The 239319-nt window shown below is 45.4% G+C and overlaps 4 protein-coding genes and 1 pseudogene across 9 annotated transcripts; 3 read left to right on the forward strand and 2 right to left on the reverse strand.

The window, feature by feature from the left end:
* Positions 1-12855: 12855 nt before the first annotated feature.
* Positions 12856-15917, reverse strand: DUSP1 (dual specificity phosphatase 1). The gene is made up of 4 exons (XM_017662914.3): positions 15299-15917; positions 14877-15022; positions 14310-14529; positions 12856-13873 (listed from the first exon to the last, which is right to left on the reverse strand). The coding sequence occupies exons 1-4, from the start codon at positions 15663-15665 to the stop codon at positions 13503-13505; spliced, it is 1104 nt and encodes a 367-aa protein (XP_017518403.1). The 5' UTR covers positions 15666-15917; the 3' UTR covers positions 12856-13502.
* A 12953-nt stretch (positions 15918-28870) lies between these two features.
* Positions 28871-29864, reverse strand: LOC108398725 (glutathione reductase pseudogene; annotated as a pseudogene).
* A 35996-nt stretch (positions 29865-65860) lies between these two features.
* ERGIC1 (endoplasmic reticulum-golgi intermediate compartment 1) lies at positions 65861-167824 on the forward strand. Of its 3 annotated transcripts, none has more exons than XM_017662910.3 (11): positions 65861-66027; positions 86908-87015; positions 113573-113634; positions 119879-119951; positions 129911-130005; positions 134084-134208; positions 142013-142117; positions 146534-146594; positions 152360-152460; positions 155052-155174; positions 165972-167824. In XM_017662910.3, exons 1-11 carry the CDS (start codon positions 66008-66010, stop codon positions 166077-166079), a joined length of 981 nt encoding a protein of 326 aa, XP_017518399.1. In that variant the 5' UTR covers positions 65861-66007; the 3' UTR covers positions 166080-167824. The 3 variants fall into 3 exon arrangements, with proteins under 3 accessions (XP_017518399.1, XP_017518400.1, XP_073088354.1); XM_073232253.1 differs by lacking the exon at positions 65861-66027 and adding an exon at positions 85773-85834; XM_017662911.3 differs by lacking the exon at positions 86908-87015 and having other exon boundaries at positions 65863-66027.
* A 5588-nt stretch (positions 167825-173412) lies between these two features.
* Positions 173413-180149, forward strand: RPL26L1 (ribosomal protein L26 like 1). 4 transcript variants are annotated; one of them, XM_036995068.2, is made up of 4 exons: positions 173413-173562; positions 173951-174124; positions 178986-179126; positions 179340-180149. In XM_036995068.2, exons 2-4 carry the CDS (start codon positions 173960-173962, stop codon positions 179481-179483), a joined length of 450 nt encoding a protein of 149 aa, XP_036850963.1. In that variant the 5' UTR covers positions 173413-173562; positions 173951-173959; the 3' UTR covers positions 179484-180149. The 4 variants fall into 4 exon arrangements, with proteins under 4 accessions (XP_036850963.1, XP_036850960.1, XP_036850962.1 ...); XM_036995065.2 differs by lacking the exon at positions 173413-173562 and adding an exon at positions 173589-173760; XM_036995067.2 differs by lacking the exon at positions 173413-173562 and adding an exon at positions 173592-173760 and having other exon boundaries at positions 179323-180149.
* Positions 180150-186792: 6643 nt separating this feature from the next.
* ATP6V0E1 (ATPase H+ transporting V0 subunit e1) lies at positions 186793-227935 on the forward strand. Its single transcript, XM_036995154.2, has 4 exons — positions 186793-186986; positions 191085-191132; positions 217129-217258; positions 227446-227935. The coding sequence occupies exons 1-3, from the start codon at positions 186883-186885 to the stop codon at positions 217220-217222; spliced, it is 246 nt and encodes an 81-aa protein (XP_036851049.1). The 5' UTR covers positions 186793-186882; the 3' UTR covers positions 217223-217258; positions 227446-227935.
* The last annotated feature ends 11384 nt before the right edge of the window (positions 227936-239319 follow it).

Raw genomic sequence — 239319 nt, forward strand, 5'->3', positions numbered from 1 at the left:
AGCCGTGCTTCCCACAAACAGGCACACACAGCTGCTCCCTCCCTGCCTGCCTACACCTGTGTGTACTTTAGCACACACCAAACAGCCACACACCTCACACAAGCATCTCATTTTCACTCAAATTCTTAAGGCAATGTTTCCAAATCTTTAATGCCTTTACCTCTATTTCTCCACCACCAACCCCACATACCTCAAGAAGATTTTTGTCAAACTTGCTTTTTGCTGTGGATACCTGGGGTTTAAAAAAAAAAAAAAAAGGAAGGTTGACTATGCATTGTCAAATTATTTTCAAACTACTACTATTCCCAAGATTTGATACGTGCCCCTGACCTGCTTCCCATCAAGCCAGTGAGAATCCAAAGCCAGCAGAGAGGGAGCACAGAGCACCCCTGGGGGCTCTGATTCCTGCCCAGCCTCCCGGCCTGAGCCTCACAGCCCTAGTGTAAGGGAAAAGCAAGGCAGAAAGGTGCTCTGCCCAGGGAGAGGGACCAGGGCTGGGAAGCCAGTACACCTGGGCCACTGCCACACGCTGGAGCAGAAATAGTGCCTCTGCTCTGGTGCTACTGCCCAGTGCCTACCCTGGCCTGCCTGCCTGCCTTCTGTGGAACAGAGCAAGAGTGTTTCCTGGAACCATCCCACCAAGGAGAGGAGGCCATATCCTTGTCCCTGTGGGAAAGCAGGAAAAGGAGACATGCCTACCAGGCTCCACTGAGACCCAAGCATTAAGTGGGAGAGGCAAGTCCCAGTCAGGCACCCCCGTTCATGCTCTGACCTGGGTCTTTGCCTATCACTCAACCTCAGTTCCTGCTGACAGGTGGTTTGCACAGAATGCCTACCTGTTCCAACAACCTGTGGTCTGTTCATTCATTCATTCCCCAAAATGTTTTTTGAGCACCTACTATGTTCTTGACCTGTGCTAGGACTGAGGATACAACAGTGAACAGGATTGACATGGTCCCTACCCCATCACAGGTGCCTGTGGTGCAGACAGGGAGCAACAATAATCCACTGTTACCCTAGAACAGAAGCTTGGTCTGTGTTGGTGCACCCCTCCGCTTAATGCATGGGAGCAGCCATCATGGAGAGTGAAGTCCATGAACAAGGTGCAAAGGTGGAGAAATGGCAGGAGGGGCTACATTAGAAAAAGTGGTCAGGCAGGACCTCTGGACAAGGGGAAGAAGCCAGCCTCCCAAAGGAGTGTGTGTGGCTGTGTGTGCGAATGTGTGTATGTGTGAACATGGATGCATGTGAGTGTGTGTAGATAGAAGTGTATGTGTGTGCATATGTATATGTGTTTGAGTATGTGTGCATGTTTGTGTGTGTTGCACATGTTCATGAGTGTTCATGAATGCATGTGGGAGGTTGTCCCTGTGTGGGGACAACAGGAGGTATATGGGAATTATGTGTGCTTTCCACATAATTTTTCATGAACTTGAAACTGCTCTATAAAATACAAATAAAACTTTTTAAAACTACTGATATACACAAAACATGGATTTTTTTAAATTATGCTGATTGAAGGAAGACAACCACAACAGAAAGAATACTCATGATTTCATGTATTTCAAACTGTAGAAATCACAAACTGAATCTATGGTGACAAAAAGCATCTCCCTAGTTGGCTCAAGTAGGTAGTAGGGACTGACTTGGAAGAGGCAGGAGGGAATTTTTGATGATGGATATGTTCGGTATCTTGGATGAGTTGGTAGATGTATAATATATCTGTATACATTTGTCAAAATTCAAAGATAAGTAAAATTGTATCAATTTTTCAAAATTCACTAAACTATAAGCTTAAAAAAGATGCACTTATTGAGGTGAATTTTATGTCAATAAAGTTAGAAAAAGGGGGTAAAAAGCCCACTAAGGCTAATGATAGTGCTCTGTTCCATGAAGTTTTTGTCAGAAGCACAAAGGGTCTTTGACTTTTTCCCTACTTGCAAACTAAAATGCTAACCTATTGCAGTTTCATAGATGCTTGCAGAAGACACAGGACTCCTGAGTCAGAATTCAGTTACAGCACAGCAGGAAGCATGAAGTTCATGTTTATACTGGCTCCCTTTGCCCCCAAGTTCTAGGGGGCCAGTGCAGAAAGACCAGGTGGATGCTGAGCACACAGTGGGTTTGTGTCAGAGCTGAGACACACTGAGGTTAGGAAGCTGGTGATCTTCAAAGAGGCTGCTGGTCAACATTTACCCTGGAGGATGACATTATTAACCTGGTGAGGAAAAAAATCTCATCTCTGTTCCAAAAGGAGCACTATTTCTGTCCTCCCAGGCTATTTGCCATACAAATATTCTTGAAAAACTGAATCTGAAGGTGTTACAAGAGGCATAAAAATGTCACTGAGAATTAGTCCCCCACAGTCCTCAGGGACCCAGCTCTATCTATCTTGCTGTTTTGCCATCATTCCCAATGTTGTTTCATAGTTCCAAATGGCTGCCTCAGCTCCAGCTATCACATTTGTATTCCAGACAGGATGAAAGGGGGAAGAAAAGCATTCTCCTTCTATTTAGGGACACTCCCTGGACATTGCACACACCTTAGGCCTGACTTATACAAATGGCCACACCAGGCTGCAAGGGAAACTGGGAAATGTAGGACACATACCTGGCTAAAAATCTATTGCTACAGAATAAAGGAAGAACCAGTATTGGGAGTAATCAGCCATCTATGCCTGAAAAGGTCAGTTTAAACATGGTCTGTGAAGTTTTTGAGGGTGCTGGAGGATACAAGGATATAGAAAACCCCTCTCAGTAGCCTGAGGGAAGCCTCATTTAGTAACCATCTTCAGCACTTTCCACCTTCCCCAATCTTAAAGAGGATTGAGAGACTCCAGAGTGAGGGCGGATTCACCCTTGTCTTGCCTGGTACAGTGGAGAGACCCTGCCAGACTTGGGCATTGGGCAAGTTCAGCCTAACTTGTGGCTTTAGCCTAATCCTCTGCTTTTCCAGGCCTCAGTTACTACTTATCATGACATGGCAATTATAAGCCCTGCCATAGAGGCCAGATGGGAGCATTAGATAAATCATGTATGTAAAGCAAGCAGTCATAGAAGGTGCTCAACAAAGTGACCTCCCTTATTCCTCTCCCACCCTGAGTTACCGGGGCTAGATCTGAAGCCCAGCAAGGTTAAGTAACTTGATAAAAGTCACTCCACAAGGAAATGCAACACTTGGGGCTAGAACACACAGATGCCCCCTGAAGCCTTTGGCTCCTGCTCAGAAAGGGTAGTTGTTGATGGTGACGATGATGATATGATGAAGGAGGTGGCCAGAAAATCCTACAGCAGACCCTTCCTCTGCCTGCAGTGACAGAACAGCCTAAATAATCTCTTCCAATGAGAATATGGAGAGGAAGCTGGGGCTGGAGTTTAAGCTGCGCTCCTCAGTCGTTCTTCCCTGGCGGTCGTCTCCTTGGCCTCAGTCAAGGCACTACAGTGCCTCTGCTTTGAAATGCCTGTCATAGGAGGCACAGGTCTCTGGTCCATTCTGCACAGGAGTAGGACAAGTGCAGCGACTCTCATGAGGGCTCTTGGGAATTAACTTCTAGGACAAATAGGTCAGTCCTGGGACAAGCCCTGGGCCTTTCTTCCCTCCATAAAATCTACTGAACAACGAACCTATTAATGTAAATTGGCTTCAGATCATACCTCATCATGCTGAGGACAGGGTCCTTTCTGTGCCATGTCACTAGACTTCTGGGCTCAAGGGTTACCCCTTACAGAAAGCTTTCCCTCCTTGTTCTCCCCTCCACCCACTTCTTCCTAATCTCCCACCTGTTCGCCCTGCCCATGCCTGCTTGTGACTCCTGGTCCCATGCTACAATCTTGGGCCCACCCATCAGTGTCTGCCACCTGTTGGGACAGCCCATGGTCAGGGATCATGCCTTCTCCACTCCTGGCATCCAGTGCCTGGTGCAGGGCCCAACGCCAGTTAGAGCTCAGTAGGGGCTGTGGAGCTAGTGCACCTGTGGCCACCACAACCATCTGCCTTGGCATCTCTGACACCATCCACCATGGATACCAAATCCCAACCTGGCCGACACTGACAACCCCCCACCCACCACTGCCTCGAGGCTCTATCAAGGTTGGCAATATCCTAGAATGAAGTCCATCAAGACCCCCCGAATATTTCTTCATTTATTCAACCACCCACTTCCCCAGCTGTATGTCAAGCCTTGCCCTGGATGCTGAGGACACAGAAACGAAAAGGGCAGGATCTGCCCTCCATGGCTTACAGTCTGTGGGGAAGGCAGATGCCCTCTCCTGAGTCTCCCTCCCTCCTCCCCCATTTTGCTCCTTGCCTCCCTTTCTTTTTTCCCTCCATCTGTACTTACTGAGCAACAGATACACAACCACACAGAGTGACAGATGTCAAGAAGGTGCTGTTGAGAGTCCTGTCAGGGAGAATCCCCAGTGATCACTAGAGACATTTCCAGAAGATTCATTGTGGATATCTAATCCTCCTAATGGATGAAAAGCTGTGAGTCATATGCCCCAAGCAGCCCTACAGACTTCCCCATGAATCACCCACTACCCCATTCTCCTCATTAGAAGCACACGCCATGGGGAATTCTGCTTCAGTTGGGAGGGAGGAAATATAGGGGGAAGTGGTGGGAGGATGGGGCACAGAGTGAAGTCCCTGAGTAGGTTTTCCCACCATCATCTTTCCAGAATCATATCCCTGAACCTAATACTGGAACCCCAGGATAGCAGGTCCTAGATGGCTAGGCCCCTCATGTTGCTTCCTGCTTACAAAGTGCTTTTATATACTGCATTTCATTTGCACACAACTGTGTGTTACTGGAATGTCTCCATGGGAAATTGCCTCATGTGGAGGGGAAAGAGGTTGGTTAAGCAGAAAAGAATCACTTCCCCTAGCTTGGGCCTAGGACCCACGCAGAAAGAAGGAGAATTGTCCAGAGCCTTCAGAATTCTTTCATATGTTCATCACACTTATTGAGCACCCACAATATGCCGGGCACTGTTCCGGTGAACAAGACAGACAAGGTCCCTGCCCTCAAGGCCTCGCATTCTAGTTGGGAGATAGATCATACACATATAAATAAATATTAGATGGTGATAAGTGCTATGCTGAGAGGAAAAAAGCAAAGAAGGGGATGCCAGGGTTGGGTCAGGGTAGTTGCTACTTTAAATGGGGGTGGTGGTCAGGGAATGGCCCACTGATGAGATGCTGCTGAACAGAGAGCTGAAGGAAATGGGTGAGCCAGCCCTGCTGAGATTTGAAGGAAGATCGGTCTCTGTGGAGGGAAGAGCACAGGTCCCTGAAGAAAGAGTGAACATGGATAAAGTTCACCCATGCCAGAAAGAGGGATGAGGCCAGCTTGGCCTCAGGAGATGAGTGCCGGGCAACAGTGCCCGAAGATGCGGTCAGAGACATATTGGCAAGACAACTCATGGCAGGTCGGCAGGTCTTAGAGCCTTTGTGAGGACTTGGCCTTTTATTATGAGTGAGATTGAATCCATGGGAGGGTTTGGAATAGAGGAGAAAAATGACCTGTGTTAGAAATTCCACTCTGGGTTTTAAAAAACCTAATTCCCTTCCAGTCATGGCAGAGCACATAATCCAGAACCACCCTACTGATGAAGACTAAGAAGGCTGGACTAAACATTTTTAAATATTTCAATGTGAAGACATCTAGTCACTAAAAGAGTAGTGAGGAATTGTGGGATCAAGACAGAAAAGATGAATGCTCAGAGCGATGAGCATAACACTTTGGGGCCTCTTTTCCCCAAAGGGTACCTGCCAATTTGAAAGAGGAAGCTAAAAAGCTAAGAACTTGAGCAGAGCTTTAAAAAGACTCATGAATCTAATAGGCAAATAGAGTTCAGGGAACACCAAGGGGGAATCTAGTATACTCAGGGATTTTTGCATAGTACCAGAAAAGTAATTCAGCCTGGTGGGGGGTAAGTGGTAGTAAATCACCCAAGCTTTTAGTTGAAACCCCAAATGGATACAAGTCCAGGTTCAAGTCTTCTCAAGCCATCTCAGTCTCTGGTTACATTAAGGTGGTCTGGGAATCCTAGGTCCCCTAGCCACCTGCAATAAAGTAAACCCCCTCAGGAAGATGGTAACACCACCTTAACTCTCAAATTATATCTAAAATTTTTCATACAGAGTGCCTGGCAACAAAAACAGCCAGGCAAGTGATGGAATAAAACATGATTTAAAAAAATAGAAACAATAGGCAATAGCTATAAACACAAGAGGATCCAGATAGTTATTGGTCACAGACATTAAAATAACTAAGTTAAATATTCAAGGTATTGAAGAAATAACAACAGAATTTTCCAAGACTAATGAAATCCATCAAGCCACAGATTCAAAACCATCACAAATCACAAGCAATTAACTAGGAAGAAAACTACAGAGACAGTATGATAAAACTGCTTTTAAAAAAAAAGACAAAATATTATAAAGCAACCAGAGAAAAAAGATAGATTACCCTCAGAGGGACAATAATAAGCCCATAAACTGACTTCTCAAAAGAAACAGTGAAAGTCAGCAGACATTGGAATGTACTCCCAAAGTAGTTAAAGAAATACCGTTGAAACTAGAATTCTTTGCCCAGCAAAAACATTTTTCAATAGTTGAAGTAAGCAAAAACATTTGTAGGGAAGCAACAACTGAGAGAATTTATCATCATAAGATGTGCACTACATGCAAAGCTGAAAGGAGAGCTTTGGCATCTAATCGAGAAGAGACTGAGAGGGGCAGTGCCAAGGCAGGGAGAACAGCTCAGAGGCTGCGCAGTCACTAGGCAACATGTGGTGGGGGTCTGGGCCAGAGAGTCATTTTGGAAGTGATGAGAAGTAGGTATATATATATATTTTTTTTTTTTTTTTTTATTTTATTTTTTTTTTGAGAGGGCATCTCTCATATTTATTGATCAAATGGTTGTTAACAACAATAAAATTCAGTATAGGGGGGTCGATGCTCAATGTACAATCATTAATCCATCTCAAGCCTAATTCTCGTCAGTCTCCAATCTTCTGAGGCATAACGAACAAGTTCTTACATGGTGAACGAATTCTTACAGAGTGAATAAATTCTTGAGAAGTAGGTATATTTTTAAATGGCTGTGTTTTGAAAATGGACCTGTCTCAAAATACTGATTAATTAGATACAGGTTATGAGAAAATGGGAGTAGTCAGGGGTGACTCCAAAGCTTTGACTTGCACCAATGGAAGAATGAAGTGGCCGTGGCCATTAACAAGGTGGGGAGACCGCAGGGGCTAGTTTGGGGGTAAATAAAAGGTTTGTTTTTGGTACCGCCAAATTTGAGAATCTGTTTGATCAATGGATCGATATGTCAAGGACGCTAGGGGCGATGCAGCATGCATTGCAGTTAGAAGTCTAGGCTAGAGGTTAAATTTTCAGAGCTGTCAAAATATATTTATTTCCTTTTTTTTGTCTTTTTCTGGTGATGAAAATGACAGTTAAAATAGTTAATGTAGATTGTTTGCTGTGTTTCAAGTACTGTACAAAACACTTTCTGCACATTATTTCATTTAATCTTGATAACCACCGTGTGAAGCAGATACTTTGATCACTCTCCTTTTAGAGATGTCTCTAAAAAGGCTTTGAAAGAAGTAATCCACCCAAAGTCATGAAGATATTCGTCATCTATTGGTTTTGTCCCAGGCATTTGGAATAAAATCTCAGAATTCTCTTTGTATTATTCTAACATCTACTGTCTAGACTGTAGGACAGTAGGGGATAAATGACTGCCACTAACTCCTTAATTCAAAAGATGTGTATAAGTACCTGCTACTCACTAAGCCCTGGGCTAAGTCCCAGGGGCCTAGAGATAAGATCAGGGAGGGCTCTTACCTTGAGAGATTCACAAACAGATGGCTAGCAGCAGTTGCACACTCATAGGCGATGGGCTAGGTCCAGTCTGCTGATGGTTTGGTCTGTACAAAGTTTCTGAAATCCAGGTATTTTACAAAAAATACGAATTTTTGGCTTCTTTTAAAATTAGGAGGTTATCGTAACTCTGGGCCTGCATATCTACATTGGCTCATAGCTTCCTTACCAGCATGAACTTCCCAGGTCACAACAGTCCCCAGTGGCCCAGTGCTTAATTAAGTGACCTGCCTGGCCCAGGGTTGTTTGGGTTATGACCCTTGGGCTCCAGCAGTGGGATGAAGCTATGTATTCTCAAGACACTGATGCACAGACAAGGAAGTCTCAAAAGTTAAAGAAGTCTTCACAGATTTGGTGCTCTTTTGAGTAGTGGGAGGTCATTCAAGCAGAGAAACATCATGTGCAGAGGTAAGGGTAGCAAGAGAGAGCAGACTGTATTCTGAGAACTACAGGTCTAAACAGTGAAGAACAGTAGTGGGGATAGGGAGAATGAAACTGGAAATGAAGGCAGTGGTTCCATCTTGGAAAACCTTCAATTACGTGCCAAAGTGAGTCTGGTCTGGAGCATGTAGACAAGTTCACACATCTCAGAAGAGAATGAGTAAGGGTTGGAGAGAGGTAACTATTGAGTGTTTTGTAAACCAAAGGTGTGTAATATTTTTATTGAGTGAACGAATACATGAATGAAGGTACAAAAAACACAGATGGAGGCAGCCAACCTCACATGTCCACTGGTGTCAGCCTTGATAAAGCTTTTAAAATCAAATTTTGAAGTGTTGGTCCATGGCAGAGGATTGCCTGGGGTTGGGGAAAAGGGCAGGTAATGGGGCCAGGAGTCTGTGATACCCCTGCAGGACATTGTGGGGAACCCATTTCCGTAGGGATCAGTCATATCTCCGTCATGTCAACTCATCTTCCAAAAGTCCAAGACCCCTTGCTGCCCGTTCCCGGAAAGTGTCTGTTTCCTTTCCTGTCTCTCTGAACCAGGCCGAACGAACCCCAGAGATTCCAGAGCCTTCGGAGGCCTCAATGAGGAGAGGGCTCAGAGCCAGCAGTCAGGTGGGAAAGGAGGATATTCAGGAGCTTTTCATAGATGAGAAAACTGAGGCCTAGAAAGGTCAGTGGGCTAGGGCTGGTGGTTTCCAAGCAAAGGCCATCCCCAAACAAAGCTGCCATGGCCCAGAGGACAGCTCCGCCTGAGTGCGGGCGCAGGGTGTTTGTCAGGATGGAGCGAGACACCCACTTCCCCGTTTGCCTTCACCAGGGCACTCAGGAGGGGTGCTGCTACTCAAGTGACAGAACGGGGACTGATGGCAACCAGCTCAGTCATGAGAGGACAATGAACCTTTCCAAAGCCTCTCCCAGGTTCCCAGTGGTGATTGCCTTTCATTGAATCCTTGAAGACTCTTTGAAGGTCTGGCATATGGAACCCTTATTATAGATGGGAAATTGAGGTTTAAAGAGTTTGGTAACTTACCCACAGTAAGTCACATAACTAATAAGTGGTCTAGCTGACTCAAGTCAGGTGCTCTATCTACCAGTCCATGAAGATCCCTCTCAAACCCTAGGTCTTTCCTGCCTGAAACCCTCTTCCCAGCTTGCCTCTTAAATGGGCAACTGGGTGTATCATTCAGGTTTTCACTTAGTCACCCCTCAGAGAGGCCTCCCTGACCACCAAAATCTAAAGGAGAGCCCCCCCCTTATATTATCCCACTTTCATAGCCTTCATCCTTATCTCATTTATACATTGTTATATACCTTGTTAGCTGCTTGAGAGATGGAACTTTGTCTTGCACCAAAGTATCCCTGAGCCTATGGAGAATCAACAAATACTGAATGGATGAATGAATGAATGAGTGGGCCCGCTGCTTAGCTTAAAAAACCACAGTCAAGAAAAAGGTGGTTTTAAGGTCTTTTTCTTAGCACAGTTTTGTCTGCTGTGGTTCTGGTAACGTGCATACCCTTTGGTTCTGGGAGGACAAAGCTACCTCCTGAGCTGCACAGGGCAGCAGAGGATCCACGAGACCCGGAGGCTGGTCTCCAACAGCCTTGCCCTACAGAGCCCCAGAAAGTCCGCAGAGGTGGGCAGCCCTTCCACCTGCTCCCCAGAAAGCCACCTGCGGAGAAAACCAGCCTGGAGTGACCTGGATCCACCCGCCGGCCGAGTGAGGTGTGGGAAGCCGGAGCTCGGGGCTGGCGCTGGGCGGGGCTACCCCGCGTGGCCTCGGCTTTGTTTGCCGCTGTGTATGGCAACCAGAAACCACCGCAGCCAGCAGTTCTCAAAAGCCGCCTCCCGCCCCTCGCCCCCCTTCATCGTAATCTCCTAAACTGATTTGTCAGCAGCAGGAAGTGACATAACAGCTTTCCTCACAAAAGGGAAACTCCTCCGAGTTACCATGGGGATGGAGGCCACTGTAAAACCACACATTTATATAATCTTAAAGGTGTACACACCATGATGTCATTCTCCACGGGCTGCGGAGGGAGGGAAGGGAAAGGACGCCGGAGGCTGCAAGTCCGAGGTAAATTAGCTGCTATTTGCAAAATGCCAAGGAAAGGAGAGGATGCAATGGAGGCATCTGGGGTTGGCAATATCCCAGTGCAATAATGGGTGCCTGGAAACCACAGGAAAGCATAAAGTACCATTGATGCATTTTCTAGTTCTAGAATTAGAGGACTGGAAGGAACTTTACCTATTAGATCCAATGGAAGCTGGTCGTTTTAAGGGTGGGAAACTGACACCAGAGAACTGCCAGAAGTCCTTAGGAATGAGGAAAGGGATATTAATGTTCTTCCAGAGCCCCACTACCTGACAGGAGCTCTACATTCATGAGCCTGTTTCCTATTTCTCATACATGAGGCAGGTTTTATTATCTTCAGTTACAGATTTAAAAAACTGAGCCCCAAAGGATGAGTAGTTTTTCCACTACAAAGTTATATGGTAAAACCATGGTGATGTATGGTTGACTAAATAATCATCTTTTCCCTATTCCCTCAAGCTGTCTTTGGGACTGAATTAGGACTTCGGTCCCAGTTTCCTTTCACACCCAGGTTCCAATCTCTGCAATGCTGTTTACTTTCTGTATGACCTTGCCCATGCTGCTTCACCTTTCTGAGCCTCAGTTTCTTCCTCTCTAAAATGGATGTTGCTATTGGGGTTTAGTGAGATGTGCAAAGACGTTAGTACAGTGGCTGACAAATTGTGCTAGCTCTAAAATTTAAGCTATTATTACCGCATTATCAGTATTAAACAATTGTCTCTATTCCAGTCTCCCACTGAGAAATATTTTAATAGTTTAAGCATCTTTCTTTTCATTATGAGGTACCTTTTTCTTGTCTAAGAAAATAGTCTTGAGCCAGAAGTGACCTTTTCAAGAGGCCCTAAAGACTGAGATACATGGGAAATGAGGGTTATCATCCCTGTTCCCCAGGGCTGGCTGGAGGTGGAGCAGCTTGCACTGGGAGAAGTGAGTGAATTGTTTATGCTGGCTGTTCCTTTAGGCAGCCGCTGTATTTTTCCACTGAGTGGATCATAGTGGAGATTAATTTTGGTTCAGCCAGTGTCTGCCAAGCAGAAAGTGATGGCCCAAACCCACGGGGAAGTCAGCCATGGCATCTGCCATGGTCTCGAAGTCACTAGTACATTTCCACGAAGGGAGATATTTGTAATAGTAAATTTCTAGGGTTTGATAAAAACAATGGATACGGTTTGTTTTGAAAGGCATGAATATACTTGCACTTGGAAGCCCAGGCAAGGGAACAAGCTTGCCAGCCCAGGGTAAGTTCTTAGAACTTAGAACACAGGGATCTTTCAGGCCCTGGATGTCAGTTGGCAGCTGGTGAACCAGTGGGGAAATGTCAAGGACATTGATTCTGTCAAGGCCTTGAACGTCTTGAATGACAGAACTGGACCAAGACCACTGCTCAGGGTACTACTGGAGGCCAAGTAAGATGTTTCCTTGTCTGCTTCCTATAGCATTTTGTCAGAAACAAGTAAAGGGGACAGGAACTAAGGTGCCAGTAACCCAAGAGATTCACTGTTATTTAATTCAATATTATAGATGGGTTATAGGTTGGTAGTCAGTTATATCCTATTTCAGCCTGTTTGGCTAGAGAGTAAAAATTCAGAATATTGCCCTAGAACGAGTCAGATTTACTTGCCTATCTTCAACAAAATTATGGAATCAGAGCAAGTGACCTGAAAGAACAGCCACCAAAAATGCTGTGTATATATGCAGAGATGCCAATGTGGATGAACTCCAGTTAATGGTTAGGCTAGGGTTGGGAATTTCAGGTGATTTCCCTACATTGTAGTTGCTTATACTGCTTGGATTCTTTTCATAAAAGTAAAGGGCTTTTCAAAGGAAAAAAGAAACCACGTGAGAGGCAAGTGATAAAGTACAAAGCACACAGAATTAGGAAACTAAATAGAAGCGAGGCCCAATTTCCCCACCCTGCCACTTAGCTATGCTGGGTCTCAGCATCTTTGTTTGCAAAATATAGTTTTAGGGGCAGGTTGCACACACTGCCTTACATGCAGGACACGTTTATGTCAAATGTTTTGGAAAACCATCATCCTTCTAACTTTAGCACAGCTGAGAGGGGAGGGAGTTTTTTTTTTTAACTGAGGAAGGTATTAAATGAAAAGGCAACTCAAGCAAATGGTCATTTTTCCCTAGCTTTGGATCTGGGGACACTTGAGGTCTGTGGGTGGCATGGTAGGGATACATGGGGGGACACCTGGATCCAATACAATGAGTTCAGCTCCAGCACCTGATTTTCCATGATAGATCACACTTCACTACCTCTGTTGCAACCCAGTCATCTTGTGGGATCTGAGGGGCACCAAGGAGTATGAGATCAAATCCCAACATACATCTGGAGGCCCCGGTCCAGATTCTCTTATTTCACTGATGGGAAAGGAATCAGGTGGGGCTGCTCAAGAAACAGAACATTGAGATCTCAATAGAAATGCTATAATTTATTCTGTTGTATAAAAAAGTCATCCTTATGTAACAAAATGTCTTCTTAGAAGAAGAAATATATTATTTTCGGTCATAAATAAACATACAACTCGTGGCAACCAAAAAAAAAACACTGGTGTTTTCCATCAGTGCTGATAACAACCTGCTTAGGATATATTTACAGGAAATTACAGTACTCAAAACACAAAAATTGAGGTATTTGGTTCATCTAGGGTAGACATTGATATTTGTGAAGGTAGACCCACCTACACAAAAATAAATAAGGTATACTCTCATATGTATGTGTCGTCAGGAATGGTAATACTGGTAGGTATGTCAAGCATGAAGAGTTTCTACAAAAACAGGGGCAAACAAAAAGAAACTGGCTCACACACTGAGTCCTTTCTCTTCTGCCCCTTTTTGTCAGAGGAACTTGATGTACCCCCACATACTGGTCCCAATGTGCGAAGTTCAGCAAACATCTTGACACTAAGTCATCATTATGACTGCTGAGGAACCCAGTGGAACTCAGGTGAAATTAAATAAATAAGGGCCAGCACTCACGCCCCCTCGCTGGAGTTAATGCATTTCTCCTCAAGGAGCCCGGAGTCCTGGTGAGTCATGAAGATCACCTCCCATGGCCTTTCAGCAGCTGGGAGAGGTCGTGATGGGACTCTGAAGGTAGCTCAACGCACTGTTCGTGGAGTGGACTGGAATGGAAACGGGGAAATTGAAGACAGTGGTGGTGGAGGTGCCCCGGTCCAGCACAGCCATGGCAGGGCTCCCAGCCTCCGCAGAGCAGTGTGGTGCCAGGACCTGTGACTCAAACTGCAGCAGCTGGCCCATGAAGCTAAAGTTGGGGGAGATGATGCTTCTCCTCTGCTTCACAAACTCAAAGGCCTCGTCCAGCTTGACTCGGTTAGTCCTCATGAGGTAAGCAAGGCAGATGGTGGCTGACCGGGAAATGCCAGCCTGGCAGTGGACAAACACCCTTCCTCCAGCGTTCTTGATGGAGTCTGGAAAACAAAGGGCAGCCACTTACTCAAGAGCTCAGGAGAATGACCCCAACCCCAGGATAGGGTGTCTAAGAAAGGTCATGTGTGTCCTTCCAGAGATGGTCAACATCACATCGTGCCACCACACAGACACTGTTCATGGAGGAGAGTGGGTAGTGTGCAAAGGACAGCAAAGGATTTAAACCCAGACCAGGTATCTCCACTAAGCAGACTTATCTTGGACAAGTGTATTCAACTTTCTGAGCCTCAGTTTTGCTAATTTGTTAGGTGGGACATCAAATCCATATTTTGCGGGGATGTTGGCCACACCAGACTGTTATTTAACATCTGGAGGAAGGCTCAGAAGAATGTCATGCAAGTCCTTGCCATAGAGTTGGGTCAGCGGCTAAAATGGGAGGAGCAAGGCAAAGAAGTCCCAGGCATCTGTTCTATTTACCTATGAAGTCGATTGCCTCATTGAACCAGGAGCTGATATCTGCCTTGTGGTTGTCTTCCACGGGGATGCTCTTGTACTGGTAGTGACCCTCAAAATGGTTCGGACAATTGGCTGAGACGTTGATCAAGGCCGTGATCCCCAAGGCATCCAGCATGTCCTTGCGGGAAGCATGGTAGGCACTGCCCAGGTACAGAAAGGGCAGGATCTCCACTGGGCCACCCTGAAATCAGAAACATCCAACATCTGTCAAGTGTTGCTCAAAGTCAATGCCAGTGCCCACACCCACAGAAAAATCCCTGCTGGAAAAGTCAGTTTCAGATACTGGGTGAAGTTCTCAGCACTGTTGGAGTATAAATAGAGAACTAAACCCATTTGCTTGGGCAGGGCAGCTAAGTTCATTTTTGCAGTGCCAGCAAGTAGAGACTCCATTAGGCCACTTAACAGGGGGTAAATACTTGTATCCTCTCTGTTATAAAGTTATAGGTCGCTTTCTATACTCTCACAGTGCTGCTCTTCCAGGCCTTTGCCAGCTGTTCCTTCTCCCCTCTGGCATGGGTCCCTACTAACCTGATCGTAGAGTGGGGTGCTGCAGGAACTGCACCCTGATTCGGTGCTGTCAGGGACACTAGTACTCAGGGGAAGGCTGAGCCCCGTGGGGGTGGACTGTTTGCTGCACAGCTCCGGGCAGGAAGCTGAAAAGGCTTCATATCCTCCTGAGAACACAAAGAGACATTTTTTTTTCCATTAGTATCTCCGGAACGGGGCACCTTCATACAGCTCTCCCCACCACCAGGGCTGGAAGTTTATCCGGCGAAGGTCAGGCAAGTCTTTGTTCTTAGAGTCAAACAAAGCCAATGACAAGTCCCGAAAACACGACTTGGGCACCCATACGTTCCAGGTGGGGCAGCCCCCCAGGAGCAAAGGGCCAGGGGACCCTGGCAAGGTTCTAGAGAGCTGCAGCCCGCCCTCGAGCTTCCCCGAGCGCGTACCTTTGAGGAAGAGGACTTGCGCGGCGCGCGCCTCGCGGCAGAGCGCTCCTGCAGCCAGGGCCAGGGTGCTGTCGCGTTTGGCGCAGTCCAGGGAGGCGCTGCGGTCGTCCAGCAGCACCACAGCTTGGTAGGCGCCGGCCAGCAGGCGGCCGCGCAGCTCGGCGTTGGGCACTATGTGCTCCAGGCCCATGGCGCCCTTGGCCCGGCGCCGCACGATGGTGCTGAAGCGCACGTTGACCGACCCGGCGATATGGCCGGCGTTGAAGGCGAAGAAGGAGCGGCAGTCCAGCAGCAGGCACTGCGCCGCACGCTCCCGCAGCAGCGTACGCAGGCCTCCGGCGTCCAGGGAACCCATTTCCATGACCATGGCCGGCCCCAACGCCCCCAGCGTGTAAGTCCTCTTGTGTTCTTTTGTCCTTGCAATAGAAGGAGGGCGACGGCTTTCGAGGAAAAGCACGACCCTGGCTCCCTTTGCACCTAACCCCAAACTGCTTTTGGACTGAGCGAGGGGTGTGTCGTGTGGGTCCCCAGCCGCCTCGGCTTCCTTGTTCCCCTGACTTTTCCTCCGGGCCGCGCAGCTACCGTTAACTCCAAAGTCCTGAGCAGCGAGCTTGGGCCGAGGGAGCGCGTTTATATGTGGCCTCTTTTGGGGCGGGGCGAGCGGTAGCGCTGGGGGAGGGGGGGTCTGTTTGTTTGAACAGTGGTCACGTGACGGGTCGATGACGTCACCGCCCTGCCCAGCTTGGCGCCGGCTGAGCCAGAGGCGAAGACGTCATCGTCCTCCGAGCGGGACCCGTTCGTTGAGGGCTGCGTGGAGTCCGAGTACTCGCCCAGCCTGAGCCTGGTGCTCCCCCCGGGACCCAGCCCGCGCCGCTCTCCGGGCCCAGAGGGGACGAGAGGTGGAGGGCCCGCTGCCAGCCAAAGGCTGAGCCCCGGGATACTAGAGGCTGGCAGCGGCCCTCCGCCGCCAGCCCCAGCCCGGGCTGAAAGGGGCTCAGCCTGCGCTTTCGCGTCCACGTGTGCTTCTCTCGCATTTCATCTTCATCAATAGGAGGAGGAACTGAGGTTCCAAGGAGAAGCGTTTTATTTACCCTGCATCGCAGTTCTTGGGTTGGGAGGCAGAGAGGAGCCTGAAATGAGGGCTGGAGAAAAAGTGAACAAGTTTGACCAGAGAAATGTTCCTACCAAGAACTGGGGTGGTTCAGGGAAATGTTTTCCTGTTTACCAAACTTTCTCTCCTGTTACTTAAAAAAAAAAAAAATGTACATTTAACAAGTAAAATACCTCCCAATCAACTCCAACGGGAAAAATGTTATTCCTAATTATGTGGCCCCTAGAGGACTTTGAGCACAGGAAGGCGGGTCAAGGAGCTTAAATCAAATGGGGGTCGTAAGGTGCCGTTGTTGACGGACGGGTGCGGGGTTTGGGAATGCGACCGCCCGCGGGGCTCCACAGCGCCTCCCAGAGGCCACCAGACACGTTTCTGGTCACGTTCGCTTAACACAGATGGAGTTGCTTCATCTCTGTTCCCAAAATACGTTTTGATTCGGCATCTACTTTGCGCTGGGTTCTGGGGCCCCAACCCCTATGCCCTGGTTCTCGGCTGATTCCAGGACAAACGTTTGGGAAGACCCCATGCGGTCATCCGCGCCCTGAGCCCCAGTGACTGTCCTTTGGGCAGTGGAGGGCGGCACCGAGGAGCTAGGTACACAAACATAAACATTGCGCCACCAGGCCAGGGTGCAGAGTCAGGAACATTCTGCGGTTTCTTCCCCTCTCCTGGGGAGCAGGGTGGGGAGGGGATTTCAACGACCCTGTGTCATTGATTTGTAGATTATATCACCAGAGGCAACTTCTGCATTTGCCTCGCTTTCCTTCTATGTTCACACATGCTCAAACTTTTCTGCGTAAGTTCTAGAAAAGTTAAGGGCTGAGTGTTTTTTCTTAAGGGCTGTTTCCGCTCTCAGATGAACATTGGCTGAGGACAGCAAAGAGGTCCTCAGATAATGGCAACACCCTCCCTGTATCTGAAAAAAAATCTTTGTTTATACTACTTACTCAGTTGAGGAACTCAACATATTTTTTGCATTAAATCATAAAATGTTACAGCTGGCTGACTTTTCACAGCATACCAACTTGATCTGCCCCATTTTTTTTTTAAACCAAGAGCATTCATTCCTTCCCCTACCCACATTTTTTAAAAAGAAAACTTTTTCATACAAATATTACAGTGGTGGTGGTACAGTCTGGCCCTGGAGTCAGGTGTCTGCTGAGCTATGTGGGTTTTCCTCTTTATCCCTTTCTGGAAGGAACATGGCTTGAATCCCGCTCTTTTCTTTATTGCTGCATGATCCTAGGTGAATCTCTTCCCCTACTGAACCTAAGTCAGTATCTGTACAGTGGGTTTACAACTGCCTACTTTGTGGATGGTTTGAGGCCTGAGTAAGAGATGGTAAGTATACCAGGAACCCAGGCCCTGCCTCACCCCTTCTCATTATGATTCACGAAATCTCTTGGTTTTCCCCTTCCCAGCAAAGCAGTTCTTGTATCATCGTGGCACTATGTGTTTCAGGGTCTGGCTCCAGAACCTAGAGAGAAGGCCACAAGATGACGGCAGGCCTAGTTGGGACTGAGGCCAAGTTCAGGGAAAGGTCCCTCCTTGAGACCAACTAACACAAAGGGTTTGGGTCAGGGGGTCTGGTGGTAAAGGTGTAGCCACCCAAACCCCAGTCCAGGCGGTGGAGATGATGCTTCTGACAGGAGTTGGAGGCAAAGAGAGGCCCAGCATAAACTGGTGTAAGGTGAATGCAGAGGGACTGGAACTGTGGGCCTGGTGGGCAGAGGGGCATGAAGGAGCGTGAAGCAATGCATGTTCAATGGGAAGAAAACAGCCTTTCTGACATGGGTGCATCCTGATTTTAGATGTCCCTAAAATAAACCTGGAGGCAGGATGGGTAGGGGGAAGGTCTGAATTTAGAAGGCCTGGCCTGGACTCCCCACCCTTAATGTGCAGCCTTGAGTAAGCCACTTTGCCTACTGAGCCTGTACTCCCTCCTTCCTGTGATGGATGTGATAACATGTATCCCTAGGGGTAGTGGGAAAACTGGGTAGTCAGTGCTGGCATTACCTACAATCCCTGTGCAAACCTTGCCCTCAAAATTGACTTTGGATCTGTCCTGGGTTCACAGGAGGAGAAACGATGGCACTCCCACAGATGACAGAGAGTGACCCTAGCTTACTGTCTGTTCTATGACCTTAGGCAAGAGGCTTAATGTTTCTAAGCCTCAGTTTCCTCACTTGTAAACTGGGAATATATCCATTTAGGACTACACCAGACTGTGTGTGAGAAAGGGCCTGGTGTGGGTCACACCCAGAGAGGGTTCTCTCAGCAGGGGGCCTGGCTCCCACCATTGTTCGTGTCCTCTTTCAGAATCCATAGCCCTTTTACTGTCTTCCCTGTGCTGTATGGCAGCTTCTCCCCTTGCTCGATACCCTCCATGAGGCTCTTTTCCCCACCATATCCCAAGCTGCCACCACTGGGCCTTCCTATCAAAAGGGAAGGAGGCAGAAATGGGCATTAATTAAGCCTCTCCTTTGTGCCAGCTGCATAACAGCTATCATGTCATTAACTAATCAGTGATCCTGTGAAGTGGTAATTATCCTCATTTTACTTCACAGGCCAGGAAACAGGCTCAGAGAAGGGACGTGCCCTAGGTCACACAACTGGTGTATGGCATACGTCCAAACCCTGGGCCTGTCTTAGAGATGGTGTGGAGCCTGGGGAATCCGACCTAGGAACCCCAATCTGTTAAGTCCTGTCTCAGGCAGCACTGGCTGAAGCCTCTGACTCCCACAATGCTTAGAGCTCGGCTTGCTGGGCAGAATGCTCCCTGGCAGCAGCCGTGGAAGGAACCTCAGCCTCCCAGGACCCCTGACTCAGGCCCTGGAGTCCCTGCTGCCTCTCCAAAATCACTCAGTTCTTGGGAGTTGGGGGAGCCACAGCCAGGGAGACTCAACAGCCACTTGGCCCATCCTGAGGGGCTGGCAAGGAGTGACTTCACTCTCCACACCCAAGCAGTTAGGACAGAACAGAGTTGCTATTACACAATCCTTACAAGCAGCTCCATGGTCAGGCCTGGGAGGGCTAAAGAACTGCATAATCTCAGCCAGCCCCCTCATTGGAGAGACAAGGGCCCAGAAAGGTTAGGCAACCTATACAAAGTCTCACAGTGTCCAGAACATTCTAAATCTAGTCAGCATTGTGGGTTCAAACCCTTAAGCCTTTATCTCTGGTGTGTGGGGTTACTTTGATTTTCTTCCTTATAACTGTGTATGGTTTGAGTCTTTCAACATAAATGTGGAACTGTTTTAATCAGGAGAAAAGTTAAAAATATTAGAGGGCAACCATGTTTAAGGTAAACCATATTTACTGTATTTAGGGTAACTTGTTAAAAGCAAGTTATAGAGGTAGACTGCCTGGGTCACAGTACCAGCCTGACCACTCATCTGTTTGCTTCTCTGAGAATCAGTTTCCTCACCTGTAAAATGAGGATAATAGCAGCATCTATCTTGTAGGGCTGATAGGAAGATCACAAGAAGATTACTGTGCTCAGGGATCAGTAAACTATAGTTCAGGGGTCAGTCAAGTACAGTCCATGAGCCAACTCTAGCCCACTCCCTTTTGTACAACCCACAAACTAAGAATGGTTTTTACATTTTTAATGTTTGGTGGAAAAAAATCAAAAGAATAATAATTGTGACATGTGAAGGTTGTATGGAATTTAAATTTCAGTGTCCATAAAGTTTTATTGGAACACAACCACACCCATTTTATTTATTCTCTGTGGCTGCTTTCACACCACAATTGGAAGTGAATAGTTGTGACACCGTATGGCTCATAAAGCCTAAAGTATTTACCTCTGTCCCTTTACAGGAGAAGTTTGCCAGCCCCTTATGGGAGATGATGGATGAAAAGCACTTTAGAATAGTGCTTGACATAGGGTAAATGTTTGGATATTTATTAAATCTTCTTCCTCAAAGATGTGTTTAAAAGCAGTAATTGTCTTTATATTTTGTTGAGTCTTGGCATGTTTTTCATATTTTAACATTCCTCAAAGCGGAATGTGACTTACAATCAGGGGCATATCATAGTCAATTGACATAGTTAATTGGCAGCATTTTTATTTTGTAATGGTGAATAAATTAATGAGGGGGCCTTAGAATTGCTGCTGACATCTTAGATCAAGTAGAATACAGTTAAGTGAAAGGTTTAAGATGAACAGGAATTAAAACGCTGCAGTCATTGAGTAACAACTTTCTGGCAGGGGGAGATTATTTGTTATTAAATATTTGTTATTAAATAACTACAACCCGGGTGCTAAGTGCCAGGGTAGAAACTGGGGAAGCCAGAAAAGGGACCCTCTCCCAGGAGGGGGTTATGAGGGCAAGGTACCCAGAGGGGGGGCTGTCTGGAGAAAGAAAGGTTGGTGTGGAATAGAAATGTCTGGATGAAATACCTCTGAGAGATGGTCCTCAATTATCTATCACTTTTCCCCAGGAGCCTCAGTTTTATCCCCTGTAAAATGGGGCAGTAATAACCCCAAGGGACCAAACTCTCAGGTTCACTGTGGGAACAGATGAAGTCCGAGCAGCTAAGGGAAACAGTTCCCTGTAGCTGACCATTTCTGTCTCTCCCACTAGCTTGGGAACAGGGATGTGGTTTCTTGCCTCTCCTCATGTCCAGCACAAGCCTCAAAGCAGGTTTGTTGAACAAACACAAAATGAGCCCAAAGAGAGGGACCAGGAAGTAGCAGGGCCTCTATGACTCAGACAGGCCTGTGTCCCTGAACCAAGGACACAGCCTGCCAACATGGCCCCAAGCCACACCCTGGCTGCCGGGGGAACTGACGCCACCATGAGAAGTGACACCTTTCTGTTGTTAGTTAATTTTTTTAGACAGAGTATGAGTTGAGGCATAATTTCCTTTTCATAATTAGAAAACACTAATTAACATTGGAGGGAACAAATGAGGTCATAGTTTGTCTGTTCTAAACTCTTGCCTAAGGAAGGAGGAGGGAAAGTTCTCAGTGGTATGTACAGAATCATAGCTGAAGACTCATAAATTGTGCATCCTAATTTTGCCTTCATGGGTAAGTTATTTGGGGGCAGTTCTTACTAATAATTGCCAGTCTCTATTGAGAACATGCTTTCACCCTGGCCCTTTTGCCAAGGGCTTTCTTTATATTTATTTCCTTGTGTGATCATGACACTAACCCTGTGAGACAGATATCATTACCACCCCATGTGAATAGATGAGGGAACTGAGGCCCAGAGAAGTTAACTAACTTATTCAAAGGCACACAGCAAGTAAGTGGCACAGCTGGGTGCCTCTTACTTCCATCTCTCCATTTTCTAAGCCCCTGTCCTATTTCTCCACAGCACACAGTAGGCATGTGATGAGGGTGGCAATGTGCACGATTTCACTGTTTATTTCTTGTAATGATGACTTTTAGGGTGCTGCTTCTAGGTTCCAAAGAAAATGAAAAGAAAACATGCCCCAAACTCAGGCTGCTTTTTTGCCTGGCCCTCCCTGACTCACTGAGCCACATTGCATAAATGATTCATTCATTGCCTTGACCTCAATGGGTTTGGCCACCCATTGAGAGTGAAGTCACACCTCCAGCTTTCTGATGTGTTCATTGGTTCACTGATCCAACTTCAGGCAGGCAAGAAACAGGCCCGGTTTGGCTCACTAGGAGTTGGGGACAGGAAAGCATACAATGCATTTCCCTGTCCTGAAGTCATGTTGGGGATGCTCACTTCTGGGCTAAGAGATTCTCTGAGAGGCCTGTAGTTTGCCTTGCTAGGGCTGCTGCAACAAAGGATCGCAAGCTAAGGGGCCTAAAACAAAATAACTTCATTGTCTTATAGTTCTGGAGGCCGGAAGTCTGAGACCAAAGCACTGGGAAGGCGGGAGTGTCTGAGCGCTGTGCGCGAGGGTCTGTTCATGGCTCTCTCCTTGATTCTGGTAGTTTGCTGGCAATCTTTGGTGTTCCTTGTTTTGCAGAGGCATCCCCTGATCTCTGCTTTCATCTTCACGTTGTCTTCTCCCTGTGCGCATGTCTATGCCCAAATTTCCCCTTTGTATAGGGACAACAGTCATATTGGATTAGGACCTAACCTAATGACCTTGTTTTAACTTGATTACCTCCAAAAAGATTATTTCCAAATAAGGTAACATTCTGGAGTACTGGAGCTTAGGACTTCAGCATATCTTTTTGGGGGGACACAGTTCAATCTATAGCAGAGCCTATGTTCCAAAGAGAGACCCTTGATAATGACTCAGTACCATAAAGACATTCATTTGGCCCAGGTGAATATATCCATTTAACATACTCCTCATAAAAATACTGAGGGTGTTTTTTTTCCTTTCTGGAGTTAAACAAGTTGATTCTAAAGTTGATATGGAAAAATACATAATCAAGAATAGTCAGGAAAATGAAGAAAGGAGGACAGTGGGGTGGGGCCAAACCCTACCAGATATTAAAACTTGCCGTAAAGTATCTACAATTAAAATGGAATAGTTAGGAACACAAATAGCCTGACAGACCAAAGGAACAGAACAGAAAGTCCAGAAATTTGCCCAAGTACATAGGGAAATTTGCTGTATGACCCACATGGTCTCTCAAATCACATAGTAGATTTATTAATAAGTGATCCTGGTACAACTGGGCAGCCATTTCAAATAAAAGGTAAAAATGGACCCATATGCCATGCCGAACACCTGAATAAATACCAAATGGACCAGAGATTCAGATTTTTTAAGTGAAACCTTAATGTAGAACTAAGCTAAAATGTTGAAGAAAACACAAAGGGATTCCTTTATAACCCAGGAATGAGGAAAGCCTTCTGCTTAGGACTCAAAATTCAGAAACAACCAAAGAGGAACTTTGGTTGTTTAATGTAACTTTCAATTACATAAAATTAAAGCTAAGTTTTTAAAAAGACTTTCATGGCCAAAAATACTCCATAAGCAAAGTTTAAAATAAAAAAATAAATGAGAGACAGTATTTGTAACTTAGAGACAAAGGCTAATCTCACTAATACATAAAGAGTGATTAAAAATAGAGGTGAAACCCCCAAATATGATTTGTAAATAGACAAAAGCCATGAAGAATTGCAGAAGAACTGTGAACATGTAAACAGATGCTCCTTGATAATCGTAACAAGAGACAAGAAAGTTATAACCGCACTGAGAGACTCAACCATCAGATAGGCAAAAAAAATCCAAAAATTTGACGGTGCCTTCTGCTCAACTGAGACCAGGGAAATCTGAATGTAGACAGGATGTGAGATGATATTATGGAATTGTAACTTTGACGGTTGCTTAGGAGAATATCTTGTTTTTATGAGATAAATGCTGAAGAATTTAGCAAAAGACAGTCACGATGTTAGCCATTTCCTCTAACTATTCCAAAGAAAATACACACAAATAAATAAATACAGCAAAACATTAACAATTGTTGAGTCTGTGTGGTGGGCATAGGGTGTTCGTGGATATCTTTCAAGCTTTCTGTATATCTGAAATTTTTCATAATAAAAATGTGAAATCCAATGACATGGCCTTACGGTGAACTCCGGGTGATATTAACGTGATCCAGCACTAACTATGGGTACTGCACAGTTTCAAGAGCCAGCGAATTAATCTTCATGCTGTCCCCATGAGCAGATCCCCATTTACAGGTTGGAAACCGAGGCCCCAGTAATCTGGTAACTGCCAAATACACAGAAATTTGTACTCTCCCAGCCCTGCTGTTGATTTTAATCTGGTATGTAAGCCAGACCCTGAGAATCATGTATAGGGTTTGGAGACAGCCTTAAATTGGACTAAGTTATTTTACTTATTGAACCACCCAAATGGTTAACAGGGGTCTTTCTGATGCATCTTACAAGCACTAGACATTCATAAGGGCTAATTTCTGTTGCCTAATTTAGACTCAGGAATTTCAGACACCAAAGGATAGAGAACAAGGAGATTATAAGAAAGCAGTTTGTGCACTTAGTCTAATGATTCACCTAGCAACCTGTCAATGGAAAGGTATGGTGTTCTTTAAATTAAAGTAAGCTAATAAAAGTGAATTTATAAGCGAAGCAAACTTGAATCATTCCCAAAGTGAATTTAACAGTGTAGAGTGCTGGCATCAATTGAAAATTAAAAGGGTCACGTTTTAAAGAAAAGTAGTGCAGCCCCACCCCAGTGCCTGGGTTAAAAACCCCAGCTCTGCCAGTAACTGCAAAGTGTGATGTTGGGGGCAAGCCGTGTATCTTCCCTTTGCCCCAGTTTTCTCGTTGCAAAAACAGAGAACACAGTCGCTCCCTGCTTCAGAGCTCTCAGGAAGGGTAAGCCATAGGATTGAATGAGCGAGCTGGAGGGACCCGCCGGTTTGGAGGGAGCCGCCGTGGGTGCCCCATCAGAGTCGCCCTGAGAGCTGCGCCAGTGGCTGAGACCGTGGAGGCTCACCCTCCACGTGGTTCTCTCACTCACTCTGTCCCAGGCCTGTGCAGGAAGACAGAGTTTGGGAGAGAGAGAAGGACACATAAATCATCACATCTCACAAGGAGACAAGAACAAGGGCAGAGGGGACACCCAGCACAGGTGTGGAACACAAGAGGGGAGGGTGGAGAAGGAACAGGACTTTTTAAGGGTTCATATCTTCTTGGGGTGCACAACAATGTGAATGAACTTAATGCCTCTAAACTGTATGCCTAAAAACAGTTAAGATGGTTGGTTTTATTTTATGTGCATTATGGTATGTGTAAATATTTTAAGGGTTAATATCTTCTTGGAGATCCAGCCTGTAAGGAGGTATTCTTACACTGAGTGTACAGATGAAGAAATGGAGCCCTCCCCCCAGGTGGCCTCTGTAGACCCATTTGATGGAAGTGGAACCTTCTTTCTGAAGGCTTGACCCTCCCTGCTCAAGGTCCCTCTGCTGCAAAGACTCAGAGCAAGCAGGACTGTGATCTAGGCTTGCCTGACACCCAACCAGAGCTCTTCCCACTGCAGCCCTCACCCACCTATGCCTGATATGGAATTGCCCCAGCCCAACCCAAATCCTAGTTCTGGGGCAAGCCCCAGATAAGGGAGGGGTGCAAAGAGACCCTGTTTCTCAACCCGATGCAAACAGGGAACGTATTTTCCTGGTTGCTGGAGCAGAGTGGAATCTTCAAAAGCAGTATCACCAATAGCACGGTTGGGAGCTGGAGGAGTCACTGGGAGCCCACCTCTATTCTCAAGCATTTCCTATCCAGGTGATACCAAATGCACACAAGCTTCAGGTGAACCCCTGAGGGCCTTGTCTTGGTGTGGCTGGGGTGTTCAAAGCAACCACGTATATATATGCACCTCAACTTAGTGTCAGCAGCAGCAGCTTGGCCTCTGGGTAGCCCCACCCACTGTCTTCTATAAGTCTTCCCATCTGCCTAGAGAGACTCACCCCCTCCCAGCCAAGAAAGGTGGGGCAGGGGTCTGAGTGGCCCAGAGAAAACTCCTCTGACTATGCTTCATCCAACATTAGCCAAGTACCAGCTCGGGCCCTTCTTCCAGCGACGTTGTTCATTCCTGGAACTCTTGGGACCATCTTGAGTGGGGAGAGGTATAAAGTCTGAAGTGGTCAGTGCTGTCGAAAAATATAAAGGAAGAAAAGGGTTACAGAGCAGTGGTGGTAGTGGTGGGTTTCTGAGGATTGTGGGCTGGGTGAGTGATTCAGTTTAAGTTAGGTATTTTAGGAAGGCCTCAGCAAGAAGTTGACATCTGAGTTAAGATCTGAGGAGGTGAAGGAGTAAGCCATGGAGTATCTGGGGGAAGAACAGTCCAGGCAGACACCCCAGAACAGGAATACGCTCTCAGGGGCAAGAAACTGTAAAGAAAGAAAAAGGTAAAACTGTCTTTATTGTCAGACACCATGATCTGTATGTACAAATTCCTAAGGAATCTAAAACAATATGCTATTGTTTTAGAGAACTAATAAACAAATACAACAAGGTTACAGAATACAAGATCAATATGCAGGAATCACTTGTATTTCTATATGCAAACAATGAACAAGCTGAAAAGGAACTTAAGAATTTAATTCCATTCCTAATAGTATCAAAAAGAATAAAATACTTAGGAATAAATTTTAAAAAGGAAATGCAAGACTCCTACACTAAATATTATAAAACTTTACTGAAGGCAATCAAAGAAGATCTAAATTAGAGACGGTCCATGTTCTTGGATTAGAAAACTAAATATTCAGATGGCAGTATGCCCCTACCTGATCTATAGATTCAACATGATCCATATCAAAATTCCAGAAGGCTTTTTTCCCAGCAATTGGCAAGCTGATCCTAAAATTCATATGAAATGAAAAATGCCTGAAATAGACAAAAACTTCTTGAAAAAGTACAAGGTTGTATGTAGGACCAGCACTTCTTGATTTCAAAATTTACTAAAGCTACAGTTGTCAAGACAGTGTGATACCAGAATAAGGACTGCAATAGAGATCAGTGGAACAGAATTGAGAGTCTAGAAATGAACTCTTATGTTTATGGCCAATGGATTTTTTTTTTTGAGAGGGCATCTCTCATATTTATTGATCAAATGGTTGTTAACAACAATAAAATTCTATATAGGGGGGTCAATGCTCAATGCACAATCATTAATCCATCTCAAGTATGGCCAATAGATTTTTAACAAAAGTGCCATAGCAGTTCATTGGAGGAAATGCTAGGCTGTTTAACAACTCTGTCAGTTGACTACCCATCTACATGCAAAAGGAAAAACTTAGACCCTATCTTATGCGCTACACAAAACTTAACTCAAAATGGATCATTGACTTCAATGTAAGCTGAAACAATAAAACTTTTAGAAGAACACGTAAGAAAATATCTTAAAAACCTTGGGTTATGCAAAAATTTCTTAGGATGATTTATAACAGAAAATATTAATATATTGATATTAATCAAGATAAGTATTTTGTACTTAAGAGCTGCCATTAAGAAAATGAAAAGGTAAACAATAGACTAGTATAAAAGATTTGCAAAATCAGATCTCACGAAGGGCTAATATCCAGTATTTACAAAGAACTTCTACAACTCAATAATAAGAACACAAACAATCTGATCAAAAAATGAACAAAAGATATGAATAGATATTTTTCCAAAAAAGATACATGAAGAGCTAATAAGCACATGAATAGATGCTCAACATCATTAGTCATTAAGGAAATGTGAAATGAGACCTATATCCACATACTAACTAGAATGACCATAATAAAATGTTTTAAAAAGCCAGATAACAACAAATGTTAGCTCAGAGGTGAAGAAACAGAACCCTCATACATTTCATGAGAAATAAAATGGGGCAGCATCTTTGGAAAATAGTTTGGTGGTTCCTCAAAAAGTTAAACATAAACTTACCATGTGACCCAGCAACTCCACTTCTTGGTATCTATCTAAGAGAAACGAAAACTTACGTCCACACGAATATTTGTGTCAGTGTTCACAGCAGCCTTATTCATAATAGTTCCAAAATTAGAAACAACCTAAATGCTCATCAGCTGATTAAGGGGTAGGCAAAATTTGGTAAAGCCATACATCAGAACACTACTCAGCAATAAAAAGGAACAAATGGATGACTGATGGTAGCATATATAGGATGACCCTCAGATGTTACAACTAAGTGAAAGAGCCCAGACACGAGAGAGCGCTGTGTCTGACTCCTCTTACATGGCATGTCCAAAAAAGGCAAGTTGATAGAGACAGTAAGTACATTAGTGGTTGCCTAGGACTGGAGTAGAGCAGGGATTACCTGTAAATGGACATGAAGGACAGATCTTACTGGGGGCTCCTGAGAACATTCTCAAATTGATTTACTCGGATGGTTCCACCACTTTGTAAAGTTACCAAAAAAGCACTGAATATACCAAAAAAGTAAACTTACATTGGGTAAATTTTATGGTGTTTAAGATATATCTCAATAAAGCTACTTTTTAAAAATATAATGATTTAGTTCAAGGTTCAGGTTCACACCTGACCCAGGAGTCCTTCCTGGGTTGTGATAGGCTGGATAGATGCCACCCTTTTGCCATAGATCACTGTGGGTCCTAGGAGCAAACTACAGCCTCTGTGTCACATCAGTATTGGTTTACGTATTGGGCTCTTCGCTTTGGTGTAAGATTCTAGAGGAAAAATACTTAGTGTTTACTCTCAGAATCCTAGAACAAAGTCCAGCTTAAATAGGACTCAACCAGATCTCGCTAATTAATGAATAAGTGTGAGTGGACAGGCAGAGGCAAGCAGAAAGAGAATCTGATTTCATTGGTGAGGACTTTGAGCCCTACGTGAGTGTGAGAATAATAAAAATGAAAGACATAGCCTAGCAAAAGTACATTGTACTTAATGTGATTTTTATCCTATAAATGAGAAAATGCTGAACAAAAGGAATAAAAGTCCACCTGCATGTGAATGACATGAGCAAGCAATTTATTCTTTCTTTTAAAATGTTGGCAAAGAATAGAAAGTAAGGAGAGAGAAAATATAGGTAAGTGAAAACCTTGGTTGGGGAATCTGACATATCTGGAGGATAAAAACAGGACTTTTTTTTTTTTTTAGGTTCTATTATTTACTGAAAATTTCCACTAGTGGGTGATCCTTACTGCAACAATGAAATATATAAAACAGAAACAGTTCAGTAAATGTGATTCTTTGGTTCATTTCAAGATGTCTAACGGTCTAGCTGCCAAACACACAAGTTCCTGGGTTCTCAGCGAAGGGTAACCAGTTCTTCTGATGATGTAGGGTGAATGGCAACCGTGTTATCGAAGTCGGCTTTTGTTGCTCCCGTTTTTACTGCAATGGCAAAACCCTGCAGCATTTTGTCACACGCTATTCCTTGCATATGGATCCCAACCACCTTTTCCTCTTTGTCAACACAGACCATTTTCATCACACATTTTGTTTTCCTTTTGGTAACTGCATGATACATTGGGGTAAAGGTGGTTGAATAGATCTTCACATTTTCCTTTCCATATTTATAAATGGCCTCATCTTCCGTGAGTCCCACAGTCCCTATAGGGGGGTGGCTGAAGACCACCGTGGGGATGTTGTCATAGTCTAACTTGGAATCTTCCTTGTATTTAAAAAGCCTATGGGCGAGTTTTCGACCAGCAGCTATTGCAACTGGAGTGAGAAGAGCTCTTCCACACACATCCCCGACCGCATAGATGCCTTTTACGTTAGTATTCTGGAATTCATCGACTAGGATATGACCTTTGTCATCAGTTTGAATTCCCAGTTTGTTTAAATTCAGGCTCCTGGAGAGAGAGAAAGAGTGAGAGAGGGAAGAAGGAGGAAGGGAGGAAGCCACAAAGCACCTGTGGGCAGAGCAGAAGGCAGCTGGAGCCCTGGGGCTCCATGGGCAGCAAGAGGACTTGGACTCCTCTCGGATTGGGGCAGGGGCATGGAGGCTGCTGGCAGAGCCATGACAGGGAGGACGTGTGTCAACAAGGTAATAATAGCACTCACTTCACTTGAGAGCATGAGGATGAGCTAAGCTCACAGTTCCATCTCAGCACAGACACCCAATAAGCACCAAAGCTGCTGGCTGGTTAGTGTCATGATCACTATATTATTCCCCTGACACTGCTGGCCCAGAGAGGTGAGACATGCCCTCGCTCAAGGTCACAGCTGTCCATCTCGTGGTCTGGGAGCTGGGCTAAGCAAGGGTCTGCCCCTTGGGGGAAGCCCAAGGGCAGTGGACAGCTCCCAGAGGTGCTGGGCAGTGAAGCACAGGCAAGAGAATAGGCTGACTGTGCTGCCTACCACCTTAATTTCTTGGCCTCTGAACCTCTGTCCCTCATTTGGGGATGGGAGAGTAGCATGGATACTTCCTACAGGGGTCACTGAGGGGATGGAATAAGGCAGAGCCAGTGAACTCTCAGCCCAGGGCTTGTCTCACAAATGGTGCTGTTTAGTCAGGGTCCTTTATTTACTAGATATTTATTGACATGAGGTGCAGGCCACACCAGCCAAAACACTGAGGATGCAAGGTGAACAAGAGGCACTTCAGACTGTGTGCACACACAGACAGACATACAGACACATACACCACATACCAGGTGTCCTGGGCACACACACCAGGAATAAGCCACCAAATTCCAGAATGGGGTATTTATGAGATTCTTTCTGTAGGAATGAACACAGTAGGTGACACTTGGCTTACTTGCTCAAGGATAATAAACTGGAGAGGCTCTTCACAGGACAGACCATCATTGCATTCCTGGAAGTGGCATCTTCCAGTCTGGTATTGACAGTTTTCTTTTAGTAACTAGAGTGAAAACCTCCAGCCCGTCTAGATCCGTGCCCTGGCAAAGTCACCTTCCTAAGGAGAAAGAGAATATGGCTATGGTAGATAGTATAAAGGGGTATTTCTCTGACAAAAAAAAAAATTTGTTTTCATTTTCCCAAACAAAAAGCAGCACTTCAAAGCAGAGACTCCTGGCAGCATTAGCTCCCACCCCACATACCACATGCAGGCCCAGCTCCTACTCCCCACTGCTGACTGGAGCCTGGGCGGAGCAGGAGGCGTTTCTCAGCCCTGGCTCCACACTGGAATCACCTGGGACCTTCAGAATCCTGATGCCTGAGTCCCATCCACAGAGCTTCCAATGTAACTTGCCTAGGGTGGGGCCCGGGTATAGAGTCTTTTTAAATTCTTTCCAAAAAATCTAGTGTTCACCCAGGGCTGGAAACTACTGACCTAAAGGATTATCTTTAATGTCCAGTGTATGTTAAGAGAGAAAAACAAGTTCAGGGATCTGTATAGAGCCTGGTACACAGTAGGTGCTCAGTACATGTTCGTTGAATGATTGCAGTGTATAGACTGGCTTCCATACTCATCTTTCAAAGACCATGTGTATGTGTGTGGGCCTGTAGTCAATCATACAGGACAGAGCGGGTGAGGCCCCCAGCCACACACACACACACACACACACACACACACACACACACACACACACACGTCCTTCTGGAGGGTGGATGCAGGGAAGGCATTTCCACTTTTCGATGTACAGTTGACCCTTGAACAATGTGAGGGTTAGGGACACTGACACGCTGCACAGTAGAAAATCCTCATATAACTTTTGACCCCTCCAAAATTTAACTACTAACAGCCTGCTGTTGACAGGAAGCCTTACCAATACCATAAACAGTGGATTAGCACACACTTTTGTATATGTACTATATTCTGTATTCTTTTAATAAAGTAAGCAAAAGAAAAGGATTTTTCAAATTATCACAAATCTCCAAAAAATTTTCCAATATATTCATTGAAACAGATCCACGTGTAAGTGGACCTGTGCAGTTCTAACCCGCATTGTTCAAGGGTCAAATGTCTATGCTTCTTTAGCATAGGCATTTTTCAATCCAAGCACGTATCATTTTTATATTATTATAGAAATAAAGAAAGTGATCTGCCAGCTGTTAGAGAAGCCATGCTGAGCTTCTTTCACTTCCCTTTTCTATACCTATTCAAGGGACAGGAAATGCCCAAAAAAAGCCAATGGGAAGGAAAGGTCAAGGTGGCGGCTGAGTCAGTGAGCGAAAGCTGACAGGCTGCCTGGCTCAGCTCTCTAAAATCCCTTCAAAAGTCCCTATGCCCCTTTCAGGCCTGCAGCTTGGACCCCACAGTGGGTTGGGGTAACTGAGAAGCTGAGAGCTACTGGACCAGTGACTGGAGCAGGCCCTGAGGGCAGGGCTGAGGGGCTAGTGTCCTGGGCAGTCAAGCCAGCTGCCCCTCAGGAGCCCTGCCTGGGTTCTCCACTGGGTCATGGTCCTGGGGCTGAGTCATCCTGAGGACCTTATTCTGACACCCGGCCTGCCTTTGGATGTTTGAAAAAACCCCAGGCAGGGGACTGCGGAGAGCCCACTACGGGCTGCACCATCTAACATAGCCACCATACAGTGCTCCGAGTGCCGTATCAGGCTCCTCCTGCTGCTGCTGAGGACAGGAAGGCCGGCTCAGAGTGTCCGGGCCCTGGTCTTAAGCCACACAGGCCCTGTGGCCTGGGAAACCAGGCTGTGGTCAGACCTCCACTCATTCTATCCCAGGGATTCTGCTGATGGTCCCCCTGCTAGACACAAAAGCAGGGGCCCTGGTAATGTCTGTGACCTTAATGAGACCCCCAGGAACCCTAAAGCACAGGAAAGTACTGAGAAATCCCCACCCCAGCCATAAGAATGCCAAGATCTCAGCACGTGTACCCACCTAGAAGAGCAGGAACTGGTGTTCCTGGGGAACCTGCTCCATGCCAGGTGCTCAGAAAGGTTAAGTCTTCACCTGCGCCCAGGGTGGCAGTTCTATTATTTCCCCCATGTACAGACAAGAAAACAGGGGCTGAGAGCCACTTAGGCACATGATGAGGAACCCCGCAAAAGGGGCAGAGCCCGGCCCGAACTCGAGACCCTGATCCCAAGGCCCAGGTCCTACAGTGCTCACAAAGGACCTGAATGGCGAAGGTGTCGGGAGTCTTTCTTTCCAGCCCGGACCACCTCACCCAGGCCTAGGCCTCAGGCATCTACCCAGGAGGGCCCAGAAAGGCAGGCCTGAAGAAGGTTCTGGATGGAGGCAGATCATAACTGGCCTCCAAGACTGCATGTGTGGGCTGAGCCAGGCTGGGCTGGAGGCTGGGCCCCCTTGAGAGCCAGCCTCTGGGCCAGGAGCCAGGCTGACCTCTGGCCCTCAGGCCAGGATGAGTGTGTCCATTCTCGCCTCCCTTTTTCTTAGAAGTCCTTTCAGCCCTGGACTTCCTGAAGTTCCTGCTGCAGTGCCAGCCACTTACTAACCCCTCACCTCAGGCCTCGTTTCCCACCCTGATTGAGCACCTGAAGGGGAAGGCTCATGGCAGTGCAGGTGCCATGGGGCTCAGGGGAGAAGAGAACACGCATTGGAGACCCTCAAGGGCTCCATTTCAGCTTCCCTATCACCCTGTGGCCTTACAGACTTGGCCCCTCAGAGCTTCAGTTTCTTTGGCTGTCAGATGGGGTTGACAATGACAACATTATGCAGATGGAATAATGTCTCTGACAGGATACCAAGCAACTTCTCTGGGCCAGGCACTGTCTTAACTGCTGGATGCCCATTTCCTAATTAATTCTTCACAACAATCCAATGAGGCAGAAATGAAGAACAGAGACATAGAAAGTGAAAGTGGGTGCCCAAGGTCACGCAGGTGGTACGTAGTGGAGCTGGGGAGAGCTGAGCAGAGGCAGAGAGAGCTTTCCTTTTGTCTTTGATGAATAGTAATATTATCTCCCGGCTTCTTATGGACGTTGACCTGTGCAGGGAGCCGTGCTGGCCTGTTCACTGTGCACCTCAGCACCTTGTGTGTGCCTGGCACAGAGTAGGCACTCTGGATGAAAGAAAATCCAATAGGGCAGATGCTGGAGAGGAAATAACCTGAGCTATGGAATGAGACATCCCATTTCTCAGCTCTGTGACCTCACCTGATTGCTGCTACCTCTCAGAAGCTGTCTCATTGCAAAATGGAATCACAATTATAATAATACCATGAAAGGGTCACTGTGAGGTTTAGAGGCATATTGAAGAACCCCTTCACCTGCAACTTGGTAAGTGGTACTTTTATTATTGTTTTGGATTATTAATCAAAATTTTGTATTAATTTGAAATGAGAAAATGTCTGCAAAGGGACTTTGAAAAGTGTCTTCAGATGTATTTTGATGCTTTGATCTGCCTGAGGACACAGACCTTTTTCCAGGTCAGGATGGAGGTATAACGCTGTCAGCTTGAGGGAGGGACTCATGGGAACATTTGGGTCACTCCGTGAGCCAGCAAGTGACGGGGCTGACCAAAGATCTGAGACACAGCCTGAGGCTTGAGTGGGGTCAGACTGGGAACAGGCCGCCCTAGGACCCTCAGACCAGAGCCCCACAGTTTCAGCCAGCTTTTTAGTCTCAGTAGGCTTTTCAAGACCACCCCACTCACCTTGGCCTCATCATTCCACTGGGGAAAATGGAGGCCCAGTGATGGACAGGGGCTACCAAGGTGACTGCAAGTCATCCAGAGCAGAGACCCGAATCCCTGACTCTTGACCCAAGCCACTTGTATCCGTCGCCTGGCTGAGCCTTCCTGCCAGAGCCACCCTGACAGTCCCCAGCTCCTCGGAGGGCACAGACTCTAAACAGGTTGATTTCTGCCCAGTCAAGGACACATGCCCTGTGGAAGGCAGCACCAAGCTTGATCTTACTCCCACGCTTGCCTGCCCCTGGCTCAGGCCTTAGCATGGGGTAGGGCTTGGAAATACCTGCTGAGTGAATGGGACCCTACTCAGTGCTGAGCCCAGGCTAGGACCCTTTGAGCCTCACAGGGAGGTGCACAAGTTGACCCTGAGATCACAGAGGTGAAACCTTATGAAGCAGTGAGAAAGGTGACATGGGGGTGAGGCATGGCCCGTTGGTTATGATGGTGTTGTGAGGGTCACAGGCTCTCAACCACATGGCCCACGTTCAAGTCCCAGCTCCACCGTGGACTAGCTGAGGGGGACTTGAACCAGTTCCTTAGCCTCTCTGTGCATCATTTGTGGGGGAGATAGAGTACTTATTCCACAGCGTTGCCATGAAGATTCGTGAGATGCCCGCAATCAGTGCTCACCAAACAGTGGGTGTTGTTATTATTATTTAGAAGACTGGCCTCGGAGGCGCACATTTGCACATGCATGGACATGGCTTCCCCAACAGCTGGATTGCTTCCAACAGCAGGGCTGTTGCCCTGACTCACTGGGCAGAGCTCTTTGAAAGGTACCTGCATTTCTCTCCTGCTACCGTTAACTCCCTCCTGTTCCTTCTGGGTGACTCCTTCCAGCCCAAAGCCCCTTCCTTCCTGTTGTGGGTGGTCACACAGAGATTCCAAGGAGAAACTGAAGCTTATGAGTGTCCTCGTTCTAAATGGCCCCAATCTGCTGGGGAAAACAGGGGGTGGCCAAGAGCCTTGGATGGGCAAAAATGAGCTCACAGTGACCTCAGGCTGGGCCCTTCCCCCCCAGTGGGTCTCTACATCTCCTGGGGTAAAATAAGGATGATCTAAAATATGACCACGATTTCCTTCTTCTGTCCCTTTGGTGGCTGACCCTCAGCGATTCTATTTTCATGTTCTTTCTTAGTAGCATCATCACCCCCACAATAGCTAGCATTGATTGCACACCTGCTATATGCCAGAAATAAAACCCAGCAATTGATCTAATAGTAATTATTCGTTACTGATGCTGCGATCCAGCAGCGAGGAACACTTCACCGAGTATCTCGTGTAATCCTCACAGGAGCCCTCTGCACAGGTATCACGACCATCCTCAGGATGAGCGAGCTTGGTTCCATGTCATGCGGCGGCCTCATTCTGTAGGGATGGGAGCCCAGGAGCCGGGCCCACGGTCACTAGGTCATGCCCAAGTTCCTACAGCCCTGTGGAATAGGAATTACTATCTCCATTTTATTGACAAAAAAGTTACTCTATAGCCCAGCAAAGGGAAGTGACTCAGCCTCTGTCACACTGTTTGAGGTGCTGGCCTCTGAGGATGTCCTGCCTCTACCTCCTTTCATCCCGACTGTCTCAGCCAACACGTCAGAGAAGTGTGCTTGGGTTTTGTGACTCTTAGTCCCACTCAGAATTCCTGTCCAGTCACTCTGAGCTTCACATAACTGAGGGTCCAGCCTTTGGCTGGAGGTCTGACTTCCAGATAAGTGGAGCCCAAATGTGGGACCGGACACAGATCATAGAAGCCCAACTCCATGCACTCCCAGGTCCTCAGGGCACTCCCTCCTGCTTGTTTCTAATGAGCTTGTTTCCTTTGCAGCCCATGACAGCTTGGCCAGCTGGACATGATGATCTTCATTTTGTAAGAAACTGAGGTCATATGGTTTATCTCAGCAGGGAATCAGTGACTAGTGCCCCAGGCAAGTTATATCACCAAGGATACTTATAAAAATTCCAGTAGATTGTGGAGAGAAGGTTGTTTATCCATCTTCAGGGAGGGAATTGGGAGGTGCAGGCTGCAGGCCTTTCCTCCAGCCAGGCAGAGCGAGAGGTCATGATGAGGGGCACACAGCGGCTTCAAGGGCTACTTCCCCGAGGAGTCTGTCCCCATTCAGTGGCTGCCGTGGAGTGAATGGTGACTTAGTTCCTCTCTTCAGTGCTCCCTTTATATACTTACCTTTTTCCCCCAGGAGCAAAGAAAAGAGGAAGCTGCTGTTTAATTTCTGAAGGCCCAGGCAAAGTGAGAACCGGAGCCCTCATATGGAGTGAGGTGACTCATTCCCCAACCTGCAGCAGAGGCCAGCCGGAGCAGGAGGGCCTCGGGGTGACCTGGCCTCTGTCCCCTTTAGGACCAAAATGAATCACCAGTCTCACCGAGTCACACTGGCTGGTCCCGAACTTTCCTGGGTAGAACCAGTACAGGCATTGCAATGAGTTGGGGGTGGGGTCTCCATCAATGGGCACAAACACAGGCAAAAAGGCTGAGCTTCTACTTCCTCTTCATCCTCATCTTGGCACTTGGGAGAAGCCAAGGCAGGACTTCATTCTTGTTGGAACAAAGTGGAAACTGGGACCAGAAAAGGAAAGTCAGGTATAATGCCTCTAACCACACGGATCAGCAAGGTGTAACCTCCTACTACATGCGGGCGTCATGTGGAATCACCATATAAGTGCCCTCATTAGTTCACTGACTCAGGCAGGTGGTCAGGATTGACTGGACATCTGCCAGGTGTCCCTCATTCTGCATGCTGTCCCTTCTCCAGACCTTGCAAAGGAAGAATATGATCCTCATGCACAGATGAAACTGAGGTGCTGGCGAGGACTGCCTAGCCAGGAATCCATCCCAGGGCCATCTGACTCTGAGGCCTTATTTCTTTCGACTCTGTGTCTACAGAGACCTGATCTGCATCAGTGGGCAAAGAATGCCCATCTCACAAATCACCACCTGGCTTCGTCCAGGAGAGCTGAGAAAGCCCAGGACTTTTCTCAATGAAGCTGCCAATGTTATTTCAGAGGAGGAGCCTGCCACAAGGAGAAGCAGAAACTCGGACCTGTTATTTGGGGCCTCAGCATTCCAGAGGCCAGCTGTGTGAGCCTGACGTCACTTGCCAAGTTCCAGGCTGTGCTCCACTGGTTTGTGACCCCTGTTCCTCCATGCTCATCTCCTCCCCTTGCTCAGCATGCAAGAGACTGAGTGGTGCTGGCAGCTGCTCCTCAGCATCTGGCAGAACATTCTGCCCCAAAGCTGAGCTCCTCTCACTCCCCATCCATCCCTGGGGACAGCCAGTGACTCATTCCATTTTTGATTCAGGGCCAGGCACTAGATCTTTCCATAACTACCAGAACTGGCCATATGGCATTGGAATTAAGGATATCAGTTGTGACATCAGACAGGTCTGAGTTCAAATCCCCCTTCTGCTGCTTGTTGGTTGTGTGATTTCAGGCAACCAGCTTACCCTCTCTGAGCTTCTGTTCCCCATTTATAGATGGAGACCATGGCTATCAACTCTGATATCTTCTTTACTGAAAGTCTTTTCTCTTTTGCCTGCAGCTCTGAAAAATGAACCATTTCATCCTACTAGTTTTCTTTTTTATATACTCATCATGCATAAGCCAAGGAAAGAGGAAGTTGATACTAGATTTCTTAAAATGGAACAGTAATATTTAGATATTGTTTACTTCATGCTAGGCATCTATTATAAGGTGCTATCACCATCCCCATTTTACAGATAAGGAAACTGAGGCCCAGAGAGGTAAGGTAACTTGTCTAAGGTCACACAGCCAGTAAGTGGCAGAGCTGAGATTCACACCCAGGTTGTCTGGCTTCAGAGTTCATGCTCTTAATCATGCTGAGAAAAGCAAATAAGATGAAATACATAAAGCACATGGTGTGGTGCTGAGCACACTGTGAATTCTGAATAAATATTTGCTGGTAGGAGTACTACTACTGTTATTGCTTTGCCATCAATATGTCTGTCTCATCCTTGACCATGAGAAGTGGGTCAGGGCTTCCTGCTTTTCCAGCCATGTCCGATAGCCAAGAAGCTCTTGAATTAAAGACAGCCACTTGGTCCTACACAAATATGTGGGTCCCTTGGCATGCCAATTAAACATTCCATGTGGCCATGAGCAACTGACCTTACATCTCTGGGCCTCAGTTTCCTCATCTGTCAAATGAGGATGCTCTTCTCTGCCTTACCTCTGGGCTGGGAACAGGAAAGGAAGTACTAGGTGTGCCTTGGGTGTGTTTGGCAGGCTGTCAGTAGACCCTCCGGCCCAGGCAGCCTGGAACCAGAGGCCTGTTTTAACCACTGGGCTCTACTGCTTCCAGGTGGAATGCTCCTGTTTAAAGGTTAAGCTTGCAGTTTGGGTCCCAGGTCTCCAAATCAAAAGCCAATGAGATGCTGGTAAGACCTGAGACAAAGTGTCCCTGTCAGGTTATAGTGAAAGGCTGGGTACAGGATTATCAAGCAAAGACAAAAAGAAAGCAGGGCTCACAATATTGATAAAAAGACAAAATAAAATTTGAGTTAAAAAGCATTCAATTGAATGATAAGGGGACCTTTAACTCCCTTTGCCTCCGTGTGCCACACCCCCCCCATTGGCTTCTTGGCCTTATTATCCTTCCCAGGCCTTTTCCACTCATCCAGTTCTCCACTGTTACCTCATGGTCACAGGCCTGTCTTCATATTCCTTGACGGACTAGCCACACGCCTCCAGGCCTCCCCTCCACTGCTTGCATTCACTTCCTGGAGCCTGCTGACTTGTTGAGATCTTTCCTGCCTGGTCGTCTTTGGCAGAAAAGGATCATTGGCTCTCCCTCCCCTGTTCCCAAGGCCCCACCCTTGCTTGCCCTCTGGGCAATAGGGAGCTACTCTCCCAGGAAGAATAGAAGGAGGATGGGCACCCAAAGGACCTCCACGTAGTGAGTTGCTCACACAGCCATCTCCAGCACTAGCTTATGAGTGCAGAGCCTGGCCCACAGTAGATACTCATAATGGTGTGTTAGTGAACTTAAATAGAATGCTTAGACTGTAAAATGTTGTTCAACCAAAAAAAAAAATTGATGAGGAGGTCTCATCTAGCAGCACTAGTCCTGAGCTAAAGAGTAAAATTTTAAGATTTTCCTACTGAAGATTTTCATCTAGAAAAGAGTGAATCAATCTTCCAAGACCATGCCCATCTGTTGCTTCCTTCATTCATTGTGTATTGACTATTTTTGCCACCAAACTCTTGATGTTGTAAGAATGCAACATTGTGTAAAGCTTCAAGCAGCTAACACTAAAGTAGGGACAGGAAGTCTTCCAGCCATTGGTCAACATCTATGGAACATCAGCTATTTATTGCAGATATTTATTGCGCATAGTGCAATGGGAAACAAACACTTCATGTCACTTACAGTCTTTGGTGGGGGGGGGGGTGGAGGTAATGACATACATCAAAACCATCCTCGCAGCAAGAGCCACACACACTCACATTCTAGCTATCTTTTAAGAAAGTCTGGAGTCTGGCTCAGCTGGCTTAGCATTTCAGCTTCTTTACTTACTTCATGTGACCTTGAGCAAGAGCCTTGAGCTCCTGAGGCTCAGTTTCACTATGTTTACAATGGAAATAATAATGACTTTCTTCCTAGGGTCATTATGAGAATTATAAAAAACAACTCAGGTGACTGATACATCATTTTTATCGTAATGATAGTGACGATGACAATATAATAAACACCAGATGACCATACGGAAAGTAGCGGGGGAAATACTTCCCAAAGCGGGGCATGGCATGGATGAGGAAAATTTTCAGGAGAAGGTGGTAGTGAGTGCTGAGTTTTAAAGGAGGGGTTGGATTTCTATACAGGGAAGTGGCCAAGAGTGAATCAGTTCAAAAGTAGAAAAATGAATGATTCAGAAGGTCATTCAAATAAAAAAAATAAAGAATCTGAACCAAATGACTGGGCTCCTTAAAAATAAGACATTGCACTGCCAAGCTAAGAAAGCATTAGTCAGGCAGAGGAGGTGGTTACTGGGAAATTTCACCCAGTTCAGCATTATTGAGAAGTTGTGGGTTCCTGGAGCCTTGAGTGGGTGTTGCACAAGCCTGTGGGGTCAAGGTTACCCACACCCTGGTCCAGGGTCTGAAAGGGAAGTTTTTAGAATAGGATCAATATTAGACAAAAGAAAGAAGCTACTTGAAAAGTAGAGCTGTCTCAAGAGAAAGTGGTTAAATGTGTTGGAGGAGTCTGGGGTGGGTCCAGCAAACATCTGTCCTGGGGAAACATGACATGGGACATCTGGAGGCAGGGACTTGCACCGAGGGGTCTGGGTCTGATCCACAGGGCAGACATACCCCATTCCTTCTCCCCCAGGGTCCTGCCACACCCCTCCTGACTCTTCCCCACACTTGCACTACGGGGACATTTTGGAGTTCTCCAGCTGGCTGATGGAATGAGGCAGAGGGGCTCAGATCCCAGCTCTGCCATTTGCTTATGTGTGATCGCAAGCAAGTCACTCCACCTCTCTGAACCTTCATATTTTGTCTATAAAAAGGGGATCATAATATTTACTTCACTGGATTTTGGTGGGGAGTTAATGAAACACATGCCTGGCACACATAGGTGCTCAGAAAATGTTAGTTCCAGCACCTTCTCCCATTCTTTTCCTTCAGACTTCAGGCTTCCTAACCTATTCTGGTGATTTCTTGCTTGAGGTAATCATGGGTTCTATAGGCAGTAACTGAATGCCTCCTGTCTGATAGCCTGCAAGTAAGATCATTGATTCATTTGTCATAACTTAAATTTATTAGTACCTATAATGTGATAAGTATTGTTCTTGGAATAAACATGAATATATATATAGAAAAAGGGATGAAGGGCATGTAAGAGATGGAGATAAAGTGCCCAGGAATGGAGAAACCAACATTTATAGTGCCAATATGTGCCGGGCATGGAGGTGGCCATGGAGGATGAAGAGGTAGAAGTGGCACAGCCTGGGGCTTTGGAGGGATCACATCTCAGGAGGAGACAGACACACAGACCCAAATGATGGCTGTGGGGCCCACAGGAGGCTGTGATTTTATCATCTTGGGCAAGATGAAAATGACTTCCAGGAAGAGGTGAAGGGTACCTGGGTGCTGATGAGTGGATAAAGCCAGGAAAAGCATTTTAAACTGAGGAACAGCCTGTGTGAGGGCTCAGCCATGACAAAGAACAGTGTGTTTGGGAAATAGCTGAATGCCTCTTTAGAGAAAATGAAATAAAATCTCTTCCTATAGCATAGGATGAGGCATGAGAGTAAGTGCTCAATAAAAGCTATTATTGTCAGTTGGTCCATGAACTTGACCCCTCTGTGGTTAGCCAATATTGCTAAGACTCACTACAGAAGACTGATCACCTCCCAGGATGAAAGGCAGGCTCAGGGTCAGAGGAACAAAATGAATGAATTTCAAAGGGTGGCTGTACTGTGGGTCAGGCCAGGTCTCATTTCCTGTTTTAGGGGTCCTACAAAGGTCCATCCTCCCTGGGACTGCACTTCTGTTCCCTTCCCCAAACAGAACCTCTAAGTCTGGCTGGCCTATTGACCAGCCCTTGGCTTAACGGGAAGGTGGGCTACTCTGGGCCCCAAGTCATCTGCTTACCCTGATGAGCCAGGCCTTGGGGATTCCACTGACCCTGCGGAAGCATTTAGAGAAGTACCCTGCCAGTCATCTGCCCTGTGTTGTCACTGCCTGTCAGGGCTACGCGGGGCGCATGGGGAAATGGGCAGATTGCGGCACTGAACAGTGGGAACCAAGCGCCGAGGCCCTGGAGCTGTCTTCTTGGGTCTGTTACCAGAAGACAGTTACGTAATGAGTTTGCTCATGCTCTCAGCAATTGTGTATCGAATGCCAGCTGGGTGCCAGGTGCTGTTTCAGGCTCTGGGGATGACTCAAGGACAGACACAGTGTCCCTGCTTCAGGGAGTTAACATTTTGGAGGAAAAATACACACTAACAGTGTCCTCCTGCATTTTTGTGGGTTTTCGTATACCAAGTCCTGTACCACATGCTGGCCAGCAGGATCTCATTTAATGTCTTCATTTGCTTCAAGAGGCAAACCTGAAGTCACATAATTGTTATCCCATTTTAAAGATCATGTTCTCCTGCTTTAAGAACCCACATCAGGGACCTCCTTCCCCACACCTGCCCAGTATTGCCTCTCAAAGGGTCTGAGCTAAGGTAAGGGACAAAAAATGATACCTAGCCTTGCTCTAGGCTCAGGATGACCTAATGCGGCAGGAATGAGGGGCCTAGCATCTTCTGATAACAGTCAGTCCCCACCCGCCCAAACCACTCTCCCAAACTCAGATAGCTTTCAGATGTTTTCAGAGCCTTGTAATAATGACCTTTCCCAACATTCCTTAATCATCATTACTCTGGACTCAGGCATTTAATTGCTCATCTGTTTCTTTATCCTTTCATGAATGCAGAATTTCTTTCATGATTGGATCAGGGCAAGAGCAGCCTGTGCCCAAATGGTGCCATGGTGAGTTCCCCCTCTCCCCCACCCCTGCTGATACTGCTCTGCCATTCATTCTCTCTGTGCCCTCACGTGGGCCTTGTTGTGTGCCGGGTGCTTGGGTCAGGAGCCCCCAGAAAGGCAGAGGAAGAAGCTGGCCTTTGTGGTGAGGAGTGACAGACAGGGGCTGGAGAGACGGTAGCCCAGGAGGCTGGGGGTTGCCCAGAGGTCATGTCTCCCATCAGGGGCCAGAGAATACCCCTGGGTCGGGAAGGCCAGTAAGAATCATCCAGGGTCTGGGCTGTCTGGGCAGAGGTGCATGAAAAGACATGTGGCATTTGGGTAAGCCTGTAAGTCACTTGGGGGGTCCCACAGGGCGAAGCAGCAGAAGGAACAAGCAAAGACAAAAACACGCCCACAGAACCACCTTCGATATTTGAGTCAATTCAGCAAATATTTAGTGAGCATCCCTATCTGCCAGACATTATTCTAGGAATAATAGAGATTAAAAAGCAGCACACAGAAATCCCTGCCCTCATGGAGCTGACCTTCTAGTGGGAGGAAGACAGGGGAGACACTTAATGGTGTTAGGTGTTGTGGGAAAAATAAAGCAGGGGAAGAGCACAGAGGATGCTTGAGGTGGACAGGGGTTACACCTCTAAATAGGACAGCCAGGGGGAACCCCAGTGGGAACTTGACATTGGGGTGAAGGCCCCAAGAAGACGGGGGACGCACTGCCGATGCTGGGGGAGGGTTCCTCCAAGCACAGTGAGTGCACAGGCCGTGAAGTGGGAGTGGGTCAGGCTCACCTGAAGAAAGCGAAGGGTCAGTGTGGCCGGAGAAGCATGGGAGAGAGGGGAGGCTGACTACAGGGTCTTTGCCTGTCGCCCCAGGAGAGGCGGCAGCTGGAGAACTGGGAGCAAGGCAGAGAGAAACACGGGAGCCACTACACTGAGAACGGTTTCCCACGGGAGGCTCGGGACACCAGGTCGGAGACTACCCCAAGAACCCAATAAACACACTTAAAAAAACTGAATGATCGGATGGCAGGCCTTCCAGTAGCAGAAGCCACGCATGAACGTGAGGTCAATTCAGCCTTACACCTAACACCGCAGCCTTTGGGTAAAATGGGACAGACGACCAATGGCTGACACAGCTGTCCAACAGGTAGTATTGGAATTAAAAATTAGATTGCAGAAGAGTATAATTTATTTTGTGCAGGAAAAGTGAGTAGATTTAGATGATGATAAATTAGATAAATAGATAGAGATAAAAAGAAAGAAAAGAGGGAGAGAGAAAACTGTGCAGACATGTTACCCAATGGGAACTACACCCCCGACCGCCCACCGCTGCCCTGCTCCTGAACTGAGGCTCCCCTTATAGGCTGACCATCTCCCTCCAAAGTATAAATGCAATCCTGAAGTATTACCAAGTGTGTGGACTTTGCTTTTAATTTATTATGAAAAATACATTAAAGAGAATACATGATTTGGTACACCGTCTTGCCAGAAATGGAAGTGTCCATAACAGATTTTTCTGCTGGTTTCCTGTGGAGATGGAGGAAGGTGATATATTGTGCAGGGCTCCTGGAAATTCCATTTAAATACCCCTGCTTCTTTCCCAAAGCCTTTCTCTCTACCTCATCCCCGGCTTTCACTCCCAGCTCTACCTGTAAACTTTCCAACCTGTTCTCCAGGCACCCTCGCTTCCTTCCCTTTCTTTCTCCTTGCTCTCCCTTGCATTTCCCACCTGGCAAGACCAAAGCAAAGGGAACAGAGAATTTGGCAGCGCAGACAGCAGGCTGATAGTCAAGCTGGGCCACTCCTGTCCTTCAGTGTCCCTGGGATCTTGCCTGGACTGCAAGAGGAACCCAGGGGCCGTGGCATACCATTTTCCACTCTTTTGAACAAATAATTTCTTCTTTGCATGTATTTTAATTTTGTATTAAAAAAATAATTATATCCCCGTCCAGGCCTATCCCTAACATCGCAGAGAAAGAGAGCACAAGGAGACCCCCCAACCGCTAACTGACCCCCTTCCCTTCCTGCCCTGGATCCGGCTACTGGGCTGCTCCGCGGCGACAGCCCAACCTTGTACTTACCATGCCCACTCCCCTACATCCAAAAGCAGACCCTTAGTCATACTTTAGCACTAAGCCTATCCTTGTCAGGTAGGACACAAAAGGAGGTCTAGGGAGGCTCCAGAAGTGGACTTGGGAACATCTAGGCAGGGAATGCACAGGTCCTGGCTGCCCAGAACTGGGAGGTGGTGTTAATACTGCATCCACGCAATGGCACAATTACCAGTGTCTTTCCCTTCTTCTGTATTGTTGGGACTTTGTACACATAGCAGAATATTTATGATCCTTATGTGGCCCCCAAATCACTTGGCCACATGTGGACAAGCCGAGATGACTGTAAAATGGCATGTGGGTGGGGGACATGGGGAGCAGGGAGGGCTGGGGCACCAGGCAGACTTGTAATGCATGTTGGACTGTGTCACTTCTTAGCTGAGGGTCCTTGAGCAAGTCCCCTTAGCTCTCTGAGCTTCAACTTCACTTTTTGTAAAATAGGATAGTAATAACCATTTTCAGGGTTATTGGAATGATTGAGTGGCCAGGCAAATTTTTAAAAAGTAGTTGTTATTATTTTTTAAATGTCAATTGATGCCAGGAATATTTTGATGATCCTCCTGGGGTGGTTTCAGCACTTATTTCCTGGTCATAATCACTTCCTCCATCACCTCTTGCATCATCCTCAGCCTGTACCTCACCCACCCTCCCTGCCCCGTCCCTCCCATTAGCCACACCACCACTCCCTGCCCTCAGGCTTAGCACCCCCCCACACTCCACCCCAGGGCTCAGCCTTAGATGAAAAGAGCCAGAGGGGCACCCTTTCTCTTCTACCTCACACTGCTATTTTGAGTTTTACCCTCTTGCTGACCCACTTCAGACCCTCTTATTCACCTCCACAGGAGCAGTGTGGATGAGCTCAGATTAGTGTGTTACCCTTAGGGTCATTTGCATGTTATGCCAGATTAACCTGAGGCTTGATCTCTTGGTCACAGAGCCAAGGTACAGGTAGAAATAAAATGGGATCCAGAGACTTGGATTTAAATCCTATGTCCATACTTCCTAATTGTAGGGTCTCTGAGTCAGTTCACCTCTCTGAGCATCAGTGTCCTCATCTATAAAATGGAGAATATTCCTACCCAGCAGTTTTTTTCTTAGATCATTGACAACATGTGTAAAACATGGCGTAAGAGTTTGGTCAGAGACAGCAATTAGGTGGAGGCCAGACAATACAGGGCCTTGAAAAGCAGACTAAAGAGCTTTGGCTTCATCCTGAGGCTAGTGGGGAGCCATAGAAGGCTCGAAGCAGCCCTCTGTTCAGCACTGACCACTTGGATTTAACCCAGAGGATCAAGGGGAAGAATAGCAGAAGGAAGAATAGTTGAGAGGAAGAGAAGGTGAAATAGAAAACAAAAATCCTGGTTTTTCTTGCCTAATTTTTCAAATACTCATTTCAGCTAGAACAACCAATACCTAGTAAAATAGAAAGAAAACAAGTTTTTGTTGAAAAACAATAATAGTTAAATTGAACTCCTATTACATACCAAGCATCTTGCTAGGCATTTTACTCTATTATCTCATTTAATTATCACAATTGACCCATCAAAGGGGTATCATCACCATCCATCTCCTTGTTAGAGATGAGGAACCAGGTGCAGTGAGGTTAAGGATGTGGTCTAAGGTGAGGGAGAGCAAGGACTGTAATTCAAGGTTGCCAGATCTCAAACCCCAAGTTCTTAGAGGAAAATTAAACATCTAATCAGACTAGAGAAAAAAGACTGGCAGAAATCTGAGGTATCTGATAATATTGAGATAATTACTTCTCCCTACAAATATTCAGTAACTTTAAGAAAAGGATTATGTGAAATGGTATAAGTGGAAAAAGCACATTTTTATACAGTGTGACTATAGGCATATTTTAGAAGTGCATGGATACAAGGTAGATTTATAAAAACAATCACAAATATAAGGTGCCTAAGATAAGTTGTCAAGGCCTTTTTAAGAAAGCTATACAATTTTATTAAATGACATTAAAGAAAACCTAAACACATGGAGACATACCATGTTCATGGATAGGAGGGTACTTCTCAAAGTGTCCTGACAGTATTCTAATCAAAAGCCCAACTCAGTGTTTTACATAACTTTGACCTAAATCTTCAATTTATGTGGAAGAACAAAGGGCCAAGGTTAAGACACTCCCAAAGCAGAATTCTGGGCAGAAAATTAACCTGCCAACTATCAAAATTTATGGTAAAGCAACCACAATTTAAACAGTATGAAATTGGTACAGGGATTAACAAACAGATTTAGGGAAGAGAATAAAGGGTCTCAATAAAGGGATCCACACATATTAGAAAACCTGATTTCTGATGGAGAATGCCCTGAAGACCAAAGGGGGAAGAACCAATTATTCCATAAATAAAGGTGGAAAATCTGGCTACCCAAGTGGGGAAAACAATACCCCTTAGCACAAAAAACTCAATTCCATGTTGATGAAGGCCTTAAGCATAAAAGAAAAACCTTAAAACTCTTACAAGAATTACTCAGCCATGAAAAAGAAAGAAATCCTGTTGCTTGTGAGAACATGGATGGGCCTTGAGGGCATCCTGCTAAGTGAAATAAGTCAGACAGAGAAAGAATACTGTATGATATCACTTAGATGTGGAACCTAAAAAAAAAAATTGAACTCATAGAAACAAAGAGTAGATTCAAGGTTACCAGAGGCTGAGAGTGGGGTGGGGGAAATGGGGAGATGTTGGTCAAAAGGTATAGACTTGCAGCTATAAGATAAATAAGTCCTGAATATCTAATAGTCCCCCCCCATACGCACACACAAAAGGAACTGTGAGGTGGTGGATGTACTGGCTGACCTTATTGTGGTAATCATTTCACAATTATGTATGTACATCAAGTCACCATGTTGTATGCCATAAACTTACCCAATATTACTTATCAGTTATATCTCAATAAAGCTCAGGGTAGGGGGAAGCTCTCAGAATAAAATAAAGAGTATCTTTATGATCTCAGGTAGAAACAGATTTCTTAAGCAAAATACAGAAAATTCAGTCACACAGAAAAAGACTAATACATTTCACTAGATTAAAATAATTTCTGTTCATCAAAAGATATCATAAGAAGTGAAATGACAAATGATAAACTTGAAGAAGATATATTTAATGTATAATCAATAAATGATTAGTATCCAAAATGAAGTCCTACAAATTCATAAAACAAAGACAAACCAGCTAATAAGAAAATGGGCAAAAGACAGATATTTTACGTAAGAGGAAACAAATATGACCAAGAAACTTATGACCAGATGCTTAATCTTGTTATTAATCATGAAAATGCAAAGTAAAAGCAAATTGAAATGTCATTTCATACCCACTAAACTGGTGAAAATTTTAAGTCTGGGAATAGTAGGCATCAGGGTATAGAGCAACTAGATGATCATCATTTCTTGATGACAAACTACCCTGGGAGGGCCACACTGAAAAATATTGCACACGTATCTTATAACCCAGCAATTCCATTCTTAATTATATAACTAGAAAAACTCTTGCACATGTATACTAGGGTATATGTTCTAGAAAGGTCATAATTGTTTTGTTTACTAAAAATCCTGAATCCACTTCACACATACGTTAGGATAACTGGTACTTAAAAACAAAAAATAACAAGTGTTGGCAAGCATGTGGAGAAATTGGACCCCTGTGCACGGCTGGTGAGAATGTAAAATGGTGCAGCCACTAGAAAACAATATGACAGTTCCTCAAAAATGAAAAATGGAACTACTACATGATCCAGCAATTCCACTTCTGGATATTTGTCCCCAAAAATTTAAAGCAGGGACTTAAACAGATAATTGTACACCCACGTTCATAGCAGCATTCTTCACAAGAACCAAAATATCAAAACAACCCAGTGTCCATCAACAGATGAAGGGATAAACAAAATGTGGCATATACACACAATGGCATATAATTCAGACTTAAAAAGGAAGGAAGTTCCAACACATGCTACAGCATCGATGACCTTGAGAGCATTGTGCTAAGTGACATAAACTAGTTAAAAAAAAGACAAAGACTTTATGATTCCATTTACATGAGGTACTTAGAGTGGTCAATTCAGAGACAGAAATTAGAATGGTGGTTGTCAGAGGCTGGGAGGAAGAAAGAATGGGGAGTTGCTGTTTAGTTGGTACAGTGTCATTTGGGGAAGATGAAACAAGCTCTGGGGCTGGATGGTGGTGATGGTCACACAACAACGTGAATGTACTGAATGCCACTGACCTGTACACTTGAATATGGTTAAAATGGTAAATTTTTGTTTATACATATCAAAATATATTCATAAAAATACATAATATTAGTTGTTTTGTTTAATAAAATATTGTGAAGATGAAAAAAATATCCTGGAAACCAGCACATGTTCATCTGCAGGAGAATGGATAAATAAGTTGGAGTAAAGTATACACATACAGCGTACTACCATAGAGCAGTGAAAGTGAAATGATTTACACTTGTGTATATCAACATGAATGAACGTCACAAGCAAAATAAATGAAAGGGGCAAGTTGCAAAAGAATATACTCCGATTATATACCAGCCAAAAACTTAACATTGTTTTGGGACACCCTATATACACACACACAGTATATACATATATACACAGCATATCAGCATATAGTATTTACTATATATATAGTAGAACTATAAAAAAAAAAAAGCAAAGGAATGTGACTCACTCAAAATTTAAGATTTTGGCTACTTCAGGGTGGGCTGGGAGGGAGGGGAGTGTGGGATATTGATGATGGTCTATTTCCTAGCTGGATATTGAGTATTCATGAATACATGAGTATTCACTCTATAATTTGTTAAATTATACATCTGTGCTATATACAGTTTTTGGTATATATATATTACATAATTTTAAATATAGATTTTAAAAATCTGTATGTAAAAAAAACACTGGAAGAACTTTAAGTGTTATTGTGTCTCAGTGGTGAGGCTCTTTTACTTTCTATTTTTCTGTATTTTAAAAATACTCTCTCATACTTTCATAGTGAAAGCCTTAAGTTATATTAAGAAGAAAAGAAATGAAGAGAGCTTTTCCCTCAAATTTGTTCAGATAAAAAGGAAGTGAGAGAAATGGGTGAAAGCTTTGGTCTTCCCCTATTCTAGTAGTAGCTGAAGATGACATTGGGATTTTTGAGGCAAAAGGCTAATTAAGAGATAATGAGTTTTAACTGTTACTGGAGGAAGAGAATAGTTCCTTCAAAAGCTGAACTCCCCAGTCCCTCTTCTTAGGAAGTCCCAGACAGTTTCAAGAGTGGGGAGTGAGTTTTGATGCCCTTTTAAAACAAGAAACACAACCAAGGAAATGAAGCTGCAGGAACTAGCTTGTGTTGGATTGATTTCACATGAAAACTTTGGCCTGTATCCCCTCCAGCCTTAAAGACCAGATGGAAGAGTAGAAAAAGAGAATCATCACAGAGCTAAGAGAAATAGTTGAGCTAGGAGATGGTTTGAAAAATACAATCCAACACAGTTGCCATACATCTGGATAGTATGGTTGCCATTTGGGCAAGTTTCATTCAAGAGATCTTAGGTTTCTCTTCGCAGCACTATCATCTTGTTGTACCTCCTCTCTCTCACATCACCACTGAAATCCCAACACTGGATAGCAAACTCAGTCGTTAACTCTCTGAAGGCATTCATGTACTCCATGAACATGTCCATGTGTACGGCTTGTTTGGGCCTGGAGATACAGGGAAATGAGACAGAGACCGTTACTTCAAGGAGCTCACCCTCAAGAGTGGGACACAGATAGGAGAGCAAGTAAAATGGGGTAGCAAATGCTTGATAACTGCAATGTGGGCCACAGAGGGAGGACATCTGACTCAGGCTGGGGGCAACAGGGAGGGCAACCAGGAGGAGGTAGCGCTCTATCAAGTTTCAAAGGATAAGTAAGGATGAGTAAACTAGGCAAAGATGGTTAGGATGAGGAGCTGGTCCTCCAGGCAGGGAGGACTTCATGGGCAAAGACATGGAGGAGAAAAATTGGCATGGAATGAAGGGAACCCTAAGTACTTTTGAGATAGGACAGGGAAACAGGCCAAGGGCCATGCCATTTATAAAATCTACTTAGCCTGGGAAAAAGGCCCAGTTTATTGTTTAACTTAATCTCCATGCTGTTCTTCCTCTTCTTCCAGTCCCTTAATCAATTAAGTAGCTTTGTGACCAGGATAGGAGATAGACCTCTGAACTGTAAACAAACCTATGTGGATAAAGAATGCCAAGATTTGGATCAACACAGTCACCTAAATAACCCTAGTCTTAAGATAAAACTTCAAAGGAATTATGAACCACCTGCATACATCATGTCTCACACTGACGCCTACCCAAAAGGCCCTATAAAAACCCCAAACCCTAAATCCTTAAGCATGCCTCCTCTCTGGGGTTGCCAGCATCCCATCTGATATGTACTGTCTTCTATCAAATAAACTTTGTTGCATAAGTCTATTGCATTTGTCTCTGACCTCATTTCCATGATGAAGACAAGAACTCACTGACATCCACCTCTGGTGATAAATGTCTTTGTCACTTTGCTATTTCATTCAGCTTTCTGGTCTTGACACAATCCTTTTCTTTCTTCCTGTTTTATTTCAGACCAGCAGGGTAGTGGAAGTTCTCAAAACATACTCACTCCATCCAGTGCTCCACAGCTCCCCCAAATCCTGGAGTGGTAGGGGCTTAGTTCCCATGCTGTGCAGATTCAAGCAGACACTGAACACCAGGTGACCCTGGCTTTAGGAGTTGGCACAGGATTTGTCCTACGCCGAGCAGGAGTTCAATGAGCTTCCCTTTCCTCCTGTTCTTCCTTGCTCTCTACTGCCTGCATAGCGGCTGCTGTCCACTACTACTCTCACTTTAAGGAATTCCTTCCTTACCTATACTCATCTGATCATCTGATGCGATGAGAATTCTTTCATGATCAGAGTCAAGAATCCTCGCCTGTCCTGTTGAGACTTCACCTAGTGCATGGAGAGAGACCTCTTCAGACCCAGCTGCCTGACAACAGTTTGTTTTTTCTGGAGTGTGATATTGTGATTTCTAGTAAGAAATATATATTTGCACTTCATCCTGTTTCTGGCACAGAGCTTCTGAAACCATCCGAGTAAGTGATAAGAGTGATCAAGTTGTCTTTTGTTATTCATAACAAGCTCCTTCCAAGCAAACCTGGATTTCTGTTAATGAGGTGACTTCTGGAAAGCCCTAATGTTGCGAGCTAGTTGCCAGCGGAACAAACCACAAGATTGGAGGATTGTAATTTAACCCCCTCCCCCACCTCCAGAAAGGGAGAGGGGCTGGAGATCAATTTCCAAATGGTTAAATCAATTGTGCCTGTGAAAGAAGCTCCATGAAAGCCTGAAGGGACAGAGTTTGGAGAGCCTCCAGGTTGGGTGAACATGTGGAGGCACTGGGAAAGCACAGAAGCTCCTTGACCCTTCCCACATACCTCTGTGTACTTCACCTGGCTGTTCACTGCATCCTTTATAATAAACTTGTAAATGTAAGTAAATGTCTCTGAGTTCTGTTAGCCACTCCAGCAAATTAATTGAACCCAAGGAGAGGGGTCTCAGGAACTCCTTTGTATAGCCAGCCGCTCAGGAGGCACAAACAACAACTTGGACTTGAAATGGCACCTGGAGTGGGGCAGTCTTGTAGGATGTAGCCCTTAGCCTGTGGGATCTGACACTATCTCCAGATAGACGTGTCAGAATTGAGCTAATTCCTTGGGGGTTTTGGAAAACACATAGTAGGTGGAGCATTGACCACAGGAAGGGCCTGACCAGGGGAGGCTGGAGACGTTATGAGAAGCCCTGTCGAGAAGATCTTTTCTTTTCACGTAAAAGGACTTAGACCCAGTCTCTTGGGAACTGAGGAGCCATGGAGGGATTTTAACAAGGAAAGAGGTGGCAAACTTGTCCCTTGCATTATGATCAATCTGCCATTTAAATGGCCCTTGTGATGATATCATAAAGCAAAGGAAACGGGGTGCAAATCCCAAGCAGACTAGGTAAGGGGCAGATACAATCCAAATTTGGAGAGACAAATGAACGTCTCTGAAACCTGCTCTACCACTCACCAGCTGTGGTGAGTCACATTCTCTGAGCCACTGTTAGCTCATCTGTAATGGGGCTGACGTGAGCAGCCGATGTAATCCTACATGGGGAAGCATCTGGTATACATCTGTATTTGCCTGAAAAAATCCTCCCAGGTATATTACTAATCCAAAAATTAAGTGGCAGAATAATATGTATGATATTATTGATCTTAAAAGGCAAATTAAAACAAAACATGTGTATGAAAAATACAGAGAAAAAAATTGGAAGGATTTGCCCCAAATGGAAAATAGAGGTTAATCCTGGAGAGGTAAAAGGAACCCAAGATTGGAGCTAGGAATCAAAGGGGTATTTAGCCCTACCTGTAACATTTTCAATTTGTACGTGGAAAATGTATTCCTACACTACTGTGTATTTAAACATTAATTTTAAAATAACCTAACAAAAGCCCTTGACAGAGAGTAGATGTTCATTTGCACCCTTCTGCCTGCTCACACAATGATTTGGGGTCTTTCCAGTTCCATTTCCTAATTCATCCTAATTCCAACCCCAGTTGAAGGCCAGAAGGCGTGTCATAGTCACTTAACAAATATTTGTAGAAGGCCTTCTCTGACAGGCTTAGTGGGTCTCTAGGAAGTAGGTTAAAGGTCTCTCTTGGCAGACCCTTGGTCCCAAGGTCTCCCGTGGAGGCCACCTGTGGGACTGAGCAGGGCCCCTGAGCTTGCTGCTGTCCCTCTGGCCTTTCATGGGCCCTCAACTCCTTGGGAAGCTGCCACTCTTGCTCCTGCCTCCTGACCCCAGAGCTCCTGGCTGGGAAAGTGGAGAGATGCCTGTCTCCACTGCCATCCCAGAGAAAGGCCAGAGAAAAGCCTAGACCAGGGAAAGAAACCTTCATCAGTGGTTGCGTTTACTGGGGTGGGGGAGCCGGAGACTTCAATCCCCACTGTGGGCCCTTTTTCCTGGGCAAGTATCTTTTTAAATACGTTACTTTTTAAATTAAACAATTACTATTCCTTTTATTAATTAGTTCATGAAAATAAAAACAATTTTCATAAAAGCTAATGCTCTATTCTTGAGGAATACATGGCTTGGAGGGGCAGGGCAGAAAGAGCAATGGGTCTTTGATGAAGTGGCCTTTCTGGAGAGGAGGGTCTGCCTGGACACTTCTTGCAGATCGGTGAGGATTTCTTGAATGTAACTCATGTAGGAATCCATGTGTAGGGTCTGCTATCTAAAACAAGTCAATTGTACTTGTTTTAGAAAGGAGGGAAAAAATGAAAAGGAGAATGGACTGAACTCACAGAGTACGGTGAGGCCTTGGTTATCTTACAGATCTCACTTCTCGAGTAGGACCATGAGGCCAGAGAGGAAATGAGACTTGAGATCCAGCTAGAACCAGCTCCAAGTGTCGGGGGGGCTCCGTTATGACCCCAGGATAAACGCTTGTACCTCAGCCAACCCCTCAAACGGGCACTGGTTCCACTTTGCAGAGGAGGCTGTGGCGATGGGGGGAAAGAGACATCCCCAAGGTGACTCAGAGAGGTTAGCCACTGACTGAGCTAGGCTTAGGATCCTGATCTCTGACCCCAAACCTCTCTCCTCCACCTTTGACCTCACCTCTTGTCGTTCAACTCTTGGGGTTACAATGAGCCAGGTTTTATTTGGCCTTTCTCCATTTGCAGGCACCTTGGAAAATGTGGATCTGGGATGAAGACACCTGGAACACATTATTATGGGCTTATCTCTGTTTATTACTATTCATGGAGCACTGACCACTTTTATGTGAAGGGAGCTTCTGTCCTGGTCTGTCATCAACTTGCCAATGAATGGGGAATGGCCTTGAATCCTCAGAGGTCCCCAGTTTACAGACAAAGTGGCTGAGGTTCAGAGAGCCGGAGGGACTTACTTCAATTATACGGGAATTACACCCAAAGTCACCAGGGCTCCCTTTTCTGTTTCCTCCTCAGAGTCAAGGTAGGCTCGACACCCAGTCACTGGCCCGCCCTGAGGAAGTACAGCACAGTCATCACCCAGAGAACAGACCTACCTGCCCCTGGACGTCAGCACTGCCAGCACACAACACCCACTCACGGTGACACATGTTCACACTTGGGTCACACAAGGGCCTCCCCAAGCTCCCCAGGTCCAGCCAAGGAGAGGGAATGGGGGGAGGAGCCTGAGGGGATGGGGTGGCAGCAGAGCCTCCCGTGGTGGCCCCACCCAGCCCCAGGCCGCAACACAGACAATGGAGGAAAGGGTCCAGATGAGCTCCAGGTCTGAAAGAGATGAAGGCGAGCAGGTGGCACTGAGTCATGCAGCTGACTGAGCCGACTGCTGGAGGCAAAAGTTAGCACTGTCAGGGTGAGACCTCAAACTGGTGGGCTTCACAGTTCTTGGAAAGTGTGGATGAAATGCCACATCCTAGGCAGGCCAGAGGTCCACTGTCTGAGACAAAGGATCCCCTCCCTGCATGGACTGAATGCTGCTACCTTTGTATGCACCCTCCTTAGAGTTCTCAGAGTAGGAGGGGTGGGGCAAACTGCCATATGCCATGTGCCCGATTCTGTGCCAAGTGCTGGCCCTACTTCAAGGCATTGAATGTTATGGTATGAGCATTATTAACTCTGTTTACCGATAAACAAACCAAGGCACAGAGTAGTTCAGTAACTTTCCCAGGGTCACACAGCCAGGAGAATGGGGGAGCCAGGATTGAAACGCAGGTAGCATAAGCAAACCCGTTATGTCATGAGCCTCACGGAGCAGGAGCCCAGTGAGGGTTAGTGTGCCAAAGGAAGGTTGGGCGAATGGATCTTAAGAAAGAGGCAAGACTGAACCACACCTTGCAAGGGAAATCAGACACTCCTGGATTTGTCTGGATTTAGAGACAGAGTGGGGCTCATGAAAAGAGAGAAAGTGGGGCTCTGAAAAAGAGAATCCAAAAAATTGAAATTTCCTCACATGCACTGAAAATGCTGGTAAGTTACCTCCCAGGGGCTGATGACCAGGTTATTCCCTGCATAGCTGTGGGGACCTGAGCACTTAATATAAAATGGGGGCCCTATGCAGGCACACATTTATATCTTCCCACTAACTGTGCACCTGGGTGGGACATAGAGGTTGGTGCTGGGGTAAGAGAGGGACACATATCCCCCCTCTATATATAATGTTCCTTGTTCAACTAACACAACCTGAGCAGCTATCATGTGCCTGGCATAGGTGTTACATGGGGAGACAGCATGGATCCTGACTCCAAGGCAAACAACATTTGCAGGCCTGAAAGTTAGCTATTTGGACTTCAAATTGCCCTTCAAAGGCTGTATATAGTCTCTCTCAGTGAGGAAGAGACCAGCATGGGTGAGTGTGGAAGAAAGTGTAACAGATGCTCTCAGCATCACCACCATTGATGATTCTTGCCTGAATCAATTACTGTGATGGTTGCCAAATGATGATTATCTAATTTCATCATGTTTATTATGATGTTTCCTTCTATGTTTATTAGTTGGCATCCTATTGCAAGGAAGAGCTCTCCTTTCTCCCCCATTGATTTATCTATTTATTTATGTCAGTAGAAACTCACAGACTCTTATTTTATTCCATATGTAACAGTCCACCATTATTATGATCAATTTTGATGTTAAATTGCTCCAGAGTTGGCCAGTGGAGCTCCTTCATCCTGGCTGTGTCCTTTTCACATGTCCCCATCATTCCTTGAGCAGGTCCTTTCTTTCTGACCTGAAAATATGCTCCAGACTCATCTTGTCCTTTGCCCTCTCCTAGCCTGAGAATCAGGAGCCCTGTATTTTTTCAGTAGAGAATGGTGTTTAGAGACCAAGATCTTGGCAGTAGGTGTGTCATTGCTTCTAGGCCTTCCTGGATGACAAAGGTAGGAAGGAGATGTATATATATCCACACACACATGTGCACACATGCATGCACACATACATATGCTTTTTTACCTATCTACATATTAAAATCCATGAATTCATACCAATACCTAGAATTCCAGTTCAAAACTACATGGTTTATTCCAGTCTTCCCCCTCTCCATATTTGTACCTCCTTTCTCCAACAATGAGAATCTGACTTCCATTATCTGCAATATACACATACTGAATTGCTTAATCGACCTGCATGCAACAATCTCCCATTTATGCAGGACTTCCCTCTGGCCCTGGCCTTTGCAGACCAGAGGCCACACAGCCAAGTTCATGCTGGCCCTGGGATCATTTTACACTGATTTACATTTATTCCTTCAATAAAGATTTACTCATCATTTACTATGTATATATCAGTCATTATCCTAGGTTCTAGGACATAGCAGGGAACCAAGCAACCCCTGTTGTCATGGAGCTGATGTCTAGTGGGGGAGACAACACACAAAATAAGTATATGATAAATAAATTAATATAATAGTATGGTAGAAGGTGATAAATGCTACGAAAAAAATGGAGTAGTGTAAAGGGGGGACCAGGGAGGCATCTAAGTTTAAATAGGAGAGCCAGGGAGACCTTATTGAGAAGACATTTGAGTAAAGACTTGAAGATGGGTGAAGATATCCAGGGGAGGGCGACAGGGCAAAGACCCTCAGGCAGGAGCATTCCTTCTGAGTTTGAAAAAGCCACTGCTGCCGGAGCAGAGTGAGCAAGGAGGAGGGTATCAGGAAAGGATATCAGACACCCAGCAGCGCAGACCCTGGGGTCTGCTAGCCATTGTGAGGACTCTGCCTTTCATAATATCCTGAGTGACATGGGGTGAGTGGGTGACATGGGGTGCCTTGGAATGTTCTGGGCAGAGGAGGGACATAGTCTGACTTAGGATGTAAAAGGTCGGCTCCTGCTATTGTTATGGCTGTAGTCGATGAGACTGGAAGCAGGAAACCAGCTGAAGAGCAATGTTTAATCCAAGTAAGAGATGATGGTGCTATGTCAGGGGGTAGCCACGTGAGATACTTAAGAGGGCTTAGAAACTGGGCTTATTTTTTCCTGATACCCTTCTTCTAGGTATATTTGGAAGGCCAGGGACACTCACATCAGAGGACTGGGTCTGCACAGTTGGTGACCTTGGGAAACACCCCCCCCCAACCAGCTCGGGCTGTGCCACTGAGAGTTTGCACTGCCAGAGTGGGGGTGAAATCAAAGTAGGCGAGCTCTCGAGCAGACTGAGCCCAGCTTCTGTCTTCTGGGTAACCTAGTAAATCTCACGCTCCGAATTTGAAATAAGGGGATCCCAGAATGCTGGTTTGTCCCAGGTGCTGGGTGAAAGCTGTACAAAATCGCCTCAGTACTGCAACTATTTTAATCAACATACTATACTCTCAAACACAACTTTTCAGTGCATAATCAAAAATCACAAGACTCGTGAAGACCCAAGACACCATGAGTGAGAACAATCAGAAGCACCAGAAAGGGTCTCAGGGATTTCAGACATGGGAATTATTTATCTGACACTGAATATAATATAACAATGTTTACTATGTTTAAGGAGATAAAAAGCAGGGCCTGAAAATTCTGCAAGGAAACTGGAAAGCATACAAGTAACTGTAGGAGTCAGTGTCCTGGCCTGAAAGTGATCACATACTCTAAGTTGTTAGAGGAGAGTTTAACAAAGGGATGCTTTTAGCAGTATGGGAGGAGTATAGGGAAACTGTCAGAGATACCCAAGAGCTATAAACAGTGGAGTGTCATTACTGTCCCTAGATCCGAAGGGCAAGGAGAGGAAATAGGACCGGAAGTCAGGAGAATGGAGCTAGGTGGACAGGACCATCGGACAGGAACTGTGACATTCACTGCGGGATACAGCCAACCTGGGTGACCCCTCAAGGTGGAAGCTGAGAGACGAGAGAGGATGGGGCAGAGGTAATCTTTGAAAATACGGTAGTTGGTAATTTTCCAGAACACTGAGACATCAGTCCAGAGTCAGAATGTTCAATGAACCTCAAATCTATACCCATGCTCATTATAGCACCCTGGACGGGCAGTGAGGAGTTAAGGATGATGGCAAAAATAATGGGCACCTGGAAGTTGGTGGGGCTGTCATCAGCAGAGAAGGGGGCACTGAGTGAGACAAATTCCAGACAGTTGAGGAATTGCCTGCCTGGCCCCTGGAGACACTTATGTTTGAACCCCATGGCCCCTGCAGCTCTTCTGGGAAGCTGGACAGCAGGTCTCGTAACTGCCTCCAGACTCTCCCCCTGCTCCCGCAGACTTGCATAGGGGTGCAGCAGCCTTGCCTTGGCCTTCCAGTCCAGCCCATTCTCCACAGTGGCCACCAGAGAGATGCTTCTAAAAACTGCAATGGGTGGTGGGGGGTGTGCTTCCCCACTCCTCTGGGTTCCACACAGGGGGATTTCTCCTCAGTACTTCAGGGTTCCCCTTACCCACCACGGAGGGAGCTGGGTGAATTCTGACTGGTGGGTCGGCATAGGGGTCCAAGACTACAGTGTCCAGGTCTTTTGGGAAGAGAAAGCCGCATTCTGCTCTGCCCTCCCCTAACCCTCCCAGCGGTGGGTTGTGCACAGGGGTGCGGGTGGGGGGCCTGTGCTTTCTTGGCCTATCCTGTACCTGCCCAGTTCTGAGAGTACTCACATTTGCTCAGAGCACAGGCAGGAAAGAGTGCTATATACTGGGCTCTCTCAAACCCTCAAATCAAAATACCGCAGTGCATCCCAACATGCCTCAGGGCTCCTAAGTGCCTACAGAAGAAGTTCACAGTTTTAATATGGCTCTCAAAGGCCCTCACAATCCGGCCCGCACCTACTTAACTCTCCAGCTTGATGTTACCACAAGCCACAGCCATGCTTTCTGCTCTTCCACCTCCGTGTCCTTACCCAGTATGTGGTCAGCCTCCAAGATGACCCCAGCAGTCCCTGCCTCCTTGTGTGATCCCTCCCTTTGAGAACAGGCTGGATGTGAAGCGAGGAGGGTGAAAGTGACCTTGTGCACCTTGGAGGCTACTTTGTGAAAGGCTGAGTCTCGTCGCTTGTGCTGGGTGAAGCCAGGCCATGACCAGCATTATGAGGAGCTCCATGTGGAGAGGACTGAAGTCTCCTGCAACAGTCATGTGAGGGAGCTTGGACCCTCCAGTTCTAGCCATCTTCAAAGACTGCAGCCTTGACCAACAGATTGATGGTAACCTCATGAAAGACGCTGAGCCAGAACCAGCCACTTAGCAGCTCCTAGATTCCTGGCCCTCAGAAACTGCTAGATAATGTATGTTTATTGTATTTGTTTTAAGTTTGGGTAATTGTCATGCAGCGGTACATAACTTTTTCCCCCTGACTAATGCCTACTTGTTCTTAAGGTCTTAGCTCAGACTCTTCCTCCTTCTGGAGGCACCCCCTGACTCCCTATAGAAGCTATCTGATGGTTTAGCCTCCCAACATTCACTCCATCTTTGCCAGTGCCGCCCTGACTGTTCTCTAGGAACCACCCTTCTTCATCTGAATCTGTGTGTGTAGGATGAGGCTGATTTCACTCCAGGTGCCAGGGGCTGGCATTTAGCCTAGGCCTGGCCAATCAGCACGCTCCATTCTCCTGGAGCCACTGGTTGGGCATGTGCCAGAGCCAGGCCTCTGTAGGTCCGCCCAGGAACCTTTGCAGGAGGTATCAGCAAACAGGTTCTCATTATCTGCTGGAGTTGCTGAGCAGGAAACTGTCAGCCTGGAGCTATGGGCATGCATATACTTTGCCACCACAAAGGGAAAGACTGCCTTGAGATGAAGCCCGAAGAACAAAGATGAGCCTAGGAATGGGGATAGAGATTCCTGATACAACTCAAGTAACTGAAACCTGTCTACCTCTGGAGGGCTTGTTGTCATTGTTGCTGTTTGCCTGAGACAGTGTGCTCTGGTTTGAAATGATTTCTGTCACCTTCAGCTGAAGGGGTTCGGACCAACCCATCATCCATGTAGGTGGAATCAGGGACCCCCTCCTGGCCACCCAGAACCTCTGCTGCCACCCTTACCACCTCCCTTACTACACAAACAGATCTGCACAAGGAATGGGTAGCCCCTGTCATGACGTTTTTTATTGGCACCACACTTTTGCTCACCTCCTCTCTGCTTCTTGAAAACAGGGTGCATCATGTTCATTTCTACATCCAGAAGGCCTGTCACACAGAGGTGTTCAGTGAATAACTTATAACGAATGAATGAATAAGAGTCTCCTTGTTGGTCAGGAGACTCTAGTAGAGCAATAAAGGAGAGTTATGTTCTCAGAGGTCCAAGTCACCCTCAAGACCTCTCTGAGCTGACAAAAGATTATTATTTCTTAATCTCACTGCAGCCAGACCACAGCTGAACCAGTCACACCTATGGGACACACACCAGTCTCTCATTACAGAAAAATAAATCTGAGCCTGCCATTCCCCTGAGTAAAACAACTTTCAGTGACATGTTTGGCAGGATGAGGTGGAGGTACATGAGCATAGGGTTCAGGGAACACTCTATATTCTAGAACATTCATTTGTTTATTCATTGATTCATTCAGCAAGCATTCACTAGGACCTACTGTGTGCTAGGCACTGTACACATTTCTTCACCTTCGCAGCAAGCTTTTAGGGCAGTGTATTTGTTACTCAAATTACCCCAAACTTAGTGGCTTCAAACAAAAAACATTTACCTCACAAGATTCAGGTGCAGCTCAGGTAGATGACTCTGGGTCACTGTCTCCCATGAAGTGGCAGTCAAGCTGTCCACTAGGGCTGCAGTCACCTCAAAGCTCAACTGAGGCTGAAGGATCCATTTCCATGTGAATGTGTGGCTGTTGTCAGGCCTCAGAAGAGTGACTTGCAAGCTCACTCCCATGGGCCTCTCCACAGGGATGCATCACAACACGGCCTGCCCAGGACAATTGGTCTGAGAGATGGCAAGAGGGTTCAAGACAGAAGCCACAACCTTTTTGTAACTTAGTCTTAGGAGCAACGTGCCATCACTTCTGCCATATTCTGTTCATTAGAAGCAAGAGCCAGTTAAGTCCAGCCTACACTCTAAGGGTATGAATACCAGGAGGTGGATTAATTAGGGTGGTGATTTTAAAAACCTGCCCCAGGTAAGTTATTGTTGTCCTTCATTTCATATTCAGACACCCAGTTAGTTAAGCAGCGTGTCCAAGTCACTAGAGTGTTGTCTAACTAAAGTGGTTTTCTGCTTCATTAGACTGGAGGGGGGTGAGGTAGAGGAAGGCTGGCAGAAGGTGTTAGAAGGGGATAGAGTCTATGTTAATTATTTGCTGCTGATTTTATTGGTAACTGATTACCCACAACTTAGTGGCTTAAAATAAGTGTTTATTGTCTCATATAGCTTCTAAGGATCAGGAATATCCTGTGTGGTATCATGATTGGTGCACATGGTTTTGTGGGGTCATGGGGGAGACAGTGTAGCTCAGAGAAGACAAATAGGGACTCTGTGGCATCTTACTAAGCTGATGGACAGTGACGGCAATGGGATATGGGGGTAGACTCAGTAATAAAGGTGAATGTAATAACCACATTCTTCTTCTTGTGAAACCTTCATAAGAGTTATATCAATGATACCTTAATAAAAAATATAATAAAAAGGAGCAGCTAGGCTGGGTGATTCTGGCTCAGGGACTCTCAGGAGGGTATTGTTAAGCTGCAGGCCAGAACTGCAGCTTAGAAGACTTTGCGGGGGCCAAGGACCCACTTCCAGGATGGCACCTCACATGATGTTGGCCGGAGGCCTCACTCCTCCCCACATGGACCCATCTATAAAGGTGCTTGAATATCTTTATGACACTGAAACTGGCTTCCTCTGGAAAAGTGATTCAAGAGAGCCTAAGCAGAAGACTCAATGTGCTCTATGATCTATCCTCAGGAGTCATACACTGTCATTTCTGCAATGTCCTACTGGTTACCCAGGTCAGTCCTTTTCATTGTGGGAGGTGATTACACAAGTGCAAGAGATGAGGGTCACTGGAGGCTGCCTACCACAGGGTCCCACAAGGTTAGTGATCCTAAAACTCAACTTGTATTAAGTCACTCCTCTGGTCAGAGCCCCAGAGCTTCCCCTCATATTATAGCACACGACCCTTAGCTCCAACTCCCACTGTCTTTTGGGTGGATGGCCATCTGGTACTGGCATCCTGGTCTGCTTACAGACCTCAACAGTTCACACAGAGATCCTTGTTGATGTGACCCCTCCCCATCCTCTCTGTTTTGTGGGAGGCCTGCCTCCCTGGGAAGCCTCCATCCAGCCTTCAGCACATATTTACTACACTCCTATCACATGCAGGCTCTGGTGCTGCTGGGATACAACAGTGAACAGACATCATCCTCCCTGGAGAGCTTCCAGTCAAGACAGGAAGCACACATTGGCCAGTTAATAATAATATAATCACAAATTATGACTTGTTCTCCTAAGGAAAACTACAGGGTACCATGTGAGCATATAATGGGGGACCTGGCTTATTCTGCATATGGGATTTCAGCCAAGTCAAGTAATTAACTAGTTTGGGCAGGTCTATTAGCATTAGGCTTAAGTACAAGTGTCTGAAAATCCAAACTAACAGTAGCTTAAAAAGATAGATGTTTATTTCTCTCTTACTTAGAGGTCTGCATAGGTGTCTGAGGACAGGTACTGTGCCACTCAGTGGCAGAGACCCAGTCTCCTTCTATCTTGTTGCTCTGCTCTGTGTAGTCCTCCCTATATGGTTCAGGATGCTGACATTCACATTCTGGGCAGCCAGATGGAGAAAGGGACACAGAAGGTAATATACATTAACTGTCCCTGAAGCTGCCTCTTACATCTCAATGGACAAAATTTAGTCACACAGCCACACCTAGCTGCAAAGGAAGCTGGGAAATGTAGCTTTCATTCTGAACATCCATAGGCCCAGTGACAAATTGGGAGCTCCATCACCATACAAAAATAGCAACGATAGCCCACTCTATCTTATATTTACTGTGCTCAGCACTGTCCTAAGTCCATGACATACAGCAACACTTTTCATCCTCATAACAGATCTTTGAGAAAGGTACCCTTATTGCCCCTATTTTACAACTGAGGAAACTGAGGTACAGAGGTGAAATAGGTTAGCAAGTGGATAAGCTGGAAGATGAACCCATGCAGTTTGGCTCCAGAGTCTGGGCTCTTTTCACATAGTCCACAGTTATGGAGAAAGGGAGAATGGCTACTGGGAGACATGTGCATTCTCTGCCACAGCAGGGCCAGAGATAGAGGGAAGTGCTCCAACCCAAAGGAAGAACAGATGCAAAATCTCCCTCCCCAACCTCCTTCCCCAGCCCCCTCTCTCTGGGAGCAAGATCCTTTACAGCAGTGCCTTTCAAATTTAAATGTGCCAACAAATCTCTTAGGATGCTTTGCTAAACGCGCTCACCGGATTAGATAGGTCTGGGATGGAGCCCGGAATCTGCTCCATGATGGCCAAGCAGCTGGCCTGTGGACCACCATCACAGACTTTGGACTGCATTTTGAGAAGGGAGAACATGGGGTCATGACTTCCAGTGCATGGCCCTCCCACACAGGGCCAGTAAAGAGTCGTTGGGTCCAGTGTCGGGCCACTCAAGGCCCCTTCGCCTTCCCTGCTGCCCTGGGTTCTAGTTCAAGCTCAAATTTCCTTCCCTTGCCTCAAAGGGCCAGGCCACTTGAATGAATGAATGAATGAATGAATGAACGAATGAACGATTGAATGAACAGGGAATGCTGTTGGTCAGAGGGAGGGAGAGGCAGATCAAGCCATGATGTATGCTTCAGGGGAAGCGTTTGGATTGCCACCCGCACACCAGACCCAGTGCTATCACTGTGCGTTCTGAATCCTCCCAGAGGAACAGGTATGGTGATTTCCCTCTATTTATAGAAGAGGAAATTGCTCTCTGGATCTGCTTTTAAAACACGAGCCCCCACTTTCCTCTCCTGGGGATGTTTCAAGCCCTGTGTCACCACAACTTTGGAGGTGGGGCCAGTGACAGATCCCTCAAGGGAAGTTCACAGTGCGTTTCCTGTGTATGGGTCTGTGTTACCTCAACTACTATCTCGTAATTCACCAATCCTGAGGGAAATTGCTTGTGAATTTCACAGCTGGTAATTGAGGCTCCTAGAGGTCTGCCCTGGACCAAGTCACAGAGCAGTTCTCAGTCACCTCTGAGACAGCCAGCATGGCCTGGGTGGACCTGGCTTGGGACCAGCTCTCAATAACTATCACTGGAATGAACCACAGGTGGAACATGGAAACACCAGACAGCTACCGGGCCAACCACAATAGCTTCAGGAGACTTAGCCCTTACTAGGGCCAGGCACTGCACTAAGCTAGTCTCCGAACTCTCGCATTTGATGCCCAGGAAAAAGTCCCGCAAGTAATTGTCATCATCTTCTTTGTGCAGAGTGGAAAGGGCGGGGGGTTGGGGGAAAGCCAGCTGCCTTTCTCAGAGGCCCACAGGCGGGGAGTGGTGGGTCTCCTTTACAAATCTGGGCTGCCGACCTCCTCCCTTCCCGGCCAGCGTGAGGCCGTTACTCAGAGCTACGTGCTGTGCACCGCCCAGCTCTGGGCCATTCCACCTCATCTTCACAACTCAAATGAGCTGTTTTACAAATGAAAAAACGGAGGCTCTGAGATTTGCCCGAGGCCACACGGAGAGAGAGTACTGGAAAACACAGTGGGGGGCTTGGAAGGAACGAATGCATCATGGGGGACTCGCTTCGCCTCCAAGAGCCTGGACCCCAAAAGGCCCGCCCCTCCCCCTCCTGGCCCGCGGGCCCCTTTAACCGGGCGGCGGAAGGGGCGGCCGGGGGCGGCGGCCGGCGCCCAATGGGCTGCGTGGAGCGTCACTTCCCGGCGGCGGGAGGCTAGCGGCGGGTGTCTGGGGACGGCCGGCGGGGGTTGTGGAGGCGTTGGCAGCGGGCTGGGACCCACGCGGCGCCGCGGCCCACCTGGCCTGCAGCGGTCCCACCCCCGGCGGCGGCGGCACGATGCCCTTTGACTTCAGGAGGTGAGTGTGGAGCCCCAGGCCACGGGGAACCCCCTCTGAGGGCACAGGGAGTAAACGGACGCATCGTGGACCCCTCCAACCAGGCACGCAGAAGCGATACCCCCCGCCCTGTGCATGCCTCGGCAGGTCACTGGGGACCCCGGTCTGTCCCCTGCTGCACACAGAACTGGCCAGAGCAATGCAGGGCCCCTTCGTGCAGCTGGTGGCTAAGTCACCCACCTCCCGGGCCGTCCCACCCCTTCCCTCCAGTGAGCCCCCTCCCCAGCCTGCCCTTAACATCTTGCAAACCCTCATCCCACAGTCTCCATACTGGGAAGCTAACTCCTTCTCCCAGAAGGGAGCAAACAAGCCATCCTTCTGCCCTCCACAGAGCCTCCTTTTGTGGACCCCGTCCCTGCTGACAGGTGCGTCCAGGCACCTCCCGTGAGTCCCCAGGGACCCACAGGGGTCTGCAGCCCCATCCTGCCTCCTAGCAGCTGGAGGATGGTTTTAGGTTTCCATAGGCTGAGGCTGCTCCAGCCCAGGAGGAACAGGAGGCCTGTTCGTCTGCCAGTCCAGGCCCTGTTCTTTGGGTTTGGGGGCACCATGGGTAGGGCAGGAGACCAGGAGCTTGGGCAGGGCTCCACAGAGAGCTCATCCTCATTTGGCCTTGGCTTTCTGCAGTCACCACAATGGGTCCTTTGTGGGGTCCAGCTGCCTCGTATTCCATGTTGTGCTCGAAGCCTGCCCAGAAAGGGGTCTTCACCAGAGTTTCCCTTGAGCCCCAGGGGATGTCCTGGCCTGAGGCAGCCACACTGTGGGTGCCTGGCCAGGGAGATAGTGGGGCTTTAGCATGGGGACGAGCTGGATTAGAATCCTGGTTCTGCCCCTTACTGAGCAGTATATGCTAGAAGTTAGGGGCAAAGGCTCTGTGTTCAGACCTCCCTTAAGGTGCTCAGCTGCATGACCTGAGCAAGTGTCTGAGTCTTCTCAGTGTCTCTGAGTTTCACCACCTGCAGATTGGGGCTAAAAATAAGGTCCTCACCCATGAGGCCTGAGTGCATGAGTAGTGATTAACCCAGAGCCTGGTAGGTTATAGAGCACAGAAGTAGGATGTTAGTACTGAGGAGCTTCTCCATGAGGCCATTTCCTCATCCAAAAAATAGGGATTCTGGTGCCTACCTCACAGGAGCAAGCCCTCAATCCCTGCCTGCTTTCCTCCCCACAGGTATGTCTAAGTCAGGCTAAAGTGACAGCCTTCCCAGGAAGAAAGCCTGGCAGTGACCTCCATGTGGGCATGGAGAGGGTAGGCCTGGAGAGGACATTGGCCCTGGTCCTCTTGCACTGGCTGACGTGGTACTCCAGCTTGTCTTGGGTACCAGTGCCATCTAGCAAACATCTGACACCTTCCCTGCCCCATCCGTGCAGCCCTGAGGCTGACACTAGGGTCTCGGACAAATGGTTGCAGACCCAGGGCAGTTTTGAACAAGGAAAGCGTCTTTGATGGGATTCAGGAGCAGTTCTTGCCTCGAACTGACAGTTAACATCCAGGCCATGCGAGTTGTGGCTGGCATGTTGATTCCTGTTTCCACAAAGCCTCCCCTCACTCAGGCTAATCATAAAGAAAGATTCCTGTACCTCCCCTCTCTCCCCACATGATTCAGTAGATTCTGGTGATTTGGGCCTTGTTAGGGAAACCACTGCATTTGGTCATGTAAACCCTTCACTCTGCACCTAAACCCCCATCTTAAGAAGAAGTTGAGGCTCCATGGCTGAAGGACATCCCTGGTTCTCATGGGAGCTATACTGAAGGGTGGGCTACAGTCTCGAGTCACACACAGCTCCTGACCTGGTGCCCTTTGAGTTGGAGGTTTAGAGTGTCCAGGTACTATGGGTTCCCAGCATAACAAGGTGCTTTAATGAAATTTTCCTAAAGACTGGAGCTCACCACAGAATGGTGAGAATAGATTCACCACTTTGCATTTGCCTTTTGGAAAATGAGCTATTTGTGCCTAGTAACCTGCACAAGCCTAGTAACTTTTTAAGATCTATTAACTCCAAGGCTCAGGGTCTAAAGAAGGTTCCACTGCCCCCCACACCTTCCTCTTCAGTGTTCATTCATTATTTGCTGTGCTGCCCTCTGCCACGTACCCCATGGTGCAGAGCTGGGTGACATGGGCCTGCCCTTGGCTCTGGAGAGAAGGAAGGAGGGCATTGTGGTGGAGTCCCAGGAGTGGGGGCATGCATGACCCAAATGCAGGGGGATCCACCATGGTACAGGTACTGTGGGGCACACACTTGACCACTGCTCCCTTGTCACCTGTGAGAGGGAGTTTCAGTCATTTTAAATCAAAAGGAAGGGAGATGCTGAGTGGAAACTCTGTATATTGGTGAGCTGGTAGAGCTGGGATTTGAACTTGGGCTGTTAGCTCCAAAGCTTTAGCTCTGGGATAAAACTGGAGGAGCTCAGAGGGTCCCACACCCTTTCAGATCTCTTAGGAACCATGGGGCAGTGGAGAGGGTATACTGTGATTGGACCCCCTCCTGCAGTCCGAGGCCTAGGAGAAGAAAACCTCTCTTTAAACAAATCAAAATGCTCTCTTTAGAACAAAACAAAATCAGGAGTGGGGGGAAATCGCCATCTTCTGCCCTTTCTTAACAACACTTCTTGTTTTCTTATTGCTTGTGGGACCTTGTGTGGCTTACCTCCTGTGTGTTTTCCTCTCTGTGAAATGGGGATGACAGTACCCATTGGTGAGAGGATTAAATGAGTCAGTGTGTGTAAAATATTTAGACAGAGTAAGCACCCCATAAATCTTGGCCGCTATTTTCATTATTTGTGTTATTTCACTAAAGCACTTGTATTTCCTTACACTATATAATTCACTTAATTATTATGTCTGCTCTCTTTCTCCCTCACACTAAAACTTGAGCTCCCTAGGGCAAAGATTTTATCTGTTTTATTCAGTAGTGTAACTCCAGTGCCTAAAACTTCCCCCTTAGAAATGCCTCCCAGAGTCTGTTGAGGTAGCCAGAGTTCATGGTGTGATTTGGTATGCCAGTTCTTCCTTCACTGGGCAGATTTTCGGCTCTTGATGGAGAATTCCCCACCCCCCCCACCCCCGCCCATCCTTCTTTGAATTTGCTCTCTCTAAATTGTTGGGGGCGTGGAGGAGGCAGCATGCAGAGAAGGGCCCCTGGGCCTTCAAAGAGCACTATGTTTGCTTTGCTCCTGTTGAATTGTTTCATTAATCGCTGGTGTGCAGTTGGGGAACTGGCCTTGTGACCCAGATCCGTGGGCGTTGGCCCTAACCGTACCCAGTTCCGGTTGGCAGGGGTCAGTAGCACCTGCTCCCTCTCGCTCAGCTTGCACTAGGTGAAGGGGGAGCAGTTCCTGCAGCCCAGTCCCATGGGAGCCTGAGCACTACTTGCAAGAAGGCCCCTGAGTTCAAACCCCAAGACCTGGCTGTGCTGCTGCCCTGCCATTGACCAGCTGCACCCTGGGACAGTTGACTTACCTTCATTGAGTCTCTGTTCCTTCATTTTGAAGAGGGATGGTAACCTTCACTGGCTCACCTGGTAGGGTGGATGTAGGGGTTAGTGAGATGGCTCTGCAAGGTAGGGCTGGCTACATAATTTTGTGGGGTTTAGTGCAACATGAAAATGCAGAACCCGTCATTGGAAAAGTATATGAATTTCAGGATGGCGGCAGCAGAGCATTAAGCTAAGCACGGACCCCCCTGAGCATGCGGCCCTGTGTGACCCCACAAGTCACACGCCCATGACGCTGGCTCTGCAGCTGTGCCTTGGTTTGGCTTCTGCCCCCGCCTCACTCTGGCCTTGCCACAGGGCTCTCGCCCTCCAGGAGACCCCAGGCCCCCTCAGGAGCACCAAGTGAGCTTCCCAAAGTTGACCTGATTTTTCCATGTCCTGGTTTCAGCCTACAAGCAGGGCCCTTGCCCTGAGGATCAAGTTGAACTCCTTAGCTCCCTGTGTGGCCTTCCCCAAAGAGGCCCTTGCAGGCCCTGGTAGCTCCCTCTCTCCCTACACCAAGCTAAGCCCCAGCCACCCTGGGGTACTCTGAACACAGAGTTAACATTCAGCAGATAGTAGCTAACATGAGTGCCTCTGCTTCGACCCTGCTTCATTCTATGAAGACCTTGGGGGAGCTGACAAAAACACATACTTTGCAAGTTTTAAAAATTATAGAGACTTAAAAATCAGAGCAGAAGGGAAATAAAGATTAGACCAGAGGATATGATACGAAAATGAAGCCAGAATTTTGCATTTATCCGGCACTTGTGCCTGACGCTATTGTAAGGATCTTACATATATCCATTCATTTAATCCCCCAGCAACCATGCAAGGCAGACACTGTTAACCCCCTGCACAGATGAGTCAGCTGAGGTGCAGCGGAGTGAAGGAACACAACAGGTCAGCGGAAAGCGCTGGGGTTGGAAATCTGCCAGCAAGCTCCAGAGCCATGCTCGCATCCTGTAGGCTCCTTGCTGAAGTTTCCCCCTTCCATTCAAGTTCAGGGAGAAGTGAAACCTCCCCTAATTGGATTCATTGACTTTCTCTAATCCTTTCCCAGCAGGGCTCATTAAGAAGCTTAAAGTCATCAACTTTTTTTTTTTTTTTTTTACTAGCCTCATGCAGTCTGACATCTGATTCTGAAATTGTCTTTAAAAGACAACCACCAGAGTCTCACACCAACTGAGAGCACCTCACTCTGCACAGCCCAGGTTTTCCCACTTTGGCCACTGGGGCTTTAGCATGTAGGACATATGTTTTCCTGCTCATCTGGACATGGAATGAGATGGAAAATCTCTCCTCCTAAGGCAGTTTGGGTTCCTGACCGTGACATCATATCTTGAGACAGGGCTTCAGCCAGGTGCGGCCTCATTAAGTTCCATTTCCCATCTGGTAATCCTTTCATATTTCATTTTGGAGTTGCTGTTGGGCGGTTTTCATCAGGCATTGGAGAGGCAGGCAGGGTGTGAGGAGCGCATTTGGGGTGAGGCTTACTCGCTACCTCTACATCAGTGAACCTCAGCTCTGGCTGTCCATGAGAATCGTTGGAGGAGTTTTAAAAATCCCCAGACTCAGGCTGCACCCTAGACCCAATAGATCGGATCTGGGAGGATGTGGGGGAGGCATCAGTATTTTTTAAAGGCCCTAGATGATTCCAGTGTACAACCAAAACTGAGAAGATTGCTCTAAATCCAGAGAACAAAGCAAGCAGGGCCAAGAGTTCCAGGGCATCCAGATGGTGTAATAGGTACTTGGAGTGGAGGCTGAGGAGCGAAGTCTGGTCCCACATATCACTCCTGCATGATCTTAGGCAAGCGCATGCCCTGCCTGGGGCCTGCTCCTCACCAGTAAAGTAATTGATAAGGGGCAGGAGGGTGGTCTTACCTTTCCATTGATATCCTCACCCTTTAAAGCTTGGTCCCCAGACCAGCAGCTTCAGCATTACCCAGAAGTCTGTTGGAAATGCAGAGTCTCAGTCCCACCCTGTATCTAAATCTGTAAGGGTAACAAGACCCCCAGGTGATTTGGATGTACAGTAAGGTGACAAAGCCCTGCTGTGTATGGTTGACTTGACTAGCATCTCCTAATCTGTGCTCTTCAGTACTGTGTCCCCTGCTTTGAGATTAAAACATGTGGGTAACACACTAAAGCCTCTGAGAAGTCCTGCACCAAGAGAACCTGAGTCACTTGGTTCACCCCAGCTTTTCCTAAATGTATTGTCTAAGCCACGCTGTTGCTTATAGGGCATCCAGTACCATTTCTCATAATACAGTTTGGGAAACAGAGCCCTAATTGATCCTCTAAGGAAGTTGGTAATTAACCTAATTGCCTATTGTCAGCTTTAACATTTTGGTCTGTTAACTTAATTACATAGGTTATACATGCAGGAACAGTACAGGACAGGAAAAAACCACTGCTACTGTGTATTCTCTTTTAAAAGTTTTGACTATTGGGAGAGGCAGGAGGAACTTAAGATTCTCTGTACTGCCAAGAGCTAGGGGATATGTAGGGTGCTTTACAGACCTTGTCCCCCTCTGAGGGGATGTTAATATTCCCATTCTATGTCCAGGGAAATCGACCCTCAGAAATCCTGGGTCACACAGCTGGTGCATCGGGGGCCCCTGGGGACTGGCACACACCTCTCAGGGTAATCCTTCCCAGCAAATGCCTTCCTCCTAGAATCTGCCGGCAGTACAGCTGGTCAGAGAGCAAGACGTGTTTGAAATGTTTTGTTTATCCAAAAGGTGGACACCCTATTTGAGATGAGAGGCCCACTCAGCATAGTCACAGCCCCTGAAACCTTGGCTGCTGGTGTTGCAGCAGCCCCGCAAAGTCGTAGCTTCTGTCTCTCGCCTTCCTGTCTGGGGCTTGACTCTGGAGGAGGGAAGGAGGCACAGCTCATCGTGTTAGCAATGCCAGAGGGCTCCTCAGCTTGTGCTTTGTTGAACACTGTGCTGGGACTGTCATTGTACTTAAAAGTCACACTTGCCCCATGAGATAGATATAATTATTAGTCATTTATTTTCTTTGTTTTCCAAATTAATATACAGTAACATTGACTTTTTTTGGTGTATTCTACTATGAAGTTCAAGACATTGTATGTGACCACCCCCATAAGACAGAGAACAGCTCCATCACCCCCAGAAATTCTCATGCTATCACTATGTAGTCCCACTCATAATTCAGTTTTTAAAAACTGGGTAAGAACATTTCAGATGAGGTCTACTACCTTCTTCATTGATCGTTAAGTACGTCGTGATACAGTGTTGTTGACTATGGGCACAATGTGGCACAGCAGACCTTTAGCACGTACCTTGTGTAACTGAAACTTTGTACCCATTGATTAGTACATCCCCACTTCCCCCCTGCTCCCCAGGGGCTCCAACAATTCTTCTCTCTGCTTCTAGGAGTTTGACCATTTTAGGCACCTCGTGGAAGTGGATTTCATGTATATTTGTCCTTGACTGGTTAATTTCACTTAGCATAATGTCCTCCAGGTTTATCCATGTTGGCGCACACAGCAAGAATTCCCTTTTTAAGGCTGAATAATAGTCCACTGTATGCTTACACCACATTTTCTTTATCCACTTCTCTGTGGACACTTAGGTGGTGTCTGTATCCTGGCTCTTGTGATATAATGCTGCCATAAACACAGGGGTGCAGATATCTCATCAAGATCCTGATTTCAATTTTTTGGATAAATACCCTTTCATGGGTCAATGTAGTAACCACATTGTTTTTTCATGTGAAACCTTCATAAGAGTGTATATCAATAATACCTTAAAAAAATTAAACAAAAAAACACAGGGGTGCAGATATCTCATCAAGATCCTGATTTCAATTTTTTGGATAAATACCCTTTCATGGGATTCCTGGATCATATGATATTTCTATTTTTAATTTCTTGAGGAACCTCTATACTGTTTCCATAGTGGCTGCACCATTTAACTCCCTACCAACAGTGCACAAGGGTTCCAATTTCTCCACACTCACCTTTTGTTTATTTTGATAACGGCCATCCTGACAGGTATGAGGTGACACCTCATTGAAGTTTTGACTTGCAGTTCCCTGATGGTTAACGATGCTGAGCATCTCTTCACACATCTGTTGGCCATTTGTACATCTTCTTTGGAGAAATGTCTATTCAAGTCCTTTGCCCAGTTTTTTTTGTTTAATTTTTTAAAGGTATTATTGATATACACTCTTATGAAGGTTTCACATGAAAAAACAATGTGGTTACTACACTGACCCATATTATCAAGTCCCCGCCCACACCCAGTGCAGTCGCTGTCCACCAGTGCTTTGCCCAGTTTTTAATTGGGTTATTTGTTTTTGGTTTGTGTTCTGCTATGGAGTTGAAGGAGTTTCATGTTTTAGATATGAATTCCTTTTCAGATATATGTGTTTGCAATTATTCTCTCCTGGTGAAAAGGTTGCCATTTCACTCTTTGTCTTTTATTAATTCCGTTTTAAAACAGGAAACCAAGGTTCAGAGCTGGAAAATGACTGGCCCAGGGCAACACAGCTGAAGAAGTATAGGACTGCAACTTGAACTTGGGTCTGTGATTCCAGAGCCAGAGTACTTCACCCTGGTCTTGCTATTGTCAGTTTTTATGATTCGCTACTAGGTCTTCTCTCCACTCTTCTCTCTCACTTTCACACCAGGAGCCACTTACATATAGAATATACCTTGAAACTTTGGGGCCCCCTAGTGATATTTGGCCTGTCTTGACATTTTGCTATGTGCAGGAGCACCTTCATAACAGGCGGAGGTCTCTCCACATCTTCAGGGAAAGTGCTGACCCTGGCCACCTTTCCAGAATGTTCTACCCTGTGCATCCCTCGGAGGGCAGCCTTCAGTGTTTTCCCCTGGAGACTCTCACATCGCACTCCTTTGGCAGATTATCTGGATCCTTCTCTGCATTTACTAGCTGTGGGACCCTGGCCAAGACACTTGGTTTTCCTCATTTGCAGATTGAGGTGCTCACACTTTCCTTGCAGGGACTGGCAAAGCTGAGATGAGCTCATGTGAAATGTGAGGCAATGTGCTTACAGAGCAGGATACGTTTCCTTCCTCCTGGCCTTACCTGGCACCATCTCCCGTGCTCCTTGCCAAGCCCAGTAGACCTCAGCAGAGGGTCATTTGGTGGACATGGTAAAACCAGCACCCCTGGGGATTGCAGGGCCAGTGACACACTCACATGAGACCACGTGGGGTAATTTGACCCAGAGCTGGACTCCCCTCTTTAAGTGGTACTACACAGTGACCCCAAGGCATTAATCTATGGTGTGAGAGAAGATGGTCAGTCAGTCAGTCACACACCCAGAAGCCCCTAGGGTGCAGGCAGGCACCTCAGTGGACCATTTGTTGCAGGCTTTGGCCCACTGGAGAGTGACTCCCCCTTGAGCTGGGGCAGCTTTGTGGCTTTTTGCCCCACAGATTCCCCGATATTTCAGGAAATGATGAAAATCTTGTAAACTGTGTGAAAATGGTTAGTAATCACTACCAGTTTTATGTTGAACGTCACGCTGGGACGAACAAAACCTTCTGAGGGCTGACTGTGGCCTGTCCCCGGTGGCGTGTGGCCTGTGTGTCACACATACCCATGTGACCAGCCCATGCTGGCTAGGCAGAAAGGACTTGGGGCAGAGCTCCTGGGCTCTTGGGAGGCAGCCTGCTGGGCACAGTCTCGGAGCCGAGGCAGTGGGTTTGGGCAGAGGCAGCCTGGGCATGATTGCTCCAGGCCTGACAGCCGGGGCTTCCCTCCTCGGGATGGTGCTGGGGTGCAGCTGGGAAGTCAGCTCTGTCGCTGGACCAGACTTTCCTCTTCAGCAGTCTGAGGGCTGGCCAGGATCGATTTGAGTGACACTCCCTGGCTCCAGATCCTTTTAATACCTTCAGTGTCCAGGTTGTCTCTTCCAAGTGACTCTCCATGGCACAGGGCTGTGCCACGACAAAACAGTGCCCACAGTAGCCACCATTCACCGAGTGCCAGGCCAAAGGCCTTCCTTGGACTCTCCCCCAGTTCATCCTCATGTCGGGTGGGAACCAGTTATTATTCCCATTTGATGCTGGGCACAGACAAGGGACAAGAGTTGGCCACTGTCATATGAACCACAGGTGACATGGCTGACCCAGGCACTCGTCTGTGATGCCAGAGCTGGCTTTCTTGAACTCACTGTGTGCTCCAGAGGCAAGTGTTATCTTGATTATCTTGGGGCCACTCCAGAGACACCCTCAGTGTCAGCTGCTGTCTACTTAGTTGTGTTTATAATTTGTTGCCATGGAAGCTGTGGGGAGCCTCCCAAGAGGAGGTGACCTGGGTGACCATTTCCTGTCACCCTGGGCATTTGTGAGGAAGAGATTATCTCCTGTGAGCTCCTGCTGGGGAGCCGACAGAGGGGTGCAGCCCTTTCTGTGGGGAGCCAGTTGGGTTGGTCATCCTGCGCTTTCTCTGGATGGTTTCTGGGGCGCCCCATCAACAGGCCAGGAGTGGGCTGTGGTGGTGGAGGCATTTGTTGACTGAACATTTTCATTGAGGGCCTACTGTGTGCCAGCACTGTTCTAGAGCTGGAGATAGAGCCCTGGGCCTAACAGACTACTCCTGTACCTACAATCTCATGGACTTATGTTTGAGTTCTGGCACTTTGTTTCTCTCACTCTCTTTCTCTTTAAATTAAATACACGTGTAATTTTGGAATAATTCAAATTTACAGAAAAGTGGTAAAGATAGTACAGATGTCCCTCCATTCAGTTTTCCCCATGATTTGCACCATACAATACCACAAATGTCACAGCTAAGAAACTGACATTTGGCATATTATTGTTAATTAACTGAACTCCAATTCTTACTGGGATTTCACCTGTTTTCCACTGATTTCCTTCTACTGCTGCAGAATCCAGTCGAGATCCCATGTTGTATTCAGTGGTCCTGTCACCCCAGTCTCAGCTGGTTGGGGACAGTTTCTCAGTCTCTCTGCTCTTCATGACCTTGGCATTCTGGAGAAGCACTGACCTGGTGTCCTGTAGACTGCCCCCCAGTCTGGGTTTGTCTGGTGTTTTCTCATGATTATTCTGGGTTGTGAGGGGAGGACCCTTCTCAGTGCATCGTATCAGGGTACTTGTCATCACTGATGGCGTTGACCTCCGGCAGCTGGCTCAGGCAACATTTACCAGGCCGCCCCCTGTATTGCTCCTCACTGATCGCGGGTCTTCGTCCAACCCTCTTCGCTATAAATTGTCTTTCCTGTTGGGAGGTGGACCACCAGCTTTTAAAATCCCCTGCGCAGTTTCATGTGACTCAGCAGTGCCTCTTTATGCTTCATCCATGCAGGATCTAGCACAGCAGGCCCCGAGTATCACTTCTGAGGGGATAGGAGGGGTCATTGCAGCTCCGAGTGGTCTGACTCCCCCTTCCACAATCTTTCCATTACTCTCTCTGTCCTTTGAAAGAAGAGCCAATGGCTAAAACCTTGAATGGACTAGGAGTATTTCATCCAGTGCTGTCAAGTGTCTTAAAGACTTTCCCAACAATCTTTTGGGCCCTTACGGGAGGCAGGGTGGTGGGCCTGTCCCAAGCTAATTCCTGTGGATCCAGGAGGTGGCTGTTGGCTTGGTTGAGACGGCATCTCCCCAGCTGTCTCCATCAACTAAAATCTCACCCATCTTTCTCGGCCAGCCTTAAGTACCACCTCCTCCATGAAGCCCTCCCTGTTCTTCCTGAGTGGTGATGCCCTTCCTGCTGCACTGTGCTTTCCTGCAGCCCTCCCTGACTACCTTGGCTCCTCCTGTCCCCATCTGGCTCTGTGCCACATGCCCCCCTTGTTCCCTTCCTGTGTGGCTCAAAGGGCTCCATGCTGTGGCAATGCCACTCTAGTATTGTCTCCTGCAGGACCCAGCCCAGGCACTGATAGGCAGTCAGGGCATGGCAAACCCTGGATTTTATGCTTAGCAGAGGCTTTATAGCTTTGTAGAAAAATCTAAGGGCTTTGTGTATCTGACAGTCCTGGGTTCAAGTCTCAGCTTCATTAGTTCCTTAATGTGACTCTGGCAAGAAGCACCACCCGTCTGGGCCTTGGTGGCCTCATTGAAAGAGAACCTAATAATCAATAGTTCCTGGCTCCCAGGACAGTCATGAGAATCAGTTGAGCTCATCCCTATAAAGCCCTTAGGACTGTGCCTGGCGTCTGTTAGGTGCTCAGTAATTATTCGGTACAGAAAAAAAGCACCAAGAAATCCAGACTGGCATTGACAGTTTCCTGGTGGCAGGAAATTAGACAGAGATGCCTCCTTTATATTAGCCTAAGTCAGCTAATTCCCATAAACAACCTGATAAATGCAGCAGAAGTTCATTGTAAAGTCCCAAGGTGGGTGAGGATGATCTGCCCCTCATGGGCACCCAGCAATCCAAGTTCCTTCCATCTTGTGGCTCTGCCCTCAAGGAAGTGTTGGATCCCCTGAGGGCTGGGTGGAAGGTCTGAATGTGGTGCCATCACTTCTGCCTTGAACTGGGGACCTGGCTTCACCCACCTGCAGGAGAGACAGGAATCTCATCTGTGTGCCCAGGAGAAAGAAAAAGAATGGCCTTTGATTCACATATCACTGGCAGAGTTGGTAACTCCAGTCAGTGTTTTTCAACCTTCTTCCATTTTGGTACCATTGCCACAATTTTGGGGGCATATTCCTAAACAATATCTATTATTTACTTAATAAATTTCCTTTAAGTTACTGTTTTTTAACTTAACATGTTTATTTATAAAAGGTCACTTTAAAACATCTTTGAAAAATGGAAAAGCAGTGTCACCTGCCATAAGCAGATAGAAATAATTGCATGGTGGTTTGGTTCTAGCGAGCTGATGTCTGCTGAAGTTGCGGGGTCTGTTAACAAGGGGATATTAGCAAGTGCTGGAGACATGAGGGATTGAGGACCTGCTAACAGCACCCACCCCCTGGAGACTTTCTCTTTGAAGTTCTCAAAATACTCAGAACTTAACCATAAGGTCCTGCGTTACCTGAAATCACTCCAGGTCACACTGGTGGCATGAGTGCCACACAAATGCTGGGGGGACAACCAGCACAAATTTGTGTACAGATAAATCCAAAACTTGATGCATGGAAAGGTGAATAAGAATCACCCTATTACCATGTGACATTCATCACTTTGTGGTTTGCACCTTCATCCATGAGGAAGGAATTAATGGTGTCCCTTAACCAATGGGGAAACTGAGGCTGGAAGTAGAGCATGACCCCTCTTACACCCTCCCCATGGCCACACAGCCAACTCAAGTGCTCCCTGCACAGCTCCTGGCTGCTGTCTCTGGTTGGGGAAGGCTTCCTGGCATTGGTATGACCACACTGGGCAGGGGTCATATGTATTCAGGCTGTTCTCCCACCTCTCTGTCCCTGTCAACCATGGCTTTCTACATGTGGCTATGTTTGCACAGGATGCCAGCTTCCCAGGTCTGCTTTGAGCCAGTTAATCAGAAGGCAGCCCTGAGCATGTTTGCGAATTTGCCATCCATTCACTGGCCCAGTGAGTGATACAGGATTTATCTAGTGACATCACCAGTTGATTAGGTGCATGCTGTTGAAGGGAGGGCCCCCCGTGTGTCTTGGCATGCCTTTCTGACATTGTCTTGACTCAGGCAAAGTTCACAGGTGATTTGTTCACAGAGGAGTCCAGCTTCCTCTCCTGCCCCTAATTCTCCCCCCCCCTGTTGTCCCACTCACCCCAGGTTATAATAACACCAAGCCCTACCCACTGCAAACAGGCAGTGTGTCCCAGATCTCCCAGCAACATGGCCAAGATGTATTGTTATTCCCACTGTGGGGATGAGGAGATTGAAATCCAGAGAAGCAGGGTTTATTCATTCATCCATCCATTCATTCACTTACTCACTCAAAGGTTTATTGGGAGGGACTCAAGGGAAAACAAGACTGACATTGTTCTTATCTTCATGGCATTTCCAGGCTAGTTGGGAAAATGGCAAACAATAGTGAACAGACAATAGTACAGAGGGTTACTTTCTGCTGGGGTGAGTACTGAGAAAAAGAAAATTAGATAGGGGAATAAACAGTTTGTAGAGGAGAAACTAAATGGATTAGCCTGGCCAACTAGTACTCTTCCTCAAAAAAGATCTTCCCAGATTGCCTCTTCTATCTAATTTGGGTTGCTTTCCCCCTTCCCTGACTGTACCTTTTTGTCACACCTGGACATGTCCCTCAGGTCACCTAGCACAATTGCAGTGATTTGTGTGTGCAGTCATTTAACATGTCTGTCTGTCTCCATAGAGTCTGAGCTCCTAAGAACAGGGACCAAATCTATTTACTCATCTTTGGATCCTGGTGCTGAGCTCAGGGTCTGCCCACAGCAGGTACTCAGAAAATATTTATTGAAGGAAGGAGAGAAACAGGGAGGGAGGAGCCCACTGAGCTGGAATCAGATCCCAGGTCCATGGATGTGGGGCCCATGTTCCCCCACCTCACACTTCCCATGAAGCAGCTCCGAACCGCATGTGAGATGAGACTCCCTTACCCCAAGACCTGGCAGAGGGTCCAGCACTGCTGGGATTGGGGGCTTTGTTGCTCTATCTCTTTATGTTTGGAAGATGTTCCTAGTTTTCTCCTTATGTGCATCAGAAAGGATTTATTTCTCTACTAGTGAGAATGGAAAATGTTCCCTGTCGACTATGTACCAAGGCACTGGGAAATCAGACATTACGCAGGCCCTGCCCGAAGTGGGAGTGAGTGGCCCTGCCAAAAACCCCCACCCCTGCTAGCTCCACCTGCTTGAAATGGCGCATTAGCCCCCCGAATTTGGGGACGGGAAGTTGGGAGAGAAAGGACAGCTGACATTCCACACTCCCCTCAGCCTGGGGGTTAGGCCTAATCGTTCTCATTTTGAGGAACCAGGCTCAGAGAGGTTGAGGGCAAATTAACACAGTCGGCCCCTAAGCTTAAAACTTTCTGACCTCCTGAAAGTGAAGCTTTCTGTTAGATCACCTGACCTGGAGCTCCAGGTTCCCCAGTTTTCAGTTTCCATCAAGCAATTATGTTCTTTCCAGGACTGGCAGGTTTCCCTAACCACCTGGGCCCTGTGTTGTGCCCACCCTTCAGTCTCGTCCAGTTGGCCTGGGAATCTGCATTTTTCAAAGTGTTCTTAGTGATTCCTATGATCAAGTAAGTTGGGAAACCCTGAGGAAGGGTTCCCCATTATGCTTCAAGTGTCTTTCTGGAGCAGAGTACCATAAATTTTAATTAACTTAATAATGATTATCATGAAAGCAACATATGGGACTTTAGAGCTTAGAGAGCCCTTAGAAGATATGTGCGGTCTGGGGATGATTATTTTATCTGTACATGAGGAAACTGAGCTTCAGAGGGTCATGCAGGTGGAAAGGGGTCACAGCAACACAACTTTTCTGAGCTTAAATTCCACACTTTTTCTAGTTTACTGTAGGGGGCATTTGCATCTTGGTGAGTGTTAGGTCCTTGGATCCTTCCCAGTGAACATGGCCATGAGTTTTGACCCCTTTTGTCCCTAATACAGAGAACTAGACCTGACCCATCAGATGTTTTTGGAAGGAGGGAAGTGAGAAGTTAGATATTTCTGGAAGGAGAGAAGTGAGAAAGCCTCAGGTGCCAAGTGAGAAAGCCTCAGGTGCCAGACAGGTGGTGGTGGTGAAAGTAAACATCTTCTGGGTCTCAGGGGCAGTGCTATGCACTGTAGGTACATCATCTTTAATTCCCACAACAAACCTGTGAAATGGGGGCTTTTCCTTCCTACATTTTACAGCTGAGAAAACGGAGGTGGAGTGATTTGCCCCAGTGTTGGTATGTGTTAAGGTTCTGGGCTAATTAGAATCCATACATATGGGAGCTAAGAGGGCCTCGAGGTGGGTAGAGCCAGCCCCTTCCTTTTGGAGTTGGGGACCCAAGGCTGCCCAGATTCATCCAGCAAGCCAGGTGGCAGGGGGCTGGTTCCATTCTCCAACCTGTCCAACTTTCCCCAGCTGGGCTTCAATTGGCCGAGCTGCAAAACTAGGTCATGCTCAAAGCCAAGTGGTTTGTCAGAGCTGAGTTAATCCTGAGTCAAAGGAGGTATGAGAAGGTTCATCGACCTGCCTCCTCCCTGCCCCACCCTACCCCACCCTGGGTCAGGCCCCTCACAGTGGGGCCACATAGGCACGTCACCCTGTGTGGACTCTGCCTGCCCCACACTCACTGGAGCATGACGAGTCAGCCACCAGGGATTCAGTTTGTCCCTGAGCTGCCATTACGTGTGGCAACCTGGGGTAGCTGGGCTTTGGGGCCTACTGCACCTGGGTCCCAATCCTGGCACTTCTGTCCACTCGCTGTGCGCCCTGAGCAGCTCTCTTCACCTCTCTGAGCCTGCTTTCTAGTCTACAAATGACATGAAGCCCTGACCCCACGGTGTTGCTACACGGAGTTAAGGGGAGACCCTCCTTCAGGTCCTGGTTCAGTAGATCCTGACTAGGTGTCACAACCCCTCTGCTTCCCCCATTTATGAGACTTCCTCTTCTAAAGCAGACTTGGTCTTCTAAAGCAGAGAATGTAGCTGGTAGCATTGGGGTTGAATTCTACCCAATTATAAATGTGATTATTTGGTCTTCACAATTAAATATGTTTTAAATTAAATGACTGAATTTTCAAATTAGGAGATTTCACATGAAAATTTGGATTTCCAGTGCCTCTAGAAAAAGGCTCACTGGCCGTGTGCCAGCATGCAGCTGTGCTGAGGAGGCATACCATTCTCCAGGTCCCCCCAACTCCCTTTTGCCTCATACCTGGCCAGCAACCCAGTTCTTAATGAGCCACCTTATAGGGACAGGGCAGTCTGAGGGAAATGGGCCACAGACAGAAGTTGGTCTGGGCAGGTCCCTGGGACTCTACAATGGGTGAGGAGGTGTGTAGGCTGGGATCAGAAGCCCCGGTCCTAGACAGGGGGATGAGTCAGTCTGGGGGCTTCAGGAACTCTGAGAACCTCTGTGAAACATGAAAACACTCTTGCAAAGAAACCGATTGATTTGACCTAATATAGAGGAGCTATAGGTTAAGAGTCCAGATTTCCTGAGACAGAGTCCCTGGGCTCAAGTACTCCACTACCAGCTGTGACTTTGGACAAGTTACTAGACCTCTCTGGGCCTCACTTTCCTCATTTGCAAAGTGAGACTACTGGGTTGTTCATATGTGTGTGCTGGCACACGGTAAGCACTCTGAATGTCAGTGGCTAATATGATTCCATCCCCAAATAGGAGATTTGCCTAGATCTTTAAGAAGTGGTCTGGGAAGGTCCCTGGAGAGATCGGCCTGTGTCTGGAAATCCCAGAGACTACTACTAGTGTAACTGAGTCTGCGCCTGCCCAAAGGAAACCGCTGAAGAATCAGATGTATTGTCATCATTTGCATTTCTCGTGCCTCCACTTGGAGCCCAGTGCTTAGAGATTCCATGAAGGTCATCCCATGGGGAAGGAGGAGAGATGAGGAGAATGAGGTCTAGAGATGGCTTTTAATTTTCCAAAATACTGGTGTGGTCTGGTGGATAAGCCTGTGGGATCTGGTTCCTTCTGGCCAGTGCCATCTAACCCAGACTGTATCATGGGGTCTTCCTGTGGCAGGAACCTCATGGCAGTAGTGGGCACCCAGGGACCCAGATAGGGAGGTCTCCCTTTGGATACCAGTGGCCTTTGGGAGATAGCAGAGACCTAGGTTAAGAGCTTAGTCTCTGAGTCTCCCATTAGGCTGTCTGTGCCTTGCTCTGCTTGGTCACTGCTGGGTCCCCAGGGCCTAGGACAGTGCCAGGCACACTAAAAAAATGTATCAAATAGTGAACGAGCCAAGTCTTTCTGGGTTTGAACCTGACTCTGCTACTTAGAGGCTTTCTGGCTCACTCATGCTGTACCAGCATCATCAGTGGGGATGGTAATGGCACCTTCTTCCTGGGGGACAGGTGAGCTTCAGTGAGATATGCTGGTAAATTGCTCAGCACAGCCCCCCGCCATGATAAGTGCTCAGGGCATGTGGCTGTGATTATTACTGAGTTTGCACAGATATTTCTGAGTTTGAACCTTGATACAGATTACTACATGGGACTCTAGCCCTTTGAGTGACAGTGTTACAACTGTCATTTTGGAGTCTTTACCTGAGTATGCTGGTGGAAACAGCCCAGAGGAGAGAGGACACGTGGGTTTGGCCAGGGGAGAGGAGCCCTGGGGGCAGCCACCTCTGTTGACGAGGCGTGCATGTGTACTTATGTGTATATAGGTGTGCATGTGAGTGTGTGTGAGCCTGTGTGTGTATGTCTTCCCTGAAGGCCCCACGAGGTGGCCATGAGTAGCCCCGTCAGTGTCACGGTATGAGGCTCCCTGGTGTGGGAACACTGGGTGTGGACTGGGTGTCCACCCTCTCACCAGTCTTACCCAGTTTGCTGTGTGCTGCTGTTGTCTGGAAAGATACTGCACAGAAGCTACAATGTGTAGGACTGTGTCCTGGGTCCAGCAAGCCCAGTGACTTGTGAGTGGCTTCTGCGTCTGCTGCTTCCTCAGTGGAACCTCTTGGCCATTTTTAGGACACATACCCAGCATTTCCCTCACCCAACCCCATTTCACAGGGAAAAGAGTTGCCCATTTCACAGAGGGGAAAGTTGGGGCCCAGGGAGTCAAGACTGCTACCCAGCTGTCTGGGGCAGTTTGCTGGTTCACATGCGGATTCCATAGTGGCTCCACCTGGTGATTGTGATGTGGGGAATCAGGGCCTCATCCTCTGTATAATAAGCAGACTCTCCTGGGCATTGTAATTATCAGGAGAGTAGGAAACCAGAGCAGGAACTCCGGGTTTGTACTCTGGCCCTGCTCTTTGCCCAGTCGGGCCATCATGTCACCTCTCTGGACATCGTCAGTTTCCTCGGCTGTGAAATGGGGAGAGTAGTGAGTGGTACCCACCTTAGAGGAGGGCAGTTGTGAAAATGTAGGCTGTCCTGTAGCAGTCTTAGGGCTCAGTGCACTCAGTGCATATTGATTCATGGCTCTTACTCCATGTGGGATTTATTAGGAAAGCAGCTGAGGAAACAAGATTTCTGTGGGTGTAATATCTGGGGTGTTACAGGCCACCCCCTGCCCCACCACACACACCCCTCCACTGAGTGCCGTTTCTTAGAACACCAGGAAACACCACTGGGCAGGGATGGTGACGCTGGTTCCAGGAAGGCAGTGGGGGCAGGGGAGGAAGCACACCCCCTGCATCCCCTACGTGCTCTGGATCCAGGGAGCATAGCCCCTGTGGTCTCCACACCTCTCTGTTGGTGGCGTGGCTGAGCCAGAAGTTCCACCCAAAGCACTTCTGCCAAGATGGTCTCAGTCAGCAGCTCCTTTGCTCATTTGTTCATGTAGTGGTTCCCGTTGGGCACCTGCTCTGTGCCACACCCTGTGCTGGGGCTGAACACCATGGACATGGTACCAACTGTCATGGTGCTTCCCTTCCAGCAGGGAGGAAGGACAGTTAAATGATCGAGCACTTTCTGAGCAGGAACCTCCAGGGGACTCGGGAATGTGATGGAACTTGGTGCAGTGTTTGAGAAGGGCCTCCCCACGATGCCTCTCTGAGACCTTAGTGGTGAGCAGAGCTGGTGAGAGATGCAGGCCCATCCAGCGGAAGAGGCAGGAGGGAACTGTCAGCACATGGTGAATCTTAGGATACATCTTGGGTGTCCTGAGTGTGCCCTTGACCCTCAGCATAGTGAGGATGGACTTGAGCAGGCGAGCCAGGTTCGATCTGTGGTGTGTCCGCCTGCAAACCTGTGCTGTAGAGACCGCCTGGTGCAGCCTGGCAGGGGCCAGGCCAGCAGCTGCTGGCTTTTGTGGTAGCTAGTCTTTCTTCGAAAAGGCCTCTTTGATTCATATTTTCCACATGAACTTGATGTTTTGAAAATGTTGACCTTTAACTAATCAAATGTCACTTATTAAATTGTAAGTCACATCCTATTCAATTGAAAAAGGACAATGGACCAGTGACTTAGTTTGTGGCCTGTTGGCAAGAGGAAACTTGACAGCACTTGGGGCCAGAGAAAAGATAGGTACTTCTTCAGTGACCCTCCCCACACTCCTGTCGGGGTGGGGGTTGGGGTGGGGTGAAATGTGTCATTTCTGTGAGAAGCTGTACTGAGAATGAGACTGGATTCACAGCTGAGCCAGAAGGGCTGTGACAAGGCTGGAATGCCGAGCCCAGGCAGATGGACTTCAGCCTTACTTGCAGGAAGCAAGGAGCCCTATTGGAAAGGTGAGGTCTTTTCACACAGTCCAGAGAGGAGTCAAGGCCACGTAGGCAATACTGCTTGAAGCAGAGAGCAGAGTGCATAAATAGGGAGTGAATTGGAGTGGTGGGGGACTTCCTGGAGGAGGGATGCTTGAGAAATGAGTTGGGTGAAATCAGTGGAGGGGAAGGGTTGGCATTCTAGCTGAGGCGCTCTGCTGCCCAATGAGAGATTGGGAGGCAGGGTTAGCAGGATGGAAAAGAGTGGGGTAACAGGTGAGGTGGTCCTGGTTTTGGGACCTGGATTGGGGTCTGCATATTTTGCATCAGGTGATGGGGAGTCATGGCAGGTCCTTCAGCAAAAGTGGTGCTTAGGAAGAAGAATACAATCAGGCGAATGTAAAAACTCCCTAGGGCATGGAGGAAAGGGAACTGAAAGCCCATTGGCATGAGTTAGTGTGTTTTCCAGAGAAGGTGGGTGAGTGTGCTTTCTCGTGGGGTGACTGCTCCTTATTCAGACCCTGTGGAGACAGAAGACAGATCATGGAGGCCAATCTGAGACTGAATTCAAGCATTAATATGCCTAAGGCACATTACAGACATGGTCAGCATTGGGGGAATGGGAATTACAGCCAAGGATTGGAACCCCTGAAAATCCCACAGCGGGAAATTCATAGTTGGGGGATTTGAAAGCTTTTAGTAAAGTAGTGTTGGGGCCCTAAGGCTATTAGTAGATGTTAGGAACATGTTGGTGTATGTTGAAGTTGATAAAGTTTATGTATTAAAATAATACAGTAAAGAGAATACCCATGATGTTTCAAGCATTTTAAATCAGAAGTAACAGGAACTTGTTTGAGCTTCAGTGTTCTCATCTGTGAAATGAACCTGCTAATCATGGTGCTGCTTCACAGGGCTATTCTGAAGATTAAATGGGCTGAGGCAGGTGAGACAGTATTGGACTTGGCTGGGGTAGGTTCTCAGTTAGTACCTGGAACAATTCAATTCATTGCTATTTACTACACTTACATGCTGAAAGCATAAGCATTTCTGCTCTAGCCATTTTAAGAAGATGCTTATAAATGTGTTTTATTTTCTTGCAGGGGTGCCTGGCATGACACGCTTCTCTTGAATCTAGCTCTCACTGCTTTGTGTGTAGTAATGACAAGTCACAGCCCTGGCTCCACCCCTTCCCATCTGTGGGACCTCAGGTGGGTCTTGCATCCCCCTGGGACTCACTTTCCGCATCTGTAACAATGAGCTAAAATTATTGCCCGCCCCCCCTCCCTGTGCTGGGTGAGGCGGAATGAGAGTGTTCATGAATTGTCAGCAAGTGCTCTGCCTTGGCCACCAGGCCACTGACCCCCTCCTCCCGGAGTCCTTTTATAGGACCCTGGGCAGCCCCTCTGACATGTGACTTGGCTCCCTCTCCAGGGTCTTGTCTTCTACCTTCCCTTGTAGCTCCTAGAGCAGAAGTAGTCAAATCAGGGTCTCCCCATCTGCTTTCTGCTCTACTTCCCTTTTCACTTCATGCCCCAGGCTGTTTGTTCGCCCCTCCCTCCCTTACTCATGTACGTAGAAATAACTGTGCTGGCCACTACACTAGGCACTGGGACCAGTGGTGAACAGAGGGATATAGCCTCTGCATCAAGGAGTATTTGACTTCAGCAATTAAATCAAATATTCAGTTAAATTTGTAAATCTCAATTGATTTGAGAGCTGTGAAAGAAAACCATGGGGGGGCTCTGGGACCTGTGGCTTCTGAGAGCCAAGGGAGATTGCACGCAGCGATGGTTAAGTGGCTGCCTGATCAGGGTTCAGCGGGTCATGGAAAGAGAGGGAGGCCCAGGTGAAAGCGGGGAGGTAATGTGTCACAGGTGGAAGCGGTGCGGGATGGTGAGCTGGGGAGTGCCTCGGCCTGGGGAGTCCACTGGGCCAGGCCAGGAGGTCCTTGATTAGGGCACCATTAGGAATATGTCCTTTATCCTAAGACGGCGTCAGCCCTTGAAGGTCTTCCTGAGAGGCGCACTCTGGACTGAAGGGGAAGAGCAGAGCACCAAGAGCCAACCGCAGTATCTGAGTGAGGGTGGTGGTGGTGGCCTGACTGCGCACACCAGGTCCTTTAAACACTAGAGGAACAACTCAGGACTTGCACTTAGCCAGACCAAAATCCTTGTGTTATACAGAAGAAAGTCATAGACACCCGGAAGCGTGGCGGGGGAAGGAGGAGCCTTTGCTGGGTCACCAGCCATCATGTGGCCATGATTGTAACAATCTAGACACTTCTGAGGAACCCAGGGAAAGGCTGTTTATTTAGAGCCTACTGTGTGCCCAGCAGATTAAAATTCTTAACCTTAGCTAACCTTCCCAGCCACCTGAAGTTGAAGGTCCTAGTCTCCTGAAGGTCCTATTGTCCAAAGAAAGAAAATTGCATGGGTGCTTGTGGGGTGCTAGCCCAAGATCCTGGGGCTTCTGTCTGCCAGCTCCTTCGGGCCAAAGTCTGCACTTCCCTGCCCTGTAGGGAACACCAGAGTGGGCACGTCTGTGTTTCTAAAGCACTTTGGACAGGTAACACCAGGTCAGAAAATTCTGTGTGTAGCCATGAGGGTGTGGTTCTGAGGCTCATGTTGTCTTATTTTTCATGCACCATCTAGTCCAGGATTGCTTTCAACTTCCCGGGATCCCCCACGCCTCAGTGGGCAGGGGGTGTGCTTACTGGGGAGAGCTCGGCTGCCCTACATGACCCCCTGTGTCTCCACCCCAATCTATCCTTTTAGGCCTTGGGTCCAGGCAGGGCCGTTCCCTGTAAATACCAGTCCCCTTACATGTGCATTTTTTCTCAGTGATTTTTCCTGTTTTGATGAAACACTGCTCTTGGCTGTGCAGGTTCCCAAGAGGGGACTAAGGGCCAGGCCTGGCCAGCCGGTCATTCAGGAACTTTGCTCCCAGGCCCAGCCCTACACCCAGCCTGCATTCCGTTGGAGTCATAACCTTCATGCACCATGTGAATGGGGCCATCCTTCCCCCACCCCCAATTCCCGTGGTTCCCATGGTGACCCCCTTATCGCTTTTCCCAGCTGACTGAAAAAGGTTGCACCATGGCCCCCAAATTAGCCACACACACCCTTTCTGTTTTCTTCCCGACTGATGGGTGTGAGAGTTTACTAGAGTTCATGGTCCCACCTGCGTCTGAGCCCACTGCACTGGGACCTGGCTTACAGGGCCACCTGCCAAGAAGGGACAAGGGTGGTGCCTGTTAAGTACATTAGCCTGTTCATTCTATGTGCCAGGCATTGTTCTAGGCACTGGGCGTAAAGAGTGGGAGCTGACTTATATTGTGGAGGTGTTCGTGTTGTCCGCTGGCCCTGTGAGGCATAGCTGCTCTCCTTGGCTCCACCTTGTGGGTTAGGATTGAGGATCAGAGGACACACATTGACCAGGGCTGCCAGTCGCCTCCCTCCTATAACTCTAAAGCCCCCCTTGTTAGGGGGTCCCCAGAGCCCTCTGCAGCCCTCACACCAGCTTGAACTGGGCTCGGGCTAGATTCCAGCCCTGGCTTTCCACCACAGTCAGGTGTCCTTGGGCAGGGGACAGCCTGCCCAGCTGTACACGGTGCCCTCACAGCGCAGCCAGTAGGTGGTAGCTCCAGGATGTGGAAGCCAGGTTCTCTAACTCCAAATTCCAAAGTCAGTTCTTTGGGCTTCTTGATTATCTGTTGGCCGATTTATCTTTTTGTCCACCAGTGTTTCTTGCCTTAAAGCTGTGCTGTGCCAGAGACCTTTTCTTAATCACCCAGCTCTGCCTGAGGCACTTTTGTTGAAAGTATTTGTCCTGAGTAATTACAAGTCTTAATCTTACCTTTGACGTACATTTATCCATCCCATACTCCTACATGTTTGTTCATTACTTATTCATTCCTTCAACAGACCGCATTTATTCAGCGCCAGGCCCTGTGCCAGGGAAGAGAGGGACAGGTGCTCCAGATGTGTTCCTCTTATCAGGGGGCTCTTAGCTATATGAGGGGGTGGGCTTGGGGGCACAGGGAAGGGCTGGGGGAGAGGCGTGGTGCCCTGACCTGGGCCCCGATGGTAATGGTAATAGCGGCAGTGAAGTAGCATTCTCAGGGCACCTACTCCACTCTGCCTTCTCATTTCTATTAACTCATTTAATCCTCATGACCACCCCCCCACAAGTGGGTGGGATCTGTTATTCTGAACATAGCACATACCAGGAACTAACTTGCCCAGGGCCCCAAGCTAGTGGCAAAGCCGGGACTTGAGCACAGGCATCCTAGCTCTCGGGTCTGGGCCTTCGACCACCATGCCGTGCTGCATGATGCAAGCTTGCTCAATGAAGAAATGGGAACAGTGTGTACAGATCTCACGACTGCAGATGAAACAGACTGCTCCAAGCCTCATGTGGCAGAATGAAGGCCAGCGGGCGGCTGAGTGGGAGCCATCCTGGGCTGGTGCCCCACACAGGTCCCAGGTCAGGGGAGGACTGGGCTCAGGTCTTCCAGAGCAGGAGGTCCAGAATGACCTGTGTGAGGGAGAAGTGCAGGGCATTAGCCATGCCTGTGTTTCTTCGTGAACACAGAAACACATTCTAAAGCCAGCCCCTGCGTTCTGCAGAGTTTGGAGCTCTTCCCAGGGGCCTGGGCTGATGCTGTGTGGAGGAGGAAGGGCCTGGCTAGGCGGATGTAGGCTAGGTCAGCCTGGGCTGAAGCCTGGCTCGGTTGCTGGCCACCAGGTCACTCTGGGTGAAACTTGGTACGCCCTTCTGGGCACTTGGTGTTCTCTTTTGGGTCTACCTCGCAGAACAATCCTGAGTGCTTTCCCTGGTCTGCAGGGCCCTGTGTGACCCATCCTTTCCCCTCCTTGCTGACCTCATCCTGTGCCACTGCACCCTTCCTAGGCTTCAGCCACAGCTGCTCCTTAACCATGTTGACTTCTCCCACCTCAGAGACTTTGCTGAGTGCTTGCCATTCCTCCTTCTTAGAACGCCCTTCCCAGGCTCTTAGCAAGGCTGGCTCCTTCTCTCCCTTCAGGTCTCTGCTCAGAAGGACCTGCCCTGACCACTCAGCTTGAAGTGTCCCCTATCATGCTCTATCAAATCACCCTGTGTGCTCCTGTGTAGCTGTTAGCATACTTCAAAACAACCATATCTCTTTTTTGCTGGTCAAAAAAAGTTTATTATCTGTGCTGTCCATTGAGAACATAAATTCCTCAATTCATGGGTCTTTCCTCTCTTGTTCACTCCCATTTTCCTAAGACTGTCAATGGTGCCTCGCACAGTGGACAACTAAATATCTATGGGCTAAATGAATAAGCCTCATTTTCCTCATCTGTAAAATGGGAATCATCTTACTGATCTAGTAAGGTTGCTGTAAAGATTAGACTGTAGTTAGGTTAAGGTGCTCAGTATACTGCCTGGCACAGAGCAGGTACTTAGGATTGGTAAATAAAGCAAGGCCCAGGTGTGAATTACCAACCTAGTTTAAACTAGCGTACACTGCATAGCCATGTTTTTGGACATTGCCAGGCCAGCCTGGTGCTCACCCCTAAAAACCAAGGTGATGGGTGAGGCAAGATGAGCTGAAGGCAGGAAAAAAGGACAAGGAAAAGTCCTGAAATGCAGTGGTTGTTTTTCAATGGAAACATAGGAAGAGATGGTTTATCTCAGGACCAGCTTTGCCCACTGGAAAGTTTGTAAATTCCTGCCAAGGACTTCTGCTTTTAAGATAAAAAAAGAAATGGCCAGGTATTCCAATTAATATATGGGAAAGAATGATGGAATTTGAAAACCCGCAGTAGATCCACACAGTATGAATTGCTTCAGTTAAAATCCACTGATGGGTGCCAAAGCTAGTGGGTGAAAGTTGAAGCAGAAACAAGATATCTGTACAGTCTCAGAGTATCTCCCCCCAAATATCTAGCACCTACAAAGGGGAAAAGAGTAACTACAGCAGAAAATCCTGGCAGATCCCACCTTAACCAAGTGATCAGGGCCAACACCACCAGTAATAGGACATACAGGCACCATGTGCCCTGATGTGGCCCACTGAGAAGGGCGAATCAGTGGGGTTCTTCCCAGAGCACAGCCCGACATAAACCACCAGCAAACATCGGTCAGAGCCAGTTTGAGAAAGAGTCTATAAAATAAATGGCAGTCTTTTGAAAGTGCCATAGTCATGACACACAAGGAGAGAGACTTGGAACTGTCTGTCCCAGCTGGAGGAGGTGGGGGACACTAGCGCTACATGTAGCGTGAGCCCCGGATTGGCTCCTAGGCCAGAAAAGGGATAATAGAAACCAGTTGAGTTGGTTTGCTTGACAGTATCGTTCCAAGATTAATTTCTTAGTTTTGATAATTTTTCTGTGGTTTTCTAGGGTTCTGGTGGATATTCATATCAGGGGAAGCTGGGTGAAGGCTATATGGGAACGTGGTCTACTATTTGATTGCAGCTCTTCTGTGAGACTCAAATGATCTTGAAATGAAAAGTTCAGAAGGCTGGCCTGAAATAAAGGGGAGAGATGCAGTGCAGTAGAGAAAAGTGTAAGGGGAGACTGCATCCTGGCATGGAGATTGCACAAACGAGTATGTGTTTGCAGAAAGATCCCGGGACCGTGAGGCAGTTCTAAAGCACCGAGCTAGACACCTTTTTATTGTAAAATTCTGTTTCCGTGAAGAATTCTCTATGGCTGGCTGGCTGGCCGGCCTTGACTTGTTCTTCCTAAAGGGGTCTGTTTTCCTGTCCTGTACTCTGCCACCCATTATTCAGCAGGGAGTGTGTTCTTTAGTGACACCTATTGATGGCAGACTGTGCAAAACTGCTTGGACACCCCGAACTCAGATTTGGGAAGTCTTTAACAGCATTTGCCACATTTCAATCACTCTTGGGCCACTTTCACGCTTTTTACTGTATCTACCCCTCTGCCCATACTATTATAAACTTTATATTTTATTTAAATGAAACCACTTTAAATAGTTGAGGTGAGTTTCGGAAAAAAAAGCATGTTACCTCATCCCTATGAAGTGGAGAAACTAATGTTACCTGCCGTGAATCCAAGGTATCCCACAATTCAAAGCAATGTGAAGAAAGTTCTAGCTCAGGGCTGTTGCTGGTAAGGTTCTGAGCCTGAAGACTGTTCCTGTCTATTAGAAAGTGATATTGTTAGGTGTTAAAAGACCTATTGGTGCTAAATGAGACTTGCAGGCTTTTTCAAGAAAATTCAGAGAGAAGTCAAATGGGCATAACTCTCACCCGGTGCTTTGTGCTGTTTGTAGCCCTGTCTGGGCTCCACCTAAAACCATCTCATGCAGGACCCACTACAAAGCTGCCCCAGCACCACTTGGCTCCTTCCTGAGGGACAGGAGTGATGCTGAAGGGCCCTAGGGCATGGCTGTTAAATCTGATCGTGCAGCTCCAGATCTGAAGCCACTTCCTCTAGGCAGCTGTCCCTGATCCTCCCTCAACTTCAGGGCATTTGGATCTTTAAAAAAGTATGCCTTCGTGGAGGTATGAGATTCTTCTCATAGTGCAGTATGGTTCCTAATTCCAAGAACCAGGCTTTGTTGTGTTCAGCTGGTACCTGGTATGTCACAGACCTGGGTAGGATTCAGCACATTTGACAAGTACCCTCTGTAAGAAATAAATTTTACATTATAACCCAGTGTACAACATATAAAACTCAATACAATGGTGCTTCTGTTATTATAGGCAATGCAACAGATTCTCTATTGTGTTGTAGTGTGATTTTGTTTTTAATGCTGGTTGCAACCTACTACATTGATTTCTCAACCTACTCATCAGTCATAATCTGCAGTTGGTTAAAACTACTCTAGAGGGTTAAAGCATGAATCATATTAACAGGTCCATTTGGGGGGGCACCTATTATGTGCCAGGCACAGAGGTGAGCACTGTCTTGTTTAATCCTCACCACATTTTGCACATCAGGTCATCCGGTCTCAGCGAGGATCACATAGCCCAGGTCACCCAGCAAGTAAGGGCAGAACCAGGATTCCCGGTGGGCCAGAGTGATTGTATATGCATGACCTTTGGGCCTTGGAACACTTCCCCTGCGTATCTTCTATCGAGCCTTGCTCAAGATTGTTCCCAGAGGAGGCATTAGATACATGAATGATGGAATAAACATCCTGTTGGTATAGAAAGAAATTCAGGAACAGTCTCAATATGACCCTAAGCCAGTGCAAAAGGATTCCCAAACCTGGCCAGTGATTTGATTTATAAAAATTTTTAAATTAATTTTTAAATTGATGTATAGCTCACTCTAAAGTGCTGCCATTTAAGTGTATGGCTCAGTGGTTTTTTACATACATACACCAGGTGGCCACTCCCAGATCATGACACAGAACACTTCCAGCACCCCAGAAGGCTCCCTCGCACCCCTTCCCCATGAGTGCACCTCCCAAGAGGGAACCTTCATCCTAACTTCTCTCACCACTGGTTGGTTTTGCCTGTCCATTGTCATATAAATTATATATGATATGGGTGTGGGTCTTCTTTCATTTAATGTAACATCTGTGGGATTTGCCCATGAAGTTACGTGTGTCAGCAATTCATTCTTTACTGTTTTGTAGCATCTGACTTCTTGTTGGTACTTCTAAGCTTTAAAAAATTTTTCAGAGTATTTCAGACATATCAGATAACACAGAGAATAATCTATGCCCACCTCCACCCCCCACCGTTTAGGAAGCAAACCTTAAGCTCCCATATTCCTCTCCTGCTCTCATATTTCCACCTTTGATGTGCCCCCGCCTTCCGGTGTAACTACTCTCCTAAATGTGGTGTAGGTCATTCCCGAGCACATTAGTAAATTTTTGCTACCTGTCAGTGAATTCTTAGTGGATCCTTAATTTGAGAGAGTGAGTGAGTGAGTGAGTGTGTGTGTGTGTGTGTGTGTGTGTGTGAGAGAGAGAGAGAGAGAGAATGTGCCTGCTTGTTTTTTTCATTTCTAAGCCCAGACTTAAAAAAAATTTTTTTTTTAATGTTCCAAGCCTTTCTGGAATTCAGGACCTCAGCTCTATGCTACTGAGGCCAGGAGAGTTGGAGCAGTCCAGAAGGGAGGTCCAGTCGGGAGAAGCAGGACGAGAGCAGAGTGGGGTGGGGTGCGGGGGCGATGCTGCCGGCCCATGTGCAGCAGCTGCAACCCAGGGGGTCCCCGAGGCCCCTACCTTCTGTTTCATTTGGACTTGTGGAGAGCTCAGTATGCCCTTCTTTCTGACCTGATTCCTGGGTTCACTGGTGCCACCCCTAAAGCAGTCCTCAGAGGTACTTGTAGGGGCAACTGAGGTTCTCCCTTGGGAAGAAGAAAAATGTTTGTGGTCTCTGTACCTCATATCCTGTAGTCTCATAATGGGTAAAGTGGTGAGCGCTAACTCCAGGGGCCAGGCACTGTGCTAAATAAGCAATTTCTATGGACTAACATGTAGACCTCCTCAGAGCAACCCAATGAGGTGGGCACTATTTGACAGACTGGGAAACTGAGGCACAGGGCAGTGCAGTAAATTCCCCAAGGCCACAGCTGGCAAGTGGCAAAGCTAGAACTGATACCCAGGAAGGCCAGCTCCAGACCCATTGTGACTCCTACACTCTCCAGCTCCTGCCTCAAGTCTGATAAAGGGCAGAAGGCCCCTGAGCCATTCCTGGTGCTCACCTCCTAACTACATATTTATCACACTGGTTTTCTTGACTCTAGCTCCAGGCAGACAGGGACTGCCTTTGTTTGGCTCACACTGTATCTGGAGGGCCTAGCCCAGCATTGAGGACAGAGTAGGGGCTAGTGGTGCTTGTTAATCAATGCTGAATGAGTGAACAGGCAACGACTGAGGTGCAGAGTGGTGGGTAACCATCCAGGAAGAGGCCTCCAAGTGGCGTCTCTGAAAACTTAGGCTTAACTCCAGGCTTTAGAAACCCGAAACCTGAGGGTTCAAGTCCCAGTCCCAGTGCTCCCTAGCAGTGTCACGTTGGGAGGCCTTTATCTTCCTTATCTGGAAAGCAGGGATCACGACAGCCCCCCCTCTCCCTCCCAGAGGTCACTGTGTGGTCAGGGTGTGACACATCACAAACCATCCTGGATACAGGTGGGGGTGATGGGCCTCAAAGGTGCGCAGGTCCTATTTGGACTAAAGGCCAAGGTCCTTTTGTAGGAGAGCACAGAGTCCTTGCTCAAGCCTAGTGGTTCCACAGAACTCCCTGGTGGGAACAGGTGAGCTGTTTGATGCTGCCCCATAACTTTTCCCTGTGTCTCTAGTTCTGTTCCTTAGGGCCAGAGGAACAACTGCTGATTGGCTCTATGTTTGAGCCCCCTGCTGTTGTTTGACACCAAGAAGACAGCTAGCCAGGCCTTGACTGGCTATGAAGGTGTTACTGCCCACCCCCGGGCCTGGCTGACATCCACTGGGCCCTGACTGGGCAGCACTGCTCACCTCGCCCCACACTCACTCTGCTTTGAAGATACCCCCTGGCCCTGGTACTAACCAGCAGGCTTTCATCTCCATCCTCCAATACACCTACTGTTTACCTTGCCTGCATTGTGCATTCAGTAGGGCTATTCCCAGGAAATACCAAGGACCTCTCCCTCATGGCTGGAAATTAACCTTTTGTGAGTGCCTACTGAATGCCAAGGGCTCTTTGTGCATTCCAATTAGTGATTTCATTTGTTCCTCAAAATTGCCCTAGAAGAAAGAGGTAATCCTCCCATTTTACAGATGAGTAAAACTGAGGCTCAGTTTACTAGCCAGTTGTCCAGGCATAGTCAGAACGTGAACATCAGCCTGTGTTGAATGCAAAGCCAAGCTTATCTCCGCTTCCTCCTGTACTGCTCTGCAGAGAAGGCAGGAGAAAGCCCAAGAATGGTAGCAACAGTCACAGCACCAGTGATGATAATTGCAGCTAATGTCTGTCATGAGCTTGTTCCATACCCTGAAGTGTAACCAGTGTCTAACCTGCACATCCAAATATAATCCTCACTCTTGAGGCAGTATGTTTATCCCCATTTTACAAATGAAAACACTGGAGGTTCAGAGAAAAATTTGTCCAAAGGCATACAGCTAATGCATGAGGCAGTAGAGCCCCTGGCTCTGCAGGTCCACACCGTAGGGATTGAAAAACCAGGTACACTGTGATACATCCAGACACTGGGATATTATTATTCAGCACCAGAAAGAAATGAGCTACCAAGCCATGAAACACGTGGAGGAATCTTGCATATTGCTAAGTGAAAGAGGCCAATCTGAAATATGTATAATGTGAAACTCCAATTATATAACATTCCAGAGAAGGTGAAACTATTGAGACAGGAAGATCAGCCTGAGGTGTGAAAGAATGAATAGACAGAACACAGAGGCTTTTAAGGGCAATGAAACTACTCTGATACTATACCGGTAGATACATGTCATCCTACATTCATCCAAACCTATAGAATGTGCCATACCAAGAGTGATCCCTAGTGTAAACTGTGGACTCTGGGTAATAATGATGTGTCAGTTCATCCATTGTAACACATGTCCCACTCTGGCGGGGATGGGGGAGGCTGTGCATCAGGTGAGAGCAGGGGATATGGGAAGTCACTGTACTTTCTGCTTAACTTTGCTGCTGCATCTAAAACTGCTCTAAGCAACAGTCTATTTTTAAAAAAGCAAACAGGTGTGCAATATACCTGTTAGTGATTGAGCTGTCACCAGTCTGACCTTTTTTGGTGTGTGCTTTTCCTACAACCCCCAGCAATGATGTAAAGGGGTGGGGGCTTAGCTCTGCAGACTGTAAGGTTTCCCTGGCTGGATAATCTGTGGGCCAGTCTTCTTCAGGTGTTCTTCCAGGCCTGCTGTCAGGTGTGGCTTGAAATCCAAACCAGGAGTGTGTACTGTGTGTGGAGCCAGAGGGAGGTAATGGTGTAGTTGGGTAAGGAGGACAGGCCCAGGGGCTGGCAGGCACACCAGGGGACTCTGCCAGGGCATGGACTGATCTGATCCTCCCACTTGGGAGGAGGAAGGAGTTGAAAGGTGATAACCACATTCTTTGGTCTCTATTCCCCAGGACAGCGTGTGCTCAGGGGAAGCTAGTCTCACCACTGCCAGGGCATTGCAAAATTCAGGCTCAGTTGAATCAGTGTTCTTTGGAAAAGTACATTTTGCTCAGGAGCCAAGTAAAACTGAAGACTATGGCCAGCACCCTGAAGTCGAGAGCCATGACTCACACTGAGTGGGAGGAAGAAGGACTGAGCTCAATGTAGGCTGCAGCTCTCCAGTGGGCCCAGGCTCCCTCTGGTGCCAGACTCCTCGGCCAGCTCCAGGCCTGCAACTGAGACAGTGTGTGTGCCCTGGGCAGCATTCTCAGATGGCTTTGTCAGGGCTTAGACCCCTTCACTGTTTAGAAAATGTGCTGTCCCTAAGAAGTTGTGGATAAAAGAATCATTGTAAAAATCAGATTTTCTTATTGACTTGCATTATTGCAAGTGATTACATAGAGATAACTTCTTTCTTAAGATGAGTCTTTGGTAGATAACAGCTCCAAAAGCCTAAAGATTTCAGAGCATCTGGTTGTCAAAGGAAGATCTTCAGATGGGACTCACATAGTTCTCACTTGTGACATTAGGCAATCGGTATAGCTTCCTGACCCTCAATTTTTTTGCCTTTAAAATGGTCTGGACTCAGTCAGCCTCGCTGAAAACTCAGGAAGCATGTCACTACTGTTCTCATCCCCATGTCCGTGACAGACATTGTTAATCCATCCCAGCATTCACACGCTGAGTCCAATCTCAGCCTTAGCAGCTGGGTAGCCAATAGAACTGGTTCCTGAGATGAACCTTTTGGCCACACAGGGACCCCATGGTCTCAAAATTTCCTTCTATCATTTCTACAACTTAGTCTCTTTGCACTGTCCTATCTTTAAAGCTCTACTATTTATTCTAACACAAAAATATTTCAAGATTTAAGGCTAAGTTCACAAATTCGTAGTCCGCAGGTCAAATCTGAGAGAGGTGTTGTCTTTGATTTGCATATTGTTTTATTTAAAAACAGAAAAAAAAATAGCTGTCATTTTTAAGTTGGTGATTTCAAATAAGACCCCAGATTTCTGGTTTTCCCTGATCTGGCCACTCTGGGGCTCCTTGTTCCAGACAAGGGCCAAGCTGGATGGCTTTCTACCTGTTATAGCTGGGCTGTGAACTCTCCAATTTGCCACAGGCCCCACCCAGCCCCCTTCCCTCATTTCCAGTCTAGCCTGGCCTCACTAGGCATTGTTCTACTTGGGAGAGCGTGCTTCTTCAGACACTCAATGCCTGGCTATCTCTCATTTGGCAATGTGAGCAGTTAGGTGATCAATGCCCAGGCCCATTAATACATTTGGGATGCTTGATGTTTCCTGGAATCATTTTCAGATGGAAAGGTATTTTCTAGCTATGAATAATCATTCCCTAGTAAACTAGTTTTATATTTTTATATTCCCATGTGGGCTTTCCTTTAAGCACAGATAAACCATAATATTGTGGGAAGCACATGTTGGAAGTATGGGGTGGGGAGTTCCCGTCCCCTCCCTCAATCACTCCCTGCCTCCCATAGGTCTTATCTATGAAGTTATATTCCTGGTGGGTGGTTAGGAAGCCAAGTAGTCTCTAGGGGACTCACCTGCACATCTCAGGTGAACTCTTGGCCTGGGAAAGACCCAGTTTTCTCTGGCTCTGAGCCTCTTGTTGTTCCCTACTTAAGATTTCAGTGCCAGGCTCCAGGGATTCCAAGATGCATAGGACCAGTTCCTGTCCTTGAAGAGTTCACAGCTTCCAGGGGGGAGACACCAAGAGTATTAATGAGACAGTGGGCTGTACTGTTCATTCATGATTGCATATCCCACTCATTCATGATCTGCATATGTTTAATGACAATATACCATGTGCCAGATGATGACACACAGGGGCTCAGGGGCTGTGGCAGCCCAGAAGGGGGTGCTTCAGCCAGCCTGGGGCTGATTAGAGATGGCTTATCAGAGAAAGGTTTTAAAGATTTACCTTGTACCTCTGACCTCACTTCCCACCCTAAGTATATTAGCTTCCTTGCTGTTCCAGGAACCTGCCAAATATGCTCCCTGCCTCAGAGCCTTTGCACTTGCTAAGCCGGAGTGCTGTTCCCTGGATATCCATGTGGCTCTCTCATTTAATTCAGGTGTCCACTTGTATGTTATCTTGTCACATGAACCTTCTCTGATACGCCTCACACCCCATCTAAAACAGCATCCACGTTATACTGTATTTCCTTAGCTTGGTTTATATTTCTTCATAGCACTTACTAGCACAGGCATCTATTAGTTCATTTACTATTTGTCTCCCCCAACAGAATGTAAGCTAGGTGAAGGCAGAGAGTTTTGCATCTGACCACTATTGTATTTCCACCACCTACAACAGGCCTTAGTCCACAGTCAGCACTCAGTAAGGACAGAAAGAATAAATGAGCAGGTGGAGAAGAGAGGGGTAATGGCACAGACAGACAGACAGGCAGAGGGCACCGTGCATGCAGAGGCACAGAGCTGGGACAGAATGGGCCACTCTCAAACTTTTATTGGTGAGGGGCTGGCCAGCCTACGACTGGTCTCCTAAACACCCTGTCTTTATTTTTTTATTTATAGCCTGCTTATTATAGAACAACTGGAAAGTACTGAGATGTAACCAAATGAAAATGGTCACCAAAGGAACAAAACAGCAGCAGACTCACAGAACCCAAGAATGGACTAACAGTTACCAAAGGGAAAGGGACTGGGGAGGATGGGTGGGAAGGGAGGGGTAAGGGGGGAAAAGGGGCATTATGATTAGCACACATAATGTAGGGGGGACATGGGGAGGGCTCTACAACACAGTGAAGACAAGTAGTGATTCTATAGCATCTTACTACGCGGATGGACAGTGGCTGTAATGGGGTCTGTGGTGGGGACTTGATGATGGGGGAGTCTAGTAACCATAATGTTGCTCATGTAATTGTAGATTAATGATACAAAAAAAAAAAGTGTTGGAGACAGAATGAATGAGTTTTCCACAGTTAGCAGCACTGGTGAAAAAGGTATGATAGGAATAAAGGCTGAAACAAATGGGTGAAATGAAGTTGAGATCCTCTATGCATTTTAAGCTCTCATTTCTTCTCTGCCCAATAATTCCAATAATGGACAGATATTTGTTTCATATTCTTGAGTTCATGTGTCTGAATGTCATTTGAGAGTTCAAAGCATTGAACAAAGTCTAAATACCACTCCTACAAAAAATGAAAATTTCTACAAGAATTTCATATTTCTTGATGCAATTTAAAAATACAAAAATTCAAATGAAATAAATATAGTCACTGTCTAACCACAAAAAAAAAAAAAAAAAAAGGGAAAATGGTCACCAACTAACCTCTCATCCAGGTCAGCAAGGAGAATAGTGTGATCTCTTCTCTTACGCCTTTTCTCATGGGATTATCTGGTAAAAATCTCACCTTTAAATTTGTGAGCCAGACCTTGCTTTCTAAAGCACACAAGTACTCCCCAGCCCAGCACAGTATTTTGTGTTCAGACCAATGAAGGTGCAAATCCCAGCTCTTCCTCAAGCTAACTGAGAGACCTTGGACTTCTGCAGCCATGAACTTTTAGCAGGAGCTCTTGCTCTGCCCGGAACACCCTTCTGTCCCTTTTTCCCAGCCTCATTTCTGCTTGTCTTTCTAGACTCAGGGTCTCTACAGTCTTTTCTGAGCCTCAGTTTCTTTTTCTGTAAAAATGGGATGAATATAGTTTTGTATCTTGAACAGTTTTGAAGATTCAATGAGATGACATGAGTTAAGAGGCTGGCTCAGTAAATAATCTCCTTATCCTCTCCATGACACCGGATCCATCTCCAGCCTTTTCTCTATTATTTTTTCTTTATCCTGCAAACCTTTTTATTATTTATTTATTTATTTTAAAATTTTTTGTTAAGGTATTATTAATATACACTCTTATGAAGGTTTCACACGAAAAACTATGTGGTTACTACATTTAGCCATATTATCAAGTCCCCACCCATACCCCAATGCAGTCACTGTCCATCAGTGTAGTAAGATGGCACAGATTCACTACTTGCCTTCTCTGTGCTACACTGTTCTCCCCATGATACCCCACACTATGTGTACTAAACCCCTCAATCCCCTTCCCTCCTTCCCCACCCGTCCTCCCACACCCCTCCCCTTTGGTAACCCACTAGTTCCTTCTTGGAGTCTCTGAGTCTGCTGCTATTTTGTTCCTTCAGTTTCCTGCAGACCTTTTTAAATCTTAATAAGACAGCCTAGTTTTTTTCCCCCAGGCCTAATCAGAATTCAGCTTTGACTTCTCAAAGTAACTGAGAATGGTGTCCGAAAGGTGGTGTCAGCACAGAGTGAAATTAAATCACATGGGTAAATCTGGGAGGTCAGAGGACATTTGGGCTCCCCTGGAGGGGAACACTTCCATAGGTACTTTCTCCCAAATATGCTTCTAAACTTAAAAACACCAGCATGAATAGTTTCTTCCTTTTAAATGTCTGTCAAAGGCTGTGCTCTGGCGGGGAGCCGTGGACATGAGACTCTAAACCCCCGGAATAGCTCCTGCAGCTCAGCATTTAAATGCCTGTATTTTTATCCAATGATAGGTCACTTCTGAAAAACCCCCACTCATGTTCGGCCCCTCCAGGAATACATTTCCATTTATAGCATCTGCACTCGGGATGTTGTTATGTCCTGTCTCCAGTGACTTGGAAACACGCTGGGGGCCTTTGCTCTCCCCTGGCCTGTGCTCCCTGTGGCCTTGACAGCGGGAAGCCTGATTCCTGGCCAAGCCCAGCTGCCTGCCTTGGACCAGGCCTTTTCCTCTTTCTGTGAGAGCGTGAGCTCATCAGGCTATTACAGGGCTGGGGAGGCAAGTGGGGTGAGAGGACACCTGTCTGGCTGCGCTCCACTGGGGCCTCAGGATGGCATCTCACTGCAGTTCTGTAGCTCCACGGGATCCTTCCTCCACTGGCTCACCAAGTACCCATAACCTGCTGTCAGCACCAGGCTCTGCACAGACACAGGAGGGTAGCAGTGAGCACAGGCAGCCCAGGCCTTCAGGGACCTTTGTGGAGCTTTTGGGAGGCTGTGTGAGGGTCAGCTTCCGCACGCTGCTAACCAGGGTTCTAATCCTGATTCTGCCTTTTGCTGGCTCTATGAGTTTAGGCAAGCGACTCAGCCTCTAAGTCTCAGTTTCTGCATTTGTTGAAGGCACCTCATGGGTGGTGTGGAGAGCCCAGTGGGAAAGAGTATGACAAGTGTCTTTAGTAGTGCTTAGCCCAAAGGGTTGAGTCCAGGAAGTGCCAGTCACTTTTCCTGTCCTTCTGTCCTATGGTAACTCAGGTGGGTACAAGGCAGAGGTCTTAGGAAATAAATTAGAACCTGGAAATAAACATGCAGCTTATACTTCAGCAGCTCTAGCATGCACTGGCATCTCCTAAAGGGCACTTTTTCACAGTGCAGATTCTTGCCCTCCCTGCTCCATCCTGGTTTAGTTCGTTCTACAGTTGGGCCCTGGAATCTGCAAATTTAACCAACTTCCTGGCAGATTCTAAGGCAGTAGTCCAAGGACTACGCTTTGAGACATGCTGCCTCCTTCATCCATTTCACGGGTATTTCTGTGGATCTACTATGTAACTGGTGCTTTTTCTAGGCTCTGAGGTTATAGTGAAATTCCAATGCAGGCTCTCCTGTGATTTATATTCTAATGATGGAGTCAGGCAGTGAACAAATACACATGTAACAGAACATAAAGTCAACTATTCAGTTACCTAGAAGTACATTTTATATACCAAAAAAAAAAAAAGTCAAATAAGTGCTTTCCCTTTATTTGCCAGTTTTCAGAATAATGAATTTGTGACCTAACATCTCCAAAGGTGTCCAAAGAGGACTTTATGTTTTTTGAAATATTATGAATTCATAAGTTGCTCAAAGTATTCGATATGTTTCAATTATGGCTATCATTAAAAACTTTTTTTCCAGCAGTGTTTTTGAGATACATTTGACATCCAATAAACTTCATATACGGTTTGAGAAATTTGCATACATATATATATATACACCTGTGGAACCTTTGTCACAGCTGAGACAGTGAACGTACCCACCACCTCCCAAAGTTCCCTTGTGGCCCTCACTTTCTCCTTCCCCAGGCAACTGATGATCTGCTGTTACCCTCGATTAGTTTGTGCTTGTCTAGAATTTATATAGATGAAATCATACTGTATGTACCTTAGTTTGTCTTTCACTCAGCATGATCATTTTGAGAATAATCCATGCTATTGCTCATGTCGATATTTCACTGCTTTTTATGGCTAAATAATATTCCGTTATATGGCTATGCCTTAATTTGTCTATCCATATGCCTGTTGATGGACATTTGGATTGTTTCCTGTTTATGGCTATTACAAATTAATCTCCCATGAATATTCACATACATGTCTCTATATGGAAATATGCTTTCATTTCTCTTGGGTAAGTGCCTAGGAGTGGAATGGCTGGAACATACAGTAGGTGTATATTTAACTTTTTAAGAATCTGCCAAACTCTTCTCCATAGTGGTTATACTACCTGCCCAGCAGCAATGTTTGAGAGTTCCAGCTGCTCCACATCAACACTTGGTATAATTAGAATTCATAATTTTAGCCATTCTAATTGGTGTACAGTAGTATCTTATTGTAGTTTTATCTTGCATTTCCCAACTTCTTTCCCCAATGACTAGCTTCATTTTATGTTTTTATTTGCCATCAGTAAATCTTTGGTGAAATGTCTGTTCAAATTTTTTGCCCATTTTTTTAGTGGGTTGTCTTCTTATTGCTCAATTTTGAGAGTTCTCTATGTTGGATATAAATCCTTTATCAGATGTGTGACTCATGTATTTTCCTTAGTCTGCAGCTTGTCTTTTCATTCATTTAACATTGCCTTTTGAAGAGCAAAATTTTTCACCTTGATGAAGCTTTATTTACCAGTTTTTTCTTTTATGAATTATGCTTTTGGTATCTTAACCTAAAAAGTCTTTGCCTAACCTAAGACCACAAAGATTTTCTCCTATGGTTTCTTCTAAAGGGTTTATAGAAAGTCTTGAAGTCAGAACCAATTTTGTTCTTTTTCAAAGTTGTTTTGGCTGTTCCAGCTCCTTTGCATTCCCATTTGAATTTTAGAATCAGCTTGTCAATTTCTACAAAAGTACATTCTGGGATTTTTTTTATTGAAATTGAGTGGAAGCTACAGATCAATTTGGGGGAAAATGCCATTTTAACGATACTGAGTTTTCTGATCCATTAATGTGGTATGTTTTTCCATTTATTTAGGTCTTTAATCTCCTTCAGCAATGTTCTATACTTTTCTTTTGTCAAATTTATCCCTAAATATTTAACATTTTTTATTCATTGCCTAAAAATGACAGAAGTAACTATTTGTGTTTAGATTTTGGTTATCCCTCTATTTGCTCTTTTGGAAGATGTTACCAGGGTGTTAATTTATTTTTATCACTACCCCCTCCACACATGTACAAACAGACACATACAACGTAACAGAATGTAATGTCCCACAGTTTGCTTTGTTCTCTTACTCTATAGAGCCCTTCCTGATTGTCCGTTCCAGCTGTATTATCCTCCACTTTATAGTTGTTCGGTAGTTTATTAACTGGTCCCCTTGAATGGATATTTCGATGGTCTCTAGTTATTTGCTATTACAACTGGGGCTGCAGTAAATAGCCCTTGCATACGTCATTTTATATTTTCACCTGGAATTTACTGAATGCTAATAATGGGCCAAGCCCTGCACAACCCACAAGAGAATCAGGAACAAATTTGACCCATCCCAGCCTAGCAGGAGTGGAAGACCTTGCAGGCATCTTGGGGCCGTGCCAGGAATGTGTATGTCCACAGAGCTTAGGGGAGGCTGCCTCAGAGGGGAGCCTTCTAGAAGCTCAGCAGTCAGATTTACTCTTCCTCTTTGGTAAGACTTGGTGGTTTCTGTGGGAAGGAGGGGAAGGGAAAGGACAGGACTTCATGGCCTGAGAGGGTATTCTGGGATGGGAGAGGTCACAGGTGGAAGCGACTGGAGCCGGAGGTCACCTTATAGATAGAGATCTCCACATGAACACTGAGATTTGGGGAGAGGACCACAGGGAATGAGCTGGAGGCAAAAAACCCTGCGACTGTTAGTGCTTTGTGCACAGAGGGTCATCCCCTAGATTTCCTGTAAATACAGGCACTGTGGTTAGAGCAAACACCCTGAAGCCAGATTTTGGGAGTTTGAGTTGTGGTTCTCTGTCTCGGGCAAGTGAAATGGGAGGAATGATGGTATCTGCTGCACAGGGCTCTAAGAAGGATGTGAGCTAATAAAGTCCAAGTCCAAGTCCAAGGCTGGGTTCCCTGTGGCCCGTCACAGTGGGGGCAGCAGCTTAGCTGTACTGCTATCATTGTAATTATTCCTCCCTCTAAGTTCCTCCATCTGGGTTGAAGAGAGAGACAGACTTTTTTTCCTTCCTTTTGACAGGGAGGAGTGGTGTGCGCTCATATGAGCAGTTTGAATGTCAAGGACAGGATTCAGGGGGTGGTGAGAGTGATTCTAGGGCTCATTAGAACTGGTGCTGCAGGGTTCTCTCCCTGCCTGTGCTTGACTCCGGTACATTCACTTACCTCTGTGCCCTGCTTGTGTGCACACACACATACACAGCAGTTCTCAGTAATGTGGAGAAAACACGTAGGTGCACAAACAAGCATGTTTTCCTCTTAACTCTTTGGCACTAGGCACTGAGGGCTCTTACAGGCTGGTGGACAGAGATAACCAGGCCAAAATGCCAACTAGAAGCCTTGCTGGCTATTTTTGGGATGAATGACCCACCACTTCCAATGACTTGCTCCTAAATGGCGCCTAATTTCATTAAGCCTTGGAAACAGTGACATCACAAGCGCCTGCCTGGTAGCCACCCACATATGGCGAACCGCAGAATGATCTGAGATTCATCTTCAAGAGCAGGGGAAAAGTGAGGTCCTAAGCAGCAAAAGTTAAAATAGCAAAGCTGAGGCATTCTGCTATGAAAAGAAATTACAGAAGAAATCCATTAGTCAGAGATTTCCAACAGCACTTTCCTTGCTTGGGAGCAGAAGACTTATGGGTGTTTATTTTGGGTGCGGTTTGTTAGGCAGCCATTCCCTGCTCTGTAGGCTAGATGTGGCCCGTAAAGTGAATTTCTGTTAAGCACATCCTATATTGTCATTGACTTCTACTACTGATGTTGACATCTGTTTTATCCTAAGGTGTAATGAAGTCAGAGGCATGGATTCAGCACTGTTTTGATTAAAACAGTGACACTTGTGCTTACTGCACCATTCCAGTAAAGTCACAAATCCACATGGACTTGATCTTTTTCCCTGTGGGTTCCTTTGTCCAGTTCTCTCCAGTGAACTCTGCCTTCTCAAGCACAGAGCAAAAAGGGAGAGGGAAAGCCTGTTTCATCCAGATTCCTGGTTTCTGAGGGACAATCAAGGCCACAACTTCACCCAGCGGGAGCACAGGCAGCTGAAGATGTGAGGAGAGAAGAGGCTCACAGGGAAATGAGCTTTGTGTCGGTGAAGGTTTGCTCTGCTATCAGCAGGGTTTCTCAGCTTCAGCACTGTGGGCACTGGGGACCAGTAATCCTTTGCTGTGGGGGCTGTCCTGTGTATTGTAGGATTGTACAGTCATTCGCGTCCCCAGCCTCTACCTGCAAGGCACCACTAGCACCCCAGCTCCCTAGAGTAACAACCCAAAAGGCCTTCAGACTTTGCCAGAAGTTCCCTGGGGAGCAAAAATACCCCCTAGTTGAGAACCACTAGCATATGACTTCAAGACTATGAGACATAATAAGGATTTCACAAGCTTTTTATTGGCTTTTGTTTTAAATACTCTGAGTTTAATTATACCTTGGACTGAGCAAGTCATTCCTCTTTCTGGGGTTTCTGTTTCTCATCTGTAAAATGAATGGTTGGACACAGTGGTGTCAGAGTTTTAGACATGAGTTCAAGACAGTTGTAGAAGGTTCTAGACCTGACCATGCAGAGTATTGAAGGCAGAAGGCCCCCAGAGGGCCTCGGTGTTTGGATCATTCCCAGCAGGTGATAAGCCTCTTGTTTCTCCAGTCACTGCTCCCATCCTCCTGGCATCCAGGTCAATCTCTCTTAAATCCAGTTGACTGTTCTCTTGCTTTAATTTAAACCCACTTTGCCTTTTTTTTAAGTGAAAATTTCTAAATATCTGCAAAAGTAGAACAGTACAAGGAATCCCCCAAGGACCCATCCCCCAGCTTCCTCACCATCCATTTCATCTTAATCTTGTTTCTAAGGCCAGTGGTGAGCGTTATCTTGTGCAGATTCATTCATTGACTCATTTGTTAAAGTCAGTTACCCAAAAGCCTGGATTGGGCAGGGCTGGGCAGCAAGAGAAGCTCCCAGTCTAGTGGGAGGGCAGGGAAAGAGCTTTTTTCTTTTAACTGCCAAACATAAAGAATCCATCGTTTAGCTTTTCTCTGTCTGAGGCCAAGCAATTCCAGAAATAGAGGTATTTTCTACCCAGATGGCCCTGGTTTGTCCCCACATTGTTGGCATAAATTAGGCCTGGATTCAGATCTGTGCTGTGGTATTTCATAGGTGTATGAGCTTGGCCAAGTAACCAGCCTTTCTGGGTATCATCTATAAAATGGGGTAACAAATTTTAACTCCCAGGTTGGCTGAGAGAATTGAGTGAGAACATGCCAGTCAAGAGCCTAGCACAAGCCCAGCACACACTAGGTGTACACCTAGCATATTCCCTCCTACCCAATTCTCCTTACCCTTTCTTCTATATTCTCTTTTACAGGGGGTGGCCACAGCTAATCACATCACCGCAATGAGGGACTGACTAATGTGAGCCAGAGAGGACAGCTCACTTCCTGGTCTATCACATGCCCAAGTTCTCACCAGCCTCCCTGTGCCCCATTTTCTTAGTGACATTCACTGCTGACTCACTTGGTCTGTGGTCAGCCCTGAACCCAGGGCCTTTTACAGCTCTCCCTTTACCCTACCACCAATCCCCAACTTGGATCTGTGGCATGGGAATGGGAACATTATTAAAGAACACTCTGTTTTGGTGGCCCTTTTCAAGGAGCTAAAAGCATTGCTAGACTGGCAGCTTCATGAGGGCAGGGGGCCATGTCTATTTTGACCACTTCCATTTTCCCATTGTCTAGAACGCTGCCAGTAGGTAATTAGTAAATATCTGTTGAATGAATTAATGTATTTTGAACTGGTCCCAGTCTTCCTGGTGATTCCCACCTGCTCTGGGGCAGCATCCTTGCAAAAGCAAATAAGTAAAACCTTAAACTTTACCAATAAATTGAGCTCTAAACTGATTCTCACAAGTATAGGGCAATGGAAGGACCTGTAACTCAGGCTTGGGTTTGAATCCCAGCTTTGCTAATCATTAGCTTGGTAACTTGGAGCTAGTTGCTTATGGCTGAGCCATAATCTTCTCCTTGGAAAAATGGGATATCAGCATCTGTCAGGGTTATTGCAAGAAATAAATGCAAATATATATGTGAAAGCACCCACTGTGAGCCAGCAGTGATCTTGGTTTCACATCCTTCACTCTTTCTGGAGTACCTGCCTCCTTTGACTGCCCTTGCCTCCTGCAGTTTGGTCCAAATCTACTCTCCTCTCTCAGATCTTTGTTTGCTCAGCCTTCCTCCCTGCTTCCACCTCCAACAAATCCATGCTCTGCCTGACGCCAGCACCCTCAGCAAACATTTGTTAAGCCAGCATCTCAAATTCAGGTGCTTACGGGGACCAGACATGTGTGAAGAGAGCAGGCTGGGTGGGATTTTTACATGAAATCTCCCCCTTAAAATTTTTTTAAAACTTTCCTTTAAATTGAGTTATTTTTACCTTTTCATTTTGAGATAGAGTTTGTGAAAATAATACCAAAACTCTTCATATGTTCTTCACCCAAGCTTCTCCAAATGGTAACATGTTACATAACTACACGCCATTGATGAAACCAGGAAAATAACTCTGTACAGTATTGCCAGCTAACCTACACATCTTACTCAGATCTGCTTTTTTTGCTCCCAGACATCTCACATGATTTAGGTGTCATGCCTTTTTGTCTCCTCCAACCTCTGACAGTTCCTTAGGCTTTCCTGGCCTTCATGACCTTCAACTTCCTGATAAATGCTGGCCATTTTATAGCATGACCCTCAGTTTGGGTTTGTTTGATGTCTTATTATGATTCATTTGAGGTTTTGCATTTTGAGCAAGATTCCCACAGGAGGGACGGTTTGCCCTCTGCAGTTCGTCAGTTCGGGAGGCACATGACATGACATGTCTCCTTACTGGTGACACTTGGGTCGCTTGGTTAGGGTGATGTCTGCCAAGTTTCTCCAGTGTAAAGTTCCTTTTCCCTTTGTAATTAATGAAGATTCTGTGGGGAGGTACTTTGAAGGTATGTAAATATCCTGTTCATCAAACTTTTGATTTATTCATTTCTTCATTTATATATAGATTTGTGGCCTTTTTAAAAAATCCAGTGGATAGTTCATAATGCGTGATCAAAACCGAAAGTTTCTGTGATGACTGCCCTTGTACTGTTCACCATGTAAGAACTTATTCACTATGTAAGAACTTGTTCACCATGTAAGAACTTGTTCGTTATGCTTCAGAAGATTGGAGACTGATGAGAATTAGGCTTGGGGTGGATTAATGATTGTGCATTGAGCATTGAGTCCCCTATACAGAATTTTATTGTTGTTAACAACCATTTGATCAACAAATATGAGAGATGCCCTCTCAAAAAAATAAATAAATAAATAAAATAAAAGAACTTCATATTTAAAAAAAAAAATCCAGTGGATTATAGTCTGTTACTATACTGATTGATTTAATGCTTACATGGTCCCTTCTTTGACCAGTGGGAGCCCCTTTAAGCTGGCTTCTTGTCCTTTTGATATGTCCCCGTCTTTCTTTGAACACTTACTTGCTTTCTGGCATAAGAAGATGCTGCAAGCTCATCTTGATTTTTACCCTTGATTTTGCCCAGCCCTGGAATCAGCCATTTCTCCAAGGAGCTGATTTTTCTGAGTAAAGAATGATATTTTAGAAGCCATGATTTGAGTTCCAGACACACTCATTGCTATTGAGCTGTCACTGTCCCTGGATCCTCACTATGGAATGAGCTAGGAAATATATGTCTAGATGATGTATCTACACACACAAATATTTCTATATTTGCACATGTTGGAAATCATGAATTCACAGTGATACCTCCATTTCCACTCTTGACACCACTGGGTTTATTCTACTTTTCTATGTGTACCTCCCTTCCCCAACAGTGAGGCAACTGGCCCCCATTATCCTCACTATACTTACATATTTGGCCAGTCCCCCTGTATGTCACAATCTCCCATCTCTCCCCTCCTCGCCCTTAATCAGGTTCTGACACTTGGTCCTGGGCCACCCCCTCCTCCTCACCCTGAGCTACCTCTGGCTTCCCATAAAACTCCCAGTTTTAAAATGATGGTTCACATATTTTTTAAACTGTGAGGTCTAGTTTCCACCTGTGGGCCCTGGGTGGTGACTGGACCAGAAAGGCCTGTTCCTCTCCAGCACCCACTCCCTCCATGCCTGTCCCAGCACCACGTGCAGGGAATCTCGGCTCTAGCACTCCAGGTTCGGGCCTCTTGGCCTCTGCCTTTGCTGTCCTCCCTACCTGGACTACTCTTGGTCTCTGCCTACCCCATCTCCCTTCCTCCTGCTCTGTTCAGACATCACCCCCTCTAGGAAGCCTCATGGATTACCCCAGATGCCCCTTCTGGGCTCCTAACCGCATGATGTAGCACCACTGCGCTCCCCTTCTATTTCCTTCTTGGTCTCTGCTGCTAAACTACAGGCACACAGGGCCAAGGGCCAGTTTTTATCTCCAGGTCCCTAGTCCCTAAAAGAGGGCACAGCCCACACTTCCTAGCTGCCAGACATGGCTCAAAGTGGTTTCTATGCACTGAGTCTTGGACCTAGCCCCTGTGCTGTGAGATAGTTACCACTGTTGCCCCCATCTTACCACTCAGGGAACTGAGGCTCAGAGAGGTTAAGTAAGTCTCGGGCCTGAAGTCGCACAGTGGTGGCGTCCTGCTTGAGCTCAGGCAGGCTAGCTGCAGTACATCGTCTCACCTCCAGCAGGCCTCTCGCAGCTGGAGCATTTGCAGAATAAGGAAAGTGTGTAGTTATAGAGTGTTGAGTTGTGTGCCACCTTCCTCCCCACCACACTCCCGGCCCCAGCTTCTAGTGCCCTTAGGGGCCCAAGCACAGGTGATTGGTAGCTGAGCAGGTAGGAGAGAAAGTAATGCCTTTTAACTTGGCAGCCCACAGGAATTTTTTTCTCCCCTGAGGTCTTAGGAAACCGAGCATGTTTCATATGTAATTAGAGTGAGCTCACGGAGTCAGGTATCAGATATTACACAATATTTCCAAGGCATTGCATTGGGTTAGCAGGGCCAACCCATTATCCCCAAGAGCCAGAGCAGCTGGCCTCCTCACCAAGCCAAGTTCTACCAAGGAACCTGGGAACATTGTGTGGACTTAGAGCTCTAGCAGTAGATCTTGGCTGCGTGAGAACTGTCTGCTCGGGTTCAAGTGAAGTGCAGGAAGCCAAGCGTGTGAGGAGCCTCCCTTGAGCATTCTGTGTTGAATCCTCCACAGACCTTAACTTCCTTGCTCCTCTCAATGGCCTGGCAGGGTCAAATAGTATTAGCCCCATTTTTACAGACGAGGAAACTGAGACTCTAAGAGGTGAAGTCATTTGCCTAAAGTCACACACTGAGGAAGAAGACCAGCGAGGATTTGAACCCAGGGCAGTCTGATTTCAGTGCCCTAAGTCTTATTAAACAGCTGGCTAGTATTACACCCATGTCTGTATGACCTCAAAACCCCCAGTTCTCCCACCATACCCCATGAGCCCTGTCTGCTCAGATGGGATCCATATGTAAGAAAGGTGTCTGCTCTGTGTCTGGGGCAGAGACCTGTGTTAGATAGGAGCCAGCACCATCATGAGCTGATGCTAAGACTGTGGGCCCAGGCAGGATTTTACTTTACCCTCATGCCCTCCAAGGCAAGGAGTTAAGAATCTCCAAGAAGCAGGCTGCAGGAACCTGCAGGAACTGGAAAGTGGGGAGTAGAAATAGAGGAGGCAGAGGGAGAAAAGGGAGGCGGGGGTGGAGAGGTGATGCTGGCCAAGAACAGGGTGCCATCACAGAATTCAGGAAAGACTGTTTGCCTGTTGGCTTCAGCATCAGAGAAACCCAAGGCTTGAGTTCAGTTCATTCCACAAATGCTTACCGAGTGCCTACTGTGGACCAGGCCCATACTAGGGCCTGGGGACATGGCAGGGGGCAAAACCAAGCAAGGTCCCTGCCCTTGTGGAGGTTACATTCTGATGGCGAAACACCCAACAAGAAACAACCAAATGTGAGGGGTCACAGTTATCTGGGATGGGTGGTAATAAGTGTGAAGAAGTGTGACAAGGGCTCTGTGGTTGCAGGGTCCCATCAAAAGGGGGTGTCCTTCAGGCCTCATGGAGGCCGTGACCTGAAACAGTGGAAGAGCTGGTTCTGGGAAGAACCGTGGCTTGCTGACCCCTGTGGCATGCCAGCCAACACCATTTTCCCTGTGCCTGAGACCCACCCTTTGTGCCCACCTCACCCCTGTCCCCTTTTTCTCTCCTCAGGTTTGACATCTACAGGAAGGTGCCCAAGGACCTTACGCAGCCAACGTACACTGGGGCCATTAGTGAGTAGCCACGCTCCTTGCCATAGCCCCTACCCCAACCTGTGCCTGCAGCCCCTGTGCAGCACTGTGAAGCATGGAGGACAGGAGAGACAGGAGGAGGAATGATGGGCAGCTTGTCAGGCCCTTCACACAGTTCCTCGTCTCATCTCTGTCCTCACTGTAGCCCTGTAAGGTGTAGGTATCAGGTAGATACACCAAAACCATCATCAGTAGCTGCCCCTGGGAGAGGAAACGGGGGCTCAGGGATAGGGTTGGGGGGAATCTTACTTTTCTCTTCCTGCCTTTTAGACTATTTGAGTTTTTGGCATAAGCACATTTTTAACCATTAAAAAAATAGTAAGAATCTCACCCAGAGTTTCGTGTTCTAAATGCCGGTCTTCAATAAAAGGACGCAGGGATCCTTGGAGAAACGACTGATCCCATCGCTGGGGCAAGAAGGGTACAAAATAAGCCTGGAGTGCCTTGTGCCGGAGAGCAGAGGGCCCAGAGGGAACAAAAAGGATGGGCACGCGTCAGCAGGAGCCAACCTGAGGGAGACCCAAGACCGACATGGGGGCAGTTTGAGTAACACCATAAATAATGGCATGATTGCCTTATAACCCAAAGAATTAAGAAAACATGTGAGTCCACATTGATACAAGTAAATGGGAGAGAGGGGATGCATCTTCCTCGTGGAAGAATTCCAAATAGTATATATGAATATATTCCCCTCCAAGAGGTGGAGCTTAGTTTTCTCCTGAGCATAGGCTGGGCTTAGTGACTTGCTCCCCAAGAGCAGAGAATGGAAAGGAAATGGTGACTTCACTGCGGGGACACCCAGGGACAGGATCTTAATGGTGGGATGAAGGTCAGCACCAACCAGGGAGAAGTCATGTAGATGCCACACACCCCAAGGGGCTATGATGGGACAGGCACCTCACCTCCGTGGGATGTTCCCCCAAATCACTGCCCAGGGTAGTTAGGAGAAAACATTGGGCAGCCCCAGATTGGGGGACATTCTATGGGACACCTGGCCAGTTCTCTTCAAAAGTGGCAAGGTCTTGACAACCACGGAAAACACTGAGGAACTGTCACAGATTTGAGACCAAGGACACGTGAGATACTCGATGCAGAGTGAGATCCTGGGTTTGGTCTGGGAGTAGGAAAAGGGCATTAGTGGGGAAACTGTCAATATCTGAATAAAGTCTGTAGCTTAATTCAGAGTATTGTACAATGTTAATTTCTTCATTTGGACAAATATACCAAGTGTGGTTATGGAAGATGTTAACGTAAGGGGAAGCTGGGTAAAGGGTGCATGGGAGCTCTTTGTACTATCTTTGCATCTGTTATTACTCTACAATAAAATGTTTATTAAAAGCAAAACAAAAGTGGCATGCAAGCAGGAATCCTTCAGCCTCATTTTCCAGAGGAGAAAATGGGCTCAGAGAGGGGAAGTGGTATTTAAAGTTTCACAACTCACAAAAGGTGGGCCTCCCTCACCTCCCTGGCCTCTGCAGCGCTTGATATGGGGGAGGGACCTGAGGACTGTCTCCTGAGCAGAACCCTGGAGCCGAAAAGTAAGATTGGAGTCCATTACCACCTCCCAGGGTGGAGCGTGGTCAGGTAGAAGGATGACCTTGAGGACCCTCCTCCCTTGCTGGCACTGCCCATCCAACCCTCATTAGTGCTGCACATGCCTTCTTTAGCCCTGGGTCTCCACATCTCTGGGGAAGGGAGCAGAGCAGTCAGGCAGCAGAACAAATGCCCTGCAGGGTTTGGGGCTGGCAGAGCTGGGTTCATTCTCCCATTTAGCAGCTGGGCAACCCTGAGCAAGCCAGTTCACCTCTCGGAGCCTCAGCTTCCTGATCTGGGGATTAAGTGAGACCACAGCTGCCAAGTGGAGGGTATGTGCTAAGTCCTCAGTGCTTGGACCAGGCTCCTCTTATCACTATCCTCCTGGAGCCACAGCCTGCGAGGGTCTGTGACGGCAGAAGCTGTGACACTTTGTGCCATAATACCCATGGAAAGGATGTTCAAGGGGCATGAGAGGAAAAGGGCTTGTTCATCTATCTGTTCAATTAGTTGATGAACTTGGTCAAAGAAATTCAAATGAGGCTTCCTGTCCCCTTCCTACTGCCAACTAACAGTTCAGACCTCTTCACAGTTTCTATAGTCTGACTCTTGTCAATCTATCAGGTGTGTATCCTTCTAGAATTTTAAAAATATATATTCAGACTTTGACATACCTCTGTCATTGTTTTGAGCATGGGTGAAGCTCACCACGCACACCATTCTTCCCCTCCCCTTTTCCGGCTGATGTGTCTTGGACACCTTTCATGCCCACACATAATGGCTGCCGCATTCCTCTTTCCAGCCACATCATAGTCCATTATCTGGACAACTACCATTTATGCAACCAGTTCCTAGAGGGTGGCTGTTCCCAATTCCAGTTTATGGTTACTACAGGCATCCTTGTCCATATATTTTTGTATTATCCTTATATGATTCTGTAAGGTAATTTTCCTAAAGAAGGAATTACTGGGTCAAAGGGCATGTGCGTTGTAAAATTTAAACAGTTTGCCAAATGACCCTCCAGGGATGATGTCTGATCTGTGGTCCCAGCCACAGTGTACGAGACAGTGAATTCCCTTACACAAGAGGAAAGGCGTGAGGCATGGGAAGCCAGCCCTAGCTACCATTTAGCGAACAAATATTTATTAACTAAGTCTCAGGGCCAGGCCCCATGCCAAGTACCAGGACCACAATGATGAATGGACTTCCGCCTTTGTCCTTGAGTAGTGTACAGCTGAGTGGAGAGACAGACACAGAACCACATCATCTCATTACATTGTGATGTGTGCTATTAATAACTGGAGGAACTGGCCAGGGCCATGGAGACTCACAGGTAGTGGTTGGAATTTTGTCATCTCTACTTAATCAGTCATGTACAGATCTCTTGATTTCCCAGAGTCTTGGGTCTTGGGTCCAACACCCTGTGTGCTGGCTGTCCCAGGTTCCCCACACACAGGCGTTCACCCAGGATCACATTCCTACTGTCCAGTGCCTGAGTCAGTCTCAGAGATGTCTAGAGTCAGAGAGCCTTAGCATCTTACCCAAACATGGCTTGAGAAATTCATCAAGGCTTCAGTATCAGAAGACCTTTCTGGTTGAAACACGTCCTACCTGCCATCATGTTTTTCATTCATTCATTCAAAAAATATTTATTTTGCATCTTCTCTGAGCCAGGCACTATGCCAGACCCTGGGGCCATAGTGGTGTGCTGAGGCATTGTCTCTGGCCAGTCTGGGGACAGGTTCTGGGGGAGCAGACATAGAGCCTGTAGGATCAGGACTGGTAGACACGGGTTTGAGCTGAGCATACTTGGCACTTACGTCCACATGCTAGGTTAGCCAGGCTTCATCCAAGCTTTGAACAAAGCACACAGGCTTCAGAAGAGGCCTTTCTAGCCCTGTCTCCCCACCTCCAATCTGGATAAAGTTAGAATTTTGGGGCCCATTTGTAGACTTGGAGCAAAAAATGCAGCTGAAAGACCTGGGTTGATCTGAGTCAGCACTGACCTTCAGAGACACTTCCCTGTTTTGTGCCTGTTATCATTTCAGCCTCCAGTGGGTTATGGAGCTTGAGGGTGGGTGGGAGGAGTGAAAATGATTCTGAAAATGTGGGTCCTATGTGATTCTGTTTAGAAAAGGTACAAGATGCCAGGGAAGGTTGCTGTGCCCACCCGGTGGGATCCTTTATTGGTAGTCATCATAACTGCAGTTTGCAGGTGGGAAGGGGGAGGGCTTGAGCCAGGATATTTGGATTGATAGCTGATCTTCTGCAGTGGATTTGTTCAGCAGCTAGAGAAGACATTTGACATTAATTTCTATGCCACAAAAACAAACATGGCCATTTTATATAACTGACATGGCACCTGTTCAGACATAGGTTGCAGAGTGAACAACCCATGACTGAAAAGGATATGTACATTATGCTGCTGTTTGCTTAGAGGGAAAAAGGATTTATGCATCTATGTTTGTATGTCTGTGTATATATGCTCTCTACGTACATGACTGTAACAGCAGTACCTCTGGGTGGAGGCTGTGTTCCAGAAGCAAGAAAGAGCCCCTCCTAGAGTGCCTTTTTATTCAACTGACTATTTTCCTTACCATGTGCATTTATTATCTCTACTGAAAAAAAAAATGGAGAACTCTTTAACACTCCCCATACAGTTTTTTGAATATTTGGAAGACCCCAGGAGTAGTCTTAGCATCCCCCATATCTTGGTGGCGACTCTGGGGATATCCTGTCTTGCCCTTCACTCAGAGTCTGAGATCGTGGGGCTTGTTGGGAATGTTGACTCTAGAATGCACAGTTTCCAGTCCTGTCCCTCCACCCGCCATCCAGTGCTTCCCTGGGCCAGCCTCTTCTTCTCTCTGAGCCTCCATTTCCACACCCTTACCATGGGCTCACGTGCTCCATCAGGCAGGAGTGTGAGGTGACAGGGTGACCGTGAATGCCCCCACAGAGGGGCACTTGGTGGTGCCCAGCAAACACTCCATCTCCACTCAGAATGCATTGTTGTTCACGTGAAGGCTGAGGTGACATGATGGTAGTGATGATGGCGATCATGACGGTGATGATAAATAACTGGTTTTGGTGCCCATCACAATTGCTTAGTCAATCCAGGTGCAGGCTGTCGGGGAGGGAGCAGAACCAGCAAGTGTGATAGGGAACTTTTTAAATTTTTGCAGGAAACTAAGGGCCAAACCATTTGTCAAATCACCAAACCCTGCAAGGTCTCCCTGATGAAAATCCGAATAATGAATTAATGCTCAAGCTGTTTTACCTGCCTGTGCTATTTCAAGCCCAGTCCCCGTGTTATGGAAAGTCTCAGAGCAGCCTTATAAGGCAGGTACTACTACTCTTGACATTTTACAGATGAGGAAACTGAGGCAGGAAAAGGTTAAGTAACTTTAACCTTGACCAGGGACGTACAGCAGGTGAGTAGTGAGGCCACAGTGTGCCAGCCCTTGCCCACTACCTGCCTCTGTTATAAGTCCAGATGAGGTGTGCTCAGCCCTCATTCAGTACCCCAGGGGCCATTCCCTGCCTATTACTCCCTCCTGTGGAATTTTTACCTTCTGGGATATCAGTCTAGTGGGAGAAATAGCCACAGTTAACCAATAAAATGTGCAAAATGTTAAAATAGAGTCTGGGAACATAGAGGAAAGAATGATCAGCTCCACTTCTGGGAGCAGTGGGAGCTTACCACCAGAAGGAACATGTGAGTTGGGCCTCTGCCTGGGAGGATGAGTAGAAAAGTTCACCACACAAAGAGAAGGAAGATGGGGAAGGACATCCCAGACAGAGGAACCACAGAAGCAAAGGAACAGAAAGGAGATGCATATTTAGGGAACAGCACATAGCTCCATGTGTCTGGGTGGTTAGTGTTGGGGAGATGGGGCTAGAGATGAATTGAGGGTCAGAGCCTGGGGCCCCAAGGAGTGACTCCAGGGGCCACAAACTCCACCCCTGCTGGGGAGCAGGCAGCCGAGATAAGTATGAGTGAAGTGGGCCGAGTCTGGAGCTCTGTTCACCTTCTCTGCATTTCAGACTTGAAGGACCACTCTTCACTTCTGTAAAGAACTGTCCCTTCTCTTGAGGCACAGCACACAGTATTCTCATTTTCCAACTCTGATGGGGATACAGGCACAATGTTGATGGCACCACATGAGCTGGTGACAAATGGCAGCAAGCATTCAACCTCAGCCTCAGAATCAAGGATGTAGGAGGGAATGGTGGGGCCAGGTGAGCTCAGACCTCATGTGGGAATAAGGGCTTGAGTGTCCTGAGACAGCCAGAAATCTGGAATTTTATGTGACATCTGTGGATTGTTCAATGTCAACTCCAAACCTTAAAATATATCTCACTCAAGCCAGACAGAACACATTTGTGGCCACCAATTGCAATCCCTATTTTTGACTGATCCCTGCATTACTGTGCTCTTGTGGAAGAAAGCTGGGCTGGCGCCTGGAAGATGTGCCTGTGTACGGGGGTCGGTGCAGGGGGACAGGTCCACCTTTCTAGGATCAAGCCTGCTACCTATTGAAGCCAAGAGTAAGAAGGGGCTTTGGAGGTTATGGGGGGCCTCTTTCCCCTTCCCTCTAAGCAGCTTTTCTCTGAGAGCAGCAGGAGAGGTGGGGGGTGGCCTCCCTCCGGCATCCCTCACACCCTTAACTGTCCTCTCTGTTGTCTCTTCCAGTCTCTGTCTGCTGCTGCCTCTTCATCCTCTTCCTCTTCCTTTCGGAGCTCACCGGATTCATAACGACCGAAGTGTAAGTTGCATCCCCTGATGGGGTATTCCAGAGCTTTCTCGGACCCCAGATGAGAAGAGAAAAGGGTTTTAAAAAAGAGAGAAACCTCCAAACATTCCAGCTCCTGGGGCATCTCTCGCTGTTTCTTAAAAGGGTTTTCAAGTTAGACCGAAAGCAAACGTGTTTTGTTTAAGCTGAAGAGAAAATTTGGGTTTTGTCCTACAGGGGGGCCTCCTGAAGCCACAGATGAGCAGAAATCATTTGCTAATGTTGCCATCCCTTTGTTTGGCCAGTGGGCTTTTTTTCCCCTCTGAATCATCACAGGGTCATTTGATATTAAGGCTGGAAGAGAAATGGGTGCAGCTTCCTACACGAGGGGGGCGAGGTTGCTGACATCAGAGCCCAGCCCCCTCAGCAAAGCCCCTTCCCTGTTCTCAGGCCCACACTTGGTGAGGAATCAGTGTGGGTTTCCTGACAGTAATTGACGCATTGTGAATCCATCCCCGATTCCTAGAATCATTTGTTGTCCGGATAACCTAGTAAATGCTCTGGGGTGTGTGTAACACAGAATACCATTGGAATTATTCAGTCACGGCCTCATCAAATGCCCCTCTGAGATGAAATTAGTCCCAGGAGCTTCCTGCCTTGGCCACTGGCTTGAGACTTCCAAGCCTCTTCGTTTCTGTGTTTACAGCCCAGAAAGGCATCATAGGCTGCACCCTAGCCACCCACTCCCCTGTTAAAACGCTGGAATTTTCTTTCTCACTCATGGAATTTCTTGGTTTCCTTTGCCTCCCTCTCAGCCACAAGACAATAGGAAACTAAAAACATAGCTACTTAGCTCAGGATGGTTCTTGCAGCTGTATAAACATTACCACCTAAACTGTCCAACAGCCCTGGGAGGTAGTTGTCCCCTCTTCACAGGTGAGGAAACTGAGGCTCAGAGAGGGGAGGGGATTTGCCCACAGTTATGCACAGAGGAGGTGGCTCCAAGCCCACAGGAGTGCCACTCTTGCCCTACCTTTACTCGTTTCTGGATGTAGCTTCCTACCCTCTGCTGGTCTGGGAGAGTTTGCTTTCCCTGTCCCTCTGATCCTGTTTTTAACCCTTATGGCACCAAAGCCCAGAGGATCTTAGGGAATGGTGGGAAGAGCACTGGACACAACACTGGGGGGACCCAGAGCCAGATCTGCCTGATCACCACTTTGCTCTCTGACCCTGGGAAGATTGCCAAACCTCTCCAGCCAAACGGGGAGGGTACACCAGAGTCAAAACTCCCTTTCAGGTCTGGGGAGGCTTGTCTGCTTCCCAAAACATGAACCCCTGGGCATGAGCAAGTCAGAGAAGGGACTTTGTTATGCCCAGCCCCTAAGGGGGGACAGCCCAGTTAGTGTCTTCCTCTCTGTGCACATTTGGGCCACTGGATATCTCAGGGGTCACCTCATCGTGAGTCGGAGGTGGAAGTGGATAGCTTGATGAGTCCTGCCGGCTTGGTGAAGGACCTACTGTGTGCTGTGCACCTGCCAGTCTGTCCAGGCTACGCCCCATTCCCTGGGAGAGGGGCTGTTATTGCAGGCCCCTCATGTTTTGAGCAAGGTGAGCAAGGTCCACATGTGACATCTTCAAGGAAGGAGTCCCAACCTTGTCCCCAGCATCAGGTGGGAGGCTTTCCAAATCCAGGCAGGGGTACTAGCAAGTACAAACGCCCTGAGGCAGGAATTACCTGGTGTAGGTGAAGAGCAGGCAGCATGCTGGTGTGGCTGGAAAAAAGTGAGAAACCAGGGTGGGTGGAATATGGAGTCGGTGGAACCAAGTCGGGCCAGGACCTGCACATTGCTGTGTCTTAATGGGCACCATCCTTGGTCCTGAACTCCCAGAAGTCAGAGGCCAGGTTTGCCTCATTCACTGCTGTGTGGCTCCATGTTCAGAGAAGCTGGAAGTGCCAGCAGTACACACAGGCAGTCAACAAGCAAACAAATCTAGATATATCAAGTAGTGATGAGGGTTCTGAAGAAAAAAACAGAACAGGGTAGGAGACAGAGAAGGTATGTGATATTTTGTGAGTCTTAAACACGATTATTTACCTGGAAGGTACTGAATGTAGTGCATGATATACTTCAATTTCAGTAGACCCATATCTCTTCATACATTTATCATTTCATATGTATTCCCCATTTAACACTAAAGAACTTGTAAGGCTGTTCAGTGCCTGACTCTATAAATGTTTATTTCCTTATCCCCCACCTTGAATTAAGAGTGGGCCTCCCTCGCCCTCTGACACTGTGAGGGGTGGCTGCTGGTCAGCTCATTCCATAATGTGGTGCAGGGCTGAGGCAGTGGGCCCCAGGCAGGTAGGTTTTGATGTCAGAGCTTGTACCTGGAGCAGGTGGGGCCCTGCCTGCTGTGTGAAGGGCACGCAGGCAAGGCAGAGCAGCTTACTCCGTTTCCCAGGAGCACAGGGTATTCTGGCTGCGCTGCTCTGTGCCCTTCCCTTTTCCAGGATTTCCTCTTCCTGGCCTGGGGACAGGGTACACGGGGACATCCTGGACAGTCTGGTACCACCACATCCCTGGCGAGGGAGAAGGACAAGAGTGAGGGGAGGAATCAAAATGTGCCGGCCGCTCAGTCAGTGTTTGCCTTGTGTCCGGCCCCATGCTGAGCTCTTCTCCATTTGTGGTGTGAGCGGCTGGAGAGAGGATGGGAGGCGAGATCTGTCGGGGCCCTGGGGCCCGAGGCTGCAGCTATGACAGTAGTGTTCAGCAGTGCCCCTAATGTTCCCTCCCTCTCTGCTGCCATGTGACCAAGGTGGCCCAAAGGGAGTCCGTGGGGGTGAGGACTGGGGACCCCAGAGAAAAGCCAGGGGCAAAGGATTGCTTCTTTGGGGTCCTCCTATTATCAGATGCTTCTCTGACCCCAGGAAGCCTGTTGGTCTGGGAAGAACTCAAGGTCACAGTTCTTCTACTTTTCTGAGTGGCTGGCCTTCCCTGGCAGTTCTGTGATAGCAGTGGGTCAGCCTGCCCCTGCCCACCCCCCACCATGAGATTGTAACCCGAGGAGCAGAGGTCACCACTAGCTGGAGCACTGTCACTCCTGCCCCAACCTGGGGTTATCAGTGACATAAGATGCTATTCTGGCCTGGCCAGGGAGGGCGGGAGGCCTGTTTGCTTGGAGGGTTGGATTCCAACCTGGGCTTTGTTCAGGTCATTAATTATCCTTGGGAAAGTGGACCCACAGGATGCTCTGAGTTTCTAGGGGAGCAGCCCCCCTTTCCTTGGAGAGCATGGCTGCAGAACCTTCCAGCCTTTAACTGCCCAGGCTCTGGCCACTCTTAATTATTAACTTCATGAAGATTTATAATAGGAAAATGTTGTAAGTGAAACTCTCCATTGATAATTTATAGCATATTACACTGTATTATACTTTCCAGTTATGATCTATAACAGGCAACCAGGTGCGACCCAGCCACCTAGGTTAACACTTTACAGTGATAATCTCACTTAATCACCACAAAACCCTTTGAGGTAGGTAGCCACAATAAGGTTAGGAAGTTGTAGAGCCAGGGTCAAACCCAGGTCTGTCTGCCTCCTGAGCCCAGACTCAGCATCCCCACCCTATCATATCACCCTTTTCTGCCCAGAGCATTTTAGAGCCCCAGGCACATGGAAGCTGCTACTTTTTGGTCAGAATATTTGACGGGAGGACTTACATGCTCTCTTCTGGGTGAGGTGGCCAAATAGGCGGTAGGAACTCCAGGAAAGCATTCCCCACCTGGTAGGAACTTGGAAGTCACCTTTAACTGTGGTCTCACATGTTTCCAGTAGCAAGCCCAGAGGGGGAGACCAATAGCTTAACCAGGAGGAGGAGCTAGACGTCTCCCTTGGAGCCCAGGTCACCCACTCTGAGGGCTAGACTATGATCCAAGGCTGGGCAGAGAACCACAGTTGTCACATGAAAGGGCAATGGGAGACCTGAAGGCTTCTGAGCATGGAGATGGGGTTGTGTTCATGCCTCAGAGACATCACCTCTTATGAAGGTGGTTTGGGGCAGGGCAACCCCAGAGGTCAAGGCCCTCATTAGGAGGCTGAGCAATGGCTCAGCAGAGGGGCTGAGAGTCCTAGGGTGATGGCTGTGAAGGAGGTGGAGGCAGGACTGGGTGGCTGCAAAGGGTTGATTTTGGAGACCTACCTGGTAGATAAGAGATACATCTACTTATACCTGTAATAAGTCAGGTATAATACTGGGAACGGTCAGGATTTAAAGCCTTCTGGAGGCTTGCTTGCATAACCTACATCCCTCGCTCCTGCTGCAAGTCCTTGCCATGGGCCTCACTGCTAAGTTTCCATTAAATCAAATTATTAAGCAGGGAGGTCTGTGACTTTGGGCAGGAATCTGAACTATTCAAGTGCTCTTCTAAAAGCAAATAAAATTGTTTTCTGTAGATGTCATCGGACTCACGCCTCAGCCTAGAATTTCAAGGCCCTCTGTTACATTCCACCTCCACTTCCCCTGCCCACACCTCTCAGGGCCTTTATTCTCCTTCCCTACATGGCCACCACTTACCCACCCCCACGCAGTCCAGGCCCAGATCCCTGACTTCTGACATCCCCCCACCTGGAATGCACCCCCATTCCTCGACCAGCACACATGGGTACCTCCCCTGTTCATTCCGCAGAGGCTGTGAGCACACATTTTGTGCTGCCAGGCCGGGGACCCCTAACCCTGCTGGGGGAGCCAGACACTCCAGGGGGCTGCGGCAGGTGGAGCAACAGAGGGAGGCTTGTGGGGCACAAGGGGAGTGGACCCCTTCACACCTTCCATGCCCTACTGTAGGTACTTGGGCTGTGGGTGGGGTGCAGGAGTGCATCTGAAGATTATCAGAAAGACAGTGACACCAGCGCCACTGGGGGCCCCTTACCCCTGAGTTTTTTATTGGTTCCTGCCCCATCCAGTGTAATGCAGTTGGAGGAGCATGGCTCTGGGCTCCAGTGGCTCTAAGTTCAGATCCTGCCACTGCCTCTTCCTGGCTGTATGATCTTGACCAGTCTTTTCTCTGTCTTCCTCTGAGGCCAGTTTCATCCATGTGAAAAGAGAACAGTTACTCCTAGTAAACTGGCTGGCTGTGAGCATTAAATGAGATACTCAGTGCATGAAAGCCTTCAGCATAGTGCCCAGTACCAGCCGGGTGCTCCCAACTGGAGCATCGCCTCTGATGAGTTAAAAGCAAGGCCACCTTTTATTCAGGCCTTAGAATGTACCAGGGACTGTGCTTAATGCCTTACACACATGAACATGATTAACCCTTGTGATGAGAAAAACAGCTTGTGTGGAAAACAATTTTGTTTTTCTGAGTCACTGCCTAGGCACTTTAGAGTATGATAACGCTACTCACACCCAAAGTCTGGTCAATTAGATAAGGACTTTAGTGTATGAGTCCCACTGTCACTTTCTGCTTTTACTTTTCTTGGGGCAACTTTAAAAATAAACCCTTAGAGTTAAGCCTGTGAAAACCCATGACTTCTGGCTCCATCACCTTTGAAGGAGTAGGTGCTTGCTCTCTATCCCCTGCTGGCTCGTACACTGGGACAGAGGATTATCCTTCCCTGCCTCATTGTATTCCCTGACCACCATCTGTAAATATAAATCCTGCGACTCTTCTTCCTTTGTGTGGGTATATTGAAACCAGACCCTCTATCAAAAACAACCCTGACGTGGAAGCTCAGATGCTAAGGGAGTTACCTGCCAACTTGTGTGAGTGGCTGTGCCCCCTCATTCAGAAGGTCATAATCTGCATATTCTCAGTTCAGTGCACCAGTTATGTACACCAGTGAGGGCCCAACACAGTCCTCACCATAATGCTGTGAGCTGGATAGCTGTTATTATCAACTCAGAAAACTCTGGACATTTATTGAGCACTTACTATTTACTAAGATTGTGCCACGTCTTTTATTATCCCTCTTTCACATTGGGGGAAGCTGAGGCTGGTGGCTTGCACAAGATCAGCCAATAGATGTCAGAGCCAGGATATGAACCCTGAGAGCCTAGACTTCCACCAGATGCCTTATTCTCTTTATCAAGAAGGGCCTGTGCTATTTCCTCAGAGATAAGTAACATACACACCTCTGCCCTGGGGCAGCCTGCAGCTTTCCCACCAGTCCTCACGCTGTCCTGTGAAGTAGCCAAAATCATCCCTTTTTTTTCTTTCTTTTCCTTGTCTCCTCTTTTTCTCCCTCCTCTCCTCCCTTCTTTTCTTTCCTTTTTATAGTGAAATACATGTAACTTACAAATAGCAAAGTGCACACATCTTCAAGGTGAGATTCGTGAATGTTCGCCTGCATTTACACCCATGTCACCATCACCCCATCAAGACAGTATATCTCCACCCCGTGAAAGGTTCCCGTGTGCCCTCTTCCATCAGTAACCCCACCACCACCACCACTATTCAAAATTCTATTTTCATAGATTAATTTTGCCTATCTTGAAACTTCAGAGAAAAGCTTTCCCAGTTTTACAGTTGAGGAGACCAAGTCTCAAAGAGGTGAGCAGCTTGTGCCAGGTCCCCGTGTTTCTCAGTGGCAGAGCCAGCAGGTGAGCCTACATTTGTCTGCCACAGCCCTACAGGTCTTCTCATTGCTCTTGCTAGTGACAGAAGGAATCAGGCCCATGAGAGATCCCAGACAGCAGTGAATCCACAAAAAGTATTTATTTTCCCCTCCAGGTGGTCTGATTTCTGGCATGCATTCACCTTTTAAAGTTGGTTCCTCCCCAGCCAATAACGGTAGCTAGCCTTGGCAGGCTGCTGTGAGTGACGGCCATAGGCAGGCTTGCAGTGCTAGCTGACGGGGGCTGGAAGCCAGCAGCCCTGGGACGTTTGTCTTGACTTCATTGGGCAGGTGGCACAGGCGATCGAACCATGTTTATCCTGCAGCCCGGGGTTCTTCACGAAGCCATCTGAGAGTAGCCAGTTCTGGCCTTACATAACCAGGCTGGTCCCAAGCTCTGCAGGCCGTGCGTTTTCCATCCCTCCCCAGCACTTCAGTCTCTTTGTTTTGGGTGGCACTGAGGAGCCTGGGCTCCGTGGGCTGGGAGAGGCCTCGTGGAGCCTCAAGGGTGAGCTCAGCCTGATGCCACACCTGGCATTCACCTCACTCTGTACTGAGGTCACCTCCAGAGGATTGCCAGGGAATGACATCATCCCACGTCTCCTCAGTGATGGGCACTCTCCCTACCTCCCAGGTAGGAAAGGTGAGTAGTTTCAAGGGAGAGTCTTGCTCTGCTGGGAAGGGAAGCTGGAGGCTCTCCCTAGGTGACCATTCTGTTAATCACCCCACAGTCTCATTACTCCACAACCTGCCAGAATTGCAAATCAAGGCTGGGGTAGAAATTGGGTGCTGAGGGCTGGGGAGGAGCCCTTGGCAGTGGAGAATCGGATCTTCCTGCAGCATAGCCTCCTGTGGTCCTGCTGCTGCTCTCCCACTGGCCCACTGGTTCTTCCTGTTCTCTGGCATGGGCCAGCCCTGCCTGTGAGCCTGCCCAGCATGGGCCCTGCCTGTCCTCTCCGGGCCCCTCATTTCCTCCCTTATCCTCATGCTGAGGATGAGAGGGAGGGGAAGGCAGTGCGAGCCCTGGAAAGCCTGGGGCTCAGGTGGAATGCAGACCTGGGTTGGGATTCTAGCTCTACCATTTCCTGCTATGTGTGACCTTGGGGGTGGGATTCACCTTCTCAGAGCCTCAGTTTCCTGGTTCTAAAATGGGGATCAGGACATTTCACAGGAGCACATGGGATGATGTGAACTCACACAGGTCAAGTCTGATTGGGCTTTTCCTGACCTAATGGGCTGGAAGCCCAGCAATCTGAAGCCTAAGCCTAATCTGTTGCTCTTTTGTCCTCAGGAACATCTTTGTGACCCCCATAGAGAACAAGTCCCGAGTTACTTTTTGAGCCCACCGTTTCTTGTTACTTGAGCACCAGCTGCATCATATGACATGCCTGGGGCACAAAGACAGGGACTTAGTGAAAACAAAATGCTTCTGTCCAACACATTCTTTCCCAAAGAAGTGCGCATTTACAAGACTCTCTTAAGGTCTAATTGTTTAAAGCTAGCAAACCTTCTTTAATTCAGCCTGTGAACAGGACCCAAGGGGCCTTATTAATGTTTAAAATAACCACAGCCTGGCCACTTCACTGCCCACTAGGGCGGGCCTTTAGCTTCAGTCCTTCTCCCCACGGGGAGTTATCTGGCAATCAGAAGTGGGCTTCCAACACAGCCATCTGATGTCCACTCAGTGGCTCCTCACAGATGCTTCCAAGACACTCGGAGCTCAGCACAGCCACATGGAACTCAGTACCTTTCCCTCCTCAGCAGTCCTACTCTTTTTCCAGGGGCTCCCAGCCCAGTGAATGCTACCAGAAAGAAACATGGCAGTCTGCCTGCATATCTTGCTCAACTACCCAACACCTTGTCCATCAGCAAGACCTGCCTGCTCTAGCACACCTTAGCCCACATCCCTGCCTCTCTCCTTTCCCACCGTGCCAGCTGAGGCCGCCATCTCTCACCTGCAGCACTGCAGCAGACCCCACCCTGTGAGGTGACCTCCTTTCAGTTCCCCAGACCGGCCATGCCCTTCCCTTTTCCCCTTCCAGGCCTTTGCACATTCTGCCCCAGGATTCTCCCTCCCTCTTTGCCAGGACAGCCTCCTCATCCTTCAGACCTGAACTCCCATCTCCTCAGAGAGTCTCCCCTGCACCCTCTCTGCAGGGGTCAGTCATCCTGTTGGTCCCTCTCATGACACTGCAGCTCCCTGTCCAGTGATCATAGTTGGTATAAGGAATCACTAGGGATGAGTGGGGTCTCTGTAAGCTCTATGAAGGCAGAGACTGCATCTGATTCCTCACTGTCTTTAACACTTGACAGGTAGTAGGGGTTCAAAAAATACTTGTTGAGTAAACACATGTTGCTAACAGATCCCAATGGGGTGTCGTTGTCCTTGACAGCCAGGTATCATGGGAGCCACCTGCCCCCAAACTATGCCTGCCCCAGCAAAGATGTCCATTTTCCTATCCTTGAAACCTGTGAATATGTTACCTTGTTTGGCAAAAGTAACATTACAACTATGATGATATCAAGGGTCTTGATATGGGGAGGTGATCCTGGGTTATCCAGGTAGACAGGATGAAATAACTAGAGTTTTTATGAGAAGGAGTTAGGTGGTCAGAGAGAAGACAAGGTGCTCTGTGGCTGGCTTTGAAGATAGAGGAAGGGGCTGTGAGCTGGGGTGGCTTCTAGGAGCCAAAAAAAACAAAAAAGGCAAGAAAGCAGATTCTCCTCTGGAGCCTCCAGGAGTACAGCCCCATTTAGACTAAATGCAGACCCATTTAGACTTCCGGATTCCAGAAATATAAGATAATGAGTGTGTGTTGTTTTAAGCCATTAACTTTGTGATAATTTGTTACAGCAGCTGCAGGAAACTAATAGTCTAGTCTCATCTCAGACCCAGTGACTGCTCCAGGGCTGTGTGAGAGCTGGAACCCTGAGGACTTCCTAGTCAGGTGGGAGGGAGCCTTCAGAGATGAGGGAGTAAGACACCATGTGCCCATCCTTGGAGGGCCCACACTTCTCATTTTAGGTGTTCAGACCACCCATTAACAGTGGGGGTGGTAGCCTTATTTAACAGATGAGTTCAGAGGTAAAGTTATCTGCCTAAATTCACACAGGAAATGGCAGAGCCAGGATTGGAACTTGGATCTGTCTGACTGCACACTGTGTCCTTCCCCCATGTGCCATCCTGTCCCTAAGTGGTAAAGTCAGCATTGGAGAGCTCCAGGGAGCCTGCCTCCCTGTTCCTAAGCAGGCACAGGCTTCTCCCAGATGGGGTCAAGGTTATCTGAGCAGTGGTCCCAAGTGAATTGGCCCCTGCCTGTCCCCCACATCTGGGATGGGTGCCATCTTGCCAACAAAGGCTTCATTACTTGTCTCCCTCAGTGTGAACGAGCTCTACGTCGATGACCCGGACAAGGACAGCGGGGGAAAAATTGACGTCAGCCTAAATATCAGTTTACCTAATTTGCACTGTGAATGTGAGTATTCCCAGCAGCCCTCTACTCCACTAAGACCCTTCCTTTAGGCAGAGCTGTGTGTGCAGAAACGGCAAGGTAACTGGGCAAGTGCACAGGACAAGAAGCTACAAACAAGTAGCATAAGATTCTCCCCACTTTCTTTGTGGGGAGAATGTAATCAAATGTTCATGCATTTGGAGGTTATCTGGAATAAAAAACACAAGAAACTGCTAACAGGGGTTACCCCTGGAGAGTAGCCATGTTGACATGGGTGGTGACATTAGGCCAGGTTGCCAAGAAGCAGAGCCTGAGATTATCTGCAAGTGAGTATTGAGAGAGGGCTCTCAGAAGGAACTGTAAGGGTGCGAAGGGGGTGAGAGGACAAGCAGAGACGTGTGTTAGGTTGAAGTCTAATTACAGCCCATGGCAAGCTGTGGTATGGGAATAACACCACAGTTTGTACCAGCTGGTAGCAAGAAGGCCTGTCTGTTACTATCTATGTCCTTGGCTAATGGCTGCAGGATGGTGTTGCAGGGAGAAGTGAAGGTCACATAACCTCTGGTTCATCTCAAGGCAGAGAAACCTCCAGCCAGCCAAGAGCAGCCACCTGGAGAAGGGTGCAGCTCTGAGCTGATAGTAGCCTTCAGGAAACTTCCTTTTTTAAAAATTTCACACTCTGTTTTTTTCATTTGCTTCAACCAAGAGAATGAATTACTTGTATAAAACAAAACTCACTGGAAGTTTGGTTTGGAGTTACATTCAGGCTTCTTTGCTCACTAAAACTATGTGATCCTGGCTAAGGTGACATCTCCAAGCCTGTTTCCTCACCTGTAAAATGCACCTAGTGCCATCTATTGCCTGAGGGTCTTAGGAGGATATGATGAGCTGGCTCCTAGACTGGTATTCACTCCCGGACTTGGTTCTAGCTGTCCCTCTCCCCCAACTGGCATGCAACCCGATGCAGGGCCATCTCCTCTTCCCACCCCCTCACTTCTTCCTGAAGGGCAGAACATTGAGTGGGCCTGAGGGCAAAGGTAGGGAGAGATTCAGCCCTGTTACTGCTTTGGTGAGAATTATGTCACAATTTTGAATACACAGTGGGCCCTGAGCCAGGAAACCTGTTGAAATAGGTTGGTTTTATTTTTATTTTTTCTCTTAGAAAAATAATTAATCTGGCAGCTTCTCATTCAAGAGTTGGCCATTTCTCTGGAACAAGGAAATTCTTAGTCAGGCCAGAGGACTGGGACCAGTGGGACAGGGGAGGGAAGGGATGTGGTTCCAGGCTCCATCCCAGCTCCAGGCAGCAGCCCAGGAGGGGCCGGGCAACCTCAAGCTGTGGGCTGTGCCAGCCCCCCAACCCCGCTGCTCCACAGGCCCATCACCTGAGCCTGGGAAGCTCCTGCTGGAGACCCACATCCTGGCTTTTGTTCAAAAGAACTTCACATTTTTATTATAGAAAAAAATGCATGCTCATCATTGTTCCTTTGGAAAATCCAAAGCAGCAGAGATAAAAGAAATGGCCCATAATTCCACCCCTGACAACAGTGTCAGCTGACAGTTGACGCCATTCCATCCTGTTGGCCTTCCTTTCTGTGCACTTCTAAACATGACTGAGATCAGGCTGCACGTACGATCTCACATCCTGCTTTTAAAAATAATATTTTTTGTTATACAACTAATAAAGGAATACATTTCTTATTTTTTATTTTTTAAAAAGATATATGTTCAAAATACAGGAATATATAAAGAAAAAAGTAAAGTAAAGATGTATGTGTTCCACAGCTTGCCCCAGAGGAAGTCTCTGAGAGCAGTTGGGACCCCTTCCCTCATTCCTTTGTGTCTGTCTGTCTGTCTACAAATACATACCATGTTTGAGTTTTGGTTTTTGGTTTTTTACATAATTGGGGCCCAAGTGCATGGGACCTTTCTGGGCTTACTTATTTTTTCCACTAATATCTTGGAGCTGTTCTTATATTACTCATAATATTAGTAAAATAATAACCACAGCTGCCATTTATTCAGCTTCTACTCTGGGCTAGGCCCTGTCCTGAATCCTTTGGCTGTGTTAGTGCATTAAGATGAGAGGTATTCTGGCAGAGTGGCCAAAGGGTGTGGGCTCTGGGTGGAGAGTCCATGAGTCCAATCCAGGCTCCATTGTTTCCTAGCTATGAGGCCTCAGGCATGTTACTTAACTGCTCTGTCCTTAGTGTTCCCCAGTACAGGACTGGTCTGATGGTATAATTCTCCCCCATGGGATGTTCCGATAATGCATTCTTATATAACGCACTTAGAAGAGTGCCTAGATCATACTGAGGGGTATTATGTTTAGTACACATGGTGTGGGGGTTCACGGGGAAAACAATGTAGCACAGAGAAGGCAAACAGTGAATCTGTGGCATTTTACTACACTGATGGACAGCGACTGCACTGGGGTATAGGTGGGGACTTAATAATATGGGTAAATGTAGAAACCACATTGTTTTTTCATGTGAAACCTTAATAAGAGTGTATACCAATAATACCTAAATAAAATTTTTAAAAAAAGGAGTGCCTAGATCATAGTAAGAGCTGTTTTCATTTTTTTAATGAAATTATCCATACAAGCCTAGAATAGAGGAGGAAACAGAGGCACAGAAAGGTTAGGTAACTTGACTGATGTCCCACAGCTAGTAAGGGGCAGAGCGTGGAGCTGCAGAGAGTGGCAGCCTGGAGCCCAAGCTCTTAGCCACTGCCCTGCTTGGAGCTGCCTCTCCCCACTGTGGATTTAGCTCATTCCTTGTGTCCCTGCTGCACAGGATTCCAGAGGGGGCTGTTCCACTGAGCAGCCCCCTGTTGGGAGGCAGGTGGGTTGCTTCCAGTTGTGATGATTTCTGGAAGATTGCTCCGAGCAGCCTTGCACACTCGTCTGGACATGTGTGCTTCTGGATGACAGGCTCCTGGGGCAGAACCGCTGAGTCCAACAGGGATCTGCTTCCATTTCTTTTAATCTGAGCATTACGGCGTCAGCATCTCCCACACACTGCAGACCTGGGAGCATCATTTTTAATGGCTGCATCACATTCCCTTCTATGGATAGGCACTCACTCACTTCCCCACCCCTACTGGGGAATACAGGTTGCTCCCATTTCCCCCTTTTATGGTTGGCTCACTTAAAATTGCTTCCAGCTGCTCTTTCTCTGTATTGCAATTTTTCTAGTGCTTCTTTCAGGGAAATTCCTGCATTTCCATAGTTTACAAGCCCCATGGACTGTGTTGGGGAGTGCAGTTGGCATGGGCCTGCCCATTTTATAGATTGGGAAGCTAAGTCACATAGTGAGGTGATGGAGAGTCACATTGGAACCAAGGACCAGGACTCGAGATCCCAGGTTTCCCATTCAGGCCCTGAGGAACCCAGAGAAGTGCCCCAGTTCCTGGAGGGCAGGGCCTCGAGAAATAGACATTGGGTAGAGATAAGTGTGAATGAATGAATGATGAATGCCTATCCTGTTCACCCAATGAACCCAGAGACTACCTGAGACACATTACCTGCTGACATTTATTAAACACTTGCCACTTACTGTACCTCAGGCCTGCTTCTAAACGTTTTCTACACATTTTAACTATTTGATCCTCATAATTCTCCAGGGAAGATTTAATTATCATCACCCCCATTTTCCAAAGAAAGAAACTGAGGCATTGAGGGGTTAAGTGCCTCAGTTGCACAGCTGGTAAAAGGCAGGCTTAGGATTCAGATGACCTTTTAACCCCAAGCCTGTGCTGCCTCCCTGCAGCCTTGCATTCAGTGGGGCCATCACCCCTGCACCTCAAGGTCCTCCAACCCTGGCCCCCAGAACTGCTCTCTCCCTGGACTCTTTCCCCCTTCCTTTCCACCCACAGGCAGTGGCAGGGGCCAGGAACGTTGTGGGCTTGCTTCCTCTTAGGCCAGTGATCACTTTTGCCCCTTCACTGGCTGACTTCCTTTCTGTGGCTCTGGGCCCCAGACTGAGCTCCTGGAGGGCCTGGGCCCACCTGGCCATGGAGTGGATGCAAGAGGGGTCCTGAGAGGAGGATGCTGTTGTTCTGCGTGTCTGTGACTCTCTTCTCTCCTTGGCTCCCACAGTGGTTGGGCTCGACATACAGGATGAGATGGGCAGGCATGAAGTGGGGCACATCGACAACTCGATGAAGATTCCACTGAACAATGGGGCAGGCTGCCGCTTCGAGGGGCAGTTCAGCATCAACAAGGTATGGAGACACTTCATGGGCCCCTGTTACCTGCTCCCGTTACCTGCTCCCCATCCATTTGACCCCTTTCCTACCCAGAAACCAGATGGCAAAACAGGAATGGCAGAGCAGTTGTCTACTGGCCCCTGCCTAGACAGAGCCCATGGCAGGCTGAGCATCCTGCTGAGAATCTGGGTGGAGATTCCAGGCCCCCGAGGTTTGGAGCCTCTGCTGGATGCTTCAGAAAGGGGCTACTCTTCTCCCCAGCGGGGAAGGCAGCAGCTGATGAGAAGGCTGTGAGGTCTGTGGCCTCGAGCACCCCAACTTTGCTTTTCCTTGGCCAGGCACTGCCCTCCAAGTCACTTGACCCTTCAGTTTTTACATCTTCAGTTTGAAGATGTGATGATATAATGATAACCATCCACTTCACAAAGTTTGAGGAGTAAATGAGCTATTACACATACATTAAAAAAACTGTGGAACACCGTCTGCATTCCAGAGTGGGCTTTGGGCTCTGAGGCAATGCATGGAATAGGTGGGCAGACTTCCTGCGCTGGTGGAGCTTCCTTTCCTAGTGGAGGCAGACAGACAATATGCAAACTGAAAAGCATTTCAGTGGGTGGTAATGGTGTGATAAGGAGTAAAGCAGAGGAGGAGTGATTGTGGTATGGGTTCAAAAAGACCTGGTCTGCTCCAGAGGCTATTCGTCGTTTTGTTGCTAGAACCAGAAACTTCAAATTCTAATTCAAGGGTGCAAGTGCGGTACCTTTGGGAATGCCAAGGAACCCAGCAGGAGCCCACAGAGGTTGCTCTGCACATGCCCCACTCTCCCAGCTCTTTTTATGTACTACCACAGTGCAGCTTCTCGACAATGCAATGAGGTGGCACCATTCTACCAATGAGGAAAGTGAGACCCAGAGAGGTTTAGTATCTTGCCCAAGGTCACATAGGTGTCCCATATCCCACAATTTCCCTTTCCAGTCCCGGCCAGACTGAGCCACTGGCCAGTCCTGGCTTCTGCTTGCCCTATGGTAGCCTCTGCTCAGAACACCCTTTCTTTAATTCCTGACATGTGAATAAGCAGTTGTAAACTCACTGGCCACAACCAGCCCAAAGACAAGTTACATCTGTCCTGTATAGCATCCAAACATATCAGAGCCTATATCGAAAGACTGGGAATCCAGATTTCTGGCTTTTCAAGAGGCCTTTTTCAGAGGCTAGCCACAACTGGCAACAATGATCTAGAGCCAAGGGGCCTTTTAGACAGGGTGTGCGCCTTCCCTTCCCACAGGTACTGCTGGGTGGCTGCAAGGCTGCGGTGGGACACTGGGATGACAAGACCTCTCTCTCCGTCTCTCTCTGCCTGGTAGCAGGGCCTCTCCTCTCCATGTGGCCTCTCCTCTCCATGTGGTGTCTCCGTATGGTCTTTCTAGTAGAGTGGACTTCTGCGACAGCTCAGGGCTCCCTTACGTGTTAAAGCAGAGAATGTCACTTCTGCCACATTTTATTGGTTAAAGTAAGTCATGTGCCAGCCCAAGTTCAGGGTGGGAGAGGCTACCCAAGGGCACGGGTGCTGGCAAGCATTGTTCATGGGGGCTCTTAAGCAGATTGGCTACCACACAAGGTCTTTGCTGTGCCCCATGATTTAGATTTTATGGTGATTGTGATGAGAATGCATTTGAGGATTTTAAGCAGGGAAGCAATGCCATTGGATTTATGCTTAAGAACTATGCTATCTAACACAATAGCCATTAGCCACATAAGGCTATTTAAATTTAAGTTCATTAAAATTAAATAAAATGAAAAATTCAGTTTCTCAGTCCCACTGACCACATTTCAAATGCATAATAGCCACATGTGGTTGGTGGCTACCATACTAGACAGCATGGATAGAGAACATTTCCATCATTAGGGAAGGTTCTACTGGACAGCAAAACTTTAGAATGACTCTGACAGCCGCGTGGGGATATTCTGAAGGGGCCGAGAGCAGAGGTCATGGGCAGTGGCTGCGCAGTGGAGCTGGAGAGAAGTGGCCAGATAGGGATGTGGAGTCAAGGTTGGATTAGATATGGGTGGTGAGGCAAGAGCAGAATCAAAGAAATCACTTAGATTTTTGTCTTTACAACCAGGTGGTCCCATACTCTAGATAGGGAAGCTTGGGAAAGCATGGCTTCTTGGGGAGTGCGGCTGGGAATCAGTAGTTCACTTCTGGACACGTTTTCTTTGGGATTCCCATTAGAGATGTTAAGTTGGGAACTGGATGTGTGTTGTTGGCATTCAGGAGGGAGTTCTGGCTGGAGATGTAAATGTGGGGGTCATTCGTGAATAGGTGACACTGGCAAGTCGTTCAGTCTAGGTCAGTGCTACTCAAAGTGGGGCCCCCAGACCAGTAGCGTCAGCATCAGCTGGGAACTTACTAGGAATGCAGATTCTTAGGCCCTACCTCAGATCTCCTGAATATGTGATAACAAGCCCTCCAGGGGATTCTGCTGTCTGACATTAGAGGATCATTGGTTTAAGCAAGACCACCTCAGGAGAGGATGTAGAACGTTGTTCTAAACTGGAGTCTGCAGGCATCCCAAGGGGTGCAGACTGAATTCAAGGGGTCTGAGAACTTGGGTGGGGATAAAATGACAAGCTTATTTTCATTAAGCTCTAACTGAAATTCAGCATTTTCTTCTATGATGAATGTGGGCAACAAGCCATAGTAGTGTTAGCAGCGCCCATGACTTTGTCACCAATAGAAACTGCTGGCATTTTTATCACGTTAAAATCGTCGCAGATAATTTTGAGATGCTGTTTACATTCATCACTACTTTGAAATTATAGTAATTGGTTGACCCATAACCAGGTCTTATTATTTGCTGCATTAATAAAGAAGCATATTCAAATATGTTTTTTATATTTTAATTATTTAAATACCATTTATTTCCTAATATAATAATCCTATGTATTTTATGCAGTGAAAGCATTTTAAGCATTTAAAATATAGGGGTCATAGACTACCAAAGGGTCCATGGCTCCCAAAATGTAAGAACCTAAAATCTGGGGCGCTCCAGTGTGTAGGAGTAGGACAATGAGTTGGTGACAGAAGGAGGATCAGCAGCCGGGCAGGAAGGAGGAAACCAGGGATGGGCGGGCCCTGGAGTCTAGAGGGAGGGGTCGGGTGCTGCTGTGAGGACAGGTGGACCACTGACCCGTGAGCTTCAGGGAAAGCCAGTGACATGGGAGAGAATGGGGCTGCTGTACTGCCTAGTCCTTGCAAAGCAAAGCAGGTGTGGGGCCCAGGCACAGTGGCAGGTTGTCCTTGGAGAGGAGGGAGAGCAGAGTTGTGGGCTCCGTGCATGCCGGTGGGTGAATGGGTGGCAGCCCAGGCTCCAGCTTGGCCTCCAGTGCCCTCTCTTGGCTGCTCCCTGACAGGTCTCATTGCTGTGGGCCCCTCCCCTTCCCGTAACCCCCTCTTCTGTCACAACCCTTAGTTGCTCTTGTCTCTCCCACTTCCTAACTTCATTTGACCCTCACCCTGCCCCCCTGCTAATTCACTCATGCATGATGCTACTGAGTGCCTACTGTATGCCTGGATGCAGTGCTGAGAGAAGCAGCTGTGAACCCTGGCCTTGTGGTACTTACAGTCTATTATGGGGTGACAGCCAACCCACAGTTAAACAAACAAGCAAATGTTTAAGTTTGATGAAGCGGTTGTGAAGAGAACGAAGGGGGTGTTATGGTGGAGAATAAAGAAGGACACCCACTGAGACACAGTCCTAAGGGAAGACCTGTCTGAGGGATGGCAGTTGAAGAGGAACAGACACACAGGCACAGCTCTAATAGTGGGGGCCTCCTCTAGGAGAGTATGATCCCTGGGTTAAAAAAACATGCATGCCCTGTGAATGAGGAGGACCACGTTTACTCAGCACCTAGCCTGGGTTGGGCACAGGAGAAAGAGGGTGACCACCCAGGAGACAGCCCAGTGCCACACCCTCCTGCCATTGTCCAACATGTCCACGACTGTGTTCGGCTCCCCTCAGACAGGCTGTTGAGGGGCTCCCAGCTGGTTCTGGGTGAATTGGAACCTGCTCTTTGGGGTCAGACAGTCCTGGGTTGAGAATCCTTGCTACAACGGTCACTGGTTAAATGCCTCTGAGAATTCAGCCTCTCTGAGCCTCGGTTCCATCATCTGTAAAATGGGGATAATAATACTGCCCTCATAAGTTGTGAGACATGAACAAATTTAAATGTGGAAAGCACTTAGAGCAGTGGGATGGGGACAGACCTTGGTGCCCCTTCCCTGGCCTGCCGCATCGCCCATCAGTGGCATTGTCCATGATCTCATCAGCTGGCACTCACCATCAGCTGGGAGCAAATGTGCTGGGAAATGGGTATGAATCGCCCAAGCAATGGGTCTTCCGTGGTTGCAGTGGGCCAGGGATTTGAGGAAAGGGTCATGCCAGCTTTCACCTCACGGCTGCTGCCTATTGGACTCTGCCCCAGGCCTTTACCCACAGTAACTCACTTAGTCTCTGCAACAGCCCTGAGGACACGGAGGCACACGAGATGAAGTAGCCTGCTCTAGGGGCTGCAGCCATGAGTTGAACCCAAGCAGCCTGGCATCAGGGCCCCTGCTCCTTCCCTATGTCCTCCTGGTGCTTCTTTTGCCAGGGTTGTGGTCATATGAGCTGTGACCAGTTGAATCCATTCACTCCAGGTCATGGCTCAGGCCACCCTGTGCCCCCAACTCTTCCTAATTAAGGGTTCATGCCTTCTAGGGCTCTGATTCAAGGGGTGCTCAGATAAGAAAGCCAGCAGCAACAGCATGGTGACAGGTATGGTCTGCAGCTGGCCCTCGCCCCTTAATCTAGCATCAGGGTCACCTGTGCCCCTTGGCCTTTGTCCATCCATCAGGAAGTTGGCCTTCAGTCAGATGTCAGAGTTCCTGTGTTTTGAGCTGCACTGGCAGCCCCAGCAGCCTGACTCCTCGCTTAATCACCCAGCCCCCCAGAAGGAGGACAGAATGGGCTGGGGTTTGGAGCCTGGCTGCCTCTATATGTTTTTAAAATCCATCAGAGACACTGACGTAGGTTCCCAAGTCACAGGCTCTAAAAGTGTCATCTTTTCTTTCTTCAGCCCCACGTGTGCTGGCATGAGTCAGCCACCTAGGATGGAGTCCTTGGGGAGAGGGAGTGGATCACTGAGTCACAGTCTCTCAGGGTGGCAGCGGGTGGCAGCACGCGGGAGCGTGCCTTTTTAACTCTCTGTACTCTGGGAGCTCCAGGCCCAGGCCCCAAACCGGATTCTGAGCTCTGCCCGTGGCCTGGTCCACAGGAGGCCCTGTGTCACTGCATAGAAAAGATCTGAAGGACACATTCCAGACACTCGTGGTTTCTTCCTTTGGGGGTGGTAGGCAGTGGGGACTATAGTTCTGACTTTACCATGTGCATTTTTATAATACAAGTGTATCCAGATATTATTTATATATAAGTAAAAAAAGGTTTTTAAATACAGTGAGCTTTTCCCCATGCCTTGCCTGCATATACACTGTTCCTTCTCCCAGGAGAGCCCTTCTCTCTGAGCTCCCATGACAGACATGTTCAGCCTACAAACCAACCCAGTAACAGCTGCCCATCAGCTTCGCACTCATCACCTCATTTAATTCTCCCAATTGCCCTTTGTGGTTATCATCCCCATTTTGTCGATGGCGAAACTGAGGCACAGGGTGATAGCTGACCTTGCCCAAGGCCCCCCTCCTAGGAAATTGGGGCCAGACCAGAGTGTAAAACTCAGCTGCTGCTCTACCACTGGGCCCCTGCAGCCCAGCTCCCAGACGCCATTCCACACACGGTAGGCTCTGAGCTTGCTGAGGCTGGGCCATGCCCCCTCAGCCTGGTACCTCCCACATCATTCCAAAGCTCAGGCCCTAGAGAAGGCAGAATAGTCCTGCAGGAAACTCACACCTTATGTTAAAAACCAGCATGCTTACAAAATAAGCAGACTCTGACGGACTGCTGCTAGCCATCAGCCATATTCCTTCCTCTAATGCGGTAAACTTTCATTGGACTGGAATACAATAAACTCTGAGTTTTTCAGAGTACATCTGGGGCCTTTGCCAAACAGCCCCACCTCCCTCATGCCTCTTTGTTTCCTGCCACTGCCACCTCCCAGGCTGCTCTTTAATTCAGCATTCAATGATACCAAACTTCAAGTTCCTTACTGCTGCCCACCAAGTGGGCAGTTTTGGACCACCACCTTTGCTCATGCCCTTCCCTCTGCCCAGATGCCCTTCCCCCTATAGGGCGGCCTCATCTTCAGAGCCTTAGCACAAGGGGATCCTTTCTACTAAGAAGCCCTGTCTGAACACCCCCAGCTGAGTTAGGGGTCCTCCTCATGACCCCCACAGTCTCTTCATCCTCTGGTCCAGTTTGGATCACACAGTCTCATTTTCTGTTCCAAGTCTATGTCAGGCAGGCCAGGGGCTCCTCCAGGGCCAGGCTCTTATCTGGGTCATCTTCCCAAACCTGGCACATCCTGAAGGATGGGCTTCCTGTGGCCATCACCAGCCCAGGGCTGCGGGGGTAAATGGGCCAGGCGTCAAGGAAGGGAGCATCCTGTCCTGCTTCAGTATGCCGAGTCTGGAGTCCAACAGAGATGAGTTTGAACTGCAGCTCTTGGCATGTGACATTAGTAACTTTCTTTACTGCTCTGAGCTTCAGCCTCCTTTTCTGCAAAATGGGAATTACCAGCTGTCAAAGTCAAAAATGCTGTTTTAAGGATTAATGCCATTCATTTGTTTGTTCATTCATCCAATACTTGTCTTTTGAGCACTTGTCATCTGGGGTATACAGCATCAAATAAGACAAAATCCCTACCATCGTGGAGCTGATGTTCTCATGGGAGGAGAAAGATGAGAACTAGATGAGGGTAAAGTGGCAGGTGATGTTGAGTGCTTCAGCAGGGTGGGGGCGGGGTGGGGTTTGGGGCAGGGGGGCCAGGAGGGTCCTTGAGCAGAGGCCTGAGGGAAGCAAGGGAGGGCCATGTGGAAGAGGCTTCCAGGAAGGGGGCATGGGCACAAAGGCCTGAGGGGGACCATGGTGGCACCGTTCCCAGGGCAGCAGGGAGGCCAGCACCACCAGAGGGAGGGAGCAGAGGAGGACATGAGGATGTGGCTTCAACTCAAGAAAAGGGAAGCCTTGGAGGATTCCAAGCAGAGGAGTGACACAGTCAAATGTAGGGTTGGAAAGGACCCCTCTGGCTGCTGTTGGGGAAAGGCCTAGGGGTGCCAGTGGCCGGAGCCGGGAGCCCACTGGAGAAGCTGCCAACACTGTCCAGTCAGGGAAGCAGTGAAGTCTTGAGAAGGTCATCCTGGGCGTCTTGAAGGTGGGGCTGACAGCATTTCCCAATGGGGAGGAGATAAGGTGTGAGAAAAACAGGAGGCTAGCAGGGCAAATTTAGGAGAGTGATGCTGTTGACTTGGAGATCGAGGAAGTTCCGTTGGTCTGCAGGCCTCAAGGTCATCACTTGGCCCACCACGGGCCAGCAGCCAGGGAGCTGATGGTGGGCAGTTGCCATTTCGAGCCCTGGCCTTGTGCCATGTGCCCAGCTGAGGGCTTCACTTGCATTCTCTTACCCCAAAGCTCCAGCAGCCCCCTCTGTAGCCCCATTCTACAGATGAGGAACCTGAGGTTCGAAGACAGGCGGTGGCTCCTCCAGAGTCCTACCGCTTAACCAAGCTGGGATCCGAACCCAGATCTGTGTGACTCTAAGGCAACGACCTGCACCCCACCCTCTGGGGCAGCCAGCCCGACTCCTGAGGCTTGCATCTCTCCCCCAGGTCCCAGGCAACTTCCACGTGTCCACGCACAGTGCCACAGCCCAGCCACAGAACCCGGACATGACCCATGTCATCCACAAGCTCTCCTTTGGGGACACACTGCAGGTGAGTGGGGCATACTCAAAGTGGGGGTCTGGAGGGGTGCTTACAGGGGTTGTGTCAACCCAAAGCCTCTGTCCTCCATGGACACAGAGAGATGTCCTCCAGAGGTGTCACTCGCTTTGACTCTCTGCTCCATCCACCAGCTCTTGTTTGTCATTCCTCCTGAGGGTGGGCCTGCAGTCTCATGGACAGTGCGCTGCACTTAGAACCTCGGTTGAGACCAGGGGGCTCGCTTGTCCTGAGCAAGGATTAAGTGCTAGTGCTTTCTCCGTGAAGTAGGAAGAGGCCAGGGAAGCCATTTGTCCAGGTCCCCCAGCAGACCTATTCAACTTGAGTCTATCTAGTCCATACCCCTCCATGGCCCTCCCCACCTTATAGCTCAGGGCTGGTGCCCTGAGATAAACAGGGCTAATGTGGCAAGTGATGTGCTCTGGGAACCATTGTTAGATTGAGGGGCTGCCTCTAACAGGCCCAGGCCCACAGTTTTTCACCCTTTTCCACAATGCAAAGGAACCCCACCCTGACCAACTGACCTCTGCTGGCCAAAGGCCAGGGAGCTGTGAGGCTTTCTCTCCTCCACCCACCGTCAGAGGCCTGAAGGTAGAGTCCGTTACACCCTATTTGACAAAGAGAATTGGGCCTTAGAACAGGGAAGTGACTGCTCCAGCCGCAGTGCTGGGATTGGGAACCTGGGTCCTGACCCCAAGCCTTGCTTGAGAATCCTGTTTCCTGGTTGAGGGTGCTGGAGGGTGGGGGGTCCTCCAGGCATGGTGACATACACAGGGCTCATACAGGCCCACAGCACACACACTTATATGTTATACCACTTATGTGCACACACACCTGCTCAGACTCAAACACATACTCATGAGACATGCAAAGATGTGCGCTGACATATGTGTGCTCATACATATATCCTAAGAGCCATCCTTAAACATACCCCACAGGTGCATACAGACCCTTGCACAGACGCTGCACACACACACACACCTGGGTGTACTCACAAGCATTTCCCCACCACATGTACACACCCCACCCAGAGACACACACAGACTGTCCCAGGCTGGCACATCTCACATACAGACGTACCCACATATACCATTCCCTGTTCACACATGCATGCTGCACACATCTGCTTGTGACAAGAACACCTGATGTTGGTTGAATGCTTCCTGTGGGCCAAGCACTGTCTTTTACAAGCACAACCTTCTTTTACTCTCCCAGTGGCCTAAGAGGTGGGTATTTTGTTGTCTCCACTTTCCAAATGAGGAAACGGGCACAGAGAGGGTGCAGTCTGCTCTAGGGCTCAGTCATCACCTTTTCAGCCCCTTTGGAGGCCCCAGAGGTTTTCCTTAGGAGCAGAGAAGGCCCAGCCTTCCATGGGCCAGACTCCCTGTCTACACGTGGAGAAGGCCCCACCCTGAGACTGTGGACTCCTTTTCTGCAGGCGAATTCACACAGGATTTGCCACCCACCCTCTTCCCTCTCTCCATCCAAGGGGCTGTTGTGTGGAGGATCCCCTGCCTGCCTTTCTGGGTTCAGATCCTGGCTCCACCACTGACTAGTTGTGTGACCTTGGACAAATTACTTTTTCTTGCCGACCCTCAGTTATCTTGTCTGTAACATGGGGACAGCAATAGTAGCTGTCTCATAGGACTATGGTGAAGATAAATGGGCTAAAGCACCTAAAGCTCCTAGATCAATGGCCGGCATAGAGGAGGGTGGTCCAGGAGCTGGGCTGTCACCATTGTTACTACCTGTGCGCACACTCTGTGCCAGGCCCTGCAGGATAGAGCATGCTGCCAGCCCTCAAGGGGCTCACACAGCCACAGAGGGACGGGGGCTTACAAACCCCAGGCAGGCAGTGGGCAGAGCACAGCCCACGTGCTGAGCTTTGGACAGCACCCTGGTGGCCAGTACCCCCACCAGCTCAGCAAACCCTCACAGCGGCCCTGAAAGTGAGGCACTGTCAACCCCACGTACACGTGGGGAGACTGATACCTGCAGTCGCGAGTCCGGGATCATGCAGATCTGCAGAGCCAGAATTCCAACCCAGTCTTTGCAGCTCATATACTCCTTCCTCATTGGAACCTTTGACCCCTTCTGTTCCTTCCCTAGAGGACAGCGATGTAGACAATGCCTTGCGTCCTCTTCACAGCTCGCTCAAGAATGCTGGATGGGATTTCTTTTTCCTGATGAGGAACCTGGGTCAGAGAAATTCAGCCCCAGGTCTTCCTTTGCAATGGATCCATGAGACCCTTCCCAGATTTCTGCTCTGTGCCAGGCCCTGGGGATAGAGGGATGGACAGACAACATAGTGTCCTCCCCCTCAAGTGAAGAAGAGATCAAATGTAAATAAGCATGATAACCTAGGGCAAGGGCTAAGAACAAGAGAAGCATAGGGTTCTGTGCAGTGATATGGGGACAGGGACAGGCTGCCCCCCAGCCTGGGAGGTCAGGGAAGGTGACCTCTAAGGTGACATCTAAGCCAAGCCCTGAAGGGTGAGAAGGATTTGGCCAAGCACAGGACAGAGAAGTCTCATGGGCAGGGGCTTCTTACACATCTCCCATTCCATGACACCCCCAACCGGTCATTTTCATATAAAAGAACCTCAAGTTTACTTACAGAAAAAATGGATCAGCAAGTGTTCACAACACAGAACGCTGTTCTGTACGTGAGATGGCAGAGGCTGGGAGATGAGAGAGAGTTCATCAGAGTCAGCTGAGAGGGCTCAGTGTCCACCGGGAGGGGTAGCGCAGAGCTAGGTGTTATGTGTGGTGAGAGACCTGTGTTAGATTTGGGAAAGGGGGCTGACCAGGGCAGGCTGGTGGCTCAAAGCACCCATCTGCTGTGTTTTACATGGGCCCATGGGGCAAGACTGGGGAAACAGGTGAGAGAGGCTGTGGCCAGGCCCAGGGGAGACGAGGCAGGGGAGCTGGGGCAGGGAAGAGAGACGGGGGAGGGAGAGGGAGCAGTTGCTCTGGGCCACTGGCAATACAGAAGGACAGTAGCAGCCTTCTGCTTAGTCATTGTTATGGTGGAAACTTCATTTTCCTTAAATGTAAAAAACTTAGCTGAGGGTCCATCTACCCATCTATTACCCACCAGTATTTATTGAGCACCTACTGTGTGCTGGGCCTTATGCACATTGGTGAGGCTCCTGCCCATGTGGAGCTTATGGTCAAGAGGGGAAGACAAGGTAGTCAGATAATCACACAAATGAATGTGAGGGGACCATGATATGCAACAGTGGAAGGGAACATTCTAGCAATCTTGTCTTTGTAAACCAGTCAGAGGTTAGAAACCAGACTTCAGACTGTCAATCCCAGGACAGCAGTGGACACATTTTCCTTTCCTTTGGGTTTGTTGAGAGCTTGCGGTTCTGTTAAGTACTCAGTGAACATCAGCCACCTGAAACTAGGAGTAGGAGTCAGGTCACCAGCTGCTGACCACTTGTCCTGGAATGGCCCTCTCTGCATAAGCCTGTCCCCACCTACCTTTCTAACCTCACTCTGTCCCACTCTTCCCCACTTCCTCTCTCGTCTTAGGGCCACATGGGACCCTGCCTGTTCCTCAGGCTCCAGTCTCATGCCTTTGCATGTGCTCCTTGCCTGATTAACTTCCCACTTTCCTACAGATCTTGATGTTAATGTCACTTCCTCCAGGAAGCCCTCCAAGGCTGTCTATCTCAGCACCCCTCTTATGCACGTCCATGGTGGCATGCCCCATGTACCATGTGGGCCTTGTCCTGCTGTAGATTCTCCTTAAGGCTGACCTTCTTTCCCTTCTTCCTCAGAGAAGAGACAGGCTGTTCCTTCAGCCCCACTGTGCAGCTGCCACGAGGAGACATCTCCTCAGCACTGTTGTATATTCTCCACAGCAGACATTGCAGGAGGCAAGCAGCCCTGGGTTCTTTACAGAGGGCTGTGGGGATCTCACAGGTTGCGTGCTGGGACCCAGAACCTTTCCTTGTGTTTTCTAAGTGGCTTAATGGAAAGAGCTCAGGATGGAGATCAGACAGACCTGAATTCAGAATTTGGCTCAGCCACTTATCATCTGTGGGATGCTGGACAAGTTCAGGTGCTTCTCCAAGCCTTGCTCTGCTCTTCTGTAAAGTGGGCTCAATGGTACATTGTTAGGGACATTAAATGAGATGACACAAAGTACCCAGGACAAAGTGGCACCATAGGAGGTGCCCAAGATGGGAAGCAAGCTAGTACCTACCACATGCCAGACCTATGCCATGTCTGTATCTTGTTCCCCCACAACTTGTTTACAAGACTGACCATGCTGGGTCCCCATTTTATATATGGATAAGGCCCCTAAACCAGGTTGTACCTGGCCAGCACTCACGGCCAGGGCCAGGCCTGGAGGGGGCAGCATCTTGGGGTCAGTCCCCTCACTGTGCTTCTCCACAGGTCCAGAACGTCCATGGGGCTTTCAACGCTCTTGGGGGAGCAGACAGACTCACCTCCAACCGTATGTATCCAGTGTCCCTATCCTGACTGGGAACAGCCTTCTGCCCTGGGATTCCCAGTGCAGTAGAGAGGGAAAGGGGGAGAGGAGAGGGAACCTTTACGAAGCACTCCATTAATGTATTAATGCTTCATTCCCACAGCTAGCCTGTAAGGAAGGTGGAATTATCCCTATTTTACAGAGAAGGGAAAAAAAGCGACTTACCCTCAGGAGAGTATGCGACAGCCCTGGGTCCCTCGTACATGCTCAGTGGATACCAGCTATTAATCATCAGTGGTCATCATTAGTGCCCATAATTGTGCTTAGTTGAGCTAATCGCCTCAGATCCTGCAGGGAGTGATGGCCCAGCCAGAATCCATCAGCTCCAGTGGCAGCACTAGAACAGGGCTCTGGGTGGCTTGCTCAAGTCTGACCACTTGTGCCACATTTCCCACCCCACCCTGTCCTCCTCCCTGAGCTCTCTCCCCCTCAGCTGGCTGGCCCCCTGGCCCAGATTAAAGGGGGCTCCACATCTTTACACGCTGGCAGAAGAGCGTACACACCTACACACATGCATGCATGCATACCTGGGGCCTTGGGCGTGTGCACAGAATGGGCCAGGGAGGCCTGTCTGCTCAAGTGGATCCACCCACTAGATACTACAGGACAGGTTACCTTGGCTTTTCTTATTTCTTAAAATCTGCCCCCTAATAGTAAGAAATTAAAGCAAAAGAAATCAAGTTTTTCATTTCTCTTTGCTCCTGTGAATCCTTGTCCATGAGTAGAAGTCAGTTTTTCAGAGCATAGCCAGCAGTTGACCTTCTGATAGTTGTACTTGGCATTGTTATGTAACAACAGTCTACAGTTTTTCCAATACAGTAGTAGAGGCACGGCTGCCCACTAGCAGCTCTGCCATGCTTTATTAAGCCATTGTCTTTTCAAGAGAAATATCTATTGCTTTGTTTATTGTTACAGTAATGGCTCTGATATTTATGGCATTTGTTTTACATTAATTATGCCCCTGCCTTCCAGCTAGGTGCACGCCCATTCATACCGCCTCCCACAGTGTATGAGTATACACCAGTACCTCCAGGTACTGTAAATTAGTTCAACCATTGTGGAAAGCAGTATGGAGGTTCCTCAAAAAACTAAAAATAGAAATACCATTTGACCCAGGAATTCCACTCCTAGGAATTTACCCTAAGAATGCAGGAGCCCAGATTCAAAAAGACATATGTACCCCTGTGTTTATTGCAGCACTATTTACAATAGCCAAGAAATGGAAGCAACCTAAGTGTCCATCAGTAGATGGATGGAGGAGAGGATTCTTTATATGGTGGCATAGTCATCATAGTTCTGTGTAAGGGCACCAGGTTGTCCCTGGGTAGCCGTCCACTCGTGCTTGCAGTTAGCATGGACCCCTCAGCTCTGATACTGAAACAGGATCAAGCTAGGAAGGACCCAGTGTGTGCCAGCTGATGGAGGCTGTGGCTAGAAAACCTTGCCTGCTCTGGGGCTAGAGATGAAAGCCATCTCAGGCTGACTTCAGTGGAAAGAAAAATGTGTTCAGTCAAGTAACAGACAGCCAGAGGCAGGGCTGGCTGCCTTCCTCATTTCCTCAGCTCTCAAGCCCAGCTTCCACACGCGGCCTATGCCTTTATGGGTCTCTCTGCTCCCAGATCTTCTCGTAAGAACTGCTTCTTGTCATTTAGATCTCAGCTCAAATGCCACCACCTCAGAGAGGCCCTCCTTGACCACCTTATCTAAAGTAACCCGACTTCTAATAACAAACCTGTTGTTCTTCCTCACACAGACCACTCTCTTTGAAGATCCTGAGGAGTGACTGTTGATGTGTTAGCTTTGATGATGGCATTGTGGTTATTGTGGGTCGTTTTGTTATTTTTTAAGTGTCTTTGTCTTTTATGGACCCATAACTAAAACATTTGTGGATGAATTGATGTGAAGTTTGGGATGTGCTTCAAAAGAAAATGGGAGAAGAACAGTGGGGTAGAGATGAAGCAAAATTAGCTGTGTTTTGTTAATTGCTGAAGCTGGGGGATGGGTACATGGGGGTTCATTATACAATCCCCCACTTTTTATATGTTTGAGTTTTTCCATGCTAAGATGTTTGGAGAGGGGAACAAGCAGCGCCTAGGAGGGATCAGCTGACAAGGAATCTATGTAGGCATTTGACAGATTACATCAAAGGCCTTAAAAATGGTCATTGCTTTTGAGTCATCAATTATACTCAAAGGAGAGTAAGCTAGGGAAATAAGAGTGTGCAAAGATTTAGGAAAATAACATTCATTAGGTTATTGTTTATGAGTGAAAATGAGGAACAGCGTCAGTGTCTAGCCACAGAGACTTGATTGAGTTCATTGTACGTGGCCATGCTGGGAGATGCATGCAGGCACCGTCCATGATGTGTCAGAACCTCATTGGATTTCAGGCAGCAACATGTATTGAGCAATTACTATGTGGTAGGCACTGTGCTAGGGATATGGCAGTGAATAAAACAAACATTGTGGAGTTTACGTTGTGTGTCTTGGACCTGAAATGGTATCTGTGATGCTCAATTCTTAGAAAAAGGTACAGTATGATCCAATTTTAGGAAAACATATATATAAATATAAGTCTGGCAGGTTATACATAAGAATGTGAACCCATGGTTTTCTGTGATGGTCGATTTGTGTACAATTTTTTTTCTTTATGATCATCTGTGTTTTATACAAATTTCTTTTTCTTTTTTTTATTATGATATCATTAATATACAGTCACATGAGCAACATTGTGGTTACTAGATTCCCCCCATTATCAAATCCCCACCACATACCCCGTTAGAGTCACTGTCCATCAGTGTAATAAGATTCTATAGAGTCTTCCCTGTGTTATACTGCCTTCCCCATGCCTGCCCCCCCTACATTATGTGTGCTAATCGTAATGCACCTTATTCCCCTTATCACTCCCTTCCCATCCCCCACCCACAGTCCCTTTCCCTTTGATAACTTTTAGTCCATTCTTGGGTTCTATGAGTCTGCTGCTGTTTTGTTCCTTCAGTTTTTGCTTTGTTTTTATACTCCACAGATGAGTGAAATCATTTAATACCTGTCTTTCTCCACCTGGCTTATTTCACTGAGCATAATACCCTCTAGCTCCATCCATGTTGTTGCAAATGGTAGGGTTTGTTTTCTTCTTGCGGCTGAATAATATTCCATTGTGTATATGTACCACATCTTCTTTATCCATTCATCTACTGATGGACACTTAGGTTGCTTCCATTTCTTGGCTATAGTAAATAGTACTGCAGTAAACATAGGGGTACATATATCTTTTTTAATCTAGGATCCTGCATTCTTAGGGTAACCTAGGAGTAGAATTCCTGGGTATTTTTAGTTTTTTGAGGAACCTCCATACTGCTTTCCACAATGGTTGAACTAATTTACATTCCCACCAGCAGTGTAAGAGGGTTCCCTTTTCTCCACATCCTTGCCAGCCTTTGGCCATCCCAGCTGGTGTGAGGTGATATCTCATTGTGGTTTTAATTTGCATTTCTCTGATGATTAGCGATGAGGAGCATCTTTTCATGTGCCTGTTGGCCATCTGAATTTCTTCTTTGGAGAAGTGTCTGTTCAGATCCTCTGCCCATTTTTTAATCGGATTATTTGCTTTTTGTTTGTTGAGGCATGTGAACTCTATGTATTTTGGATGTCAACCCCTTATCGGATATGTCATTTACAAATATATTCTCCCATACTGTAGGCTGCCTTTTTGTTCTGTTGATGGTGTCCTTTACTGTACAGAAGCTTTTTAGTTTGATGTAGTCCCACTTGTTCATTTTTGCTTCTGTTTCCCTTGCCCAGGGAGATATTCTCATGAAAAAGTTGCTGATGTTTATATTCAAGAGAGTTTTGCCTATGTTTTCTTTTAAGAATTTAATGTGTCATGTCTTATGTTCAGGTCTTTGATCCATTTTGAGTTTACTTTTGTGTATGGAATTAGACAGTAATCCAGTTTCATTCTCTTATGTGTAGTTGTCCAGTTTTGCCAACACCAGCTGTTGAAGAGGCTGTTATTTCCCCATTATATATCCATGGCTCCTTTATCGTATATTAATTGACCATATATGCTTGGGTTAATATCTGGACTCTCTAGTCTGTTCCATTGGTCTGTGGGTCTGTTGTTGTGCCAGTACCAAATTGTCTTGATTACTGTGGCTTTGTAGTAGAGCTTGAAGTTGGGAAGCTGTTTTATACAAATGTTAAGAGAACCATTACAGGTGTGATTTGCGTAAGGCATTCACTTGGATTCCTTCAGGTTGTTACCTGGGGCAGTGGGCATTTGGAGCACTATATTTCAACTGTGGTCTTGGGCATCTGGTTTAAAATGCAGATTCTGGGCCACACCCGAGACTCAAAGGAGCAGGAGTCTCCTGGGGTGAGGCCCAGATGTTTGCCTGTTAAATCCTGGGGGACTCTAGTACTCCTGATATAGAGGACCACTGTGGGGTTGGGCTGCTGGATGTTGGGGTCTCAGGGGCTTAACCCTGAGGCTACAGGATTTTTCTCAGGTTTTTGGGGGTTCAGGTTTCAAGGCAGGTCAGGAAGTACTGTCCTCTCCATATCAAGATGCTGTAGTGGCAGGAAGAGGCTGTGAACACCATCTACATCCTCTGCCCTCCTACAGAAGATGAGACCAAGGATTCAGGACTGACTGAGCCATGAGAACAGGAATAGAGCCTACAGACCTAAATTTCTATGTTGCTTTAGCTCCATGGTCCCTGGCTGAGATTCTAAAAAGTAAAAATAGAGGGGTCCTTGAGCTTCTCTTAGCATCCCAGAAGACCCAAAGGAATTCATACCTTTCCTGGATGATACTTGGCAGCTTTGACTAGAGCTGTATTAACGTAGTGTTTGATTCCAGTTACCTCATGCTTATCAGAAGCTGATTCATCTGTTCTTTCATTCATGCCTCTGACCAGCCATCCCTCCCTCCATTCATTCATTCATTAAGTAAGCATTTGCCACTGTCCACTCCGTGCCAGGCTGTGTGCAGGGTTCTGGAGAAGCAAAGATGAGTAAGACTGGGTCCCTGTTCTCCACAGCTCCCCCATGCACCGGGGGTGGGGTAAGAGTTGCAGTGGTCTTATGATGGGGCCTGGTAAGGGAGAACTGATCTCTTATTAACTGAAAGTTAATGGATTCTTCACAGATGCAGTTCTTCTGGTTGGTAGGCTCTTTCCTTACAAAACTTAAATTCAGTTTGTTTCAAAGGTAACAATATTCAAACAGGGCCAGAGGATGCACAATAAAGTATGATCTTTATCAAATCCCACCTTTCTCCCCAGAGGCTAACACTGCTAATATTTCTTGGTAGCTTTCCAGAAAATTATTCTGTATGTTCATGCATAAAGAGAGAATGTCTTCCCTGCCCCCAGTACACAGAAACATTGTTATTAACCCTGTTCTGTAACTTGGTTCTTTTTAGTTAAACAATATGGTCTGAGGAGTGGCCTTTCCCAGTACCCACCCTTCAACACTTGCCCTATTGGTGGACATTTGGGTTGTTCCCAGAATTTTAAAATTATATATAGTGCAGGAGTAAAGATCCTGACACATAGAGTCTCTCAGTTCCTGGTGTCCAAAGGGAGAAAATGAAGAGGGGTTGTTTGTTGGTGAAAATGTGAAAACTGAGCCCCTCTCCCTTCAAGTTTTAGGGCTGAAATGATACAGAAAGAGCTGCCAGCCAGGAAGTTCTCATCCCTGCTCCATCCTTCTGTGTCCTTCCCACAGCTCTCGCCTCCCATGACTACATCTTGAAGATCGTGCCCACTGTTTACGAAGACAAGAGTGGCAAGCAGCGGTACTCTTACCAGTACACGGTGGCCAACAAGGTATGCGGGTGGCGGCTGCGTCCAGCTGCGTGCAATCTCGCCCCCTGCTGGCCAAGAGCGGGGACACAAGTGTGTGGGCATGAATTCTGCTTTTTCCCCTTCAAGGGTCCTTTCCTGGGAGCCTGCTCTGGCCAGGCTCTGGCCGTGGAAAATGATAGGAGGCTGAAAGGAATCTCCTGGGAAAACCAGAAGATAGTTTGTGATAGGTCACGATCTGTTTGACAAGGAGCAGGCAGGTGGCCTCGCTGAGAGGTCTCAGGGGTTGCAGGTGTCTCCACAGCCTGGCATCTGGCCCAGTCCTTTAGACACCAAGCACTGATATGTCAGCACACACAGATGCTCTGCCTCAGGCCAGTAGCACTTTATCCAATACCATGAGACTCTTGAATCACACTGAGTGGCTGTTGGTTAGCAGGATTGTCCTAGGACTCCGATACTCAGAGTCATGGAAAAGCAGGCAGGTGTCAGTGAGAAGCAGAGCATGGTCAGAGTCAGCCACGGGCTTCAGGAGATGACCCTGCCAATGGGGTGTGAATGCTTGACGCGGATTGGTGGAGGCACCGTCTTTACCACCAGGATGCTCCTTTTTCTTCTGTTCCAGGGCTGCCCAAATCCCTTAAAGGTGATATATTGTTTAGTTCAATTGGTAATAATAATAATAATAATAATAGTAAAGCTATTATTTATTAAGCACTTACTATGGGCTGGACATTGTGCTAAGCTCTCTGCCTCCATCATTTTTTTTTCAATCATCATGACAGCTCTGATACTGGGACTTTTTGTCCCCATTTGACAGATTTGGCCACCAAGGCACTGAGAGGTAGTCATAGAGCTACAAAGTGGCCAGGTGGGGATTGAAACTGGCTTCTCCTTGGGCTCCAGAGCCTGGCCTCTTCATCACATCACCTATTCAGTCTGAAAAAGGGGCTATTGAGTCTGCTGGGCTGGGTGTTACTCTTTCTTAGGTAACTTGAGATCTGTCTGCTTTGTCCCACCTCTGCTGATCTGGTGTAACCCTCCAAAGGGAGTCTGTTTCTTTTATTCACTGTTTCTTGGAAGCTGTCTTATTGTAACTGTCAAGTGCTGACAGCATCTAATAGATGAGAGAGCATGGATGGAGTCTGAGCAGAAAGAGTGTGGGCTGTGGAGCACACTGCTGGTTCAAACCCAGTGCAGGCACTTGCTGTGTGACTGGGACAAGTCACATAACTGCTCTGTGCCTCAGTTTACTCATTTGTATAAAGGGATAGTGCCCACCTCATAAGATTGCTATCAACTGAGGCAAATGTTTTTAAAATCACGTACAAGGAAGGCTTTGGGCAAATTGTCTCTACTGCTGCTATTTCTCATTATTTTCCTCTGTCCCTCAGTTCTGGGTTGTGAACCAGACAGTCACCCTGCCCTATCAGCTATCCCTGGAGAAAACTGATCGTGTTTTGCCTAAGATTCCTTCCTCTGAGGCTTCGGCAAGGGTCCAGCAACCAGAAGAGCTTGCTCAGCTCTCCCTGTGGCCTTGGCCCCAGCCTGCCCTGTGAGCATGCAGAGCTGCACCCCTCAGGGCTGGTGGCCATCCATCAAGGAGGGCGGGTCTTGGGGGTATCCCTTGAGAAGCCTCCGAGCTTAGGCCCCAGGATTTGGGCTTGGGGTGCCCCTGGGGTTCAGTTTGGTCTCCAGTTATTGTACATGGATCAGAGTAGCCCAGAGGTTTTCAGCATCCTGAAGTGGCCAGACTGGAGAGGATACCCATTAATTCAGCCCCTTAGCATCCTTTTAGTTCCAGCCAATGCCTCCTCAGGAAGCCTTGTGGTAGGGCTGAGCCCTCTCACTTTCCAGTTCTGTGGGGTGTGGGTATTCCTTCTTTGAAGACACCCGCTCCCACATGGCCTTTATACTTCTCTCTCTCTCTCTCTGTCACACACACAGACACACACACATGCACACCCCACAGAATGTCATGGGTAGCATAGAATGTTCCTTCCTCATGAGGCCTTCAGATGCCTCTGGGAGAACTGGTTGTCCATTCATGACCCTCTCAGCGCCCATGTCCCTCCGTCACGCATGTACAATGTTGCAGTATTGCAGATATTTTCCATCTGCCTCTTCCAGACTGTGACTCCCTCGGGAAAGGGGTGGGGTTCACTCCCCTCAGGGTCCCCAGCAGCCAGCACAGGGCCAGCACACAGGGGAGTTGCTCAGTAAACTAACATTGAGTAAATGAATGGATTTTCCATCATCCAGAAGTTGAAAGAAAGGTTTTTAACTCAGACTGAGCCCCAGTCACACTTGTCCTTTCATATCTCGTGCTCAGATTCATATTTTAGGCTAGGGTGCTTCCAGGTCATATAGTCAACTTTCAAGTAGCCACAAGGGTCAGAAATGCCCCCAGTAATGTTATCTAGATACATGCTGATGGCAGAGGCTCCAGGGGAAAGGGTGGGCAGGAGGGACCCGTGGAGCCTGGCTCTGGCAGGGAGAGAAAGGGAGGAAAGCCCATTCTTGTGGTTTGTCAGGGACCCTCTGAAATGCACCCCCACCCACCATGAGACACAGTTTGTGTGTATGATTCTCACACGCCCCCCTCCTCTTCCCAGGAGTACGTTGCCTACAGCCACACGGGCCGCATCATCCCCGCCATCTGGTTCCGCTATGACCTCAGCCCCATCACGGTCAAGTACACAGAGAGACGGCAGCCTCTGTACAGGTTCATCACCACGGTGAGTGGGTGAGGCACCTGCCATGGGCTCCTTCTCTTGGCACCCCTATGGGTTCTCAAAGAAATAGGATCCAGCCTGCAGGGCTGGGGGCTCAGGCTGTGCACAGAGGGCTTTGATCCCTAGGATTTTTAGAAATGTCATCAGAATCACATCAATATTGATGGTGTTTCATCAAGAAAATATTTTCCAGAGGGGGAATGCCACTGAATCAGTTTAATTCCTTAAGCATATCTTTATATGACTCAATCAGATGTTCATGATTTTCTACAATTTTTTTATGGAAATTATTCTTAGCAGGCTTTATCTTTTTCTGTGTGAATTTTACAGTGAAGAAATTTAACTCATTTTTTTTCCATGTCTCTTTTCCAATTATAGCTGTTGAGATTGTCAGGTTTTTTCTTTATTTTTGCCATTGTCTCCATCAAGTCCAGTTTTCTGTGGAGCAACTTCAAGATGATGTCAGTTTTCTTTGATGCTGATCATTTCTGTCATGTGTACTGTTTCCTGGCCTCTGATTCAAAATGTCCTGAGGGTCAGAACAGCAGGGGCATAGTGTTCTGCTTCAGCCAAGAGGCCTGGAGATGTTTGGTAAGCCAGAGTCGGTGGAGGTAGAAGAGATGGGGTGATTAGCCCTACCCCACAGATTTGGAAACTGAGGCCTAAATGCTCTTATACTTCTATACTTCCTCATACTTCTTTCTTTTGTAACTTCTTCCTGCTTTTAATAATGATTCAAGATCAGAGGTGTAGTTCTGGGTCTTTCATTTCCAGCTCTGACTAGATTTGTATTAGTCAGGACTCTGCTGAGCAAGAGACAGACCCCACATCAAGTTGGCTTGAGGGCTGGTAGGCCTCAGGCATGGCACAGACATTGTCTGAAGTAGGTCTTTCTTCATCTTGCTTTCCCCTGTGCTGGCTCATTTTCTTTTTTTTAATTTTATTTTTGGTATCATTAATATACACTTACATGAACAACACTGTGGTTACTAGATTCCCCCCATTATCAATTCCCCACCACACACCCCATTACAGTCACTGTCCATCAGCATAGTAAGATGCTATAGAATCACTACTTGTCTTCTCTGTGTTATACTGCCTTCCCCGTGCCCCCCCCAACTACATTATGTGTGCTAATCGTAATGCCCCTTTGTCCCCCTTCTCCCTCCCTTCCCACCCATCCTCTCCAATCCCTTTCCCTTTCGTAACTGTTAGTCCATTCTTGGGTTCTGTGAGTCTGCTGCTGTTTTGTTCCTTCAGTTTTTGCTTTGTTCTTATACTCCACAGATGAATGAGATCATTTGGTACTTGTCTTTCTGTGCTGGATCATTTTCAAATAGAATTTACTAGTATAAAGTGCCTCTTTCTTCATAATTTTGTCCCAATTCCTGCATGGAACACGCAGCACTGGCATAGGCCTGACTCAGATTCCATGCCATGGTTGCGGCCTGGAGAACGAGTGGAGTGGTCCAGTTGGCCAGCCCCACCCAGACCACAAGGACAAAGATTGTGAGGGGGCAGCCTTCCCCAAGGGAAAAAACCCCCAGGGCCAGTTTCTAGAAGAGGGAGGAGTGGTGCTAGGAGGCAGAGAGGTCAGGTGTCCGCAAGGTCTCCCTCTTGTAATCTATGAAATAAGAATAATAATCCTTGCTCTTCCTCCCTCCCAGCACCTTGTGGGACTCAAAGCAGATCATGAAAGAGAAGCTCTTTGTAGTTACAGAAAGCCAAGTAGATACAAAGGTATCAACAGTCCAGTGCTTATATGAACTTCAGAAGAGCCTTTTGCTGTTCTCTGACTCCATAAAAACTTGAGACTTCTGATCTACAAAGGGTCCTTAACATAAAGCTAAGACACCCGACACAAACTGGAATAAGCTACTTGCCACACATATAAGAAAGGAGTAATCTTCAGAATTCATATCTAAATAATTCGTGTAAGTCAGTAAGAAAAGCTAAGTGACCAAAAAGAAAAATAGGTAAGGACTTGACCATCCACAGAAGAGACCATACTGGCATCCGAAGATGCCCAAATCCACTAGAAGTTGGAGGAATAAGATTCAAAACAAGAGTCAGTTCAATCCTATCAGAGTGGCAGAAATTAAAGACCAGCCACCATTAAAACTGGGAGGATGTGAGGCAGGGGGAACCTACATGTACTATCTGGTGCACAGGAAAATTGGGTCAGCCCCTTTGGAGAGAGATGTATAAACCCTTTGACCCAAAAGTCAGAGAATTTGTGAGCAAGTGATTTTCTCCAAGGCCTCACAGAGTAGCACCCCAAGTGGGTCTTGGTGCCAATTCTTATCCCAGTACTTCTGCAGCATACCTAGAATAAGACAAAAACTATGACACAAGTAGGTGCCTCTGCAGGTGAAGTCTTCTCCTCCAGAGGTCCTGGGGGCTGCAGCATTGACAGTGGCAGAGAAACCCCTATGCCCACACGTCCCTGTAGGGTTGAGAAGTTTCTTCAAGTCCCCCTTCCTGTTTACTCCCACTTGAAAAATAGTTGAGGCTCTCAGAGGTGAAGGCAAGTGGCTGAGAAATGAAGTGATGTGACTTATTCACTAAACGTTTGCTAGAATGTCACATGCCAGGCCTTCTGACGGGCAGCCGGGATAGTCGAATTAGATATGATCCTTGTCTGCAAGCTGCTCCCAGCTGCTGGGGGAGATGGGTAGGTGTCCAGAGAACTGCAGCCCTCTCCGGTGGGGCCCCAGGGAGCAGCGGGCCAGGCACAGCAGCGATGGCAAAGTTTCCTTCTGCTTGGGGGAGGGAACCCTGAGATGTGTCTTGAAGGGTGCAGAGACGTTTTGCACATGGGTACGTGGAGGAGAGATCTTAGCAAAGGGAGTAGTACATCGGTACTATTGTACAGATGGTACATGCAGAGCTGTCTCACGCAGCATGTCTGATAAGGCCGTGCAGCCTCTTTGATGGGAATGGACTTCTAGGAGCTGGAGGTCCCAGGAAGTCACAGGGAAAGAGCCTGTCCTTCATCAGCCAGAAGCCAAATGTCTCCGTGACTCCATTTCCTTCTTCCTCCTCCCTTTGCCACCAGCCTTTCCTCTATCTCTGCCCCATCTACCTCCACCCGAGCATGGGCCATGCTGCAGGGAACTCCCTGACATCATTAGCCAGGTGGTTTTTCTGAAGGCCCCAGGCCACTGTCTTGGTTGCTATAGCAGCCATGGGATCAGCCCCAAGTGGGCCAGTGGCTGTCCCTGGCAGATGGCGTCATTGTGGAGCTTCAAAGGCCCTTGTCACAGGGTGGCAGATGTGGGGATGACGCTCGCACGCAGACACAGCACAAAGACCTCCGGGAGCCCTCGCAGGGTCGGGTGGGGCGAGGACGGAAGTAGCAACACCTGCTGTGACTACTCTTTTTCTCTTTTTAAAAAATCAAACACTTGTGTGCAAAGCCCTCAAACCCCAAATGGGAGCCTCTGCAAATAGCTCCTCAGAGTGGTTGCTGAAGAGGGGGCTTAGGGCAGATGTCGTCATGTGATTGCTGAGGGGCTGCAGAGGCAGCTGTGGGTAGGCTGGAATGAGGAGGGTGCCACTGGCAGTGGGGTGGAGGGGAGAGGCAGGTGGGGCCTCTCTCATTCATTTTTAAGTACCGACTACCTGACTTATTCAGGGTTGCCCATCCATGGTCTCCTGGTGTGCAAAGGACCTGTTCGTCCTGAACCTGAACAGAGGAGGGTTCCTCCTCCCAAAATCACCAGCCTGCCTGGGGCTCCTCTCACTGGGCACCCAGAGCACCTAGCTCAGTCCTGTGCTTATGCTATTCCAGAAAATTCCACCACTAAGGGAATAAACAGGTGGTCTTTAACAACAGGCAAGTGCTCCCCTTGAAAGTGTCCTCTCCCACACACACACACACACACACATTTGTCCCCTGCCATTTGCTGGAGCCCCTTTTTCGAGATTGCCTTCAAGTAGGCTGTTGTGACAGATTGAGTAGCTTCAGAGGTGTCACATCACTTTCCTTGTGTGTTTTATTCTATTTGGGGGAACAGTCAAAAGTCTCAAAGCACCAAACTGGGCCATGGCAGTTTTTGCCCACCACTAAGTACCCGTTGGTATTTACATGCCTCCCATTGCATGGGAAGAAAAAAGCTCAGCAGAGGTGGCTGAATCAGACATAATACCTGCCCTCAGGGTGCTCCTTGCCAGTGAAATAATTGCCCAGACTTCATATCACACTTCATAGTTGCCAGGCGTGATTACAATAAGCTTCAAGTCTAATTCACCTCTGTGTACCCAGCATCCTGCACTGGGCCTGGCCTGGACATAGGTGCTCAGAAATATACAAAGGCGGCTGCTTGAAGAAGTGATTGTTTAGCTGTGCTTGTTAAGCATCTACTATGTACCAAGTAATTTTATACTTATCTCCTTTATCCCTTCTGGGAACCCTCCAAGGTAGAGATAACATCATTTCTGTTTTATGTATGGATTAACTGAGGCCCAGAAGGGTAAAGAAATCCATCCATGATTTCACACAGCCAGTAAATGGCAAGGCTGGGACTTGACCCCATTGCCTGCCTCTGCCACATCCCCCCACCCCCCAGCTTAGAAGCCTCCATCTCCCAAAACAAAGGCTCTCAGCAGCAAAGCCCACAGAAGCCCTGTAACCAACCCTTGGGAGGACACTGGGATCTTTTGTTACAGTGCTTTCCACCCTGGGAATCAGGAAGGAGTTTTTATACAGCATTAAACAAGGTGATCTGTAAGCATGTGTGATAGTCACAGTCACTCTGTACAAACCATTAAAACAAAGGAACCTATCCATCCAAGACTGCTGGCTGGTGAATTGCAAATTTTCCTTCCCATATCTGACTACTTTTCTTTTTTTTTAAATTAAGGTATCATTGATATACACTCTTATGAAAGTTTTACAAAACAATGTGGTTATTACATTCACCCATATTATCAAGTCCCCCCCATACTCCATTGCAGCCACTGTCCATCAGTGGAGTAAGATGCCACAGAGTCACTACTTGTCTTCTCTGTTACACTGTCTTCCCCATGACCCCACCATATTATGTGTGCTAATCATAATGCCCCTCAATCCCCTTTTACTCCCTACCCCACCCCTCCCCCTTGGTAACCTCTAGGACCTTCTTGGAGCCTGTGAGTCTGCTGCTGTTTTGTTCCTTCAGTTTTGCTTCAATCTGACTACTTTTCACTCATGTGTTAGGGCACCTGCAAGGACAGAGACAAAAGGCAGCAGGCGGGAATGGGAGAGGTGGTAAAAAGAACAGAGGAGACAGACTGAAAACTGGGGAAGGCTTTACCCTTTAAGACTGTGTCGTTGGGAAGCGACTGTCTTGGTTGCTGGACCCAGTTCTTGCCTGCTCTGACTTGCCTGCTGTATCCTCTGACCCAGATGCTGAGTTCTAGGAAGACAGGGCTAGGTCTTAGTCATTTCTGGTCTCCAGACTGGGACAGCACAGGTGGGTGATAAATAGTCAAATAATGAGCAAACAGATGGAGCGAGGTACACCTTGGTCCACCCTGACCCCCCACCAAGACAACTTCTATTATCTTAGGGGCAGGAAAAAACCCATATTAGAAACTCAATTATTCATGTCTGCGAATGTGTAAAAAGCTTTGGTACGGATCCTTCCAAACACTTGAACAGAGCTAGATCTTCTAGAAGGTTGTGTACCAGGGACAGATTGCTCCACAAGGATCTGAACACAAGATATCTCAATTGCCACGGAAGCTCCTGCACTTATTTTTATAGCCAAATAGCTTCTTATTTCATAAACTTTACTGATGGGGACCCCTTCCTTCAGGACATTTGATATGTAAAAATTAAAAGAATTGAAAAAACAAAATATAAAGAAGCTACCCTACGTGAAGACAAAGATTGAGAGGAGCTCTCAGGTGGAGATGAAGCAGGGTGGCCTAATAGAAAAAAGCAGATTCTTTGCAGCCTCCCATACCTGGATTCCCAGCACCTTTACCTGCTTGGTAGCTGTGTGACCTTGCACGAGTCAGTCCTTCTCTGAGCCTTTGTTTTCCCACCTGTGAAATGGGAGTCACCATATTTCCCCTAGTACTTGCAAGGATCGAGTGAGAAGGCAGAAGAAAGTGCTATCACAGGCTTGACACATAGTAGGTACTTAACCAAGGTGGATTTTTTTAAAGGGGAAAGTGGGTACTTTGTAGCTGCAGCCATTGTAAAAATGGTGGGAGAGGACTCTGCTCTCCCAATAGGCCCATGCACTAGAGTGTGGGAGTTGGGGGTCTGGCAGGTAAGCCCCGCTGGATGGGGAACCACCACACCCTCTCCTCCCCACTGCCCCCCCAGTCTCTCCAGGGGCTCAGTCATCAGCTTCCTTTCTATAACAGCCCCCACTCTGCCTAGCCACGGCGGCTTCGGCTTCGTTGTTCTCATCCATGGCTCCAGCCTGTCTGCTGCCTCTGAGACACCAATTCATTATTTATTTCCTCATACTGTGCCTTTTCCACAAGCTTTCCAAGCAGTGCTGACTACATGAGGAAAGTGAATGAACAGTTCCCAGGCACTTACAAAGGGCACTTAGACAGAGGTCATGTTGGTCCTCCTAGTGGGCCCCATTTTACAGACAGGAGAAAGTGAGGCTCAGAGAGGTAAACTGGCTTTCCCAGCCAGGGTCGCAGAGCTGGGATCTGACCCTAGAGCTGGGAATTTTGTTTACTCCACAGCCCAGAGTCTGCCGCTGACTTCCACTGCCTGCCCGGTAGTATGTGTGTGTCATGCATCTTCACTGCATGCTACAGAGAAGTAAATGGGGGTGCGGGGCAGGGGGTGGGGGCAGTGGATTGGGGAGCATTAGTGCCGGTGAAACAACAGAGAGATTCAGCCCTCTAGCCAGTGTGGTTGAAACACGTCTTTTCCATATTATAAGGAATTAAGATCGTAATTAAAATGTAAGGGAAACACATACACAGACCCCTTCCTTTCAAGGCACAAGCTGACTTCATTCTAGCCACAGTAGGAGGTTGGGAAGTTGGTAGAACCACAGGGAGGAAGTTTCTGCTAAAGAACAAAGGGGCATTATTGATGACTTCTGATGAAAGCTAAGTAATGTGCTCCTCTCAGACTCACTGGGGTCTGGATATCAAATTGTCCTTGTTTTTGTTTCTGGAGCTGGGGCCACTGGCTGGAGGAGGGTTGCGTGTGCTGGCTGTGGTGGCCCTTCCTGGGTCAGTGGCTCTGCTTCTTTACCCGTCCCACCCGCCCCACCACAGGTTGTCCCCCACCTCAGGGCCTGGCCAAGGGGTACACGAGCATAGCAGCAGTGAGGGTTCAAGGGCATATTGTGACATAGATACTCATTCAATCCCACGGCAGTCCTGAGGGGTGAGGATTAGCCTTCCAGTTTTTAAAAATTAGGAAACTGAGGCATAAGGAGCAAGAGTGATGCAAGGGAGTGGGGGGAGCAACCAGCCTGAGTCCCCACCTCTGCAGCTGACACCCCTCTGAGTGAATCCCCTTTGCCCCTGCCCAGGGCATCCATCCGTCCACTCACTGACTCATTCATTCCTTCGTTTGCTCCTGTACTTGGGCTCCCTACCTACTCCTCATTCGATCTTTCTCTCTCTCACTCTCTCCCTTACTTAATAACATGTATCAGGTGCCTGTTGTGTACCCGGTGCTTCTGTCTTCTCTCCTCAGGCATCCAGGAAACGAGAGTTTCCGCAGGTGGGCTGAGGTCGAGCTCTGGGGAGGTGGGAGGAGCTTCCAGACTTCCAAACAATGAGCCAACCTCTGGCCTCGGTGCTTCGCCCTCAAGGGGTATTTTTTGTCACAAACACTCTTGACACTTACCTGAGGAACACCCTGTTGGGGCCTTAGCTGCTGCATCTGTACAATGGACTCTCGGAGTGCTTGGGACCTGGGTAATACAAACCTGTGTTGCCTGAGGCACCCTTGGTGTCCTGTCTTTCCATGAATTCACTTGTCCCCTGCTTTGAAAGCCAGGTGGAAAGTGGAAATTGAGACCCAAAGGCCTTCTCTGGGAAAGAAGTGGTATTTTACCCATTGTTCTTAGAGTGGATCTCAAAGAGGTTTAGAAAATCTCAGATCTTAGTAACAAGGTCGGAGCCTTCCAGTCAACTGCAAGATGAGATTAGGTGTTCTTTACTGAGCACCTCCTCCGAGTTAGGTGCTCCAGACATTTCCCCGCAACTGGCAAGGTAGGGGTGGTTGTCCCATTGTGTGGGTGAAGAAACCGAGGCCCAGAAAGGCCCTCCCATGGCTAGAATTAGTAAATGGCAGCCACAGTTCAGCTCCCAAAGGCCAAGTTCTTCCTGTGGCCACAGCAAGGAAGGCCCCAGTGGACTCCTGAATCCTTACCTCAACCCCCACTCCGCTCTAGGCCTCTTTGCCATGTACAGCAAGGACCTGCACACCTCCTGGCCTCAGTACCCCACAGGGGCCCGGTTCTCCTGGCCCTTCTGTGTACAGAGCAACAGCCTGTGGGAGCTAAGTGCTATGGGTATGATTTGCTTTATCTCTGTTTTTACTCATTTGTGCTCACGTTGGCCCATCCCCACAGGTCAGGGAGATGCCAAGTCACTACCTCCCTTTCACCAGCCCTTCCTTTAGTCTGTTCCAGAGATACATTTCAGCCTTCTAACATCTGTAGTTGGTCATTTTCTCCCCCACATCAGCCAAGGAATCACAAATGTGGTGAAGTGCATTGTCTTGCCACCTCCAATGTCAGGCCTGAGTTCAAAGACAGACAGACTGCCACCTGCTGCAGCCCCATGCCTTCATTTACTTTCCAGTGTTTCAGACAGAGGAACCATAGCCCTTTCAGGCCAAGGCACAGCCATGACTGCCCACATCCTTGGTGCCAGGGGTTTCTGTTTCTGTGGCTACCCACGTGTCAGAATCCAGGGGGCACCACAGCCCAAGGGCACAGCAGTACCTCCTCCTCATGACCCCCGCTTCTCTTCACCTATAGATACGAGTGTGTCAGGGAGGCCTGAGCAGGCTAAAAGCATAATAATCAGAGCAGGAGGCCATGGGAGCATCAGGCGGTTGCTAGATTTCTCTCAGTTTTTGAGGAAAGCCCCTGCAACCCAGAATGTGCCAGAATTCTCCGTCTTCTGTTAACTGGTGACCAGCACCTTCAACAGATAGGGGACAATAGTGACATGCTGCTGAGCTGCAGAACAGCAGTAGATACACTGGGGAGCTCCCTGCAGGGTCCTCTTGACAGTAAGTCTGCGATGAGGTTAGTTGCTTAGCAGCTTCCAGGCTCCCAGGGCCTCAGTTTCCCCACGCTGTGTTTTTTCTTGTGTACCTCACTGCATGTGTTGTCTCCTGCTGCTCCAGGCCAGCCCAGTGAAAGGAGGCTTCAGACTGGGTGCCAGGTGTACGTGAATCACAGGCACACTCAGGTCCAAAGTGTATATATGAATATAGATGTGTGTGTGTGTAGTTATTTTTTATTTTTTCATTATTTGCTCCATTGCACTTAGGTCATATTTTCCTATCCTCTGATCCAAGCTCTAAAAGCATTTTGCGGTGTAAAATCTCTCATCATCTGATCCACTCTACCGAAATAAACCAGCTCCCCTGCCGTCATCTTCTGAAAAGTGCCCCTGCGTCATTCTCTAAGGCTGGCAGGGAAAGGCCTTGCCCACTGAAAACACTTCATGATAATCCCCCAGCGCCCCCCATCCTCTTCCCTCCCTGGGGGGCTGCTCCGGTTTCTTGGGCTGTTATTACTGGAATGCCAGCTGCTCCACTTACAACCTATCCGTACAGACCTGCTCTGTCTGTCTTGGGCTTCACAGGCCTCTGCTTAGCTCATCTCGTGGAAATATCATTTTAAAAATAAGTGCCAGTTCGATTTCCATTTCCCTCACCTCTGGTGTGTCTCCTAGCCTCCTCCACATGGCACCAGAGGATGCATTAAGGCACTTCCATCTCAGAGTTTTGCAGTGGTCGAGTGTCATCGGCTGGCTGGCTGGCCACCCAGTGGTGCCTCTGGGACTTCCCTACTAAGCTTCTTGTGGACCCTGAGGTCACAAGACCAAGAATCATCTGGTCCCAAAAGTAAATAGTGCTGTAAGAAGCTTTGCCCTAGTATAAGCTTTCTGGTAGCACCTTTCTCTAGCACTCGCCTTGGTTGTAATTTTGCATTTATCAGGATGATTATTTGATGACTACCTATCCCATTGATACAGTACAAGCTTCTGAGAGTGAGACAAGATTTGTTTTTTGCTCTGGTCCATCCAGGACAGTACTAGTCAACCCACTCCATATCTCATTCTCAGGCAGCAACTGCACCTGGGCCTGTCAGACCTAGTTCTGGTCCCCGGATTGCCACTTTCTGGCTGTGTGGCTTTGGGCCAGTGGCACCGCCTTTCTGAACCTCTATTCTTTCATCTGCAAATAGGGTTGTAAATATCTGATAAATTTAGAATAGACATTAAGAGTGCAGGCTACAAGGTCAAGGTATACCTGAGTTCAAGTCATAGCTCTGTCACTTGCTGTGTGAACTAAGTATGCCTCGGTTTCCTCACTTGCCAAGTGGGTCTAATAATCCCCTTCCTCATTCAGAGGGTTAATATGGGACTTAACAGGAGCTGATGATTACTTTTATTATTATTAAACTTATCATCCAACAGGTGGGGTTTCTGGAACCCTGAGAACGTCCCAGATCTGGTTGGTTACCATGTGGTGGGCATGATGGGGCACAGCTATCTGCTGAGCCCCCTGGCATGTGATTTGGGAGGCCTCTGGCCTGGCACTCCCTCCAGCGCTGCCCTCTGCCCTCTGCCCTCTTTCAGATCTGTGCCATCATCGGTGGGACCTTCACTGTTGCTGGCATTCTGGACTCGTGTATCTTCACAGCCTCTGAGGCCTGGAAGAAGATCCAGCTGGGCAAGATGCATTGATGACCCCCCCGGCCCAGTGGCCTAGGACCCAGGGAGACCAGCAGCCCTGCCTCCAGCACCCTGTCTCCTCCTGCCCTCTGTCTGGCCCAGGACCTGGCTGCTTCCCAACGTGGGGGCGGGGGGAGGTAGGAGGTGGCTCACGGTTTCGCAGCTACCTCTTCTCCCCATGGTTAATTATAGATGAATCACACTGCCGAAAGTTGTGGTGCCCCTGTCCCTGGGAAGTCCCAAGACCAGAGTCAGGCAAAGGGGGCTCAGGGATATTGGGGACACCTCCAGGGAGGGCTGCAGTCCCTTCCCTCTTAGGAAAGTAGCCCAGAATCCACATTGGCCAGCTCTCAGCCCGGCTTTGACAATCTTGCAGCCCCCACCACTTGGATGCACTAATCACTTGGTTTCTCCCCTGGGCAGTCAAATTGCAGACCTGGGCTCTCAGCTTTGGACCGTGATGCCTAAACGCATCTCCCACCTGGCACCTTCAACAGAGGATGGTGCTTCCCAGGCAAGCTCCTGAGACGTGGTACTGTAGATGGATCCCTTGATTCTGCTCCATCCTTGCCTGCCCAACCCAGGGCCCAGGCCTCAAGTCCCTCACCACCCCACTTTCTTTTTCTCCCAAGAAGCCGATGCCCAGTGGTCTGCTCACTGGTCCCTGGGCAGGTGGCAGGTCCCCCTTCCTCTCTTAACCTGTCCCTCTCAACTCCTGCCATTGTGCCTCAGTCCCCGTGCTGTGTGGCAACAGCATCTCTTGTTGGAGGGACTGGCTGTGACTGGGAGTCATCCTTTGAGAACTAGACATGGTTTGTGCACTTATGTCCAGACAGAAAGCATCCTTGTCTGCACCCCTAAAACTATCATGTCTCAGCCTCCTCTGGACAGTGCCAAGGCCTCAGGTGAGGCAAGCAAAGCAGACCAGCCCCTCTCCTGTCTTTGGATGTCCACCTTCCAGGCTGCAGAGGGTACACAGCACCTGGACCTCTTTGCAGCCCAGTTGCAGCCCCTTACCCCTGAGCTTCCCCATCAGCTGGCCACATCAACATGTTCTTGATCCCGGGAGCACTCCGCTGTCTCCCCACTTGCTCCCGAGGTGGGTCCCTACCCTGCTGCTCCCCCTCACCCTTCCCCTATAGCCCTGAAAGGGAGGGGCAGTGTTCCAGGCACAAATTCCACTCAGAGAATTTTAGGTATGCCCTTGTGTCCCAGTGAGAGAGCTGCCTGCCTGTTTTCCATTTATGTCAAGATTGTTTGCATACTTTTGTAATTAAGGGGAGTGTCCAGTGGAAGGAGTGTTTGGATGATCTATATGGATAGCTCAAGTCTCTGTAATTTTTGGCTCTGAATTCCAATTAGAAAAGCTTCTCCTTTTGCATATGAGTTGACTGATGTTGTGCGTGTAAACTGCATTTGGTTATTTCTGGTATCTATGGCCACTTGGATTGATTTTTTTGTTTGTTTTACATTCCGTTCCCCAGTTACAGAAAGGAGTCCCTTGGTGTGTGAATATGTGTGCCTGTAGAAGGTGGGCCTGGTCGGGCGGGGAAATGTGTGGCATGCACATAAGTTGAAATTCCACTTTTATGCATTTTTTTAAAAAAACCTCTTGAGGACATAGGGGATGTCAGTTTCCTATGGAAGAGACACCCTGACCCATTATTCTTATAAATAATCTCAAGGGGAAAAAAAAGTTTTTGTTCCTTCCCCACTCATTGGGTTCAAATAGATTAAAAATCTGATTTTCAGAGATACTGCTTTGTGTTTGTTTCTACTTGATTGTGGCTGGGTAGCCTGGAGTCTGAATCACAAAATGCAGAGACACTGGGAAATTTATAAAAGATCTTTGAGGGTGATCAGAAGAAAGTCAAGACCCCTTGGGTTCAGCCCTTCCTTTATTGAATCCCTACAGAGTGTTCCTGTATCTACCACTGTCTTGCTGTGTGGACTCAGGCCAGGTCCTTAATCTTTTAGTACTTCAGTTTCCTTCGGTGACAATGGGGATAGTAATAAAACAACCTCAGGCATGTTGCAGAAATTAAGTCTGTAATATGTGCTAATAAAATATACTGGTTCAAAATAATGTCATGCATGCAGAAGGTGGCACACAGTAAATTTTCAAAAATGGTCATTGTTCCACAGGGGTATTCCCAGATGGAATATAATATCCACAAGAACAGTGCTAACAGGTTCCCAAGCTTTGAGCCAAGGACTGCATAAATGAAAGGTGTTTCATAAATTCTTGGTTTCCAAGGACCTGGCTTTTCAACCTTCAGCTCAGCAAAGGGACATCATCTGCTGTGAGAAAGGGACTTAACGTGAATGTTTGCCATCCTGCCATCCAGTCCTTCAAGGCCCCCATCAGAACATCACAGACATGGAACAGCAAATCAGGGATAAATGTGTAAGCGAACCAGTCTGCAAGAAACTCTTCACTGACCCTCTCCCATTCTCTCTTTAACTTCCTGTCTGATACTTGAGCTGTGACACTCAAGCTAGTGATCAATTGTATGCCTGCTGGTAGTCTAGTATATGTGTTCTCAAACCTGTTTACACCAGCTGTGCTGTATGCTATGATGATGTGACTTAGCTAACCAATGAAATGTGATTGAGAAATGAAAGAATCTAATCAAACTAAGTTGAATACTTCAGAGAGACCTGATAAAGGTGATTTGCCACCCCTTCCTCAAAATGCTGCTAAATTAGATGTATACAAGACTATTGAAAAGATTTGGGGGTACAAGGGAAGTCTTTGAGGATTCTACATTCACATCACAAGTGTCTAAGTTCTCCATTTAAAGAAACCAAGACTGGGAACTTTTGGCTTGGTTCATATAAGGGCATGATTTATTGTAAGGAAAATGAAGAAGGGCTCCAATAGAGGTTTCTCAATGAAAAAGCCTGCTTTGGGGTCAAAAGATTGGTGAATGTGGTCTAAGCTGATATAAAATTTAAGGTCTATAGCTGTCATTTATGATTTCTCCCTCAAACCAATTCTTTGAACCATCCCGCCAAGTGCAGAGGCTGGTAATTGTGTGTAAGAGGGCTCCCTTGTTGGGGATGACCATGCAAACTCATGCAGTGGCAGGCGACACGTTGGGGGCTGTGGTGGGTCGGGCAGAAACGGCTTCTGAAGAAGTGTTGCAGTTGCAGAAGGAGCGACATGATGGAGTTGCATCAATGGAATGAGACTCGAGCGCTGCAGCCCACGCTGGCTGCCGGGGGTGGGCAGGTATCTCCAAGGGGTGAAGCTTGGGAAGAAGTGAGGCATAGCAAGGAGCTCATAGGTAGCAGCTGTAGTTAGTTTTTATTACTATATGTCACAAATTTGGTTTCGATTCTTGCCAGAAATGAAAATAGACATTTTTTCAACGTGGCAGGCCATTGATAGCCCTGATTTCTTCTTTAAAATCTGGTTCATTCAAGCTGTATGCTGAGATTGGCATATTTTATTGTATGTACCTCAATAGTAACATTGATATTAACATTCAATATTAAAAAACTTTTTAAAGGAAAAAACTGGTCCCTTGGCTGCTGTAGCAGATGGGTGCAGCAGTCCAGGAATGTGAGAGCAGACAGTGTGAGGGGAACATTCACCCTGGGCCATTTCCCTCACCTGCAGTTGTTCTCTGTCAGTCATGCAGCGATGAGCTCATGTACTTTATTCTGACCAAGATAAGTGATTTTTATTTTAACTCTTGTAGTAATTTCTACCAGTGGTTGGGCATTCTCCATGTGCCAGGCAAGGCATGACTGTTCAGGCCGTGCCTTTTTTAATCCTCACAGCAATCCTGTGAAGTGGGCGTTACCTCCGCCTTAGGAAGGAGTGAATGGGGACTCGGTGACTTGTCTCAGTCACACAGCTAGCAGGTGGGAAAAGTGAAATTCAAACCCACATTCCTCCTGGCTCCACAATTATGAAGAATTGCATAGTTTTGCCTCGGTCCCCAAGATCATCTTTGTGTCAAAAGGAAAAATTGACACACACACACACACACACTCCAAAAAGAGAAGGGAAAATTGAAAGTAATGAAGGTACTTTTGTTTTTTGTTTTCTTCTTTTAAACAGCCTGCAGAGGAGAGCTAAATTGAACACATTGAGGGTCTTCTTACAAATTTAAAACCCTTAGAACATGATTTTAATTACACAAATCAATACACGCTCATAGTCCCATTGGAAGAAAATCAGAAAAGATCAAAAAGTAAAAAAGGGAAAACTAAAGTCACCCATAATCCCATTAACCAGAGATAATCATTGTTAACATTTTAGTGATATCTTTCCATGAATAAAATGGGATCATGCTGGTAATATTTTGTTGTTTACACCTTTCTATGTTAATAAGTATGGATCTCATCATCTTTATTGTCTGCAAGACAACATAACCATATTGAGTAAGGTGGATCATGTTCACCCTCTGCTCCCATCTCATTCAGATCCTGTTTCCTCATCTAACAAAGGGACAATTTAAGGGGTTGCTCACCAGATTAAATTCTCAGCCTAATAAGACTAGCCATTACTATTCATTTAGTGAACAATTTCTACCATTTATTAAGTGCCATCTACCACTTGTTTGTGCCAGGCATTGTGCTAAGGGTTCGTTTAATCCAGACACCAAACCAAGAGTGAAGTACTATCATTTTCCCCTTTTCTCATTTGGGGAAAGTGAGTGATCAAGAGGCTAAATACCTTATCCAAAGCTAAGGAAGTGGTGGAGATCCAATCACAAGCAGTCAAAATCCAGGGCTCACATACTTGCCTACCATATCACCCTTTGCCTTAGAGACAAAAATATTCCCTGAGCATTTCCTCTGTGCCAGGCACTGTGCTAAACCCTGAGTTTTCTATACCAGTCTCAGTACATGTTTCCAAGGGTGGGCATGAGGCAAGATGGTAGCCAATCCCACTAATTCCTCATTAGAATGATAGCCTTAGGCTTTCATCATCTCATCTGGTGATGTCATTGCACCCGCCTTAATTGTACTGAGCCATGGGTATGGAGGAGGGGGCGTATAAAGAAATGCCTCCCCACCCTGGTTGCTCATGAATACACTTTGATTATTTTGGGTTGTAATGGCCTGTCCTCATATGGTCCCTTCACCAGTGCAGCTCTAAATTCTTTAGGAGCAGGATAAGACTCACTCCCCCCCAGATGTCTTTGATCTAGCCCTCTACCTGTGGCTCCATGTACATGCCAAATAAACGGCGAGCAAATGGATGAATGTGTGAGTAAAATGAGTAGGTGAATGAATTTAATGAATGAGTGTGATAGAGAACTGATGAATGAACAGAGAAGAAGCCAGTAAGTAATGAATGGAATGAATGCACTTATCAGGGGGGCTTGGGTCTGATGAACACTGTTAAAGGCTGCTCTGAGAAGAACTCTCTGGCCGTCTATGTACATTCAGCTATAACATCTGCTCCTGCCTTGCCTATGGGAAATGACTTGTTTTTTCTGTCCCAGCTTTATTGAGATATACTTGACCTATATAACATTGTGTGAGCTTAAGGTGTACGAGAGTTGATATGCTTACATATTGTGAAATACCATAGTAGCATTAATTAACACCTCCATCACCTCACATAATTACCATTTCTTTTTTATAGTGAGGGCATTTAAGATCTTCCTTTCTTATGACTCTACCTACTGCACCTCCTTAGTCTTGGAGCCTGGGGCACAGAGACAATGGGTGGCCTTTCATTTGCTTTGCCCCAACAAATTTCACTACTCTGCTGCCCTGGCTAGTGGGAATAGCCCAGGTGTGGCCATCCTCCCTGAGTCTGAAGTCCAGAGGTCTCTAACACTTATTGCAGGGGGTCTGGAATGAATGAAATAAGACCCAGCAGGTCCAGCAATCAGGCCAGATGCCTTGGCTGATCATGAGTATGAGTAAGTACTGGTGTTTAGCAATTTCGCCACCATGCTAGGGAACACTAATAAACGGGAATGGAGCAGGGGACCTACCCGAATCTGAGAAGACATCCTCTTCTCTGAATTTCAGGGTGCCCATCTATTAACCCAGCACCACTAACTCTTGTCTGGCGTCTGGCACAAAGTAGGTGCCAATACATGAATGAATGAATCAATTCGTTCAATGAGTAAACAATCAATCACTGGGAATCTCCAGCACAGCGGAGCCGGGATTAGAGACCCGGTCGCGCAGGGTGTCTCAATTTGACAAGCCGTCGGGTGGCGCCCGCGCCTCGGTCTCTCTTTATGGGCCTAGAGGTGGATCTCGGGCAAGACCCGGCGCAGCAAGGCGGCTTGGAAGAGGCCGGGGTGGGGGTGGGGCGCGGGACTAGGAGGGCCCTATGTGGGCGGGACCTGGATGAGCGGGCGGGATAAAGGCCACAAACCTACCTGGGCGCTCGGACTGCAGAGTGCCAGCCGCGCTAGATGGATTTTTCCAAAGACTCTAAGAGTTAATAAAAAAGAGAAAGAGCACAGCTAGAGCTGCTATCGGCGTGGCATCTTGAGCGTGTTTACATCAAACAAAAAGCTTAGTTTCCTTCATCAGGACTTAATGGAAAAAGTCAGAATGTGAGGACTCTGGTAAATGTTTGAGTCCCAGCTTTAGGAATGTCCTGGAACAGGCCTCACACATAGGCCTCTGCTTTCATTAGGAAAAGCAGTTGACTGTAATTGAGAACTATGCACCAGACACTATTCTTAACACTGTAAATGGATTTTAGTCCATTTTAGTCCTCATAACAACTCTATGAGGTACCTACTAAGATCATCCCCATTTCACAGATGAGGAAACTGAGGCTCAGAAACACGGACACGTTTCCCCAGTGTCCAGCAACATGCAGAAGCACTTGGGTTCAGGTCTGAGTCTACAACCTCAGCTCTGCCAAACAGGGATAAAAAGCTGAAAGGAAGGTTTGCAAAGTCAGGTAGGTGGTTGGTTTTCAAGAAGCCTCGAAATCTTTGGGGTGAGAGGCAGGAGGAGGGAGTGCTTGCTTTACATTCAGATTCTCTGACCCCAGCCTACCCACTGTCTGGTTTTGTAGGACTGTGGTGGAGCACAAAAATCTGCATTTTCAACACGCTTCTCAGTGATTGAAGAAGCAAGTCAGCAGAATGCTTTTGGATCATCACGTTTAAAGCACCCCTGCAATTTGCCTAGATGACCGCTGAGGAGAGTAACGAGTTTGAGATGGGAAAGAGATTATAGGTGTACTTATTTTAAAAACATCAATAAACCTCTACTGCAGGCTCTCCAGAAGTATGTCCCTTTTCCCCAGGGGCACCAACACCTCGTGGTTTCCGGCGTGATCCCAGGAGCCGCCTCCCGCTCGACCCCGCTGCACCCTACGCAGCGGCCGCGAGCTGCTTAGCTCTCGGGTGGCTGTGATCCCACCCCAAGTCGCAAGGGGCGCCATTTAGTTTCGTTCTGAAGGGAATGCAGTATCCCTTCCTTTCTACGCTTGCGTGGAAATGAAGCCTTACTTCCGGTTCTGCGCGCGCACAACCTGACAGGAGCCAAGTTGGTGAGTGATTTCTCACATAGTGAAGTTCTTCGACCCCGTTAGACCCTAACTCCCACGTGCCTCGGGGCTACCCGCCTCATCAGAGAATTTAATGCGTGGCCCGCAACCATGCATTCTTCCCCAGCCTTCCTCCCTCAGTCAGCCTCACGGCCCCAGTGCCGCCCTCTCCCCACGACCCTCTGGTCAGGCATGCGCCCCGTAAGCACGCCTTACTCTCTTAACACCCAGACCCACTATGTCCCCGGTCTCCTCCCTCAAGTCTCCTTTTCCGAAGCCACGTCCTCCCGTAGAGCACTTACGCAGGGATTGGTAGGAGTGTCCTAGATGGAGAACAGGCTCTGGTACCCCACTGAGCACCCCTTCGCTCCTTCCCTCGCTCTCATTGCAGACGGTCACCATGAAGTTAAACCCCTTCGTGACTTCGGACCGCAGCAAAAACCACAAACGCCACTTTAATGCCCCCTCGCACGTGCGCAGGAAGATCATGTCCCCGCTCTCCAAGGAGCTGCGGCAGAAGTATAACGTCCGCTCCATGCCCATCCTCAAGGATGATGAGGTCCAGGTACGTCTCCCTTGGGCCTGGTTACCCAGCTGTGAGGCGCTCCCGCGCTGCCTGTTCCTGAGAACATGGTGTGTGCTTGGACTTGGGAAGTGATAAACTCACATGCCCGTGGACCCTGGTAGGTAAGGAGACATGGTAGACCAGAGATGGGACCCAGAGCCACCAGAGAGTGCCTGCATAGCTTAATTAAGAGCACTCAGATTCAATTCTTAAATAATATATTTTTAAAAAAACCAGTATGCCTACTAAGCAAAACTCTACTTTTTGATTGAGCCCCGAGCTGCCAATTTTTCAGACATTGCTCAGGGTTGCTCTTTGAGCCAGATTCCACAGGGAAAAGTGCAGCCGTAGAGTAGTGTTTGGGTATCATTGCTTTGCCGGAGGCTAGCCATTTGATGGTTCTGGATTTGTCAGAGAGAATGGAGAAGCAGCAGCAAGTCAAAAGGGTAAAACTATGAAAGAGCCCAGCCCAGGTGAGGTGGTGTAAGCCCTTTTCTCTTTATTACTGGAGTCTAGGGGGTTTGGCAGTGGGGGAGGGGGAATGAAATAGGCAGGGGCTAGATTCAGTCCTTAAAGGAATAGTTGTTGAACACCTACCAGGCACAGTTGTAGACACTAGCAGTGAACAAGACTGAGAAGACCCCTCTTACCATGGAGCTCACATTTTAGAGCAGGTGTCCCAACCTCAGCACTGTTCGTAATTCTGGATATTTCTTGGTTGTGGGGAGCTCTCCTGTGCATTGTAAGGTGTTTAGCAGCATCCCTGTCCTCTACTCACTGGATACCAGTAGTACACTCTCCTCTCTGTTGTGACAACCAAGATGTCTCTGAACATTGTCAAAATGTCCCCTAGAGGTCAAAATTCCCACCAACTAGGCACCACTCTAATAGGGGATAATAATGTCACCTATATGTCTGTACATCGTAATTTCCTGCCACATAATAATATAACCACAACAAAACAGATAGTGCTTATATACAGACCTTCTCCATGCTAGGCAGGCTTGAAGTACTTCATGCCGTTTCTCTCAGTTTAATTCTGATTTCTCAGATTCCTTTGTTGGCTATTTCTCCCCTCTCTGATCCCTAAATGCTGAGTTTGTCTGGGCCTGCACCTAGTCTAACATCTCTTGCCTTCATTGTGTACCTGGGTGCTACTATCTATTCTCAGAGCTTTAAATGTCTGCTCTGTGTTTATAACTCCCACTTTTATATCTCAGTCCAAACCACTTTTCTGGGCATAAACCTGAGGTCCAACTGTCTGCTGAACATTTTTATTTAGCTATCTGAAGCTTCTTACCCAAGAGCACTCTTGATCCCAACACTCCTACTGCCTCTGTAATCTGATTCTCCTTTCACACTTCCCTTAGCATATGCACTCCTCCACTTGCATATGCCCGAAACCTTTAAATTAGCCTTAACATCTCTCTCCCTAACCCACTTCTAATCTGTCTCTTTAAGTGTGAACTGATACTACCTCTACAATAAGTCTTAAATCTGACCACTTCTTCACATTTACTGTTTGGTTCAAGGCATCTCCAGCTTCCCCTCTTAACCTTGTCAGGCATTCACCCAAGAGGGCTATTATCAAATACCCTTCTTAAAACCTATCAGTGGTGCTTGATGTACTTAGTATAACATCTAAGCTCATTGACAGCAAGGCCCTGTGTGATCCAGTCCTGGACTTTCCAGCCTCCTGTCATCCTGTTGTCCTCCATGCGCTCCATACTTGAAACAGTGGCCTTTTCAGGTTCTTAAATACGCTTTCAGCTCTTCTGCCTCTGGGTCTTTGTCCAAAATGCTCCCTCTGCCTGGAGTGCTCTTCCTTCTCCCTTACATCTGACTAACTCCTTGTTTTTCAGGTCTTGTCTTAAAAGTCAGTTCCTCAGAAAAGCCTTCCTAGATACTTCAATAAATATTAAAGCATAGCATTCTTTATTTTTCCTTCATGTCAATGAGCAAAATTTGAGCTCTTTAAGAAAAAACAAGCACAATTTATATACAGTAAAATGTGCAGATGAGTTTTGGCAGATATAAAACCATGTAGCCCTCACCCTAATCATGCCATAGCCCATTATTGTCATCCCAGTAAGTTCCTTTATGCTCTCTTCCAGTTAGTGTTCATGTATTTGCTTGGGTACTCATGAACTGCTTACTACCCATCAGACTAAGCTCCTGACACCATAGAACTTCTCTCTTTTGTTGCGGGAACTTAGTGCAGAGCCTGGCATACAACAGGGGCACAGTCAGTATTTGCAGTATTTGTTGGATGAGTGGAGAAATTGGATGGAATTGGAAGGTGAGATAAAGAAAAGGACGGCGGGAGAAAGAGCTGTCATTTGTAAAATGCCTGTGAGGTATGAACTGTTTCCTGTTTAGATAGGAAGAAACTGAAACTCAGGTTAAATAATAAAGAAATAATACAGGAAATGAATGTCCAAGTCAGGAATTCAGGTCTGACTCCAAAGGGTGTACTGAATTCTGCTTCAGGAGAATAAAACAGTCCCCAAATTGGCAGGCAGGTCTGTTAAAATTGCCTTTTCTCTCTTGGGATCCTGTGAATCTCACTTAACCTCTTTGCGTAGTTAACTATTTCTCCTAATTCATGGAGGAAATTAAAGCTGTCATCCAGGAACTTCAGAACTCTTGTCTCTACACTTTCTAACTTAGCTGCAGTTCCATCCTATTGTCTTCGCTCTCTCCTGTTACAATGAAAATGATGGCCTGTTTCTGTCTAAAGCTAATCCGTCTGCTGCTGTATACTGCAGTCCTCCATTCTCTTCTGTCTTTTGAGATCTTTCTATCCATTGTTTCCTTTACCTTTTCCCCATACTTGTTCTTTTTATCATAAGCATTCAAACACATTTTTCCCCTCTTTAAAGATAAAGAAAATTAGCCTTTAACTTCGCATTTCCCTCGAGTATATATCATCTCCCTCATCCTCTTGAGAGCCAGGTCCCTTTGCGTACTGTCCTTTCTCACCTTCACCTTCTCATCCCTGGTGAACTCAGCCTCCTTACCATGAACGGCTTCCATCCCAGTGCTCCCCTTGCTGTGATCACTATGACCAGCTTGTTGTTTACCCTTCCTGTAGTTGACCCTTCCATGGCATTTGACGTTCTTTGGCTACTGTAACACCATATTTTCCTGATTTCCCATTCTGTCTGGACACTTCAGTCTCTCTTGCAGGGTCCTCCAAAATGTCGGCTTTTCTCAGATTTCAACATTCTGCCTTCTTACACCACTAGCTCCCTGAGCAGAATCAGGCTTCGGATTGCCATCTCTGGATGACTCCAGGTTTTTGTAACCAACCCATTTGGCCTTCCAGCTATGTATTAAATCTCCACTAGAATCTCACCAGATGCCTCGAATTCAACATTTTTTAAACTAAACTATTATCTCCTAAAATCTGTTTCTTGCCCCAGGTTCCATGCCTTTGGGAAAGGTTCCATGCCTTCCTCCATTCATCTAGTTACCTGACCAAAATCTGGGGTCATCCTTGCCTCTTCTCCATACCTGCTCAGTCCAGTCGATTGAGTCTTTTCCTCTCCCCCTCCTCAGTGGATCTAGCTTTTGTCCACTTCTTTTTAACCAGGCTGTTCCTTTGGTTTCATTTTATTAATATCTCTCTTCAGTCTTGACAGTTAATAGGGATTTTTTTCACAGAAGTTTCCACATGAGGGTCTCTTTTTTTTTGTATTAAGGAAGGTATCATTGATATACAGTCTTATGCTGAGGTTTCACATGAGCAACATTGTGGTTACTACATTCCCCCCTATTATCAATTCCCCACCACATACCCAATTACAGGCACTGTCCGTCAGCATAGTAAGATGCTGTAGAGTCACTACTTGTCTTCTCTATGCTATACTGCCTTCCCTGTGGGGTGTTCTCTTTTCAACCTGAAAATTGCTTTGGTAAATAAGCTAAAGATCTTGGTAGACATTTTAGGAGTATTGCAGTTCTCCAATTCTTTATATGTGATATTTCCTCTGTGCTTATCAAATAACATCACCTATATTGTGGCTACTGTTTAATAGGCTCTTGTGTTCAGGGAAACTTTAATCCAGTTGGTTTTTTTAATAGAGTTGGAGCATGAAAAGATTTTCGGTATGTGAAAGCAGCCCATGAGATCTAACATTTTTTTATGACTGTAAAATATTTGTACTAATTTGTAGAAATCTTGAAATTTGAAATAATGTACACTTAAAAAGCAGTCACCTGTAATTCCACTTCCTGTCTAATGGCAACCATTATCAACCTCTGGGTGTATGTCTGTTCCATCTTATTATATGCCATATATATGAAACAAATACACAGAAGATTCAGTCCATATATATAGCTTTGTATTCTCCTTTTTTCTCTAATGGTCATATCTTGAACATTTTCCTAAGTCATAAATTATTTTTTGAAAACATGGATTTTAAATGGTTGCGTGAGAGTCTCAGTATATCTTTATTCTTCTCTGTTTAGATCTTCAGAGTGATTGTATCTTTTCTTTTTAAAATGTGATTTTTTTTAACAGATATAATTAACATATAACATTGTATTAGTTTTAGGTGTACAGTGATTGTATTTTTTACTCTCAGGTCTAATTCTGTAATGGTTACTATCCTAGTTGAAGGAGTTTTTTGTTTTTCAGAAAAGAGAAGAAAAAAATTCATGTGAGGAATCTTCACCTAACTTGGCATAATACAAAGCAGAGTTACATAAAAAAAAAAACAGCTGACTTTTGACTTTCAGGATTAATTCTGCTTTTGTTTAAAAAGTTGTATGTTAATCTGTGTGTTCCTGATAGTTTCCCCAGTATTATGTTCGTGCATTAGAAGGGGAGAGAATTCTCCTTGGTGTTTTCTCTTAGGTGGTTCGAGGACACTACAAAGGTCAGCAAATTGGCAAGGTAGTCCAGGTGTACAGAAAGAAGTATGTCATCTACATCGAGCGGGTGCAGCGTGAAACAGCTAACAGCACAACTGTCCACGTGGGCATTCACCCGAGCAAGGTATGGCCTGGGACTGAGCAGTGGTAGCAGCCATGTAGTGTACTGCTGCCATTATTGACGTGTTGGTACTGTCTGCACAGATGGTCCAACAAGGACTTCAGGGGGAGGTCCAGCAGGCTTGATTGATCTCATTGGCTTAGTGATATAATCAAGGATCCAGGTTTTTTTCTTGTCTGTTTTTTGACCTTTGGTGAAGGCTCTGTCTTCAAGCAGGAGGATTCCAGGCAGTCCAGGCTTCACTTCCCTACTACGTGGTATCCAGAGGGAGAAAGAACATCTCTTCCTGTGACCTTCACACTCTCCTCATGGAATATGCTGTTCTTCCTTTGCACTCCAGTTTTATACCCTGTGTTGTAAGGTCTCTCCTCAGTTTCAGATCCTTTAGGGCAAAATAGTTGAGATCTTAATTATCCATATGATCTCTGTATTACCCAATAGCAGGTGGGAATGCAGATGTTTTTTAAACAGTGCATTTTGCCAGCCAAGTGAATGATAGACAAACCAGAAACATGTTGGTAGTATCATTTTTCCCAGCCCAAATGGCATTTCATATCACTATAAACCATCTAAATTGTCCTAGATCCTCAGGAGGTAAGGGAGTTGGGTGCCAGAAGAAGTGATCCAAGCTCTGGTTGTCAGGGGAAGCTCTGCTGTACAAAATAATTGTGGTTGTAAATCCTTTCTACTTAAAAAAAATGAGGTGTTTGTTTTCTCACTCCTAACAGGTGGTTATCACCAGGCTAAAGCTGGATAAAGATTGGAAAAAAATTCTTGAACACAAAGCCAAATCTCGACAAGTTGGTAAAGAGAAAGGCAAATATAAGGAAGAACTTATTGAGAAAATGCAGGAATGAATAAAAACTATTGTGGAACTGTGGTTTAACTGTAGATTTTTAGCGTGGTGTGTATCTCCTTGAAACTTCGAAATGTGTCTGGAACATTTTGTTCTTGCTATGTGGTTCTGTAAATCTGCTCTTGCTGTTTTAGTAATTTTATGAATAAAAATTATAAATGTTTTCCTTATGCCAAATGCAATTTTCATTGTTTTATAGGTAAAATCTATTTTTTTATCAGTTCCCCATGGACATTTATTTATAACATTTAATTCTTTGGAGGAGCAAAATAGCAGTGATGGAATGGCCCTGCTCCTGCCTGGATCTTCTTGCTGTTGGGATGGACAGGACAGGGCTCTGGTCCCTGATTCTGAGATTTGTTCCACACGCAGCAGGGATGTTACCATTAGCATGCTGAGCTATATGTCTAGTGAATCTATTATTTGAATCTTCTAATGAGTTTTATTTTTATTCTTGACCAACACATGTTTTAGGACCCCCAAATTTGCACTGAGGTCAGGTTTCATACTGGATTAAATTTTTAGTTGGGATGACATAGTGTCATGCCTGGTATGGGCCCTGGGATCCAACCATTACTCTCATCAGTAAACTAAAATTATGCTTTTCCTAGGAGCCCGAATTGGCTTCTTTTCAGCAACTTGTTCACTACAAATGATAGCTAAGAGCTTTGAGGGCTGTAATACACTCACCCGCCATCCTGGCATCCAAATCATCCCGAACCGCTTATCTTGAGCTTGTGAGTAATAGTGTGATCAAGAGCAGGAACTCAGCATCAGATGTGAATTCTAATCCCAGCTCTGTTCCTAGTTGTGTGACCATGGGCAAATTGCTTAACCTTTCTGGGCCTCAGTTTTGTCATTTATAAGATGAAAATAAAGAGTATGTACTTCAAAGTTGTCAGATATAACCACTTGAGATACTGCAAGTAAAGCAGAGCTCAAGAAATTCTAGCTGTTTTAGAGGGGATTGGCAATGAGTTTGTTTGCAGGAGCCGGGGGGAAAAGTTTTTCTCAAGGGAGTTTAAACAAATGCTGGTTCTTGAGCCAAGGAAAGGATTTAAGGGCAGCAGTATTGTGTTTTGGTTGCCTCAGGAAATGGGGACGAGAATGCCAGGTGGGTGGGCCTGCCTATCACAGTTCAGGGGTTTTAGCACGTTTTCTGGAGTGACTTTGAATTAAGCAGTTTCTAACTGACCTTTTCACCAAATTTGCATTTGTCCATTCATTTGAGTGAGTCCCTGTGCTATTTTGGGAAGACTCCAAACTTTCAAACTTCAGATAACTGTTTCTGAATATCTGCTTTCATATCACACTCAGGCATGAGCTGTTCAGCTACAGAGCTTTCAGTGTGAGTTGGGTTGGCAAGTATTTAAATCTTCCAGGAACCAGGCTGTACTCTACTAACCAAGAGTCCACTATACTCTACTGATGCTCCAGATGTTGAGTGAGCCTTTCCCATCTGGTGGCTTGGGTTCTTTTCAGTTCGTTTTTTTTTTTAAGAAGTAATATTTATATATGGTACAACATAAAAAGGCATGAAAGGTATACAGTGAAAAATCAGCTTCCTTGTCACCTTGATATTCAGTCACTCAGTTCTTTCCAGAAGCAGTCACTCTTTCCAGTTTCTTTTGTCTTTCAGAAATATTCTTTGCATATATGATTGGGTGCTTATTAAAAGTTTGATCTATGAAGAAATCTTTATGAGAAAAGCAGATCATCTAAATGTAAACAGCTATATAAAATTGATTTATGGCCTGAATACCATGATTACAATGTAAATATATACAAATAATAGAGAAGACATTTTTTGTGCATCAGAATTAAACTAAATCAGCCACATCCTAGCCTAGCCTCATAGAAGGGCAGGTAGTTGTAGAGCAGTTTTTCAAAGGTCTCATGCATTAGGTGGGTTCAGTTGTGTGTAATTTAGGGTTTTTTTTTTGTTGTTGACTTACTGTTTGAAATAGGAGAAGCAGCATGGCTTAGTGGGAAGAGCAGTAGCTACTGAAGGCTGACATTCAGATACCAGTTCTGCCACTTAAAACAGGTAGACATCAGGCAAGTTACAAATCTGAGCTGTTTTCTGATATATAAAATGGATTTAATAATATCTATCTAATGTGTATGGGTATTGAATGAGATGGGTAATTCAAAGCACCTAGTTCGATGGCATGTGGCTGTCACTCAATAAATGGTAGCTGCTATAATCAGTGAGGGCTGCCCACAGTTGCATATCCATATATACATGCTGAGCAAATGAATTGGGAGCATGCTGGAGCTTTCAGCTCCATGTAAGATAAATTCTAGCCGAAATAAGCAGGCGACGAGAGGCAACAAAGGGCCAGGCAGTTTATTTGAGCGCAATTCCCAGGTGATGTTCCCCGGTCTGGCTATCACAGGCCGGTGAAGTCATGCTCAGCAGGGCAGGCAGCAAGTTTTTAAAGAAGGCAGGGAGAGGGAGAGCAAAGGTATATAGTGGTGGGAGGATTGGCTCTCCTAGGGTATGTGGGGGTCTCTCATTGGTCTTTAGCCAGGTACTGGAAAGTTACCACTACTCTTCTAGCTTGGGGGAAGGGCTCTAGTTAGGAATGTTATCCGATCAGGCTCTGGAATATTGTCAGACAGGAACCTACCTGTTGGTCTCTTCGCCTTGTTTGGTGAGGCCTGAGCTTGTCCAGCAGGCTCACCCCTTCCCCTGGTGCCTCCAGCCTTACACTCCAGTAATTTCCAAGCTTCCAGATCAGCTTGGAGAGGAGCTTTATGATTCTATGGCTTTGTGATTTTGCATGCCTGTTTTTATTTAAAGGGTTAGGCTTAGGAAAGAAGGGCTCTTTGGGGGTTGCACTATGTTATTTCAGTCAGCTCTTGTTGACTTTATCCTATTGGGGTTGCCTCTGAGGCTTTTCCTTGTTAGGGTCCAGGCTTCCGAGGCTTCCCCAGAGAACAAACTACACAGGCATAGAGATGTAAATTCAAGCAAAGTCTTTATTCAGCTAGCTAACTGAGGTCCAAGTCAGCCCGATGCAGCGGGTCTCAACAAGGACCCCGAGCACTCAGAGCCAAGGGTTTATATAGCAATTTCAAAGCACTTAACTCATAGCAATTTTCTATAACTATACATTATTCTTGCAAGACATATATCCTGGGGTTAAGCAAGGGCAGGGTAAGACTACTCTTCAATGGTTAGGGAGGTTCTGCACGATAAGCTTGGTATGTAAGATTTACTGACCAAGGTTAGCTGACCAAGGGTCACAGCTGCCCACCACCCGGTGCTCATGATTAACTTGTTTTTCAAGGCCTTACCCAGGCCCAGGGTTTGTTTTTTTGTTTTTTTTTCCTCTGAGTCACACTCTCAGAAAATGGTTTCTAGGTTTCTAAGATGGCTATGCTTATGCTAATTTACTAATCTTACTAATGCTTAGATTCTACATTTCCCCACTTTCCTTTGACCATTCCAATCATGGAATGTTTGTTTCTTCCTGCTGTGTGAGTGAATGATACTGCGGTCTCAGCATTAGCACCTGAACAGCACTCACTCTTTCCCTAACAAAGGCTATTAGCCGGTTTAAGATACAGGGACCTAAAGTGAGAAGCAGTATAAAAATAAGCAAGGGCCCTGCCAGGGTGGATATCAGGGTTGTAAACCATGGGGATTTAGTAAACTAGGATTCAAATAGCCCTTGGCTGGCCTCTCGCTCTCTCTTCCTTTGATCTGGTCTCTCTCTAAGTTTAGACATTGAATCTCTTACTATTCCGGAATGGTCTGCTGTTAAGGTTTAGCTAAGTTTTATTAGTTCTTTTTCCTGACTCTTAATGCTCTCTGCACTCATTTACATTCCTCTAGGAGTGTTTCTCAAACTTTTTGGTCTCAGCACCTATATACACATGTAAAGCTTTAGGACTCAAAAAGCTTACATTTATGTAGGTTATATCTATCATATAATTTACCAAGTTACAAATTAAAAAATTTTAACATTTGAAATTCATTTTACATCAACAACAATAAACTGGTAACACATTAACAGAAATAACATTTTCATGGATAATTATCTTTTTAAAACAAAACAAAATAAATGTAACAATGACATTGTGTTAAATTTTTGCAAAACCCCTTAATGGACTAGCTTAATACAAAAGTATTCTTAAAATGCTTCTGCATTCAATTTGTTGCAAAAATTAGGATAAAGCATAGGAAGAAACTTCAGCCTCACACAGATTGGTACTATAGTCAGAAAAGAGAAGCCCTTGCAGACCTGCTGATAAGAGTCTCAGGGACTCCCCAGGTGTCCTTGGACCACATTGCCCAGAGTCTGAGTCGTTTCCTGAAGTAGGCTTGAAGTGCCTTAAAGGCAGAGGATCATTCAATGGATCACTGAATCCTAGTTCCTGACCTTTCCCAAAATTTTTATTTGGAACGTAGAATAAAATGTTTTTGACAGGTTGACTGATAGAGGGAGCTATTGGCCAATACTAGCCCATAACTATAATACCAAGATTCAGAAATTTTCTCATCTCAGAAGATGAAACAGATTGAGACAGAACTGGTGTCTGAGAAGGCACATTGCTGTGCTCCCAAACACATGCTCTGCTTCTTAAAAAAGGTGAGGCAAAGGGTAGACTTAACAGAATAAACTTAAAATATTTGCCATTATTTAAGAAATGGGTAAAAATTCACAATAGCCAAAAAGTGGAAGCAACCCAACTGACAAATGAATGGAGAAACAAAATGTATATACATATAGTTTATTCAGCCTTAAAAAGGAAGGAAATTCTGACACATGTTATAATGTGGATGAAACTTGAGGACATATGCTAAGTAAACCAAGCCAGTCACAAAAAGAGAAATACCGTATGATTCCACTTATGTCAGGTATCTAGAGTAGTCAAATAGAAACAAAGTAGATTGTGGAAAGGAGAATGGGAAGTTGTTAAATGGGTATGAAAAATTTTCTGGAAACTGGGTGCACAACAATGGAATACTTTTAATGTTACTGGACTCTTAATCATGGTTAAGGTGGTGAATTTTATGTTATGTTTATTCTACCACAAATTAAACTTGAATTAAGAAAAAAAGAAATGGGAAGAAATAGTAAACTTTTTTCTCTATTTAGTTCTGGCTAATCTCACCATTTCTTAATTAATTCAGTTTTACTTCTGTTTATTGAGCACAGTCTATGTGCTCACACTCCTGAGGAGCAAAAATCAGTTAAAACAGTACTTGTCCTAAAGGAATTTACCCTCCAGTACAGGGTTGGTTAAGATACCCACATAAATAATTCAAAGGCCTCAAAAGAAACCCAAACTGGATGAAACAGGTCTTGGAGAAGGTAGTGCTTGGATTAGGATTTAAGAACAACAGAATTTCTGCTATGACTAAGTTCTGGGGGCAGCAGTATGAACACAGTGACCATCTAGTTTCCTACATTACCGGTCAGGTAATGGTTTTTGAATCGTTTTGAAGTGTTAGTCTAAATGTTAAAGATTACTCGTCTAACTTTACATTTAATCCAATAATCCATTCTACTTAAGAAAGAAATCGGGGTGATTGCAGGTAAGGAAATGTGGCTATTAGCAGGGAAACTGGTCCATGATAGAGCATACTGATTTTAGTATGTAGATCTGCCTTCCATCTTGCTTCTGCCTATGAGATTTATTAAGTTTCTTAACCTCTCCGAAAGCTGGTTTCCTCCTGTTCCAAAGTTGTCGCACACTCTAAATAACATATGTAAAAATTCTTGGCAAGCATTGGAAACTCCAAGCATTGGAAAGAGTTCCTGCTCTTTCAAGGCTCAGCTCAGGACTGGCTGGTGTGAAAAGTACACTCTAGGTTCATTATACCTGCACATTGCATTGAGCGGTTGGCTTGTGTCAGTCTGGGGAAAGGAAATCCCGGGGCAAAACACCTCCAAAAACCAAAATCAGTCAAAGGGAGGAATAAAGTTTAAAACCCGTTTATTTCTCACAAACTGCAATCCCAGTCCATCTTCCTTCTCTGCTCCAGCAGCAACCACAACGGCCTCACCTCTCAGGTACAGATAAGCCCTCGGTTGCCCAGGTATCACCCGTTGATATGGAGATGAACTTCTCCACCCCTAAGGAAAGATGCAAATGCCCTAAAGCCATACTTCTTTCCACCTCTTAACGCCTATTGATATGCAGATATACTAAAGCCAGGCAAGATATTCTGGAAATGCTACAATTTTACCCACAGCTTGCAAGTCCATCTTCTCACCAGCCAGTGAACTCCCTGCAGGGGATCTGATTGACTTCTGCAACCCCAGAACCCGGCACAGTGCGCAAGTTATACAGCAGTGCAGTAATTAAGAGCACTGGGTGGAACTCGCACCAACAGAGTTGAATCCTGCCTCTACCACTTGCTAGCTATGCAGGTCCTTAACCTCCTCCCAGGGCCTCAGTTTCTTCAACTGCAAAGCGGCGATAATAATTATAACTACCTCACAGACTGCAGTGAGGTGTTCAAAACGAGCTCAGGCACTTACAGCTCACAGCTCAGTGCCCGGCATACAGGAATTCAGAACAGTAACTTAACTATTGCTAAGTTCTCTGTAGGTTTGTTGCCAAAGAAGATAAAGCTGTAGATGACTACACTCATTTCCTAAAAGGGCTACATTCTAACCAGAAAATTCTGTTGAGTCCCTGGTGACTTGACCCTTAGCTCTGGGGTGAGTGACATCCCTCAAAGGAGCTGTAACCCCGAGACCGACCAAGTGAGGGCAGGGCGCCGTCTCCCGGGCTGGGGAGGGACGGAGTCTGGCGCGCGAGTCACGTGGGGCGCGGGAGGCGGGTCTTCGTGCGCGCTGGTCACGCGGCCCAGTGTTGACACTTCCGGGTGGGACCAAAGTGAGGCGGCCGGGCCGGGGCTGGCAGCTCCAGCGGGGAACCATGGCGTATAACGGCCTCACGGTGCCCCTCATCGTGATGAGTGTATTCTGGGGCTTCGTTGGCTTCTTGGTGCCCTGGTTTATCCCTAAGGGCCCCAATCGGGGGTAAGTGGGCCAGGCCCGCCTTGGGAGGGACGCGCGGTGAGGACCGGCCGGGCCGGGCGGCAAAGGGGGAGGTCCCATGGCGCTCAGACACCCTGCTGGGTGGCCCCGGACCCCAGAGGCAGGCCCGGATCTCCGTGCAGACCCCGACTGCCTTACTGCAGCTGCTTTAGTGTCCCCCGGCTCGAGCGTGACCTCCGGTGGACCTTCCGTGACTTGTGGGGTATTTTTTCTTATCAGGCTCCTGTGTGGAGAGGGTGTAGCTGGAAATGGATTTATACCGGCTCAAGGAGAAGTTGGGGTTCTTCTCTAAAGGACTTTCGCCCCTTTTGCCTTGCCCTCCACGCAAATGAGGCCTCGTTTGCCTCAACTTTAAAGGAAAGAATCGAATTACCGTGTCTGCCTCACATGTCGCAGTTGCACAGGTGCAACAACGTTGAGCCTAGGCCTGGCATCTAGTGGGTGCCAGGAGGGAGTCGGGGCTCGATCTAAAGCGAAATTAATTACCGAAGAGCAGGAGATATTGTTTAGAAACCCCTGCGTCATACCTTTCGGAGGGCGCTCCCGCCCTTGTGTGTGTGAGTGTAACTAGTTCTCAGAATGATGAAGAAACACTTTTCCCCCCAGACTTATTTGTTAAATAGAGCTTTAACAATTTTGTTGGTAAACTTTTATTGTACTATGATATAGTCTTTATCTTTAAAGGAACTTTGGAACAGCAAAGTTCCTCTTTTGCCTTTTAGTCATTTTTTCTCAGTTCAAGGTCATGTGGGGTGAAACTTAGACTGAAGTCATAGTTTGTCAAAAACACCATCTCTTGCTTTATTCTTTGAAACTTATTGGTGGCTTCACAGTGCTTTGCATGCATAGTAGCCATTCGGTAAGTATCTGTTGAGTGGATAATTCTATTGCCTTTATTAAAGGAAAGAAAATGCCATTACTTCCCTACTATTTTGTGACCTGGACCCCTTTTGCATTCTTGAACAAACTTCTGTTAGACGTATTACTTCTGTCTAGCTTAAAAGTAAATCATATTGGTTTAAAAAGGGAAAATAGCAGACGAACATATATCATTTGGTAGCATTAGGTCCCTCCTTCCCCTCTTCCCTGCATAGCATCAATTATATAGGGTCATCTCTTCTACCTGTAATAGATGATGTAGAGTGTTCAAATTCTGGGGTTATTAAAACAGCTGTATTAACTGAATTTATTAGACTTGTTTCTCCTACTGGAGTTAGAGAATAACAAAGCACTTCTTTGTTGTGTTTCTATCTTCAACTAATTCATTACCCTATTGTCTTCTTTTCCAGCCTGCATATTCAGAAAAGGATTTATATATGTACTGGTAGCCCTTCTTTCTTACGTGCCCAGCCTTGGGACTTGATGCCACTGCTATTATCCAGGGTAATAAAATGCCTCCTGTAGTACAGTGGCTATTCAGTTTCTAGCCCTACTGTCATGATTCAGGTTTGACCTGCTAGTGATCTGTTATCCAAGTCTAATTTGCAGCCTCCACCCCAATCCTTGTATCTCCTGCTATTGGCAGGATTGAACAGGTCTTAAAACACAAAGTGTCTCCCAGAAGTTATTACTGTGACACTTTGAGATACACTGTTCCTAGCTGAACCCTGTGACCTTGGACAATTTAACGTTTCCATGTTCCCAGTTCCTCATTGTAAAATGGAAATACTAGTACTGAGTTAGTACGAGTTCCCCTTTGCCTCCTGAAAAGACTTCAGTTCAATGTTTTTTTTTTAAAATACATGAAGGAGCTGAATTGCTTCAAGGTCTATGGTGAATTTTTAATACAGGAGAGCTTTTCTGATTTAAAATTATTAAAAAATCTTCATTAGGGAAATAAAGTTCTTTGTGCAAAGGGAGGAATGAAGACTTTGATTTTAATTAATTCCTTTTGCCTGCAAGACCCTATAAATCAGAATGCAAAAAATTGGTTCATTAGGAAGTTTTCAAGGACCTGGTGAGGCAGAAAGAAGAAAGGGCCAAAAAGCAAAAACTCTTTGACTCTGTGTATAACCTGAAGCAAGGCCCTTAGTCTCATTCTTTTCTACAACTGAAAAAGAGCTCCAGATAAAATAGGCTATGCCTGGAGTCAGCTTTCCAACTGTTCCCATTTTTCATGATTTCTCTCTTTTCTCTTTAGGAATCCACAGATATCTAAAAGCTTCAGATTTTGACATAGTGGCTCCCAGAGCATAGATGTGGGGGAGAGGATAGGAGTAGAGGGCAGGAATTCACGTTCCAGGAGTTAAGTCGGCTCGAGTGTTTTAAAATATACAGAACATTTTCAGACATACAGAAATATAGGGAGTAGTACGAGTGTTGTATACCACCACACAGATCCCTGTACATGTTCATTTATGTATTATAAGTGTAATGTACAAGTTACATATTTTGAAGAATGTATCTCAGAGTATATTCAGAGTCTGACCACTTCTCACTACCTGTGCTGCTACTAGCCTGATCCATGGGATTATTGCAATTCCCCCTAACTGTTTTCTCTGCTTTTCCTTTTGCTCCTCTTTCCCCATTCTACTTCCACCCTCTGGAGAGAATTTACTAGAATTTGAATCAGTTTGTCAGTTGTCTCCTCAAATCCCTCCAAAGAGCTTCCCTTTTCCTTTAGGAGGCTACAAGATACCTTTGACTTGACCTTCTGCTAGGTTCCCCTTGCTGTACTCAACCACACAGGCCTCCATCCTCCTCTGAATGCCTGGTACCCTCTTACCTCCAGCATTTGCATTTGCTGTTCCTCCTATCTGGAACCTTCCCTCACCTCAGGTCTGCACACTACCTCTTCTGCAAATCCTTGCCCAACTACCCCCTTTTAAATTGCAACCCCAGCCTCCAGCCCCCTGTGTATCCTTATCCTTTTCTGTTTTATTTTTTCCCATCCACACTTACAATCTGATATACTAATGATAACTAGATAGATACTTACTGTTTGCTTACCATTCATCTTGTATCTTGTCTGTCTTCCCCCACTACTGTGTCACCTTCAAGGGGATGGGAATTTTCATCTATTTTGTTCCCTCTTCTTTTCCTAGAGCCTGATACATACTGGATGCTGAGGGGAAACCTGTTGAATGAATGAATGGATGTGCCATTATATTAACCACAGAAAGTATACACACACACAGAACTTCTAAAGGATAAGTTAAAATAAACACAAAAGGAGTTCTGATATTTGCATCCTGCATTCTAGGAGATAGTGTTGCTTACTCTGAAGGGTATGGAGACCCTCTCTTTGGAAATTACTCCTATGGATGAAGGAGGGCATTGAAAGGTGTTAAGCTGCAGCGTGATGTGATGAAAGGAATATTTAGAAAGATTAATCCAAGGTGATTTTGAATAAAATGAAAAGGAAGGAAGAAAGTTTTCAATCTGCTGGTGGTTGGTTAGCCAGGCAAATCTGACAAATTTTGGAGCTAATCGTGGAAATAGAAAGGAAGAAATCCACATAGGGAGAGATGATTTAAAGGACTGATCAACAGCATTTGGTGACCGAAAGTGCAGAAGAGGCATGAACATAAAGATGACAGATTGGAGGGGTGGGTCAGATGGGAATGGCAGCACTGTTTCTGGAGAGTAGATTTAGAAAGGGAGTCTTTGGAAGAGAAAATGGGAAGGGAATATCATGAACACAATTTTTAAATGTTGAAATTTGGTAGGTCAGCGATCCTTAGCATTTTCAGACAGGAATGAAGATGGGGAGACATGAATGCTAGAAAGTCCTGTTTTCAGTAGTGTCATTTCATTGCAGAAATACTACCAAACAGGTGATTACTTGAATGTCAGAACTGTCGCTGTAGCCTTTTGAGTTTAGTTTTAGATGGGTTTGGATTAGACACCTAAGCTGTGGCATCAGTACATTTCCCTTTAAACATAGATGTTAATTACTTAGTTAAACTTCTGCGTGCGCCTGGGTTCACTGCACTCTACTGGTGTTTGAACAGATTCAGACCCATTTTCTTGGTGTGCAATCCTTGCCAGTTTGATAACTTGGAAAGGGGACTTAAACCACCCTGCACTGGCTTCGTAGTTTGCTAGTTATCTAATGACGTTTGCCTTTTTTTTTTTTAGAGTTATCATCACTATGTTGGTGACCTGTTCAGTTTGCTGCTATCTCTTGTAAGTACTTTTAATAAGAATTATTCTTGATGTTTATAATATGTGTGATTGAAAATTAAATTAGTGGAGCATGATTGTTGTGAAACATCACACTTTGCTTCACCAGAGCTTGTCCCTCATGTAACACCTAGAAACAGTCTCCTGAGATTGAAAAGAGCACTCTTTTCCTATGTTCAGTATATTTGCATAAGAACTCTACAGGTACTCTCCAAATTATTTGGCACAGTTTTAAATCTTATAATTAGCCAGAAATTGTCATGTGCTACTTTATGTTTTATTGGGGAGAATTTAATCCTACTCATTTCATTTAAATATCTCACTATGGAAGTAATAAAGCCATTCTTAATTATGACTTCTGTTATCTGATGAACACAAGTTGAGCTAGAATAGTAATCAGGTAACAATTTTTTAAAACAGTTCATTGTACATTATAATAAAATATTGTAGTAACTGGCACCTATTTGAATAGATTATAGAGTTTGTATAAACTGTTGAATGAAAACTGTTTTAGGTTATATAAGGCAATTCCTCAACATGTAATTTTGGAATACTGTTCTTTATTCCCATGAGTATCAAAAATGGCAAAACTATTCAACCATTTTAAAGATATTTCCAACCCTGTCTACACTCTCCCCTTCCCTGAAGGATGGAATGAGTCAAGCCCCAGAAAGAAACTGAGTAATAGTCAGGTCATGGAAAGAATAAACACTTCAGAGTATTCAAAGGTCTTATAGTTTCTTTCTTTCGTTTTAATTGAGATATATTTCACATACCACAAAATTCCTCCTTTTAGGGATTTCTTTTTAGAGTTTAGAACCAGTGATTCTCTTTTCTTCAAGAGGGCTTTGTAGCTTCCTGAGACTTCCTTATATGGGAAGTGTTGGTGTGGGCCAGACTGTTGTTTACTGCGCCCAAGAGGTAGGAAGCAGTAGTTCTAGTCCTCTGATGAAAGGCCATGGCCCTCTGTGACTCTGAGGCTACGAATTTCTTATATTCTGGGGCCTTTGCACTAAGGATTTTCTGAGAGGTTCATGGGGACAAGGCAATTCTAGTTCTTGGCATAGATCAAATTCTGGCCCTTGACAAAGCATGAGTACCATGAAATTTGCCTGTCTGGCCAATCACTCAGTCATTTGTTCAAGTGCAACTGTATTCAAAGCTGAATTATGATGCATTTTAGGAGTTTTGCAAAGTGAGGATGGCATTGTTTGCCTCGGCACTAGGGCTTAGATGATGAGACTTTCTACACCTGGCTTGTTTAGTTTCTTTTTTTCCTAGTTAGAAAGGTAAAAGCCTTTTTCAGTTGATAGCTTAGCTTCCAGAATAGAAGTCTGACAGGTAGCACACGGAGGGAATTCTTATACTAGCTGTGTTTAGCTCTAAAGAGTGAATGAGGAGAAATACATACATCATCAAGAATTCCTCATTTTAGTAAATCCTACTGAGTCTCCTGTGAAAATCCCAACAAAGGAGCTCTTTATCAATCTAGGAGCCAAGGAATGGTCCTATGATTGAAAAGGCCTTTATTTTTATTTCTTTGAAGAGCTCTGCTACATGAACAGTAAGGTTAGTGGTGAGGTTTTAAAAAAAAAGAGAAAGTTACTTCCCAGAGGAATAACTTGAGACTGAGCCAAGATGGGGCAAAAATGTTTTGTGACTTAATGTTCTTCGGTTGTCTTTGGAATTTGGTTAATTTTTGTGCTGTTCTCTTTAAACAAACAGGAAACCTTGCCAATCAGTCTTATCAGTCTAATTTCCAAGGGTAAAATGAGTAACTGGATTTGGTTGGAAATTATATCACCTTGAGTCTTAGTGACACAGTTGAGAGCTATCTGTGAGAACAACCTTACTTACCTCTTGCTGTCTAGATTTTTTACTTTGTCCCGAATGTGCTAGTGACTGTTCTACTGACAGGGGATCAGTACTGTCATTGGTGTATTAATAAAGGGTAGTAAACAGTGTTCCAATATTAAATGCTTTGGAGGCCATTTTATGGGGAAAATAGTATAGACTTTATGAAATTGTTTTTTTCTTTTGTTTGAAACCTGGTCATATATCCTATTTAACAAAATCTTGCCTGAAGTGTATGGGTGGAATTCAAATCCCAAACATTTTGCATTCCTTACTCCACAAAATGGTGGGATTCTATAATAAATTTTGAAATTCAAAGTTTGGTACCAGTAAGTATATTTTCCTGAAAATACCTCTTTAGAAGGAAGACACACCCAAAGAAACTGGATTTCTTCAACAAAGTCATGTTTTGAAATACATTCATGGCCTTCTGTTTGTGGCAGTTTTTTTTGCTCTTTCTGTTTGTTGTAGTTTAGGTTCCATTCTGTGGAGCATAACTTGTTTGAGCTCTGAGTAAATCAGGATCTCTGCCAGTTCAACCGGTTTGAGTTAATAGTTCAGCCAAAAAAAGTCTGAATGTTATACATCTAGTTCCCTCTTTGAGGCATGAGATGACGTTTGTTTCTTAAGCATACAATCCTGTTAGTTACTGTTCATACCTTCTTTTGATCTTAGTTTAGTTGTTAATGTTGAAGTATGTTGTAGTTTACCCAGAGTCACAAAATTCACATCCTTCAGGTAAGTTAGAAAGTTAGTATTTTACTGTGAAGATACAATTGCTTTGTGGAAAACATGCTGTATTTTTTCTTACACTTGACTAATTTTAAGTCTTACCAGCAGAGTGATATAGAGAAAGAAATATCGACTAGGAAGCAGGAGACCTTGGTTCTTCTAGGCTGAAGGCTATTTGGCCTGATTATGTTATTGTATGATTTGAGGAATTTTTAAACATAAGAATGTGTATGAGAAAAATACAAAGTTATATTACCAGTAATTTCTAAAAATGAATTATTTTAATTCAAAGTACTCTCTTGCTTATAAGAACAGTTTTCTTACAGGGGTATTGTAGTGTGTATTTTATTGGGCCTTATTAGAGTTCATTCATTCAGCCTATTTATTTAGAGCCTACTATGTACCAGGCACTGGATTTGTAGCGGTGACAAATAAAACAGACATATCCCCCTGCCCTCTTTAGTGAGAGGAGACAGACAGTAAACAAAGAACTCAAGAAGCTCCAATCACTTCCCAAAGAGGTTCCCTCATCTACTCACTCCCACAAACCCCTCTTCTAATACCTCAAATGAGTCTACCTCACCCACCCCCTCCAGCCCCCTTATACTGCTCATCACACAAGGACCTGTGTGGAACAGCCTATAGGAACTATAGGAACTCACCCCAGTGGTCCAGGAATTTGCAGATCCAAAAATGCTGAGCCCAGCCTTGCTTGGTCCTGGGGTTAAAGCCAATTTGGGCACAGGACATGATCACCTCCCAAGACCAGCGTGCTCCACTTTGGTCCCCAACCAAGTAGCCACAAGCTGGCCAGTTTCTGGGCTGCTCCTTATTATAACATATTTTGTTTTGACCTTTTGTTTTTCTGCTTCTAAAAGCTAGTCTATACTCTCTACAAAAGTATAAAGAATAACTAGCATAATGAACCTTCATTTGCCTGTGTCCACCTTTAAAAATTATCAGCTCATGGCCATTCTTGTTTCATCCACACCCTTTCTCTCTTTCTACCATAGACGATTTTGAAGCAAATCCCAGACAGCAGTTTATGGGTAAATGTTTTAATACATATCTCTAAAAGATAATCATTCTTTTTTCATGTGTAACCACAGTACCGTTATCATATAGAAAAATGTTAATTCCTTTATGTCATGAAATATCTTATGTTTAAATTTCCCGAGTTGTCTCATTACTTATTTTATAGTTTGTGTAAGTGAAGATGCATGTCAAGACTGTGCATTGTAGGCTGATGGATGTGTCTCTGAAATCTCTCGGTTCTTCTCTCATTTCTCTTGTATATTTTAATAGGAGAAAACTGGATTGTTGGCCTAGCAGTTTTCCAGAGCCTGGTGCTTGTTAACTGCAAACCTATGGTGCTGTCTAACATATTCTTCTGTTTTTCATGCGAGTTGGTAGTCATACTTAGGGGCTAGATCATCTTCAGGTTCAATTTTTTGGTGAGTCTGTTTCATAAATGGCACTGATGTGTTCATATGCTGCTGGCATCATTGATGTACTCTGTTTCTATAATTTCTTGTTTGTTTATTAGCTAGAATATGGCCATAAGTAAAGATTTACTTCATCAACTATTTCATGATCCAAATAACTGAAGAACAGTTCATAAAGGAAAGTTACAATCTATGTGTGGCTTTTTCTTTACTTACTGGTTTTCAAAATAATGAATTGGCTGGCTCCTAGCATCTTCCACTGGTAAGCAATGATTTTTGTTATCATTTTTATCATTTTGTCATTTTATTAATGAGGTTATCATTTGTTATTATGATCTGATACATTTAAATATATTTGATGTGTTTCAATCCAGTAAAATTAATATCCTTATTGATGTTCAGATTGTCCCATTTTTGGCCAATGGAAGCACATTGTATTGGCTTTTTATTAGTAGGCTGTTAGTCTCTGTCTTCACCTCTAGCTCTGAACTCCTTCAGGACAGAAGTGTGTTCTGTATAGGTGGAATGTCTGTCTTTCGCTCTCCATAGGTTGTTAATTTTTTTGTGCATTTCCTATCTCATTTGGTGCTGTCTGCTAATAAAAAGATATAGAGGCATCGATAATGCACAACAGTGGGGAAGTCGAGTTTGCTCCTGAAATATGAGGCCCTCCCACCCTTGACCCTTTCAGCTTGGAACTCCCACATGGATAGCCAAAGGAAGCCATATGTTTTAGCTAATGTGCTTGTTCCCTTCTTTGGGTTTTTCTCAGTTTATATCTCTTATTTATGGTTCCACAGCTTATTATCCATCTTTGTCTGGAATTCATCCAGTAAGCCCTTCGCAGAACACCTACTCTGTGACAGTCCTGGATATGCAGTAGTGAATGAGATTTCTGCCTTCCTAGAGCTGACAGTCTAGTGAGGGGAGGGAGTCCAACAAGTGGATTAACAACAGCAGCCACAAGTTGTTGGTGGTTTATAAAAGACAAAATGAGAAAGTGCTTTAAGGGGCCAAACAGGGTACATGATAGGAAACAATGTGGGTGGTGAGAGAGAGAAAGATTTATTCAAGGTGGTCACTGAAAGCTTGTCTGAGGAAGAATCAGCTATGGGGAGAACTGTGGGCAAGGCCTTGCACAAATGCAAAGGCACTGAGGGTTAAAATGCTTAGAACATTCTGGGAGAGTAGTGTGACTGGGGTTTAATAGTGAGGTGGGGGAGAGAAGGGAGATTCAAGGTGGTGGCATGAGAGGTGAGACAGAAGACTCCCGAAACCACATATAGTATGAAAATATAGTTAATACAACTAACCCTATAACATTAACAGGTAACAAGGCTGCACCAGACTGCATACAGACCTCATGAACAGAGCAGACCTCACGAGACAGGGCACCAGCACCGCTCCCCTATGACCCCCAACCTCACTCTAGGGGCTGAGCAGTTCCAGAGACTGGAGCTTCTGGGCACTAGAGGGCACCACATAGAAATATGAAACGTCAAAAGAACCTAGTCCAGACCAAAATCTCACAAACCCCAGAAAAAGGGTCAAATGCAACTGAACTCACCAATCTTCCTGAAAGAGAGTTCAAAATAAAAATAATAAACATGCTCATGGAGGTATAGAAAAATATTCAAGAACTCAGGAACGAATTTAGACAGAGATTCAGTTATTAAGAAATTCCATATCTGAAATGAAACATATAATGGAGGTATTTAAAAGCAGATTAGATCTAGTAGAAGAGACAGTAAATGGAATAGAAATTAGAGAAGAGGAATACAAAGAAGCTGAGGCACAGAGAGAGAAAAGGATTTCTAAGAATGAAAGAATATTGAGAGAACTGTGTGACCAATCCAAATGGAATATTTGTATTATAGGGGTACCAGAAGAAGAAGAAGAGAGAAAAAGGGATAGGAAGTGTCGTTGAGGAGGTAATTGCTGAAAACTTCCCCAGTCTGGGGAAGGAGATAGTCTCTGAAGCCATTGAGATGCACAGATCTCCCAATACAAGGGACCCAAGGAAGACAACAACAAGACATATAATAATTAAAATGGCAAAAGATCAAGGATAAAGACAGACTTTTAAAAGCAGCTAGAGAGAGAAATAAGATCACATACAAAAGAAAACCCATCAGGCTATCATCAGATTTCTCAACAGGAACCTTACAGGCCAGAAGGGAGTGGCATGATATATTTAATGCAATGAGGCAGAAGGTCCTCGAATCAAGAATACCCAGCAAAGTTACATTTAAATTTGAAGGAGGGATTAAACATTTTTCTCATAAGCAAAAGCTGAGAGAATTTTCCTCTCACAAACCACTTCTACAGTGCATTTTGGAGGGACTGCTATAGATGAAAGTGTTCCTAAGGCTAAATAGATGTCACTAGGGGAAATAAAACCACAGCAAAGTAGAACAACTAATTACTAAGCAAATGTAAAATCAAATCAGCTAACCCTGAAGTCAATCAAGGGATAGACAAAGAGTATAGAATATGATACCTAACATGTAAAGAATGGAGGAGGAAGAAAAAGGAGGAAAAAAAAGAACCTTTAGATTGTGTTTGTAATAGCATACGAAGTGAGTTAAATTAGACTGTTAGATAGTAAGGGAATTACCCTTGAACCTTTGGTAGCCACGAATCTTAAGCCTGCAATGGCAATAAGTACATACCTATCAATAATCACCCTAAATGTAAATGGTCTGAATGCACCAATCAATCAAAAGACATAGAATCACTGAATGGATAAAAACAAGACTGTCTATATGCTGCCTAAGAGACTCACTTCAAACCCAAAGACATACACAGACTGAAAGTAAAGGGATGGAAAAAGATATTTCATGCAACTATAGGGAGAAAAAAACAGGAGATGCAGTACTTGTATCAGACAAAATAGACTTCAAAATAAAGAAAATAACAAGAGACAAAGAAGGACATTACATAATGATAAAGGGGTCAGTTCAACCAGAGGATATAACTATTATAAATATCTATACACCCAACAGAGGATCACCTACATATGTGAAACAAATACTAACAATTAAATGGGGAAATAGAATGCAGTGCATTCATTTTAGGAGACTTCAACACACCACTCACTCCAAAGGACAGATCAACCAGACAGAAAATAAGCAAAGAGACAGAGGCACTGAACAACGTATTAGAACAAATGGACCTAATGGACATCTACAGAATACTCCATCCAAAAGCAACAGGATACACATTCCTCTCAAGTGCACATGGAACAGTTTCAAGAATAGATCATATACTAGGCCACAACAAGAGCCTCAGTAAATTAGAAAAGATTGAGATTGTACCAACCAGCTTCTCAGATCACAAAGGTATGGAACTAGAAATAAATTACACAAAGAAAATGAAAAAGTCCACAAGCATATCGAGTCTTAATAACATGCTCCTAAATAATCAATGGAACAACGACCAAATAAAAACAGAGATCAAGCAATATATGGAGACAAATAACAACAATAATTGAACACCACAAAATCTGTGGGATGCTGCGAAAGCCGTGCTAAGAGGGAAGTATATTGCAATACAGGCCTACCTCGGGAAATAAAAACAATCCCAAATGAACAGTCTAAACTCACAATTAATGAAACTAGAAAAGAAAGAACAAATGAGGCCCAAAGTCAGTAGAAGAAGGGACATAATAAAGTTCAGAGAAGAAATGAATGAAATCGAGAAGAATAAAACAATAGAAAGAATCAGTGAAAGCAGGAACTGGTTCTTCGAGAAAATAAACAAAACAGATAAACCCCTAGCCAGACTTATCAAGAAAAAAAGAGAGTCTGCACACAGAAACAGAAATGAAAAAGGAAAAATCATTACGGACCCCACAGAAATACAAAGAATTATGAGAGAATACTATGAAAAATTATATGGCAACAAACTGGATAACCTAGAAGAAATGGACAACTTTCTAGAAACATACAACGTCCAAGACTAACCCAGGAAGAAACAGAAAATTTGAATAGACCAATTACCAGCAAGGACATTGAATTGGTAATAAAAAAACTACTTAAGAACAAAACTTCTGGACCAGATGGTTTCACTGCTGAATTTTATCAAACATTTAGTGAAGACCTAATACCCATCCTCCTTAAAGTTTTCCAAAAAAACAGAAGAGGAGGGAATACTCCCATACTCATTCTACAAGGCCAATATTACTCTAATACCAAAACCAGTCAAAGACACCACAAAAAAAGAAAATTACAGACCAGTATCCCTGATGAACATAAATGCAAAAATATTCAACAAAATATTAGCAAACCAAATTCAAAAATACATCAAAAAGATCATCCATCATGATGAAGTGGGATTTATCCCAGTTATACAAGGATGGTACAACATTCGAAAGTCCATCAACATCATCCACCACATCAACAAAAAGGACAAAAACCACATGATCATCTCCATAGATGCTGAGAAAGCATTCGACAAAATTCAACATCCATTCATGATAAAAACTCAACAAAATGGGTATAAAGGGCAAGTACCTCAACATAATACAGGCCATATATTACAAACCCACAGCCAACATTATACATAACAGTGAGAAGCTGAAAACTTTTCCTTTAAGATAGGGAACAAGACAAGGATGCCCACTCTCCCCACTTTTATTCAACATAGTACTGGAGGTCCTAGCCACGGCAGTCAGACAACATAAAGAAATAAAAGACATCCAGATTGGCAAGGAAGAAGTTAAAACTGCCACTGTTTGCAGATGACATGATATTGTACATAAAACACCCTAAAGAATCCACTCCAAAACTACTAGATCTAATATCTGAATTCAGCAAAGTTGTGGGTTACAAAATTAATACACAGAAATCTGTTGCATTCCTATACACTAACGATGAACTAGCAGAAAGAGAAATCAGGAAAACAATTCCATTAACAATTGCATCAAAAAGAATAAAATACCTAGGAATAAACCTAACCAAGGAAGTGAAAAACCTATACTCTGAAAACTACAAAGACACTCATGAGAGAAATTGAAGAGAATACCAACAAGTGGGAACACATTCAGTGCTCATAGATAGGAAGAATTAATATTGTTAAAATGGCCATCCTGCCTAAAGCAATTTAGAGATTCAATGCAATCCCTATCAAAATACCAACAGCATTCTTCAACGAACTAGAGCAAATCGTTCTAAAATTCATATGGAACCACAAAAGACTCCAAACAGCCAAAGCAATCCTGAGAAGGAAGAATAAAGTGGGGGGAATTATGCTCCCTGACTTCAAGCTCTACTACAAAGCCATAGTAATCAAGACAATTTGGTAGTGGCACAAGAACAGACTCATAGACCGGTGGAATAGAATAGAGAGCCCAGATATAAACCCAAGTATATATGGTCAATTAAGATACGATAAAGGAGCCATGGACATACAATGGGGAAATGATAACCTCTTCAACAGCTGGTGTTGGCAAAACTGGACAGACAGCTACACGTAAGAAAATGAAACTGGATTATTGTCTAACCCCATACACAAAAGTAAACTCAAATGGATCAAAGACCTGAATGTCAGTCATGAAACCATTAAACTCTTAGGAGAAAACATAGGCAAAATCTCTTGGACATAAACATTAGCAACTTCTTCATGAACATATCTCCCTGGAGAAGAGAAACAAAAGAAAAATGAACAAGTGGAACTATATCAAGCTGAAAAGCTTCTGTACAGCAAAGGGTACAGTAGAACAAAAAGACATCCTACAGTATGGGAGAACATTTTCATAAATGACATCTGATAAGGGGTTGACATCCAAATTATATAAAAAGCTCACGCACCTCAACAAACAAAAAGCAAATAATCCAATTAAAAAATGGGCAGAGGATCTGAACAGACACTTCTCCAAAGAAGAAATTCAGATGACCAACAGACACATGAAAAGATGCTCCACATCACTAATCATCAGAGAAATACAAATTAAAACCACAATGAGATATCACCTCACACCAGTTAGGATGGCCAGCATCCAAAAGACAAACAACAGCAAATATTGGCAAGGATGTGGAGAAAGGGGAACCCTCCTACACTGCTGGTGAGAATGTAAATTAGTTCAACCATTGTGGAAAGCAGTATGAAGGTTCCTCAAAAAACTCAAAATAGAAATACCATTCGACCCAGGAATTCTACTCCTAGGAATTTACCCTAAGAATGCATCAGCCCTGTTTTTGAAAAAGACACATGCACCCCTATGTTTTTCACAGCACTGTTCACTATAGCCAAGAAATGGAAGCAATCTAAGTGTCCATTGGTAGATGAATGGATAAAGAAGATGTGGTACATATACACAATGGAATATTACACAGCCATAAGAAGAAAACAAATCCTACCATTTGCAACAACATGGATGGAGCTAGAGGGTATTATGGTCAGTGAAATAAGCCAGGTGGAGAAAGGCAAGTACCAAATGATTTCACTCATATGTGGAGTATAAGAGCAAAGAAAAACTGAAGGAACAAAACAGCAGCAGAATCACAGAACCCACGAATGGACTAACAGTTACCAAAGGGAAAGGGACTGGGGAGGATGGGTGGGAAGGGTGGGATAAGGGTGGGAAAAAGAAAGGGGGCATTACAATTAGCATATATAATGTGGAGGGGGTTCGGGGCGGGCTCTACAACACAGAGAAGACAAGTAGTGATTTTACAGCATCTTACTATGCTGATGGACAGTGACTGTGAAGGGGTATGTGGGGGGAACTTGGTGAAGGGGGGAGCCTAGTAAACATAATGTTCTTTCTGGAATTGTAGATTAATGATACCAAAATAAAAAATAAAAATAAAAAAAGAAGATGTGGTACATATACACAATGGAATATTATTCCACCATAAGAAGAAAACACATCCTACCATTTGCAGCAGCATGGACGGAGCTAGACGATATTATGCTCAGTGAAATACGCCAGGCAGAGAAAGACAAGTATCAAGTGATTTCACTCATCTGTGGAGTATAAGAACAAAGCAAAAACTGAAGGAATAAAACAGCAGCAGACTCACAGAACCCAAGAATGGACTATCAGTTACCAAAGGGAAAGGAACTGGGGAGGATGGGTTGGAAAGAAGGGATAAGGGGGGAAAAGGGACATTATGATTAACACACATAATGTAGGTTGGGGACACGGGGAAGGCAGTATAGTACAGAGAAGACAAGTAGTGATTCTATAGCATCTTACTATGCTATGGACAGTGACTGTAATGGGGTACGTGGTGGTGACTTGATAATAGGGGGAGTCTATTAACCATAATGTTGCTCATGTAATTGTACATTAATAATACCAAAATAAGAAATAAAAATTAAAAAAAATAGTGAGGTGGGAAGTGGTAGGTTTGGGATTTAGGTAGTGACCAGGTCATGTAGGATTTCATAGGCTAGGGTAAGGAGTTTAGGTTTCCTGTTAAGTGAATAGGTAATCTTTTCCTATTTTTAATAAAGGAGTGATTTGGTGAGATTATCACTCTGGCTGCTCCCTGGAGAGTTGACTGTTTGAAGGCCAGCCTGGAAGCAGGGGCACCAGTTCAAAGGTTGTTGCATTCATTTGCTGAAAGTTCCTTGTGGTTTGCTTTGAGGTGATGGTAAGTGAAGATGAAGAGCACTTCACAGATTCGAGAGCTAATTTGGGAGTAGACTTTATTGGTTCTACTGATGGATTAGATGTGGGAGGAATCAGAGATGTGTCCCAGTTTTCTGGGTTAGGCCATTTACTAAGATGGTGAAGACTTGGGACAGGATGATTTCATAGCAGAAATTCCGTTGAGGACATGCTAAGATTGAGATGCCTGTGAAACTTGTAAGAGCTGTCTAATGGAAACTGAATGTAAGGAGAGACACTTGAGGCTGTGGGGATGTATGTAATTACCTAGGGCAGTGGTTCTCTCCTGGAGCTACCACTACACATCCTGCCTTGCACAGAGCAGCCCTTCCCTGCAGTGAAGAGATGAACTGGCTCCAAAGGGCACTTGTGCTGAGGTTGAGAAACCCTGCCCCAAAGCAAGGGATAGAGAGAGCAGAGAAAAGAGGATAGGGCCAAGTGGAGGAACACCACTATTTAGATGTTGTGTAGAGGAAGGGCCAAAACGGGGCAGCCCTGGGCCTCCTTGTTGATAAAGGGGTATGACTGGCACGTGTGAAGTGATAAGAGGACAGTAAAATCAGCAAGCATGCACCCTAAGGGAGAAGTCAGTTTTTCACAAGAGTGGGAGAGAATTGTTTGGAGGTAGCCTAGGGAGAACAATGAGGTTAACAACCCTGTTGCCAAAGCCTGAGTTATCTGGTGTAAGAATAAGCCCTTTCTGCTTGAGAGAGCCTATGGGGGGGCCAGATTTCAGTGAAGCTAGAGGCAGTAGGAAGTGTGAGAACAGGAGATGTGTGAGTGAGTGGCAGATCATTAAGCAAGTAAGTTACAGAGAACACAGTGGAAGGGTTTGGAAGAAAGGGAAAGGTGGGAAGTTGGGTCAAGCCATAAGATGTGTAGAGCAGACTCTTGGAATTTGGGTCATAATAGATAGTTCTGGGTGGTTTAGAAAAAAATTTTCTGGCAAAAATTGAGGAAAACAAAGCTATGAGACCTGTTGAACATAGTTCTTAGAGTTCCTGTTATTAAGAGGAGCGCTTGGACCTGAATGCTGTCCACAATAGCATGGCAGTGGAGAGGCTTTGGCAGCTAGGCACTACTGTTTCTGAAGGCCACAGGCACTACAGTTGTGGGTGGGATCAAGATTTGTTTTGTTGTTCTCATTTTCCCGCTATAGCAATCCAATTGTTGCTGCACCATTGGCTGAGAAGATTTTCCTTTCTCCATTAAATTGCTTTGGCATCTTTTTTTTTTAAAATTTTGGTATCATTAATCTACAATTCCAGAAAGAACATTATGTTTACTACGTTCCCCCCTTCACCAAGTCCCCCCCACATCCCCCTTCACAGTCACTGTCCATCTGTGTAGTAAGATGCTGTAAAATCACTACTTGTCTTCTCTGTGTTGCGCAGCCCTCCCCGTGTCCCCCACGCACTATACATGCTAATCGTAATGCCCTCTTTCTTTTTCCCCACCCTTATCCCTCCCTTCCCACCCATCGTCCCCAGTCCCTTTCCCTTTGGTAACTATTAGTCCATTCTTGGGTTCTGTGATTGTGCTGCTGTTTTGTTCCTTCAGTTTTCCTTTGTTCTTATACTCCACATATGAGTGAAATCATTTGGTACTTGTCCTTCTCCACTTGGCTTACTTCACTAAGCATAATACCCTCTAGCTCCATCTATGTTGTTGTGAATGGTAGGATCTATTTTTTTCTTATGGCTGCGTAATATTCCATAGTGTATATGTACCACATCTTCTTTATACATTCATCTACTGATGGACATTTAGGTTGCTTCTATAGCTTGGCTATTGCTTTGGCATCTTTTTAGTAATTATTTGGCCATTTTTGTCTAAATCTATATCCAGCCTATCTTTTCTATTCATTCATCTGTCTAGCCTTATAACAGTACCACACTCCCTTGAATATTGTAGCTTCATATTGAAATCAGGAAGTCTAAGTCCTCCATGTTTGTTCTTCAAGATTATTTGCCTATTCTAAAATAGCCATATAAATTTTAGAATCAGTTTATCAGTTTCTACAGAAAAGACTGTTGAGATTTTAATTGAAATTATGTTGACTCTCTAGGTCAGGTTGGAGAGAATTGACATTTTAACAATACCGAGTCTTCTGTCCATGAACATGGCATATCTTTCCACTTATTTGGATTTTCTTTTCTTATTTCATTCCTTCTTCTGACTTTGGATTGAATTTACTCTCTAGCCTCTTAAAGTGGAAATTTAGGTCACTGATTCTAAACCTTTGTTATTTTTAAATGTAAACAATGCAGAAACTCTCTCTAAGCATTGTGTTAGCTACAACCCACAAATTTTGATGGTGCTGTATTTTAATTTTTAGAAGAGTGGTGTTTAATTTCCAAATATTTGGTGCTTTTCTAAATGTGTTATCAGAAGACATATTCTGTTAGATTCCAGTCTTTTGAAATTGGGACTTATTTAGTGGTCCAGCATATGGTTTATTGTGATGGCCATTTCATATGCACTCAGAAAGAATGTATATTTTGCAATTGTTAATGTTGTGTTCTATAAAAGTGAGGTCCAGATAGTTCAGATCTTCCATATCTTTATTGACTTTTTTGGTCTACTTTTATTGATTACTGAGAGAAGGTGTTAAAAGCATCAGCTCTTATTGTGGGTTTTTCTATTTGTCTTTTTAATCCTTTCCATTTTTGTTTATGTTTTTAAGCTGTGTTACTAGGAATGTACACATTTATGATTGCTATGTCTTGATGAAATATTTTTATTATTGTAAAATATCCCTCTCTACCCTGGGTAAAACCCCTTGACTTAATTTTACTTTGTCTAATATTAATAATCATGTCATCTTTCTTGTGCTCATTGTATCTGTGTCTTTATATTTTGAATGTGCCTTTTTGCAGGCAACGTATAGCTCAGTCTTACTTTTTATCCATTTGATTATCTCTGCCTTTTAATTGGCAAATGGATAGTCTATAACAACTGATGTAATTATCAACATAGCTATTTTGTTAATTACTTTGTCTCATCTTTTTTTTGTTGTTCTGTTCTTCCTTTTATGGCCCTACTTTAGGTTAATTGAATATATTTAGTATTCTGTTTTAATTCCTCTGAGGGCTTTTTAGGTATACTTTTTAATATTTTTAGTGCTACTCTAGACGTTACAGTATGCATTTTTAACTTTTCAGTCAGTCTACTTAGAGTTAATACTGAACCAGTTCAGGTAAAATGTTAACAATACTGCAACAATGTAATTTCATTTCTTGCCCATTCTTTGTGCTATTGTTATCATGTATTTTGCATCTACGTATATTGTAAAACCCTTACTACAGTGTTAATCACTGGTTTTACTTTAAAGAATCATGCCTTAGAAATCAAGAGAAAAAAAGCTTTCATATTTTTCCACATATTTATCCTTTCTAGAGTTCCTTATTTTTTTTTATAGATGTGAGTTTCTATCTGATATCCCTAAGCTGAAGAACTTTTGTATTTGAAGGATATTTTTTCTGGAAATAGAATTCTGAGTTAAACAGGATTTTTTTTTCCAGACAATTTTAAAGATGCTCTTCCTTTGTCTTCTTGCTTCCATTATTTCTGCTGAGAACTCAGCTGTAATTTGAATAATTGTTCCTTTTTATGCATTCTTTTTCCTCTGGATGTTACCAAGGTTTTCTCTGTATCTTTGGTTTTTAACAGTTTTGCTATGATATGGACAGGTGTGGTGTTCTTAGAATTCATTCTCATTGAAGTTCACTGAGCTATTTGATTCTGTAAGTTAATGTTTTCCATCAAATTTGAGAAAATTTCAGGCTATATTTCTTCAATTTTTTTCTGCTATATTTTCTTCCTGAGACTCTAGTTGAACCTTTATTAGACTGATTTTTTAAATTATTATTGAGTTGTTTTATCTATACATTCCAGATATAAGTCTCTTATCAGATACATAATTTGCAAATCTTTCTCCCCATTCTGTATGTTGTCTTTTTCTTTTCTTTTCTTTTCTTTTTTTACATGGTGAACAAATTCTTACATAGTGAATAAGTTCTTACATGGTGAACAGTACAAGGGCTGTCATCACAAAAACTTTCAGTTTTGATCACTCATTATGAACTACCAAGAATCAGGTCAAATATGAATATTCATTTGATTTTTATACTTGATTTATATGTGAATCCCACATTTCTCCCTTTATTATTATTATTATTTTTTTTTAAATAAAATGCTGAAGTGGTAGGTAGATGCAAGATAAAGGTAGAAAACATAGTTTAGTGTTGTAAGAGAGAAAATGTAGATGATCAGGCGTGTGCCTGTAGACTATGTGTTAATCCAAGCTAGACAAGGGCAATAATACATCCACGGATGCAGATTTCTCTCAGAATAGTGGGGGTGAGGTTCTAAGCCTCACCTCTGTTGATCCCCAATTTCTCACCTGATTGCCCCCCCTGCGACTGTGCCTGTCTTAGGTTGTTCCTCCCTTGAGGAATCTTACCCGTCTCTGGCTAACCAGTCATCTTCCGGGGCCATACAGGGAAATGTAAAGTTGGTAAGTGAGAGAGAAGCCATATTGTTTGAAAAGGTTAGTTTTTTACTTCTTTGCAGATTTATGCCCTGTGGCTTCTATGCTCAGCATTTGTCTTGAGGTATCTTTACCACTTGGAGGAGTTATGATACTTGGTGAATTCGATATGAGGCACGAATTCTATTTAAGGATTGTAATTAGGAAGGAAGAAGAAAAACTATAGAGGTAGCAGATGGAAGAAAACATGGGAAGATTGATTATTTCTTTGACATATCTTCTTGTAGAGTACCTTAAGCATGTGTAGGTTTTAAACTACTAATTAAATTGCGCACACACATTAACATAATAGGAATACATTTACATAACCAAAGCAGATCTATAATTACCAGCCATCTCCAGTGAAGCCAAGAAAACCAGTTAGGCACCCTAGGCATTTGTGAAAATTTGTCTATGATATAATGGATATTGTCCAACTGTACTTGAACAGTCTGAGAGAAATCAGACAAATTAAAGCAACCCATTCCTGGGAACTGTTCACATCCCATATGTTCTTTTAACAGTAGATAGTCTGTAGTTGTAAGATTTTGGAGCGCTACAACTTGCACTTCTCCTAATTCTTGGTTGAGTTCCAACAGTATAGATCCAGTCAAATTTGTTGTTTTACTGTATGCACAGGCCAGCTTAGATATCTCCTTCTTCATTCCAATGGCAAGTCCAGGAACCGGTGGGATGAATGCAGATACAACTGCAGCATCGCCTGGATCTTTGTTGAGGTTTTTTGATGATCATCTTCTGGTATGTCTCTTTTAGAGAGTGCTGATGTTGGAAGTTCTTCTTCATATCGTATCTTAGTTCATTTTCTGGGTAGCCAAATTAGGCTTTGATCCTCTGTATAAACACAAACAGACCCTTTGCCCACACTTTGATATGCCCTTTATACCATTGTGTAGAACTCATTGGAGGTCACCACATGGGAACTGCTTTTTTTCTTTTTTTTTTTTAAGAGAAAGGAATATTATCAGAAAAGTGTACATCCATAGCCGATCATCTGACACCCTTTAAGAGATCAAAATTAAGGATATTTAAAGCATGTATTAATCGTTGATTAGACTGATTTTTCTTCCAATATTTTTTTCTTATTTCTTCAGACTGGATAGTTCCTGTTGACTTAAGTTCACTATTTCTTTCATTATCACTAGTCTGCTGGTAAGCCAGTCCAAAGACTTTTCAGTTTTGTATATTATACCTTTTAGTTCTAGAATTTCTATCTGGTTCTATTTTATAGTTTCACATTTTTTTTGACATTCCCAGTCTTTTCATTCTTTTTAGCCAATTTTTCTTTCAAGTTTTTAAATATATTTAAAATGTTTTAAAGTCATTACCTTTTAACTAACATTTGTGTCATTTTGGAGTCAGCTTTTGTTGATTCCTTTGTTTTTGACTATTCATTACATTTTTGTTTTTTTTGCATGTGAATTTTTTAACTGAATACAAGGTATTAGAGATGATTATAGATATTATAGATGATAATAGGGATTCTGGATTCTATTTTCTCTGGAAAAGGTAAAATTTTGCCCTAACAAGAAGGCAGTATAGCCCAGAGAAGACAATTAATGACTCTATGACATCTTACTATGCTGATAGACAGTGACCGCAATAGAAGGGGTTGAGGCCTTGATAATATGGGTGAATGTTGAAACCACCATGTTGTTTATATGAAACCATCATAAGATTGTATATTAATGACACTTTAAAAAATTTTTGCCCTAACAGTTAAATTATTAATTGAGCACTTTAAACTTGTAGGATTGATTTTCTACTTTATTGGAGCAGATCTATTTCATTTTTGCCCTTGGGGTAGGGTGAGTTCTTCAGTAAGGTGTGGCCCTTCTGGGATTTAACTGGAAAATCTGAGGTATTTATCAAGCCCCTCTAACTTCAGATTCTGAATTCTCTTCCCTTTATGGTAGACAGCAGCTGAACTCTCTGCTTTGCCCTTTCAGCCTTCTGGGTGTTTTCCAGTCCTTGGCATTTCCATGGAGCATGCGTGGCTCAGGGATCATCCAAGAGTTAAGGAGAAATTATACACAGACTTTGGAGTTCCCCTTTGTGGCAGCCTTTTTGAGATTTTCCTTCTTAATTTCCAGCTGCTCTGGCCAGTTTGAACTTCACCTTTTGATATCTCAAGCATCATAAGACTGCAGCTTTTTGCTTGAGTTTGAATTTTCCTCACCGCATACGTGGACTAGACAGTGTTCTCAAGGGAAATACTGAAGAAAGGTACCAGTGTAACTTATTTCTTTGAAGTACTGAATCCCCTTTTTTTAAAAATTTTTTATTATGGTATTATTGATATACACTCTTATGAAGGTTTCACATGAAGAAACAATGTGGTTACTATATTTACCCATATTATCAAGTCCCCACCCATACCCCAATGCAGTCACTGTCCATCAGTGTAGTAAGATGGCACAGTGAATCCTCTAATTATTAACCTGCTTTTGATACTATCTAGTACCATCACATAGCTGTTTTTCATATTTTGTTCAGAGTTTATAATTACTGTCTATAGGATGAGGCTGTTCCAAGCTACTCTGCTATTACCAGAACCAGAACCTCACCTATTGACTTTTTAATTTTCGGATATTATATTTTTCATTTCTAAAAAACTTCTTTTTGCTGTTTTGCAGTTTTGTTTTCCTTCCATCCCACTCTTGCTTTCTTCTTTCTCCCTTTGCATATTCTAAGCAAATCTTATTTCCTAAACATAGTAGACAGTTTATCATCCATTTCTGATAATTCCAGTGTCTGAGGTCCTTACAGGTCTGTGTCTGTTCTTTGCTGTCACTTTGCTTGCTGTCATTCATTGTGTCTTGTTTCCATATGTGTTTTGTTATATTTGAAGGCCATCTATTCATTTTCCCTATAATTTCATATGTATGACTTTGAGGTATGGTATGATGGTGGCTCTTTCAGAAGGATTTACATTGCTTTTGCCAGGTGCCAAAGGCCATCACCAGTGTGGGGCTAAATTAAGTATAATTTTTGTTACTTGTTTTTTTAAACCATGTAATACCAATTTCAGTTGCAAACTTTCATTAAGGCTAATTTTCAATGGGAGAGTTTTCCTCCTTCCTTCTTGGTACTTAGTGATTTCCCTAGCAGTCCTCTTAAGGGGGTTCTGTCTGGTTTATCCTTTCTTTCAGATAGAAACTTTTGGGTCTTAGCTTTTTTGTGGGGGAGGGGGATGGGAAACTTGTATTAGACTCTCTACCTTGAATGGTCTGCTGTTTCCCTTGCCCTGTGAGGTCTATAAATAAAACTCAAGTTCATCTGGGTTAGTCTGTGCTCTTAAGGTATGGAAAGCAACCTGTAGTCACTTCATTTTCTTCTCTGGGTACTAGCCTTCACTTAATTTCTGGGTCTGAGAATTTCTTACATTTCTGTCATCAATACATTTTAAGTATTTGGATATCTTGGCTGTCATTGTAGAAGGGAAATCTAGGCACCTCGCCCAGCATATTATTATCTGCTATATGAAAAAGTATATTTTTCTTACTCTGATTTTATAATCTTTTCCTTTATAGTTTGAGAGATCAGAGGATAGTTACAGACTTTGAACTGGAAGTCCTGGTATAGAAAGGATAGAGGAAAGAAAGGAAAGCTATTTCAAGTTTAGAGCTGGCAAAAAAAGGGCATAATCCTGTGTTAGTGAAAGGGACGTAGCAGATACAGGGTCAATTTAAGGTTAATGGAAAGTAAGTTTGTGCCTTTTCATCTGGAGCTTCCATGCTCCCATGGCTGTAGCAGAATTCAGTTCCCTGTGGTTGTAGCACTGAGGTCCTGTTTCCCACTGGCCCTTAGTTGATTACCACTCTCAGCTTCCAGAGGTCACCCACATTCCTTACCGTTTGGCCCCTCCATATTCAAAGCCAGCAATAGAGAATCTCTTTATGTCAAATCCGCATCCTGTAGCAATCCAGGTCCAGTAAGGAGATGGAAACCTCCTAGTAGGTTAAACAGGGGTAGCTTAACATTGCTATTATTAACTGTATAAGAGAGTAACTGTAAGATATAAGTAAACTATATATGGCACCGTAGGGCTGAGGAAGAGTACCAAAGAACAGTCTTTGGAAGGAATTCGAACCTCACTGGAGGAGGTATGGTTCAACCCACTAGATAGCAGAGAAGTTCATTGGTTTGGCCAGGCTGGAGTTGGTTTGGGGATGCTGGGCAATATAATAGGCCACCCTTTGGAGTTACAAGTAGGGGAGCGGGCAATCAGTGGCATGAGTGCACAGTCGAAGTCCCTGTGCCAGTGTGGGCAGGAGGCCTTCAGAGCATTAGGTCATGCAGGGGAGCTGGTTTCCATGTCATCCGGAGGGCTGAAGAAAGGTTATTTCCAGGCCAAGGCTACAAAGTCAAAGAACGACCATGCTGTAGGCCTGAGTCTGTGCAGGCTTTACCAAATACTCTCACAAGCACTTCACCAGCATCCAGCCCACACCTGCAGTGGCCCTCCAGCTCCCTCTACTGAGAAAGCTTGACTGTGTTCACTTTAAAGTAAAAAATGGAATTCAGTTGTATATTACAGAGCACCTATTAAAGAGTATGTTCCAAGCTGATTGGCAGTAAATTCAAAAGTGATACACACACTCCAACTGTCTTTCATCTGGGAGAATCCCGTCCCTTTTAATAGCTCATTTCGTTAGGTCAGCTCCACTCAGGATAACTTCCCTTTCTCAAAGCCACCGGTACCATATAACATAATCTAATCATGGGAGTAACTATACTGTCACATTTACTATCCTGGGTTAAGGCAGGGTGTGTTCACCAGGGGATGGGAATCTGGGGGAACATCTTAGAATTCTGCCTACCACAGAGGGAGTGAGGGCAGGAGAGGAGGTGGGTATGAGAATGACTCAGTGCTGCATGAGAAACTCCTTGTAAATAGGTTATATTTCATTCCATGGCTTGAATACATATTCATCTGTCTCACAGAGAAAGAGAAGGGATAACTAGTATTAATTGAACATTGATTTGTCAGCTACTATAACAAAGCCCTTTCATATATTATCTTTAATTATTTCATCTTGAGGCAGGAATTATCTTCATTTTGTAAAAGTGGAAACAGGCTTGGGGTTGTAAGGTCACTTTTCTGGAGTCACTCCACTATTATTTGGTGTAGCTGCAATTAAAATCCAGACTTGCCTTATACTGAATCCCACATTTTCTTTCTCTTTTTTCTGTCCATCTACAACAGTAATAAAAGATGCCATTTATTTTTTTAAATTCAATTTATTTAAAAACAAAAAAAATTCATCCATCAATCCCACTTCCCACTCCACCACCTCTGACAACCATCAATCTGTTTTCTATATCTATAAGCTTGGTTTTTGTATTTATAGGTGTTTTTTTAGATTTAGATTTAGATATATGAATTTTTAGATTCCACATATAAGAGAGATCATACAGTATTTACCTTTCTTTGTCTGACTTATTTCACTTGCATAATGCCTCCAAAGCCCATCCATATTGTCACAAATGGATTTGTTGTAAATGATTTCATTCTTTTTTATGGCTGAATAATATTCCATATGTATATATGCCAGTTTCTTTATCCATTCATCCATTCATTTATCCATTGATGAAAACTGTATTTTCTAATAATGTCTAATAGCATTGCTGCCCTTGAAAGAATTTGTGTCATTGAATTGGGATGAGCGGGTATGACAGATGTCATCTTGGTGGAGACAGGGCAAGTTGCTGTCCAGCATCTCTGTTATCTCTGAAGGAGCCCACTGATAGAGGTCACTGCTGTCATGGCCCCCTCTGGAGGGACAGTGGATCAGAAGATAAGTCCTAGCCAGACTTCCACATTTACCAGGGAAGCCGAGCCATTACTGGTTTGATCTGTATGTCCATGTGAAGTAACCATGTCTTTGTTCCTTTTCCTCATATTTGAAGGGGTAACAAAAGAACAAAGCAAGATTTGAGAGAGCTGGTTATAGCCTTTTCTGTGGGGCAGAAGTTTTTTGTGCTTATAGAATTCTAATAACCAAGAACTGAGCTCTTGACAAAGTGACCTAGGAGTATTTGTAGAATGAAAACTCCTGTGTGTATCTCTTCCAAAGCACACTTACTGCTCTCTCTGACAAGCTTGTGAGCTGCTCAGGAATTGGCCCCTTAACAGATTCCTCTTTGCATACTCAGAGCCTGACATGGAGCAAGGCATTGACAGATCAGCTCCAGCTCCTCAGTTCTCTGAAAGATGTTACGTCACTATAGCTGCCTCAGTAGTTCGAATAGCCTCACATGGTTAGATATTAGCCTGAACTGCAGGTCATGGAGACATGGGACATAGTCTGGGCAAATATGAATGGTGCATTTCATTCTCTTTTCTTGGACACAGGAAGTAATAGATTCATTGGAATATGAGCTCTTCTCCACCCACTTCCATCAATTCAGAGTGGATTTTTTTTCTCCTTCCAGTTCTCCCCTGTGTTTATCAGCCTTAAAGGGAAATTTTAAGTCAGGTGGTAGTCAAGGCAGGCAGAGAGCTCAGCTGGCTAGAGGGGGAAAATTCCTCCTTGAATTTTTTAATGAACTGGCCTGGCTCTTTCTCAAGGAATTCCCTTGAACTTTGGTGTGTTTGGGGTTTAAGTGAGATGTTTTGCTTGATTTGAAACTTTTAAAATAGTCTGTAACATTTAATTCAAGTATCTGAACACTGACCTGAACAAGCAAAGTGGACTTTGTTTCTGCTTTGGAATATTTATTCTATATCTCAGGTAACAAAGACTTCTGATGGACTTAATAATCAGCAAATGGATTATTTGTTTCAGTAACTCCTAGACAGTTTGTTTTTTGCCAATTGATACCTTTTGCAATGTTGTCAGTTAAAATATTTCAGAAGGTAACTTTTATAATGGGAACTTTAGTCTAACCTGATTTCTAGTTCAGAAATTACTACCACCCAATTAGTATTGTGACTGGAGACAAACCATTTAGCCTCTTTCTGCCTCAATTTCCTTAATTGTATCATGTTAGAATTAAGAGAAAGATTGTCTGTGAAGGATAGCATCAGTGTTCTTTAAAGCTGCCTGGATGATTATAAATGTGCAGCCAGTATACAGAAGAGGCACTGCTATACAACATCATTCAAAGTGCTGGGAGGTCGTGCTATTACTTGGTACTATACATTTTGGGAGAAGACAGGAGACAGACTAGGTTCTAACATACTTTTTTTTTTTTTGGTATCATTGATCTACAATTACATAAGGAACATTATGTTTACTAGACTCCCCCCATCACCAAGTTCCCCCCAAATACCCACATACTCATCATAGTCACTGTGCATCAGCATAGTAAGATGCTGTAGAATCACTATTTGTCTTCTCTGTGTTGCACAGCCCTCCCCGTGTTTTCCCCCACATTATACATGCTAATCATAATGCCCCCTTTCTTCCCCCCACCCCCTTATCCCTCCCTTCCCACTCATCCTCCCCAGTCCCTTTCCCTTTGGTAACTGTTAGTCCATTCTTGGGTTCTGTGAGTCTGCTGCTGTTTGTTCCTTCAGGGTTCTAACATACTTTCTACTTAGTACTTTTAATCACTGGCCAGTTATTTCAGTCTCTTCCAAAAGGATGAATGACTGTTTTTTTTATTAAGGTATGATTAATATACACTCTTATGAAGGTTTCACATGAAAAAACATTGTGGTGACTACATTTACCTGTATTATCAAGTCCCCACCCATACCGTAATGCAGTCACTGTCCATCAGTGCAGCAAGATGTCACAGATTCACTATGTGCCTTTTCTGCTACACTGTTTTCCCCATGATCCCCCACACCATGTATACTAAACATAATACCCCTCAATCTCTTCTCCCTCCCTCCCCACCCACCCTCCCATACACCTCCCCTTTGGTAACCACTAGTTCATTCCTGGAGTCTCTGAGTCTGCTGCCATTTTATGAATGACTGTTTTTATAGGCAACTTCTATTGCCTTCTGGGACTGGGGAAGTCCTGGGTCTGTATGGAATTTTCCGTGACTCTTAGCTCTCACCATTAGTGTTTACTACAGTCACAGAGCTTTTAAATGTGTCTGCCTGTGCTAGCCTACTCTTTCTTTTTTTACAGTGCCAGATAGATGTTAAACCTCAACTACAGGGCTCCGGATTTGTTTGTGTTTAATACTCTAGTTCTAAGTACAGATCAGAGAATCTCATCTGAACTAACTTTTTGTATATAAAGTGAGTCAGCTTGAGTTATCTATTTTGGCCCAGTTTCCTCAGGTGTCATGTTTCCTGTCACAAAACCAGCTTGTGAGGTGGGGTGGCAGGGCTGCGCATTGTTTCTGCTCGTGCAGGTCTCTCGTACTGTGCTGGCAGTCTCCAGCAGTCTGGTCAGTAGTGATCAGAATCAGTGTTTTGATCCTTTGATTGGAAGAGTGCTAAAAATGACAGCAAATGGAAGAAAAGAGATGCAGCCAGGTAATGGCCTGGTTGGGTTTGGTTGTTTCCTCTCTTATAGGGAAATTTAAAGCCCTGTAATTTTAAAAGGAGAGGAATGTAGCAATATACTTTTCCTTGGAAAACAATTCCCTCTATCCCTTGCAGAAATAATAGCGAAAGCAGATTATGTTGTTAAAATCTACTCTCCCAGATCAGTATGGAGACTGGGCTTGTTTACCATATCCCCTCCCCCCAAATAAGAAAGATTCTAATCAGCTCATATATTTTATATATTTTGAGTAGGACTTAACAGCAGTGTGTATTCTGCTTTATTCTGGTGTCTGCTCAGGGTTACCTTCTTGGAGAGGCCTTTCCTGCCACCCTATCAAGTGGTACCTCCACTACTTACATCAGTCTCTATTTCTTCACTGCACTTTATTTCCTTTCTAACATTATATCATGCAAGCTTTGTGAGGGTGGCAACATTTTGTATCCTGGGGGCTGGAACCTAGTAGGTGCTCATTAAATATTTATTTAGTACGTAAACCACAAGATGGTCTGAATGGCCAGATATTTGCATATGCCTTTTTGTTCTTTGCTTTCATCTTAGCTCAGTGAATTGCAGACTTCACTGAGTATATGAATTCCTCTATTGGATATAAAACCACATATTCAGAACTTCATGAGCAGTAAGAAAGTCTTAAAGAATTTTGACTGTGTGCTATTTTTCACTTCTAACCCTGAGGTAATACATAACACCGTTGTATTTCCTCCATAATTAGTCCATAATACAGAGGAATACCTTGTTACTTGAATTCTGAAGAGGTGGGAGGTGTTAAGTGCCCATTTGGTACAGCTCCACTGGGTCCCATGAGATGGTTGCATGTTTGAGTGGGGATGGTGATTGGAGAAGGGAGCTCAAGCATTACAGTCTCATTGAAGGTTGGTGGACTGAGGTTTAACCTCGGCAGTCCCAGGAAACATGGCTGTTTTATCAGTGGTGGGTCTCAGCATCTGGGGAGTGGATAAAGTAACACCCATTTTTCCTGAGCCTGAAAGTTGTGATGAGAAATCGAGATTAGGTAAAAGTGCTCTGATATCAAGATAACATATGAATTCAGGAAATATTGGATTTCCTGTGCTGTGACCAAGTCTAGCTGCTTTGTCAGCAGGTATTGAAACGAAGGTAGGCTATGTTCTGTGAAGCATTTTGTTATAAGATGTGCTGCCATCAGCACAATGTGGTCCATCAACTCTAAGTAGTAATGAAGGTTTGGTCTGAACAGAAAAGATTTAAATTTATTACAGCACTTTTTTTTCGTCCTAATTGAAAATGGTCATGTTCCAACATGAGTTCACCCCTTTCTGTTGTTGTGTCTCCCCCATCATCCATTCAGTTGGCTGATTGCAATTCTGGCCCAACTCAACCCTCTCTTTGGACCACAGTTGAAAAATGAAACCATCTGGTACCTCAAACATCATTGGCCTTGAGGAAGAAGACCTGCTCTCCAGTGCTCAGTCATGGAGGTGACTATGCCCTTGACCTTTTCCATTAGTACTGTCAGTCAGTCAGCTAGATCTGCCTTGACTTTTCCTCAGAAAACTATGGCCATTTTAACACTCGGTGAGGGCAGGCTGCTAAACACAAATACGATCTGAAGTGCAAAAATAAATTTTGAACTTAAGCCATTCATTTAACCAAAGGATTTATCCGCAAGAACCTTTTAAAGTCTATTACCCAGTCATTTAAATAAATTAAGTTTATGTGCAGTCTTTCAAACACAGCTCAGTAACATGCCTGTTCTTGATATTACAAGATTCAGCAACTTTAAGAAGTGAATGATAGACTTAAAATTAAGTGCATTTTTGAAAGCTCTAGATAGAGAGAGACAGGTGCTTTTTGAAAATTGGCCTTAAAATTGTAGGTTTTATTTAGTTCTAAGGATCAAAGAGGTAAGGAGAGGTAGAGTGGAAAGATTTATTCACTGAGAGTCAGAAAACTATCACTTAGTTTGTTTCCTCTCTCTCCATTATTTCAATAAATGGAAGTCAGCGCTAAATGCCTGAATAGGTTCTGGTTCAAGTACCCTTGGCTTTTTTGTCAAGACTGCTTCGCAGGTGGTACTGTGAACTTCATATCACCCTACAGGAGAGACATGGGATCTGGCTCTCCTATCTTTAGTGATGCTTAGATGATTAGAGGTTCAAGTAACGACAGCCTGGCCCCTCCACTTGTAAAGTTCTCTGTCAGCCTTTTATCCAGTGATTTTATCCATTGATGGTCTTAGCCTGATTTAAGCATTGCAGTAGAAATTGCAAAATGAAGATTTTCTAGTTCTATTGTTACTTTTTTGATTGAATGAAGTTTTTCTGCGAAGAGGAGCTTTGCTTCATCAGCTAGGGTTATTTAGTGCCTTGAAATACAGATCATACAGGAAAAGCAGTATACATATTTAATTCTTTTCTTTTAATTTTCAGAGTAAGATTTGGTCCCCGAGTTACTTCAGGATAGCCAGTGAGGTTTTTTTTCTTTTGTTCATTCTTTTCAAATTTGAATCAATTACCTCTTGTATCCTTTTCATGTTCAGTTTTTCTTTTCTTTGGTCTATGGGAGCCTGTCTAGATTGGCTTCTGTGTCCTTTAGATATTAGTCTTTGGTAGTTCCCTTACTTTCTGGCAGCATCAAGATGTCCAAGACCCCTTTGTGTGTTTCCTGTTCCAGACTTGGAATCAACTATTCCTCTAATTGCTTTCTAAATTTCCCACTGAAAGGATCTGGGTTCACTAGTCAGTCCTCAGGCCCAGTTGACTGTGGTCCCTTTCAGAGGCAATGGTATTTAAAAACCAAGATCTGATTGCAAGGTGCATCCATTTCTGCTGGAATGTTATTGCTTCTAAGTCCTTACAGTAGACAGAGCCAGGAAGTACGTACTTGTAAGAAGAAAAAAAATCATCAGTTTGTATTAGTATATCTAATTCAAATTTAACATTATATGGTTTTTACTTATAAAAATACTTTTATACTTTATACAAGTATAAAACTTTTGTTTTATATTTGAATATCATTCACCTATGCTGAAAATCTTGTCTCCTAAAGACAGTAACTAAATTACTTTCATTATCCTATACAATACATATAAAATAATTTGGAAACAGCACCAATATAACTCCTAACTGTAAGTTTATTGAATGCAGTTTAGGATTTCTTTGCTGCTTTATTTGCCCTTAGAACAAATAAAGAGCAAAATGCTGTTTTCTGAGGTTACTTGAAATAATTGTTTCCTCTGGTATTTATCAATTTGATACATAGTTAGATTGTTTTATTTTGTGTTCAATGCATGGTAATTTTTCAATTTGCTACTGTTTTTTGAATATGTAAAACATTTCCAAAACCAAAATGATACACAATATATATTCAGAGAGGTCTATCCTTTTTATTTTGCAAGGATAAGCAAATACATACATTCATGTATATATGTATATGTGTGTATGTGTGTATGTGTGTGTATCTCTGTTTCCCCAACACAGCTGTTACAGAAAAGATAAGTGTACTGTTCATACCTTGCTTTCTTCACTGAACAAAATATCCTACAAAATATCTGTACAGAGATTAGAGATCTTCCTTATTTTTTTTGTACCCATTGATGTCCTTTCAGATTATTTCTAGTCTTTTCTTTTATTAATACAGCTGCAGTATCATCCTGTGCATGTGACATTTTGTGTTTTTTGCCAATGTTCTTTGGATTAAATTCCTTGAAAAGGAATCTCTGGGTGAAAGATGTATATATATATAGTTCTAGATATCACCACATTCCCTTCTACAGGGATTGTACCATTTTTGCATTTCCACCAACGATATATGAAAATGCCTGTTTCCTCACAGCCTGGATTTTTGCCAGGCTGGTAGGTAAATAGTTTGGCTATTTTTTTTCCCTTAGAGTTCTGTCTTTACCCAAAGGGGTTTGATTTCACTTGTATAATACATTTTTTTTTTAATCTGATTCATGAGGTTTTTTTTTTTAACCTGCCTTTTTTCATCAAGTTCTCCTGTTTTCTATCTTTTCTTTTAACTATAGTGAATACTAAGGATGTTGATTGGAATTTAAAGCTGAGAAATTCAGACCTCAAAGTTGGATCTCCTTCTAGCATTGCCCGTCACTTAACTTCTTGGAGCCTCATTTCTTTCCTTTATAATAAGAGAATTGGGCTTGTTGGCCCTGAACACTGGCTGTGGGGCTCTGATGGTTCCACCTGCTCATGCTTTTCATTCTCATGTGTCTGTTAACTTGATTGACAAACTCCTAATGTTTGTGCTCTGGTCCACAAACCAGGGCTGCTTGAAACCCTTTATTAAAGGTTGTTCCTTTAAAGGCCAAATGTGAGGAAGTAGGAGGACACAGCCAGACAAACCCTAATTGTGGAGATAATGTCACATTTATTCTGTGTTTAAGGATGTGATTATCATAGTGCCTTAACTCTAGGCCTTTGGAGTTATCCCATCAAAAAACATCATCACTTCCTAGCATTGGAGCAAAGAGAACTCTTAAGACAGAATTTCACTTTTCTTGGTGGTAAAATCAAAAGATTCAGCTAAATTCCCTTTTGAACTTTGAACTTTTATACAACAGTGGGATGATAAAGGAAGGCAGAAACCAGATTTTGACCTGTCTTCACCTGGTAAGGAAAAGTGTTTGATTTTGTACATGATTTTTTTGAGAGGCCAGATTTGAAAATTAGGAGGTATAAGCCAGACACAGTATTCAGCAGAGAAAAGTGAGGAACAGTCATGAAAGCTTTAGAATAAACGTTATACAGATGAAATGACTTGATATGAACAGCCCAGTTAAATATATAGCTGATCTTTTGCTATTTTAATCACTTTATGGCCATGACACTTTCATGTATTGATGGTAGGCCAAGTTATAACACATTACATTTATTGGCTAGAAATCTTTCCCTGTCCTTCTAAAACGGTGCTCAGTACATCTCTGCCCCCTACCAGCCTTTATCTGCCTCTCCTAGATTTGTAAGATGCTTATGGAAGCTATCACATCAGAGTTGCTTTTTTTGTTGGTGGCCTATTTTCCTTCAGTCTTGGGGGTATGATGCTAGTACGGAATCTCCTTGGGTAGATTTGGCTTCAGACCCAGTGTCCTGTAACTTTTTTGTTGTTGTTGTTGATCTTTTTTTTTTGGTATTATGAATCTACAGTTACATGAGGAACATTGTTTACTAGACTCCCCCCATCACAAAGTCCCCCCGACATACCCCATCACAGTCACTGTCCATCAGCATAGTAAGATGCTGTAGAATAACTACTTGTCTTCTCTGTGTTGTACAGCCCTCCCCACACCCCCCACACACATTATACATGCTAATTATAATACCCCCTTTCTTCCCCCCCCTTATCCCTCCCTTTCCACCATCCTCCTCAGTCCCTTTCCCTTTGGTAACTGTTAGTCCATCTTGGGTTCTGTGAGTCTGCTGCTGTTTTGCTCCTTCAGTTTTTGCTTTGTTCTTATGCTTCACAGATGAGTGAAATCATTTGGTACTTGTCTTTCTCTAACTGGCTTATTTCACTGAGCATAATACCCTCTAGCACTGTCCATGTTGTTGAAAATGGTAGGATTTGTTTTCTTCTTATGGCTGAATAATATTCCATTGTGTATATGTACCACATCTTCTTTATCCATTCATCTACTGATGGACACTTAGGTTGCTTCCATTTCTTGGCTATTGTAAATAGTGCTGTGATAAACACAGGGGTGCATATGTCTTTTTCAAAAACTGGGCTGATGCAGCAGAATCACAGAACCCAAGAATGGACTAATAGTTAGTCCATTATCTCCTGCTTGATATAGTCTCACTTGTTCATTTTTGCTTTTGTTTCCCTTGCCTGTGGAGATATGTTCATGAATAAGTTGCTCATGTTTATGTCCAAGAGATTTTTGCCTATGTTTTTTTCTAAGAGTTTTTTGGTTTCATGACTTACACTCAGGTCTTCAATCCATTTTGAATTTACTTTTGTGTATGGGGTTAGACAATGATCCAGTTTCATTATCTTACATGTAGCTGTCCAGTTTTGCCAACACCAGCTGTTGAAGAGGCTGTCATTTCCCCACTGTATGTACATGGCTCCTTTATCATATATTAATTGACCATGTATATTTGGGTTAATATCTGGAGTCTCTATTCTGTTCCACTGGTCTGTGGCTCTGTTCTTGTGCTAGTACCAAATTGTCTTGATTACTGTGGCTTTGTAGTAGAGCTTGAAGTTGGGAAGTGACATCCCCCCTGCTTCATTCTTCCTTCTGAGGATTGCTTTGGCTGTTTGGGGTCTTTGGTGGTTCCATATGAATTTTAAAACTATTTGTTCCAGTTTGTCGAAGATTGCTGTTGGTATTTTGATAGGGATTGCATTGAATCTGTAGATTGTTTTAGGCACGATGGCCATTTTGACTATATTAATTCTTCCTAGCCAAGAGAATGGTATGAGTTTCCATTTGTTAGTGCCCTCTTTAATTTCTCTTAAGAGTGTCTTGTAGTTTTGAGGGTATAGGTCTTTCACTTCCTTGGTTAGGTTTATTCCTAGGTATTTTATTCTTTTTGATGCAATTGTGAATGGAATTGTTTTCCTGATTTCTCTTTCTGCTAGTTCATCATTAGTGTATAGGAATGCAATAGATTTCTGTGTATTAATTTTGTATTCTGCGACTTTGCTGAATCAGATATTAGTTCTAGTAGTTTTGGAGTAGAGTCTTTAGGTTTTTTTATAACAATATCATGTCATCTGCAAATAGTGACAGTTTGACTTCTTCTTTACCAATCTAGATGCCTTGTATTTCTTTGTTTTGCCTGATTGCTGTGGCTAGGACCTCCAGTACTATGTTGAATAACAGTGGGGAGAGTGGGCATCCCTGTCTTGTTCCCTATCTTAAAGGAAAAGCTTTCAGCTTCTCACTGTTTAGTATGATGTTGGCTGTTGGTTTGTCCTATGTGGCCTTTATTATGTTGAGGTACTTGCCCTCTATACCCATTTTGCTGAGAGTTTTTATCATGAATGAATGTTGAATTTTGTCAAATGCTTTTTCAGCATCTATGGAGATGATCATGTGGTTTTTGTCCTTCTTTTTGTTGAGGTGGTGGATGATGTTGATGGATTTTCGAATGTTGTACCATCCTTGCATCCCTGGGATGAATCCCACTTGGTCATGGTGTATGATCCTCTTGATATAGTTTTGAATTCGGTTTGCTAATATTTTGTTGAATATTTTTGCATCTATGTTCATCAGGGATATTGGTCTGTAGTTTTCTGTTTTGGTGGGGTCTTTGCCTGGTTTTGGTATTAGAGTGATGCTGGCTTCATAGAATGAGTTTGGAAGTGTTCCCTCCTCTTCTATTTTTTGGAACACTTTAAGGAAAATGGGTATTATGTCTTCTCTATGTGCCTGATAAAATTCAGCGGTGAATCCATCTGGTATGGGGGTTTAGTTCTTGGGTAGTTTTTTGATTACCAATTCAATTTTGTTGCTGGTAATTGGTCTGTTTAGATATTCTGTTTGTTTCTTGGTCAGTCTTGGAAGGTTGTATTTTTCTAGGAAGTTGTCCATTTCTTCTAGGTTTTCCAGCTTGTTACCATATAGATTCTCATAGTCTCATAGTATTCTCTAAGAGTTCTTTGTATTTCTGTGGGGTCCATTGTGTTTTTTCCTTTCCCATTTCTGATTCTGTTGATGTGTGTTGATTCTCTTTTTCTCTTAGTAAGTCTGGTTAGGTGCTTATCTATTTTGTTTATTTTGATTTTTTCTGTTGTTTTATTCTTCTCAATTGTATTTTTTCTCTGATCTTCATTATGTTCCTCCTTCTGCTGACTTTGGGCCTCATTTGTTCTTCTTTTTCCAGTTTCGATAATTGTGACTTTAGATTATTCATTTGGGATTGTTCTTCCTTCTTTAAATAGGCCTTAATTGCTATATACTTTACTCTTAGAACTGCCTTTGCTGTGTCCCATAGAAGTTGGGGCTTTGTGCTGTTGTTGTCATTTGTCTCCATATATTGCTTAATCTCTATTTTAATTTAGTCATTGATCCATTGATTATTTAGGAGCTTGTTGTTAAGCCTCCATTTGTTTGTGAGCCTTTTTGTTTTCTTTGTACAATTTATTTCTAGTGTTATACCTTTGTGGTCTGAGAAGTTGGTTGGTAGAATTTCAATCTTTTTGAATTTACTGAGGCTCTTTTTGTGGCCTAGTATGTGGTCTATTCTGGAGAATGTTCCATGTGCACTTGAGAAGAATGTGTATCTGCTGCTTTTGGGTATAGAGTTCTGTAGATGTCTGTTAGGTCCATCTGTTCTAGTGTGTTGTTCAGTGTTTCTGTGTCCTTACTTATTTTCTGTCTGGTGGATCTGTCTTTTGGAGTGAGTGGTGTGTTGAAGTCTCCTTGAACGAATGCATTGCATTCTATTTCCTCCTTTAATTCTGTTAGTATTTGTTTCTCATATGTCGGTGCTCCTGTATTGGGTGCATAAATATTTATAATGGTTATAACCTCTTGTTGGACTGACCCAGTGTCCTGTAACTTTGCTGGTTTACCACATCATTGTAATAGGTTAGATGAGCTTATATTGTTTACCGCAGTCCTAAAAGGCAGAAATTCCATTTTATTTCAAAGTCTGGACAGGAAAGGAATAGAGGGTATTAGTAATTAGGCCTTTGTCCTGGGGGAGCTGTTTTTCTTTGCATTCCAAAAATATTTGTGTGCTCATAAGGTGCACAGTCCTGAGTGGGGATTTCAAGGAAAACTGTCTCTGAAGGGATTTGTGATCTGCTGAGAGGTTAAAAGAAGCCATATCTGTGAAAACTTAAATGTGAGGTGTTCTATGGTTTAAAAGGGTATCTTTTACTCTGATCTCTGGGTAGATATTCTGCTGCCACTTCAAACTGTCACATCTCCATTTCAGTTCCTGATGTCATAGTTGTCCCTATCACTTAGGGCCAGAACTTATTCAGTCACTTCCTTTTCTTCCTCAAATCCAGTTGGTCCTGTTAATGTCTCTTATCTGCCTTTCCTTTCCATTCCTCCTTCAGGCCCCCTAATTTCTGACCCAGATCACTGGAGTTCTGAGTTACTGTAGTGGATCCTCATCAGCTTTCCCTGTCTCTCCAGTCAGTATATCTGCAAAAAAAACTCCCTGTTTATCTTCCTGCTCTAGCACTTCCTGAAACAGATCATCCCTTGCCCTGGAAACTTCAATTGCTCCACGTGGGTTACAGCAGGGGTTTTTTAACCTGAGTCCCCTGAGTTTAGTGGGTACCTGCCCCTTGAAATGCTATGCAATAATGTAATATGTTGTAAGCAGAGCTTTTGTCAGGATCAGCAAAGGTCCCATGAGCCACAAAAGGTAAGAACGGTTAGTCTGCAGGTTGTGTTCAGCTTTCGAATTTGGTGAGCAAGCTCTTTGCAGACCTCAAACCACGTTTGCAGCCTTGCTTTTCACTACTTTACTCTGTGACCTATTGGTTCCAACCATACTGATTTCATTGTCTTGACCTAATTTGCTTTACTTACCTTTCCTCACCTCACTACCCTAACGACACTCATCAGTTTAGAAGGCAGATGAGGCAACACTGTGCTGCGAACGTCGCATCTGCTTTGTTGCCTCTGCTCACCCCATTCTCCCTTAATTCTTACTGATGGTTTTTCTGAGTGTCTCGCTTGCAAATCTCTGTATTTCCTTTCCTGGCCACTTGGTTTCAAAGCAATTTCTTCTTTCCCTAAGTGTATTTAGCTCTCTACTTTTTGCCATTCATTTGGTACCTGTCTTGACTTGTTAAATATACATATCATTAGTTTGCTTAAATACTTCTTGTATTAATCTGCAGTAAGTATATACCTTACACATAATAAAGAAGGAATTATTTTGTAAATGTATCTAAAATGAAAAAGTTAAGATAAAAAAGAAACCTATCCTTTGATTAAAAGAATATATTCACTCATCCTTTCCTGAACAGATTTCCTTGTTCTGGCCTTAATATTTTTGTGTTATCTTCATTCTCAGTTTTATCTGTAGGTGGCTTTAGTGATTCCTTTTGTTGCAAAATGAGACCATGAACCCTTGGGTTAATAAATTCCCACCCACTTGCCCCAAACAGCTGTTTCATATCAGACATGATTAGAATATGTGCTTTAGTTCACTCCAAAATCAAACCATAAGTCTATGCCATTTAACACGAGGATCACTAACATTTATCTTAAACTGGTATCATTGATCTTGAGTGAAAATGGTCCCCTGCTTCTACGTGGTTTTTCAAAAGTAAAGACCTATTTTTCCCTTCTGTGATTGTTTATTTGTCCAGAAAGGCCTAAACAGTGAGAAGCCTAATCAATATGTTCTTCATAGAAAATTAACATAAAACATCTGTATTCACTACTTTGGTATTCTTAAGGAGAATTGATAATCTGCTTGGAACTCATGTCTGTGCAGAGGGGCTGTTCTGCTGGCCTGCAGAGGAGAACAGAAAGTGATCATTAGATTAAAGATTTTATGAAGCTGTGAAGCCATGAAAAACCAGTAGCTCTGGTAATTGCCCCTCCCTGGCCCAATGTGGTATTTTCCTAGAACACTGTTAAAATGGTCCTCCGATTACATCTTGAGTTTATTGTATTTTGTTTATAGCGTTATGCCTTAGTGGGGCCTCAGCAGACTGGTGGCTTTCCACCATCAAAGGCTGTCAGCCTGCCCCATCTTGTACCAGTAAGACTTAGTAGTAGTCTTGTGTCCACTTCTGGGCACGTGGACCCCAGGCCTTGGGAAACCTGTCATTTTATCACACTGTGCTGCAAGTTCTCCTGATTGTACCCTCTGACTTGGAAAACCTCAAGGGCACGCAGATCTCCTCACACGCTCTTGACCTTCTGCCTGTTTGTCAGACCTGCCTGCCACAAACCATGTCTCACCCCACCAGCACTTAACCCTCAACATTCTGGGAAATTGTGTCATAACCAGATTGTTTTCTTATCTACCAACTCAAGCCTTGTGTGGAAATTGACTTAGAAAGACTCTACTAATTTAATTTTTATTTTCTCTTCATTCTTTTTTTAATTTCAGAAGTAGCATTTGTGGCTTTATGTAGATGTTATAAAATAAGCTTTATATTAAAGGAGTTTATGCGGCCACTGTTAGCAGTTTGATCTGTGAAGATACCTATTTTAAATATGCTAGCTCTGCAAAGGTTAAGCTTCTAGGATAAACTCTCTGTCACCTACACTTGTGATGGCAAGAATGGGGAGCAAACTAGGAGAAGCTTGAGTACCAAGGAGCCTGCTCTGCAGGAGTCTGGCAGAGAAAAAGCTTGCTGCACCCATGGGAACCTAGCTTCTTTGCTGTAAGGGAGGAGGGGCAAATACTGATTCTTGAGACCAAAGTGAACTCATTAGATTCCAGCACAGTCAGTTTTAGTCAGCTTTACTCTTCCTGCTTTCTGTGACACAAACCTTTCTTGTGATCCTCAGTTTAGCAGTGTCCTTGGTAATTGGACCTCTCGTCATAGTCCTGCAAAAGCTCCCCATACTTGCATGATAAGTGAACCCCCTTTTATTGAGCAGCTATATATTTTAAATAATTGGCCCTGATTGACTTTCTTGACATTATTAGTCTTTGGCCCTCCTGAGGATGGTGTAAGTATCAGTTACTAGAACGGCTTTGTTTTGCAGGTCATGAAGAGAATTCCTCTAGATGCGAACTCACCTCCCAACCCAGCCCACATTCCTTGACTCACCTCTGTTGGCCGTCAGCTGCCTTAAACATTCACAACACTTTTAAATATCTTATTCTACAGTGTAGTATTTTTTCCTGTCAACTTTTTTACACTTTGATGAATTATGTGCCTACTTAACCTGAACTCTGCTGACTTCATAAAATGTTTTGCACTCTTCTGAGATAGAAGGTGCTATTCTTTTGAGAAATACATTACTCTCTCCCTGGAACCTGTGGATTTGAAGATGGTACCTGCCTGCTCACGACATGGGAATCAGTGAAATGTTTACTGTTACAAGACAATAGGACTACAGTGGGGCAGTCAGTAGGAAAGCATGTTCGGAGGAAAGATCTGTCCCAACAGAATTACACCCAAGTGTATTTCTAGGATGCCTTTCTTTTTCTGCCATCTTTTGGAATAAATTATTTTTCTGCTTTCTGTGGAAATCTGGTTTCAGTGTTGGTTAGCTCATTTTTGTAAGCTTTTCTAGCTCTAGATATGCCTTTAAAAAATGATTTTGTAATTCAAACTTACTTTGGATATATAAATCTGGCCATGTAGTTTGGGATACCTGAAGAGTCCAGTAAGTACTTTTCTAACCATTCAGTAAACATCTGAGTGCTTGCTGTAGCCAAGGCACTGGAGGAATCACAGGTGTGGAAATTGGGTCCCTGCAAGGTCATATCTGCTATTTGGAGAGGTAAGGTCACTATACTGTGATACAAGGCTGTATTTGACCATTGTCCATAAAAAAGTGGCTATGATGGTGACAGCTGGAGCATCAGTACCAGCCACAGGGACGAGGTCCTTGTATCTTTATGCCCACGGAAATAGGACTGAAAAACTAAGAGTAATTAAAAAGCATGGGACGGGGTCAGTAACTTTGTGTTTTGGGTAACAGGCATCCGAATAATTCACTAATATGGGAGCCTTATTAATTTTAAGAAATTAAAAATTGAGATGGATCTAAACTTTTAGCAGCTCATGGCTTTTTGACCATGAGCCAGGCCAAGAATGGATTTCCTGTTTTGCAGTTTGTACTTTTCTGTTCCTCCCAAACTATCTGAACTCATTGCTTTGCTATTCTTATGACCAAAGAGAGTTTCAAGTTAAAGTGACTCTTCTGCTTTCATTTCTTTCTTTCTTTCCATTTTTTACTTTCATTTTGAACTTGAAATTTTCCTGAGAGTTACACAACTCCCTCCTTCACATTTCCAGCAAAGGGGCCACTTTAACTAATTTCATGGAATCCATAAGGTCTTAAGGTCTTACTTTGAGGGGACTATAGTGATATATTGCTAACTGCATCATTTTATAGCTAAAGAATCTGAGCCCAGACAGTAAGAATTACTTGCCCAGTTTAGTGTAGCTGTTCAGAGGCAGACAAAGGAATAGGGTCCATGTTTTCAAAATTCCACTCTAGAGCCCTTCTCACTTGCCACCCTGCCTCTCAGAGTTATATTGGCCAGGAGCCAACGCTGGGTCTCATGTGGGAAGAAAGCATTTTGCCCTTGTGGATGACCGAGCTGTCTCCTGTCAAAGCAACTTATTTGGTCCCTAATCAGTGTTTGTCATCTGAGAAAGCAGTGCTGGTGGTTACTGTGGGTACCTAAAAGGATGCCACAGTTTTTGAGCCTTGAAAGTGGGGGCAAGTGTGCTCTGGCGCAGCGGTCTACCCAGATTCTTCAAGTCAGGCCCTGCAGCAATTATCACTGGGAGTCAGGCAAACACCTTGGGAGATGACCATAGCAGACCACCATGGTTTTGAAGATGAGCCTCATGACGTCTCCAGGATGGTGGGACTCCCCTTTTGCCTGTGTCAAGTGCGTGGCACACACTGATAGGGAGCACATTGGCACAGCACATGCTTGCGGCGGTGACAGAGGGCACCTTTGTGGGTTCTTCTCATTCATGATTGTGGTTTGGCACATTTCCAGTTTGATGGCATAGTTGAAGGTGGAGGACATGATCCTGACTAATCAAGTATCAGAGCTCTGACTTATTCTGTCACTTTGTACTTACCCACTTCTCAGTTGCTTAAAGTTAGACATTGAGAAGTAAGCCTGATTACACTGCTTTTTGCACTCCAGCTTGTGTACCATTTGTGGGATCTGATTCCTGCAGACACAAGATTCGTGTGTTGACTGCACTGATAACAGTGGGAAAGAAGGAACATGAGCACTGAAGGGCTGTGATACAAGGCAGATCTGCTCCCTTTGCCAGGGAGGTCTTCATCCCCCAGAAAGGCACATGCTACTCAGTAACTCATTAGATTCGAATTTGGTGAGCAGCAGCTCAGGCCCAGTGCAGCAGCTCAGGCCTGAACTTAGAGGTTCTCTTCAAACCCTACTAGGACTTACCCCTGATGAGGCCCTAATGGTCTCAGCATAAAGCCTGTGAAGAAGAAAGGAGCTCATTTCCTTTCTGGGAGACAAAGACCTCCCAGAAAGATTGATTGCAAGCTCCTAAAGGCCAGGTACTGTGACTGGTACCACCAGCTGTATTATTGTTGGAAATGAGAGAATGATGAAAGCAACGCAATTTTCTGAGGATAATTTGGTAAGTTCCCTTTGCCCAGGAAGCCACTTAACCCTTGAGGCTGTTTCCTCATTTATGAAATTCTTAAAAATATTAGATGCAATTAATATGTAAACTCAGATTTCTCTTGACCTCAGTGTTTTCTCTTGACCTCATCCCTAATAACTGAACTGTTCTGTTGCCACGTGATCCAGCGGCAGAGGTGGATGCTTGTGAATCCTATTTTCCTTCGACAGTTCCCTTGCTCTGGTGCTTGCCTGGGCCCAGACAGGAAGGAAATCGGTCCAGCCCTTTAAAAGGATATTTGAAATGTCCCTGTTCTTAAAAGCCTTTCCAGGTAAACATGGTTTGGCCTTCTGGGATGATCCTTAGATTAGGAGGAGCCCTAGGTTTACAGTCTTATTTCATCACTGACTAGCTGTGTAACTTTGGGCAAGTCATTTAGTTCCTGAGCCTCAAGTTTTTTCATCTAAAATGGGGACAATACCTGCCCTTTCTACTCTATGAGGTTGTTATCAAATGACATGGTAGTGATGAGGCTGATTTGTAAATTATACTATGACACAGGCTATTTTCCAAAGAAATGACAACATCCCTAGGACTGACAGTACTTTTCCATAAAGATAGGCCCTAAAGGAGCAGTCACCTAATTTCTTTTTTCTTATGTGGTTTCCCTTTTGATAATCGTTTGTACTTGAGTTACAGAAACATAAAAGGCCTGTGCCAGGCTCCAGGCCTAATCTCTGAGCAGGGGATGGACCTCTTAGAAACAATCATAGACTAAGTGTCTGGACCACATCCTTGCTGCCCATCCAGGTTCTCCCAGCTCTTCTAGCAGAACCAGGAGTACTTCTGGCATTCTTTTGAAGATGTAGTCTGAGGGCCATTGGTTTCTTTTAACATTGCTTTTGTTATTTTCTTTAAACGCGTAATGATGTTTGTACCCCTATCATTGACCTAACAGTATTTTACCACATCTTTTGATGTTGCTTCATCTTTTTGTTATTTCTTCTAGCCAGTTTTTAAGTGTTTTACCATAGTGAGGAAAATTTAGAATTATTTTAAGTTGTTGCTCAGACTCATAGACAGTTTGGCCCTGGATTTCATCCATATTTGAAGAGTCAGTTGCTCCTTTATTAACTATAGTTAAATTATATTTTTAAATACATAGCTATGCATTTTAGAATGGCTCCATCACCCTATCCTTCTCTGCAAGAACTCTCTTCCATTTGGAGAACAAATGTTTAAAATGGAGAAGAACTCTTAAGCAAAAATTGCTTATTTTTTCCCTACTCCTTTATTTCAACTTTCAAGAGTTCAGTGGATGAAATTAATTGTAGAAAATCCATAATTTTAGAGGAAAAAAACAATGTAAAATGCCATTGTTAAAGATACTTAATAATAGCACCCTAATGCCCAACATAAGATGTTTCAGTAAGTCATGCTACATCCAAATGAAGGTGTATTGTGATGCATTTTATAAATTTTTTCTCCTGGAATATATGCCTATAAAAGAGATTGAAAAGACAACAAAATTATTAACATTGCCTCCAGATGTTAATTGTGAATGGCTTTTATTTTCTTATTTTTAGCATTTTCTCCAATGGAAATGTAGTACTTCAGTCAAAAGAAGAAACAATAAAAGTTACTTTACTAACAAAATAGAATAGCATGTTAAGAGGGAAAAAAACAGGATTTTAAACTTAATGTACATAGAAAAAAGCTTGGTAAGAAGTGGATCAAAATGTTGATGATTGTTTCTTTTACAACTTTGTGTATTTTCCAACTTTTCCACAAAGAGTATATATACTTTTATAACTAGGAAAAAAGAATGGTGTTTTTGGGAGGGACCATTGTCGGAATAGTGTTCGTACTTCCTTCAAACATTATGTAACACAGACACAAACACACACACTCTTAAAAGAATTTTTTTAGAGTAATTCAGGGTCAGGGGAAATGAAGTCAGATAGATTTATTAAAACACTGAAGCTATTCTGAATCAGTGAAAATCAGCGAGTTCACACAGCAATTCTGATTAACTGTTTCCGTTGTGCAGGACAGAGCGCAGAACATTCAGCTTTTAAAACTGGCCTCCTTTTGTATAGGTGCTCACAGTGATGGCTGGCGAAATGAAAAGGGCGCATTGATTCTGATTCTGCCTGCATAGAAAAGTGGAAGCCTGGGGTATTAATGTTCTGGGGTCCCACATGGCTTAGAAAAAGCCCCACTGTTCTTCCACTCCCAACTGCTAGCAAGTCTTTCATTCAGGCTGCACCACCATTTCAGTTAAAATGTGAAGTGTGTTGCCCCTTTTTTCTCCAACTCCCACGGCTTCCAGGCACAGGCCAACTGAAAAACAGGAGTATTCTAGAGGCTGAGGGATGCTCAGTGACTAATACTGCTACCCACATGAATCCAGTCAGGATTCTATTCAGATTGCTGTCAGGATTTTGACATAGTTCCCATAGTTTCTTAACACTGTCCAAAGCGTGGTACTACTATGGGTTGTCACCCCGAAGTGGAACAAGCAGAGCAGATGGTTTTGTAAAAGTAAGTGCTGTATTTGAGGAAGCGTGAATTAAGAAGTGTGATTTTGCAAGCCACATAAACTTTCCAACAACATTCAACAGGTATTTTCACCTCCTATTCTTCGTCCTTATGTTAGCTGCTCAAGACAATGGTAAGCTGAAGAGACCCAACTCTGACTTCCTGGAGCTTTGAGTTCAGCAGGGAGAATTAAACAGCTTCCAGGTGCTAGGCAAAGAGGAGTGGTTGAGGTATAGTAGGCTGACCAGTGATGAAGTTGTTGCAGGAGTCCAGGAGAGTGAAGTGTCCTAATTGTGATAACAGGAACAAAATGAAGTCAGAGAAGTAGCTGCATTGGGGCAGCACTTATAGATGATTGATTGGATGCTTTGGGTCGGTGAGGGCAAGGGGCAAGGAGTCAAGGATGATGCCTAGGTTCCCTGCAGGGTGGGCAGTGGAGCCATTCACTGAGATGGGGCCAGTGGTTTCAGTTATGGACAGTGAGTGAGTGTAGGGCACCTGAGGTCTCCACATGGAGATAACCCAACGGGCAATTGTTATATGGATCTGGAAGGTGAGGAGGAGGAACAGGTTGGAGGTGTGGATGGGGGCCAGGAAGAGAGTGTGTGGAGTGAGAAAAGACCTGAAAAGCACCCACTCTTAAGGGGTGGGCAGAGAAGAGGAATCTGAGATGGTTGCTGCAGTGGCTTGGACAGCACCACCCTCACCCTCAGCTTACTAAGTATTTGTACACACATTGTCCTATGAAATAAGTGGGACAAGTATTACTGATTTATAGCTGGAGAACTGCAGTCAGCAAAGTCTGTGACTTCGCCAACTTCTTACAGGGGTCTGTCCTTCCAGCACACTAAACTCGTCATTCCAGAGGTTTGGCTGCCCCTTCTGTGGGTATCATTCAGGGCCTTCAACCCTCTCTCCCTCACCCACCCACACCCAAGCCTTTCCCATTTCTGAGACTCCAGGGACCTTTCACAGCCTGCTCATTATTGCTGTTGCTGTTTTTTTATTTATATGTTATCAGTTCTATTGCTACTAATAGCAGCTAACACTTAAGTAGCAGTTGCATAGGCAAGACTTTGTTCTAAATGCTTCACACATGTTTACTCATTCATTCTTACTACATCCCTATTAGGTAAATACTGTTATCCACATTTTACATATGAAAAAATTGAGGCACAAGCCCACAAGCTGCTAAGTAGAGAAAATGGGATTTTATTAAACCCAGAAGAGTCTAATCTCAGGGTGCAGGCATTTTTCCAGGTTAAGTTTCATCACATTACCCTCTTGGGGTCTCAAAGCCTTTGCTGCTTCGCCTGTGATTCGCTCCTGCCGCTGCCCTATCTGCAGTAAAAGAGCAGCCCACACAGCAGCTGCATGTCCACGTGATGGTGCAGCACTTCCTGCTCTGTGAAGTGGGGTCAGAATGGAATTTTCAAGTATTACTTTGCATGTGCACAGAGAGTACAGGTTTGGGAAAAAAAGTCATCCTCTCTTTTACCTCCCTTTGCCTGGAACAGCTTCTCAACTCAGCCTTTCTGACCCCATCAGGCCCTGGAGGCAATCTGCCACCAGCTTCCTTCCCAAGTTGTCACTTTTTTGGGTTTCCACAGCAACCTTCACTTCATTTCTGTCATCACAACTGTATCATTTACAGGTCTTTTCTCTGAGGGTGAAAGCTTTGATGGGCAGGAACTCTGGCTTGTTCAAGCATTTGATCCCTGCAACCTTGCACAAAGTAGGTGCTCAGTAAGTGTTAATTTGTTGAGAGTCCTGTTAGAGGCCAACTTCCAAATGCACATTTTATAAATTCCATTCTCTAGATACTGAGTTTGCTTAAAGCAAAGGCAGAGCTGTCTGACCGAGAGCTTTAATGTTTTGGTGAGCCAGCTTCATGGCCATGAGACGTGTGTAGTCCCACAGGCCCAGGTCCCATGCTCAGAAGGGCTCTGTACTCACAAGGACCTTGCAGTTGGTTTAATCCTTTGATCTCATTTAAATTATTAACTTTTTAATACTTTTTCAACAATAGTCTCTAATATTTCCATTTTGCACTTGGACTTGTAAATGATGCAGCTGTCCTTGGATATGCAGGAGTGTGTCCCTATGACCTTAATGGTCCTAATTGGGGTACTACACAAATATCTGAAATTACCTGCAAAATTAGGTGCGTGTATACTTGGGTGCGTTTTTCTGGGGAGCAAGTCTATGGCTTTCATCAGACTCCCAGGAAAGTTCAGAACCATTGTTATTAACAATAACAATAGCTGATCTGCACCTAGTGCTTGTGTGCCGGGCCCTAAGGACTTCTCCTGCGCTGCCTGAGGCTTCACCAGAATGCCACTGGGTTGGGGCAGTGCGAAGAGCAGTAGTGCCATTTCCCTCCTTTCTAATACCCCACCTCCTCTCTGTTCCCCACCCAGAGAGGAGAGAGCTGGTCCTCCCTTCTTCCACTGTGTTTATAGGACCCTAGACTTGTTACTAGTTCCTTTATTAGAAGGAGAGGATAATGGCCCCCTACTTTTTCCTAATTCATTTCAGTTCCCACTGGTACTGCCAGTTTTACCAAGGTGACTTCCTCTTTTGTGAACCTGGGAAGAGGTAATTGGCTAAGTGGGCAAGAATCCCCCTCCTGTCAAGCTGTCTGGTTGTAGGAGCACCAGGAAAGAGTTGGAGCCAGACCATCTGCACTCCGCAGCTAGAACCCTGCTGGGGTTAGCCTCAGTGATGGGTGAGCTGCCCGGGCTGGCAGGGAGCAGGTGCCCTGGGCTGTGTGGAGGGCACGCAGCCCCGTGGGAGCCTAAGTGGGCACTGAGTTATAGGGGCTGAGTACCAAGGCTTCCTCTGGGTTCTGCCCCTCCTAACACAAAATAGACTCTATAGTTGGCACTCAGATTTGTTTAAGTGCTTTATGGCTCTCTGTGACTGCATGTGAATGCAGGCACAGAATATTGCACCCATTTATTTTACACATTTCACTCTGGTGCTGGAACTTGGGAAAATTCAAAACTGGTGGCCACCGTCCCTGGTTTGCGGTAGCACAAAGGAAATTTATGACCTTGTGAATTTGTGGGGATAAAGAGAACTTAGATACATAGGACTCCCTCACTTCACCCTCAATTCTCCGAACTTTTTATTATTACTATACTTACTTATTTTAGCAACCTCTATGGACTGTTTACTTCCTGCATTTAGAAATGCAACTTCATGGCTTTACACCGGGTTGGGGGTTTGGGAGTGTTACTTGTAGTTCAGCAAACTATTATCATGGCCACAGGTTTTGGTTCCTGCTTCTTATCAATCTGTTCCTCCACTTTCTGTGTTTATCATCCTACTTCTGACCTCACCAACAAGAATGTCTTATTGTACCTGTCTTTTGGGACTCTTTGCTACAACAAATGCTAGATTGTTCACACTCCCAGGCTTCCTGGTTTGCTATCAGTTAAGAGTTGCTGATACTAACAGTGTATGTTCGGCTCAGCGCTGATAGAAAACAAAACAAAACAAAACAAAAAAACAAAAACCCACAGGAACTATTAGTTGTCCTGAAAGTTTTCAGTCTTAATGAAAACTGTTTTGACAGGAATGCTGCCTTGGAAGATAACAGAATCATAAAACTGAGTCACTTGCTGTATTCTCTTGCTATGCCACTTTCCCTTTCCTGCTCCTCCTTTGCTAAGAAGCTTCCAGTTACATTCCTCCCTGGAAGGGCTGGGGGTAGGGGGAACCAACACTGTTGAACACTGATTATGCATCAGGTTCTGCATTTTATCCTCAAAAGCTACCTGTGAGGCCGGTTATGACACAAATCAAGGAACAGACAGGTTAGTAACTTGCCCAAATATGTTAGCAAAAGAAAGTGGCCCCAAAACCCATATGTATCATATTCTTAACAACAACATCAGGGTCTCCCCTCATATGAACTCTTATTGTATTGTCAGCTTTCCATGTCAGTCTCCTTCACCAGGTTCTGAGTCCCTTCAGGGCAAAGGATGGTGTCTTTGTGGACACATTATGTCAGTTTCTTTATTTTTCTCCCTTCCCTTTCCTTATCCATCACTTTGTAAACACAGGCTTGACTATGCTGTCTAATGACATGTCCTGTATTCTCCGTAATTCAAGGCTACATTAACATTTATGCCACTTGGTTTAATTGAGGAAATAATGTCAACACACGTGATATGAATAATACAAAGCAGAAAGTGCTGTAGTGCTCAGTTGGGTAGTAGAGGAAAGGAGATTAATGAGGACAGAAATAAGGTAAAAATAAACTTCATAAAAGATGTGGAGTCTTGAGCCAGGGAGAGTGAATAGGATTTGGATATTAATCTGCATTTAGACCACTGTGGTTATTAAGTAAATATCAGGGTAAATAAGTAAGTGACAGAGTAGGGAAGGGCATTTGGGACTGAAGTCAGTGCTTTCTGGGAGAAGTAAGAAACTGAAGCTCAGAGGTGTCTCATCAGAACACTGCATCTTACTGAGAGGTTAAAGCAATGGGAAGAACTGATCTTCTCCACAGAATGTTTTTTAGGAGAGATGAGGGGTGGGTGCCATTGCCAACCACCAGTTAGTATCTCTTTAGATTCCCCCTCAGCAGTGCTCTTGGCTTCTCAGGAAGCAAACTGATTTTTAAAAGTGTCAGAAAGACACATCTTTTCCTGGAGACTGTGCAGCTTTAGGTTAATCTCACTTCTAAAGCTGTCAAATCTTAACATATCACACAGGTCCAGAGGGGTCTGGAAAGAAAACACTTAGACACAAAAGGATAAGGCGCATTTGGAAGGTGTGTAGGGCTCAGTCATTAGGGAGGGCTCAGTCTGTACTGTAATGAAGAATTACAGTGCAAACTGGGTTCCAAGGAAAGTTAGGGCCTTGGCAACTGTTTCGATTTTATTCAGAAAAATTCAGTGTTAAAGTTAGAAGTTTCATAGAGAACATCCAGGTCTTGTCCAGATTCCTCATGGTGAAGAAATTGGAACCCAGAGAAGTCCAGCCCCTCACCCTGGATCTCATAGTTGCTAGACCTCAAATTGGGATCTTAGGTCCAAGCACAGTGTTCCAAATCCGTTGAGGTTTAAAGTGGATGAAATGTCTGCATATACAAAGAATATTTCTGGGAGGATATACAGAGTTTGGGTAAACTGGTTGCTTCTGAGAAGGGGAAATGAGTAGTCATGGAACAGGGGTGGAAGGGAGATTCAATATTCACTGAGTATCTTCTTGTACCTTTTGAATTTTGTTCTATGTATATGTTACCTTTACCTAATCAAAAATAAATAATTTATTTTTAAGAATTCAATGGAGTCCTGAGTGCTGCTTTGTTTCCCCCATTGTCTCATGTTTGTGTAAACATGTTTTTCTGATTCAGGTTATCCCAGTATGTAAATCATTCTGCAGGAGCAAGTTAAGCACTTTGGAGCTGGCAATGTCAGTTGGTTGCTACTTTGTGGCCACAACAAGAAGAGCCTCCTGAACCTCAAGCCAATGCTATTCCATTCCTGCCAACTTTGTGGCACAATCTGGCAGGATAAAACCTAGAGGAACACAAATCAATTAGCAGTCAGTAATTTCATTCACTTCAGGGAAGGATATAGTCATTGAGAAACTTTGATGGGAAGGTTTCTGTTAGCCAAAACTCTGTCCTGTCCAAGACAGTGGATGATGCAAAGGCAGGAATCCAATGTAACTCACTATGCTCCTTCAGCGGGTAAAGACTTCTGCTCGGAGAAGAATCAGGCTGCATCTTGACCCCCAAGGAACTGTTGTCCAGTAGAGGTGGTGAAAATGCCTATATCCACAGGGAGGTGTAATGGGTAGAAGAGCTAAACATCTGGAGTTTTTCCAAATGTAGTATTATGAGTGAGAATACTCTGTGATGTATTCCATGGAAACAATGCATGAATCTCGTATGAATGGGAAAAAACTGCCTCAAACTTCCCAAGCTAGTTTTTCTACTGGGCTTTCCATTTCAAACTCAGTTGATGTGGAAAATTAGAATATAGTATGTGAGACTTAAAAAGTAAATAATTATAATCCTGCTACTTCTTCTCTAGTAGGGGAAAATATTTACTCCTTCATTGGGTACTGAGACCCTAAGGCATTTTGAAGGATACAGAAGTGAGAATTACTTTCCTCTTAGGTATTTAAACATACCTACCTATTAATATTGTGTACAAAAGTATTATTTTAGTGGCTTTTAAACTTCTTAGGTCTACAGTTATCATTACTTGGTATTTAGTCTATAGTAGATCTTCTAAATGATGTCCTTGAAACAATTAACACTACCATTCATTAAGTGCTCACTATGGTAAGTGATTTATAAATTTTTTCAATTCAGTTTGCACACCAACCCCATGAGGTACTTTCAGAGGACCCCTGTTACATTATTTAAAATAGGTTACATAATTTGTGCTGGTCCACATATGGTACTGCAAGGATTCAAAACCAGGTTGTTATTCATCCAGTGTCTAACAATTGTGGCCCAGGCGTGAAATGCGGAGGAGAAACAACATGGCTAGTCCCTGCCGTCTTGAAGTTCTTGATATATAAAGGTCTTTTCTGATTCCAAAGTCCATGGTGTTGACATTGACTTTATACTACTTCCCTATTCTGTGCAAAGAGAAGCCAGGTTTTCAAAGGCAATTACTCCTAACAGAAAACCGGCATTCTGAAATAATGTGGCCAAGCATTTCTGTTCCCCTATCCTCCTTTCCTTATAGTTACTAAAGTCAGTTTTCTGTTCTGT

This window comes from Manis javanica, chromosome 1, assembly GCF_040802235.1.
Source record: "Manis javanica isolate MJ-LG chromosome 1, MJ_LKY, whole genome shotgun sequence".
Classification (NCBI taxonomy): domain Eukaryota; kingdom Metazoa; phylum Chordata; class Mammalia; order Pholidota; family Manidae; genus Manis; species Manis javanica.

What these genes read in the sequence shown, in the direction of transcription:
- DUSP1 (XM_017662914.3), bottom strand. Translation starts at nt 15,665, where the DNA reads ATGGTCATGGAAATGGGTTCCCTGGACGCCGGAGGCCTGCGTACGCTG. An exon ending in GCACCCCACTCTACGATCAG is followed by an intron (nt 14,530 to 14,876) that starts GTTAGTAGGGAC and finishes TTCTGATTTCAG; the next exon opens with GGTGGCCCAGTGGAGATCCT. An exon ending in TGAGGCAATCGACTTCATAG is followed by an intron (nt 13,874 to 14,309) that starts GTAAATAGAACA and finishes TTTGTTTTCCAG; the next exon opens with ACTCCATCAAGAACGCTGGA.
- ERGIC1 (XM_073232253.1), top strand. Translation starts at nt 85,788, where the DNA reads ATGGACTTCAGCCTTACTTGCAGGAAGCAAGGAGCCCTATTGGAAAG. An exon ending in CCTTTGGGGACACACTGCAG is followed by an intron (nt 142,118 to 146,533) that starts GTGAGTGGGGCA and finishes GCTTCTCCACAG; the next exon opens with GTCCAGAACGTCCATGGGGC. An exon ending in TGTACAGGTTCATCACCACG is followed by an intron (nt 155,175 to 165,971) that starts GTGAGTGGGTGA and finishes GCCCTCTTTCAG; the next exon opens with ATCTGTGCCATCATCGGTGG.
- RPL26L1 (XM_036995065.2), top strand. Translation starts at nt 173,671, where the DNA reads ATGCATTCTTCCCCAGCCTTCCTCCCTCAGTCAGCCTCACGGCCCCAG. An exon ending in TCTGGTCAGGCATGCGCCCC is followed by an intron (nt 173,761 to 173,950) that starts GTAAGCACGCCT and finishes CTCTCATTGCAG; the next exon opens with ACGGTCACCATGAAGTTAAA. An exon ending in TCAAGGATGATGAGGTCCAG is followed by an intron (nt 174,125 to 178,985) that starts GTACGTCTCCCT and finishes GTTTTCTCTTAG; the next exon opens with GTGGTTCGAGGACACTACAA.
- ATP6V0E1 (XM_036995154.2), top strand. Translation starts at nt 186,883, where the DNA reads ATGGCGTATAACGGCCTCACGGTGCCCCTCATCGTGATGAGTGTATTC. An exon ending in CCTAAGGGCCCCAATCGGGG is followed by an intron (nt 186,987 to 191,084) that starts GTAAGTGGGCCA and finishes TTTTTTTTTTAG; the next exon opens with AGTTATCATCACTATGTTGG. An exon ending in TCAGTTTGCTGCTATCTCTT is followed by an intron (nt 191,133 to 217,128) that starts GTAAGTACTTTT and finishes TCATCCATTCAG; the next exon opens with TTGGCTGATTGCAATTCTGG.